The 288358-nt window shown below is 42.6% G+C and overlaps 1 pseudogene; it reads left to right on the top strand.

Annotated features, from left to right (window-relative positions):
- Window positions 1-253136: 253136 nt before the first annotated feature.
- On the top strand, window positions 253137-253254 carry LOC124727687 (annotated as a pseudogene).
- The last annotated feature ends 35104 nt before the right edge of the window (window positions 253255-288358 follow it).

Raw genomic sequence — 288358 nt, 5'->3', positions numbered from 1 at the left:
CAGGGTTTGTTTTCAGTGTAACATTGGGTGCTGCAGTCCAACCCAAAACTTCATTCCATAGGTCTTTCGTCTTATTTCAACATTTGTTTCCACCAAAAAAATCCTATCCAAGCATGCTTTCTGTATTTATATCTTCACGTATTTCTTACCTCATTATTTATTTTCCATTATCTTACCTCATAATTTATTTCCAAGAAAATCCTACCTAAACCAGTTGTCTCTAAACCCTACTTTTTTGTTCATATCCTCTTTCAAAATACTTTTTTGGCCAAACCATTTTCTTATAGCTTCTCAATGCATTTCTTCCAATTCATCACAACTCGTTCTCTTGTATGTCCTACCCTTTCTGAAGCTAACTTAATTCTACGGAGCTCAGATGCTAAACTAAGGGACAAGGCAATGCAGCAGCACAAAACAATTAACACAAACAGCAATGCCAAAAAAAATGCAGATTGGCAATGCAAGCAGCAGGAAATCTAAATTAGCGAAGCAATTGCAATATTACAGCTAATATAAGACACTGTGCAGCAAACAATTTAGATTGGTAGGCACTGGAGTCAACAAGCTTAGAGCGCTCACAAACGCTCTAAGCTTGTTGACACCAGTGCCTACCAATTTAAATTATATATTACAGCACTGAGGATGGTCACAAAGTGACCGAAAATCGATTTTGCGGTTAATAAAACAAAAAAATACGACCAATGCTGTCTCTCCTTCCAAAAAATATAATTTCTCAATTGTTTGAATTTTATTCTGAATTGGCTCATTAGTATCAAATGTGCCATCGATATCATCCCTGTCAGTACTTGCAGGGTGATTGTTAGTGTCAAGTTCCGTCGAAAATTCCGAACTGTTGTCTAACAGGAGGTAAAGGCGATTAATTTCTTCGTCATGGTTGGAGAGCCAATCTTCAAATTTCAAAGCTATTGACTTACCTTCTTTCTCTAAACTTATTTCAGCATCGTGAAGGTTTAAGATTGCTTTGTAATCATTGAAAATGTCTACTCCCAATATAATATCCGTCGACAATAATGAAACAATAATAAAGTTCATAGAGAAGCTGTGGCTTCGAGAAAAGAATTCTAAGTTGATTTGTTCGCGTACATCTACACTTTTTCCAAAAATTGCACCTTGTAATTTAATCTTACGTAAAGGAAGTATGGGGCAATCGTTCGATTTGTTCTATTTGCTAAAAGCTGTTTCATTAATTACTGAAATGGGACTGCCAGAGTCAAGTACTGCCGTGAATTTTATGTCATTTACTGTAATGTGAATCACAGGATATGCAATGTTGTTATGTTTTACGTCGTTTACCTGGAGTAAGATGTCCCTAATGTCTTCCATTTTTACGTAATTACTAGCTACGGCAGCTGCGTAGTCAGTTTCATAAGTACGTTTTGTGGCTGCCAGCGGTATGAGTCATTGCCTATTGTCTCTTTGTTGGCGCGCGTCGTTATTGGGATTTGGAGACCTAACTTCTACAAATTCACCTTGTCGAGAGGGTCCTGCCCTATTTGAATACAGCCAGTTCTGATGCAATTCAGGTCTGTCGTTACCATCATACCGTCTGTCGTCATGTCGGTAGATTCCATAGTTTCTTTCTTGTCAGTCACGTGGTGGAGAATTTCTCTCCAAATCGTAACTGCGCGCTGGACCGTTGCGTCTAAAGTTATTCTGTCTCGCTTGATAATAATTATTTTGGTTCCCATATTGTCTGTTTGTCTCTGTGATAGTCACTACCGTGGAGAGGTGATCTTTCCCTGTAATTATTACTACTCTGACAACGGTTGTCATACGGGTGGTGTCTGATTTGGTCACGATTTGTGTTGTGAGAATAGCCTTGTCATGTCCAGTTATTATTTCTTTCATCGCGGAATTGCGACGGATGTGACCTGTAATTGTTGTGGTCTTGTTTTCACGTTCCGTGATTGTCAGTGTCAATTTACAATTCTTGTAACAGTCCCTGAAAAGCTTCAACGTCGTCTTTGCAACGTCCTGCCAAAATAATATGTCGTAAATGTTCAGGCAATTTGATTAAGCAAATGCGGATGAGTTCTGAGGGGCTGTAAGGGTTTGACAGGTACTTATTTTTGTGCAACATGTATTCAAAATATTTTACAAGACTGAAAAATTCAGATTGTTGGAAATGTTTCATCATTATGATGCTATGTTTTACTCGGTCTTGTGTGGCTTGAGACCAGTATGTTGAGAGGAAGGCATGATAAAATTCACCTTCACTGTGGCAATCGTGAATGACTGATCGCATTCTCACAGCAGGTTCATTCTCTAAGTAGCCACACATAAATTATAATCTATGCTCTAATGACCAGTTGGGAGGAAAACAATAAGATAATTGATGAAGCCACGCTTGTGGATGAATGTCGTTGCCACAATTCTTAAATGTTTTGAATTTACGTGTAGTAATGAACAGCTTATAGTCAAAATCATCGTGTCGGCGAGTCGCATATCGGTCATTGTTACGTCGTGCCGGCGGTTCCATCTCAAAATTCGGTGCACCTTGCCAATTTCTTTCATAATTTCCGAAACGCCCTGTGCTATTATATTGTGGCTTTTCCGTATTTCTAAGTCCCTCTTCCCATGTTGGAGCGTGAGTGTCCTCTGAAATATGTAATTCTTGTATTACTTGTGCCAACTGATCTTGTACTTCTCGGATTTCTCTTTGGTGTTGCGTATTAATTTGATTCTGATTTTGCTTGTATTCCCTAATTTGTTCGTACTCTTCCGTGTCATTAAAGACTACCGGTCTTGTGTCATTCAGATTTTCATCTACCTTCGTAGATAAATTATTTAGCTGATCCGAAAGTTCGACTACTTTCGCTGATAATGAACTAATTTCCTCCATGTGTCTTTCTGAACCAATTCTCAGAGTATCTACTGTGTCCTTTAAGTTTTCCTGAGTTTTTGCAACTAGCGTAACCGAATCGGTAGATGCAATTGAGTCAATTTTAGCCCCCAAGGTCTCATGATTTTCATGAACAATGGTTTGCAGTTCTCTTATGGCTGCTTCGTGATTCTGTAATGCATTTTCATGCCGCGAAAAAATAGGTTGAAAATGGTCACAAATTTGTGTTTTTACGTCATTACAGACTTTTTGACATTTAGATTCAATGTTATGTAACTCAGTAGTTAAATCTTCACGTGTTTGTTCAAGCGTGGTGTCTAACGTCCGAACATTTTGTTCCATTGTGTCTAACTTTTGAAGCTTTTGCTGTGTTTGCCTCTGATTTTGTTCCATTGTGTCTAACTTTTGAAGCTTCTGCTGTGTTTGTCCCTGATTTTGTTCCATTGTGTCTAACTGTTGCTGTGTTTGTCTCTGATTTTGTTTCATTTGTTGCATTAATTGCAATAATAATGTATCAGTGTCTGGAATCTCTATGCTTTTCGGCACTGCATTTGCACCGGCAACATTCACATTTTGACAAGTAGAAAATTTGTCTTGACTTATTTGAGAAAACGGTGAGGACGCAAAACCTGAATCTACAGTATTTGCATGATTGTGTCCTGTCATTCCGGATTCCTGAGGCGAGCTGTTGCCGACCGATCAATCGATTATGCTTCCCTGCTCACTAATTGTTTCACTGCCTACACCAGTATTTGCAGCCCGCTCCATTTCCCTATGCACAATTACCAAATTACTACTTTGAACAGTTAATTCATTACTCGGCGGCGCTGACACATTGCTTTCGTCTTCACTGTCATTTCTCAGTTTACTTTGGAGCCTAGTATTACGTTTTTCACACGCCATTATTGTCACAATATTTCACACAACAACACAGAAAAGCACAACTTGAAGAGCAAAATAAGAAAACACATTAACAAAGCACCGAAAATAATATCTAGTTAATTGCAAGCGCAGCTGCGAAATACTTGGTGCAAATCTACATGCATGTGACAATTGTTTTACTGTACAACAATGAAAGACTGCAACTACAAAGGAAATTCTCTCTACAATTACACGCTAGCAATAAACAAAAGCTACACTAATTACACAAACTACAAGAAAAAATCTGAAGATTTCAGTGAGGTATCCTCGGCTAAGGGTCGACATATGAAACGTCTCCTTAGAAAAATTATACTTGACTGTGTTTAAACTGACACACAATATTTTTAGCGCAACGCAGTCTGACTTTCAATGATCCCTACAAAAGAATGGCCCTGACTAATATTAACCTATACCTTTCACAAATCACTTACCTCACAAAAATCTTCGTTACTCGAACTACTGCAATACAGCGAGCGCCACTACTGCCAGCTAAATAAAAGATTCAAACTACTGAAGGCACTAACTACTGATAGGCATAGTTAGCAAATGAAAGATTTTGATGGAGAACAAACAAGGTATTTACCTTAATAGTGTTCAAAAGTGATAATATATATATCAGTACGTGACATCCATTCTTACGAATGTACTGTTTCTGATGGACACACGTCCAGATCATCCGCTCTTAAAAATCCGCCATCTCACTTCCCCACATCCACCACTGCTGGCGGCTCACCTCCAACTGCGAAACGCTACGCGCTATTAACAGCCAGCTGCCCAACACTACAATGGCAGACAACAATGCAAACTAGGCACAGACTGTACACAGCACAGCCAGTGATTTTCATACTGAGCGCTACGTGGCGTTACCAATAAGAAAACCTATACAAAGTTTATGGGCTTTACGAGTCACTTACAGCATACCAAATACGATTTTAGGTCATATATGGTACGTTGATTACAGTGGCTCTAAGGTATAAATCCCCTCCCAATGATTTGTTTGAGTTCTCTCAAAGCTTCCTCGCATTACTGGATCACCGTTTCGTACCAGTTTCTTTCTCCTCTTATGCCACATTTCGAAACAACTGAGTCCATAACACTGTTTTCCAAAATACTGCTGGCATCCATTTGGCCATACTTCTGTAATTCACATGGATTTCGTTTTCATGTGACAGAGGTTAATAACTTATATTTTCTTCTAATATTTAAACCACCTACGAACAGGTAGTTTTTCATGATGGCAAACATTATCATAAATTTCCACTTTCTGAGGAGAACAATATCGATTGTATCACGTGCGTTTAATATGTAGAATGGTTCCCATTTTTTTTTCTTTTAGATCTGTAGTGATGTGTGATATCGTGAAAAAATATTCAGAAAATAGCTCTTCTTTTTCCTTTTAGATCTTTGGTGATGTTTGATATTGTGGAAAAAGGTCCACAAAATAACGTAGTTGACCACACTTTTGCGCTATGTGAAATAATTAGTAGAATGAATGAGTACCATCTACCCCTTTGCCTTGCTTTTATAGACTTTGAAAAGTTCTTTGATTCCATCAGTCACCCAGCTATGCTTTGGCTCTAAAAGAACAAGAAGTAAAAAGGGCTATATCAGAATCTTACATTTAAAAACCTCTATAGCCTTTGTGAGAGTTGCCGTAGATAGTGATGAATTTCTCACTGAAAATGGTGTAAAACAAGGTAATTCTATATCTCCCGATATATTTTCAGCAGTCTTAGAAAAAGCCATGTCTAAACTGAATTGGGTAGAAAAGGGAATTCAAGTTATCGGAAAATGACTGAACAACTTGAGGTTTGCGGATGATATTGTCTTATTTGCAAATGACGTAGAAGAACTTCATATACTAGTTAACGAACATGCGTTAGTGTGCTCTGAAGCTGGACTAAAAATGAACTTTGATAAAACCAAGATAATGATCAATGAATGGACACCTGGGGGAAGTATATTGGAAGTACACAGCTCCAAAGAGTCACAGAAAATATCTATCTGGATCAACTGATAAACATGAAAGGAGATTGAAAACCAGAAATATTACGACGAATTAAACTGGAAGCAAGATTATGGGAGGCACTCTTCAATTTTGATATCTAAGGCGTCGGTTGAGCTGAAGGAATCTATTTTTGACCAATGTATATTGCCAGTAATAACTTATGGCTGCGAAACATAGAGATTAAATGAGTTTATTGTTAGGAAGCTAACAATAGCCCAAAGGGCAATGGAAAGATCAATGTAGGGTTACACGATAAAAGACAGGAAGAGAGCTGTTGAAATAAGACGAACAACGGACGCCGACATAAAGAAAAGCAGTGAAGACATTGAAATGCCAGTGGGCCGGTCATGTTGCTCGAACAAAAGATGGTAGATAACGTAAACAAGTCCTAGACTCGAGCCCAATTTACCAATAAAGACCTAGAGCAAGACCACCAGACATATGGGACAAAGATATAAGGAATACAATGGGATTCAATTGGCAACGGGAAGCTCAGGATCGAAAGAAATGGACTATCTTACTCGGATGCTTTATTGCACGACCACTCAAAGAGGCCACATAATTAAGTTATAGAACTGGATGATGATGATGATAATGAATAGCCGACATTCTAGTCGCGACAGAATAGCAACTGTATTCATATTTAAAACAATTGAAATATACCGTTAATTCTTAGCCCCAGCCGTCCGCTGTGGCCGAGTGGCTCTAGGCGCTTCAGTCCGGAACCACGCTGCTTCTATGGTCGAAGGCTCGAATCCTGGCTCGGGCATGGATGTGTGTGATGTCCTCAGGTTAGTTATGTTTAAGGAGTTCTAAGTCTAGGGGACTGATGACCTCAGATGTTAAGTCCTGTAGTCCTTAGAGCCATTCGAACCATTTCTTAGACCCAGTTGCACGGTTTTTAGTGCGAGACATGTTTCAATCTCTCTGGATAACTTTAAAACACAAAAACAAACAAAAATAAATATGTACTGCCTATTATTGTACATGTACTACAAACGGTTTGTACATAAAAAGTAGAATTTTCCTTATCAGTTCCGTGAGCAACCTATCGTGTCTGTCTAAGAACAATATATCACAGATCAGTGGTATACAACTTTCGTCCGTGTTTTAAACAGGTAGCTGGTGGAAGGACAGGCAACAGAGAAAATTAAAAATGTAGAACAACAAGGGAGAGATGTCACGAGCATAACGGACTACAGTCGGTAAAACGTTGTTGTTGTTGTGGTCTTCAGTCCTGAGACTGGTTCGAGGCAGCTCTCAATGCTACCCTGTCCTGTGCAAGCTTCTTCATCTCCCAGTACTTACTGCAACCTACATCCTTCTGAATCTGCTTAGTGTATTCATCTCTTGGTCTCCCTCTACGATTTTCACCCTCCACGCTGCCCTCCAATGAAAAATTTGTGATCCCTTGATGCCTCAGAACATGTCCTACCAACCGGTCCCTTCTTCTTGTCAAGTTGTGCCACAAACTCCTCTTCTCCCCAATTCTGTTCAATACCTCCTCAATAGTTATGTGATCTACCCATCTAATCTTCAGCATTCTCCTGTAGCACCACATTTCGAAAGCTTCTATTCTCTTCTTGTCCAAACTATTTATCGTCCATGTTTCACTTCCATAAATGGCTACACTCCATACAAATACTTTCAGAAACGACTTCCTGACACTTAAATCTATACTAGATGTTAACAAATTTCTCTTCTTCAGAAACGCTTTCCTTGCCATTGCCAGTCTACATTTTATATCATCTCTACTTCGACCATCATCAGTTATTTTGCTCCTCAAATAGCAAAAAACTTAGTAATAACACACAGGAGGCAAAGGAAGCACTGGAACACCTACATGAAAAAGCTGCCAAATCTGGTCTACAGGTATCATAAGAGAGGACTGAATACATGGAACGACAAATCAACAATGTACACATCATGCAAACGATGTATGGATCCGTAAAAAGAGTAGAAAAATTTAAATATTTAGGGGAATGCATACAAATAGGAGGATCAAACAAGGCATCAAACGTAGAACGAACTGAAAGACTCCAGAGCATACAAACTCATATGGTCACATTATTATAAGAAAAGCATATCAACACAGGCCAAAATTAGACATTACAAAAATTTGTATTAGCGGAAGCACTATATGAGTCAGAAACGACCACAATTGAAGCATCAGGCATTATAGAGGCACAAAAAATAGAACGCAAAATTCTCAGGAAAATATCCGGACCAATACACAAAGATGGCATATGGATGAAAAGACCTACGAGTGAGTTACACCAACACACTGACAGACTCATAGACATGATCAGAAAACGCAGACTGAATTTCTACAGACACATACAGAGAATGGACCACAACAGACTTACAAAAAGAGAATCTTTGATGTAGTAAAACATTCAAGCCTTAAAACAAATTGGTATCATGAAATAAAGGAAGACATAAGGCAGCTGGGGATCAACAAACAAATGATAAAAAGAAGGAATTCAGGAACAAAATTAGAAATGCAAAATTTATGGTAGATGAGAAGAGGAAGACGGCAGCATTATGGACGGAAGTAAGGAAACAAGAGCACTGTCAAACGATGAAGAGAGTTTGGAAAGAGAAAAGGAAGAAAGGAAAGAATTGAAAATTGTGTCATCATGAGATATTTGAGAGCAGAATACCGTGAAATTAAACTGTCTTGGAATGTATCGGTACTAACTTCGCATTTTCAAATGGACCTATGGCAATTGCTCCTATGTTCGTGGTCCTATACAGAGTTTTTCACATACACGTATTGCCCCTCAGAATACTAGCTGTAGCCTTAACAAAGATTTTCTGAGGTTGGTTTAAACTTTAACGTACTCTGAATAAGACACAGTATCCACTTGGATCGCGAACATGTTGCTGGTCTCAAAGATAGTTCCAAACTGCATGCACGTTTTTCCTAGAAGGGGTAAGTGAACTGCTTGAAAGTTTGTTCTAAGCTGATTGATCAGCTGGTCTAACAGTTCCTCTCAGGGCGCGCTCGTGGTTGGTCTGTTCATGTTAATAATGTCATCAGCACAGTTGGAACTCTGCGCAGACATTCAAACAGTAAATTTAAACAATCCAAGTACGCCCTTGGCCCCATTGCTGAGATGTGAATCACAGCTTCCTTTATATACGCTTCACCACGAATGGGCTTGCTTCGCACGCTCTCCGGCAATCTGTCGTTTGCAGGGTGGCGTATTCTGCCTGTCTCGTCTGCTCGCTGACTTGCAGTAGCGTGAGGCTTCTTACACTTTATGATAGAACGTGGTTGAAATGGATCATAAAGGCCACATATCCCCTAACCAAATTAAGTTTTTTTTTTTATATGGAAACAGTAACTGTTCTCGAAAGAACAGATACTGCTGATGACCGTGCAGCTTTTCACTGGAATAAATGATGATTAACTGAAACCCTCAGCTGCCGACAGGTGTTGTTGATTTATATCGACAGTATCTGTTCTTTCGAGAACAGTTACTGTCTCCATATATATAGTTAACGGCTACCCAGCCATTGACCTTCGTCTGTGCGAATGCGCACAGGTTGTTCAAATTCTTACGGGAATCGCGAAAGTGTGCGCGAGTAATGAGTGCATGGGGAAATATCTGTAAAGTACATTATATATGTAGAATTGTGGACAGTTCGGAATGTGGGTCTCACGGGAAGCGTGCAAGGGATAATTCCCTGCAGTCGCGCTATTCATCTGTGTCCTCGGTGGCTCAGACGGATAGTCAATGATTTGGCTCTTTTTCATGAAATATTTAAAAAATGCCGGCACGGTAGCTCAGCGTGTCCGGTCAGAGGGTTGGCTGCCCTCTGTAATAATAATAAAAAAAACTGAGTGAATGGATCAATAACGAATTTCAGCGGGCGTCAGGTGCCGTCCGCCACGAACAACTGAAACGAACAAAATGAGATTACAAAAAAAAAGAAAAAAGAAAAAAAGGATGGATAGAGCGTCTGCCATGTAAGCAGGATATCCCGGGTTCGATTCCCGGTCGGGGCACAAATTTTCAGCTGTCCACATCGAGGTAAATCAACAACACCTGTCGGCAGCTGAGGGTTTCAGTTAATCATCATTAAGTTGTTATAATTTACTGTTTTATGGACAACGAACCCTGCTGGACGTTCATCCACCATGTTACTATACATGTAGTTCTCCTGTTACTTTAAAAACTTCGTTTTTATTTTAATTCCGAAGTTGGTTGTTGCTACTGTCAGAGAACATCGGTATCTATTACATACGATAAAGTCAATGATGTGGCTCTTCCATTTCCTTTTGCAATTATGATTGAACCGTGTGCGGCTCGCGTTGATGCTGGTCGTAGCTTGGCATCTTGTAATAGCGAAAGCGGCGTCTCGTTTTCTCAGTGTGTTCACTGGCGCCACTACGTTTGCTCGCCTGTCTGTCCGTGAGTGGCAGCAGCAGCGCTTATCAATAGCGCGTACTGTCATACCAACTTTGGAGCGGCCTCTAGTATTTCCTGGATGTCGTGTGTTGGGACGGAGCAGCGGTGAGGTCCGGACAGCCAGTACTCGCCCGACCGCAGGCGACACACTTGCACTGTCGGGCGGAAGGATGTGGTCACGAGAGTGCACGACCACGTCAACGGCCGGGTTCAGCGATTTCTAGTTGAACGGACCGTTATATTCGAGTAGTGCACATTTCACTTGCGTGTGTGTGTGTCCGCCCGTCGATGTGACCTTATGGCAATAAGTTGTCAGTCGATGTTTTATGCTTCTTTCCCGTGCCTGACTTGAGTGGGGACGACCGTTGATTCTCGTTCGGTCGGGCGTCGTAGCTGACGACTTACGTTTAGCCTTCCGACCGCTTCTGGCTTCTCTGTCTTTGTGCGGACTTATAAATCGTCCGTGTTGTTTCACAGTGACTGATTTTAGTATTGTGAATTTCAGGTGGAATTATTTTCCTGGATCCCTGTGAATCTAGTGGTTTTGAATGAGCAGTTACTTTAAAACTGTCTGCATACTGGATTTGAGGAGAGTTGCGAACTGAGATCAGTTCGGCTTCGGACGGAACAGCGAGGAGGACCGCAGCGCTAGGGTAGACCGGAACCTCTGGCGGCGTGCAGGCACTGTCGGACCGAGGGGCTGTAGCCGAAGACCGAACCCAGGACGCTTGAAGTTGAGTGAACTGTGTCCAGTACTGAAACCTCCACTGTTTGAGATCTCGCTGTTTGCATGTTGCTGCTCTCACAGTCGGTGAGACCTACCGCAACAAGTGGAGTCTGTCAGGTTGGCCGGAGCTATTAGCCGGTTACTACTCCTTTAGTTCGGATTTAATATTATTCTTATTAGTGAAGGGCAACCTGCGAAATTTTCTGCCTTGTGGCTGCTAACGCCCCCGTTACCTGCCCTGGAGGTTAGCGTACTTTTCCGGCAGTGTAGCTTCCTCATCGTGTTGATGGTGTTAGACACGGCGTGTAGACAACCTCTTGAATTGTACTATGCATATGTTTTTGGGAGGTCTACCTTGGTTCTAGTGTTACCTTCGGTCTTGGGTGTGTTTCTGAAGACGTGGTGCTGTCCGTCTCTTTGCTCTTGCCTACAAATATTCAATTGTTGTACTGGTGATCGGATGTTAGGCGAATTGGTTAGTCGGTCGGTCGACGCTGAAGCTACCCTAAGTGTGAGTTGCCATCCTGTTACGCCAGTACAACTCTTGGCTGCCTGTCTCACCGCTTACACAGCTGTAGTCACCTTCCTTAGATCGATCAAGGGAGCACTGTCTTTGGATCACTCCGTCTTATTTGGACAAGTTGTCATAATTGTTTAAAATTTTCCGTAATGTTTTAACATGTTATTGACCACCCCTCCTGTAGTTCTAGCCTTCAGCAGACGAATAATTTTTAATCTTCTTAATCAGGCCTTCAGCCAATGACTGTGTGTAACATTGCTTGTGGCCTTCAGCCGACAATAACTGGCAATCCTTCTCATAAGGCATTCAGCCACCAGTGTAATAAAATCTTTAAAAATGATTTTTGTGAGTTTTGTTTTTTTAAAAATAAGGTGTATGTGTTTTCTGTGCAACCAACGGTAACTGATTAGGCCCCGTCCACACCTTTCCTGCTTTCCCTAAGCGCCACATTTCAATAATCATAGTCAGTCTTATGAATTTATGTTGATACAAACATTGTGTTATACATCTGAATATATTTAGTCAGGTGAAGGAGCCAGATCCTACTTGTTGTTGCAAATGAGGAATCGACTACCCTCAAGCTGCTCATGACATCCAGGTGTTTGTAGAACCACTTTTCGATTTATATCCAATACGACAGTACAGGTTGTTTATAAATTAGATTTTTGAAGTTGCACCCGTTATTCCGCTTTCAGTTGCAACAGTTTTCAATGGATATGAACAAAGAGTATGGAGACTTCATACATCACTGCAAGGTGGATGCCATCAACGATTTATCCGTTTAAAACCGATTACTGTACAATTTATGAAGGAAAAAGTATGCAGGAACGAAAATTAGAACATCCGGACTGGATCGCAGACTTAGCCGTACCGGTATCGCGTCGATGAAACACTCTGCTTCCTCCTCATCTGGCATGACGTATTCCGTTTTTTGCATACTATGACATTTATGCCCCACTTTAATTCAGGTTTTATCATGTGTTATCATAAAGTGTATGAAGGCTCGATCCGTTTAAAGTTAAATGATCGGTAGAATAGCCCACAAACGTCAGATGACCGGGGAGCGTTAGAACGAAGCCGATCGCGCTGAAGAGTGCGTAGAGAAAGCTGTGGTTCGCCTGTTAGCACTGGCGCCAAGGGCGTGGCTTTGATTATTTATGTTTACTGTTTAAATATGTGTGCAGATTTCCAGCTGTGCTATCATCTGTACTGACGGCGAAAGCGAAGCAACGAATAATGACATAAGAATTTTGTTGGAATATGAAAGTAACTATTGAACAAAGTAAAAAACAAGTTCAGGAGTGTTTAGGTAGGAAGACTGAACACACAAGCAAATTATTGAGCGACTTGGTCAGTTGATCAAATCTTTTGATGACACACATAAATAAATTAAAACTGGAATGACTGATATGCGGTCTCAATCGACAGATTGGAGAAACGAAAATATTGAAATGTTTAAATAAGTACCGAAAAAGAGATATTAAGAGAAGTTACTAGTGACGAAAATAAAATCTAACAATGAAATAAGAAAAGATGAGGTTCAGGCTTCTTCAGAGTTAGATGTAAGTGAAAATATGCGAATGGAATTGAATAAAGGAGAAACATAGTTGAAATATTTGGAAAAATATACTAAAAATTGGAAACAGGGTAATGTTTATCTGCACTGAAGCAGAATGAATGTAACTGTTGTTTCGATGTAAGCATGCTGTGTACTTTCACAAAACTGATTAGTTGCACTCTAAAACCTTGTGAGGTCAATCCTACGAATGTAATATACAGAACGTCTAAGTTCAGTATCTTCAAACAGCGTTCTGCTTCGTGTTCGTTCGTAAGTATTCGTATCATTTTAAGAACAATTTTCTGTATAATATGAATAGCAAGTTAATGGAAAAACACATCGCTAGTCTAGTACTCTAAGGCTAAATAATTTTTCCATGTATATTTAAAATTATCAATCCTGTCTTGAAATACTTCACACATCAAATACAGTAGCGTTTTTCTCGAATGGTCTGTGGTTACCTTCTGTTTCTGTCTAACTGGCCGAGTGCTATTTCCCAAAGTACACACATGAACGTGCCCTAAGGAAGGCCGTTGAAATTCGGCCGAAACGTCGGTTTTAGATTATTATTGTTGTTAGTTTTTAGCAATGACGCGGTATAATACCCAGAAGAATTTTAATCACTACATCTAAAAAAGTTTTCCATCACCTCGGCTCCGAGAGTTCCGGAACCTGTACAAAAAATTGGAATAATCAACATAAACATCATTTCCACCCATTTTGTTGCCCAGGAAAACCGCACTTTGCATGTTGTACCACCATACAACGAGACCTTCAGAGGTGGTGGTTCAGATTTCTGTAAACACCTGCACATCTAACACCCAGTAGCACGTCCTCTTGCGTTGATGCATGCCTGTATTCGTCGTGGCATACTATCCATAAGTTCATCACTGCACTGTTGGTCCAGATTGTCCCACTCGTCAACGGCAATCCGGCTTGGATCCCTCAGAGTGGTTGGTGGGTCACGTCGTCCATTAACAGCCCTTTTCAATCTATCCCAGGCATGTGCGACAGGGCTCATGTCTGGATAACATGCTGGCCATTACGGTCGAGTGATGTCGTTATCCTGAAGGAAGTCATTCACAAGATGTGCACCATGGGGGCGCGAACTGTCGTCCATGAAGAAGAATTCCTCGCCAATATACTGCTGACATAGTTGTACTGTCGGTCGGAGGCTTGCATTCGCGGTCGTACAGCCGATGCGTCGCCTTCCATGACCATCAGCGCCGTACTTCGGCCCCACATAATGCCACCCCCAAAACAGCAGGGAGCCTCCAAGTTGCTGCACTCGCTGGACAATGTGTCTAAGGCGTTCAACCTGACCGAGTTGCTTCAAAACACGTCTCCGACGATTGTCTGGTTGAAGACATATGCGACACTCATCGGTGAAGACAATGTGATGCCAAACCTGAGTGGTCCATTCAGCATGATGTTGTACCAAGCTGCATGATGTCGTGGTTGCAAAGATTGACATCGCCATGGACGTCGGAATTTTGCACGAAAAGCATTACTCAACTTGGTGGCATTGCTGTCAGGGTTACTCCGAGCCATGATCCGTAGGTAGCGGTCATCCACTGCAGTAATAGCCCTTGGGCGGCGTGAGCGATGCATATCATCGACAGGTCCTGTGTCTCTCATCTCCTCCAAGTCCGAACATCATCGCTTTCGTTCACTCCGAGACGCCTGGACACTTCCCTTGTTGAGAGCTCTTCCTGGCGCGATCGAACCGCTGTTTTGACCGCCTAGGCATCGTTGAACTACAGACAACACGAACTGTGTACCTCCTTCCAGGTGGAATGACTGGACTGATCGGCTGTCGGACCCCCTCCGTCTAATAGGCGCTGCTCATGCATGATTGTTTAAATCGCTGGGACTGTTTAGTGACATCACTGAACAGTCAAAGGGACTGTGTCTGTACACAGTCTAAATGTGTCTTCAGGAGTTCTGGGAACCAGTGTAATGCGAAGCCTTTTTGATGTGTATACCTTTCCCACCACCTTATGCCTTTTATAATCACCTCAGCCTTGGAAACGCTTTACCAGCACTGTTTCTCTAAAGCCAGTTAGTTCTGATTTCGGCACTATCTCTCAGCAATGTAGCCAGTACAGCTGCTCATGTTACGTGTGCATCAAACGTAGGACAAGAATTACACTATGTGATCGGAAGTATCCGGGTACCCCCAAAAACATACCTTATACATATTAGGTGGATTGTGCTGGCACCTAATGCTAGATACTCCATGTCAGCGACCTCAGTAGACATTAGACATCGTGAGAGAGGAGAATGGGGCGCTACGTGGAACTCACGGTCTTCGAAAGTGGTCATGTGATTGGGTGACATTTGTGTCTCACGTCCGTACTTGAGATTTCCAACCTCCCAAACATCCCTAGTCCACTGGTTGCAATGTGACAGTGAGGTGGAAACGTGAAGGGACACGTACAGCAGCAAAACCGTACAGGCCGTCCTCGTCTGTTCACTGACTGAGACCGCCAACATTTGTAGAGGGTCGTAATGTGTAATAGGCAGACATCTATCCAGACCATCACACAGGAATTCCAAACTGCATCAGGATACACTGCAAGTACTATGACAGTTAGGCGGGATGCGAGAAAACTTGGATTTCATGGTCGAGCGGCTGCTCATAAGCCACACATCACGTCGGTGAATGCCAAACGACGCCTCGGTTGGTGAAAGAAGCGTACACATTTAACAATTGAACAGTGGAAAAAGGTTGTGTGGAGTGACGAATCACGGTACACAATATGGCGATCCGATGGCAGGGTGTGGGTATGGCGAATGCCCGGTGAACGTCATCAACTGCCAGCGTGTGTAGTGCCAACAGCAAATTTCGAAGGCATTTGTAATATGGTGTGGTCGTATTTTTCATGGTGGGTGCTTGCACCCGTTGTAGTTTTGCGTTGCACTAGTTATTTCATCAAAATAATTATTTAATCAATGTTTATTTCCTTGCAGGTATACCATGTGTCTCCCCTGAGAGGTGTCAGGGGCACTTTCTCAGGTCTTCCTATAGATACGAGGGTAATCCCAATGGTAAGGTTTCCTTTTTATAAGTTCAGAACTCTGTTTGTGTGGCAGTTGGTAACACTGTTACGAAGAGCGCTCCACGCGCTGTGTGTAAACATGCGCGCGCCACGCTGAGGCTCTCAGTCTTGGCTTGGCAGCTGTTGAGAATGGAGCTCCCTTTGGATGTTATCGTCAAGTGCGATTTCCGAGCAGTTATTCGGTTTTTGAAATCAAAGAGCACTGCACTGATTGAAATCCATCGCCAATCGACCGAAGTGTATGGTGAGTCGTACATCGATGTCGAAAAAGTGTGTAGAGAGTTTGCAGCTGGTCGGACCGAAATTCATGAAGAACAGAGGAGCGGGAGACCGTCAATTTCTGAGGAGACGGGGTTGAAGGTTGAGCAAAGCATGCGTGATAATAGGGGGATCACCCTGGATGACCTCTGCACGTTGGCTCCTGAGGTTTCCCGAAGCACCGCTCACAGAGTTTTAACGGAAACATTGAACTACCGGAAGGTGTGGCAAGATGGGTGCCACACATGCTGACTGAGGTCCACATGCGGCAACGAGTTAATGCTTCCCGCGCATTTCTTCACCACCTTGCAGCCGAACAGGACAACTTTTTGGACTCAATTGTCACATGTGACGAAACCTGGGTAAACCACTTTACACCTGAGACCAAGCAACAATCACGGCAGTGGCGGCATCCCTCTTCGCCAAAGCCGGGGAAATTCAAACAAACACAGTCTGTCGGTTAAGACATGACAACCTTTTTTTGGGATCGGAAAGGGGTATTGTTATGCCCACTGGGACCACAATTAACGCTGACAGGTACTGTGAGACTCTGAAAAAACTCAAACGGGCAATTCAGAACCGGAGAAGAGGAATGTTGAGCAAGGGCGAACACATTCTCCATGACAACGCTCGCCCACACATCGCTCGGCAACTGTTGCTCTCCTGCAACAGTTTCAGTGGAACATAATCACCTACCCACCCTATAGTCCTGACTTGGCTCCCAGTGACTATCAATTGTTGCGTAGGTTAAAAGGATATTTGGATGGAAAGTGATTCAGCTCCGAGGACGAGGTGAAAGGAGAGGTTCATAACTTTCTGAACAGCATGGTGGCGAGCTGGTATTGCATCGGCAGAAATGGTGATTATAACGTAAAATAGCTACATGTTCAAGCTGTAAACTGATGTAAACCATTGTAGAAATAAACAAGTCTATGTACTTATAAAAAAATAGGAGACCTTACTTTTGGGATTATCCTCGTACCTGTAATTTCGTTTATACATTGTGTAGCTGGAGCCAGCTGAAACATTTACTGCCCATCACGTCTTCCATGCAAGGCCCATTGTCTGCAGAAAAAAATCAGATTGTTTTCCATTACAAATGAAATGATTTTTAAATCATTCTTTGAAGATCCCATTCGATAGATCGCTGTCATGTTAGTCTAGTCCGATATTCGTTTTATGGATGTGTAGTACCAGGAACCGTAATCTTGAAGTATTAGTAGTGCTCCTGCGGCAACCATGTTGCATTCGCGGTAGCAGTCAGTGCATGTTCCGGCATTGATGTCGCTGTTCGATTACTAGTTATTCTTCATCTTTTACTGTCCCTGTTAATAAATATGAGTAAAGCAAATCTGGCTCTAGACTAATCTGGTACCGCTCCATCGGACGTGCACGTAAAATTCTGCTTTAAAAATCATATTGTTTGTAAGGGGAAAGGAAGCACAATGCGTCCACACTGGGTGTTGTATGAAAGATAAGATGAGCACTCTTTGTTTGGGCTCACGCCAGATGACTACAGTGCAAGAACGAAATTGCAATTATCTGCTTGGACGCCAGAGAAAATGAGCCTGACGAGTCTTAGGAGAGGCATCAGAGTATATTTACGGATGTCCATCTTATTGCTTGGACGAGGGAATTCAGCTGATGATATACATGAGAAAAAGTGCCACCACGGCTGTATCTTGAGAATGTCTTTATTCTACCACACGACTAGTTTCGGCGGCACAGTACCTCCATCTTCAGGTCCCACTACTGCCAAAAGTGTATTTGATTTCCTGGTGCGTTTATTGTGGGGCCTTGTTACTAGCACAAGCGGGCCATCTTTCAGAAGGATCCTGTTGAAAGCTAGCTCACGTGTGCTAGTGACAGGGATCGCACAGCAAATGCGCTAAGGAAATGAAACACTCTTTTCGCAGTAGTGGGACCTGACGATGGCGGTACTGTGCCTCCGAAACTAGTCGTGTGGTAGAATAAAGACATTCTCAAGATACAACTGTGGTGGTACTTCTTCTCATAGACATCCTGTATATTTTCAGACCTGGCTAACAGAGAAATTACCGCTCCACAGCGCTGTAGCTCGCTGATGAGACAGGCTGCGCCACTTCGTTGCGACTGCACTAGCAGCGTGATGATGATGATGATGATGATGATTGGTTTGTGTGGCGCTCAGCTGCGCGGTTATCAGCGCCCGTACAAATTCCCAACCTTTGCCCAGTCCAAACTCTCCACTTTCGTGAATGATGATGAAATAATGAGGACAACACAAACATCCAGTCATCTCGAGGCAGGTGAAAATCCCTGACCCCCACCGGGAATCGAACCCGGGACCCCGTGCTCGGGAAGCGAGAACGCGACCACGAGACCACGAGCTGTGGCCAACCAGCAGCGTGCTAAGGTACTGTGGCGCGGATTGTAACTAGCAACAAATAAAGACTTAACTGTGTTACTTGTTTTTCTTCGAGGTGATGATTCCAGCTTCATGGCTACCCCTGGCACATTGCAACTTCTGTGCAGGACGCCCTGCAGTTGGAGAGGGCCTGTGGCTGGGCCTGGTGCCTGCGGGCTGCGATCGGCGAGCCGGCGCGCTCAGCGCTAACAGCGTTTCAAGTATTTATGCAGGTGGCGGCGCGCGGCCCAGCGGCCCCAGCCAATCTCAACTCGGCCGTCGGCGTTGCCGTCGGCACCACCGACGCCGTTTCATCTCTGGCAAGTGAGCCCTCACCGCCGCGGACGCACCGCCTCCTCTCCGTTTCGTGCCTGAGCTATACAACACTTATACTGCGTAGTCGTTTTGTCAGAAGAGATTTTAAAATTTTCATCCGTGAGATAAACTCTCATGGAACCCTTGGGTTTTACTTTTGATGGGGGTTAGCCGCTTGGAATGTGACAAAATATTTAGTGCTGCACTGGTCACTGATGTACAGGGTGATTATAATAAAAGTTAAACGTTCAAAACGCTGTAGAAATGACACCACCTGTCAGAATGACGTCATATTGCAATTGGCTACTATCGGAGAAGGGGCAAATGTATGACAGTGGAGAAATAAATAGTTACAAAATGTAGCAATAGATGGCGCTGTAAGCATCATACACTACTGGTCATTAGAACTGCTACACTAAGAAGAAACGCACGTGATAAACGGGTATTCATTCGACAAATATATTATACTAGAACTGACATGTGATCACCTTTTCACGCAGTTTGGGTGCATAGATCCCGAGAAATCAGCACCCAGAACAACCACATCTGGTCTTAATAACGACCTTGATACGCCTGGGCATTGAGTAAAACAGAGCTTGGATGGAGTGTACAGGTACAGCTGCCCATGCAGCTTCAACACGATACCACAGTTCATCAAGAGTAGTGACTGGCGTATTGTGACGAGCCAGTTGCTCGGCCACTATTGACCAGACGTTTTCAATTGGTGAGAGATCTGGAGAATGTGCTGGCCAGGGCAGCGGTCGAACATTTTCTGTATCCAGAAAGGCCCGTACAGGACCTGCAACATGCGGTCGTGCATTATCCTGATGAAATGTAGGGTTTCATAGGGATCGACTGAAGGGTCGTAACACATCTGAAATGTAACGTCCCCTGTTCAAAGTGCCGTCAATGTGAACAAGAGGTGACCGAGACGTGTAACCAATGGCACCCCATAACATCACGCCGGGTGATATGCCAGTAAGCCGATGAAGAAAACACGCCTCCAATGTCCGTTCACCGCGATGTCGCCAAACACGCATGCGACCATCAAGATGCTGTAAACAGAACCTGGATTCATCCGAAGAAATGACGTTTTGCCATTCGTGCACCCAGGTTCGCCGTTGAGCACACCACCGCAGGCGCTCCTGTCTGTGATGCAGCGTCAAGGGTAACCGCAGCCATGGTCTCCGAGTTGATAGTCAATGCTGCTGCAAACGTCGTCGAACTGTTCGTGCAGATGGTTGTTGTCTTGCAAACGTCCCCATTTGTTGACTCTGGGATCGAGACGTGGCTGCACGATCCGTTACAGCCATGCGGATAAGATGCCTGTCATCTCGACTGCTAGTGATACGAGGCCGTTGGGATCCAGAACGGCGTTCCGTGCTACCCTCCTGAACCCGCCGAATCCACATTCTGCTAACAGTCATTTTATCTCGACTAACGCGAGCAGCAATGTCGCGATACGATAATCCGCAATCGCGATAGGCTACAATCCGACCTTTATCAAAGTCGGAAACGTGATGGTACGCATTTCTCCTCCTTACAGGAGGCATCACAACAACGTTTCACCAGGCAACGCCGGTCGACTGTTGTTTGTGTATGAGAAATCGGTTGGAAACTTTCCTCATGTCAGTACGTTGTAGGTGTCGCCACCAGCACCAACCTTGTGTGAATGCTCTGAAAAGCTAATCATTTGCGTATCACAGCATCTTCAATTTTAATGGCCGGTAGTGTAATTTCATAGTAGTTGTCTACAAATGACAAATGAATCATACTACAATGCCTAAGGTGTACGTCTGACGGTAAACAAACTCTACTACTCATGTGCATGGGTGTACAGGTGTGATACTGTTAGTTACGCCAGCCCATCCATCAGGGCAAGGTCATATCACATCGGACGGCAAAAATCAGTTTTTAATTGTCCTGAGGCCAAGAACCACATAAAAAACGTCAATAGCATCGGTTGTTAATTGTCCTGAGGCCAAAAACTACATAAAAAACATCAATCAAAATCAAATTGGGTTATTAATATCCGTATGACTAGCGCAAAACATGTTCAGTATGCTATCCATCGTTTTCTGCAACAAGTTGAAATCGAGAAACAGCATTTCTACAACTGATCAAAGTGTTTCCGGTGTCACGTTCAGAGTGTGTTCCGCAATGCGTGCCTTCGGTGTAGCCAAGTTTGCAGTTGGAACACTGAACACATCTTTCAGATGATCGGGACGGAATTTCCGAAATGGGGCGTCAGCAGCTGCTTAACTGGATATACAATATGCGGAGGTGCGCCATCTTACACACAAATGATCCCATCCACATAGCCACGCCGTTGGACAGCTGGTACGGCGTGGTTGCGCGAAAGACACTGATAGCGCTTACCAATGACGGTACAGATAAGAGGACCGGAAGCACCTGTCTCTTCGAAAAAATATGGCCCCACGACAAATGATGCCGTAAACCAGCGCCACACAGTGACCGTTTCAAGATGAATTGGTTCTCGTTGATTTGTGCGTGGACTTTCTGTTACTCATATTCGACAATTCTACGTAATGACATATCGTCTCAGGTGGAAGTGGGCTTCGTCTGCCCACAAAATCTTCCACGGCCAATCATTGTGCACTTCCATGCGATAAAGAAATTCTAAGGCAATGGTCTCCCTTGCTGGTAGGTCAACAGGAAGCAGCCCGTGCACACGGGTAATTTTGAATGGATAGGAAAGAAGGATGTTTCGTAGGATTTTACACACCATGCTCACGGGTATGTCCAGTGTACGGGTAGTTCGCGCATTACACCACCCGCTCCTCCTCCACTGCTATGGCCACTGCTTCCACTGAAGTCAAATCAATTCGTTTCCTCCCTCTACCAGGTTGTACGCCAAAAGAACCTGTCTTTTCGAATTACCGAATCATTTTCTCCAAACCCACGGTAGTCATCGGACCAACGCCTTTTGTCAAACCCTTCAGTATCCGGAACTTCTGCAGAGTGACGTGTGCACAGTCATCATTCTTGTGATACAGCTTTACAAGCAGAGTTCGATCCTGCATTGAGACAATCATGGCGAACTTCGCAGACTAGAAAGGAGAAAAACCGTGTACCTGGCGTGCTTATAGCAACTTCAATGGATCGTGCGCATGAGAGATGTTTTCATTTACGTATTCTCACACATACAGTGCCATCTGTTGATCAATTTTCATAATATTTTTTTTCTTGTGCCATACGTTGCAATTTGATGTCATTCTGACCAGTGGTGTTATTTCTACAGCGTTTTGTAACCCTAACTTTAATTACAATCACCCTGTATGTGTATTTAAGAATGCGGCGATACGAACACATGTGCCGATCCATGTAAGTCTGACTGTCGAACTAGTTTACGAATTATGCATCGACATAACATGAATTGGACGTAATTACTAACTAGTTAAAAAAGTGACAGATGGAGGTTGTGACTTGATGTCTCGCTCCTTCGAGGCTTTTTGAGACAGAGCTCCAGTGCACTGCGACAATGTCTGAATACCGAGTAGGGCTTTGCTTCTTTCATGTAGTATCAGTCCTCCACTTTCTAAAATCTACAGGACCCCTACATCAGTACTCGACTGTAACTCACGCCAGCCACGAAAGCACACATGTATGTTATTTCCTATCCTTTCCATTTGTGTCTTCTTTTTCCTACTCTTTTCCATTTTCTATCCTCTTCAGTTCGCCTTGCCTTTCCTCATCTCTTTTCTCCTTGCCCCTCTGTCTACCTTAACTTCTCACACTTGCTCCTCCATCGCCCCTTTTCTTCTCATACACTGACTCTTCCTCTCCTTTACCTCTTTCTTCTCCGATGACCTTTTTCACATTGTTTACTCTTCACTTCTATAGCTGAATGTTATCCTCATTTAAGTATAACATTCAGGAACGAAATTTTACTCCAAATAATGTAGAAGAACTTGAGGGTTAGCACGCAGTCTAATGATAACAGCTGAGGAGCTACTTCAAAAACGGCCGCAGTTTCATACAGCTTACGACATTTATCCGGTAAGAGATTTTGTCTCTGTTTGATGTACATGCTTGTTTTCTATATGTAGTGAGAGGAATAAATATAAATATTCCAAATTTTTCGGCAGATAATTACCACCTTCCTCTAACACCTAACATTTTGCCGCATTTTTGTGACATTTTGTCAGCAGTGAGGCAAGCCTGTGACAATTCTCTGTACATGATCGATGTCATCTGTTACTCAAACCAGAGATCCAGTTACGAACCCCACCGATTTGAGCAATATTACAGTCACCCCTTATTTGGGCCAACCTCAAGTTCCCGGTATCTTTCAAATAAATCGGAACGTGCTATTTCCTATACCTACCACGTAAAACTGTGCTTCTCTGCTCGTCATGCTATAAACAGATAAACAATGTTACTCCCCCGTATTTGTTTGAAATGACTAACTAATAATAAAAAAGTACAGAACTTTACGTTTTTTAGATTAAGAGCAACTTGGCGGTAGTTGCACCAGAAATATACTGTCAAGATCTAACATAACATTACTGAAAATCTTACAGAATTACATTTCCTGATTGATAACCGTATCATTAGCAAATGGTCTAAGATTGATACTAATACTATCCTTCAAATATCTAACATATATCTTTAACAGCAAATGTTATGTTACATCTCCCACAGCAGTTTGCAGTAGCAGTAACTGTTTCGGACTCGCTTAGTTTTTTTACTGAGCGCTAAACTGTACCGCACATGTTAAAGTGCAAAAGAGTCAACTACTTTAAAAAGAGAGACGTGATTGTACTTTATTACTTCATAGGTAGTCGCATGACTCTTAAAAAGAAGGGAATCTGAATCCAGAACACCAGGGTTACAATTTTTATGAACTTTCCATAGTGCATAAAAATGTGTCTAATTCATATATAACAAGTTAATAACAGTTACCTGAAATAGTTCCAGACTATCTCAGATTTATGAGAATCTGAGTCCAGTTTCTCCCTTCACAGAGAAGGCATCGCAGGTATGACCATGATAACGGTCGTGTCAGGATAACACAAAACTTGAAGTTGCAGAGTACCGTAGTATTGTAGACTAACTTCAGTAGGTCTCCTTTTGTCAGCTCGCTGTTGGTGGTCGCTGTCTTTCGACACTCAGACTTATGATTCTCCGATCCGGTCAGTTCACAACAGATACGCAACACGTCATTAACTCCATCAGATCCACCAGTCATCCATCACCGATCGTCGGGTTACAACTAATCTCATCCCCTGTCTCCAGTTCCATCTTGACTTACTTCCAATACAAATCCGAAAATGACGTGTTGTAAGGTGTTAAACGAGGGTTGGAACTTTCATAGCGGCAATTATTTATTTACAGCTCGTACAAAATAGATACGTGTTTCAAAGTTGTACTGACCTTTCTGAGTAGTCGCCAGAATTGTGTATAACACGTTGCCAGCGATGTAGAAGTCGTAGGATACTCTTAGCAGTGTCTGTTGTGTTGACAGTTTGAGCGGCGCAGTCTATTGTCCGAGAAATTTGTAGCAGTTCTGAAGCGAATGCCGTGAAGTGTTTTCTTCAGTTTAGAAAGCGAGTTGAATTCTCGAGCGCTTAAGTCAGGGGAGTGCAGGAGGTGGTATAGCACTTAGCAGCCCCATCAGTCAAACAAATCAGTAACACCTTGCACTGTAAGTGCTTGAGCATTGTCCTGCAAAATTATGGTCAGGTCCTGCAGAATGTGTCATCACTTCTGTGTTGTTCATATTTGGAACACAAGGTACGACCAGCTTAGAGACAGAAGGGATGACACTTTCTGTATGACCAAACCATCATTTTGCAGGACAATGCTCAAGTACGTACAGTGCCAGTTGTTATTGATTTGTTTGACTGATGGGGCTGCGTCATGCTATACCACCTACTGCACTCCCCTGACTTAGGCCCTCGTGTGCTCAACTCGATTTCTAAACTGAAGGAAACACTTCACGGCATTCGCTTCAGAGCTGCTACAAATTCCTCGGGCAATAGACCGCGCCACTCGAACTTTCAACACAACTGGCACTGCTAAGAGTATCCTACGACTTCCACATCGCTGGCAACGGGTTATACACAATGCTGGTGACTACTTTGAAGGTTTGTAAAACTTTGAAGCACTTACCTATTTTGTACGAGCTGTCAATAAATAGTTGCCACTATTAAAGTTCCAACCCTCGTATTTCTCTGGTACCACGCACCCATTGCTTCATCACAACCTCGTTAACGAACGTGGCGATGCAAAATCTCCAGCTGGACTCATAATGAATTCAAGACCTGTCAGTGAGAGAAAGACAGACAGACTAATATATACTGTTCTGGTTGTCCACAACTTCCGCAATTGACATTTTAAATAGACCACCGTTGTTGCCTAATAACAATTATAAGGAAACACAGAAGCAATTGAAACATTGGTTTATTTGATAAGAGACGTTTCGACATTGGTCATGGTGTTTATCAAGGGACAACAACAGAAGACAGCAAGCCTGCAGTGATTGTTTTAAGACAGCCACGAGTAGTTTCTGTCTACTCTCAACATTATAGACATGCTGTATTTTTCTTAATTTCAGAAAAGACTGCTTCATTATAATATGAATCAGTGCATAACTGAAGAAGTTGTACTGAAACTATAAGGTAGCTAACATTCCAAGGCTGTTACCTTTATACACTGGTGGAAGTCTAGCAAAAATATATATTGTGGAGCCAGATTATTTTATGCTCATTAAAACATAACAGTAATATTTTGAGCATGTTTTTTGAAAATATGAAGATCAGGAAAAGACAGAACAATGACTGAAAATAAAAAATAAAAATTAATTTCATTTGGAGAGGAAGTTGCCGCGTTAAAATTTTGACTACAAGAAGAGACTTGTGAAACATGCATGTATCAAGACTTACAAGATTGTTGGAAATAATTTTAGGAAAGATAGCAACAGTAAACAATTAAAAGAAATGACATTTACTTTAGTACATCGACCAGTTGAAAAATTATAGTGGATTTTGCATGTACCACCAACTGATGAGGCTGTCTGGACAAAATAGTTGGAGAATAGGTATGCGTGTTAAGTTCCCTGTTTACATAATGGTTACTCATATGTGTTATGAACCGATGTGTTCATATTTTTCACAAAGCTGTTTTTTGTTTTGATTTGTTTGCACTAAGGTGGATTTTAGAAATCAAATAAATATCTCACGCTTCCCCTTGTCAAGAAAATGACACAGTGCTGTTTCATATTTCATTTCATGTCAGCGTAGCATAATGTTGAAGCGTTCTTCGTGGAAGTGTGTAGTTTAAAGACTACTTTCATGCCAAAAATATTGTGCTTGTGCCGTTCGTAGTGTGCCGGAGTTACATTTACTTACTTTTCGAGACGTAATCTTTATTTCGAAAGAACTTATGGCACATTAGCTTTCATTTATTGATAGGAGTTCCCACCAGTGTACGGTTACATTAATCATACGAGTGGTCTATTTCCAGTTGCGTACATTAGTATTGCTTCAAAATGGCTTTGAGCACTATGCGACTTAACTTCTGAGGTCATCAGTCGCCTAGAACTTAGAACTAATTAAACCTAACTAACCTAAGGACATCACACACATCCATGCCCGAGGCAGGATTCGAACCTGCGACCGTGGCGGTCACGCGGTTCCAGACTGAAGCGCCTTTAACCGCACGGCCACACCGGCCGGCTAGTATTGCTTCCTTCAAAGAACAGGCCGTGTTTCTTTCACTGAGAACGGAGAACGCAAAACTGAAGCCGATAACATATTAATTCTTACCGTGAAGAAAGAACAACAGCCAGTCAATTTTAATAACGTTGTTCATTACGAAATAATATCGCCGTTATAGTTTTGGAGTTGACAGTTTCGTTTTCAGAGTGCTGTTCACATTTGAAATGACATTATACTGTAAATGTAACATTTGATGGTTGTGGCGAATGTTATTTGGATCTCTGGTGCCCCGCAGTAATACTGGACCCAGCAGTGAACTACAATATCGAAAACAACTTACTAAGATAAGAAATAAATTTGTTTTGTACTAGTGACATGGAAGTTCCTTCGTCTTTGTACGGCACTGGCAACTGCTGTCGAATAAATTCACATTTTGCCAAAGTCCAGGCAAGATTTAAAAATTTTCTGTACTTTAATTTTGCCTGGCCCCCACAGTGTAAAGTCATATTTAGGCCAAAGTTAGCTACTTTTTTATCTTTCCTAGAGGTGGCAGTTATCGCTGAAACAACCCGTTCTCGGTTATATCAGCGTTTTTCAACGCTTTTTATACCGGTCTGTTAAAACCGCTCAAAATATCCTGTTCCTGAAATAACAGATTTCCTGTAGTAACGTATGAGTCTTATACAAAATGAAATATTTTGTCTCCCTCAGTTTCAGGATATATTAGAGCAAAAAAATTAAATAAAATAGGCGATTAAAGTAAAACCATTCGTTGCTTTTCTCGAAAAGTGAAAAGTGGTTAACTACTACAAAAAAATCAGCAGTATTCTATTGATTCTAATGTTTTGAAACTCTGCTCAAAAATCATATTGCAATCGGGACTCATACCAGTATTAGGACATTACGAATCAGTGCTAAGGGGTGAAAACTGAGGTTGAGTGAACCTGTTTCTTGTGTTAATTTGTCAGTTTTCAAGGGATAAAAGTAGATAAAGGTATGTTGTGTGGTCACAGGCAGATATCAGTTGCTCCCTGTTACTATTGTAAACTGTGAAGGAACTGTTAAATTTTAAAGTTCCCCCTTATATTATTGTTGCAGTTTATTGTGGCTCCTCTTTTAAAGAAAATGGAGCATTTATTTCATTTATACCGCACTCAGTAAAATGTTTATAGGCTAGGGATGTAATACAGCTGATGTCCGACTACGATAGTGAGAAACTACAATGCTACAGTGTAGACCACAGGGGGCAAGTATTGCACACTGCATGTGCAACACATACCATCTAATAGGGCACGTTATATGTTAAGAGGTACATTGTTGTCTCAGAAATGCTGTACCAACTCTCATGTTATGTATTTCTTGCTCGTTTCTGTCAGTGATCGGTTGCTCGTTTTTTAAAAACGTTTCCTTAAAAACGAGAGATTTTACCTCTGCTCCTATGCCTAATTTATCTTGCGTTTTTTTATCCAGTTATTAGCAAAAAAAAAAAAAAAATACAAACACCTCTTATAGTCAAGATCAAACAAATACTGCTTATTCAGAACTAAAATATCGGTAATAGTTTTAACCGGTCGGTTTTTCCCAACCCTAGTCTCTCCTTGAGTTTTTAATTACAAGATCGAGTATGTTATCCTATAAAGCTTAAGAAACAGAGAAAATTCTGATTATAGTTAAAGAAATTATTGAACCTCTGTGTTTGGATTCCGGAATAACTATTATCAACTAAACTTCTTACTGGAGAGTTTTAGTACTCAACCGGAGGAATATTTGTGATTTGTGTCAACAGCTGATTGTTTGGCAGAGAGCTCTGTTCGAAAAACAATTTTTCAGAACTTTTAAAATTTGAGCGTACTGTATATGTGTCAGAGAACACTGTGCCACAAGTTAAATTTTTTTCTCTTTGTGTCTTGTGACTCGTAAAGTAACAATTTTGTTGCATCAAAATCGACGCATATCTATCAATAAGAGGACAGTAACGAGCCTGTGAGAGTACATTAACTGATTGTAGTGTGCAGTTATTTGTAAACGCTTTTTAATTTCCGATCCGCTTTTCTCAGCAGCAACTGTACTAGTTCACACTCCTCTATCGTAACGGTTTACTCGTTCTTTATCTCAGACTGTGCTATTAAAGCCAGACAGTTAAAGCAAATGTAGAAAAACAAAGCGTTTTTTGTCTGCAATATTAATGATAAATAACTGGTGATCAAACAAATGTGTGCACTAATTTCGTCTAGCTTTGTATTGTTCTCCTACGATTGTTATTCTCTGTTTCTCACGGGTTACAATCTGGCTTGGGTGTTGACTCATTAAGAGAAGTTTTTCTCACTGTTCTAGTTAATTTTACATTTATAGCTAAATTCTGGCGTCTCACTGTTTCAAAAATGCTGCTGGATATCTTCGTACGCAACCGTAAATCGGATCACATGTTACACTTTAAAAATTCTCAGGAAATGTGCAAGTATTGTGTAAGTTTCGTTCTGTTTAATTATATCGAAAGTCCGTCATAACATCTTAGCGTCTGTAGTACTAGCAGTGGAGTCCATCTATGTTTCTCAGAATTCCGCTATATTCCTCCCAGTACGCCCTCGGAACAGGGGCATGATTTCATATTGCATTGCTGTTCACACAGCGTGGGATTGTGTTACGTTTCGGTCTGCTGTCGTGGTAACCGCAGAGAGAGAGAGCGAGATAGCCTTTGTTGTAACTTCCAGCCCACAAACAACGGCTGCAAACTTTGTGCTTTGCACTAGTTGGAAACAGCTTTATACATACACCTAGATCATCAGCAAGATTACCGTTATATTTATGGCTCCATGTAGAGCATGTCACAAAACTAATATTTTGATTTGTTATTCAGTAATTAGTACATTTATTTCTCAACATTTTAGAGACATCTATACCGTGCAGTGCATCTCTGTCGAATTGTTTCCGTGATACAGGGATTTTCATGCCAGTGATGCAGAACTCGGATAAACTAATATTATTTTTCAGTTAATGTTTTACGGATAGAGCATTTTCTTGGGAGCATTTCTGGCAACGTTATGACTTCTTTGTCGAAGTAAACCACTTTCAACCATCGGTATGTTATTAGTGACTTCAGTAACAGAAACTGCCCGCCTACGTACTCGAATGGTTAACGTCGTGGCCTTCTGTGCGGAAGAACAAAGGTTCGACTTCCGGATTTCTCTGCCGTATGGAGGTCAAATGGGAAGTTACTTCGATAAAGAAGCAGAGGTATCAGTAAGATTCATCAATTCGCAATAACGGCTGGAGGGATTTGCGAGAAACTGATGTCCTACGATCATAGATTTTGTTGCCTTGTAGGCAGCCGCTGTTCACCAGTCTGAACAAGCCTAAGGCCAAATACGTGAGCATTATTTACCTTTTAGTACCAGAAATACACACTTTTCTAATGAATATGTTGTGTCAAACAGCGTCAATGAAAATATCAGCATTGTTTATGCTAGGGTAATCCCAAAAGTAAGCTCTCCTATTTTTTATAAGTACATAGACCTGTTTATTTCTGCAGTGGTTTACATCAGTTTACAGCTTGAAGATTTAGCTATTTTTCGACATAATCACCATTTCTGTCGATACATTTTTGTAGACGCTGTGGCAGTTTTTGTATGCCCATGGCATACCAGCTCGCCGCCATGCTGAAGAAGGATGCCGCCACTGGCGTGATTGTTGCTTGGTCTCAGGTGTAAAGTGGTATGCGCAGGTTTCATCACCCGTGACAATTGAGTCCAGAAAGTTGTCCTGTTCAGCTGCAAGGCGGTGAAGAAATGCGCGGGAAGCATTAACTCGTTGTCGCATGTGGTCCTCAGTCAACATGCGTGGCACCCACCTTGCGCACACATTCTGGCTGTTCAATGTTTCAGTTAAAGTTCTGTGAGCGGTGCTTCGGGAAACCTCAGGAGCCAAAGTGCAGAGACCATCCAGGGTGATCCGACGATCTTCTCGCATATTTTGCTCAACCTCCAACACTGTCTCCTCAGAAATTGACGGTCTCCCGCTCCTTTGTTCGTCGTGAATTTTCGGTCCGACCAGCTGCAAACTCTCTACACCACTTACGAACATTTTTGACATCCATGCACGACTCACCATTAACTTTCGTCAACTGGCGATGGATTTCAATAGGTGCAGTGTCCTTTGCGTTCAAAAACGGAATAACTGCGCGCAATTCGCACTTGGCAGTAGCATCCAACGGGAGCTCCATTGTCAACGACTGCTAACCCAAGATTGAGCGTCTCATCGCGGCGAGCGCATGTTCACACACAGCGCCTGAAGCACTCTTCATAACAGTGTGACCAACTGCCATACAAACAGAGTTCTGTACTTATAAAAAAATAGGAGACCTTAGTTTTGGGATCATCCCCGTACGAAACAGTACTAGTCCAGGCAACATTAAGGAAAATTACAGATTTTAATTGTACCCCTGTTGCAAGCTAGCTTCGAGAAATAGGTATTTCAAATTTTCGTTAGCCATTATTAAGACTCCTGAAATGTGATAATTTCGTAAAATATATAATGTGAGAGTTCGTGTTACATTTGTAGGTGCAACTAGTAGGTACCGAAAATAATTTTAAAGATATACAAGTAACACCAGGTGTTAGTTAATGGGCAGATAATCATCACGCTAGCAGCCCACAGCCATTTACATCACATTTCGTGGAACATCCAAAGACAAGCGACATAAAAATTTCGATTACACCCAAACGAATACTTCAGTGACATCTTACAGCACGTTTATGATGATTTTCAAAAGTGTATTTTTTAGCAATGGAGATTAATGATGTGTCGACAGAAGTTCCGACACAGTGTTATTTTGAGGGGGCCGATAGGCACGCTATCTAACGCAGACGGGCGTCAAGTCTGGAACAGGATAACTATTGAATGGTAGCAAGAATAGTACGTAGCTGCTTTATACTTAACTTTATTCGTTGATTAATACAGCGTTCTTCTGGAGACACTTATACTATAACTCTCAAAGTAGGTAAGGCTAATGGCGCCTTGCTAGGTCGTAGCCATGGACTTAGCAGAAGGCTATTCTAACTGTCTCTCGGCAAATGACAGGAAGCCTTCGTCCGTATTGTCGCTAGCACTGTCGTCGTACAACTGGGGGCGAGTGCTAGTCCGTATCTCGAGACCTGCCTTGTGGTGGCGCTAGGTCTGCGATCACACAGTGGCGACACGCGGGTCCGACATGTACTAAATGGACCGCGGCCGATTTAAGCTACCACCTAGCAAGTGTGGTGTCTGGCGGTGACACCACAGTTAATTTATTATCAAATAATACTGCGTTTCCTTGGTATTATGACGTCGTCCACTGTATGTATTAGATGAAATTATAACAATTATTGAACGAAGATTTGTCTGATAAAGCATGAACAGGCATAATTATTTTTTGTGACTTATTTTACATGGACAGTTGTTGTGGTTTGGCCTAACATCATATTTTCTTTTATGATGATAGTGAGCTCACATAACGTACGATCAGTTGTAGAATTTTGGAACACATATTATGTTCGAGTATAACGACTTTTCTGGAGGCTAGAAATTTACTCTGTAGGAATCAGCATGGGTTTCGAAAAAGACGATCGTGTGAAACCCAGCTCACGCTATTCGTCCACGAGACTCAGAGGGCCATATACACGGGTTCCCAGGTAGATGTCGTGTTTCTTGACTTCCGCAAGGCGTTCGGTACAGTTCCCCACAGTCGTTTAATGAACAAAGTAAGAGCATATGGCTACAGTCTGGAACCGCGCGACCGCTACGGTCGCAGGTTCGAATCCTGCCTCGGGCATAGGTGTCTGTGATGTCCTTAGGTTGGTTAGGTTTAAGTAGTTCTAAGCTATAGGGGACTGATGACATCAGAAGTTAAGTCCCATAGTGCTCAGAGCCATTTGCACCATTTGTTTAAGAGCATATTGACTATCAGACCAATTGTGTGATTGGATTGAAGAGTTTCTAGATAACAGAACGCAGCATGTCATTCTTAATGGATAGAAGTCTTCCGAAGAGACAGTGATTTCAGGTGTGCCGCAGGGGAGTGTCGTAGGACCGTTGCTATTCCCAATATACATAAATGACCTTTTGGGTAACATCGGAAGTTCACTGAGACTTTTTGCGGATGATGCTGTAGTATATCGAGAGGTTGCAACAATGGAAAATTGTACTGAAATGCAGGAGGATCTGCAACGAATTGACGCATGGTACTGGGAATGGCAACTGAATCTCAATGTAGACAGGTGTAATGTGCTGCAAATAAATAGAAATTTAGCTACAATATAGCAGGTCAGCAACTGGAAGCATGTAATTCCATATATTATCTGGGAGTAGGCATTATGAGTGATTTAAAATGGAATGATCATATAAAGTTGATCGTCGGTAAAGCAGATGCCAGACTGAGATTCATTGGAAGAATCCTAAGGAAATGCAATCCGAAAACAAAGGAAGTAGGTTACAGTACACTTGTTCGCCCACTGCTTGAATGTTGCTCAGCAGTGTGGGATCCGTACCAGATAGGGTTGATAGAAGAGATAGAAAAGATCCGACGGAGAGCAGCGCGCTTCGTTACAGGATCATTTAGTAATCGCGAAAGCGTTACGGAGACGATAGGTAACTTCCAGTGGAAGACTTTGCAGGAGAAACGTTCAGTAGCTCGGTACGGGCTTTTGTTGAAGTTTAGAGAACATACCTTCTTCGAGGATTCAAGCAGTATATTGCTCCTTCCTACGTATATCTCGCGAAGAGACCATGAGGATAAAATCAGAGAGATTAGAGCCCACACGGAGGCATACCGACAATCTTTCTTTCCACGAACAATACGAGACTCGAATAGAAGGGAGAACCGATAGAGGTATTCAAAGTACCCTCCGCCACGCACTGTCGGGTGGCTTGCGGAGTATGGATGTAGATGTAGATATGAATTACTGTTGAGTCTGAGCAGAAAACTGTGTAAAGCGAATATCTCTGTCAAATATTTTTCCATCTGTCTTTCATCCTTGTCTTGTTCCTTCCATATCTGTTTTCCTCATAGCCTTTATGAATACGTGTATAAGGGTGCAAGTCATTTGTGATAAAAATAATATCCATTAAATAGACACTATGGCCATGTATGTATTTCTAATAGCCCATCCTTGGGAAGTGTCGGTGGGTTTTGTTTCACTATCAGAATTAGCCAGCTTGGACGTGAGCCGTTTACCCGCCATTATGGTTATCTCGCTGAGATAATTACTAATTGTAGTAGTTATATAGAACCAGCTTACCATATTACATGCAAAGTGCGATACGTCAGTGTAAACAAATTCCCAGTATTTGAATTAAATCCTAATAGTAATTTGTGTCTCAAAAACGCGTTGACAGCTCGCCTTGGTAGTCTGCCTTGTACACTACTTCTCTCTGCATAGCTTCTTCTCGATCACTTTGACGTGCTTACTGTAACACATATTTAGCTGTCAAAATTCCCTCTATTAGACAGTTTATCTTTACCGACATAGGTCGTGTCCTATTACCAGCTAGCTTCTCTTAAACGGACTGCGTGCCTATAATTTCATTCTTTCATTGATTATCTTCTGTAACCATCCTATCTCCAGCATTGTCCTGTATCACATCATTTCAAAATATTCTATTCGCTTCTCGCTTCGACTGTTTGTCGCTCAAGCTTCACTTCCGTGTAAAGCTACTTTCAGACAAATATTTTCAGAGAAAGCTTCTTAACAGACATACACACTTATCAGTAAAGGTGAATTTGTTATTGGCAGATTTCATTTCATATCTTTTTTCTCAGGAGAGTTTTTCTTCTTATTCACAGTTTGCACATTATATACCCTTTACTTCTGTGATCGTCAGTTATTTTGCTTCCCACGTAGCAGAGTCATCTACGTCTGTTTCTTATTTTTTAACTAATTCCCTTATGTTCCCCTGATTCAACTCGATTAAACTATTACACTCGTTTTAATTTTGTTGATCGAGCTATAAGGTTAAGTGTCCCACAAATTTGTGCCGATTAACTATGTGTCACCGTAATCAACTTGAACCATTAAGTATTGCAATGTACTCTTATACCGGGTGATCAAAAAGTCAGTATAAATTTGAAAACTGAATAAATCACGAAATAATGTAGATGGGGAAGTACAAATTGACGCACATGCTTGGAATGACATGGGGTTTTATTAGAACAAAAAAAAAAATTACAAAAGTTTAAAAAATGTCCAACAGATGGCACTTCATCCGATCAGAATAGCAATAATTAGCATAACAAAGTAAGACAAAGCAAAGATGATTTTCTTTACAGGAAATGCTCAATATGTCCACCATCATTCCTCAACAATTGCTGTAGTCTGGGAATAATGTTATGAACAGCACTATAAAGCATGTCCGGAGTTAAGGTGAGACACTGGCGTCGGATGTTGTCTTTTAGCATGCCTAGAGATGTCGGTCGATCACGATACACTTGCGACTTCAGGTAACCCCAAAGCCAATAATCGCACGGACTGAGGTCTGGGGAGCTGGGAGGCCAAGCATGACGAAAGTGGCGGCTGAGCACACGATCATCACCAAATGATGCGCGCAAGAGATCTTTCCCTCGTCTAGCAATATTTTGTTTTTTGTTTGGTTCTAATAAAATCCGATGTCATTCCAAGCATGTGAGTTAATTTTTATCTCTATATCTACATTATTCCGTGGTTTATTAAGTTTTCAAATTTATACGGACTTTTTGATCACCCGGTATTTACCCACAACAATAATAACGCATTAAAGTGCTGTCACAGAACTGAATGAATAATTTTACATCCGATTTACCTACAAACGCTAAGCATACCGTAGAATACATTGACCTAATACAAAATATGGGAAAGGAAAACAGGATTAGTATCCATCGTTCCGTCAATGGCGAGCTCATTGAAGCTCAAGCTCAGATTTCGGAAGGATGAGTGAGAAAAGCGACTCTTGTTCGCACGAAACTATCCCGGAATTTGTTTCAGCAAATGATGGAAACTAAGGATAACGTAAATCAGAGCGATCGCAGATTTCAACAATCATCTACCCGAAGGCTATTGTCTCTAACGGCTGGGCATCTGTGTTCGGCAAACTAAAATTCTTGAAAACTTTCTTGTAGGGGTCATTTTCCTCAGCAGCTATATAACTAAGAGCAATTAAAAGGCCTTATGCGTGATTCATTCATGTCTTAACGGACTGAATGTCGCACTTTTTCTATTTTTCTCGTGTTTTTACAAATGGAAGCCAAAACTCCAGTTGCAGTGAATTGTTTGCATATAATATGGTGGACACCATATTCACTGCTACTGGCGTCACTTTAATAGTAGACACAACTTAATGCTTTACACTTAACAGTAAACACAACGTAATGTGTTTGTGTCTGACGACAAATGACATTAAGTCATGCACGAAAATTTCGACCAGAGCATCCTGATACCACGAAAAAGAGCCGAATGTGCGACTTTCAATTCTGTGCAGTACAGTGGTCGAGGAATGAGACGCACTGTTAACTGAAGCTTACTGATGATGATTCCGTAATAAAAATGACGAAGAGCGCTTTCTTCAATTCAGTCATTTGCAACGTGCAAAGGACGTTTTAACTGAAACAAGTTAGTTCATGACTATACTGGTGTTTCATTACTGTCCATGTTAATATGAGCGCGCTTAGAAAACTGGCTATTACTGCAGGAGAAGCAGTAATGAATAACTCAGCCTACTGCGGAGAAGTTTTAGCCGTATGGTAATGACGTAGGGCGCCGTGGTACCACAAACTTAGTTTCCCAAGTTTCACAGAAATTATTTAATCGTGTCGTGTCGGTAGTTACAAGCTGCTCTTCGTGTGTGTCGATTAGAAGACAGAAACCAATTATTACGAACAGTAGTAGTTGGCCTTTGTATACCATTACATAATGTGTAATGCATCATCTTTACCACTTCAAAATGTAGACTACAACGTATTCAAATTTGAATATGATATCATATACCGGGTGAAAGTGCAGATATTTTAGTTTCTGACTAAGGACGATGTACTGAACAACATTATATCGGTATTATTTCATTCGCAGCCTATTATTATATTATAGCTTACTATAGCTGTTACAAGTAGTATGTCTTTAACTTAGTTAGTGTCTCCAAGTACATGTGGCAGGGCCAAAAAATTAATGCTTATTTTGTCGTCGACACCAGGTGTTGGAGTGTTGGTGCATGGATGCAAAACGTCTGGTCTGTACTTACAGGAGTCGTCCACTTAGTGGTGCAGATGCGAGCATGCAGAAAGCAACAGGTAGGTAATTATACGATAAGCTTGCGACAAGATTGTTAAACAGAGAAAAAATAACTAACAATCTGAAATGGGTACAAATTAAGGTACCAGTGATCATAAAATTGCATTTATAGATATCAGTGATGACATTATATCTCTCTTGGGTAAAGACGAGGGAGGATAACTAATGTGGAACATTCATAGATCAACCCGGCACTATTTCAGTGCTCATTAGGAACACCAAAGAATATCTGAGTATCTTCCGAACAGGAGTTTCACATCTGACTTGTCTACGCAACCCCGGTACCAAATGTAGAGACTCTTTGTACTCGTATTGTGGACAGCTGTGATAAAATACGCCATTCTCCAGGGCTGCACCAGCGCATCAGGGATTCCATGCGACGGAGGGTGGAAGCATGTATCCTCGCTAACGGAGAACATTTTGAACATTTCCTGTTACAAAGTGTTTGAAGTCACGCTGGAACGTTCGGTTGCTGTGTGTTTCCATTCCATGATCAATGTGATTTGAAGAGAAGTAATAAAATGAGCTCTAACATGGAAATTAAGCGTTTCCGGACACATGTCCACATAACATCTTTTCGTTATTTGTGTATGAGCAATGTTTCCTGAAAGTTTGGCTGTACCCTTTTGTAACACCCTGTATATACAAAGAGGAAGCCACGGCGACACGGCAGTCGTTTACTACTTGACAATGGCCGAGGAGAGTTCGGTCGGAACCTCGCTGGATTTTAACCACCTGACGCTGCTGTAATCCCGAAAAGATATTACTACTTTATGATTCTTTGTGTCTTGTTATTTGTAAATTTGTGGTAATATCTTGCTTAGGTCGTCGTTCCCTAAGCTTAGACACTACTTAATCAAACTTAAACTAACTTACGCTATGGACAACACACACACCCATGCCCGAGGGAGGACTCGAACCTCCGACGGGGGGAGCCGCTCAGACCGTGATAAGACGCCTCAGACCGGGTGGCTACCCCGCCCGGCCCGTTACTTGGAAATATTTGTTTGATTTGGTATTCACTTTAATCTATGTTTGACTCAGTATTCACATTATGTACAAATCTCAGGAACCATGTTTAATCTGCTGATACCTGTTTACTATTTGCTTTCCATAAATATGCAGCCTTTGATGACACCAGAAAGGAGGACTAACTCCAGATATTAAACTGACAACCAACTCATTAAATGAATGTACCAACATACGACAACGCTTGGAGACTTGTTGGAGCTTTGTGAATTTGGATAGTTGGTATATTTCTGTCCGAGGACTAAGCGTTGAATCCGCAGAGAGACACCATGCATACACATTATTGTCACTTTAAGAACAACGAGTTCAAGCTTGCCTAAGGGGAAGCACAGCTATCCGCCTTGCTCCTGATGACCTAGGATGAAGGAAAAAGCTTGCATGCATAGTGAACAGTCTTCACTTCGGTGATACTGTCGAGCTGAAGTAATGCCTCGGTGAAAATCTGCACTCATTGGGTGTAAAACAGGTTTTTTCTTTGCAATCAACATTGCATTAACTTTTTCTAAGGGACCTGTTTCGCTTCAACAAGAATCTTCCTCAGACAGTAAAATAATCAACACGTACACCACGAAATGCATAATGTTATCATATTATACCATCATAAAATTCTAAATGTACCGTAATGTATCAGGTTGTATTGGTAACTAGAAGAGTTCGTCCAACTATCATCGAAATTTAAATGCTAGGATCCATGTTATTAATACAGCCGACAAAATTACTGCCAGCCAGTGGCATCTGGCACATTTGTCACTTTTGTGTACAACATATATACCCACTCTGAATTAATATTAATTTTTGTTTGTTTGGAGTGAATCTCCACATGTACGAAATACTAACAACAGGAGAAGTGACTGAAGTAGTGGAAATGTTGCACCTGGTATTACCGTTCAGTTATTTCACAAGCGTTGAAGAAAATTACAAGCAGAAGGGTGAGTGCACTGGCTAATAATTTAGCTAGAACCTTGGCAGATTTTATGTAAGTTATTTGTAAAATAATTTCTTTGACGAAAATTCTGATATTACAGACAAAATGAAAAAGTGCGGGACGTACGTAAGCGATTCGATTTTCTTATACAAAGGAGACAAAAGTAGCATTGAAAACGTAGCACATTAAACGACTTGTGAGCACCCGAAAGTAAGATTTGTCATGGAAGAGAACTATATATGCTACTATAATTAAACTCCGATAAACAACGGGAAACATGAATTTAGCGTTTTCAGGAAACATACATGTAAAGATGTTGTTGCCACCATCTACGATACAAGTAGGTAAGTTTTAATGCAATGGTGTATAGGTTCTTAAGAAGTGAAAAAGGAACTCAGTGTTCCAAAGCGAGTGACTGTGCGAGCGTGTATGGAAGCTGGGAAGTGGTGAAAATATGTAATAAGACAAATAAAGGAGAACTAAAACAAATAAATGGAAGTCTCGCCGTACCTAAGAACAACAAAAACAGAAAGCACATGACTATAGCTTACGACTGAAATACTTCCGACGAAATAGAGACATGTTTTCGAAAATCAAATACTAAAATAATTTATCGTGCAAATAGCAAGTTAAAATTCGCGTTACGCCGTAAGGTCTATATTAACAGGAATGCGTTTGAGGAGTCAGGTGTGTGTAGGATCAAATGCAATGACTAGAGTAAACAATGCATAGGAGAAACGGGGAGGAACTTAGAAACGAGTTTGAGGAAACACACATACTCTCAGAACAAAACAACGTTTGGGGCACACATGGCAGCTTTGAAGAGCCCAGTCACAAACAATGATCAAAATTTGAACATCCCACCCTGAACTCAAAAGGGGCTGTTCCTTGATGATGTCAAGGAACACGAAAGTTACAAAAAACAGTATCCGAATCTAGTCCTGAACGAACAGAGCAAATTTAATCACAATCTCTATTTTTAGTATTTACGATGACTTATAAGGGTGATGATGGTTACATAAGGATATTCAAGGCGACAGGGGAGAGAGAGAGTGGGTCTTGTGCAGCAGCTGAAACCTGTGTGCTGCGCCTGGCATCGGCGAGGGGCGGCCAGCAAGTGACTGGGCGGCTCGCGTCACAACAACAAAACAGCGACCACCAGAGGGAGCAAGCCACCACGAAGAGAGGCCTCCAACAACGCCGTAGATATGGATGCTGTCAGTCCTTGAATTTACAACAAATTTTGCTGTGTTATTACAATATCTTTTAACCGTGGCAAAACACAAATTTTTATTATTAACTTTACCGGGAACAATAGTCTCCCCAAGCAAACAAAATTTGTTATTAATTCTGTGTTGGTGTATATGTTGTACACAGGTGTGACAAACGTACCAGATGCCACTCGTTTCACTCAGATGTGGTAACTGTACCAGACACCAACAGCTGGCTGTAGTTTTGTGTGATATATTAGTGGCGAGTATGCTGCCGAATCCACTATCTTATTATGTGACGCATCGTGTAAATTTTGATGCTACTTTGACGAGTTACTTTCTTAACCGATACAACTAGGTTTGTTTTGTTGAATTTGATATTTGATAATGGTATAGTGTGATAACGTTATGTATTTCATACGGTATTTTCTGATTATTTTACTGTTGGAAATAAGATTGATTCACGTCGATCTTAAAAAGGTAGTTTTAAAAACATTAGTGCAAGATGAACAACAACACATCTCTCGGACTCTTGTGAGGGGCTATTCATCAGATTATTTGTGGTTAATAATGTGCTATTCCCTTACCTTTAAGCATAACTGCATTACGACCAAACAGAAAACGTCGCCGTGGAACAGAATCACATGAGAGCTAACTACTTCAGTCACACAAACAATGAGACAATCAGCAGTGGTTGTCTTCTATTCTACAGCCTGCATATCCAAGGTAATTGAATAGTCGCTACGAAAGAGACGCTTTCTCTCATTCAATCATCTAAAGTTTATATCAGAACGCACTTCACATAATTAATAGACAAAATTCCTAGCCATTTCAGTGGCAGCGGCTTCTCCAAGTGAGGTCCCTATCCCAATTCACCGTGCTCCAATTTACTTGATATCTGAGGCAGGTACGTCGGTAGATTACATAGACACGTAGCAACAGCAGTAATGGTAGTAGTAGTGTAACTTGGTGGTCAATATAAGGCAGGATTCGGTTACGATTGTGGACGGAGCCGTAATCAGTTACTATTGGTTACCTTTTACAATTACACACAATTTATTTTTAAAACAGTAATTACAGACTCAACAATAAATAAAAAATACCACGCGTTATTAATGAAGGAATAAACAACTGTGTAAACAGTAGTGTTTTCAGTGCGTTAAAATTTAGCAAATCACCATAAAATATAAATATGGATAATGTTAAAAAACAACAAGCCACTATGATCATGGCTGAAGGCAATTACAAGTTACAGGTATTGAAATATTAAAAGGGAAATGGCCAAAAACGCAGCAGAAGGTATCAGACGCCAGAAATGGCAGTAAATAAGGTTTTAAGGCCTACTGATAAAATACAAAGATCGAATTATTTTTTCAAAGCAAATGACCACACTCACGGCTGAAGGCCTTACACGCCAGGAACGCCAAATACATAATAATTTACAAACCTGCTGTAAAGCAACAAATACAAGGAATGGTTAATTAAAAGAAACAAGCAACAGACCACCAAATGGGTGAAATAAGATGACGGTAACCTTGTAACACAACCTTTACACTGCTAGATTTATTCCAGAAGGCGACCAGAACTATTAACTAGACATACATAACCTTAAATGTAGGCATTACAAGGTATGGTAACAAATAATACAATAACACAACACAAGGACCAGCCGGTGCTCCAGGAGTCGACCTCTGAGAAGGTCCGGCAAAAAACACTTTCGCGAGTGATGAGATAGGCAGACAAGAGTAGCGTTCATTTCACAAGATGGTAATTCAGACTAGTGTCAGTCTAACGAATGACTAACGATAATCTTGCAGAAGCTACCTGACATCCGATAAACCAAATGCAACGATGGAATAATACGCCAAAGCCGGAACCGTCGGTCTGCACTACGTCCACAGAAATTGATTTTAGAGCGCCTGGAACGAGAAAGGAACCACTGCCTGATTTCCGTCCGATTCCACAAACCCGAAAATCTAAACAAACAAGTCACAGTACAGAACACGAGACAAACTAACAGTAACTAAAATCCCACTGGATTTGCGTGCGAGGCCAAACCGAAATGTAACCAACCAGAATCAGCATCCACACGTCATTGCGAAAACAATCGCAAAGCGAGCCAAAACCCAGTGAGTGACATCAAATTCATTAGGCACACGAACGCACACTGAACTCGCTGTGACTACTCTGACTACGGTTGGCAGAATGAAACAAATCACTTTACTGCTTGATTAATTCACAGTTGAGTAACCACACCGTCCAATTAATGAGCCAAGTGCTTTTAACACAGTAGGGTCTGCGAGCATTAAGCGGCACGCAGATCCACCAAACTGCACATGACGGCGCGATGATAATCTGTCACAACATCACATTATACGTACTACGGGGCACACACGGGTGACTGACTCCGCTCTGCTTGGATTGAAATGCACTCATCTTAAAGCTTGCTGGATCTGGCTTACAACGAGATCGTGTAGCCGGTGACCACAACCCTTCCATCCGGTAGTCCATGCATGCCGCCATCGGTCCCGGTGTGTTCTCCAAACGAAGTACCCACACCCGGATAAACAACGTCTTCGCCCCAAAGATACGGCAACAGTTTCTAGATATGGATAACTGCCCCTGCTGCCACTAGCGGACAGGCAACGCTTGCGAACGGATTGGTGCCAGTCAAGACGAGTAGAAGATAAACAACCGCAACCATGCAGTATGGCCTCCGACAGAAGGCGGAAACCTACAAACAGTACCAACGGGAGCCGCAGCACAGCTCAATTAGTTACGGTGGTAGCACCATAGTTTCGTTCATCCGTGGACTCCTTTTGAAAAATCAAACAAAGTGGTACATCTGCCTGATAGCGTGTACGACCCCGCAAGCACGCAGAAGTGCCGGAATACGATGTGGTATGAGCTCGACTAATATCTGAAGTAGTGCTGAAGGAAATTGACACCATGAACCCGAACAGAACTGGGTTGGTGGGTGGGTGGGGGGAGAGTGGAGATAACTTCTAAAATGCACATTGCAAGGCAACCCAGCTTTGATCAACAATGTTCATGTCTGGGAAATTTGGTGGCCAGCGGTAATGTTTAAACTCAGAAGAGTCTTCGTGGGGCCAAACTGTAGCAATTCTGGACGTGTGTGGTGTCACATCGTCCTGCTGGAATTACCCGAGACCGTCGGAATGCACAATGGACATGAATTGATGCCAGTGATCAAACAGGATGCTTCTCTACGTGTCACCTGTCACACTCGTATCTAGACAAATTAGGGGTCCCATATCATTCGACGCCCTACACCATTACAGAGCCTCCACCAGCTTGAACAGTCCCCTCCAGACATGCAGCATCCACGGATTCATGACGTTGTCTCCATATCGGTACACGTCCATCGGCTCGGTTCAACTTGAAATGAGACTCGCCCGACCAGGCAACATGTTACCAGTCATCAAAAGTCCAATGTCGGTGTTCATGGGCCCAAGCGAGGCGTAAAGCTTTGTGTCGTGCTGTCATCAAGGGTACAGGAGTGCGGTTTCAACCCCGAGACCCCATATCGATTATGTTTCGTTGAATGGTTCGCATGCTGACACTTTTTGATGGCGCAGCATTGAAATCTGCAGCAGTTTGCGGAAGGGTTGCCCTTCTTTCGCGTTGAACGATTCTCTTCGGTCGTCGTTGGCTCCGTTCTTGCAGGATCTCTTTCCAGCCGCAGCGATATCGGAGATTTGATGTTTTACCGGATTCCTGATATTCACGGTATACTCGTGAAATGATGATACGGGAAAATCTCCCCTTCATCGCTACCTCGGATATGCCGTGTCCCTTTGCTTGTGCGCCGACTATAACACTCACTTAAATCTTGATAAACTACCATTGTAGCAGCGGTAACGGAACTACGATCTCGTAACAGCTGTGCCAGACATTTGTTGTCTTATATAGACGTTGCCGACCGCAGCGCCGTATTCTGCCTGTTTACATATCCCTGTATATGAATACACAAGCCTATACCAGTTTCTTTCGTGCTTCAGTGTATTTCATGTTTACACATTTCCCCCGTATTTATACTTACATTTCGCTTGTATGTCTAGCGAATTTCGCCCTGCAGTTTCATTTTCACGTATCTCATTGTTAGTGAAGGCGTAAACCCTGAACTATGTGCTGTACAATTATACAACTGTACAATGATATAATCTTACGGGTAGAGCCAGTGGTACATGTGCCTCCCTTCTGCTCAATATGTTGTGAATAAAGTTAGTAGTAAAGAAGTAACAAAATTAAAACGTTATGCATGATGCGGCAGTTTTCCCACGCATCTCAGTATTTGACGTCATATCTCCCGAACTGTGTGTGGTAAAACTATGTAATTTTCCTATAACATTTGCGGGTGTATATGAATAGGCACGGTCTGCAAAATGTGTCACGCATACCGTTAGTAGTAAACAAGTAATAAATTAAACCCTCGTACTTCATGTGGCAGTTCTCCATGAACTAAGAAAATGTAGTTAGCTACAAACATTTTTCCTTTTCATAATATAGCGGGGGTCGTCAGCAATAAAGAGTTTCAAAACGGTTTGATGTTACATGAACGGAGAATAATCGCACGTTAGGGAAAGTTTTTGGACGTAAACGATATTTGTTAGGCGTGCTTCTACATACGAAACGTGAGATTTGCATCAGTCATATAATAAGCGTGGCACTAGCAGCCCCACTGTGAGGATGCAAGTTACATTTGCTTTAAATACAAGCTATATGATCGTGAGCATTAGTTGGCTTTGAGAAAGTGCATAATGAGTTGATGTTAGTTAAGAACAAAAGACGACTTATCAGCACCCCACTGAGATTGAATGAGGTGCTGTAATAGGGCTACGAGAAGTTGAGTATTGTTTCTGCTATGTTGCAGAAAGATATGGCAAGAATTTAGTCACTGTACGTCATTGCTGGCAGCAGCGGTCACGAGAATGTACGGTCGCAAGAAAACCGGAGTCTGGGGGGCCATGTCCATGCTACCGAGAGGGAATGCCATCGTGTTGGCTTGTACCTCTAGCGCATCGGACTGCATCTGTGGCAGCAAGCTGACCAACAGTTGGCACCACTGCTACAAAGCGAACTGATACAAATCGGTTACTTCAAGGACACCTCCGAGACAGACGCCCTTCAGCGTGCTTTCCACTGACCCCGCACCACTACCACTTGCGACTTCAGTGATATCAAGCAAAATCCGCTGTATTTTATGATAAAAGCTGGTTCTGCCTCCATGTCAGTGATGGCTACTTAGAATGAAGCCAGTTGAGGGCCTACAGCCAACCAGTTTACGTACCAGACAAATTGAAGCTACACCTGGAGGTAATGGCTGGTGTGCGATTTCGTATTACAACAGGAGCAGTTTCGTGGTTATCTCACGCTCGCTGATTGCAATATTGTTTACCAATCAGGTAAATAAACGTGTTGTACTGCCATTCATGAAGAGCATTCCAGGGGATGTTTTCCGATAGGATAACGTTCGCCCAGATTTCGCCGTTGTAACCCAACGTGCTCTACAGAGTGTCGACTTGTTGGCTTGGCCTCTTCGGTCACCAGATCTGTCTCAAGGAGCACATACGAGACATCTTCGGACGACAACTACAGCGTCATCTACAATGAGCATTAACCGTCCTTGTACTGACCGACAAAGGGCAACAGACATGAAATTCCATCCCACAAGCTGGCCGTTGTGGTCGAGTCGTTCTAGGCGCTTCAGTCTGGTACCGCGCGACCGCTACGGTCACAGGTTCGAACCCTGCCTCCGGCATGGATGTGTGTGATGTCCTTAGGTTAGGTACGTTTATGTAGTTCTAAGTTCTAGGGGACTGATGACCTCAGGTGTTAAGTGTTGTGACTTGGCAAGACAGCCAAGCCACTACGAGGTGAAGCCGAAAGGCACGCGTTAAAGCTCACGCAGGCTGGCGTGAGGTCTGGAAAATGACAAGGTCTTTATAGTAGCAAAAATAGTACGTAGCTTCTTGAATACTTAACTTTAACCCATAATTGGTGAACATCGGTCTGACGGTACATGCATCACAAGATAAATAGCAAATGATAATGGCGCCTTGCTAGGTCGTAGCAAATGACGTAGCTGAAGGCTATGCTAACTATCGTCTCGGCAAATGAGAGCGTAATTTGTCAGTGAACCATCGCTAGCAAAGTCCGTTGTACAACTGGGGCGAGTGCTAGGAAGTCTCTCTAGACCTGCCATGCGGCGGCGCTCGGTCTGCAATCACTGACAGTGGCGACACGCAGGTCCGACGTATACTAACGGACCGCGGCCGATTTAAAGGCTACCACCTAGCAAGTGTGGTGTCTGGCGATGACACCACATTAAGTCCCATAGTGCTCAGAGCCATTTGAACCATCCCACAAACTGACATCCGGCATCTCTACAAAATGATGCATACACGTTTGCATACTTGCATTCAACATTCTGGCCGTTACACCTATTATTATGAACGAGCGTCTGACATTTACAATGGCTTATCTGGAGCTTGCCAGCGGCCTTGCCTCAGTGGTAACACCGGTTCCTGTCAGATCACCGAAGTTAGGCGCTGTCGGGCTGGGCTAGCACTTGGATGGGTGACCATCCGGTCTGCTGAGCGCTGTTGGCAAGCGGGGTGCACTCAGCCCTTGTGAGGCAAACTGAGCAGCTACTTGACTGAGAAGTAGCGCCTCCGGTCTTGGAAACTGCCATTCGGCCGGGAGAGCGGTGTGCTGACCACATGCCCCTCCATATCCGCAGCCAGTGACGCCTGTCGGGTGAGGATGACACGGCGACCGGTCGGTACCGTTGGGCCTTCATAGCCTGTTCGGGAGGTGTTTAGGTTTTTTTTTTTAATCTGAGATCACATTAACCTGTGGTCTTGCAGTGTTAATCACTTACATATGTTAGCTACACAAATGTTTTTCCGAAATTTCATTACTCTACATTAATTGGTTTTGCGATTTTTTCCGGTTGGTGTATACGTAGAGTTTGTTGCACATTTATAAGAGACCTCATTCTCAAATACTAGACGACTGAAGTGTGGGTATTCTCGCATCGTTTCGAGTAATTATCATTTATTCTAGAGAAGCTGCACGGTCAAAAAAGTGGTCCAAATGGCTCTGAGCACTATGGGACTTAACTTCTGAGGTCATCAGTCCCCTAGAACTTAGAACTACTTAAACCTAACTAACCTAAGGACATCACACACATCCATGCCCGAGGCAGGATTCGAACCTGCGACCGTAGCGGTCGAGCAGTTCCAGATTGTAGTGCCTAGAACCACTCGGCCACTCCGGCCGGCTGCACGGTCATCAATGGTATCGTTCTTTCGAGAACGGTTACTATCTTCATATATAGTTACATGGTTACCCGGCCATTGACCTTCGTCTGTGCGAATGCGCACAGGTTGCCCGAACTCTTATGGGAATCGTTACTTTAGTTGGCGCGAGTAATGAGTGGATGGGCAAATATGCATTAGGAACATTACGTGTGTAGATTGTGGACAGTTGGAAATGTGGGTCTCACGGGAGGCGTGCAAGGGTTTAGCCGGCACTGTAGCTCACCGTGTTCGGTCAGAGGGCTGCGTGCTCTCTGTAATAAAAAAACTGAGTCAAAGAATCAACGATCAACTTGAACGTATGTCTTGAGACGTCCGCCCAGACCAAACTCAACGAAAAATATCGAACAAAATGAAAAAAAAGAAAAAAAAGACGGATAGAGTGTCTGCCATGTAAGCAGCAGATCACGGGTTTGAGTCCCGGTCGGGGCACACATTTTCAGCTGTCCCCATCTAGGTATATAGACAACACCTGTCAGCAGCTGAGGGTTTCAATTAACTATCATTTAAATGATATGTACCAAGTTTGATTGATATCTGGCCACAGTTTTAGGGGAACACAACACACATACACATCATGTGGGAAGCAGTTTGGTCTGGTGTTACTATGTAATTTTTTCTGCTTGCTGGTACACTTCCTCCCAGTCGTCTCAGAAGACTTCATGCTTCCCCGCTCGAATGGGTAAAGTCCGTATTTTCGACTGTTTGGACTAGTTCTGTAGCTATCCCTGGGTCACCACTTTGCTGGAAGTGTTGATACAAAGTTTCACTTCCATCATTCCATCGTCGAACATATTCTTTTCGGTATTCTCTTGGCATACACTTTTTATCTGTTGCTGTTACTGCACCAATAAAGCGTTCATAGTTCTTATGTGATGGAGGGATCCAGTGAATGGTCTTATCCAGCTCCTTTGAAAACTTCATTCAGTCAGTAATGCACTGGTTAAATGAAATCTGTTTCCATTTGTTTCTTGTGCTATGACTAATATTCTTCGGTCATTGATAGTGCGACAGACAAATGGATTTGATGTCTACTTTGCCAGTGATATTTCTCTGTGTTTCTGCCATGAATAAAGGAGAAAATTTACTCTTTAGAAAACACATGTATTAATATAAAAACTTCTCCTGTGGACGCAGCCTATTGATGTGAGTCCTAGAAATACTGCGGAACGAAACACAATCAGCCTTTCCGCACAGTTTGAACTCGCCGTGTGGTACGCCGTGGGACTTGTTTTCGTGCAGCCGGCGCACACAAAAACGGAACGGTGCGTCTCCGTCCAATTTCAACTGGCGCAGCTATCGTCTTTTGTTACCTGCGCAGTTGGCCGCGCTCGGCGCGAGCGCACAAACTTCGTTACCGGAGGGTGAATAATTTTGAAGGAGCGCGCGATATGTTAATGCCGCGGAACGCACCGGCCAAAGCTGATTACGTCCGTCGTGTATCCAATAAGCCAGGGGCCTGACACACAGCGAGAGCGTTATTTCATAAACGTCACGGCGGGCGGCGCCACAGCTGCACCGCACATACTCACGCCGTGTATAGGTTTGCCAGTTTTCAAAGTATAAAATGCTGACGCGACCTGTTACACCGACGGATCACTCTTACACGATCCATCGCTTTTTTTATGGTTTTAAGCATAAAATTTCATCACCTCGGAAAAAATGAAGTTACATAATTAATGTTTTGTTTGTTTGGAGATACATGTACACAGTCCCAGCACACACTGTAACTCACGCGGCCCAGTTTCGATGCACGCCACTAGATCGCACCATTGGTAAAGTGGAGTTTGCGGCGGAATTTTCTTTTCTCTGCCCTAGCCGCATGCCATGGTAATGTGGTGCAGAGATTTTACTGTGTACCGAGACTACAGCCAAGTCGCTAAAATAATATTACTGATGTAACTTTATTTTTTGTGACTGCGTGTCACAGTTCCTTGCACTATCAAACGAAAACGCTACTTTGTAGAGTTCTGAGATAAAATTACTTTTAAATAGTAACTGTTCCAAATAAACACGTATAACCTACTCCACCGTTTACGTAAGATTGTTTCATGTATCGTATACTAGGACGTTCCAGAAATACCGACGTAAAAGGAAACAAAGTTCCCCTAGAACTTAGAACTACTTAAACTTAACTAACCTAAGGACATCACACACTTCCATGCCCGAGGCAGGATTCGAACCTGCGACCATAGCGGTCACGCGGTTCCAGACTGAAGCGCCTAGAACCGCTCGGCCACCAGCGGCCGTATGCACTCTTTGGATTAATTCCTTGGGTATATAGCTCAGTCAGCTATATTTTGTAAGTTTTTGGATGTCCACATTTATTTGGCGTATGGCTAATACGGACACATCATGAAATTAAATTACATATACATATGTACATATTGACACACATGAAACTTAAGTTTGTCTTTACAACTGAATATCCAGTCCTTCAATCCAGCGCACTGCATCTGGAGTTGCTAGCAGGAAGTTCTCCGTGGCACCGTGATAGGCTCGAATCCTTCATTTAGTGACAATGTGGTGAACAGTCTCGTATGGAGCCCCGCAATCACAGGCTGGATCAGGCAGCCTCTTCCACTTAAAGAGAGCATCCCTGCATCGGCCATGGCTGGTACCGATTCTGTTGAGAGTAGTCCAGGTCTTGCGTGGTAGGTCGAATCCACTTGGAAGTTTAGCACCTGAGAAGATGTTATGCAGGTGCACATCTGTCACTGCTTCCCACTGACCTTTCCACTCTACAAGAGGTTTGAAATCCTTAGCAACCATGTCAGCACAATCGCACAGAGTTGGATGGCGTGATTTCAGTCTCTTATGATTTAAAAGTGGCTGGTCGCTATGCACGGGTAGGTTAGAATTCCTGGAGATCTTGTGGAATTCTCTCATAAGGGCAGTACATCTGCGCAGATCAGGAGGCATTATACCGTTTAACAGTGGAAGCCAATAAACTGGAGTAGATCTGATTGCGCCAGATATTACGCGCATTGTCGTATTCAGCTGGGTATCAACAAGCCTTGTATGATGACTGTTCGTCCAAACAAATGCACAAGACTCAGCACTTGAGTACACCAAATCCAGAGCTGAAGATCGCAGGGTGCTTGCTAAAGATCCCCAGGTAGTTCCGCATAGCTGGTGGAGGATGTTGTTTCGAGACCTCAACTTTTGAGCTAAGTTAAGAAGGTTTCTTTTGAAGCATAGTGTATGGGCCAGGATGACACCAAGGTATTTCGGGTTCTAATTATGACGAACAATTCTGCCTCAGAAACTTACTTCCAGTTTTACGTCCGCCAACTGATTATTTAAATAGAAGCAACACACTTCTGTTTTAATCACACCGGGGTGGAGTCTCCAGATTTTGAAGTAATTGTCTAATAAGGTCATTGGTTAGAATCTCTTCTATTGTCTTCATTACCTGGTGTTTTACAGCTAGAGCCAGGTCATCGGCATAGCAGAATATTCTGGACGAAGTTTCAGGTAGAGCAGATAAATACAGATTGAACAGTAATAGTGAGAGAACTGATCCTTGGGGCAATCCGTTGTTTAGCTTCCTCATCTTATTTAAATTGCTTCCAGTGATTACCTGGAACTTTTATCGCTTAGCATGCTGTTAAGTAATCGAATCATTGTTCTGCTGGGTGTGATGAGGAGAAATTTGTAGATAAGGCCTTCCCTCCACACAGTGGAGAAGGTGGCAGTTAGATCAAAAAACGCCGTAGTTTATAGAATGAAATTTTCACTCTACAGCGGAGAGTGCGCTGATATGAAACTTTCTTTCAGGACTGCTAGTTCTGCAAGGTTCGCAGGAGAGCTTCTGTGAAGTTTGGAGGGTAGGAGACGAGGTACTGGCGGAATTAAAACTGTGAGGACGGGGCGTGAGTCGTGCTTAGGTAGCTCAGACGGTAGAGCACTTGCCCGCGAAAGGCAAAGGTCCTGAGTTCGAGTCTCGGTCCGGCGCACAGTTTTAATCTGCCCAGAAGTTTCAACGCCGTAGTTGTTTTCTGCTTCATTTGGTATCCTGACTCTATGAAGAATGTGAGAAAGATTACTAGCTCGCAGCAGCTATGCCCTAGTCTGAAACCTACATGATCAAATGGAACATAATTTCAGATATTGGTCGCAGGTCAATCCACACGATTTGCATGAAGAATCTCTTCACTCAGCGAAAATAGATCTCTGTGTGCGTTGTCTGGCATGTGCATTAATGGCCCCATATTTACAACTGTACCTTAAACAATGCCAGATATCAAGAGATCTTTGACTCTTTCTATGCACAATTAACAGAAGCAGAAAAGCTGTATGCAGTATTCCAACGAGTTGGAGCACTGACACATCCAACCAAAGGATGGTCCACATAAGCGTGTTCCCTGAAGATAGATTTGTCAGTAGAGACCTTTGATCCCCCAGGTCACCGGACTTACTAACATCGTGTGATCTTTATTTACAGACCACACTAAAAAGCGAAATGTGTGCTGACATTTCTCACAGAACAGACAAACTTGAACGGAAAATTACTAGAAATATGAACATCAAGCCTGCAGAATTACAGCGTGTTGCTGGGAAAGTCATCACACGATGCCCAGATACTTATGGCCACCACTTCCAGAATCTCTTATAAACAGGCAAGCACACTAAAAAGCGCTACTTTTTCTGTTATATACTAGCCTTTCAAAAAGCTTGTAGCAGCAGCTAAGTACGGCAATAGGGCGATAGCTTTCTACCACGATGCTGGGTTTGCCAGGTTTCAGAACAGATATTACTATCGCCTTTTTAAACTACAATGGAGATCGACCAGTCTGGAGGATGTCAGTGAAGAATCCTGCTAGCCATTTCTTAGCTTTCCCTCCCACATGGATCAGGAATTCTGGATATCATCGAATCGACGCGCTTTAAGAGGTTTGAGGTCCTTCAGTCCAAAGTCAATGTCTGAAACTGTGAAAGAACGCGCGTACTTACGTCTTTTTGAAGTCATGTAGCTGTCGTCTGATGTGTCTTTGGGGGCACATCATCTTGCTGGGAGGCACTCTTGAGGTAGTAATGATGTGGGAAGCAGTTTGGTCTGGTGTTACTGCAGAATTTTTTCTACATGCTCGTACACTTCTTCCCAGTCTTCTCAGAAGACTCCATGCTTCTCTGCTCGAGTGGGTAAAATCTACATTTTCGACTGTTTCTGCCCATTTCTGCCCATATCCAAGGTGGGCAATAGTTCCGTAGCTGTCCCTGGGTCAGTACTTTACTGGAAGTGTTGATACAGTGTTCCACTTTCATCATTACATCCTGGAACATATTCTTTTCGGTGTCCTCTTGGCATACACTTGTTAGCTGTTGCTGTTACTCCACCAATGAAGCGTTGATAGTTCTTATGTGATGGAGGGATCCAACGATTGGTCTTATCCAGTTCCGTTGAAAACTTCGTCCAGTCAGCTTTCTGGAAATACCATCGAGCATGTGGGGTTGATCGTATGACAGGAACCATGCAGCAAATTTTTATTATTACACATCTGTATTGGCTGTGAGGAAAGGCATCCATCACTTTTCTTCTGACGTTGATGGGAAAGCCACTTTCGTTGTAGCTAACAAAGCATAAGTCAGGATTTGATTCCTTGTCTCAAGCAGCTGACTGAAAGTGCCTTGATCTTTGTCATCAAACACTAGATGAAGATTAATTAATCTCTTCAACCCACTGAGCAACCATGCTCCCATTTTGAGAGTATTTCCAAAGTTCATTGTGACTACTCATGTCTCCCATGTAAATTTCAGAATGTTCTGCCGTGTGTAGGACCAAATCGGGCCATGTTATTTTGGGTGGTTTGTAAACATTTGTAATAGAAAAAATAAACGTCGTGTGACTACGGCCTCCCTTCGGGTAGACTGTTCGCCAGGTGCAAGTCTTTCGATTTGACGCCAGTTCGATGACTTGCGCGTCGATGGGGATGAAATAATGATGATTAGGACAACACAACACCCAGTCCCTAAGCGGAGAAAACCTCCGACCCAGCCGGGAATCGAACCCGGGCCCTTAGGATTGACATTATGTCGTGCTGACAACTCAGCTACCGGGGGCGGACATTGTAATAGTAATACCGTTGCAGTTGTATGGCAATTGTATGCATATCTGCTTCTACAATTACAGAAATTAATGAAGCTTCGTTTATGTTGCTACGGACGTACATAGCGTTCCATACGCCTCGTGGTAAGTTTTAATAAGTGCATGTTGTTGTTGTGGTCTTCAGTCCTCAGACTGGTTTGATGCAGCTCTCCATGCTACTCTATCCTGTGCAAGCTTCTTCATCTCCCAGTACCTACTGCAACCTACATCCTTCTGAATCTGCTTAGTGTATTCATCTCTTGGTCTCCCTCTACGATTTTTACCCTCCACGCTGCCCTCCAATGCTAAATTTCTCACCCCTTGATGCCTCAAAACATGTCCTACCAACCGAACCCTTCTTCTAGTCAAGTTGTGCCACAAACTTCTCTTCTCCCCAATCCTATTCAATACCATCTCATTAGTTCTGTGATCTACCCACCTTATCTTCAGCATTCTTCTGTAGCACCACATTTCGAAAGCTTCTATTCTCTTCTTGTCCAAACTAGTTATCGTCCATGTTTCACTTCCATACATGGTTACACTCCATACAAATACTTTCAGAAACGACTTACTGACACTTAAATCTATACTCGATGTTAACAAATTTCTCTTCTTGAGAAACGCTTTCCTTGCCATTGCTAGTCTACATTTTATATCCTCTCTACTTCGACCATCATCGGTTATTTTACTCCCTAAATAGCAAAACTCCTTTACTACTTTAAGTGTCTCATTTCCTAATCTAATTCCCTCAGCGTCACCCGACTTAATTTGACTACATTCCATTATCCTCGTTTTGCTTTTGTAGATGTTCATCTTATAGCCTCCATTCGAGACACTGTCTATTCCGTTCAACTGCTCTTCCAAGTCCCTTGCTGTCTCTGACAGAATTACAATGTCATCGGCGAACCTTAAAGTTTTTACTTCTTCTCCATGAATTTTAATACCTACTCCGAATTTTTCTTTTGTTTCCTTTACTGCTTGCTCAATATACAGATTGAATAACATCGGGGAGATGCTACAACCCTGTCTCACTCGTTTCGCAACCACTGCTTCCCGTTCATGCCCCTCGACTCTTATAACTGCCATCTGGTTTCTGTACAAATTGTAAATAGCCTTTCGCTCTCTGTATTTTACCCCTGCCACCTTCATAATTTGAAAGAGAGTATTCCAGTCAACATTGTCAAAAGCTTTCTCTAAGTCTACATATGCTAGAAATGTAGGTTTGCCATTTCTTAATCTTTCTTCTAAGATAAGTCGTAAGGTCAGTATTGCCTCACGTGTTCCGATCTTCCCCAAGGTTGGCTTCTACCAGTTTTTCCATTCGTCTGTAAACAATTCACGTTAGTATTTTGCAGCTGTGACTTATTAAACTGATAGTTCGGTAATTTTCACATCTGTGAACACCTGCTTTCTTTGTGATTTGAATTATTATATTCTTCTTGAAGCCTGAGGGTATTTCGCCTGTCTCATACATCGTGCTCACCAGATGGTAGAGTTTTGTCATGACTGGCTCTCCCAAGGCCATCAGTAGTTCTAATGGAATGTTGTCTACTCCCGGGGCCTTGTTTCGACTCAGGTCTATCTCTCATTTCATCTTCATCTACATCCTCTTCCATTTCCATAATATTGTCCTCAAGTACATCGCTCTTGTATGAACCCTCTATATACTCCTTCCACCTTTCTGCCTTCCCTTCTTTGCTTAGAACTGGGTTGCCATCTGAGCTCTTGATATTCATACAAGTGCTTCTCTTCTCTCCAAAGGTCTCTTTAATTTTCCTGTAGGCAGTATCTATCTTACCCCCAGTGAGATAAGCCTCTACATCCTTACATTTGTCCTCTAGCCATCCCTGCTTAGCCATTTTGCACTTCCTGTCGATATCATTTTTGAGACGTTTGTATTCCTTTTTGCCTGCTTCATTTACTACATTTTTATATTTTCTCCTTTCATCAATTAAATTCAATATTTCTTGTGTTACCCAAGGATTTCTATTAGCCCTTTTCTTTTTACCTACTTGATCCTCTGCTGCCTTCACTACTTCATCCTTCAGAGCTACCCATTCTTCTTCTACTGTATTACCTTCCCCCATTCCTTTCAATTGTTCCCTTATGCTCTCCCTGAAACTCTCTACAACATCTGGTTCTTTCAGTTTATCCAGGTCCCATCTCCTTAAATTCCCCCCTTTTTGCAGTTTCTTCAGTTTCAATCTGCAGTTCATAACCAATAGATTGTGGTCAGAATCCACATCTGCCCCAGGAAATGTCTTACAATTTAAAACCTGGTTCCTAAATCTCTGTCTTACCATTATATAATCTATCTGATACCTTTTAGTATCTCCAGGATTCTTCCAGGTATACAACCTTCTTTTATGATTCTTGAACCAAGTGTTAGCTATGAGTAAGTTACGCTCTGTGCAAAATTCTACAAGGCGGCTTCCTTTTTCATTCCTTCCCCCCAATCCATATTCACCCACTATGTTTCCTTCTCTCCCTTTTCCTACTGTCGAATTCCAGTCACCCATGACCATTAAATTTTTGTCTCCCTTTACTACCTGAATAATTTCGTTTATCTCATCATACATTTCTTCAATTTCTTCGTCATCTGCAGAGCTAGTTGGCATATAAACTTGTACCACTGTAGTAGGCATGGGCTTTGTGTCTATCTTGGCCACAATAATGCGTTCACTATGCTGTTTGTAGTAGCTAACCCGCACTCCTATTTTTTTATTCATTATTAAACCTACTCCTGCATTACCCGTATTTGATTTTGTATTTATAACCCTGTAATCACCTGACCAAAAGTCTTGTTCCTCCTGCCACCGAACTTCACTAATTCCCACTATATCTAACTTTAACCTATCCATTTCCATTTTTAAATATTCTAACCTACCTGCCCGATTAAGGGATCTGACATTCCACGCTCCGATAAGTGCATAATATCCACGAATTCGACCTCAGCTTCGGAATATTTCTTCGATTGAACCGTTAATGGGCTCTGGTCTGAACTGCTTCTGCTGTTTAGTTGATATGTCACTGCCAGGAGATCCTATGAATAGTCTGGCTGCCTGTAATCACTGTTGTCAATTAACACCGCCCGGGCGGCACGTGTAGAGTATTTTATGCTTAAACCCACGGACGTGGACAACTCTACCTGCCTGGAAGTCCACAATAAGTTTCTACTCGTTCAGAATCATAAGTAGGAAGTGGTTTCCTTTATAATCTGTCCTGTGTTTACTATTATACAAAGTTACATTCCTCTTGCCTGCTAGTTTGTAGCTTCTACGCTTCTGGAAGACAGTTTGGTAGGTGATAAGAGAAAAAGTGAATATGTTATGTTGGTGAGATCACAATGTTTTTGTTTTACATATTGGTATTCCGGTTGCCATTGGTTAATTTATCGAGTGTCATTTTTAATTTGTAGTTCACTGTTGTTACTGAAGTTTACGTGTTGTCCTTTTATCATTTGGAGATAGTGACTGAAGTTGTGGACGCTAGAAAATGGAGTGCGAAGTGGAGGAATTGGAACATATTCTTCTGTTTTAGTTCAGTAGGTGGGTGAGAACAGCAGAGGCAGCCAGAAACTTTTGCGCCGTATATGGGGATAATCAAATTGGTCAGAGCACGGGAAGAAAATGGTTTTCTCGCTTTAAGAAGGATCATTTCGGCGTTTGTGACTTCCCACACTCAGGGAGACCTTCAGAGTCATTAAAAGATCGTTTAAACGCATGACTCCATAATGAGGACAGGCAAATGTGATGAAACGTGATCTTTCAACCACCGTGCGAAATTTACATTTAATGGGGAAGGTTCAAAAATCGAGTGTATGGTAACCACAGGCTCAAAACCAAAATCACAAAAATCAGCCCTTGGCCATACGTGCATCTCTGCTTGTTTGTCATCAGTTGGCTATCCTGTATCGTTACTGATGATGAGGAATGATGTCTTTATCTTAATAAAACGAAAAGAAAGGAGTGGCTGAGTCCAAATAAAGCAGCTACCCATCGTACAAACATCAGCGTGCACCCGGTGCCGTGTACTACGAGTTGCTTCCCTGAGATGTGACCATCGCAGCTGACGTTTACTGTCAACAACTGAGATCTCTTGCAGTCGCATTCCAAGAACAACGACGAGGGCTACAGCATGAAAGAGTGCAGAATTCTGCTAAACTGACAACATCACTATACACGAGTTGGGTTGGGAAGTAATTCCGCACTCAGCCTATTCCCCTGCACTTGCGCCCTAACACTTTCACGTTTTCCGCTCTCTACCCAACAATCTTCAAGCGGTTTCCTTATTGGATGGAAATGAGGCCTCGACGTGCTCGACGGGTTCTTCGCCTCAAAGCCGCGTGATTTCTACAGTCGCAGAATCAAAAAGCTACCCAGCCTCGGCAGACTGTTGTACAAGCAAATACTGAATGAGAATATATTATTATTGATGACGAAAATCACCGTTATGTGTATCTGTTGTGTTTATTAAACTTGTCGAAAAATGCTGGGAACTTATGAACCAACCCAACATGTTTATACACACCACTCTTGTTCTACCTATTTTTTAACAGTGCTGTATAAGTACAAATCTACGAGCTAACGTATGCACAGACAATAGCCTCCACCTTCACGCACCTTACAAAGATGCACTATGCAATCTAATGTGCAATCTATGTCATCACATAACAGGAATGTGACAGTCCATATGTCAACGCAATCAATGACAAAACCGAAGCATAGCTACCTTATATACATATATTATGCCATGCCTACTACGGACTACACAATAACGTATCAAAATATCTACAATTTAATTCAAAGCACGTTGTATTCTCGAGAGAGAGTTGTGAATTGTGTTTTTCAAAGTTCCTTGAAGAGGATAGTAATGTACTCCGCAGTTAACCTTCTCTAATCGTTTCCCTTCTCTATTCCTCCGTTCCTGTCGAAAATCATGAATTAAAATACAGCAATTCGTGGTCTGAATATCCTTCTGACCAAATAATGGTACTACCAGGACCAAACCATTGACTAGGTAAAGTTAAAGGTTTTCGCCCCCGACTTCGTGCCTAGGTCGTTATATTTCGCACTGACTGCATCAAGATAAAATTCTATTTCAGATGCTTTTTTTCATCGTAATTAGTCACGCAAACCCAGACTCTGGGGGCCTGGATACTACAGCCGCAAAATTTGCTTCTCTTTCGGTAATAGGAAAAGAAGAGGAAATTACGCTCCACAATCCACAGAAATGCCCCAACACGGCAATTGAGGTAGACGGGAAGACAAAGAAATCTCTGCAGGTGGTGGTAGAACATACAAAGCAAGCAGTAATGTGCGGGGTGCAAGGAAACGTTTCCGAATGTACCTGCTCCAATTCTGGTACCATTAAAACGGCCACGAGATAAGGAACCCGAAGACACAGCAGTAGGCGACCTTTGTGGAAAGCAAGGATGTGATCGGTGGAATGTTGCACCCGATGTCGCTCGCCAAACATTTAAAGTGCTTGGGAGCCGGAAGTAGCAGTAATGTGACCAACTCCCGTCGGGTATAACAGAATCAAAACTGAGGTCTGCTCTGCCTTAGCTTTAAAGACCCTCATACAAACTCCATTTTTTCAGTGAATAGACTGGAGACATTATTCTAAATTTCTTGATGGACCTGTCATAACTAGAAATATTAAGTAGAATATGGTGTGGGGTTAGTTATGCCAGAAGCTACGATAAGAAGATAAGTGGAAATAATAATTTCATAGACATACCAATGCCAGTATGTACGAGGTGCGACAATAAAGTAATGAGACTTATTTTCTTTGCAGGATGTGGCAACCCTGCAGCCTTAAGTAGGCATAATATCTTTGACTTCGGTGTATAAGCTGCTTCGAGTCCAAACTGCACATTGATGCAATTGCTCAGCCGTGAATTGTGCTGTAATAAATTAACACGTGTTTGTGTCTCTCGTCACAGAAATGGAACCGCATAATATTGTGCAACAGTATGCCATTTCTTTTTGCGTTAAATTGGGTAAAAACTTACGATAAGCTTCAGGAGGCTTTTGGAGAGGAGGTTATGTCAACAGGTCACGTTTTTCGTTGGCATAAAATGTTTAGTGAAGGCAGAACGAATGTTGAAGGTGAAGACTGCAGTGGACGACCATCAACCTCACGGACGGCTGTCAACTTGGCCAGGATGCGTGAACTCGTCCGATCCAATCGAAGATTATCAATGAAAATGATTGTAGAAGAACTGAACGTCAATAGAGAAACGGTTTGTCTAATAGTAACTGAAGATCTTGGTATGAGAAAGATTTGTGCAAAAATGGTCCCCAAAAATGTCACACCACAACAGCGAGAAACACGGAAAAATGTGGCAGCCGATCTGTTAGGGCAAAGGGAAATCAATCGAAACCGAACGAGGTGGCGCAATGGCTAGCACACTAGACTCGTATTCGGGAGGACGACGGTTCAATTCCGTGTCCGGCATTCCTGATTTAGGTTTTCCGGGATTTCCTTAAATCACTCCAGACAAATGCCGGGATGGTTCCTTCGAAAGGGCACGGCCGACTTCCTTCCCTAATCCGATGAGACCGATGACCACCCTGTCTGGTCTCCTCCCCAAACAATCCAATCCAAATCAATCCAAAATTTTTGAGCCGCTTTATCACTGGTGATGAAAGGTATTTTTTTCAGTACGATCCAGAGACAAAACGCCAGAGTTCGCAATGGTGCTCAAAGGGATCACCCAGAGCAAAAAAGCTCTCATGTCAAAGTGAAATGCATGCTTGTGTTCTTCTTTGATTCCAAGGGAATTGTTCATAAAGAGTGGGTGCCTCCTGAACAAACAGTTAATCAATATTACTAGAAAGAAATTTTAGAAAGGCTTCATAAAAGAGTTCTTCGTTTCCGTTCCAACATTGCTGATAACTGGATTCTCCATCACGACAATGTGCCATCCTATACTGCTCTGTCAGTACAACAATTTTTAACCTTAAAACAAATTTCAGTGCTAACACAGCCATCTTATTCACCAGATATCGCTCCGTGCGATTTTCTTATTTCCAAGAGTCAAAACGGCGTTCAAGGGACACCATTTTCAAGCAATATAAGATGTCCAAAGAGCTCTGACGAGGGTCTTGGAAGATATTACAGGAGATGATATCCAGAAATGTTACCATCAATGGCAGAAGCGCTGGAAAATGTGTGTGGAGTCAGAAGGGAACCACTCTGAAGGAGACAAGACTAAACTTGACTAAAACGGTAAGCAACATACTTTTTTTCACATCAGTCTCATTACTTTATTGTCGCACCTCGTAATTACCTCTAAATCTCATAGTTTACCATAGTGTATACTTTCGTGGACATTGTCTCCTAGTAGAGCCGTATGTCAGCTAGGTTATGCAGTGTTATAGATACTTGCGTTACGGCCACGTGGCCGAACAATGCTGTAGCCAGCAGAGGTGCGTGTACTGCGCAGGTTCACATGACATGATGGAATCTGACAAAAACATCCTCGCAAATGTGTCTACATTGTTCGGGTGGTTACTGCTCGAACAATCGACGCTGCCGTGAGAATGCTTCTGCCTCAAGGGTAAGAGGTTACCCTCAAATTCAGTCTACTGATCCAGCCTGCTTGATAACGTCGTTGGCAGAACGAGGATAACCATTTGGAATGATTTTCACTCAAAATTTAAACAGAAGCTAAGTGCGAAGCTGAAGCCCAGAACGTTTGGTCAGTAGTCAAACAGTTTACCTTCTAAATCATTGTGTATGAAACAGTTTATGCTATTGGAAGGCGTAACGTACAGGCAGGCCATAGAGGAGTATGGGGATAAAACTTATGAGAATGAGTCAACAGCGCACCGAGTAAATCTACAGTACCACAATGTCTGCACGCCGTTACCGCACACAACATGCAGATTAATCCGGTGCATAGCACAACTGTGTCACTGCCACCTGAAGGTATGCACGGATGTCCTATTGACTCAGCCGACACGCACACCTGCGTCATCCGCCGCTGCTACGTCAGCAGGTAGTCAGATGTCGCCATAATACAGGAGGGAACAATTGTAACAATACTCCGGTGCAGAGGGAATGCTTGCTACTGGGTCTGTACAGGGTGTCATGAATAAGAAGTAAAAAAATTATGGGTATCGAACTAGCACAATACAGCCCCACTCAACAGCAGTCCAATTCCGCCGAAAACGCACCAAGTGTCTGAAAGAGAACACGATAATGATACGAAGAATTGCATGCTTGCCGATAGCTGTACAAATTTATTACTTTTGCTCAACCTATTCAAGTCGCAGGGACCATTTTCACAGAAATGAAAATACACTGGACATCTCTCGGTGAAGGTGGTCGTTACGAAGATAACCGACAAAAAATAAATACAGGATCTCCCACACAAAACCGGTACCCCTCACGCTCTAGATTCAAGCATCAATGAAGTAATTCAACTAGAATAGATAATAATAACGTTGCCTGTTTGTAAGAGGTGCTGGAAGTGGTGCCCATAATTATCCCGGCATCACTGAATTCGTGTGATGACTTTTCCAGCAACAAGCTGTAATTCTTCAGGCTTGATGTTCATATTTCTAGTATTTTTCCGTTCAAGTTCGTCTTTTGTGTGAGAAATGTTAGCACACACTTTCCTTTTTAGTGTCCTCCACAAATAAAGATCACACGATGTTAGTAAATCAGGCGATCTGGGGAACCAAAGATCTCATCTGACATGTCTGTCTTCAGGGAGCACGCTGGTGTGGACCATCCTTTTGCTGGATGTGTCAGCGGTTGCTCCAAATCGTTGGAATACTGCATACAGCTTTTCTACTTCTGTTAATTGTGCATGGAAAAAGATCTCTGGCATTGTTGAAGGTACAGTTGGAAATATGGGGCCAATAATGCACATGCCAGACAACGCACACCAAAGACCTATCTTCGCTGAGTGAAGATATTCTTCATGCAGAACATGTGCATTGACCTGCGCCCAGTATCTGAAATTCTGGTAGTTTACATAAACTGACATGAAGCGAAGCAAGGGGTCCAAGTAACCGTTAGCAATTGATGTTAACAGGCAGTTCCAAAAATGAACTCTTTTCTCCTGATCCTGGTAGTTTACATAAACTGACTTCAAGCAAAGCAAGGGGTCCAAGTGACTGTTAGCAATTGATTTTAACAGGCAGTGAACTCTTTTGTCCTGATCCTCTTGCACCACACTTACAAGACAGGCTTTTAATTTTATATCTTTTATTGTATGATGACACGATGTATAAAATTCATCAACCTGCTGCGATAACCTCCTTACCTTCAGAGGTCCTGAATGCCGGTCGCCTATTCCTCTGCACATTCTGAACGGATCCTACAGCCTTCAATTTCTTGTACAGATTTTGAATAGTGCTGGTCGTGGGGCGTTTCCTACGAGGATACTTCACTTCCAACATATATTTACAATCCTGTCTTTATGTAGCACTCCACAATATCAATCCGCTATTCAAATACAAACTGCCCCATTACTGTAACAACTCAGTTATACGAGCTCCTTACAACAACTGACGCACGAACACACATCTCCACTGAATTTTCCGATAAAATGCTGTGTAGCCACTTCACAAGCAGTGCGACTAAGGATAATTATCCGGTACGTGAGGAGTACCGTTTTCGTGTGGGACATCCGTTATTACTTCTACAGCTCATGGTAATCATGCAGTTCTTCAGATTCCTGACAGCTGTATCGACGCATCTCATTTAACTGTTATGTTAATGTAAAATCAGTGAAAAAACGTCTATATCGCGATGATTATTATATTAAAATGACCAGCTAGGCCTAGTCTTAGACCACCTTCAGATTAGCACCATCAGCTGAAGTTGACGCTGAAACTGCAGTTTCACCGACTTAGGTCTCATGAATGTTCTAGACGTAGTCCAGCTGATGGTGCTATTTTGAAGATGGCTTAAGACTAGGCCGAAACCGGTTATATTAAAAAATGCAACCATCACCATCTAGACTAGTTTTTCACTGATTTTACATGGCTTACAAGATCAATGTTTCCCAAACATGTTATGAAAAATCATAAGTTAATGATAAATGTTTCAGCAAACTTCTAGAAGTAACGTTGTTAGTGTTTCATCACGTCAGCCCATCCATGCAGCTAGAATTCCCAGAACAGCGCAGTATTATCATCACAGCGAGGAAGCACTGTAACATTTGAAAAGATCGCATGCTGAATCGTGGTTTTGGGGGCTCTTGGGGCCCAGAAGCTAGGACCGTTGGATACAAAGCTTCTGGTGCAGCCTGGACCAATTGCCATTTCTATAGACATTGAGATATCTTGTTACTGTAGCTACGTTACACTATATCACACAATGCCTGACGCCCAGGTAAATAGTGCCAATCGATTAATTCCTTTTGCAAAAATGTTAATTGGCAAAGTAGTGGCACTTTTTGTACGTGCACCGTTCGGATTTTGCGTGTAAATTCGAGCGCATAACACGATTTCCTGCAAAGTTTTCGAAGCGTGGTACCTCAATACCTTAAACTTGTGCGAATCAGTTCAAACTTTTGGACTTCGGCAGAGATATGGACAAACTGAGAAGAAAATATTTTCTATCCTATGATCTTTGTCAGTTGCCGAGATACGATGGTTTTAAGACGAGCTAAAGCTAGTACATAGAACTCATTCTTATGTGAATGGAATGTAGGGGAATGGTTGAAACAGGTTCAAATAAATAAAAAAATGCATTCTTATGATAAAACTGACACTTTCTTTCAATAATCTACCTTCATTTGGATTTTATGTACAGCAACAGCATTTTTTGTGACTTTCTTGTTTTTTGTTTTCCTTTTCTTTGTTTTCACGCGTGCCGCTTTATATCCGTTACCGCGATATAAGCAACATGATTCGAAAGACAATAGAAATCCTATGCCGGATCAGTCGTCGCCTGAGTCAACAAAAATCAGCATCGATTGCCAAATCTTGGCGGTGTAATGTCAAACAATGGAAGAACAAAAGTTCGATGCCAGAATGAAAAATCGGTCATAGTACAAAAAAGGCTAATACGTTTTCGGCAAAGTTAGCGGCGTAAAAAAAGAGAACTTACTTTTCGACTTATCTATCAGCTTCAAAGACATGTACATGAAAACATCGTGAGATATTTGCGCCTTTATACGAGTTAACCTTATTTCCGCAGCACAGTGAGCTCTGTTAGCTGCAAGGTATTGGCATATCTGCGTCTTGCAATTGATACGCTGAAGTCTCTGTTACTGTACTCAAAATCCAGAAGATTCGCCAGCCATGGTACACAACACGTAATTTCGTATGCTTGAAGAGCACACATATAATAGGTAAAAAATATCTGGGGGAAAATCTTATATTGTGGGGATGACATCATGCATCATGTTACTTTACTTGACAAGATGCATTATATTACATGTCATGACTACCACTACGGTCAAGTAAAAAAGCGGGAATATTTCAAGATGTTTCGATTTACAGGCCTTTGAAGATGCCAGGTAAGCTGCAGAACTAGTTCCCTTCTTTTACATCCCAAACTATGCCCAGGGCGGATTCGCCTTTTCTGTGCTATGATAGAAACGTTTTTCATTCTAGTAAAAGACACTAACGTTAAATCACTAACAGTACACAGCAGTACTAGTGGCTAGTTTCATTAATAATATTATACAGTTGAATATTTGTTCATAAAATTCAAACGAAGAGAGTCTAGTTTAAATTGTTAGAACATTAAATATGTTTCCTGAAATTTCAAAAACGTTTATACAACCAGGAGAGGCATCACATTTGCGGGATATGGTGAGATAATATCGGAGAGAACGATAAGAAGGCAGCACCATTCTTATAAAACATGGTACAGAGTTTTCACCTATACAACTAAATCATCAGCATGTCCTAACAAGTACATGGCAAGAGAACAAGTAAGAGAATAATACTTCCGACAATCGAAAGGTAGTATTGGGGAACGTGAATGTCCATTAACGCATTGAGTTGAAAGGGAAATTTCAGATAAAATGTTCGCAGATGGACTAGTAATTCTAAGCATCGGAGAACCGACGGGAGTTAACAGACCAGTCCAACGAAACAGCGCTGCAGATGTCAGCCTCACATCGGCGAACTTCGAGCTACAAGCTACATGGATAGCATTACAGGAGTTACCTGGGCCTGACCTGCTACCGATACAAACAGAATGTTGGAATAACCCCAGGATGGTAGTACAGATGTTTCCACACTATGAGTGGGAACAGAAGACCAATGACGTCAGAGTAAGTGATAGTGCTGGTGGAGAAGCCGAAAGACTTCAAGGAAAGTGAAGGTGTGACTGTGGACTATACCAGCCTTGTACATAACAGTGAAAGTTTCAAAATGGTTCAAATGGCTCTGAGCACTATGGGACTTAACAGCTGTGGTCATCAGTCCCCTAGAACTTAGAACTACTTAAACATAACTAACCAAAGGACATCACACGCATCCATGCCCGAGGCAGGATTCGAACCTGCGACCGTAGCAGTCGCGCGGTTCCGGACTGCGCGCCTAGAACCGCGAGACCACCGCGGCCGGCAACAGTGAAAGGGACAGCTGAGACGTCGCGCCCACAAAACACATCTTTCTACGAGTACTCTAGGTCACTCCTGTCTAGTATGATGAAGAATGTGAGATAGCAGCCAAGAAGAACATAGAAGCACACAAAATTTACAAGTGACAAGCTCCGTTAGATGTGCTGCGCATTGCAACGTAGTTCTACTCCCGGCCATCAGTGCCAAGTTTTTTGGTGGTTTGTGGTGCCGTGCTCCACGCGCAGGCACTTGGTATACGTTGGTAGGAATGCAAACATCCTTCTTGCTGACCTCAGCGAGTGACAGCTTGTTGACGGCCAGCAAGCGAGGCAAACTGGAGAGGAGAACGTAGTGCAACCGAATAGACTTCGTCGAACTGGACGTTGGACTGCGTCATGTCCCCGTGTCTGTAATAAGAGGGCAGTTCACAAAGAGAGAGGAGGAGCGGTGGAGAAGAGCACAAACCGAAGTGTGCTTTTGTGACCCATATCTCTTAGTGGTAGTCATTCATGTTTTGTGGTCGAGTAAATTACAGCGGTGCGGTGCGTGCCAAGACTGATGAAGTCACCTTTGGCTGTCGTGATTGTTCTTCAGCACAGTGAACCTGTGAGGAGCTTAGTAAGTAAATTACAGAACTGTTCGACGGAGCCGTGGTGTACAGTAAGGAGTGTTTCAAATGAAAAGGTACGAAACGTCGTAGCAACCAAACCGATTAAAAACAGTGTTTTCCGCTTGCGGCTTAGTGATACATCTAGGGACGAGAATGAAGTGTCCGTCATGGTTGTACGCATGCGCAGACAGATGACGCAGGAGTGAGGCAGACAGGCCTGTTTTCACCGCATTTGACGCGATAGTGCCTGTGAGGAGACCATAGCGTTAAATTCGACGATTGAGGAGCAGTGAGATTTTGTCACATCTCTGACTGTGGAAGGGATGAAACTGACCGATATCTGTCGCCAGATGGTGGCTGTGACCTGGTAGTCAGGGAGAGGCAGGATAAGGCAACGATTCTGGATGGGACCGTAATGAGCTACCGTTGGCTACAGTAAACACATACACTTTATTTGAGGAAATAAATTTCGACAATCATTTTAAAGGAACTTACTACACTGATGGCTGAAGGCCTTACTAAGAAAGAATTCAAAATTATTTGTCGGCTGAAGGCTACAAGCAATTTCAGAAATACTCAACGGTTGAAGGCCTGAATTACAAATAAGGTAGGCAATTACACATTAAAAATATTAAAACCTGTTTTAAACAATCTCAATAAACTGTAACAAGCTATAGCGACGCCAGAAGGCCTTATTAAGACCGAACTGAAAATTATTTGTCGGCTGAAGGCCACAAGCAATGTTACAAACAATTAAGGGGTGAAGGGCTGAAGTAAAAGTGAGGAAGGCAATTACATGTTAAAATATTAAGGTACATTTTAAACAATTATGACAAGTAAGATGGAGTGATCTACAGACAGTGCTCCACAGATCAACCTGAGGAAGGTCGCTACAGCTCTTCAAGCGGTGAGACTAGCAGCCAAGAGTAATTTTCACCTAAGGAGGGTAACTCAAACCAGAGACGATTTAAACTCCGATCAACTCTCTTACCAAATCCACGTAACGCCAGATAACCAGTACAACGATGGAATAATTCAGGCGAGGGTGGAGTGACAGATAGCAATGCGGCTCCAGAATCTGATGTTTAAAACACCAAAAGGTAGGCCGGCCGCGGTGGTCTAGCGGTTCTTGGCGCTCAGTCCGGAACCACGCGACTCCTACGGTCGCAGGTTCGAATCCTGCCTCGGGCATGGATGTGTGTGATGTCCTTAGGTTAGTTAGGTTTAGGTAGTTCTAAGTTCTAGGGGACTAATGACCAGAGATGTTAAGTCCCATAGTGCTCAGAGCCATTTTTTTGAACCAAAAGGTAGAAGGAATCACTAAAACAAAGGTAGACAAAGAAACCAATTATCCATACAAGAAAGCTGTCAAATTACGTGCCATGCCGGACAGCACCGGCAAGACGAGGGAAAGTACACTTCCGCAAATTACGCTAACCTCCAGGACAGATAACTGGGGCGTTAGCGGTCACTAGGCAGTAAGATACCACTGGTTGCACTTCAGCAATAACAACACCAAATTCAGACTAATATTAAGCAGCAGAAGGTAGCTAATAGCTTCCACCAACCTGCCTGACACACACGACAACACGGAAATACAAGCGGTCGCGCCAAAGATAGTACCACAGTACTGGCTATCGATAACCGCTGTTGCTGCCTTTCGTGGACAAACAATACTAGCAAACTCAGTGGCGCCATTAACACAAGAAGGAAACGAGACGCCACTACCGCTATTACAAGACGCCACGTTATGAACGACAAGAACGCGAGCCGCACACGGCTCAGGGGTTTTACACGACGGAGACTGTGTGTCCGACATACCAGTGAGCAAACTGGATTCCCGTTTGCGGGAAGGTCGGGGGTGTTTGAGCGATGACCCGAGACCAGGTCAGACAAACACGGTAATCATGACCGATCTCATCGACAAGGTGCACGACCCAGAAAGAAGGGCTCGACGTGTCACAATGCGGATGCTGGCAGGAGTAGCGGAGAGCCTGTGATGGAACAGTATGGACAACTGGGCACGACAGGTTGGGTTTCCGGAACGTGTGCGCACATTATGTTCCGAGGAAGCTCAGCGAACCATAAAAGGATCTGAGTATGGGGCTAGCACTATAACACCTGAACCGGTATTATATTATGAATATCCAGCTTTCCTGGACCGGGTCGTCGGTGGTGAAGACATCTGGTGCCATCACTTTGAGCCAGAGACAAAGCGCGTCATTACCTGCCCCTAAAATATTCAAAGCTGTGCCCTTAGCAGGCAAGACGACACTCACCATCTCTTTCGACGTCCTAGGTCCGATACTCAAATTCTTCGAGAAAGGAGAAACTACTAATATTGATGTATACAGTAACACACTCTATGGCCTAATTAGGTCTATTACGAACAAATGGCATCGGCTGCTCATGGAGAAAGTGATTCTGTTTCTCGATAATCAGTGTCCATATGTCTACGAGGTCACACAAAATGTAATGGTGAAGTCAAGTGGGAGCAGCTTGAGCATCCGCCCTATAACCCGGATATGTCACCCTCTGACTTATATGTGTTTGGTCTGCTAAATACGGCTCAATGGAAAGCTCTTCAACTCGAACGACAACTGAATGAGACACAATGGAGGACTGGCTCCTGTAACAACCATAGCTATTCTGGAAACAGAATCCTCCGGCTTGTGAAACAGTGGGATAGTTGTAATCAGGCCTCTGGTGACTAGAGTAAAGACTTCAGTAATACGCACAGTGTTGTTTCGTACCTTTTATTATGATCACTGCTCATATTTATTGTGAATATATTGTATTCAGAGAGACGTAATTCCATCACCGTAAACTAGTGATAAGCTGTAGTTAATCCTACTACACTTCTTCACCTATGCTGTAGCTAGCTCTGTGTAGTTGTGTTGTTCTTCGAGATTAGTTTGGTAGAGGGTGAAGGTTTTAGTAGAAGAGTGTAAATTCTTACAAAGGATGATGATGTTTCGGTTTGCTGGGCGCTCAAATGCACTGTCATCAGCGCCTGTACACAGTCCCAATTCTTACACAGTCAATTTTTTTGACAATCCAGTCTAGATGCTGTCACAAATTTTGAAGATGATGATGATGAAATGATAAGGACAACACAAACACTCAGTCCCCGGGGAGAAAAATCCCCAACCCGGCCGGGAATCGAACTCGGGACTCCATGATCCAGAGGATCCTACAAAGAAGGTTACTTGTCTTAGTTGCTCAGTGTGAGTCTGCATTTGCAGACTTTAGTTCCACCCACTTGTACAGTCAGATTTGCCAAGGTAGATTCTTTTTGTCTAATACAAACACAAACACACACACACACACACACACACACACACACACGTGTGTGATTTACAAGAAGTTATCGGTTTTATAAGTAACTGATGTCCATTTAAACAACAAATATTATCTCGTTATGTGGGTGGAATATTGCTCATGTCTTTAGAGTATTACTTTTGTCATAAGACGCAAAGGTTTAATTTCTGTATGCACTCCTTGTTACGATGTACTGTTTAGAAACATACCTTTAATGAAAGCTCACGTTTGTACAGTCCCTAACCAAACCCGAACTTTTCGACTCTGTATGTGCAGAACAGGGAATCAGTGATCATAAGGCCGTTGCAGCATCTCTGAATATGGAAGTTAATAGGAATATAAAAAAAGGGAGAAAGGTTTATCTGTTTAGCAAGAGTAATAGAAGGCAGATTTCAGACTACCTAACAGATCAAAACGAAAGTTTCTGTTCCGACACTGACAATGTTGACTGTTTATGGAAAAAGTTCAAGGCAATCGTAAAATGCGTTTTAGACAGGTACGTGCCGAGTAAAACTGTGAGGGACGGGAAAAACCCACCGTGGTACAACAACAAAGTTAGGAAACTACTGCGAAAGCAAAGAGAGCTTCACTCCAATTTTAAACGCAGCCAAAACCTCTCAGACAAACAGAAGCTAAACGATGTCAAAGTCAGCGTAAGGAGGGCTATGCGTGAAGCGTTCACTGAATTCGAAAGTAAAATTCTATGTACCGACTTGACAGAAAATCCTAGGAAGTTCTGGTCTTACGTTAAATCAGTAAGTGGCTCGAAACAGCATATCCAGACACTCCGGGATGATGATGGCATTGAAACAGAGGATGACACGCGTAAAGCTGAAATACTAAACACCTTTTTCCAAAGCAGTTTCACAGTGGAAGACCGCACTGTAGTTCCTTCTCTAAATCCTCGCACAAACGAAAAAATGGCTGACATCGAAATAAGTGTCCAAGGAATAGAAAAGCAACTGGAATCACTCCACAGAGGAAAGTCCACTGGACCCGACGGGATACCAATTCGATTCTACACAGAGTACGCGAAAGAACTTGCCCCCCTTCTAACAGCCGTGTACCGGAAGACTCTAGAGGAACGGAAGGTTCCAAATGATTGGAAAAGAGCACAGGTAGTCCCAGTCTTCAAGAAGGGTCGTCGAGCAGATGCGCAAAACTATAGACCTATATCTCTGACGTCGATCTGTTGTAGAATTTTAGAACATGTTGTTTGCTCGAGTATCATGTCGTTTTTGGAAACCCAGAATCTACTATGTAGGAATCAACATGGATTCCGGAAACAGCGATCGTGTGAGACCCAACTCTCTTTATTTGTTCATGAGACCCAGAAAATATTAGATACAGGCTCACAGGTAGATGCTATTTTTCTTGACTTCCGGAAGGCATTCGATACAGTTCCGCACTGTCGACTGATAAACAAAGTAAGAGCCTACGGAATATCAGACCAGCTGTGTGGCTGGATTGAAGAGTTTTTAGCAAACAGAACACAGCATGTTGTTATCAATGGAGAGACGTCTACAGACGTTAAAGTAACCTCTGGCGTGCCACAGGGGAGTGTTACGGGACCATTGCTTTTCATAATATATATAAATGACCTAGTAGATAGTGTCGGAAGTTCCATGCGGCTTTTCGCGGATGATGCTGTAGTATACAGAAAAGTTGCAGCATTAGAAAATTGTAACGAAATGCAGGAAGATCTGCAGCGGATAGGCACTTGGTGCAGGGAGTGGCAACTGACCCTTAACATAGACAAATGTAATGTATTGCGAATACATAGAAACAAGGATCCTTTATTGTATGATTATATGACAGCGGAACAAAAACTGGTAGCAGTTACTTCTGTAAAATATCTGGGAGTATGCGTGCGGAACGATTTGAAGTGGAATGATCATATAAAATTAATTGTTGGTAAGGCGGGTACCAGATTGAGATTCATTGGGAGAGTCCTTAGAAAATGTAGTCCATCAACAAAGGAGGTGGCTTGCAAAACACTCGTTCGACCTATACCTGAGTATTGCTCATCAGTGTGGGATCCGTACCAGATCGGGTTGACGGAGGAGATAGAGAAGATACAAAGAAGAGCGGCGCGTTTCGTCACAGGGTTATTTGGTAATCGTGATAGCGTTACGGAGATGTTTAACAAACTCAAGTGGCAGACTCTGCAAGAGAGGCGCTCTGCATCGCTGTGTAGCTTGCTCGCCAGGTTTCGAGAGGGTGCGTTTCTGGATGAGGTATCGAATATATTGCTTCCCCCTACTTATACCTCCCGAGGAGATCACGAATGTAAAATTAGAGAGATTAGAGCGCACACGGAGGCTTTCAGACAGTCGTTCTTCCCACGAACCATACGCGACTGGAACAGGAAAGGGAGGTATTGACAGTGGCACGTAAAGTGCCCTCCACCACACACTGTTGGGTGGCTTCCGGAGTATAAATGTAGATGTAGATGTACCCAAATCATGCCGTACAACTGGTACCATAGTGTGTTAGTGTGTTTTGCTAGTGTCGTGCCTGTAGCTTTAGCATTATCTTGTTTGGAAGTTGTGCGTCCTCTCATTTGTCGTTAAGTTGCTGAGTGCCATTGGTCGGTAACAGTCCTATTCCTGTTTTCCACCCGTATGAGTGAGAGATAGGGGTAATGGAAGAAGGTGACATAAAAAACGGTCGACAAATAGTAATACTAGTGTCGGTGTGAAAGTTTTTGGGATCATTAGGCAGATTGGTGACTGTTCAACTAACGTTTAAATCAATTTTTGTGGCTGGAGCTCACAGTGATGTGAGAGTTCTGAAAGATATTATCGTCGCTTTTGATACGTAGAAATATTTATTGATCAAATCCACTTGCGTAATTTCGGTTATTTAGCCATTTTCAAATAGAGTAGTGCTAAAAATTAGTGTTTAAGCACATTTCAAAATTTCAAACGCATCTGGTATTTATATAGATAACCATCAAGTCACAAAATTGCAAGTGAGAAAAAGGCTACAAGACCAAATTATGATAGATATTGTTAACATTTAAAGGAAACGTTACATCTTTAAAAAATTTAAATCAAGTGCAATCAAGTATAGTGAGTAGAATGCTATGATACATTTGAATCAATTTAACATGTTTAGTTTCGTCGAACGATTCATCTCCTTCTAGACATACATACAAATCCAATTAGTTATTGAAAGTATGGGGTTCTGGAGAATGTGGAAGTTCCAATCGAATAGTATAGTTAAGATCATGCTTACAATAAAGAATTTGTTTTCGCTGGAGGAACCAAAATTTTTATTCATCGTCAAATTATGCATTGAATTAATAACAGAGAGAACGTTTAAATGACAACGTTTTATAATTTCTATAGCATGCTTGTAGATGATATCTGCCTTTATTATATTGGATCCTAACTTGCACCTTTGCTATAACATTCGTACGCCTTGTACTATCAGAAACCTGGTAAGTTTAGCGTGGTTGCATTGTTCTTGAGTCATATCGTCAGTTTTGAATGCCATGTGTTGAGGAACGGATCGTCTTAAAACAGCGTTGATTTTGTTGTAGTTTTCACCAGACTTTGTGTGTATGTGGCGAAGAGTATACCTGTTATACGGTAAGTTGTCAGATGACGTTATATTTTAGTATGAATTAACATTAAATAACCTTTATTTTCAGACTGTTATTTGTGTATACTCATTCTTCGTTTGTAGGAAAGTAACAGAGAGAAAATGGCGTCGTTGCCCGTAATGAACCGCTGTAAGATTCCGATATTGTATCATACCATATGTTCCTTCGAGCAGTGTGTATAGGTATTTGAGTTTGGTCTAAATATTTGAATAACCAACGTTCTTCCTGAAGGACGTGTTATCTCAATAATTACTAAATACTACATTTGTCTCTTTTTCCTAATTCTTATTGTTGTTCCTTTTTTCAGAAGAAGACGGAAAGTGTTCATCCAAGAAATCTCGTCTAATTCGATGAAAATAGTGAGAGCCTTAAACTGAACTTCCAAGACATAGCCAAGTTGATCAAGTTGATTGTAAGCTGACGAGAGCCTGTATAAAAAAAAAGCTAACGGAAGCAAAGCAAGAGAAATCCAAAACTGTGTCCCACCTGTGTACAAAAGTGCTTTTGAGACTTTGGGAAATAGAAACCAATTCATAAACTAAGGAAAGGTGTTGAGAATTGTGTTAGGAAGATCGAATGGAAGAAATGATCATATGCATGAAATGAGACGTTGGTACATGCGAAGCCTGCAGGGGTAGGAGGCGAAGTGAAGAAGTTGTAGTGCAATGCCTGAAAATAGTGATGTAAGAACTATAACATGAAATGTATCCTTAAACTAGTATATGTCTTTCATGTCTGGGATACAGTTTATAACAGTGGTACAATTAATGAATAGATTGTGAAGGGTTTCGTGAAGCAGTTGTATCCTGTACTCAGACTAGCTGCCCACAGTTGTCGTGACTGGTGGTTTATATACTGCGCACTGGCTGTGGGACAGAGTTGACACTAGGGCTGGTCCCACACAAGAGGGTGATCTTGCTGGTCACTCATCACACAGACACTTCATACATGCACGTGCCATGTGTAGACGAGAATTATCCTGTTGAAAAATGGCGCAACAATGCTGTAGCATGAGATTTAACACGTGAAGACACAGGACGTTCGTGATGTACTGTAATGCTCTAAGACTACCATCAGAAACTACACTTTAAGCCATACGACTCCCCACCCAATGACCGCAGTGGAGTGCCAAAACATTGGAAGAATGGCACCTATCGCCAGGTCACCGCTATTCTCGCTGTCGTTAGGAAACCATAATCCATTTTCTGCACTGCTTGGATCAGATACCGAGGACAACATCCTTCAGTTGAGAATGACATTGCTTGAAGAATTATTTAATTATCACGTAATTACTATTAGGCCATTTTGTATTATCAGGCAATAACAAATACATTCTTAAAATATGTGTATAAATAGACTTTTCACTTTAGGTACATTCAATTACGTTTCTGTCCGGCAGAAAAACTATTCGGAAAACACAGATAATCAGCTGCTGAACTGTAAAGAAAGTGTGCTCGGCTGCTACGCTACAGTACAACTTCTGCACTATAAATCAAAATCACAGTATATCCCGTCAGCGTTCTTTACCGCACTGGTGAAAAATTGAATTTAATAAATGAGTTACAAACCAACTGTGCGTCGTGGGTGAAAGTAACAGATACGGACTGCCAACGCGACACTAAATCGTCCGCGGGCACTGGCGCAGAGGGAGCTCCGGAAGAATCTACGAGCGGCTGTCGGTATTCGGAAGTTCGACAGGACGTCCGGCGGGCCAAGGAGCGGAAAAAAGAGCGGCTGCTGGCGACGCTGATGTATTTCCGGTGGCCGGCTACCTCTCCCCGCCCCCCCACACCCCTCCCAGCTCCCCCGGCCGCCATTGCCGCGATTGATGGCGCGAGCAGTGCAGCCCCCGGCCTGCCGGTGCCCCTGCACGCCCGCAACCCGTGCAACCACCTGCAGCGCGCCCCCCACTGTGCTGTAGCTACCAGCCAGCAGTTGCTGCACTACGCTCGGTCTTCGCCGCTAATGCCTGCGCAAGGCGCGCCTCTTATGAAGCACTGCACCCAGGAGAACCGCAGCTGGGCCGTTATAAATTGCCGCCATCGCTACGATAAATAGCCCGCCCCGAAAGTAATTTGAGATAAAGGCTGTAGGCTTTGCAATAATCCAGGTAGCGCTTCTCGCTAAATGAAGAAAGTTGCAAACGAAGAACCGTGCCGTCAATCATGCCTCGTTCCACGTCGTATAGTGCAAAGATTATGTAATTTAGAGCAAGAAAAAGCTATTCATGTTATCAATACTCTGAGAGACTTCTCGATACGAAGGAAATGTCAGCTGCAGAAATAGCAAATCATTTGTCGACCGAAATTCGTCTGCCACATTTTTATCCAGCAGTTTCGCTAAAAATAAGCATCAAAATATTACGTTTGTAAGAATGATCTTAGGAAACTGACGGTGGGTAAAGAAGCAGCTGGGCAGTGGAATCCCTATTTCATGTTCACAAGGAAAATATGGCCACATTCGGTCGACAAAAGTTGCCAGCTAGATCCACCTGCCCAACCTAAATGAAGTTTGATGTTTCAGCGTCGTGATCCTCTTTCGCTTGTTTCGCTATTGACATTTCTTCGTTCATTGTAAGAAATTTATGTTTCGCTTAGACCAAGGAGCTCCAAGATATAATGTGATTAATTTAGGAATGACATTAATTAGTTTTATGTTCTTAACAATTGTTTGTCAGATGCAGAAAACGAGCCATAGATACCGAAAAAGTGGACAGCGTGAAAAACTGGTACACAACTTTTCAACTCCTTTGGGATTACTTAGTTGCATTTTCTTCACACTCCGGAAAGTCACCCCTTGCAGATGAAACAGAACGTCTCTTCTTTTACCAAAAGAAGTGTCTCTTGCTTTCGATAACTCTTCTTCGGAGATTCTATATATTTAAAACACACGTGTGCACAGTGAATTTACTAATTTCTCTCCGGCTGCCTTCTCAATCTCAGCAAATTTCTTTGGTAAGTAGTGTTATCTACCATAGTCAGTTTAGAATGCCATGTTGTGGGTGTTGTGCATGTTTTCCTTTAACTGATGATATGACGTTTTTCTTTTGTTCAGCCCTAGCTGTTTCTCACTATGTAGACTATTACATCTATTGCATTGTTACTAAATGATGTATTTATATATTTCAGCATAATATTTTCTATTTTGGCTACTGGTGATCCGTGCAGCGTGATTTTTACACAGTTGTTTTAAAGGGTGATTATATTCACGTTTCACATTTACAACAATGTCTTACTTTTCTCATTATAATCTCTAGAGATACAAACATTAATTATACTTTCACGATAATACATTTGTACTGATTGACCTCATTAATAATACTACGTTCCGATTCGGGTTTTAACTGTCAGTATTTTAAATAATACAGATTGCGTGTTTTACCCAGTATTTACCTGTTTATAGTCTTATACGTAACTTTCTGTTCACTGTCGATATCTAAAATTATTTACCCACGAACCTACGCACATGACTTAGTACTACTTTTTGTATAGGACTATTTCTCGAACAGATACTTATCCTACTTCATGGGTGCCTTGTTTTAGAGAGATTTTTCCGATTTATTGTTTCATTTTTAACTTATGTGACCACACTGCTGCCGTCTACTTAGTTCATTCTTTTATCCTACTTTCATACTTCATTTTTCTTCTACACTCCTATTTTATGTTATGTAATGGTGTTATTCGAGCCATCGGCGTTGCCGCATTGGTACCACCGGTTCCCGTCAGTTCTAAGCGCTGTTGGGCTTGGCTAGTACTTCGGTGGGTGACCGTCCGGTATCCCGAGCAGGGTTAGCAAGCGGGGTGCTTTCAGCCCTTTGAGCCATAGTGAGGAACTACTTGGCTATGATGTAGTGGCTCCGGTCACGAAAACTGATAACGGCTGAAAGAGCTGTGTGCTGACCAGACGACCCTCCGTATCCGCATCCATTGATGTCAAGAGACTGACATGACACGATGGTCGGCCAGTCCCGTTGGACCTTCCGAGGCCTGTCGGACTGTTTGCTTTCGAAAGGTGTTATTCCCAACACATTACTGGTCGCTTCGCGTACAGGCAATTTTAACTTGATTTGGTACCTAACTGCCTGAGCCGGGTGATGTGGCCGAGCGGTTCTAGGTGCTTCAGTCCGGAACCGCACTGCTGCTACGGTGGCAGGTTCGAATCCTGCCTCAGGCATGAATGTGTGTGCTGTCCTTAGGTTAGTTAGGTTTAAGTCTAAGTCTAGGGAACTGTTGACCTCATATGTTAAGTCCCATAGTGCTCAGAGCCATTTGAACCATTTGAACCTAACTGCCTTCACATCGTTTATTCACTGAATGAATTTACTTTTTACGTAGTCATGATTTTACTCGTACTTTTACCTGTTTAGCTTTCACTTGTTTCGAGGTAATTTCAGGTAATGGAAGTTCACATCAAAAAACGTTTTGCATCACCCCAGTTCCCGGACCTCCTGAAGATAAAGGTGGTCTGTGGATATTGTATCACAGACACAGACACTATTCAGAGATGTCACTAAACCCACCGAAAGATGCAAACAACCATTAGACGGAGAGGGTCCGACAGACGATCAGTTCTAGACACTCCACCAGGGAGGAGGTACACGGCTGGTTTTGTCGGTAGTTCAACAAGGCCTAGACGATCAATACCGCGATTCGATCGCGTCAGCATTATTACTTTGTGCCAGGAAGGGCTCTCAACAAGTAAATTGTCCAGGCATCTCGGATGATCCAAAGCGATGTTGATCGGACATGGAGGAGATACAGAGAGACGTGAACTGTCGATGACATACCTCGCTCAGGCCGCCCAAGGGCTACTACTGCAGTGGATGACCGTTACCGACGGATTATGGCTCGGAGGAACCCTGACAGCAACGCCACCATGTTGAATAATGATTTTCGTGCTACCACAGGACGCCGTGTTACAACACATGTACGCAATAGGATGCAGATGCGCAACTTCACTCCCGACGTCCATGGCGAGGGCCGCCTTGCAATCACGACACCATGCAGGGCAGTATACATGGGCCCAACAACGTGCCGAATGGGCGCTCAAGATTGGTATCACGTTATCTTCACCGATGGGTGTTGCATATGCCTTCTACCAGTCAATCGTCGGACACGAATCAGGAGGCAATCTGGTCAGGTAGAACGCACTGTCCAGATACTGCAGCAAGGTTGAGGTTCCCTGCTGTTTTGGGGTGGCCTTATGTAGCGCCGATGTACGAATGTGGCGGTCATGGAAGGCACAGTAACGGCTTTACGATACGTGAATACCATCCTCCGACTAATAGTGCAACCATATAGGCAGCATATTGGCGAGGCATTCGTCTCCCTGGACGACAATTCGCGCCCCCATCGTGCATATATTGTGAATGACTGCCGCGCCCCCATCGTGCATAGCTTGTGAAAGACTTCCTTCAGGATAACGACCGCTCGACTAGAGTGGCCAGCATGTTATCCAGACATGCACCGTATCGAACATGCCTGGAATGGATTGAAAAGGGCTGTTTATGGTTGACGTGACCGACCAACCACTGTGAGAGACATACGCAGAATCGCCTTTGAGGATGAAACGCGTGGTTAACTTTACATTAGGCTAAAGGCCCAAACAATGCAAGACTTGACAAGTAAGGAATTTTCAATTTTAAAAGGCCAATTATTTAAAAGCATACAAATTCAAACCATCGGCTATGAGCCATTAAAATACACCATCTAACACCAATAAGAAATGGCAGTACAGCCAACGGCGCTCAGAAGTTTGGAGGGGGGGGGGGGGGGTCGGTCTGCACTTGAAATATTAACGTTCGCTTAGGGGGGACAGGTAGCCGGCCCAACTATATCCGATCTGCCGGCAACACAACGAAGAGGCAGTCAACGGACCCACCGACATGAGGACTTACTTGCTTTCCACCCGACCAGTACACAAGGAACTCCAAAGCCAAAACGTAAAAGACGTAGCCGCCCACAACCAAGTACGCACAAGGTGTCAAAACTACACACACGCCACCATGTTGAATAATGATTTTCGTGCTGCCACAGGGTTCAGTCAGTAATACGAATGAAAACGCGACGTGACACGGTGGCTCGATTCTGAGCAGGTTTGAAGCATATAAAAATTCATGTAATGTAAAGCAAACGCGAATGCTTAAAGCAAGTTGCAATCTCACCAAAGTCTGTGACTTGGGGTTGAATATACCGTTGTCAAACAAGATTTAGCGTGTATATTACATCTATTAGACGAAGCATGAACCAGAGTAAGCTTTCTTCTCAAACACACCGCTCTGTAACTGAAAAGGTGTCAGCCACCCGACTGACCATCACAGCTCAAAGCGTCGTATGCAAACCAAGATATACCATGCAGAGCTTTGCAAAGTCGCGCTTCACTATCAAGCGAATTTATCAAGGGAACAAATGAATCGGGAGTGACGTGCGGGTGCAAAGGCCAACAATGGGTAGTGAGCCATGGGGGCTCCATTTCGTTTTATCTCTGCCTTTGCAGTGCCTTCTTTTACTATCGACAGTGTCCTACGGCCTTCAGCGGATTCACACTTCCCTGTTGATCCATGCTTTGTGGACCTGAAGACTTGCAGCTTTGCCCTGATCGTTTCCGCGTATGGTAAGACCACTGATTTAAAATTCTGCAGTCAGTATTGCTCGTTCTCTGCTATCTGTGCCTCTGCTGCTGGTGCCTTATGGATCACTGGAACATTTTAGTTTATTGTGTTTAGTCCTGGACGTAACAGTGTCGTTCCTTTGCATTTATTTCGTTGCTGAAAATTTTGGGTGTAAATTTGTGAATCTCCCTGCGTTGGCGATAAAGTGAAACACTGGGACCTTTACTTGCTGTGGATTGCCAAGGCCGCAAGCCATGGCGAACATTCAAATTCAGTGGTTTACTAGTGAAACTTAAACCTCGCCTCGTGTATATGGTGGTTTGCTGCCCAAGCTTTAATGTTTAATGAAGTTGTTTCCTCAGTTTAATTAACTTGGTCACGAGCCATGTGGCATAACTTCTGTTCGCCGAGTTTGAGACATTTTATTTACGTTATTTAAGATATGTAATTTTACCTTCTAATTACACTCCTGGAAATGGAAAAAAGAACACATTGACACCGGTGTGTCAGACCCACCATACTTGCTCCGGACACTGCGAGAGGGCTGTACAAGCAATGATCACACGCACGGCACAGCGGACACACCAGGAACCGCGGTGTTGGCCGTCGAATGGCGCTAGCTGCGCAGCATTTGTGCACCGCCGCCGTCAGTGTCAGCCAGTTTGCCGTGGCATACGGAGCTCCATCGCAGTCTTTAACACTGGTAGCATGCCGCGACAGCGTGGACGTGAACCGTATGTGCAGTTGACGGACTTTGAGCGAGGGCGTATAGTGGGCATGCGGGAGGCCGGGTGGACGTACCGCCGAATTGCTCAACACGTGGGGCGTGAGGTCTCTACAGTACATCGATGTTGTCGCCAGTGGTCGGCGGAAGGTGCACGCGCCCGTCTACCTGGGACCGGACCGCAACGACGCACGGATGCACGCCAAGACCGTAGGATCCTACGCAGTGCCGTAGGGGACCGCACCGCCACTTCCCAGCAAATTAGGGACACTGTTGCTCCTGGGGTATCGGCGAGGACCATTCGCAACCGTCTCCATGAAGCTGGGCTACGGTCCCGCACACCGTTAGGCCGTCTTCCGCTCACGCCCCAACATCGTGCAGCCCGCCTCCAGTGGTGTCGCGACAGGCGTGAATGGAGGGACGAATGGAGACGTGTCGTCTTCAGCGATGAGAGTCGCTTCTGCCTTGGTGCCAATGATGGTCGTATGCGTGTTTGGCGCCGTGCAGGTGAGCGCCACAATCAGGACTGCATACAACCGAGGCACACAGGGCCAACACCCGGCATCATGGTGTGGGAGCGATCTCCTACACTGGCCGTACTCCACTGGTGATCGTCGAGGGGACACTGAATAGTGCACGGTACATCCAAACCGTCATCGAACCCATCGTTCTACCATTCCTAGACCGGCAAGGGAACTTGCTGTTCCAACAGGACAATGCACGTCCGCATGTATCCCGTGCCACCCAAAATGCTCTAGAAGGTGTAAGTCAACTACCCTGGCCAGCAAGATCTCCGGATCTGTCCCCCATTGAGCATGTTTGGGACTGGATGAAGCGTCGTCTCACGCGGTCTGCACGTCCAGCACGAACGCTGGTCCAACTGAGGCGCCAGGTGGAAATGGCATGGCAAGCCGTTCCACAGGGCTACATCCAGCATCTCTACGATCGTCTCCATGGGAGAATAGCAGCCTGCATTGCTGCGAAAGGTGGATATACACTGTACTAGTGCCGACATTGTGCATGCTCTGTTGCCTGTGTCTATGTGCCTGTGGTTCTGTGAGTGTGATCATGTGATGTATCTGACCCCAGGAATGTGTCAATAAAGTTTCCCCTTCCTGGGACAATGAATTCACGGTGTTCTTATTTCAATTTCCAGGAGTGTATTTTGAGAGGAATTTCCTGTATTAATATATAGGCTCCAGATGATTGTCAAGACTGACGACTGATTAGAGGAAACAGTTTGTAATGGCTAGTCACTAAGTATTACATTGGAAGAGTGAGCTTAATAAATTATTTGCTCTACTTGTTTCATTCAAGCAGGCACCTGGCCGTGCAATTTTGCTGTAAAGTTTACCTGAATTGTTTGGGGTACGTTAATTACTATACTGTTTTACTCACTTACGAGTAATTTAAGATCTATTTCCTTCAGGCAATTTTTTTGGGAGTAGTATTTGCTATCTTATGATGGTTTTTTGAGCTTATAGCCATGACCTATTGTGAAGGTAGTTATAGTTGTTAGTATAATATGAATTTCTGTAACCTATGTCTCAACTATATGACGTTTGTTAGAGCACTTCTTAGCCTTGTGAAGCGATCGCCATACATTTCGGCCGACCACGAGGGCCTGTTGGTGTTGTGCCTTACGGCTGTGTTCGAGGCGTGTCAGCTGTGGCAGAAGTGGAAATGTTCACCTAGGCGGCTTCACCTCTTAAAGTTAAGTTTCGAATTTCACTTTTTAAAGCTCTGAAGTACTTTCTTTAACTTCCGAATATGCTGTCTAAAGGCCTTTATCTTTGAATTCCAACATTTCAGGTTAGACTTCACCGTGACTGTTATCGACATTAAAGGAAGCAACAAGTTCAGTGTTACCAGTCACTGTTTGTCTCCACTAGGCAGTGCCATAATTTCCTCCAAAAGATCGTAACACAACACGCACGTGTCATACTAACAAATGCAAATACACCTGATGAGGGAGGTTTAAAATTTTGAAACCCGTAGTGGAGATAGATGAACAGTTACCGGTAACAATAAACTTGGTGTTTCATTTAAAGGCCTTTATGTTGTCTGTTTAGCTATTTGCGTATATACTTCGTGTGCCCAGGAAAATTGTAATCTAATTTCCGCTCTGATTGCCATCTTAGATTTCTATTTTTCATTATACCTCAGTATTCTTTGCTTGTCCCCCCCCCCCCCCCCCCCCCCTCGGTAGCTGAGCGCGACAGAATGTCAATCCTAAGGATCCGGGTTCAAATCCCGGCTGGGTCAGAGATTTTCTACGCTCAGGGACTGGGTGTTCTCCTAATCATCATCAATTCATCCCCATTGACGCGTAAGTCGCCGAAGTGGCGTCAAATCGAAAGGCTTGCACCCAGTGAACAGGTTACCCTACGGGAGGCCCTCCAGTCACACGACATTTACATTTTATTCTTCGCTTGAGCTTAATTTCTCATTTTTCACCGTGTCTATTCTATAGATGTAGGAAACTTTCTAAGGTATTCCATGCTTGGGTATTTCTTCTGAATCACCATTCCTTAAGTTAATAGCTGTGACTTTTTAAGAAGACTGTAAAAGTTACTTTACTCACTTATTGCTTAAGAGTAGTTTTATTATGAATAATTTTTTTGTTTGATACTTTCCCGACTTAGAAACTGCTTCATTGGTTCACGGGCGTCGTGTCCGATAATGTTGTGGAAGCTGCACAGTATTTCAACGAGACAACTGCTCGCCATCTTCAAGTGCTTACAAGCGGCTGTGTTGTTGAAATATTGTGCAGCTTCCACAATATTCTGTGTGTGAACTCTTATGGGACTAAACTGCTAAGGTCATCAGTCCCTAAGCTTACAAACTACTTAACCTACATTATCGTAAGGACAAACACACACACACACACACACACACACACACACACACACACACACACACATGCCCAAGGGAGGACTCGAACCTCCGCCGCGACCAGCCGCACAGTCCATGAATGCAGCGCCCCAGGCCGCTCGGCTAATCCCGCGCGGCTTCCACAACATTATCCGAATTTACGCTCGTGAACCAATAAAGCATATCTTTTTGTTTGTTTGTTGCTGCCAATGACTCCTTGGAATAGAAAGAATTGAGAATGCCATGTCAGTCTCTGGTTAAAATTCAAAAAGGCAGATTTTCATTGAACAAAACTTATGTTCAGAAATGTTTCGTAATTACTGTATTTCATTTTGTGCTGTAGCGTGCGTTGTAAATAAAAATGAACATTCAAAGGAAAAAAGATGCAAGAATTGTGTATCCACCTTGCATGTGATTCTTCTCCTGTAGCTACGTGTACCTTGAGGTTTTGTTTCGAGGTATTTGTCGCTCTAAACCGCGAGGGTCGTCATAGGGCGACTCCACAGTATAAAGGCAGAGCGGCCGCCCCCCGGCGAGACGGCTTCCGACGCAGCCGTCGCATCAAACGCAGCGGCGGCGCGCGCCCGCAGCTCTCGTCTTGGGGGCCTTTTGTTCCCCCCCCCCCCTCCCGCCTCCACACCACTATCTCTCTGCATTTGACCGCGAAGTCGCCGGCTGCGCTCCTACACTCGTCCTCTGCAGAGGTCCGAGGCGCGAGCTATCGGGTTAGCCGGGGGGCCACCGCTTGCCACATCAAAGGCTGGGAGCGCAGCGGGGCCGCTCGGGGCCACAATGGCAGCGCCGGCGGGTCCCGGCCTGATTGGGAGAGGGACCGGCAGCCCCGAATGACGGCCGGCGTCATCCCGCAAGGCGACCTCCATTTGCCGTGCGGGCAGCAAAGTAGTGTTAGGCGCCTTGGAGGAACGCACTATTACGAGGGCCACTCCAAAAGAAATGCACACTTTTTTTAATCCATCTTTTATTCTACACATTTGAAAGTTTCACAGTGTGAAGATACATCCTTTAAGAACAATATTTTCATTTCTCCACATAATTTCCATCCCTCTCAACTGCCTTACGCCATCTTGGAACCAGCGCCTGTATACCCGCACGGTAAAATTCTGGACCAACCTGTTGGAGCCACAGTTTGGCCGAGTGCACAGTCTTGTTCAACGAAGAGAGTCTTTCAGTTTCCCAAAGAGATGATAGTCACATGGAGCCGGGTCAGGACTGTAAGGCTGGTGTTTCAGTGTTGTCCATCCAAATTTTGTGATCGCTTCCATTATTTTTTGAGTGACGTGTGGCCGTGCATTGTCATGCAAAAGTCGAACACGACACAGTCGAGCTTGAAGTTTCTTCAGTGTCGTCACATATGCATCAGAATTTATGGTGGTTCCACTTGGCATGATGTACACAAGCAAAAGTCCTTCGGAATCGAAAAACACCGTAGCCATAACTTTTCCTGCAAGCAGAAGGTGTGGTTTTGAATTTTTTTTCCTTGGGTGAATTTGCATGATGCCACTCCACTGATTGCTTCTTGGTCTCTGGTGAAAAATGATGGAGCCATGTTTCATCACCTGTCACAATTCTTCCAAGAAATTCATCTCCACCATTCTCGTATTGTTCCAAAAGTTCGCTGCGTACCGTTTTTCTTGTTTCTTTGAGAGCCACTGTCAACATCCTGAGAACCCACCTGGCACGAACCTTTTTTAACGCCAATATTTTCAGTATACTGCAAACACTTCCTTCCCCTATCCGAACGTAGCGTGACAATTCGTTCACTGTGATGTGTCTGTCAGCAGTCGCCAGTTCGTTAACTCTCTGCACCTTGTCTGGAGTGTGCGCAGTACGAGGCCTGCCGCTACGAGGACAATCCTCAATATTGCCGTGCCCGCTTTCATCAAGGCCGGCCGTTGTGGCCGTGCGGTTCTAGGCGCTTCTGTCTGGAACCACGTGACCGCTACGGTCGCAGGTTCGAATCCTGCCTCGGGCATGGATGTGTGTGATGTCCTTAGGTTAGTTAGGTTTAAGTAGTTCTAAGTTCTAGGGCACTGATGCCCACAGATGTTAAGTCCCATAGTACTCAGAGCGATTCGATCTTTCATCACGTAACCTGCTTGCCCACCGGCTAACTGTACTGCGATCTACAGCAGCATCTCCATACACCTTTTTCAACCTCTTGTGGATGTTTACCACTGTCTCGTTTTCACAGCACAGGAATTCTATGACAGCACGTTGCTTCCGACGAACGTCAAGTGTAGCAGCCATCTTGAAGACGTGCTGTCGCGGCGCCACTCATGGGAACAGGTTGAACTAAGTTTGAAAACAAGCGGGAAGGATGTATCTACACACTCTAAAACTTTCACACATGCAGAATGTATTTTTACCAAAATAGTGTGCATTTCTTTTGGAGTGACCCTCGTGCAAAAACTTAACGAAATAAAACGTACACGGCGGCCAAAAGGAAGCTGGCCTTGAGAACATTTCATGTTCTGTGCGATACGCAACCCAGTTTACAGTATCTGCACCTGTCTCGAAATATGGCAGAAAATCCGTAGAGATTCTGGTCATAGGTAAAGTTCCAGCGGGAAGACACAATAGTGCCTTCACTGCGTGATACCAGTTGTAATTTTACCGATGACAGTACCACTAAAGTGCAGCTAACACGATTAACTCCGAAGTAGGTATCTTCGTCGCAGCGAGGCGTGTATTCCGATCCAGATTTGAAACCAATTAGGTTCCTTTCAGAGTATGCTGATGATACAGTAGCTCAATACTTAGCCCGACGAAACATCCGTACAGAAAGACTTTCCAATTTGATTTTGGAACATATACTGTGTTCGAGCACTATGGAATCCGTTATTCAACTAGGATTCAGAAAATTCCGTTCTCGTGAAACGCGGCCAGAGCTCTTTATATATACGTAGTAAAGAGTGCTACCGACAGGGGATCTCAAATTGTTACCATATTTCCTGGGTATCAGAAGGCTTGCGACACTGTTGCTCACGACCAACTTCGAATTAGATCGCGTGCATACAGCATATCGCTTCAGACGTGTGACAGTAACTGTGATTTCTTGTCATAAAGGTCATCGTTCGTAGTAAGTGGCGGAAAATCATCGAGTAAAACCGAAGTCATATGTGGCGTTCCCCACGGAAGTGTTTCAGGGTGTTTTTGTAGATTATGCTATCATGTACCATTTCGTATAGTCATCAGAGGATCAAAACCGATCGCAAAATTGATTCAGACATGATATGTGTATGATGCAGAAAGGGGAAACTGGTTACAAATAATGAAAACTGTTAGGTCACCCGCATAAATGCTCAAACGAATCCGCTAAATTTCGATTACAACGTAAATCAGACAACTGTAAAGGCTGTGAGTTCAACTAAATACGTAGGGATTTCAGTTATGAGAAACTTAAACTGGAAAGATCACAACGATAATTCTGTAGGGAAAGTTAGCTAAACACTTTGTTTTATTGTCGGAATGCTTAGAAGATGCAACAGTTCACGTAAAGAGAATGCCTAGAATACGCTGGTCTGTCTTCTTCTGCAGTTTTCCTGCCCAGCATGTGATCCGCATCAGATAGAATTGGCAGAGGATAAAGACAAAGTTCAAAGAAGGGCACCCGTTTTGTTTTATCGAGAAATAGGGGAGAGATTGTCATAGATATGACAGACGAGTTGGGGTAGCAATCGTTTGAACCAAAGCGTTTCTCCTTACGGCAGGAGTTTTTAGCGAAATATCAATCACCAACGATCTCCTCCGAATGAGAAAATGTTTTCCTGGCGCCCAGCTACACATTTAGAAATGATGATCCTAGTAAAATAAGGGAAAACGGATCTCGTACGGAAAGATTTAGGTTTTCATTCTTCCCGCGCGCGGTTCCAGAGAGGAGCCGTACACAACCCTACCGTGAACCCTCTGCAAGGCATATAACTGTGACCTGCTGCACAGTCATGTAGATGTAAATGATTAATTTGGGGCTTCTACCTTAAAGTACGTGAAACAGATTCCAGGCCAACTCTATTTTCCATGTTTATGCCAATATATCAGCAGAGACCGACAATAGAAATCCTTATAAATTGTTCCATAAAATAATATATCGAAACCCAAATTCTGTTAATTCTTTCTCTACTGCTGTCTACAGTGACCGAAACAGAAAGTGCTGGACAATGAACACACTGCCAGAGCGATACCAAACTGGTACTCCAGTATTCCACGATTGTGGGATATGTTAACAGAAGTTTTATCCTTATTCGAAACTATTTTCATTGGCATTACTAGGTCCCAAATATGATACAGTATCCGTTCAGAAAGTAATGCTTACTTTGTGAGTTACTGAGCCCTTTGATAACTCTGTTGTGCGACAACTACAAATAAAATTACTTCAGCGCAAGCCAAAAGCGTCTCATATAGAGTTATAGAGCGAGGTGATGCGATGGAAAGGTTATGTGGTTCAGAGCCAATCCGTCCACCCGTGGTTTTCCCAAATCGCTTGACGTAAATGTTGTGTTGTTTCTATCGACAAACGCACTGCCAGTTCTCTATTCCAGGATTGTACTCCGTCTCTAATGAACTGCTAGGTAGCGCAAGTTAAACCCTAATTTTTCCCCTGCCTTTTCTGAAAAAAATATTTATTTCAAGGAAGGTAAATGAAAAGAAACATTGCTTAACCGAACTACAAAAATGTTCAGATGAATTCATGAATACGGAAATATAATCCGTTTAATACATAGAAAGTGCAGGCAAGGCAAGGGGAAATTGCTCTTGAAAGAATGAGAAGAAATCGAAAAAAGAGTTTGTAATCAGAAAAAACTCAGAACAGGAGGATGTCTGCATTGTGCGTTTCATGAGATGTGCAGAAGAGAGAACGTACAGACGGAAAGACTACACACAAGGCCTCTACGAGGGGAAGGACTTGGTGTGGTGACGTGGATGAGGAAAAAATGAGAGGCAATATAGACGAGAAAGGGTATCTAGTATTAGTCAAACAGAGCTTTGGAAGACTTGCTATAATATAAAGTAGAAGGTCTAGATAACGTATGTTCGCAGTTTATGAAATCAGTGGGGACCACACTGAAATTCGCCAGGAGATCATATCAGAATTATTGTCACTCAACTATTTCCTTTTGTAACGATCTGACTTTTGTCGTTTTTTAATTTATTGCATTTCATTACTGTAATGACTTTTACACCTGTTAAACTCGCTACAGACTCTGCCGACTGTGTCCATCTTTTCCATTTTATATCGTACACTTATATCGTTCAAGAACATGTGTACACCTACAGTAGCGACATCTGGTAAGCTTGGGACAGAAACGTGTGGAAGCTATTGTACGACAGATTGTTTTAAACAGTAGCGCTGAAGATGACTCTAGTACATACGATATTTTACGTTTGTGTGTGACGATTCAGATGATGATTTTATATTTATCATTTGACGAAGTCACTACGGCTCCATTATATTAGGACATATTTTTAAAACAGATATGTCTTGACATATTTAAAACGCATACTTGTTTTGCAAATCAAACTGCCTTTTCCTGCTGCTAGTTATTTTATTAATCCCATACGCGTTTCGCCTTCTCCTCCAGTGGGATCTATAATGATACAGTTTTGTTAGTTATAGATTATCAAACAGTTCACTTCGTGATTTTTTGTAAAAATGTAATTACTTACGATTTGCTGATCCGCGTTTCCTCACATCTGGTCTGGAGGTCGCACTACCACTTTTATCACTGTTCTATATTCACATCTTTGTGTTTTCGCCATCCACACACTGTTCACCATGTTTCTCACTCCTTTTTGTGGCGGACTATCGTTCTTCTGTCACTTGATACAACTATTTCGTCATACACTTAATAAAATAACTAGCAGCAGGAAAAAGCAGTTTGATTTGCAAAACAAATATTTATATGCCTGCTGCGGGGGATGGCCACACAAACAAACTAGTTAAAATGACTTTTTTGTTTTTTCAAGTAGTAGGCAGTCCACTAGTTGTATTTACGTTCTCCCCATTTTTTGCTGCGGATCTGAAGATGGTCATTGCTGACCGAAACCGGTAGTTTGAGGATCTACAAGCATCTGATCATAGATGTGAATTAAGAAACTTATGAAACATTTTGTAGGTTGGTTAGGTAAATTGTAGCCCCAGTTGACGGAGTTGACATCGTTGACATCTTGAAATGTCATGCTGTTTTCTTTGCTCCTAGCGAATAAAAATATATCTTCCTTTTCGATGTGTGTATTTCACGCCACAGGTTAAGTACAGGCATACACACGTACAGAACAGCACGGTCGTGTTCTTCACAGTCTACTATAATAGCTCTCTCGTGGAAAACTGAATGTAGAATCGGCGATCCATTACATCTCTTTTGTATCGACAGACAAACAGTACGCAAGAAAGTCGTGTAAGAAAGGGGCGTTCTTGAGGGAATTTCGGACGGATTAAGTACGTGTATACTGCTGCCATTTTCATGTTATGGTCAGAACTGGAATCGGAATCGGTGCGACGGGATGTTGCATCAATTTTTTTTCTGCAGTATGCTATGGGTTGGGGATTGCGACGGACGAAAGACTGAGGATTCGATTTCGGCAATTTTCTGTGAAGGTATGCGTCCACCTTGACCGAAGAAAGCGCCGAAACAGCTGCGTATCTGACGCTCAACATAATTTTCCGTGAACAGCCTGACAACTATAAAATTGCAAAGAGAGTGATTGCTAGTCACAGAATTACCCGTCTGCAGTTTAGCAGAGTCGCAAACAATCATTTTTAGGAATTCGTGAGAATTATAATATGGATACGAAATCTGCACACCAGATTCCAACAGGGGACAAGTGGCCACTCTTGTTCCCCCCTCCCCCCTTGCCCAACTCCATTGCTGACATTATGCTGACAACTCGTTTTCAGGAACCACAGATTAGCCTGGTTTCTCCACAGATAAGCCTACATTGTACTTAAACCAGTAGAAGGTCTACGTATGTTACTGAAGTACGAAAGACACTCCACGTCGGAAGCGTGGGTGATAATGGGGGAAGATGGGATGTATTTATGGATAAAAATGTTCCACGTCTATTGATACGGCCCCAATTTCCGTCTAATCACTCCACAAATCCATGATTACCCTCCTTGATCGCACTGGATGCTTCCAGAGACTACATGGGTGGGACCTGTTTCTCAAAAATTGCTGGTGTGCCACTCCTTACAGTCCCATCTCCTAGCATGCAAATGACGAAGAGCTGTCTCACTTGCCCATTCGTCCTGACAAAGCATTAGACACACAAGATGCAGAGCTTTTTCAATTTGGCAACAACACACATCTGTCGCTAGACGAATTCTCCATGAAAGTCTTTGAAGTAGCCCACCCACGGGACGACACATGCTGCTTTGCAAGGCCTTGTCGTTGGTTCAGCAGGGTGGTGAGAACATTTACTGAAAGTATCAGATTCTGTGTGTCGAGCATTAATCTTTATCCAAAACTGCATAAACGGCAGGGACAGTGGCCTCAAACTGGTAATGGTGGAGTCAGAATGTTTGGTCGTCATTTTAGACGTGTTTCGGATACGAATCTTCTTGTTGCTCCGCCAGTTAGACTGGAGGGTGACCTCCACGACGGTTTTAGATTACATTAATTCTTCATGCCATAGACCAACAAAAGAGGGGATCCTCCTGGGTGTGGAACATGTCAGATACATTACAAAAATGTAATTAGAGAAACTTGAGTTTCGTTAATTTTAATGATCCTCAGTCAATAAACAGTAAAGTTATGTACATGAATAAAAATTAAACTTCGAATATTTACAGGTTTAATACTTAGATCTGCTTTCATTAAATCAATCATTCACACAGTAGCTAGTTACTTGGCTGTTACAACCAAGTATTGTCAAAAATTAAAGTAAATTATTTATTTCAATGATCCTCAGTTAAGAACAGTCAAATTGTGTACGAGATTTAAAATTAAACTTCCACTATTTACAGACTTAAGACTTACATCTGCTTTCCATACATCCATCATACACACAGTAGGTAGTCACTTGGCTGTTACAAACAAATATTGTCAAAAATGAAACTATAATAAATATTCATAAAAATTATCTATTGCACTTGTTGAGAGATTCATGGATGGAATAGGAGTTGGCCACCAAAATTTCTTTTAATTTATGTTTAAATTGCGCCTTGTCTGAAACTAAACTCTTAATGATTGCTGGTAACTTATTGAAAATATGCGTTGCTGAATACTGGACTCCCTTCGGGGCAAGAGTAAGTGATTTTAAATCTTTATGTATATTGGTCTTATTCCTAGTATTGATACTGTGTATTAAGCAGTTAGTTGGAAAAAGAGATGTATTATTTACAACAAGCTTTGGTGCGTCTGAATGTTTACTGGCCAGATATCGATAAGGGGATTCAAACGACGGTCCACCATCAGTCCTTGAGCTAAACCAGAATATTTGTAGGGGTCCACCTCACAATTTGTGTCATCGGAGCTGCTGGTGAATCTTCCGCACTGTATAGTTGCTTTCCATGGGGCTTTCACGGAGAATGAGGCAACTGCCTTTTTCTGATTCATTTTCACCTCAGTCTTCTGACTGGTTTGATGCGCTCCGCCAAGAATTACTCTCCAGTACCAACGTTTTCTTCTCAGAGTAGCACTTGCCACCTAGGCATCATTTATTTGCTGGATGTATTCCATCTCTGTCTTCCCCTACAGGTTTTCCCTTCTATGGCTCCAGCTGGTACCGAGAAAGTTACCTACGGATCTCTTACAAAAGGTCCAATTATTGCGTCGCATTTTCTTGTCAGTGTTTTCAACGTATTTCTTTTTTCTCTGAGTCGGCGGAGAGCATTATCAGTCCACCAAGTTTTCAACATCCGTCTGCGGCACCACATTTGAAATGCTTCTATCCTCTTCTGCTCCGATTTTCCCACACCTTGTGTATTATTACCATACAATGCTGTTCTCGAAACATACTTTCCCATTCATTTCTTCCTCAGATGTTTGATACAGATAGATTTCTCTTGGCCTGAAACGCCCTTTCGGCCAGTGCTAGCCCGCTTTTTATGTCGACCGTCATGATTTATTTTACTGCCTGTGTAGCATAATTCATTAACGTCATGTACTTCGTGATCGCCTATTCTGAAATTAAGTGTTTGTTGTTCTCATTTCTCTGCTTCTCATTACTTTCGTCTTTCTTTGAATTACTCTCAGCACATATTCTCTACTCAACAGACTGTTCATTCCATTCAACACACCCCGTAATTCTAATTCACTTTCATTGAGGATGGCAATGTCATTTGCAAACCTTACCAATGGCATCCCTTGACCCTGAATTTCAATCCCACTCTTTGACTTTTTTCTGCCCTCACTTATCCTTCTGTATAGACTGAACAGCAGGGGCGAAGGACAATAAACGTGTCGTACGCCCGTTTTATTCCGAACACATCGTTCTTGGTCTCCTACTCTTATTGATCCCACTTGGGTCTTGTAAGTATTGTGTACTACCCATATTTTTCTCTTTTTTTTTTCTTACACCAGTTTGCATTGTCGAATGCTTTCCCCATGTCGACAGAACCTATAACCGTGCTTGATTTTTCTTCAGTTTTTCTTCCGATATCACCGTCAGAACTGCCTCTCTGGTACCTTTACTTTTCTTAAGGCCACACAGACACTCATGTAATAGATCTTCAATTTTCTTTTCCTTTGCTATAAATCTATTATTCTTGTCAACAACTTGGATGCATGATCTGTTAATTCTCGCACTTGTCGACTCTTGTTGTGTTTGGAACCGTGTGGATGATGTTTCCTGAAAATGTGACGGTATATTGCCAGTCTCATACATTGTATAGTCAACGAGAATAGTCTGTTTGTATTCAGTTCCCCAATGATTCTGCCTTATTTGATCTTAAGTCTTCCAAAGCTCTTTTAAATTCTGATTCTAATACTGTGTTTACTATCCCTATCTTATCGACTTCTGTTTCTTCTTTTTCTATTACTTCATCAGTCAAGTTCTACCCATCATAGAGTTTTTCGTTGTACTCATTTCACATTTCCGCTCTCTCCTCTGCATTTAACAGAGGAATTTCCATCGCACTCTTGATGTTACCGCATCTGCTTTTAATTTCACCCACGGTTGTTATGACTTTTCTGTATGGTGAATGAGTCCTCAGACGATTTTTTTTTTTTCGATTTCTTCACACTTTTCACGCAGCCATTTTTCTTGAGTTCCCTGAACTTCCTGTTTATTGAATTCCTAAGCGACTCGTATTACTGAGCTTCCCTGAACGGTTCTGTACTTTCTTCTTTCGTCGATGAATTGAAGTATTTCTTCTGTTACTAATGGTTTCTTCGTTGTTACCTTCCTACTACCTGTGTGACTGCCCTCTTTAGGGATGTCAATTCCTGCCAATTAAGCTACAGACTGAGCTACTAACTAACGCAATATCAATATCCCCAGAGATCTTCAAGCGTACCCCTTCATGCTTTAGTATTTCGTTATCCCAATTCATCGTTCATTGATTCCACTTAACTAGTTTCTTAAAATTCAGCCTACTCTTCGTCACTACTAAATTGTGGTCTGAGTTTACATCTGCTTCAGTGTACGCCTTGCAATTCGATATCTTACTTCGGAATCTCTGCCTGACCAAGATGTAATCTAACTGGAATCTTCCCCTATCTCCCGGCCCTTTATAAGTACATCGCCTCCTCTTGTAATTCTTGAACAGAGTATTCACTATTACTAGTTGAAATTTATTGCAAAAGTCAATTAGTCTCTCTTCTCTCTCACTGCTACTACGAGGGCCATACTCTCCCGTAACTCCCACAACGCTTTCTTTCACTCCCCGTACAATCTCATTCCAGTCCCTCGGGAATATTAGATTTTCATCTCTCTTTACGTTCTGAATTACACGTTCTATTTTCATCCTGGAAACATCCCCCAGGCTATGGCTAAGCCATGTCTCCGCAATATCCTTTCATTCAGGAGTGCTAGTTCTGTAAGGTTCGCAGGAGAGCTTCTGTAAAGTTTGGAAGGTAGGAGACGAGGTACTGGCAGAAGTGCAGCTGTGAGGATGGGGCGTGAGTCGTGCTTGGGTAGCTCAGTTGGTAGAGCACTTGCCCGCGAAAGGCAAATGTCCCGAGTTCGAGTCTCGGTCCGGCACACAGTTTTTATCTGCCAGGAATTTTCACGTTCTAATTTGGTCATATACTTCTCTATGTCTTCATATTCGGCTTGCAACGACGAAATTTGTACCTGAACTGTATTCGTCGGTGTTTGTTTTCTGCCGACGAGAACAACCCTATCGCTGGACTGTTCACAGTAACTCACTCTCTGCCCTGCCTTCCTATTCATAACGAATCCTACTCCCCTTATACAATTTTCTGCTTTGATATTACCAGCTTCATTTACCCTAACATATCTACCATTTCTGTTTTCAGACATTCTAGCTTCGCTGACACTTTTAGATTTCTGACATTCCGCGCTCCGACTCGTATTCAATCTTTTCCTCTTGGGCAACTTCGCCTTGACAATTTCCTTCCAGAGATCCGAATGATGAACTAATCCGGAATCTTTTACCAATGGGTGTATCAACATGATACTTTTTTAATTGCAGGCTACATGTCGTGTGGATACACTTCATGTCTTTAATGCAGTGGTTTTCATTGCCTTCTGCAATCTCATGCTGTTGATCATTGCTGGTTCTTCCACGTTTTATGGGCTTTCTCCCGCCCGAAGACCAAGAGAGTGCCCTCCTCCTCTGTCCGCTCCTCCGCCCTCTATGGCAAGGCCTTTGTCAGAAAGAGGGTGACTTCTCATGCTCGAAGTCTTCGGTCGCCATTGCTCATGAGTTTTATTCCAAATTTAATGGGTGTCGGGGTTCGAACACGGGACCGAGGACGTTTTGATTACAACTAAAGCGGCTAAATTCAGGCATAGTGTAATTATTTTCATTAATCAGTTTTGTGTCGCCTTCAACTCGAAAAGGCAATTGTCTTCAAAATTGGCTCGTTACATGGAGTGGAGATAGATCCTAAAATTCCGTAAACAAGAAATCCATTCATTATTGGTCATCCGTTTGCAACATAGTCTTCTCTGGTAAAATCTACAATTAGGATGCCGTCGTTTCTTTTAAGTCACAGTTATTCCTGAATTACTTTGAATAAAGTGAAAGTCTAAAAGGATTTAGATTAACCTACTAAATGTATCTATAACTTCTTCTCACTTTTAGTCTGATTTTTTCAACCGTATGTTATTATTTTCATTCCCGTACGAAACGTCTTTGTGTCGAGACATATGTCACAATATTTCACATAATTTGTTTACAGTGGATGACACTAAGTGCCTTGTCTAATTATTTTGACGAACATTTAGCGAAATGTCAAAAATACACCACAAAATTTCTTTTCACAGAGAGGAAGGATTTCTTCTTTTTTTTTTTTTTTAATTCGGAAACTTCGTAATCATCCTCGTGAATGCTGCACGTCACGGAGCAGATTTAGCACGAAGAGGTGTGAGGTTATTTTAAATTTTATTCCCCGCCGCAAAAGTCGTTCTGTATGCTGCCGACTCCGAAGAGTAAATACATTATTCAAGTTCGACGCGAATTCCTTTGCCGATAAAACAAGCAACATCTTGTCATAACCAAATATACGACCAGCTTTAAAAGAAAGAAAATCTCAGAAGGTAGTTACTTATGCAGGCTGTAAAGCGCAGGGTGCCCTGGCACATCGCTTGAAAATTTAAGCGTATCTGGGCACTGTTGCCACGGGGGATCTACGTTGAAACTGCTAGAATCGCCGTACATCCGGTTTTAGTACACTGCATTCATACGATTTTGGGCGTACGCAAGTAACTTTTGAGTTTATGGATGACAGATTACGACATTAAACTTTCTTTTAATGGAACTGTTCTGGTTTTCCCTGATACTGGAACGACTCTTCAAAGACGGGTTGAAGGACGTACGACGTGTGGAACTTGATGAAATCGTAAAAAGAAAACGTTGGCGAAAATCTCTGTCCAACCGTCAGCAGAAAATTTCCTGAAAACTTCTGCCCTAGTTACTAAATGTAACCAAACTCGTAGCTCGGGTACGGTTCATGTTCTTATCATTATCGCCAGCTGAGAAATCTGACGTCGTCCTGGTATTTATATACAACTGACCGCGAAACTTAGTACGTGTGAAACTTATTTTTGACTTCCACAGTTTCCTTGTACACAGTGTCTGAAGCAGTGTGATTGGGAACATGACGAAGAGCTTGTTTGCTTCACCTACGCCGGCAAGTTCGAATCCTGCCTCGGGCATGGATGTGAGTGATGTCCTTAGGTTAGATAAGTTTAAGTAGTTCTAAGTTCTAGGGGACTGATGACCTCAGATGTCAAGTCCCATAGTGCTCACAGCCATTTGAACCATTTTTGCTTCCCCTACAGGGGAGGGAGACGGCAATGTGAAAATCAAATGACACGTCCGCAACACGCAGCGTCTGACCTTCTGCTTTTTCTATGGACGTAGCACAACATGAGGCCACTTTTGAAGCGAAATGGCAAATTCGTAGGAATATGCGGGATTCGGGGGAAAATAACTCCTTCACTTGCTTCACATCCCGTCGTTATTTCCGCTTCTGTGATGTTACCTTGGAGAGAAGTAACTTTAAGCCTCCGTGAATGAAGGGCTGTGAGGAGCCAGATAATATGTGGTGCTCTCGATCGCAATTACGTCGCGGTTGACTTTCGGAAGGAGTTTCCAAAGAGCGAGGTAAAGCCTGATGTTATCGAGCCGCAGCAAATCTCGCCTCAGGATCTTCACTAGGTTCTTGACACCACATAGTACTCAGTCTCGCAGGTGTCCTGGCATATTCGTTAAGGTTCGGTTGTTTTCTAGATATTTCCTTTCGTCAACGAAAGAGAATCAAAATGTAATGAGTAAACACCAAAATTACAGAGCAACCTTAATAGATTCGTCTTTTCTAGCAAATAATATAAATAATAGCAACCGAAAGAAGCAATGCAGTGTCCTTCAGGTCTTAATACACAAAGATAATTCAGTAAATCCTTTCATCTTAGCCAATTAAATTCAACGTCCATTTGTATTCATAAAGATAAAATTGTAGTGATTAATTCGGTTAATGGCGTAAAGTTGCAAAAATACATTTGTTACTGAGTAAAAAATGTAACATTGCCATCCAACGGTTCTTACACCAGCAGCGACATGTTCGCAAATGGAACAGTGACCTGAAAATGAAGAATACATTTCTTTTATTTCACCTCTGTACCACAAAGTTGTAGATCGTCAGATTACCGGTTTCGGTCAGCAATGACCATCTTCAGATCTGGAGAAAAATATTGGAAAAAACACAAATACAACTAGTGTATTAGCTACAGCTTAAAACAATAAAATAGACCACGATGAAAAGTATTACTCACATACGGCTGAAAAACGTGCGTTTTAAATATAACGCGGCAAATATTTTTTATAAATAATATGTCCTGGTATACTGAAGCCAAAGTGGTATCGTCAAATATGACTCCTGTGTATTCATCAAAGAGGACTCTTGTATATTCTATTATTTATATATGTATGACGATACTGGCTCCAGTATATTAGGACATGTTTTTTGTAAAAGAGATATGCCTCGTTATACTAAAATTGTACAATTTTCACGCCTATACCAGTAATACTTGTCTCATGGCCTATTTTAATGTTTTAAGCTGTAGATAATACTAATTGTATTTGTGATTTCCCCATATTTTGCTGCAGATGTGAACATGGTCATTGCTGACCGAAACTGTCCGTGACTGTAGACTTGAAATAAAAATTTATTGATTATTTGGCGTACAGCGCCATGATTATTAAACATCCGAACTAAATAGCTGAGCAGACGATTTTAGATAAGACTTTTAATTGCGCTTTTTTCGTGATCCGATTCTGGTGAAATACGTTGTCCCAAGCAACGCTCAAGTTGCCTGTGAAAACCCCATGAACATTCGTCAAGAAGTCTTGGAAATTAGCGAGTTCAGAAGATAAACAGGCGCACGCGGCGGTTTTCCACTTTTATTACTAGTGTACAATATATTCAAAGTGTTGATCTTGAGCACTGATACATGCTACAAAGCGCACGCCTATAAAATTGATGTTACGTGCATTCGGAACTATTATCTACTGATCATCCTTCACCCAAGGCTACTTTTAGACTCCATGAAGGAATGGGAATAGCACAGGGTCCTAAATGTAGAAAATCATTGCGCATCTACAAGATGGCATTTGCGAGGTCAAAGATAGGTAACGTCAGTTTGCTGGAAATGAGAAATATACATTCAACTTTATAATATGGGCAGCCACAGGCTTTGAAATTCATGGTAAACTCAACTTGAATAATCCACAAACAGCTGTTAATTGATGATTTATTTACGACAAGTTTCGCTGCGCTAAAGCAGCATCTTCAGGTTGTTAGTAGTGCCACACAGATAAGGACACGGACACACCCCCAAAATTCGCTCTCACAGAATTCAACTCGATAAAGAGCGGAGGTTGTCAATAATTAAGAAACGGTAGAGCATTGTGGCGAATAGCGCAGGGTACAGGCACCTGTAGCTGGCACCTGTAGTTGGAAGAATATAGTACTGGAGGCGGTCGGCTGTATACTAGACTGGAGGGGATCGCTGCATGCCCCGAGGCGCTAGTGAGAACTTCTGCAAGACTTATCGTTTATCTGAAGCTTTCGTAGGAAGTAAGACATGATAAAAGCGAACTTCGACCACTTTAAAAATATTGCTTTCTTCCAAAATTGTTGGCGAGTAACTGAATGCACGATCCATTTTCATAGGTCCTAGGAGCGTTTGTCTGTCAATCTGTGTATGATCGCTTACGGTGCACTGTAGTCCCAGTGCAATATATAGCTTACAAAATCATCGTGAAACCAAAATTGAGCTTCCAGCGGGTCGGGATGCACTGGATCTTCTCCACCTACGAGATTTTGGTAGTTGTAGCAAGTTGTTTTGAGCAGAGAGTATTTGCAGAAGCGAAGCGTATAGAGCTCAAGGGGAGCGGAATTTTAATCAATGGAACTGCGTGTAAATTATTGGACCAACCTCCTTCTGCCAGCGTCAGTTTCAGGAGTCACACAATTGAACATTACACAGCCGCAGTTGTACTTGCCAGAAGCCACTTTAAAGTTTTGCCAAGGCAGAATCTGACCTTGTTAAATCAAACTCTGGAGCCAGGTCTGTTGTGATCCGTAAACCAGTTCATTTTAGAGCAACAGGGGCGCATATCAGCTGAACAGCTTGTGCAGTATGTCGCTCAGTATAGGGAAAGCGAACGGGAAATAATGATCATTTTGAGCTCCTCTTTGCCAAGTGTCTTCGCAGCACAAACTTTGTTATGTGTTATTTTCATTCTGATCAGGCGGAGAGCCATGAAAGAGCCAAGGGTAGTCCAAGTCCCAGTGGACTGGATACTGAGGGTGTGAGACGAGTAGGTAAAGGGTTGATCTAGCAGTGGTCGTCCAGTAATGAATTTTTACGTTTTATTTCATGTCATGTGTTTTAAATTGAACTAGACCACATTTAAGTTTTCTAAAAGTAAGGAAATATGTCATAGGTGCCGACCCAAACCAGTTAAGAATTAGTTAAAGGTTGACCCGGGGACTGTGTCTTTCCGAAGGGGGAGGAATAATGTAACGGCACTACCGTTTAGAATAGGAAAAGTCAGTTTTGGTGCAATATTTCTGAGTGAGAAAGTTACGGCCAGGTGCGGGCCTGTTTACAGTGAGTTACACACACCAGCAGTTGCTAAGTAAAATAGAGGCCACAGGGGCGTAGAACTGTCGAAAAAAGTACACGCAGCAGTTAGCATGGTGCAAGCCACAGGCCGAAGTGGCCCTCTGGCCAACCTATGTGTTATGAGTATGTGACATGGAGCGGCACGTTTAGCAAAACAGAGGCGCACAGTCGCATATAAATAGGTGCCGGTTCACTAACAAAGCCTTGAAGTGTGGCAGCTCTCCTGGATGGCGGGGCATTTCTCACCACCGGTTACTCACAGCAGTGGATGAGGTGCTGGTTCGACCCTCTGAGGCTGACGCAGGGTCTGTGTCGAGCCAGAGGCGGGTCACTCCGTGGCTCACTGCCGCGGGCAGGTTCTTTGGCTCCCAACACCCACTGGAGACATCCGAGGGCAGAAAATTCAGCTGGCGGATCGCTGGCGCTTGTTGTCGCTGCGACCCAAGCTATGCTGGGGAGGACACACGACACAGGCCACCTTGCTGTTGTCAGTGGGCAGCACTGAGGCAGCGCACGACGATGGCTGCTGAGTCAGCTGCCGGCTCAGCCCCGGCGTCGTCATATCAACACGGCCGTGCAAGGCTGACACATTAGCAGAGCACTTGACGGGTCGCTGAGATGGCGTCCTCAGCGTTGCAGGACCCAGTCAGCAGACCAAGGGGAACGTGGCACTGTAGTTGGAAACAATAAATCACTTGGAAAGCTCGGATGAGTTCTTAATACGGTGCCTTCTACCACTTCCTGCTACATTTGATGTTACATTCGGTGTCAGAAGTTGCTACTACAGTATCTAAAAATATCAGAAACATACAGTTTCTGCAGTATCTCTTGCGAAAGGAGATCGTGGTAACTGCCAAAGAGTGTCATGTGACTTCGACGGAAGGCAACTGAACATAATAAAATTGGACATTAGAAATCTCCGTAGTTATGAGCAACGATTCATCAATTCGCTTAGACTGTTAGATCTTAGTCACAGAAGACCTTCCATGTCTCCACAGCCACTGCCAAAAAGTCGGATTGTGGCCTATCGCGATTACGGTTTATCATATCGCGACAATGCTGCTCGCGTTAGTCGGTGGAGATGCAATGACTGTTTGCAGAATATGGAATCGGTGGGTTCAGGAGGGTAATACGGGACGCCGTGCTGGATCCCAATGGCCTCATATCACTAGCCATCGAGATGACAGGCATCTTTCCGCATGGCTGTAACGGATCGTGCAGCCACGTCTCGATCCCCGAGTCAACAGATGGGGACGTTTGCAAGACAACAATCATCTGCACGAACAGTTTGACGACGTTTGCAGCAGCGTGGACTATCAGCTCGGAGACCATCGCTACGGTTACCCTTGACGCTGCATCACAGGAGCGCCTGCGATTACTCAGCGACGAATCTGGGTGCACGAATGTTAAAACGTCAGTTTTTCGGATGAATCCTGGTTCTGTTTACAGCATCATGGTGGTCGCATCCGTGTTTGGGGACATCGTATTGAACGCACATTGGAAACGTGTCTTCGTCATCTCCGTAGTGGCGTATCACCCGGTGTGATGGTATAGGGTGCCATTGGTTACACGTCTCGGTCACCTCTTGTTCGCATTGACGGCACTTTGGACAGTTGATGTTACAATCAGATGTGTTACGACCCGTGGCTCTCCCCTTCATTCGATCCCTGCTAAATCCTACATTTCAGCAGGATAATGCAAGATCGCATGTTGCAGGTCCTGTACTGGCTTTTCTGGATACAGAAAATGTTCGACTGCTGCCCTGGCCAGCACATTCTCCAGATCTCTCACCAATTGAAAACGTCTGGCCAATGGTGGCTGAGCAACTGGCTCGTCACAATACGCCAGTCAATACTCTTGATGAACTGTGGTATCGTGTTGAAGCTGCATGGGCAGCTGTACCTATACACGCCATTCAAGCTCTGTTTGACTCAACGCCCAGTCGTATCAAGGCCGTTATTACGGCCAGAGGTGGTTGTTCTGGGTACTGATTTCGCAGGATCTATGCAATGTAATCACACGTCATTTCTAGCATAATATATTTGTCCAATGAATACCCGTTTATCATCTGCATTTCTTCTTGGTGTAGCAACTTTAGTGGCTATTAGTGTAGAAGAAGCAATGCGAAACAGTACAGAATAATGTAAATAGAAACAGTTCGATAATACGTCCTTTTAGCTTAGAACATAATTAAAACATAAGAAAGAATAATATAGAGAGGAGATAAGATATCAGTACCATATTTATTTAAACACCAACGCAACATAATGGTACATGGGTCACTGACGGAATCACGAGAAACGATATCGACAAAATTTGAACATATAAATTCAACAAGACTCGCAAAGAAAACTTGGTACGAAATTCTGTTCTTTTCAGAAAATACGAATACCGTGTGAATCGCTCTAGCTGAGAACTATTTCCTGTGTTGAAGCTATGAACGCCGCCCTTGGCGCTGCCGGAAGCGCCGGCCACAACACGTGGTTAACCGCAGCGCCACGTGCGGCCGACGTCCTAATGGCCACAGCCTCAAAGCGCCGCCACCGCCGCTAGAACCACCACCAGCGCGCTGAATTATCTCTGCGCTAAGAGTTCCCTCACCATCTTTGATCCCTGTGTAAATTATAGAACACGCTCTTCAACGTGAAAATTTAATGCTTTCGAAGCTTGTTAGTTGATTCTCTTGAGTTCGCAGTCATTTAACGAGTTTCGTATACGTTGTAAACATCAGAATCTTCCATTTTTGGGGGTTTCTTCGCCTGTAGTCAGTAACGATAACTAAAACGAAATCCAGTGAAATAAATAATAAGTTTGATCACGGTTATCTCTTTACACTTGGGAACTTTCTGTTGTAAAGGAATTATTAAATATATCGTGCTCTTTAGTTTTCATTCTCTTCCTGTCGTCCACTACTTATATTCAACGAAAATCTGTCATGTCACTCTGCTTTTGCCTGATGTGTAGCAGTTAGCTATACAACTCACTGAAAGATAGGTTTTTAGTTGAGGCGCGGTGTGACTGGCGCCAGTAGTGTCTCTGACATGAGTACGATCGATTTCCTAGTGCAGAGGTTTGCCTTTGGGCTTAGGCCGGCTCGAGATATAAGGGAGTGCCGACCGCGAGTAGGGGAGAGGACACAACGCTTGAGAACGGAACGCGGCGGTGCGCGAATCGGCAATTTGTTGGCGGACAGAAGCGAAGACGGAGTGCCTGAGGCTGGGCGGCGGCTGTCACGTTGTTGTACTGGAGACGGCGGGAGCTGGCCGGCGCTGTGCATTCTCCGGCAACCCCGTAAACTGTGGATGTACCCGCTTCCTTAGAAGGACACGCTGTTATGGTCTTGCGAAGTGATTCTCTGGCATCTTCGCAAAATCGCTCCAACATCAAGACACCCAGTTAGTTAGCTAATTACTAAGAGCGCTTAGTTAACTGTGATTTTGACCGCTCTTGGTACAGTAAGGTGTTGCACGACGTGCTCTGCTTCCGCATAATGTTCTTGTATTTACAGATGTGTGCCCTTAAGTTCTAGTCAGTGCCGGTTCTCGTGAGCCAGATCATTTCGCACTCTTAATGTTTGTTTATCAAGTACTGTTTCACTTAATGGAATCACTTCCTAATGAAATTAGTTGTTGTTTAGCCTTGATTTTATAGAGTTAATTTGCTGATCAATCTTAATGTTAAGATTAAGAAAGGTTTTTCTGCCTTCTGTTGTCGGGTGTGATCTGTGTTTCAGTGAGCTGAGGTAGCGGCAACCGAAGCGCAGGGTTTCCTTGTAGATTACAAGTTTGGCTTACGGGCTGTGGACTTCGCCTGAGCTCTGGTGTTCCTCTTCGGTAGCGTTTGCTTGCTTCGAATTTTGGTGGTCAACTCGATGTGGGTTGCAAACGGATCCACCCCCGAGTTGGTTCGAAGTTAAGTATTACTTCTCTCAGTCGGTTCCACCGTTCGTGGTTAAACTTCGGCCTTACAAGCTTGGACCTTGTTTCTGTTGATACACATATTTCATTGTACAAAGTTGTAACTTTCTATGCTCCAAACGTCCATCTTACAAGTCATTGGGCATTTGAATAATTTCGGGTTTGCCCTGCAAGATTGCCCAGCTAACGTTTCATAAATATGTTGTAGGTATTCGTGTTAAAGTTGAGACAGTGTGTCCGCTGCTATTTTACATGGAACGTTAGAATTGAAATTGAAAGGGCCTTAAATAATTTGTCTTAACTAGAGTTGTTTTGTTAAAGTTATGATTAAATTCAGGCTTAGTGGGTTCTGTCAATTTTGGTGGGAGAGCGTGGCCCCACTGTAGACTCTTAACTAAGGTACGAGCATATGGGATTGGTTCCCAAGTATGTGAGTGGCTCGAAGACTTCTTAAGTAATAGAACCCAGTACGTTGTCCTCGCTGGTGAGTGTTCATCGGAGGTGAGGGTATCGAGTGCCCACGGAAGTGTGGTAGGTCCGCTGTTGTTTTCTATCTACATAAATGATCTTTTGGATAGGGTGGGTAGCAATGTGCGGCTGTCTGCTGATGATGCTGTGGTGTACGAGAAAATGTCGTCGTCGAGTGACTGTAGGAGGATACGAGACTTGGACAGGATTTGAGATTGATGTAAAGAATGGCAGCTAACTGTAAATACAGATAAACGTAAATTAATGCAGACGAAGAGGAAAAAGAATCCCGTAATGTTTGAATACTCCATTAGTAGTGTAGCGCTTGACACAGTCACGTCGATTAAGTATTTGGGCGTAACATTGCAGAGCGATATGAAGTGGGACAAGCATGTAATGGCAGTTGTGGGGAAGGCGGATAGTCGCCATCGACTCATTGGTAGAATTTTGGAAAGATATGGTTCATTTGTAAAGGAGACCACCTATAAAACACTAATACGACCTATTCTTGAGCACTGCTCGAGCGTTTGGGATCCCTATCAGGTCGGATTGAGGGAGGACATAGATGCAATTCAAAAGCGGGCTGCTAGATTTGTTACTGATAGGTTTGATCATCACGCAAGTGTTACGGAAATGCTTCAGGAAATCGGGTGGGAGTCTGGAGGAAAGGAGGCGTTATTTTCGTGAATCGCTACTGAGGAAATTTTGAGAACCAGCACTTGAGGCTGACTGCAATACAGTTTTACTGCCGCCAACTTATATTTCGCGTCAAGACCACAAAGATAAGGTAAGAGAGATTAGGGCTCGTACAGAGGCATATAGGCAGTCATTTTTCCCTCGTTCCGTTTGGGAGTGGAACAGGGTGAGAAGATGCTAGTTGTGGTACGAGGTACCGTCCGCCACGCACCGTATGGTGGATTGCGGAGTATGTATGTAGATGCAGATTTAGATGATTTATTAACGCGCTTATACATTTATGTAATGTAAGTCTCTTAAATAACCTTGCCCGAGTGGCACCTGTCAAATAATATGTGATTGTTTTGGATAGCTAATAAACCCACTGGAACTGAAATGTTCACTTTATTGGGTCAGCCCTTCCACCCCTTTAGATTTAAAGGTTAAACAAACAGGACTTAAGTAAAAACGCTCCATGAGTAATTATAAATTGTTACAGTTTAAGTGCGTTGTAGTGCTTTTTTGTTTACAAGCAATGGGCATTTGAATAATTTTACCACGTATGATAAATGTGGATATTGTCTTAGGTTATCTGGTGTACGAGAAACATGTAAGACCTATGTGTTGGTATTTCACTGGGGAGGATGCAGATGGGAAGAAAAAAATGTGTTACATGCGGCTCTTCCATGGAGTTATAGGTTACGTTGTCGTGACAGGAAAATCTTGGAACAGGGAAGAAAGGTTTCTGCCCTTCAGGCTGAATTAGAACTGGAATATTTCGACTTAGGTAGGTTGAAGGGGAACAGAGACCGAGGGAGCTGGGAGACGCTAAGAAGTAAACATGGGTAGAAGGAGAAAATATCACTTCACACTTCATATTCCGGTTAGCAGCCACTTTGATTTGGTACCTGAGTTAGGAGAAGAGCCTCAACCAGAGTTTGTGCAAAATAGTGCGCAACAGACACGAGCGACTATAAGGATAAGTCGATAGAAAAGTCATGCAGCAAGCAAAGTGTCTTGCTGTTAGGTAGCGGTCACGAGAGAGGTGTAAGCCACTTGTTACAGGAAAATCAAGATGTTAAGTACCATGTCACAAGCATCGTCATACCTAGCGCGATGCTTGGCCAGATGGCACAGAACATAGGGACTTTGGATTAGCATCTGAGAATACAGCTTTGAAGGTGACCTGCAGGAAATAGGAGCAGCATGTCTGTGTTGTGTCTGTTGCTTTAATTGGGAATATGCAAATAATTGCCGGCATTTGAATAACATGGGGAAGGAAAAAGTAGCTCGGTATCTTGCAGAAAGTGTAAGGGGGGCCACAAGCAAACTAGACAAACTCCCCGTGATCACTATAGTCAAAGGCGCCCATTTTTAAGGGTAGCCTCAGGTTAAAAACAGACAGTGCTGAAACATACCCGAGCAGAACAGAACCATATGTAACATTTTCCAGAAAAATAAAATTAATTACTTTCGTCAGAACATCATAGGGCAAAAAAAAAGATACATGAGCACCTTCGACGAATAGAAGCTGTGAAAAATTCCTTAGTGGTAGATGTTCTGGGTGGCTTTTAAGCCCACGTAACCATAGGGATGGAGAAGTTAAATATGATGGGCTTATAGACTAGCAGCTTTTTTTAATATTATTGTAGAGTTAACACGGAAAAAGGAAGAGCTGCAACATATGTAAAAGTTGGTCACAGTGTCAAAGATATTGAAAGCAATAATTTTTGCGTGGATAAAAATCTAGGAGCATGTGCTTGCGAGATGTTACTGCAGAATATTTCTCTGATAATTGTAATAATCTACAGATCCCCTCTAGGAAGCTAGGAGTTATTTGTGAGTAAGCTAGATTCGTTATTGAGGTACAAGTCACACAACAAGAAACAGAGTTTGTGGAAATTATAGTGTATCCAGTTCTTAAGGGAATATCTGATGACAGCGCACAATTAATGGTAATAAACAATATGGAATCTTACAGCCCTGAGGCAGGTTAACACAAAGCAGTGAGGCTGATTAATGATAACAGGATACAATATTTTAAGAGCAAGTTAAAAGAAGTAGAATGGCTCAAATGGCTCTGAGCAGTATGAGACTTAACTTCTGAGGTCATCAGTCACCTAGAACTTAGAACTGCTTAAACCTAACTAACCTAAGGACGCCACACACATCCATGCCCGAGGCAGGATTCGAACCTGCGACTGTAGTAGTCGCGCGGTTCCGGACTGAGCGCCTGAACCGCTAGACCACCGCGGCCGGCGAAGTAGAATGGGTTGAGATGTGTACAGAAATAGATACTAATGTCAAATCCGGCTTATTCTAAAGTAGATTTGTGTTAATATATGAGAGTTGCTTTCCTAAGAAAATTCCAGAATTTCCATTAAAAAGTGAGCCTTGAATAACTAAGTGAATTAAAATCTCATGTAAGGGCAACAGAGAAATTTATACAAAGGTTAGAGTACGACAAGATTTAGTATTACTTGCATATTACAAAATATACTGCAGTGTTTTAAGGTTTGTAGATTAAAACTATATGAGATATTGTCAAACTGTAGGACAGGACGGCCAGTCAGTGTACAAGATACAACATCAATCAAAGGAAATCGTAATGTGGTGACTGATAATTCACAGGCTGCTTGTAGTTTTAACAATCACTTTTTTAATGTAGCAGCAAAAACAGGATTACATAGTTGAGTTGAAGAAGCAAGAAAAAATATTAAAATATCTTTCAGTCAAACTTTAAGCAGCTAACACCCCTCACTGAAATTAATAGAGTTATAAAAGTTGTAAAATACAGCACATGTGATGTTGATGGAATTTCAGACATAGTTCTGAAAAGCTGTTCATACTTAATATGTAATGTCCTTAGTGATATACGCCACAGTGAATTCATCCAGACAGGTTAAAATGTGAAACTGTTAAACCTCTTCATAAGGAAGATGACATGACAACGTTAAATAATAACCTTCCAGTTTCGTTACCTGACATATTTTCCATAATATTAGAAAAAGTAATGCAAGAGTAGTTCCACATGTATGTGTAAAAGATTTCTTTTGCAAATCACAGTTTGAATTCAAACAGGTAGCTCAATTAAGAATGATATTTATACATTTACTCATCAAATAGTATAAGCTATAAATAATAAAACTACGCCAGTTCGTAATTTTTGTGATCATACCAAGGCATTTCATTACATAGATCAAGTTACTCTCCTAGAAATGTTTTATCCAATTGATTTATTTATGCAAAGCTGATCTGAATCATATTTAACAAACAGAATGCAGATGGTAGTACTGAATAATTCAATCAATGTTGGAAGGGTAGAAAATTTTAGTGATTCTGGAGAAATCACAAAGATTGCCCCACAGGGTCCAGTTTTGGGTCCACACTTATTACTTATATATTTGATGACATTCCACTTAACATTTGACAGGCAGAACTGATTATTTTTGCAGACCATTCTTGTGTTATAATATCTCACATTAGAGAAAAAGCAACAGAATGGTTGTTAAATGATATTTTCCACAGAACTATAAAGTGGTTCTCAGTTAATATACTCTCCCTAAATTTTGAAAAAAAACATGGCATTCAGTTCTGTACAACAAATAGAATCATATTAAAAATTGATGTAACACATGAACTGGTGTCAGCGAACAATGGAGAATGTATGAAAGTCTCGGGTGCACATTCAGACGTAAACTTCATCTGAAAGAAGCATATTACTTAGCTTTTGAAATAATTAGGTCCAGTGACTTCTTCTCTTCGTATAATTTCTGATGCTGGAAACATATTTTGCGTAAGCTCACTCAAGAGTCTCTTATGGAATAATTTTCTGGATAACTCATCATTTAGAAAGCAAGCATTGATTGCAGGAAAGTGCCAGTATCAATGTAAGGTTCGCAGTCGGGCGTTGAGTACAAATCTCTTCAAGTAGTAAGGCGTGTTTTCTGCTCCATCATAATACATATATTCGCCAATGAAATTCGTCATAAATAATCTGTCACATTCTCAAACGAATAGTGCTGCTCTCACCTACAACAGTGTGGTGTAAAATCATTGTTATTACTCATTATTAAAGCTGTAGGTGGCTCAGAAAGGGGTTCAGTATGCTGCAACAATTTTTTTCGTCATTTGTTCAATAACATAAAATATATCTCAGGGAGAAAATCAAGTTTTAAATCTAACATAAAATCATATCTCCTGGACAACTGCTTCTATTCGAGTGACGCGTTTGTACTTAAAAACTGGTAGCCAGTACAAAATAGAATTACAAAAATAAGAAAATAAATTGTTTTTAAATGTAGTTATATGAGTATGACTGGAAACATGAATCCATTAGTGTCAACACTAGCACCTATATATATCTTGACTCATTCCCCGTCATTTCCGTAAAAGAATCGTTCAAATGGTCCATGGACCATGTAATTAATTAACTAATTAACTAATGAGCAAACGCCGGCCGGAGTGACCGAGCGGTTCTAGGCGCTACAGGCTGGAACTTCGCGACCGCTGCGGTCGCAGGTTCGAATCCTGCCTCGGGCATGGGTGTGTGTGATGTCCTTAGGTTAGTTACGTTTAAGTAGTTCTAAGTTCTAGAAGACTGATGACCTCACAAGTTAAGTCCCATAGTGCTCAGAGCCAGCCAATAAGCAATTAAAACATGATGGTGTGCATATAACAATGTGAAACACTCTATAGGCAACAGAGAATTACGTGGTATCGCACAATGGAACATTAACGTTGGTAAACATACACGTATTTAACCACTTGCACAAAGGAAAAAAAAACTCAAAATCACTACTGTGATCGACTGACTTAGAAAAATATGAACTATCGGCTACCAAGTGTCAAAGGGCAACTTGTCTGGGTAAAACTTGTTTGCATCACATTCTTTTTGAGGTGCTTTCATTGAATTATCAGAACTTGGAAAAACTTATGTGACAACACTAGATTTTGGTGGCGGTGCTAAACATAAAATTTGAATGTAGCTCGGAAACGTGTAGACGTGATATTTGTCGTGGCTGACCCTCGTTGCTTTCCAGAAGAAGGAGATTTTACCCTTCGAAATTTAGTGATACGAATAGCATAATATATATTGTGACGTTCCACTGCTTTATTTAACCACCTGATAAAGAGGTTCACATTCAATTGGCTACTAATACAGTTACCTAAACGTAGGAGCACCGGCCCAATGTCGTGACCCAAGGCTAATTTCATAGGTGCACTTCTCAAAGTATTAACACCTTCATAGAATCAGTGAACCGTAGGGACGTTAACACAAAAAGATTAACAATTATCAATAAAGTTAAATCACATATAATTAATGCTGAATATACCTAGAGCACACAACGATTATGATCCACTCTGGAAGATGACAATAAAAAAAGATACCATGATACAGAAGAAGGAAAAGATTAACTACTGAAAGCGGCACGCCAACAGAAATGAAATGCTCTTTTATTAATTTCCAGCAAGAGATTCCTTGGCCCTTTACGTTACTCTGCGAAGACCGCGTCTTTCGGCTTCTCCGCCACTCCACGGAGAATTGCCAACTTCTTCCTTCTTGCTGCTTGCCCTGTAAATCTGCAGTCTCTTGTCCCACTCAGTTTACGCCATACAAACGGTTCAAATGGCTCTGAGCACTATAAGACTTCTGTGGTCATCAGTCCCCTAGAACTTAGAACTACTTAAACCCAACTAACCTAAGGACATCACACACATCCATGCCTGAGGCAGGATTCGAACATGCGACCGTAGCGGTCGCGCGGTTCCAGATGGAAGCGCCTAGAACCGCTCGGCCCCATCGGCCGGCTACGCCATACACCTTAGGCCGTTCGCAATAGCCCAATGCCTACAGCCACTGCAGCTGGCATGGCCTAGTAACTTTAGAACTTCCTTATTTTCAGAAAAACAGGTACAATTTGCAGCCAAAGACCTAGAGGTTCCGTTATCAACTAACAGACTTGGAATTCCTCATATTTGAGAAGCATCGAGTTAAAATTAATCGTGCAAGAGTTAAGTTTGCAGTTCCCGGCTTTACTTAAGGTCTAGTACCTAAGAATACAAGTAATCCTAGATTCCGTCTTCATCTAATCACTGCAGAGTACACAGCAATATCCACTGGGATCTTCTCCCTACAGGCGAGGTGGGTGTGCCCGTTGCCAATAGTACGTGTCCTCAATGGCCTTTAACCAAAGCTTGATATGCAATAAAGAATACACCTTCATTAAGCCCTAATTGAGTGAACCATCACAATATTTAAGTATCTACTAAACACGTCATTTAGGACAGAGATTTTAAGCTGATTAACAAAATTTTGAAATGTCAGCGAAGTTGTATAGCCATTAACAATCTATATTCCGTATTGTACGTCCCAATTGTAACGAATTTAAAAACCGCCATCACTCACATTGTTACACAAGTGTACTACGCAAATTATATGCTTCAAAAGAACAACCAATATAGTCTGTCCTTGTTTTCGAAATGCAGAATACAGTTTACTGAAAGTTGCGATTCTCATCGTACCGAGGGCAAGAGTGCATTTTATAATACATATTCTCTCTGTCTTTATGTAACAGTTGTAACCAGTACGCAGTCATTTGGTATAATGAGTCTTGTTTAAAATATTTCTAGTCTCGTTAACAATCGGTTCATAAAATATGCATTAAGATATAATGTTCAACGTATGTTTGGGTTCTCTTTCATTAGTCCCAAACTAAAATGGGAAAGTATCGCGCGAAAGCGCTTAATTTTCACGAGCATGATCACGCAGTTATTGAAACTTTACAGGGCGTATGTTGTAGATTAGTGATACGGTTTCTGACCATTCCTCTATGAGGGCTCATGAATGATGGGAACTAAGGGTTCCAGAACGTTACTACAACTAAATTTTCCGGATATAACGTTATCGAACACAACTAAATACGTTCTGTTTTTGTGGATGGTGGTGATTCCAATGTACATTCAGAATTTCTTTTTTTAAGTAATGGAATTTACAACAGAAAATGTGGTGTAAAAAAAGAAAACTGATACAATATTGCCAATTATATATAGGTTGTACCTATATGAGAGAGAAAATCCGGCTGGAGTGGCCGAGCGGTTCTAGGCACTACAGTCTGGAACCGCGCCACCGCTACGGTCGCAGGTTTGAATCCTGTTTCGGGCATGGATGTGTGTGACGTCCTTAGGTTAGTTAGGTTTAAGTAGTTCTAAGTTCTAGGGGACTGATGACCACAGCAGTTAAGTCCCATAGTGGTCACAGCCATTTTGAGAGAGACATTGTACGTTTAGCTAGTTTGTAATATATTCCCGGGAATGTTCGCTTAAGGCATGAGCTTTTGTGTTAGAAAATTTGATCTATAAGTAGCAGTTAACTCTATGCCTGGTATACAGAGTGTTCTGAAATACCCGTTACAAACTTCTAGCAGTTGTAGAGCGGAGTGAGTAGATGATACTTTGAATGGGAACCCATGTCCGGAAACTTACCCTTTTCGTGCTACACCAATTGAAAACGTGTCGGCATCGTGACTACTTTTGCAAGTAATTGGTTAGGTGGGACCCCGTACATCACTTGTCTTACAATTCCCTCATTAATAGCCAAAGAAATTGCTCGCGCGTTCGTTTGCGGGTTCTCTTCAACGTGATGCAGCATGGGCTCTTCCAGTTAGGGAGTGCGACGTCTCTTTGGAGCAACAGAGTCACGATTGCTGACGGTGAAGATACCCTCTCTCGACGTCGTTGCGTTATTGTAGCGAAAAGCTATACGATGGAGTCGAACGTTGTGGAGAACGATCTTGATAAAGGTGACGAGCAGCTCTGCCATTATCGCGAGCTTCGCCATTCAGAAGCATCATGTCGGTGTATTCTGCAAACGTGTACTAATCCATGTAGCTCTAACACTCACAGACAAGTGAATGAGGCTCGAACCAGGTCAGAGTGGTAGCACAGATATTAGTCGATCCGACTTTACTAATCCCACCATGACTACCCTTGTGCATACCTACCTAGCGAACATGTTTTCAAAACGGCTGCAGCACGGAAACGGTACGTTTCCGGACATGGATATATTATTTACTCACTCCCCTCTACAAGTCCACAAGTTTGTAACGGGGTTTTTCGAATACCTTGTATACGAGACGACGTGCGTCGATCCACAGTTAGCTCTTACCTGAGTGCCTTGGCGAACTGTGTTGCTACATAATGTCTACTGTATAATTATCAAATACTGTTGTAACCACCTCGATATTTTAGATCATTCCACCACGGCCAGTGCAAGAATCAGGGGTGCCAAATGACGTAGTGCCATTGTGCTGTGAGATCTGACTGTGCAACGCTATGCAGGCAGCCACTGAGCTTTCCCCAATCAAACCGAGTAAGTTTTAGCTGACGGTGGGCCTGGGAAACCGCTCCTTCTTTCTGCTCCTGGCATCGACACGAGACAGAACGATCCCAATAGACTAAACCTGAGCCGCCCCCCCCCCCCCCCTACGTATGGCCTCTGTATCCCTTTTTCCAATAAACCACTTTTGCATCAGTTACGCCCTCTTACTGCACTTAAATACACAGCCTGACCTGTCTCCCCTTCTTCTGACTTGGCCATTCACAACAATACTTGTAAATTTTTGAGGGTATATGTGTTAGTAAATGTGAAATGAGGCCACTGTACCACCTGAGCAGACCGGTGTCCGTTTTATCGGGTTAAATTTAACAAGTTAACGTTTTTGTCACGTAATATTTTATTAAATTCAGTAACCGCCTTTTGTTTTTTAAGCCCTCATCAGAAAATATTACCAAAAACATATCAACAAATTTACCAAAATAAACGTTCGAATGAAATTAACAAGTTTCCTAAAATGTTGCAGTGAAACGTACGTTCCTAATCGGTACCTAAAAGAACAAGAGCGGGGCATACACATTTATAGATTAAATAAAGATTACAACGATCGACGCTATTGGTGCTATCAAGCTACCAGCTACTGTTGAAACTATATGTATACAGGGTGTTACAAAAAGGTACGGCCAAACTTTCAGGAAACATTCCTCACACAAAAAGAAAGAAAATATGTGGACATGTGTCCGGAAACGCTTACTTTCCATGTTAGAGCTCATTTTATTACTTCTCTTCAAATCACATTAATCATGTAATGGAAACACACAGCAACAGAACGTACCAATGTGACTTCAAACCCTTTGTTACAGGAAACGTTCAAAATGTCCTCCGTTAGTGAGGATACGTGCATCCACCTTCCGTCGCATGGAATCCCTGATGCGCTGATGCAGCTCTGGAGAATGGCGTATTTTATCACAGCCGTCTCCAATACGAGCACGAAGAGTCTCTACATTTGGTACCGGGGTTGCGTAGACAAGAGCTTTCAAATGCCCCCATAAATGAAAGTCAAGAGGGTTGAGGTCAGGAGAGCGTGGAAGCCATGGAATTGGTCCGCCTCTACTAAGCCATCGCTCACCGAATTTGTTGTTGAGAAGCGTACGAACACTTCGACTGAAATGTGCAGGTGCTCCATCGTGCATGAACCACATGTGCCGTACTTGTGAAGGCACATGTTCTAGCAGCACAGGTAGAGTATCCCGTATGAAATCATGGCGGTGAATTGAGCAAGTACAGTACATCCTGACGAAACTAAAATGAGCTCTAACATGGAAATTAAGCGTTTCCCGACACATGTCCACATAACATCTTTCCTTTATTTGTGTGTGAGGAATGTTTCCTGAAAGTTTGGCCATACCTTTTTGTAACACCCTGTATAAAACTGTACAATACGGCGTATACTGGCAGACGTAGAAAGAAACAAATTTTATACATTTCCGAAATTTGGCGTGATTAATACATGTGATCTTGTCGTGTGACTTGGACGCCACAACTCAGTAATATAAAGCTGCTGTGTCCTGTCATAATATGGCAGCAAATTACTGACTTTCAGGTTTCCAGGTATTGTTAATTTAAATTATGCTTCAGGAGCACTGCGTAAAACTAAGAACTAACTACTGTAAACTCCAGTTTCTGTACTTATCGGTATTTATGGCGTTGGGATAGCATGACAGAAATGTACACCGATCTCTTTCGCTTATTATTAACTACCTTATGTGGATTTATTGTAATGTAGCGGCTGCATCGATAATGCTCAAACATGTGTTATGTTATTGTACTGCATTTTGTATTGCATAATGAACATACGCGTATAGGCACCGATGAAGCCTTTAATCTGACGCAGTGATATACGTAGGTTTTCTATTGTATTGTACAGAGTGTTCTAAAATTCCGTTATAGTCGTATAGGACTTGTCCAGGGGAACGAGCAGACGTTATGTCGATCAGGAACTGATGTCTCGAAACAGTCATACAACGTCACCACAGGGTGTCAAAGTTATAGACGCAGGCACCTGTGAATGTATGCAAATACAAGATGATGGTACAAACTTTCAGGGATTGTGGACACTGAGAAATGTATCAATTAGAGCTAAGGGTCCCTGGCTCTGAAGCGAACGGCCCGCAAGTTACAAACGGAAATCATTCTGATACCTCTGACAGTGGAATACATGTACCGGTACTGCTACTGCTAAGAATGTAGGGTATGCAACTTTCAGAGGTGCTGCTATGGACCGAAACAAGAAAAAATGTCCGGTAAACACGGGCTTTAAAATGCACACCTGAGGATGAGCACTTGTTCAACTTCGTTAGTGCGAAACACATCTCCGTTACTGGACAAGTGCTCATAGCGCTTATAGTGTGTGTCTTAGAGCCCAAGTTTACTAGTTTTTTTCCTGTTTTGGTCCGTACTGCCACTTCTAAAGGTTGCCTACCTTACAGCCTTAGCAATAACAGTACCGATACTTTCGCTCATGGCCTTGTTCGTTTCTGGCGCAGGGACCCTCACCTTTGCCGGCCGCCGTGGCCGAGCGGTTCTAAGCGCTTCAGTCCGGAACCCCGCTGAGTAATACATTTATCCTTCTTGCCTCGGGCATGTCTCGGGCATGGATGTGTGTGGTGTCGTTTGGTTAGTTAGGTTTAAGTTGTTCTAAATCTAGAGGGTTGTTGACCTCAGTAAGTCCCATAGTGCTTAGAGCTATTTAAGCCATTTGAACCCTCACCCCTGATTAATACATTTATCCTTCTCCATTGTCCTTCAAAGTTTGTAACGTCATCAGGCAATCACCCTGTACATAAAAACATTTGTAGGTGCTGGCGCCTATAATCCTGACGCTCTGTAGCGCCGTTGGATGATGTTTTCGGACATGGGTTCCTGTTCAAAATATTACGTAGTCGCTCCCATCTACATGCCCTAGAAATCTGTAACGGAAATTTCCGAACAACCTGTATTCAAAGCACAAGTCTGTAATACGACTGAGTTTTTGTTTTAAAACAGTGATCTGCACATAATAAAAAGCCATCAAGGACAAAATAATACAGTAATAATAACAAAAAGAGAATAAGGAATTATATTTAAAAATAATAAAAATCATAAAACCAGTTGAAATATAACGTAAATCGAAGCTCTCAACAGATCTCTAACTAGCTGTAATTATGAAACATCCTGGTAGACTGAAACTGTGTTTCACAGCGACTCGAACCCTGAATGTTGCTTTCCATTCCCAGTGCTTTTATCTGCTGAGCGTCAAGGCATAACTCTCCAACTGCCCTCATAGCTTCGTTACTGAAGTACCTCCGTCGCGCTCTCCAAACTTCACAGTACTTCTATGCATACCTGACGAGACTAGCACCGTGGAAGAAAGACTACTGCTGAGAAATAGCCTGGCCGTAGTGTAGGCGATTGCAGCTTAGTGTGCGCTACCCCGGAACTTTCCGGCATACTAAGATCGTGTGGTGGACCGTGACTCCTTACAGAATCGTACCTTCCTCTGGAAATGGTCTTGTCAGCTGTGCTACCCCGCATGGTTCTTGGCTTCCTGAGCACACACACTTATCACTTTGGAAATAATACTCTACGCTGTGGTCGATCGATTTTTTTCAAATATCTTTTCATTGACTGCCACGCGGGGTAGCCGCGCGGTCTCAGGCATCTTTTCACGGTCGGTGTGGCTCCCGCCGTCGGAGGTTCGAGTCCTCCCTCGGTCGTGTGTGTGTGTGTGTGTGTGTGTGTGTGTGTGTGTGTGTGTGTGTGTGTGTGTGTTGTCCGTAGCGTAAGTTAGTTTAAGTTAGATTAAGTAGCGAGTAGGCTTAGGGATCGATGACCTCAGTAGTTTGGTCCCATAAGACCTTACAAAGAATTTAAAAAAATTTTCATCGACTACTAGTACCACATGGAATGCAGAAAAACTTCTGTGAAGTTTGAAACCTAGGAAACAGGTACTGACAGAAGTGTGAGCTGAGTCGCGATAAGAGCGTTCCTTGCAAAGGGCAAGGTTCCACGCCGACGTACAGTCCAGTAAGCGGTTTTAAACCGCAACGAAATTTCATGACAGCAAACAGTCCGCTTCTGAGTGAAATATTCATTCTGGAAATTCAAGTTTTTCCGCGTTACTGTTCTTCTCTGCCTTGGAAAAGTCGGAAAATGTACAACGCTTAGGACATTTTTCTACACTTCATTTTCATGTTTTATATTCCCTGACTGAAGCCCACAATCCTCAATCCTGTTCCACACTACCTACACCTCCGTAACAGGCGATACCTTCATGACACCTCAAGGAAAGGCAAACTTCTTCAAAGACACATTCACCAAGGATAATGCCAACTTTGGTCTCCTCTTATCCCCACACATCACTCCAAATTTCCTGTATTTACACATAACAACATAGAATAAAATACACCAAACGTAGCTCATGGCAAAAAAATCTGTAACTGGAAAAATGCACAATGATCCACCACTACGTTACAAAATGATCATTCACATTCCTACACACCCATTCCACTATTTACGGACAATTCTCAATACTGATTTCAACCCACATTCGTGAGAAATGGCACATACCTCTCAGAGAACTTCGTCACAACAATTTCTTTGGATCTACCACCTAGAAAAGCGCAACCATAAGCGCTGAAAACGGCAGGCGTAATCAACTTTAGCACCGATTCCACCACCTGTATCAACAAAATAGTAGGTACTGACCCCACACCCCATTTCTTTCTCTGCCTAGATAAAAAAAAAAGCTACAATACAATGAGAATTTCCAGCTTACTTCTCAAATTAATCTGTCTCTAATAAACTAAGTCCACTTAACTATATCAAATTTAACAAACTGTTAATCCGACATAAAAATAAACACCATTAATTCTCGAGCATGGATGTACCCCCAGGGTCGAGTCCTGTATCTGTAAAAACAAAAATTCAAGTCGCTTCAACGCACCGTATCTATGTGCAAGCTTATATAAGAAACTGCTGTAAGGTTTTTGATTCAATTTCGAGTAACAGATACATTGATTCACGAGATAGTTATCTGCACGTCATTTACAAGTATTTCGCACAAATTTTCTGAATTATTATGCATTAAACTTCTGTGAACGACGCCATTGCCTCCTAGCTAACAGCCATCATAACTCGAGAGAGCGGCAGTACCCCTGAGACAGCAGCAAGCATAACAAACGTGATAGTGTTTTCCTGGTAGTCCCACATCCACAAACGCTGTGTACACTACCACAGATGGTGCAGTATGGCACAGAGAAGACACCTAGCAGACCCTCTGCGATGGAGTGCCATGTTGTTGCTGCGGTCTTCAGTCCTGAGACCGGTTTGATGCAGCTCTTCATGCTACTCTATCCTGTGCAAGGTGCTTCATCTCCCAGTAACAACTGCAACCTAACTCCTTCTGAATCTGCTTAGTGTATTCATCTCTTCGTCTCCCTCTACGATTTTTACCCTCCACGCTGCCCTCCAATACTAAATTGGTGATCCCTTGATGCCTCAGAACATGTCCTACCAACCGATCCCTTCTTCTGGTCAAGTTGTGCCACAAATTTCTCTTCTCCCCAATCCTATTCAACACCTCCTCATTAGTAATGTGATCTACCCATCTAATCTTCAGCATTCTTCTATAGCACCACATTTCAAAAGCCTCTATTCTCTTCTTGTCCAAACTATTTATCGTCCATGTTTCACTCCCATACATGGCTACACTCCATACAAATACTTTCAGAAACGACTTCCTGACATTTAAATCTATAATCGATGTTAACAAATTTCTCTTCTTCAGAAACGCTTTCCTTCCCATTGCCAGTCTACATTTTATATCTTCTCTACTTCGACCATCATCAGTTATTTTGCTCCCCAAATAGCAAAACTCCTTTACTACTTTAAGTGTCTCATTTCCTAATCTAATTCCCTCAGCATCACCCGACTTAATTCGACTACATTCCATTATCCTCGTTTTACTTTTGTTGATGTTCATCTTATATCCTCCTTTCAAGACACTATCCATTCCGTTCAACTGCTCTTCCAAGTCCTTTGCTGTCTGACAAAATTACAATGTCATCGGCAAACCTCAAAGTTCTTATTTCTTCTCCATGGATTTTAATACCTACTCCGAATTTTTCTTTTGTTTCCTTCACTGCTTGCTCAATATACAGATTGAATAACATCGGGGAGAGGCTACAACTCTGTCTCACTCCCTTCCCAATCACTGCTTCCCTTTCATGTCCCTCGACTCTTATAACTGCCATCTGGTTTCTGTACAAGTTGTAAATAGCCTTTCGCTCGCTGTATTTTACCCCTGCCACCTTCAGAATTTGAAAGAGAGTATTCCAGTCAACATTGTCAAAAGCTTTCTCTAAGTCTACAAATGCTAGAAATGTAGGTTTGCCTTTCCTTAATCTAGCTTCTAAGATAAGTCGTAGGGTCAATATTGCCTCACGTGTTCCTATATTTCTACGGAATCCAAACTGATCTTCCTCGAGGTCGGCTTCTACTAGTTTTTCCATTCGTCTATAAAGAAGTCGTGTTAGTATTTTGTAGCCGTGACTTATTAAACTGATAGTTCGGTAATTTTCACATCTGTCAACACCCGCTTTCTTTGGGATTGGAATTATTATATTCTTCTTGAAGTCTGAGGGTATTTCGCCTGTCTCATATATCTTGCTCACCAGATGGTAGAGTTTTGTCAGGACTGGCTGTCAGTAGTTCTAATGGAATGTTGTCTACTCCCAGGGCCTTGTTTCGACTCAGGTCTCTCAGTGCTCTGTCAAACTCTTCACGCAGTATCATATCTCCCATTTCATCTTCATCTACATCCTCTTCCATTTCCATAATATTGTCCTCAAGTACATCGCCCTTGTATAGACCCTCTATATACTCCTTCCACCTTTCTGCTTTCCCCTCTTTGCTTAGAACTGGGTTTCCATCTGAGCTCTTGATATTCATACAAGTGGTCCTCTTTTCTCCAAAGGTCTCTTTAATTTTCCTGTAGGCAGTGTCTATCTTACCCCTGGTGAGACAAGCCTCTACATTCTTACATTTGTCCTCTAGCGATCCCTGCTTAGCCATTTTGCACTTCTTGTCGATCTCATTTTTGAGACGTTTGTATTCCTTTTTGCCTGCTTCATTTACTGCATTTTTATATTTTCTCCTTTGATCAATTAAGTTCAATATTTCGTCTGTTACCCAAGGATTTCTACTAGCCCTCGTCTTTTTACCTACTTTATCCTCTGCTGCCTTCACTACTTCACCCCTCAAAGCTACCCATTCTGCCATAGGAAGACTGAAAGCACGACGTGTACAAACGGATGTGGCCCGATGGATTAATGTGAGTCGTCATGCTGTTTCTCGGATGTGGCGATAGATTTAGAGATCTAAACTGTATCCCGAAGACCGAGGCATGGCTGACCACGTGAGACATCAGAAACAGAGGAGCGTTATTTGGCTATAAGGGCGCGACGGTACCGCCTTAGTACTGCATGGCAGCTGGCATCTGAGCAAACGGTGTACAGTGGGCTTCGAGAGAGTGGCATTTATTGTAGGAGACCTGCTGTGTGTGTACCTCTGACGCGTCTTCGCTGAAGGGAACTTCCAGAGTGGAGTCGTGAACACGCCACTGGGACGATCAAACAGTGAGCCAATGTTCCTTTCAGAGAGGAGTCCCGATTTCGTGTGGAGAGTGATTCTCGACGGATTAGTAACTGGCGGGAGCGTGAAACTCGGTTTCGGAACCCAAACATTGTGGAAAGAGACCGGCATCGAGGGGGATCCCTAGTGGTGTGGGTAGAAATTATGTTGAGCGGTCGAATACCTCTTCATGAAATAATACGTTTGAATCGGCAAGGTTTAACTGCTGTCAGGTACCATGGCGAAGTCTTGGGACCTCATATGGATTTGTTTCGAGTACTGTGGACCGAGACTTCGTATTGATGGACGATAATGCTTGACCTCAGAGCACATGTTATTGATGTTTTTATAGGAAATGGAAGATATTGCACACATGGAGTGGCCTGCACACTCTCCCGATTTGAATCCTACTGAACGTGTCTGGGATGCAATTAGGAGACGGGTTTCATCACGTCAGTATGGAAGAACCGCTCTCCAAAGCCTAAGAGCTGGTCTTCAGTAAGAATGGACGTTATTGCCTCAATATGAGACTGATGACGTCACTGATTGTATGCCTTGTCTTTGTCACGCCTGTATTGCTGCCACAGGTGGTCACACCCCATACTGAGCACATTAACCAGTTGTCGGAATGTGCACGCAAATCCGTCAAGTTGAAAAAACAAAGAACATTTTTGCCCACCGTTATACCAGGGCTATTCGGAAAGCAGGGTCCGGTCCGGTGCGAAATGGAAAACATAGTGAAAATCTGATGAATTTTTGCACAGACGCGTTGAGCACTGTGTCTAGTATGCCCGTCGATCGCATCATGTCGCTCTTTTCAGTTCTGAACTCACAGTGAGAACGTAAAGATAGCTAGAAAGTAATGTCTTCCGCCAAGTATGAGTGTCTGGTGAAATATTTCGCATGAAGCTAGGCAATCCACGTAACATAACTGTCATGCATTTAATTCTCCAGGCAATTCGCGGCCGCACTCTACAAGGGCAATGAAGATGCTCCTTCAGCATTTTCGATGGGAAGTGTTTGATCACCGACGATTCAATTCATAATTGGCTACACTGATCATCTCTGCTCTCATGAACCGCTGGCTATGGGGGCTACATTTTGGCACAGACAGCGAGCTATAGACCAGCCTAGAGAATTGGCGGAAAGCAGACCTATGATGATGGTATTGGAAATCTGGTGTAACGCTACTACACATGTCTAAGTCGGAATGGCGACTATGTAGGTATAGAGCTGGAAGTGGTAGTTAACCGTTGCAATAACTTTTCTATTTTTACAGTGGTTCCCATTTCACGACCTATCCGATCTTACTTGCCGAATAGCACTCATACATATTGCAGTTGATTAATTTCTGTATTCTTCACTTTGTTTCTGCTTTACTACTATCCGTTTACATTGTTCTGTGGAAAAATAAACGCAGCCTTGCAAAATTTCAGTGTTTTGCTTTAATTTTGGACACCAGTGCACTTCTATACATAGTTGTGGGACGCTTTACGACATATGACGTCACTTTAACACTGCCAGTGTCTGCTTCCCTCACGTTAGCAGTTTCTATTCACACTCCTAATTCACTGCAAATCTTTCGAACAATGTCGAGTGAGTTACTCGATTATGATGTATTCTAAGAATTACGACCAGAACGGAAAATATGAGGGATAAGGAAACCTTAACTGGGGATCCTAAAATCCTATTTTACCCCCATCCTTGTAAAACGTGATCAACTGCCCGTACTAAGTGATATACTGGTAGTATGAAAATAATACATCAATTCCACAGTTGCTTTCGGAAAACGGATGAAAGACGTTATAGACATTACAATAACCCGTGGAAGTTTTCCTTTATAAGTGGTCTAATACAAATCACCTTCTATGGGAGAATACACCTCCATTTCAAATAATTCATTGAAGGTGGAATACCAGCATGAAACTTGTTTAAAGTGGCAAAGGTTACTCATATTACGCTTTGTCGGGGCAAATGTGATTGTACACTATCTTATTAAAACCACCAGGGCACCTCTGTGAAATGCAGAATTGATCACTAGATTTTACGAGAAGCAGACCAACAATATAGAAGGAGGTAGGGCGTATTGCATTGTAAGTAGAGAAACAGTAATGGAATTCATTGGTCAGGAGAAAGCGAATTCGAATGGGGACTAGTCGCAGGATGTCACCTGGGAGACAAATGAATCAGGGACATTTCAACCGATCTAAATCTGCCAAAGCCGACTATTGGTGATACCATTGTGTAATAGAAACGCGAAGGAACGATGACAGCCATATGAAGATGAGGCAGAGCTCATAGACGGACAAGGATCGTCGAGTACTGCCGACGGCGGGTGTAGGAAATCGCATGAAATCAGCGGAAGAAAATAATCGTGAGTTCCAAAGGTGCACCAGCAGTTCAGCAAACACTGTGCGTAGATAGTGCTAAGGTACACTTGGCGAGGTATCAAGAGCGACACCGCTGCTTAGTGGGCGACTGCAAGCGAGTGATTTGGAGTGAGGAATCACGCTGTAGTCTGTGGTAACCAGATGAAGGCTTTCGATTTGGTGAATGCTTGGTAAAATTTACCTACCATCCTGTGTAGTGTCAACAGAAAGTACGGAGGAGATGGTGTTACACTACTGGGTTGTTTCTCGCAGTTAAGTTGTGGTGCTATTATCGCGCTTAAGAAAACTTTTGTTAGGACGAAGAATGATATATTTTGCAGCACGGTGTAGAGCGACGCCTCGGAGATGATGAATCTATCAGCATCAGAACTCAGCCTCTGTGAGGCAGTGGTTTGTGGTCAATAGCATTCCTGGTCTGTCCAGAGTCCCAACCTGAGCTCAACGGAACATCTCTGAGATGTTGCCGGTTGTGAGGTCCGCCAGTTATGCAAAACACCGTTTTTCTCAGTACCCAAACATGTTTCGGCACCACTGTGGCATCATCAGTGGGTTTTCGTTTTTATTTATTCTCTGCAACAACAAGCTTTTTTTACTCAGACGAAAACATCCACTCTTTCTTCTTGCCATATTTTGGAGGGAAGATTTTTTCCTCTTGGTTCTCGTAGTCTGAAAACACCTGACAGAAATAATTTTCCATTAAGAATGTGTAGCTCCCATAATATTTTTGTTTTAGTCTATGGAAAAAGTATCAAACTTCTGCAGGAATGAATTAATTTTAGGGACTTTTTCCAGAGACTAACACAAAAGTATTATGCAAGCTACATAATCTTAATGGAAAATAATTTCTGTCAGGTGCTTTCAGACTACAAGAACCACGAGGAAATAATCTTCCCTCCAAAATATGGCAAGAAAAAAGAGTGGATGTTTTCATCTGAGTAGAAACAAAAAAAAAATTGAAAAAGAAGCATGTTGCAGAGAATAAATAAAAACGAAAACCCACTGATAATAGCACAGTGGTGCTGAAACATGTTTGGGTACTGAGAAAAACGGTGTTTTGCATAACTGGCGGACCTTACATCCAACAATTTTAACTGCAAACACGGCCAATACAAGGAGCTGCAAATCAAAATGATGGATACCTCTAAGATGAGTTGAACGCCAGCTTCGCTCCAGACCATGCCGTCTGATTTCGGTTCTTGAGGAAGGCAATGGACTGTATCGCTCCACTGACATTCAGACACCTCACTGAAAGAGTCACCAATCCAATTCAAGCTGCTGTAAGTAGGTGTCAGGGTATTTTTAATAAGCTAGTGAGTTTCGTATCAGAGGAACATTCGTTGTTCGGTATGGCATACTGCATTCTATTAGTCAAGTATTCTTAGACCCAGTGACATATATACGGTAATATTCGTTATTAATCTATGATGGCCTACATTTGTTGAGTGCCTGTCGGAAAGGCGGCCGTGGTGGCCGAGCGGTTCTAGGCGCTACAGTCTGGAGCCGCGCGACAGCTACGGTCGCTGGTTCGAATCCTGCCTCGGGCATGGATGTGTGTGATGTCCTTAGGTTAGTTAGGTTTAAGTAGTTCTAAGTTCTAGGGGACTGATGACCACAGATGTTAAGTCCCATAGTGCTCAGAGCCATTTGAACCATTTTTTTTGAAACTTACGCAAAGAAAGCAGTCGTTCCAGTCAGCGGCGGTATGCACTGAGGTGGCAAAAGACCCGGGATACCTTCTAGTACCGTGTCGGAGCTCCTTTTACAAGGCATAGTACAGCTTCTCGACGCAGCATGTACTTAGCATGTTGCTGGAACTCCCCTGCAGAAATACTGAGCCATGCTGTCTCTATAGAAATCCATAATTGCGGAAGTCTTGCCGGTGCAGGATTTTGTCCCTTAATTGATCGATGGGATTCGTGTTGGGCGATCTGGCTCGGCAAATCATTGGCTTGAATTGTCCAGAATGTTCTTGAAACTAATCGTGAACTATTGTGGCCCGATGACATGGTGCATAGCCACGCACAAAAAAAAAAAAAAAAAAAAAAAATCGTTGTCTGTTGAAAATGATCTCAGAGTAGAGGAACATAGCCATTTCCAGTCAATGAAAAGTTGGACCAGAGGATACAGTTCATTCGACATAAACACAGCCCACACCATTATGGAGCCACTAACAGCTTGCGCAGTGCCTTGTTGACAACTTGGGTCCACAGCTTTGCGCGGACTGCGCCAAACTCGAACCCTACTAATGTTACCAACTGAAATCGGCACTCGTCTCACCAGTTCACTGTTTCCTAGTCATGTAGAGTCCAAGACATATGATCACGAGGTCAGCAAAGGTGCTGCACACGATGTCGTCCTATTAGCAAAGGCACTCGCGTTGATAGTCTGGTAACACAGTTCGTTAACGTCAGATTTTGCCGCACTGCCTTAGCGGATACCTTCGTCGTACGTACCTCACTGATTTTTGCGGTTATTTCACGCAGTGTTGCTTGTCTGTTAATACTGACAGTTCTATGCAAACGACGTTGCTCTCGGTCGTAAGTGACGGCAACTGCGTTGCCCGTGGTGAGAGGTAATGGGTCAAATTGGTATTCTCAGATCACTCTTGACACACTGGATCTCGGAATATTGAATTATTTAACGATTCCCCAAATAGAATGTCACAGACGCGTAGCTCCAACAATTCCGCGTTATTGCGGCCATAACACACTGGAAAACTGCTCACATGAATCGCCTCAGTACAAATGACAGAATCACCTACGCACTGCCCTGAACACACAATAGATACTTCCGTCATTTCTATATATACATGTGGCTGTCGTATGACTCGTTACCTAAGTGTAGACACTCAAGAAAGGAAGGAATTTATTTCACATTCTGGGCATGAATTTTCACCTTATTTTAAGCTGAAGCGTCTGTCGATCGGGTCTCTAGAGCTGTCAGTGGTTAGTCAAACTTAATCCTTAGTGCGACTTCGTGACGACAATGACTGGCAAAAGGAAAAGAAGCCCTGGCAGTTCTTTTCTTGCTGCCAGTGAATCGCGTTACGGCAGAAAACCTCCTGAGCTCCCAATTGGAAAGCCAGCTCGGCGTCGCTTGTCAGGTTTCTTCGCCGGTCGGGCCGGCAGGTGCTAATACTGAGGCGGTGTTTCCCTCCGACGCTTCCCCCTCTGCGACCGTCCTTTTCCGTGTCTCATGGCCGCCCTGTCAAGGGCACGCTTTCATTTATCCAAACCGAGCGCAAAAACAGTCCGGTGGTCGCACGGTTGGGGATTAAAACAAACCGTCAGCACGCGTCATGGCGCGGAGGGTCAGGCTGTGGCGGCGGAGGGGGGCGTGGCGATCGTTTGTCAGCCGCAGCCGCGTGGGGCGGGAGGCCGTAGGCGGCGGCGCGGCGGGCCGTGCGCCGGAGGCCGGGGGCGGTCGATAGGTGCGGCGAGGCTCGCCGATGCCCCCACGCGTGTTAACCGCGGGTGTCCGCACAACGTCGGCGCTTCCTGCCCTGCGATGCAGTAACGCTGTTGGTGGTCATCCTCACAAGATCTAACACTCCATTCATGATCCAACTGGAATGGAAGGTACACTGTGCCACTTTCAACCCACGGTTACAGCATGTTTAGGTGCTCAGCGGGAAGACCGAAAATTACTTCCCAATTGCTTACGTCCATCGACTGCTTCCACGAATCGTGCCAGTAATTTTGCTTTTGGTAACAAACTACTACATTAACGGAAGAAAAACGCAACACCAAATAGTCGTGAATCATAAACGATAGTTGGTAGGAATCTTTGTGCAGCTGAAAGGTGATGTCCTTTCACATTTCGCGCCAGCCGCACAAGAATGGCGTTAATAGCGCCACTATGAGGACACAAATCAGGTTTGCCTTTAATACACAATATAACGGTCGTGAGCGTTAGTTAAAATGGCTTTGAGCACTATGGGACTTAACATCTGAGGTCATCAGTCCCATAGAACTTAGAACTACTTAAACCTAACTAACCTAAGGACATCACACACATCCATGCCCGAGGCAGGATTCGAACCTGCGACCGTAGCAGTCCCGCGGTTCCGGACTGCAGCGCCTAGAACCGCACGGCCACCAGGCCGGCAGCGTTAGTTAGCTTTGTGATTTGATGTGGTGAGTGGAAATTGGTCATGAATTACTTTTAAGGCGATAAGGACGCCATTATCAACACCCTGAACAAGGCTGGGAGAAGCTGCATGTTCCCCTTACGATCTTGCCAAGACTTGGTAGGAATGTAGTCACTGTACATGATTGATGGCAGCGGTGGTCACGAGAATGTACGGTCGCTAGAAGACCGGGCTCCGAACGGACGTGTTGCACTACCGAGAGGGAAGATCATAATTTCGGAGTATGGCTCAGGCGCGTAGTACTGCATCTGCAACAGCTATCTAAGCAACAGATGGCGCCACAGTGACAAAACGAACTGTTAAAAATCGGTTACTGCAAGAATAGCTCACAGCCAGATCCTTGTAGCGTGCATACCACTGACCCCAAAACACCTCTATTAGTGACTTCAGTGGTATCAAGCGATAGATCATTGGAGGGCAGCGTGCAAGTTGTATCTGCTAATGAAAACGGCTTCTGCCTCTGAGCCCGTCATAGCCCTATGTAGATTAGAAGAGCCTGCAACCACCATGTTTGCCTGCTATACTGACTAGACCTACACCTCGTGTTACGGTCTGGGGTGCGATTTCGTATGACACCAGGAGCATTCACTTGGTTATCCCACACACGCTGACTGTAAATTTGTACGCCAGTCTGATTATTCGAGCTAGTTGGCTGTCATTCATGAATTCAAGGGGAGTTTTCCAACAGGGTAATGCTCACCCACATGACGCTGTTATACCCCAGCATGGCCTACAGAGTGTCGGCATGTTGCCTTGGCCTGCTCGATCACCAGATCTGTCTCCAATCGAGCACATGTGGGACATCATCGGACGGCAATTCCTGCGTCATCCACAACCAGTATCGCTCGTCCCTGCACTGACCGACCAAGGGCAACAGGCGTGGAATCCTATCCCACAAACTGACATCACCACCGGTACAACACAATGCATGCACGTTTGCTCTGAGTTACAACTATTGTTAATGTGCCACTATATCACATTTGCAATGGTTTAACTTGCTTTTATATTAACCAGTGAACTAGCAATGTGTTCAGCTAAACATATTACGGGTGAGATAAAGAATAAACAAATTTTCCTTATTAAATAATTGATTTATAGTCGTTATCAAGAGCCATAAATAATAATATATGATTTAGAGAAATGTATTCCCAAAATTTCGTTATTCTACATTTATAATTTATTGGTACTGCTTTTTTCAATTTATCTGTAACTAGACTCAGCCGGTTGGCTTCACAGTCAGCACAGCTAACAGCAGTTTTTCTCAATAGTGGAAGTGCTCATCAGAAACCTACAAAGACAACAGAACTGTAACCCAAATCGCAACCAAGATTTTGAGTGCCTGTTTGACACACGGTTTAATCTGTTAAGAGGTACAAAACAGAAGATGCTTCACTTAAAACTAACGATTCACGTAGTGAACAAAGCCTTATTCTCTGTGATATCTTTTTTTCTTTTCTCTGGGGTGCTGCTGGAATAGGGTAAGCTGGAGAGTGTACGAGGTGCGACAATAAAGCAATGAGACTGATATGAAAAAAAATTTTGCTTACCGTTTTAGTCAAGTTTAGTGTTGTCTCCTTCAGAGTAGTTCCCTTCTGATTGCACGCACTTTTTCGAGCGCTTCTGCCATTGATGGTAACATTTATGGAACCCATCTTCTGTAATATCTTCCAAGACCCTCTTCACAGCTTTTTGGACATCTTTTGTTGTTTGAAAGTGGTGTCCCTTTACCGCCGTTTTGACTCTTGGAAATAAAAGTCGCAAGGAGCGATATCTGGTGAATAAGGTGCCTCTGGTAGTAATGAAATTTGTTCTGAGAATAAAAATTGATGTAGTGCGAGAGCAGTATGGGATGGCGCATTATTGTGATGCAGAGTCCAATTATCAGCAATGTTGGCACGGACACGAAGAACTCTTTTACGAAGTCTTTCTAAAATTTCTTTGTGGTAATATTGGTTAACTGTTTGTCCAGGAGGCACCTACTCTTTATGAACAATTTCCTTGGAATCAAAGAAGCGCACAAGCTTGCATTTCACTTTTGACTTTGACATGCGAGCATTCTTCGGTCTGGGTGATCCCTTTGAGCGCCATTGCTAACTTTGGCGTTTTGTCTCTGGATCGTACTGAAACAACCAACTTTCATTACCAGTGATAACACGGCTAAACATTTCTGGATTGACTTCGGTTTGCTCTAACAGATCGGTTGCCATATTTTTCCGGGTTTCTCGCTGTTGTGGTGTGAGATTTTTGGGGACCATTTTTGCACAAATCTTTCTCATATCAAGTTATTACTAGACGAACCGTTTCTCGATTGATGTTTAGTTCTTCTGCAATCATTTTCACGGATAATTTTCGATCAGATCGTAAGAGTTCACGCATCCTTGCCATGTTGACACCCGTCTGAGGACTATGGGCGTCCACTGCGCTCTTCATCTTCAATATTCGTTCTTCCATCATTAAACATTTTATGCGAACGAAAAACTTGAGCTCTTGACTTAACCTCTTCTCCAAAAGCCTTCTGAAGCTTACTGTAAGTTGCCAGCCCGTTTTCACCCAATTTAACGCAAAAAGAAATGACATACCGTTGCACAATATTATGCAGTTCCATTTCCGTGACGAGAGACACAAACACATGTTAACTTATTACAGGACAACACACGACTGAGAAGTTGCATCGATGTGCCGCTTGGAATAGAAGCAGCTTATAGACCAAGGTCAAAGATATTGTGCCTACGCAGGCCTGCAGGGTTGCCACATCTTGCTAAGAAAATCAGTCTCATTACTTCATTGTCGTACCTCGTAAGAGAGAGAGAGATAGTGACAGAAATGAAACAGTCATGAAGGACTGTTTCTGGCGTAGAAAGTTCACTTGATAAGTTCGTAAGGTCGTAGTCTGTAAAAGATAATGTTCAGCACATAATTTTGTCAACAACAGTGCTGAAGTGGTTACACCAGTTTCCGTTAGATGGCCGAAATTAACCGCAGCCGTAGGGCGTTGCAACTGTCTTGTTGGGTGACAGTCCAGGTACGCCGCGCCCTTTTTAAAATTTTCCCTTGGCCGGAAGGGATGGTGTTGTAACCCTTCTTATAACCGGTCTTTGTGACAATGTCTTGGGTTATATTCGACACCTTTCGGCAGTGTCCCACCATGTGAGGGCATGCGACACTGTTGATTGTGATGCGTCCATCGCATGGAAACGTTAAGCCCGGCGGCCACCTTGGTGCTCCTCGAGAGGAATAGATTTTACACCGGTAACGGGTTTCATCCTCTCCCATCGTTCATCATCTTCAAAACAAACATGATGCAACACTACAGAATACGCTACACTACATACGCACCCATAACAGTCACCTACAGTTAACAGATACACTTAAGCACACAGAAAATGGCTGTGAGCACTGTGGGGGTTAACATCTGAGGTCATCAGTCCTCTAGAACTTAGAACTACTTCAGCCTAAGTAACCTAAGGACACCACACACACCCATGCCTGAGGCAGGATTCGAACCCGCGACCGTAGCGGTCGCGCGGTTCCAGACTGAAGCGCCTAGAACCGCTCGGCCACACTGGCCGGCTACGCACACAGGTCTCATATTTCACGAAAGGAAGAACCTGTGGATGCGAAAGATAGAGAAATCCTCTCTAGTTAGGAGCTGAACCTGAACTTCGCTATCTCTCATCCATTCATGCCATATGACTATCTTACTTTTAGCTGTATTCAACAAAAACGATGTTGACTTCCTGATGTTATGTCGCTTTGTCATAATATCCTTCATCGCCTATGAGCTTCAACAACTGCTATTGGGTGGCAACGGGTAAAAAGAAATTAATTCTTTGTTCGTTCCATCGGTTGAATAGTCGTCGAATTGTTTATACCATTACCTAAACATTTAGTTCTGTTACCTTTGCAAGTTTCGTAGAAAATGGTGCCATGATTATGGAATAACAACAAGTATAAAAATCAGAGGTGGAATTACAAGCTACTGAAGATATCATGTGAGAAGAAAATTTAGACATAGTCCATAAAATAACATTATTAGTACTTGTGCAACTTCCCATGCTCTAAATGTAAATAAACATCATTTTAAATAATAAAATGTACAGAAATTTCATTTGTATAAACTCAGGTCATGGGAGATAACTATTGCAATGAAGTCACAACGCCGCGTGGGATTAGCCGAGCGGTCTATGGCGCTGCAGTCATGGACTGAGCAGCTGATCCCGGCGGAGGTTCGAGTCCTCCCTCGGGCATGGGTGTTTGTGTTTGTCCTTAGGATAATTTAGGTTAAGTAGTGTGTAAGCTTAGGGACTGATGAGCTTAGCAGTTAAGTCCCATAAGATTTCACACATTTGAACATTTTTTTGAAGTCACAACAAAAAATTTGTTTGCGCCATATATGAGTTGATGCTCTGCGATTTTAAGCTTCATTGACCCAAAATCAAATTTATTTATGGCACTATTATTCATGTAATGACATAACGTGCAATGCTCAACTTTTTAAACGCGAAATTTCCCTCTACAGAAACGAAGCAGAAAATACCGAGATATGAGACTTCCTGTCAGACGTATCGTAAGCAAGGAAAGGAAGACGTTGCTTATATTGACGTATCGGAACCTCAGAACGAGAAAGAAAATCGTCTGTGTTTCTACAAAATGAACTCTTAACTGACTTCCTCAAACAACTTAAAAATTAAGCCTGAAAGGCCAAACGGTGAATTTCACGCCACTCCCAATCATTGCTCCAAACATCTCAATATAGTTCTTCGACCTTGAAAATGAACAGTATCCAGCGCTTGTGTACAGCTCAACCCACATATGGCAGGCTACCGATATCTGTCATTTGTAGATTACTTCGATCCACGGCACCTAATAAATAGGAAATATAAATTCAATAAAAGGCTGAAACTAAGAATGCTACAAAAGTAATATGCAGTGTTTAAAAATGACTCGTAAAGTACGTTCAGCAGTTGTTTTTTTCATCACTCTTATGACTTGTTACGACTTGTCTGATGCGGCCCCCCCACGAATTCCTCTCTTGTGCCAACCTTTTTCATCCCAGAATAGCAACTGCAACCTACGTCCTCAATTATTTGCTGGATGTGTCGCAGTCTCTGTTTTCCTCATCAGCTTTTATCCTCTGCAGCTGCCTCTGTTACCGTGGAATTTATTCTCTGAAGTATTTAAAGACGTTGTATCATCATGGCCCTTCTTCTTGTCGCTGTCCCATTCTCGCCCATTTGCGGGAACCTCCTCCGTTCCCTACCATATCAGAGCACCTAATTTTCAACGTTCTTCTGTAGCATCACATCTGAAACGCTTCGATTCTCTTCCGTTCCAGTTTCCTCAGTCCATGCTTCACTACAACACAATAATTTGCTCCAAACCTACATTATCAGAAATTCTTCCTCAAATTAAGGTCTATGTTTGATACTAATATACATTTCTTTGCCAAGAATACCCTTTCCCAACAGAGCAAGTCTGCTGTTTAATTTCTCTTTGTTCGATCCATCATCCCTGTGTAGCGGATTTCGCTACCTTCGCATATTTGGCGAGTCCCAGTTGTGATGTTAAGTTTCTAGCTATTTTTATTACTGCTACTTCTCCTTCCTTTGGTCTTTCTTCGATTTACTGTCAGTACATTTTTTGTACTCATTACACTGTTAAGTCCATTAATCATATCCTGCAATTCTTTTTCTCTGTCACTGAAGATAGCAACATCTTTAGCTTTCCTCATCACAAATACCTTTTCACCTTGAGCTATAATCGCAGTCTTGAACCGTAGTTTGATTTCAGCCATTGCTTCTCCGATGTTTAGACTGAAAAGACGGTACGGAAGACTACACCACTGTCTTACAACCGTTTTTAATCCAGACAGTTCATTATTGGTCTTAGTGCCACCTCTTAGTTTTTGTACATTATGTATATTGCCCGTCTTTTCCTATAACTTAACTGTATGTTTCTCAGAACTTTGATCATCTTGCTTACTCGGTCGAACATTTTTCCGTGTTGACAAATCGAATGAAAGTGTCTTGACTTTTCTGTAGTCATCCTTTCATTATCAACTACAACGTCACAGCTGCCTCTCGGGTATATTTAACTGTAACAAAGCCAACCTGATCGTCATCTAATACACCGTCAATTTTCTTTTCCAATCTTTTGTATATTATTCTTGTTATCACCTTAAATGCATTGTTAAGCTATTTGTGCGATAATTCTCGTACTTGTCAGCTCTTGCAATATTGAAAATTGTGTGGATGATGTTTTTCTTCCAATAGTCTGATGGTATATCGCCGAACCCATCCATTCCACACACCAACGTGAAGAGTTGTTTTGTTGCCGCTTCCCTAATTACTTTAAAAATTTAATGAAATGTTATCTGTCCCTTCTGCCTTATTTGAGGTTAAGTCTTCCAAAGCTCTTTTAAACTCTGATCTCTTCCGTGTCGGCTCCTGTTTCTTCTTCTGACGTTTCATCGGATGTCCCCCCCCCCCCCCCCACCCCCCATCGAGGCCTACAGTGTTCTCTTTCCGTTTGTCCGCCCTCTCCGCTGCATTTAACAATGGAATTCGCACAACACTCTTAATATTACCACCCTTGCTTTTAATTTCACCGACGGATTTTTTGATTTTTCTATATGCTGAGTCAGTCCTCCCGACAATCATTTCTACTTCGATTTCTTCACTTTTTGTTGTGTAGCTATTTCACATTAGCTTCCCTGTGCTTCCTGTTTATTTCATTCCTAAGTGACTTGTATTTATGTATTCATCAATTTCCCTAAACTTTTGTGTACTTCTTTTTTCAATCAGCTGAAGTATTTCTTCTGTTACTGATGATCTCCTTGCAATTACCTTGTACCTACGTTTTCCTTTCCAGCTACTGTGATTAACGGTCTACCCGACGGGAGGCCCTAGCCACACGACATTTCCATTTACCGCAATTTATAGTCCCTGAATAGAACGTTGAAGAAATGGTTGAAGCTAAAATATGTATTTCTGTGTATTACTCAAATTTCTGATAACAAGATTCGTGTATAGATGGAGCTGGAGCATTCCTTCCATTACTCATAATAATACCTATCTGTGCACAGCTAGCAAGTATATCGCCAACATAGCAAAACCTGAGAACTCCGTGGGCATTGCAGTATTAAGAATGCGAACACTCGACTCTGGTGGAACACGCTACTCTAGTTTTGTTACGCTACCCCGATAACCACAGTTGTGCTACGCCATCTAACGACATGAATCACCGCGGGCTGGCAATAGTAGGGGAAGGGAGGGTACGAACCTTGTGGTATGGTCCGCTAAGCGTTTTTGTTGGAATCACAGTCGATGACATACAACAGCAGCCTACCAAGACTCAGAATCAACACAACCAACTGACTTCCCGATTACGCGCCAGCAGGACCTTTGCATCCACATTGCATGTGATTATTGTCATTTGTTCCCCAATGTTTGTGCCACTATTTATCACAAAAGGCAGCACATTTTGATTCATCAGCCGTTTCCTGTGCAAATTACGAGCACACGATTTATGTTCGTTTCGTATAAGCGAGCGATTCATGAAGACCCTGTGGGTACTTATTATTCTGTACTGTACAATGAAATTTACTCTGAGTGAATTAGCTGTAACATACGATGAATCCCCTCTCCGTCTGTTCTTAGTAGTGTCCCATTTTGCGGCACTAATACACGCACCACAGGCAGACAGACACACACACACACACACACACACACACACACACACACACACACAGCCAGAAATGAGCTGCTGACAGTTACACTCGAACGTAGCCTAAACATTACAGCGCAAACTTCCGAGCTTAACTACCGATTGAATATATCACACAATCTTATGGCTTAAGGGCACAACCTCTTTAATTTTTAAGACGGCTGAAAGCCCATGATTTAAAACACAACTACAATAAATTTTTACAAGGCAGAAATCCCAAGGCTTTATCCTTAATTTTTTTTTAAACGAGGCTGAAGGCCCAAACAATGCAACACTTGACAAGTAAGGAACTTTCAGTTTTAAAATGGCTGAAGGGACGTTGTTTAAAACCCAACTAAAAGCATACAAATTCAAACCATCAGCTATGAGCCATTAAAATACCCAATCAAACACCAATAAGAAAAGGCAGTACTGCCAGCGGCGCTCAGAAGTTTCCGGGGTTCGGTTTACACTTGAAATATTAACGTTCGCTTAGGGGAGAGAGGTAGTCGGCCCAACTATGTCCGATCCACTGGCATCCCAACCAAGAGACAGTCAACGGACCCACCAACAAGACGACTTGCTTTCCACCCGACCAGTACACAAGGAACTCCAAAGCCAAAACGTAAAAGGCTTAGCGCCCACAACCAAGTATACATAAGCTGTCAAAACTACACACACATGTTGGACAGCGACAACACGGTGAGGAAAGGACTCTGCCTGAATTTTACATCAGCGGCCAGGGCAGGTAACCAGAACGCTAACAGCCACAAGCAGAAAATTCCGCTGGTGCACTTGGACTTCAAATAACCAAAATACAGTGACTAAACATTCGCCAACTCGAGCACTCGCTGTTGCTCACTAAAATACCCCCAACAGCCAACCACGAAAACAAACGGCACAATGTGAACAGTCTGGCTCTGGCTTCGGTAATTAAATCACCACTCAACTTTGATGTCCTGGGTCGGTGAGCCACGAACCTCGTAGCAATCGGAACAGCTCCCACACACACTCCGACACTGCGTACAGACCACCAGCGGGCCTGGCCCATTGCGCTGCGCGATTTCCTGGCTGATCCACACCAACCAACCGACTGCCGCACACTGGCTAGCTGGAAACTATAAGCGCCAGACCAAAGATAGTAGAAGGTGCGAATATCGATACACACTGCTGCTGCCACACGTAGAAAGAGGAAGAACCACGGAATAACGTCAATAACCGCGGGAAGCCAAACGCAGAGTAACAGTCAAGGTTTAATCCAACGCATAAGCCGGGGCCAGCACGGCTCTGAAACCTTTACTGATTCTTTCAGACTCACTGGGATGTATTACGCCTAGAGAACATAATTTCGTGGGAGAAGCAGTACAAAAGAATATTTTATTTGAGTCAGCTATGTCAGGCTGTGTAAGTAATGTTTTTATTTGATTTCTAATCTGACCCACAGAGGTGCTTTAAATCTGAAAGCTCGAAGACGAGGCATCGATTACATTCACAGAAATATATGTTGGAAATGTTTAAAAAGACTGTAATAGTAGAAGCGCACTTACTTAGTGAGACGAGATTTATCAAAAGGACAAACCAAAGTAAGTCATATCAAACACTGTACAGGCAGCACATCAAACACAGTATAGTCATAACAGACCAAAGTAAGTCACATAAAACACGGTAGAAACAGTACATCAAACACAGTATCATAGCAAACCAAAGTAGGTCACATCTGGCACTAGACACAGTACATCAAACACAATATAGTCATAACAGGCCAATGTAATTCACATCAAACACTGTAAAAGATATACATCAAACACAGTATAGTCATAGTAAACCAAAGGAAGTCACATGAAACACTATGGAAGCGGTACATCAAACACTGTATCGCCATAAGCATTGAACGTTCAGCTAAAATTTATGTGCCTAAAGTGTCATAAAATATACGTCACATCAATCATGTGATCACAAACGTGGACACCATCACCCTCATTCCCTATCAGATAAAAATTCACTAGTGAATAATATTAAGAAAACATATAGGAATGCGTGGACGAACCCAACATATCATTAAAGTGAAGACTATATTTCTGAACAAGGAACTTTGAGATGTCAGGCATGTTACTGTACCCACCAAAGGAGAATTCGCGTAATTTGTGTAGGAATTTTCCTGGTTCAGCTGTTTATCAGTACGCACTTCAAGTTCCTCTGATACCTTAAAGATACATGTACTCCTTTATAGAAGATTTATAGTTTCTTCCGATTTGCCCATTATTATCGACAGCCGTACACTTAATTCTGACGCGTCAGCCAGCACAATTTTGTGTGACACTTTATTCTTGGTTTGTTTCTGATTTTGTCTTATTCTAAATATTTGAAATATTTACATGTTTTTCACATTGAACAACAGAATGTATTATGAGTTCGTCAAGGAAATGTACGTTATTAACGTGGATCTAGGGCAACGTACACCTTTGATGTGGTTAGCATGTATCTCGAAGAAGGACTGAAGGAATTCAGAATAAATTTAGGAGTAGGGAAAAGAATTATACAAAAATTATTTAATTTATCCTCGCAGAGATTAGCTTCTAAAAGAAATTAAGTGAAATTTCTCATTAGTAAGAATGAACTATGTAGTTAAAACATGATTTGGTTCAAGGACAAATAAAGGGAATATGTAACTTATGGGCACTTACAGAATGGAAAAAAGAGGTCACATTTATGACAAACCCTGTACTAGGAATGGGATAAGTTGCTGTCTTGGAATTATTATTAGTTCATTTGTTCGGACCAAAGAAACATATAAAAAACAACGTCGTGCAGAGGAAGGTTCTCCAGGCACATTTTTCTCTGTGTAACCGACAGAGAACTCTAAAATTTAGCCTCTAAAACCCCTAAATGTAGGAAAATGGAAATGTTTTAACTGAGCTAGTCTCAACCATCAGCTTCCGAATGTATCGTAAAAATTCAGATGGTCCTTTGTTGTTTGAGTGAACTTATCTGTTAGAACCTAAGGTAGAAACCTCAGGTATTAGGAGTGTTCCAGTACAAAAGTTATACTGAGGCCCTAAAATAAGCAAAATGACTGCGATTTAATGGTCGAAAATGCCACGACAATCAGTATGTAGGGACAAAGACGACCTGCCTAGAAATTTAAACTGAGTACTGATAGTTCGGAACCCTACGTCGAATAGTGAATCAAGATGGAAAATTAGTTTCTTCCGATATTAGTTGAGAGAGCATTATTTAGTTTGTGTTCCAGGAACAGTAATTAACGCATGATAGAGAGGTTAAACCTGCATTCTACAATTGCTGTAACCAGCATTAGCAAAGCTGAGTGATATTTTACCATTTACTATTCTGTGTTAATTTCATTGTGTGTGTGCTACCATAGAACTCAAGTATCCGTTTTACTGGGACACTCTCTTTAGCCTTCTTCAGCGGTTTCAACGGCAGCGGGATTTTCGTCAAAGTAGACGCCCTCAGCCCATAACAAAACCCACTAGGGGGAAAGGCGTGGTGTAGCTCCATAATTCCTCCTTGATATTATTAGTTTTTTAAAATATAAAGTCCACTTTAACCATCAGCAGTTTATTTGTCCCATTAGTGATCTACGAGTTTCGGTTATTAATCATCATGCAGGAAGTATGGTACAAGAGATTAGTAAAAATGCAAGTAATGTGACTAATTGGACAAATAAACATATAATGGTTAAATGCGTTTTATAAAATACTTTACGGCTGTTGAACCTCACATTATGGAGATATATTTAGCGTCCGGTAGGCACGGGCAGTCAGCGTATATAGGACAGAATACTTCTCAACTGGGTTTTGATGGTTCATGACGTGCAGGTACGGCTTCAAATGTGTTGGCATCCTGTACACTTTGTGTCACAGTGTACTACTTATAATTCTACATACCTCCGCGTACAAAAATTGTACGCATCGTCATTTTTAGTTTCGTACGTGAGACGTGTGATGTTACGTAGGCTATTTAGATGTTGAAGGAAATTTCTTGCCGGTACGGAATTACGACACGTGTTGTTAGATACACTATATGATCAAAAGTATCCGGACGCCCCCAAAATCTTACGTTTTTCATATTAGGTGCATTGTGCTATTACGCCAGTAAATGCGAAACAGCGCCTCGCTTGGTGTAAGGAGCGTAAACATTGGACGATTGAACAGTGGAAAAATGTTGTGTAAAGTGACGAATCATGGTACACAATGTGGCAATCAGATGGCTGGGTGGGGGAAAGGTGAATGCCCAGTGAACCTGATCTGCCAGCGTGTGTAGTGCCAACAGTAAAATTTGGAGACCGTGGTGTTATGGTGTGGTAGTGTTTCTCATGGAGGTGGCTTGCACCCCTTGTTGTTTTGCATGGAACTATCATATCACAGGCCTACATTGATGTTTTAAGCACCTTCTTGCTTCCCACTGTTGAAGAGCAGTTCGGGAATGGCGATTGCCTCTTTCAACACGATCGACCATTTGTTCATAATGCACAGCCTGTGACGGAGTGGTTACATGACAATAACATCCCTATAATGGACTGTCCTGCGTAGAGTCCTGACCTGAATCCTATAGCACAACTTTGGAATGTTTTGGAATGCCGACTTCGTGCCAGGCCTCACCGACCGGCATCGATACCTCTCCTCAGTACAGCAATCCGTGAAGAATGGGTTGCCATTCCCCAAGAAAGCTTCCAGCACCTGACTGAACTGGGAGAGTGGAAGCTGTCATCAAGGGTGAGGGTGGACCAACACCATACTGAATTCCAGCAATACCGGTGGAGGGCGCCACGAACTGGTAAGTCATTTTCAGCAAGGTGTCCGGATGCGTTTGATCACATAGTGTGTCTATCTTACGCGGGAGAAAACATCGTGTTATAACAAACAAACAAGATTAACTTGTGACTACTGAATGAGAACCCCACTGTGTAATATTTCCTTATATAATAAACGTAGGAGCCGTCATTCTTACGCTGACGTGCTAATTATCCAAGCGTGTAGTACAGTTCATGTCAGTTTGACGGTTTATAGATACTGACGTGGGGGATTTGCAATTTTATGCAAGTAGTGTCTCTAATCTGACGTTACCTGCCCGCCTACACTCTTGTAGACAACTCCTCCGATGTCGCAGGTTCGAATCCTGCCTCGGGCATGGGTGTGTGTTATGACCTTAGGTTAGTTAGGTTTAAGTAGTTCTAAGTTCTAGGGGACTTATGACCTCAGATGTTAAGTGCCATAGTGCTCAGAGCCATTTGAACCATTTTTGGACTTGGCATTTTGCCTCGTTCCGCAGAAGAGAAATGTGTAGTACTATGTGACAAGAGAGGAAACTGCTACGCCACGGTGCTTAGGATTGCAGAGCCGCACAGAGGCTCTATTTTGGCACCAGATGGGCGCCAGTGATAATGCATGATGTCGCCGGAGAGCGTGATCCGCGGCGGTGTGGGCTGATGTAGGGAAAGTGAGCTGATACCCGCGGCGTGGGCCGGTGCCGAGTGGCTTTTCCGGTAGCGTTGCGTATTGATGAGCCGGCGCGGCTGCCAGCGGTGTGTGCCATCGCGAACCCGGGTCACGGACTCCGTGTCCCCGGCACGCGCGCTTCCGCCGCCTGCCGACAGCTCTGTTCTGTACCGGTAGCCTAACCACACGCGCCGAACATTCCGCAAATATAGAGGCACGAAATACAGCATCCATGTAGGTACATCATTATCTCACACATACTCAGATAACATTCTATGTTAATTCATATTTAATTACTCACGAATGGTAGCTATAAGGTTTCAGCTATGACCGCGAGGAAATCAAGCTATTCGTCCTCCTCTCCGTACACTGCCCGCGAAAAGTGAAGCATCCAGAAAACTTCGGCGTGCGTCAATGTAACTTCCTACACATATGGGGGACGTTTCACAGGTAGTGGTGACACAGCAACGTACCGGGGTATAATGACTATGAAACTTCTTGTTTCATTACTGCTATCTGACCTCGGCTCAGTTTAAATGCGTGAATGTACCCCCAGTCTCTATTGCATCGGATTAATATGACAATTTATTTTATTAATATCCCACGCCCGGGTTCCCGGGTTCGATTCCCGGCGTGGTCAGGGATTTTCTCTGCCTCGTGATGACTGGGTGTTGTGTGCCGTCATTAGGTTAGTTAGGTTTAAGTAGTTCTAAGTTCTAGGGGACTGATGACCATAGATGTTAAGTCTCATAGTGCTCAGAGCGATTTGAACCATTTTTTTATTAATAAAACTCTTATTCTATCAGTAGTTTGCTACCTACGGAAGTGATAATGCTTTGATTATGGTCTGTTATTAAATATTACATTTATTCATTAAAAAACAGGATGAGGAATATTCCTAACCTAAAACATTACAATCAAATTAATTCACTAAACTAACTATCCTGCTGTTGGCACAATCGTCCCTATCCCTAACTTACTTAGGTTAATACTGGCCACGCAAGTGGTTTTACAGAAGTTCCACCTAGACGGACACAGAATCAGAGCCGCGCGGGATTAGCCGAGCGGTCTGGGCCGCTGCAGCCCTGGACTGTGCAGCTGGTCCCGGCGGAGGTTCAAGTCCTCCCTTGGGCATTGGTGTGTGTGTTTGTCCTTAGGATAATTTAGGTTAAGTAGTGTGTAAGCTTAGGGACTGATGACCTCAGCAGTTAAGTCCCATTAGATTTCACACACATTTGAACAGAATCAGAGAGCTCAAGCAAAGAGATAGTGGAACGCGTACGCGCTTTCAATGACAATGCCCTACTTTGCCAGCTGTTTTCTCTAATATCACCGTAATTCCGCACGTAGATTACGACAGTCGTCCCAGGCGCCAGCGTGATGTCGCCTTTCAACTGTGAGCGCTCTTGCGGAGCAGACCCTGAGCGTCTACCCAGCACCAACGCCGCCAAACTGTGCCGTTCCTCGCACATGTATCCATACGCGTTTTTTGGCCAATCAGGAATCTGAATTTTCGTGCGATTCTTGTTGCCACCAAACTTTGCCATTCCTCTCACATGCATTCCTACGCTTTTCGGCCAATCATGACTCTATAATTTCGCGCTGATCTCTCACCTTTCGTGGGTGTGCCGTATTTGCGCCCCGTTAGCCGCAGCGGCGGGAAACAGTCCCTCTCTGTCTCGCACGTACGCCCTCTTTCTCTTCTTCCACCTGTGAGGTCTCAGACTCCCCCAATCCCCTCTGTGGTCACAAGTGCCACTCAACCGACAAAGCAGTTGCCGTGTGAAGCACCGGCCAGCTGCCGGCCACCTCGCTTGTTCAACGTCACAAACAACTCTTTCCTGTGTCCGTCGAAACATCCTTCCCAATAATATTATGCACGGTTCTAAAATCTAACGTATCAGTATTAACCTTGATACTAGTATCGTTCTGTCAAATGGCTATCTGTATCCGCGTCGTATTGGTCATATATTATTTTCTGAATAAATATCATGTTGTTGTTGTTGTTGTGGACTTCAGTCCTGAGACTGGTTTGATGCAGCTCTCTATGCTAATCTATCCTGTGCAAGCTCCTTCATCTCCCAGTACCTACTGCAACCTACATCCTTCTGAATCTGCTTAGTGTATTCATCTCTTGGTGTCCCTCTACGATTTTTATCCTCCACGCTGCCCTCCAATGCTAAATTTGTGATCTCTTGATGCCTCAGGACATGTCCTACCAACCGATCCCTTCAGCTAGTCAAGTTGTGCCACAAACTTCTCTTCTCCCCAATCCTATTCAATACCTCCTCATTAGTTACTTGATCTACCCACCTAATCTTCAACGTTTTTTTGTAGCACCACATTTCGAAAGTTTCTATTCTCTTCTTGTCCAAACTATTTATTGTCCATGTTTCACTTCCATACATGGCTACACTCCACACAAATACTTTCAGAAACGAATTACTGACACTTAAATCTATACTCCATGTTAACAAATTTCTCTTCTTCAGAAACGCTTTCCTTGCCATTGCCAGTCTACATTTTATATCCTCTCCACTTCGATCATCATCAGTTATTTTGCTCCCTAAATAGCAAAACTCCTTTACTACTTTAAGTGTCTCATTTCCTAATCTAATTCCCTCAGAATCACCCGACTTAATTTGACTACATGCCATTATCCTCGTTTTGCTTTTGTTGATGTAAATCTTATATCCTCCTTTCAAGACACTGTCCATTCCGTTCAACTGCTCTTCCAAGTCCTTTGCTGTCTTTGACAGAATTACAATGTCATCGGCGAAACTCAAAGATTTTATTTCTTCCCCCTGGATTTTAATATCTACTCCAAATTTTTCTTTTGTTTCCTTCACTGCTTGCTCAATATACAGATTGGATAACATCGGGGAGAGGCTACAACCCTGTCTCACTCCCTTCCCAACCACTGCTACCCTTTCATACCCCACGACCTTTATAATTGCCATCTGGTTTCTATACAAATTGTAAATAGCCTTTCGCTCCCTGTATTTTACCCTTGCCACCTTTAGAATCTGAAAGAGAGTATTCCAGTCAACATTGTCAAAAGCTTTCTCTAAGTCTACAAATGCTAGAAACGTAGGTTTGCCTTTCCTTAATCTTTCTTCTAACATAAGTCGTAAGGTCGGTATTGCCTCACGTGTTCCAACATTTCTACGGAACCCAAACTGATCTTTCCCGAGATCGGCTTCTACCAGTTTTTCCATTCGTCTGTAAATAATTCGCGTTAGTATTTTGCAGCTGTGGCTTATTAAACTGATAGTTCGGTAATTTTAACATCTGTCAACACTTGCTTTCTTTGGGATTGGAATTATTACATTCTTCTTGAAGTCTGAGGGTATTTCGCCTGTCTCGTACATCTTGCTCACCAGATGGTAGAGTTTTGTCAGGACTGGCTCTCCCAAGGCCGTCAGTAGTTCTAATGGAATGTTGTCTACTCCCGGGGCCTTGTTTCGACTCAGGTCTTTCAGTGCTCTGTCAAACTCTACATGTAGTATCATATCTTCCATTTCATCTTCATTTACATCCTCTTCCATTTCCATAATATTGTCTTCAAGTACGTCGCCCTTGTATAGACCCTCTATATACTCTTTCCACCTTTCTGCTTTCCCCTCTTTGCTTGGAACTGGTTTTCCATCTGAGCTCTTGATATTCATACAAGTGGCTCTCTTTTCTCCAAAGGTCTCTTTAATTTTCCTGTAGGCTGTATCTATCTTACCCCTAGTGAGATAAGCCTCTACATCCTTACATTTGTCCTCTAGCCATGCCTGCTTAGCCATTTTGCACTTCCTGTCCATCTCATTTTTGAGACGTTTGTATTCCTTTTTGCCTGCTTCATGTACTGCATTTTTATATTTTCTCCTTTCATCAATTAAATTCAATATTTCTTCTGTTACCCAAGGATTTCTTTTAGCCCTCGTCTTTTTACCTACTTGATCCTCTGCTGCCTTCACTACTTCATCCCTCAGAGCTGCCCATTCGTCTTCTACTGTATTTCTTTCCCCCATTCCTGTCAAATGTTCCCTTATGCTCTTCCTGAAACTCTCTACAACTTCTGGTTTAGCCGGTTTATCAAGGTACCATCTCCTTAAATTCCCACCTTTTTGCAATTTCTTCAGTTTTAATCTACAGTTCATAACCACTAGATTGTGGTTAGAGTCCACATCTGCCCCTGGAAATATCCTACAATTTAAAACTTGGTTCCTAAATCTCTGTCTTACCATTATATAATCTATCTGATACCTTTTAGAATCTCCAGGCTTCTTACATGTATACAACCTTCTTTTATGGTTCCTGAACCAAGTGTTGGCTATGATTAAGTTATGCTCTGTGCAAAATTCTACCAGACAGCTTCCTCTTTCATTTCTTAGCCCCAATCCATATTCACTTACTATATTTCCTTCCCTCCCTTTTTCTACTGTCGAATTCCAGTCACCCATGACTATTAAATTTTCGTCTCCCTTCACTACCTCAATAATTTCTTTTATCTCATCATACATTTCTTCAATTTCTTCGTCATCTGCAGAACTAGTGTAACTAAACTGTTACTACTGGTTATTACTTTATTATTGGGAATGGAAATACTAATTGCTTATGAAATTAACGTGAGAAGTTTAGGGTCGCCACCGACTCTAACCATACAACTAATCAAAGGTTTGGTCGAGTCGGAAAATAAATTAATTTGATCACAGACCAAAAACTCACAAAAATGCATACGTTGTGATGTCGCTCATAGGGGATACGATGTAATTAATAGTATTCCACGTGCACTGTTCACGACAATCAAACATTTAAAATAAAATAGCACATGCAAGAACACTGTGCAGAAGATCAGCTCCAGCAACACACCTGAAAATAAGACTTAATCTAAGGCATTTGTCTTAAAATAAGGGGAAACTAATTACTGGACCTGTGCGTAAGGAAACGCATTGGATGTGCTAACAGGAAAGCTACGAGGTAAGTGGCTTAGGTGCAAAAACGTAACCTCGGAATACAAGAGGAAATTGTGGATAAAATCATTTATTTGTAAGACATGGATGTGAAGCATGTACACAATTCCTGATAACATTGAAGAAGAGCGTCGATACGTTTACCGCTATAATCTACATCTAAAATCATTGGTGTAAATCATTCATACAACTGTGATTTGAGACTTTCTCGGCGTATTCCATTCGTGAAATCTTCTCGGGTGATCAGCCGAGTAAAGGCGTCGTCTTCTCGCACTTGGCGAGAAGACGACGCCTTTACTCGGCTGATCACCCGAGAAGATTTCACGAATTCATACAACTGCTGTTGCCTGATAACTGATCGCAGTAACTCGTGAAACGGTACGCGTTTCGCAGTACACCCGCGTGCCCACGTTGTTTGTGGAGACACAACATCTAGGTATAGTGCCCAAATTGCAACAATATCACATCACAACATCATGTTAACATTATCTAAATCAAACATGCGATCGGACAGTTAGTGGTGCCGGTAGCCCAACAAATTATAACGTTCTGCCACGTGGTTGGCTCCTCACGGACGAAAGACACATATAGCAAGGAAAATTTACGAGAAGGCAAAGCTATAAATATTTAGAAAGATGAAAGCTTATACAGGCAAATCTGAAGGCAAACAGACTTTCATACAGAAGCGAGTGCTCACTTCTTATCGACACCTTTGTGTGGCGCTCTTCCGGCGTATCCAAGTCTGCTACAGAAATTTACTAAAAGAAAAATCTGCCAAAGTTTTGCATTCCTTGCTGCGACAAGGCAAAGCAATCTTTCGGATTTGAAAAGCGAGTCCAAAAGCTAACAGGTCTCCTCTCGCCAAGTAACAGCGCGCCACGCGGTCAGTCTAACGCACCCTTCTTCGACTGGAGCACAGCTGTGGACGCTTCCCGTACCGGCGGCAGACTGCCTCCCTTTTTCCTCTCCAGCCTCCTCCACCCGCCGCGTGGGCCGGAAAATCCAAAGATGCCATTTCCGCCACCAACCTAACGCACGTGGATTTCTCACAAGTAGCGCAAACCTCTTTGCCTACTTGACCACTACGAGAGTTGGCTATTCTGTACGACTATCGCAGACTTTCTGCAGCAGACTACGCCACCGTCTAGCAACGTGACACACAACGACATTCATTCAATCACACCACTATGAGTTATGAGAAAAGATAAACAAGGAAAGAAAGAGAAATACTAGTGAAAATGGGCTACCGGACTAATGAAAGGTGGCTACAGGACCCTTTCACTAGTTGGCATATAAACTTGTACTACTGTAGAAGGCATGGGCTTCGTGTATATCTTGGCCGCTATAATTCGTTCACTATGCTGTTTGTATTATTTTACCCGCACTCCTATTTTTTTATTCATTATTAAAACTACTCCTGCATTACCCCTATTTGATTTTGTATTTATAACCCTGTATTCACCTGACCAGAAGTCTTGTTCCTCCTGCCACCGAACTTCACTAATTCCCACTATATCTAACTTTAACCTATCCATTTCCCTTTTTAAATTTTCTAACCTACCTGCCCGATTAAGGGATCTGACATTCCACGCTCCGATCCGTAGAATGCCAGTTTTCTTTCTCCTGATAACGACGTACTCTTGAGTAGTTCCCGCCCGGAGATCCGAATGGGGGACTATTTTACCTCCGGAATATTTTACCCAAGAGGACGCCATCATCATTTAACCATACAGTAAAGCTGCATGCCCTCGGGAAAAATTACGGCTATAGTTTCCCCTTGCTTTCAGCCGTTCGCACAACCACAACAGCAAGGCCGTTTTGGTTAGTGTTACAATGCCAGATCAGTCAATCATCCAGACTGTTGCCCCTGCAACTACTGAAAAGGCAGCTGCCCCTCTTCAGGAACCACACGTTTGTCTGGCCTCTCTACAGATACCCCTCCGTTGTGGTTGCACCTAGAGTACGGCTATCTGTATCGTTGAGGCACGAAAGCCTCCCCACCAGCGGCAAGGTCCATGGTTCATGGGGGAGGTGCTAATATCTGCCACCTTACAACACATAGATTTTTCTCGGACCACTTCAATTGAAAAAAAATGCAGGGTTTGTTGTGGGACGCCGTGGAATATTTCCGCTTCAGCTTCTATAGTTTAATAATGTTCTGATGGGTGGCGACGCTCTGCGTAGCCTTCAAAATAGCGTCTGTGATGGAGGTGCATTCCAAATAGAGAGCTCTCATTGAGTTACTTTCGGCGGAAAACCAGAGCGTGGCTGATATTCATAGGCGTTTACAAAATGTGTACGGAGACCTAACAGTGAACAAAAGCACGGTAAATCTTTGGGCAAGATGTCAGCTATCATCGCAACAAGGTCGCGCAAACCAGTCCGACCTCCAGCGTGCCTCGGGCCCGCAGCTGTGACTCCTGGAATTATGGAACGTGCGGACACATTTCATTATTTAACAAAGAAATTCATCAAACAGCCGTGCAGATTGAGGAGTTATTTTAGTTTGTTTTCGCTGCCAGTTTCGGCAATTCCGTACGCCGTCTTCAGGCCCCATAAGCATGTCTAAAAAATTATCGATATTGACATAGTAGGGCTCTCTGTTTCTGGATGTAGTGAATTCTGAAGCGCCTCTTTCAAAGACTTTTCAATTTTTCGAATGAAGCACTTGACAATCACGACATACAGAAACAGATGGCCCTAGTATGCCAATAAAGATAATTTTTGAGAGGTGCGTATGGGGCCTGAAGACAGTATATTCAGTTGCCGAAACTGGTAGCAAAAACAAAATAAAATAACTCCTCCATCTGCGCTGCTGTTTTGCGAGTTTCTTCGTGAAGTATTTGACCACCGCGGCCCCATGTCCACAATGCATAAACAGAGACCCTGATTCGAGAAATTCTTCCAATCCATCTGTGGCATGAATCAGCAAACCAGTGTTTAATAGTATTAGTTGAAAACAGTTATGGATGCAATTTTAGGTATTTTTTTTTTTTTGTTAATCAACCACGCGTGTCACCTTATTTAGGCATCTTCTGGCTGATCTTAATTTAGTATTTCTTAGGACGATCTTATAGACAGTGTATCTAAAGGGCATCGTTGATTACATCAGGCCAACATCGCCTTCGTTAACCTCAGTAAGTACTTACTAGATGGACGTGAGTGACTCCATGACCTGCATAACACGTACACATTCATAGGAGCAAATAATAGAATAAGATGGGGCTTAAGTAGTTAGGATCGTCCTAAGAAATATCAAATTAAGATAAGCCTGAAGATGTCTAAATAAGGTAAAATGCGTAGTTGATAAATAAAAAAAAATTTGCGACCAAGGCTGTTTTCAACTAATAACTGTGATTCGAGGTGATCGACGGATCACAATCGGACACCTCGCTGAGACATTCGACCAGCAATTTGGGTAGTCAAAGGTGAGTGCTCATTGGGTTTCTCGCTGCGTAACAGAAGACCACAAAGGGGAACGAAGGACCGTCCATGCGGAATTGCTTGTGCGATACGAAGCTGATCGTGACAGTTGTCGAACATGGTTACCGGCGATGAAACATGGGTTCGTCACTTCGAACCGGAAACAAAAAGGCACTCCATGGAGTGGCACCACAGCGCCTCTCATCCATAGAAAATGTTGAAGGCCACACCATCATCCGGTAAAGCTATGGCGACGGTGTTCTGGGATTCTGAAGGGGTTATCCTCTTTTATTTTCTCCATTCACAGTGAAACTACAACGATTAACTCTGAGGTTTTGTGCTACCATCATGAAATTGGAAAAAATTATTTTAGCGCGTTCGTCGCCATGCAAATGCAATCGGACTTCTCCTTCTTTACGACAACGCAATGCCGCAGTGTGCGCCCCAGAGAGGGTCTCACAATCCTTCGTGAAATTGTTCATCCACCTGCTGCCCGAATCTTGCACCTTCTGACATCCATCTGTTTGGCCCAATGGAGGATGCACTCCGCGGGAAGTAGTACATCGATAACTGGGAGGTTATTGTTGCAATAACATACAGGCTCTTATGGTAAGGTGGCCTATTACCGTCGCATTTAACGAAAAATAGGGTTTTGTTGCCAGAAGAGCAGGAAATGGTATGTTTAGTTGGTATCCTGTATAAAACCAACCTGCTTCCAGAAAAGAAATGTGTTGCACTATTTACTGAACACCCCTCGTACTCTACGACACACAAACAATTAATGGAATAAATTTTATCGGAATACCGAATACGATTCGACTGCTGCTACACAGTTATTCAGTAAGAAATCATTGATCTCCTTAATCGCTTCGGCTTTCCGACCACGTCATGATAGCCGACCCAAACCTCCATATCTCACTCAGTGTTTACGTCCTACACTCCCACAATTACTGTGATTCCCGCACATGGAGAAACTTTGTTACTATTGTCGCGATCTGCCTAGGCATGCAATACTATTTACGGTGTCTATGTCTTAGCGATGTACTATGCAATGCATGCAGTGTACATACATAAAAAGGCAGTACACAGAAGTTGAAAGAAAAACATAGGTACAAACAGGGTAATTACGAAGGAACCTTGGGTAACAGAAGAAATCAGTTGATCGACAAAGGAAAGATCTTCACAAACCTGCACGGAAATTCAGGAGAGCTGGAATACAAGTACTTACGAATAAAATATATAGAAAGGGCAGGAAAGGTAAGAAGAAATGGTTTTATTGAAATGTGAAGTAATAGAAATGAAATAATTGTTGGATGGATCGACTTACTTCATAGAAAAGTCGAAACAGTTATCAGTGAAATTAAAATTAAGGACGGCAATGGAAATTCCAATTTCAAATGGAGAGGAGAGAGCGGATAGTTGGAAAGAATACACGTGTCGGCAGCGGACAGGAAGGGCATCCAATATTACAATCAGAACTTAACCGAACCGTGGAAGACTTACGATCAAATTAGGCCAATGGGATGGATAACATTCCATAGCAAATTCTAAAATCATTGAAAGAAGTGTCAAAAAACGCCTATACACGTTGGTGCGTAGGATGTATGATGCTGGCGATATACCATAAGGATTTATGGAAAAAATGATCCCCACTCTTCTGAAGATAACAAGAGCCTACAAGTGCCGAGTTATGGCAAAATTAGTTGAACAGCCCATGCATCGAAGTTGCCGACAAGAACAATATACAGTAGAATGGAAAATAAAACTAGGAATTTGTTAGATGACGACCAGTTTGTCTTAAGGAAAGGTAAAGGCACCAGAGAGGCTGATAATGGAAACAAACTAAAGAAAAGTTCACATGATTTGTTGAACTGGAAAAAGATTTCGACAATGTTAAGAGATGCAAGACATTCGAAATTCTCAGAAAAACAGGGGCAAGCTGTAGTCAGGGACGGGTGATTGCAATGTATACAAGAACCAAGAGAGAATAATTAGAAGAGGAAGAACGAAGTGCTCGGATTAAAACGGGTGTAGTACAGGGCTGTAGTATCTCGCCCCTAACGTTCAACCAAAATATCGAAGAAGCAATGATGGAAATAAAAGAAAAGTTCAAAATTGTGATTTAAAATGTAAGGTGAATAGATATCAATGATAACATTCGCTTACTGCTATCCTCAGTGAAACTGGAGAATTACAGAATTCATTGAACAGAATGAACAGTCTAATGAGTGTAGAACGTGCTTTGAGAGTAAATCGAAGACAGACGAAAGTGATAAGAAGTAGCAAAAATTAAAAAAGCAAGAAACATAACGTCAGAATTGGTGGTCAAGAAGTAGGTGAAGGTAAGGAATTCTGCTACCTAGGCAGAAAAAACCCATGATGGGCAGAGGAAGAAGGGTACATAAAGCAGACTACCCAAGTCTTGGAATTCCTGGCAAAAAAAAGGGTACTAGTATCATAATAGACCTCTATTTCAGGAAGAAATTTCTGAGAATGTACGTTTGGAGCACAGCATTGTAAGTTAGTGAAATACGGACTTTGGGAAATCCGGAACGAAAGAAAAGCAAAGCATTTCAGATGGCTGCTACAGAAGAATGTTGAAAATTAGGTGGAGTAATGAGGATAGAGATTATGTTCCCCGCAGAATCAGCGTGAAAATAGAATATACGGAAAACACTGATATTTTGTCTGTGTGACAGGATGATAGGACATCTGTTAAGACATCAGGGAATATATTCTATGGTGCTAGAGGAAGATGTGAGGGTAAAATGTGTAGAAACCTAAGGTTTGAATACATCTAGGAAACAATGAGGACGTAGGTTGCAAGTGCTACTCTAAGATAAAAGGGTGGCACGGGAAAGGACCTGGGGGCGAGCCGTTTGAAAACAGTCGAAAGACTAATGGCAGAAAAGATCTAGTGTGCTTGAGACAAGCAGGTGTAGGATCTCAGTGACATGTGGAGGTTTGATTGGCAGTGCAGTCGTGCTCGGATAACAGAATCGAAGGTGACCGCTCGCATAATACGGGAAATCCGTTTTCAAACGCAAGTCCGGCACAAATTTTTATTGGTCGCTAGTAAATTCCGTTTCAGCACTGGAAGCGTATTGACAGTTCCTAAAGTATATCTTCTATTTAGTTACGTCGATCGTAGCAGTGCCTTCTTCTTCAGACGTACATACAGGTTTGAATTATATTGCATAGTACATCGTTGAACACCAACACTGATGCGATAACAAGCAGGACAAAGTTTAGAAATGTTCAAATGTGTGAGTAAATTCCCAAGGGAAAAAAGTGCTGAGTTTATCGGTCTTTAGACTTACACGCTACTTAAAATAACGCAAACTAACATATGCTAAGAACAACACACGCATCCATGCCTGAGGGAGGACTCGAACCTCCGGCGGGAAGAACAAAGTTTACACGATTAACAGACAGCTAACGCACACTATTTCCCTTCCATGTGCTACTTCACAGCTGTGGCGTCGTGAAGGGCATCAGGTCACATCATTATGAACTAACGTAAAATTTGCCAAATCCTGAAAAAGGACGCCCAGTACAAGATAGGGTAATAGCTGAGTAATAGACACTATGTGATGAAAAGTATCCGGACACCCCCAAAAACATACTTCTTTCATATTAGGTGCATTTTGTTGCCACGTACTGCTGGTACTCCATATTAGCTACCTCAGAAGTCGTAAGACATCATAGGGGAGTAGAATGAGGCGCTCCGTGCAACTCATGCTCTTCGAACGTGGTCAGGTGATTGGGTGACTTCTGACATACGTCTGTACGTGAGATTTTCACACTCTTTAAATCCCTAGGTCCACTGTTTCCGATGTGATAGTGAAGTGGAAACGTGAAGGTACACGCAAAGCACAAAAGCGTACAGGCTAACATCGTCTGTTGGCTGACAGAGACCGCCGACAGTTGAAGAGTGTCGTAATGGTTCAAATGGCTCTGAGCACTATGAGACTCAACTTCTGAGGTCATTAGTCCCCTAGAACTTAGAACTAGTTAAACCTAACTAACCTAAGGACATCACACACATCCATGCCCGAGGCAGGATTCGAACCGGCGACCGTAGCGGTCTCGCGGTTCCAGACTGCAGCGCCTAGAACCGCACGGCCACTTCGGCCGCGTGTCCTAATGTGTAATACGCAGACATCTATCTAGACCATTACACACGAATCCCAAACAGCATCAGGATCCACTGCAGTTACTATGACAGTAATGCAGGAGGTGAGAAAACTTGGATTTCATAGTCGAACGGCTACTTATAAATCACACAGCACGCCAGTAAACGACGAACGACGCCTCGCTTGGTGTAAGGAGCGTAAACAGTGGATGATTGAACAGTGGAAAACAGTTGTGAGGAGTGACGAATCAGGGTACATGATGCAGCGATCCGATGGCATGGTGTGGCTGTGGCGAAGGCCCAATGAACGTCATCCGCCAGCGTGTGTAGGGCCAACAGTAAAATTCAGAGGCGGTGGTGTTATGGTGTGGTCGTGTTTTGCATGGAGGGGGATTGCGTCATTTGATGTTTTGCGTGGTACTATCACATTGATGTTTTAAGCACATTCTTGCTTTCCACTGTTGAGGACCAATTCGGGGATGGCGATTGCATCATTCAACACGATCAAGCACCTGTTCATAATGCACTGCCTATGACGGAGTCGTTACATGACAATGACATCACTGTAGTGGACTGGCCTGCGTAGAGTACTGACCTGAATCCTATAGAACACCTTTGGGATGTTTTGGATTGCCGACTTCGTGCCAGGCCTCATCGACAGACATCAATACCACTACTCTGTACTTCGTGAAGAATGGGCTGCCATGCCATGCCCCAGGTAACCTTCCAGCACCTAATTGAACATATGCCTGCGAGTGTGGAAGCTGTCATCAAGGCTAAGGGTATGCGAACACCATATTGAATTTGAGCATTACCGATTGAGGACGCCACGAACTTGTATGTGATTTTCATCAAGGTGTCCGGATAATACAACATTCCATTACAACTACTGACGGCCTTGGGAGAGCCAGTCCTGGCAAAACTCTACCCCGGCCGAAGTGGCCGTGAGGTTAAAGGCGCTGCAGTCTGGAACCGCAAGACCGCTACGGTCGCAGGTTCGAATCCTGCCTCGGGTATGGATGTTTGTGATGTCCTTAGGTTAGTTAGGTTTAACTAGTTCTAAGTTCTAGGGGACTAATGACTTCAGCAGTTGAGTCCCAAAGTGCTCAGAGCCATTTGAACCATTTTTGAAAACTCTACCATCTGGTGAATACCCTCAGACTTCAAGAGGAATATAATAATTCCAATCCCAAAGAAAGCAGGTGTTGACAGATATGCAAATTACCGAATAATCAGTTTAATGTCACGGATGCAAAATACTAACGCGAATTCTTTACAGAGGATAGGAAAAACTGGTAGAAGCCGACGTCGGGGAAGATCAGTTTGGATTCCGTAGAAATATTGGAACACGTGAGGCAATACTGACACTACGACTTATCTTAGAAGCTAGATTAAGAAAAGGCAAACCTACGTTTCTAGCATTTGTAGACTTAGAGAAAGCTTTTGACAATGTTGACTGGAATACTCTCTTTCAAATTCAAAAGGTGGCAGGGGTAAAATACAGCGAACGAAAGGCTATTTACAATTTGTACAGAAACCAGATGGCAGTTATAAGAGTCGAGGGAAATGAAAGGAAAGCAGTGGTTTGGAAGGGAGTGAGACAGGGTTGTAGCCTCTCCCCGATGTTATTCAATCTGTATATTGAGCAAGTAGTGAAGGAAACAAAAGAAAAATTCGCAGTAGGTATTAAAATCCATGGAGAAGAAATAAAAACTTTGAGGTTCGCTGATGACATTGTAATTCTGTCAGAGGCAGCAAAGGACTTAGAACAGCAGTTGAGCGGAATGGATAGTGTCTTGAAAGGAGAATATAAGATGAACATCAACAAAAGCAAAACGAGGATAATGGAATGTAGTCGAATTAAGTCGGGTGATGCTGAGGGAATTAGATTAGGAAATGAGACAAAGTAGTAAAGGAGTTTTGCTATTTGGGGAGCAAAATAATTGATCACGGTCGAAGCAGAGAGGATAGAAAATGTAGACTGGCAATGGCAAGGAAAGCGTTTCTGAAGAAGAGAAATTTGTAAACATCGAATATAGATTTAAGTGTCAGTAAGTCGTTTCTGAAAGTATTTGTATGGAGTGTAGCCAAGTATGGAAGCCAAACATGGAAGATAACTAGTTTGGACAAGAAGCGAATAGAAGATTTCGAAATGTGGTGCTACAGAAGAATGTTGAAGATTAGATGGGTAGATCATATAACTAATGAGGAGGTACTGAATAGGATTGGGGAGAAGAGAGATTTGTGGCACAACTTGACTAGAAGAAGGGATCGGTTGGTAAGACATGTTCTGAAGCATCAAGGGATCACCAATGTAGTATTGGAGGGCAGCGTGGAGGGTAAAAATCGTAGGGGGAGACCAAGAGATGAATACACTAAGCAGATTCAGAAGGATGTAGGTTGCAGTAGGTACTGGGAGATGAAGAAGCTTGCACAGGATAGAGTAGCATGGAGAGCTGCATCCAACCAGTCTCAGGACTGAAGACCACAACACACAACAACAGTGAATGAGCTGAGGTATTTTAATCTGTCTCCGGGTATTTCCGCAAATTTTATCGTATCGAATCGTTTGAAAATGGTTCTAAAAAACGAAACTGGCTTATCGTGACGTGCACCTATTTTATTTTCTTTTAATATTTTCTATAATGTTACAACAGAACCATGGTTTTGATCATTAACAAATTCATAGCGGGTGTGGAACGATTGTAAAGAAGATGCAGAGTAGGCTTTAGGAACCGAAATGAAACGGAGACAACAGAGGATGACATGCGAGGTAACGCGTTAGGTAATGTGCTGCTTCACCACAAAGCGGTCGTGGCGTGGGAGCGTCCAAGGAGAACGGCCAGCCAGCTCGCCCGCCTGCACGTGTCACGGCGGCTGCGGCAACACGTGTCGCTCTCGCCGTCGCTGCCCGCGCGGCCACACATCGTGACGCCGTCCGCTGTTCTCCACGTCGGCCGCTTTCCCCGCGCACCGCTTCAGAGTGGTCGACCGTGGGACGGCGCCGCCTCGTCAGCTGACGTGAGCAGCAGACACGTGTCCCCATTAATCCCTCTGACGCCAGCGCCTTCCGTGGCGCCGTTGTTGGTGCTTTCGGTACTCTGCTCTGCACGCCGATCCGTCATGCGCAAGCCTTCTCGTATCTGGGCGACGTTACAGGTGCCCCCATCATAGATTTACTAACGTTCGTGAAAAGTGCATCGTGAAAAAGGAAAAGTGACTGAAATGAGTTTAGTACCAAAAAATATCAGACCACCTTTGTAATCAGGACTTTGTAGTAAGGCAAAGTCAATTTGCGATTTTAAAATCGTCAGGTGTGAAAGACTGGCTCCGGAACGCATTCGATACAGTTCTGCACAGCCAACCATTCACACATCCGCATGCGTCTTCATTTAAGTGACGTAATATCTGTACCTTGTACGAATGAAACTCTCTTCTGCCAGGACTCTGTGGATGGTTGACCTTGGAACACCCATTTCTAAGGATATCTAACGAAGCGATTTCTTTATGATGGCATAATTCTTGGTCAAGACAGCATCTTTCGTGTCGTCTGAAATCTTTGGTCGTCCAGAACGGGGTTTGTCCAACACACTGCCTGTTTCTTTAAACTTGATGATTATTTTCCCGACGGCACTAAAATTAATAGGTCGATGAGGGTATCGAAACTTAAATTTTTCCCCAATTTTGCGATACGACCATCCGTCCTTGCCCATTCAAGAGCACCAACTCCACTCGTTCTACTTTAGATAGAGTCATCATTCAATCTGAAAAAACAAAAATTTATTAGGATTTTAGAATTTATTTTATTATTTATTTATTTATTAATATTTATAGAATGCAGAACATTTATTAGAATTTATTAGAACTCTCTATGTACCCAGACCTTTTGGGCCCCCTGTAGATGTAGTTAGTGTTTTAATATGCCATCAATGACCTGAGCGTAAAAGGAGGATCGCAGGCAACGATTAGAGAAAGGTGAGAACTTCTGCCAGCTGGTTCTTCTGTTAAGGAATTCTCCTTCAGCGAGCTATGACCACACGATGTCTCTTTCCCTTTGCGCTAGCGCAGATCCATAGCAGCAGAAACGCATGCCAAAAATGGTTCAAAATGGTTCGAATGGCTCTGAGAACTATTTGGCTTAACATCTGTGGTCATCAGTCCACTAGAACTTAGAACTACTTAAACCTAACTAACCTAAGGACATCACACACATCCATGACCGAGGCAGGATTCGAACCTGCGACCGTAGCGGTCACGCGGTTCCAGACTGTAGCGCCTAGAACCGCACGGCCACATCGGCCGGCCGCGCATGCCAAAAATTGTGCAGTGATTGTACTGTAGGCAAGCACGCTATCATGTTCACACGTTGCGTTAGCTTTGTAGCATTCTGCTATGCATCCATTTACGAGTATTTCCTCTGTTGCGTTTAGTGTGCTGAAACACTACTGGAAACGAAAATTCGAATCCGCGTGGTGAAAACAGAAGAGAGATAAATGGGACACTATATGCGAGAAATACGAAGTAATGGTGACGTTTTGTTTGCAAATTTCAGGTGATGGTCACAGCAATATTTTGGCTTTCTGCGTGGGAAAATATGTACTTGTATTATTCCAAGCAAGTTTCTTTCCAGCGCTGAGCAATTTCTGCAGTGATAAAAACACGAAGTAACATTTCTTTAACAGCCGTCCTATACACCATTCGGAGCTATTAGATTCGCTTTTCTAAACATGGTATTTCAGTGATTATTCATGAAACTGAGAAACGCTTATTGTAGTTTCTGAAGACTGAGTTTCACTGGGTGATTTGTATTTTATTTCCCGAAATAACTGTTAATATAACTTCACTCGATAACGTTAAATAGAGGTTAACAACGACAGATTCGACAAATTTTCGGATTCCTTAGACCACAGAATCAACTATAACGGTGGTAGAATTTTCCAAATTTGTGTTCTTTGCATCCTCAGTCTTCTTCATTTCAATTTCGAGTAGTATTTTGAAGAGCTCAATCAATACTATTTTTCTTTCTTTCGTTCAGGTATAGGGACCCTCAGTTGCGTTATTATGCAACCATAGTACGATTATTCATTCATAGTTTTCACTGCAATTTTCATAAATCTCTAGACTTCTTCCTCTCTTTTTCAATAAACTGATTCAGGTATTTGGCTGCGTCATTATGGAACATTAGAACAATTAAAATGCCGATATTTGCTGGGCAGTTAGTCGCTCTGTAGAGGACCGGTACAAAGACGGTCAAAAAGTCGACATGCTAGTATTTTCATTGTTTCATAATAACGCGACTTAATACCCGAAATGATTTTATTCTGATTGACATAGGCCGTGGAAACCTACGAACTCATTCTTCTTCTCTGTTTACCTACTTCGAGGTATACGAGTACCTTATTCTGTACATTAACATGATTGAAGACTTTTTACTTTATTTGTACTTCTTGCCAAGTAAAACCAATACTTCTATCATCCTTCTTGAAAAAATTTTGATAAGCGGCGGTCAATATGGCTTGTCTTTGTCTGCAATAGTCCATAAATTTCAGCGTGCTTCCTTCGCAGTTAACAGACATCACCGCACAGAAATCACTATAAAGCTTAACCTCGACACACTACACAACGGAACGAACATGGGCTTCATCTGCCTGCTGTATTCTTTACAACGTATGAGATTCCCTCAAAACTTGGAAATCAATGCGCTGTGACACACGCCCTTATAAAAGAATCAGGCTTTCACGGATAGAAATGCGAATTTGCTTAGTTATAAATATAAGCGCATATGCAGAGCAAAAGTATCATGTGGGCTTATCTTTAGTGCAACCACGAAAACTCTGAATCTGTTTGACTAATCAAGGGTTTTAACAATAGCCCTTCCAAATGTGAGTACAGTGTCCTACCACTGCCTCAATCACTCTTTATGGTCAGTCAATATGACTCGGCCACCAAGGGTAACATAAAGTATAGGGACCTATGATTTAGTCAGTAATTAACGTCCAGGTCTTTGTTTGTAGTAACAGTCTGTCCCTCCTGTTGTCAGAACAGGCAGCCACTTGCGGAAATTGGAGTAAGCAACCAAGCTGGTGACTTCCTGGTTTGTGCTGACAATATGCGACGGGAGCATACAGTTCATGCAAACAGGCGTGAACACAGTAAACAACGAGCACGGAATGTCCCGCTGAGTCGATTTCCAGCGCCACACGTGTTACCATGGAGTCAGGTGGAGAGATCCACTAGTAAATACTGAGAAAAACGGTGTTTTGCATAACTGGCGGATCTCACATCCAAAAATTTTTAACTGCAAACACGGCCAATACAAGGTGCTGCCAATCAAAAAGATGAATATTAAATACTGTTTTCGAACACATACGAATATGAACAGGCAACAGTAAAAAGCAAATAAGGAGCAAAGTTCTTTATAGTCAAACACGCAAAGTGGTAGCAAATGAATAGTAGTTTATGAAGAAAATGGATGTGCTAGGTGGAACTAAAATGCAGATTAAAACGAATGGTGTATTGTTTACTTCCGCTTGCCGAATCAAGAGAAAACAGAGTCCAGGCAGATGAATCCCTGACATTTCCTACATCTCACAAGGAATCGAAAGGTGAGTTTAGACAGTTCTAATGACCTCGTCATTTTCCATGTGGTGACTAATATCTGCATCACAGATAATAGGAGACCCGTTTTGAAGGAAATCTAGTTACAGAGTTGTACAAATTTTTAAGAAATTATAAACACTCTTCGTAAAATTCTTCGCACGCTAGGATTTTGGTGGAAGAAGACAGCGAGTAACCAGGAACAAGGTAGCATCAGGGAAAAACGAATTGTTTGCTTCAAAATTATACAAGAGCATAGTCGTGTCTGCCGTCCAGTAGTGTATATGGACGACATAAATCTTCACACTTACCACATATCATCGTTTAGATGGAGTGACAATTCAGTGCACGGCCTGTTTGAACGTGTTTCGAAAGGAAGCCGAATTATCTTCATCCATGTTGGCGGAGAGGATGGTTTCGTAGCGAAGTTTTAAAATACAGTCACAACAATATCAACATCTCTAGGTATAAAAATGTCTCAGGGAGACATGAGTTCCTAATCAACCGACTCGTACTATGCTGGTCGTAGATAATGCGCCTTACGACAATAAGCAACTGACTCATGCTACATGATACAAAGGATCAGTTGTCGGAAAGACTGCCTGAAGAGGATATAACAGCTTCACGACACCCTTCCCTATCACGCGTATATCCAGGTCAGAGGAAACGCAACACTATACAGAGAATGGGCTGATATATTCAAGTTCTGTTAAGTCAGACACGAATTTTTAAACACTGCAGCAACATGACATATTTTCTTAAGTTTCATTTCCTTTTCTCTTCCCCTTCAGAGTACTTCAATTTTTTTCTTAGACGCTGTATCTAATATTTATGGTACTACACTTCTTTTCTATAGATTGCAAAACAACTACATACTTTCAAAAATTACAGTATAGGATTAGACGGACCTGTTCCATCTAAAAGATTCGCGTTGGCAGCAAATTAATGGATGGCAGCGCTACTTCGTGTATTATCGTCCAGCGAGTACCGCACACTTTCCCCTGGACGAGCAAAGGAGTTAGCAACGGCAAGGGCGTACCTATGAGAACGTAAGCCGGTTTATCTTACAAGCATAGCCATGTGAAATATACGCTTTGGTCGTAAACAGCAGTTTCACTGCTAAGAAGACGTTCATAAATTTTACAGAGTAATTTCAGATACAATTACACATTACAAATAATACGGTTCGTCGTTTTTGACATAATACTATGGATCTTTCACTATCAATATTTCCACACACAAAACACATTTATAAAATACTACACCCCACGGTCTTTTTTCATTATCCATGTCTATTCCTCTTTCACTGGCAGTGTCAGTCGACTCACTTCACTTGTGGAATCAGTATTGCTTCCATCACTATAAGAGACTGTACCACTTCCCACATTTGTAACCACTTCCAGTGGTTGCTCCAGTGAATGTTCTCTTAAAATTACGTTCCAATGTTTAGTAGCTTCAAAAACAAGCAACGGAGTACAAGATTTTCTTCATCTGAACAAAACTATGGGTGGCGCGGTTTCCACATGGATCTGCATAGTGAGACGGTTCCCGAGCGACTATCTCAGAAACACAGAACTGCATCACGGTGCACTACACAAAGCGCGGCAGAAGCTCAATTGCTATTGGCTGTCAATTTAGGCAGCGAGTCAGGACAGCTCCAACCCTCTAATACTCACGGTATAAGTTATACAATGGAATCGCAGAAAGCAACTTATCTAAGAAATTCAGAATTTACGAAATCAGATTTAATTAATAAAACAAAGAAAGGTTTATCCCCAGAAATGAAGTACTAATATTGATTTAATACCTAACTTCTCTTCTGGGTGTTTTTTTACAAAAGCATACACACTAGGACATTTATATCACATGATTCACAAGAACTTTCCCAAGCATACATTTTACATATGTCTTGATAAAACAAAATATCTACACTTATCGTATATACTCTGTAAACTTTCTCACTCTCTCCACATCATTTACACTAAAAAACGTAATTAAATAATAATTTTTAAATGGTCGTTTTTACATCAGTAGTTACTGTAATGAAATCAAAGAAAAATCTAGAAAAATAATTTCTATGAACTAATCTTTTATCTTTTTAAATATACCTTCAGCTGATACTACATGAATACATTACATTCCCTCACTTTCGTAATACCAGAAAAGTGAGCTTCAGGTAAAAGTTTATATGTCGAAAATTATTGAGGACATTGAACTGAAATTTTTACAGTATGGTTTTATTATAAATAAAAGTTTGTATATGGGATATGAGAGAGACTGAATAAAAATAGCTAGATTCGTAAGGAGTGAGCGCAACGGATCGCACGCGTGCGTTAGGCCAGTTGACGCTGCTCCAGCGGCCAGAGACAGCTGCTTTGATGTGAAAGCCAAAAACCTGCTCCACGCCAGGTTACACGATAAGCCGCACTACAAGATCGCTTACTTTTCTGCAAGGTGTAGTAAGGACTCGGGATGAACTGCTACGTTTCATGTGGGTTGTTCGTGGACAAAGTTACACTCGAACTCTTCTTACTGCTTCACCTCCGTTTTTCAGGCAGCCCAGTCTAAATAACGCTAACGATACCATCGGAAGCTCCATGAGAATTTTCGCGGATGATGATGTTGTAGTTGGAAAAATCGCAAGACCAGAATTCAGAAACAGCTGTAGAGTTTACAGGACCCGTTGAATAAGCACATCGAATGAAAATTAACAGGAGGATGTCGAAATTAGAGAGAAGTGCCAGAGCCGAGAGTAACGATAAACGTCAAAAATTGGATATCTAATAGAAGATGAGCTACATCTGTAGTAGCAGACGGTCTGGTACCTTGAAGGAAAAATAGCACATTACAAAAGAAGCCAGGAGAATATAAAAAAGAGGCAAAAGCGGTCATTCCTCGCTGAAAGAAATCTCCCTATATCACCATATATGCTTCAACTTGTGGAAACAATCGGTGAGAATGTGAGTATCAAGCACAGCATTTAAAGGAAGTGAATCATTAAATGTTGATATTCCTCGAAATAAGAGAATCGTAGTGTTTCAGATGAGATGATACAGACGGATACTGAAAATTCAGTGAATAAGTTCCCCAGTATTTCTTTCTGTACAAAATTTAGCTCGAATCTACCTCCATATATAAAAACTACGTATTACCAAAACTACGTACGCGCAAATGTTATCCAACTTTGACTAAACGGAACCTAATTTGAATTTAACTGTAACGGTCCAAATACATCTTTTTTATATTAAATTCATTAGTAAAGTTAAACAATTCTCTCGCCTTAATCGAAATTTCTAACTAACTCGCGTATTGACAACATTGTTGCAGATTTCTCGAAAGCACAACAGGAAACACTAAGCAGGCAGCTGCTAGGGTAGATATTTGTTTTTAAATAAAATTTCCAAACGATATTCAAACTTGGTACCATATGGTGCAATGTGGTAATGCATAAGGATAAACCTTCTTTAAACGGTTTGATAGGGAGAGTACTATTACTATGAAATGATATTTCGATTCAATGAGTTTAGAATGAAGTATGTATTCAAGAAAAGAGAGTAAAACATTGCGCGATTTTCACATACGAAATTGACCTGAACAGTACTGTAATGTTGTTGCATTAATTTGTTCTGAAAGCGGTGCTGCTATTCAAGACTATAAAAGTGGGTTAAAAGCTGTGAGCTATCTGGGGAAGGTAACCTTGCATTACTGCGCAACTGTTTCACCTGTGTATCCAGTCTAGCTTACCAAATTCCAAACCAGAGTAACAAAATTATAATCTTTTAGTAGTCATACGACAACCGGTGATATATATATATATATATATATATATATATATATATATATATATATATATATATATATATATATATATAAAGAGAATTTAAATAAAAAGAAATAAATCAGTTTATATTTGGAAATTTATTTTAACATTGATAATTGAAATTTAGCATCTTAAACTAGACTCATAACTAAACTGGTGCCTTATTTAGGATTGTGAAAATGTGAGATTGTAATCTTACGGAACACATCAAATATGGATCCAAGATTGGGAGACTGCATACAACACTGCATTCATAAAATAACACACGAAGAACGTTGAAACATATGCAAGAGGAAAATAACCACAACCAACCGATTCAATTTTCACCCAAAGAAGTTACATTCGTAGCACAATCCTGTCCGTTGTGTAATTTCCACACATTCGTATACTAAATTCATACTAACTCTCTGTGAAATCTTCCCGAAAAGAATAGCAGAGGGCTACTTTGATGATTACACCACATGCTTCACGTGGTCAACTTGGTTTACACAGAGAGTGTAACTCCACAATAATTTTGATAATTAAAATAAATTAGATCGAAAAGCAATTTACAAAAGAAAAACCTCGAACTGGTTACTATCGTCTTACTATTAACCTGTATAAGCACGTGGCACTGGTCTCACAAAGCACACCCCACGTGGGTTGAACATAAAGAAAAGTTGCTACATTGAAAAATATTGTCAAGACGAGACGTTATAATCTCATGCACATTCGCATTTAAGATTGATGAACTTAGTTAGAGTTACTGATCAACACGTGGTTCCACTTTACTCACAAAGTAGTGACAAAGCAACTACCGGAATATATTCTGAACTTCACACTCGAATTACACTGCATTGCAATTTAAGATAACATTAGATATTTTAGAACTAAACCTGAAATAAAGGTGATTAAATTTTCAGTTAGGCTGAACTTAAGAAATCCATTGTCCTACAGACTTAGCAGACACGCGCTTAGCTGGAGATCTTACTACTTCAGACGCTCGCCGCGGACAGACTGACTTGCTGGGCTCCTACCGAGCGTGCTTTTCAAATACAAACGGAAGTGACCAGAGAGGCAGCTCCCTATACCAACATGACAAGGGACGGACAGGACCATACCAAGAATAGAAACCTCTCTGCTTTTAGAAAGCGTAGCTACATGTCCCGACGTTGGTCCTAGTGTTCTTTAGCAGACAGGCTTGTCTGCTACCCACAAGCATGCAACTAGAAATACATTTGCTCATTCATCCTCTCACACAGAATCATCTTATCATATACAGTATATAAAAGAAAGCGGATGTAGGTTCTGTATGTGGCTGTGTGACATGAATTACATATAAACTGTGTTTTAAAGTGTAGTAATGTGACAGATCGTTCTTGTTTATGTGTAAAAGTAACACGTTCCACTACTCAGTCTCCTCCCAGATAGTCAGAAACGCCACAGAAAATTTAGAAGAGGAATTTATGCCGTAAATGACAACGGACTTAAGAAATTAAACATGAAAGGAATCCAAGAGAGACCTTTCATAACCCCAACGCTGCGGGAAAAGACTGTGCAGGGAATTTTCTGGCCACGCTAGGACATTCCCAAGCAGGCTTCTCACACCCAACTTTAACCAAAAATGTAAAGAAAAGGCAAAAGGTCACCAGCTACTTGCTAAAACACAATAATTTCAACACATCTTTAGAATCTACCAATTTCAAAGAGAAAAAAAAACAATCTGTGACACCTATTTAAAAGATAGTGTAGACCTAATTCGGACATCAAGTAAAAACAATGGTCCCTGTGTCATTAATATGAAAATAATTTGTAGTTGTTACCCTTATGGAGTTCACCAGTATTTGCTCATTGCAAGAGCCAACTGATCACAGGAAAATATATGACTGTTTATTAACAAGTTAAATTTATGAAAAATAGCAAAGATGCCACAGCAATTTAAAAAAATATGAAAATAATATCAGTATTATTATTCAGAACATTACAATGCACAATCCGAAACAGCAAATAATATAAGAGAAAAAAAACATATTTTGCAAAGTGGTTGTCGCAAAAAATTCTATATTTTACAAAACTAATAATTTGTAGAATTAAAATAACTTTGTGGCACTAATTTAATCACTCTACTATATTTCAGTTAGTTAGTAAACAATGAGCACTGTGTCATTATACTGAAACTACAATTAATTAAGTGATTGTTACCCTTATGGGGTTCCTCACTATAAATATGCCCCATGCAAAGTCTAATCGATCACAGTCCAATGAGAATGACTAGCTATCTGACTGATAAACGAAGCAATGCCACAGGAATGAATTTACGAAACAAAATATCACAAATCTAATACATCACACAAGAACAAACATTGATCAATAAAACAGCTCTGAAAGTACAATAGTCAACGTCTAAAAAAAACACCAATAAATAAAACACCTGCAAAATATAAGAGTCAAAGTCTAAAAAAAAAACAATAAATAGAACACCTGCAAAATACAAGAGTCAGTCTAATAAACACCAATAAATCGAACCCCTGCAAAACACACGAGTCAAAGTTTCTCTGACAAACACATGTATATGCAATGAACTAAGAACCGTATAATCACTGTTCACTGACACACTCAGTAGTTCCACTGTTCCGAGGCACAATATAAGGGGAGGGGGAGGGAGGGTTCGTCGCCGCAGCTGTCAGTAGGGATTTTTGTCCATCTGTTGCGTGCAATCCCGCCGTCTCTGCCCTCTCATGAAGTTTCTCTTGCTGGCCCGTGTCACGTACATCTCGATTTGGTTCCATGTTTGTGTTGTCAAATTCGTGCGGTATCCTCGTTTGACACGCCAGGTTGATATTCCTGGGCAAGGATGGCTCTTCTTTGTGCCACCCTTAGCTACCAGCGAACATCGAACTATGATTTACTGTCGCTTGATAGTGGGCATCCGCCAGGAAATGATAGGCGTCTTTGAAGTCTGCCAGTTTCTCTGGACAGTATGTGTCAAAAGGCTCCACGCCCCATGTGTTGTTACATTCTTGAGTTATCCTCAATTGGCTCACCAGTTTGATATTCCTGGGCAAGGATGACACTTAGTGGCTCTTCTTTGTGCCACCCTTAGCAACCAGAGAACACCGAACCATGATTTATTGTCGCTTGACAATGGGCATCCGCCAGGAAATGTTGATAGGCGTCGTTGAAGTCTGCCGGTTTCTCTGGACAGTACCTGTCAAAAGGCTCCACGCTCCTTTATCCCCTGTCTTCTGTCGTTTCACCACGGCCGTCTCGTCACGGTTGCGTGCGTGTGGTGCGTTGCCAGCAGATGGATTTCCGCGCGGTGGACCGCTCGGCCATCTCAGGTCATAGCCTCCACGGAGGGTCGCACTGGTGCGGCCGGCCTTTAGCTCCGGGTGCAAGGGAAAGTGTTTGCCGCGTACCCTTCTTTTGTGGTCGACTAGCGCTCCCAAAGTGGCCCGGTTGACAGTGTCTTGGTGGGAAACCCGCCAGTTTACAACTAGCCCTCCTCCTCGCTGCTCCCTCTGTTACGTAAGAGTTTAGCCGGTTCGCTTTCACGTTCTCATCTGCATTCACAGAAATTGTTCATCATAGTTATGTGATTACATAATGTCGTACATAATATCACTTAGTATTGTCTTTCACAATTTTTAAGAACAAAAGTGAGACTTAATTTTTTTAAAAGAAGAATTAGATGAATCGACAATATAAAAATAAAAGTTAAATGACTTGACAATATAAAAAATAAAAGTGAAATGACTTGACAGTATAAAAATAAAAATTAAATGAACTGACAATATAATACCTAAATCCACATCACTAATGTGGTTCACTTGCGTTTTAAGAAATCAAATGCTACTTATTAATTCACTAAAATGAATAAGATTATGCAGTGTGGGCGTATAGGTCAGGACAGCATAGGGTTCAAATGTTATTTACACACACACATGCACAACTGTTGACTATTCTACAAACTAACTACCCATAAATATGTATTACTCAAAATTCTACTTCTATCCACCACTAGTTAATCCAACAAGCTACTTCAATGCTACTTCAACAAAGTGTTTACACCACTACAACATTGTTCTAATTCGTCCTCTTCCTGACGCTCGCCGCATATGTCTTGTCACGTGATAAATATGGAGAAACTTTCCTTAAACATACACAGTAAAAAGAACAATGGCTATTCACACGCCAAAACATTTATACCAGTTGACACACCTGATAAGAGACTCGCAATTATACACTTATCATACTCATATATTCACACATAAAACAGTAAGAAAATTTCATATAAAATTACGTTATCACAAGAATTAATCACATAGATGACTCTGAGCAGGGTAAAAATATTTTCCTTATACAGGTTATACTACATTTTCTTACCCATTTCGTTCCTTCTTTAAGTTACCTTTCGCCTCTAAATCAGTTATTTCGCCTGTGGTGGTTATTCTGGATTCATTTCTCATGAATGGCAAAATTGTGGTCTCCTCTATTCTGTAAAGCAGTTTCATCTTAACATAACGAACTTACAACAGACACAAAAGATCCGAATCCTCCTGTAGTTTAAATGACAAATGTTTTGCTTCATCCTTATTACCTTAAACCAAGCTTTCCTTCCGTCCCATAATCAAAATTATTTAATCCTCCTCTACCTTCAAGAGGGAAATTTCCTCAGTACAAATCATATAGGCTGCAGTGCATCCCGCACGAGCGAAAACAGTAAGCTGTAATGCTCACAGCATCAGCAAAACACATAAATGTCGCTTTTCTAGGACAAGTATTAACGCGGAATAATTTTTCAGGCTTTGGCTCAACATCAGTCAAGACTACAGAAAGGATCCATATTTCTGTTCCATTCTCCATTTGCTGAAATACTGCTCGTATTTGACTACCACAATAATATTTCAGGGCCACGTAAATTACACAAACCACAATTCTTCTTTCACCTTGAAGGGAATCAATGTACTGACGAAATCCACAGACAGCACTTTACATAGCTATAAAGAACAAATAAGACATATATCATCAATATTAACATATCATCGCAAATTGGGAAGCCAATGGTTAAACAATCGTATCATTGCATCCTGTTTTCAAGATTCCAAACTTACTCATTCCTTTCTCAGAGTTCTCCTATCTTAAAATATTCATACAGCACGCACACTATAGTTAGAGATCCTCATTTATACTGACAGATTTAGAATAGCTATAGATAGATAGTAGCACTGACAGCAGAAAATCGGAAACAAGGCTACTAACAGCTGGGGACCTGGGTTTGCATTCGGGAGGACGACGGTTCAATCCCGCGTCCGGCCATCCTGATTTAGGTTTTCCGTGATTTCCCTAAATCACTCCAGGCAAATGCCGGGATGGTTCCTCTGAGAGGGCACGGCCGACTTCCTTCCCCATCCTTCCCTAATCCGATGAGACCGATGACCACACTGTCTGGTCTCCTTACCCAAAACAACCAACCAACCAACCTGGGTTTGCCAGTCTCATAATACTCACAGATCGGATATTCCCCTGAGTTTTGCATTAATTCAACACAGATCTTGCTTCTCTCAGGAGCGACTCTTTTCAATTTACACAAAGAAACATAAGCAGCATTTCACTCATTCACAAAGAAACATTTTGTCTTCACATTTGAACCAACCTAAGTCCTAATTGCACAAGGAAAGAAAAAAAAATTAAAAATATCAATTCAATCAATCACATAGAAATATCTTTATCATTATTTTTACCAACATATTATTCAAAATGTATATGTCACAAATGTAACCCAATCAAGTCATTCTCGTCTCTATACACCCTATGTACTCATTTGCCATGTCACTCATTTGTTCCGATTGGGCGCCTTCTGCGCTGATCATTTATCATTGTCGGTTTTGTTCATTTCCATTTGCTGGATTATGTCTGGGGTTGGCCGGCCGAATTTCGACATCATGTTGTGCTCCGCCTACAATCCTATCCCCACCGTGTTCATCGTAGTATCGATACTGGTTGCCGTACCTGTAGCGTTCACGATCTTGTCCACATCCTCGATCATTTATGTTGTTCCTGTCAACACAACATCAATCATTTGAAGTGCCCAAAGAAAACAACTTGAAACGAAAACCAGAAGTAGTGTTATATTACAACTCAACAAAATCAGGTGTTGATACGCTAGATCAAGTGAGCTCTTACTATTCTGTGAAAGAGGGTACAAAACGTTGGCCATTAGCAGTATTTTATGATCTTGTCGATCTAGCTGCACCCAATGCCTACAGACTCTTCCGTGTTGTTGTTGAAAAAACAGAGAGACGTCTTTTTCTAATGAAGTTGGCATAAGAAATGGCAAAGCCCCAAGCGGAACGTCGTTTGAGCTTACCACAAGCAAGGAACAAGGATATTATTAGCAGTATCAAACGGTGTGGATTTGATGATTTGTTAGACAGTGGACATCCAGACGTAATACCCGACAATCAGAAGAGAAAGCGAGGCAGATGCTCCATTTGCCCCCGATCAAAGGACACAAAATATAGTTCAACATGCAAAAAGTGTAACAAATTTGTTGCAAGGAACATTCTGAAATAGTTACTACTTGCAAATATGTGCAGATGACTATGGTACGGATTCCGGTTAGAATTATGTTTCCTGTTGAGTTGTCCATCACATTTTCTGTAATTCTGAAGCCATTGTGAAACATTTATGAGTGAAACAAATTATGACTTAGAGTAATATTGTAACTTCTGATATGTAATTACTCTGCCATATTTAATTTAATTCTACTACGTACATACCTGTTAAAAAAGCTGTGAAATGTGTCTAAATAGTAAATAAAATGTAAACAAACGGTATTAAACGACAATACGTTGTTCTCTGAATGATTAGTACACACAGTCAATTATATATTGATTGGGGTCATGTATGACCCCAGATGGAGTACTAGGGAAATTTTAGCAGAGTGACTCCTAGGGTTAATAGGCTTTAAACGTGGAATGGTAGTTGGAGCTAGACATATGGAACATTCAATTTCCGGTGTCGTTAGGGAACTCAGTATTTCGAGATCCCCAGCATGAAGACTGTGGTGAGGACACCTAATTTCACAAGTTAGCACTGACCATGAAAGACGCAGCGGCCGATGGCCATCACTTAACGACTGGGATCAGCGGCGTTTGCGTAGAGTTGTAATAGACAAGCAACACTACGTGAAATAACCGCAGAAATCATTTGGGACGTACGACAAACATATCTGCTAGGACAGTGCGGCGAAATCTAGCGTTAACGGGCTATGGCAGCAGGCGAACGACGCGTGTGCCTTATCTGACAGCACGACATCACTGCAGCGTCTGGACTCGCATTCGGGAGGACGACGGTTCAATCCCGCGTCCGACCATTCTGATTTAGGTTTTTCGTGATTTTCCTAACTCACTCCAGGCAAATGCCGGGATGGTTCCTTTCAACGGGCACGGCCGACTTCCTTGCTCGTCCTTCCCTAATCCGATGAGACCGATGACCTCGCTGTTTGGTCTCTTCCCCCAAAGAATCCAATCCAATCTCTCCAAGGTTCGTGACCATATCGGCTGGATCGTAGATGACTGAAAAACTGTCTCCTGGACAAAACAGTCTAGATTTCAGTAGGTAAGAAATGACGGTAGGTTTCGAGTGTGGCGCAAACCCTCCCAACTCAAGGATCTAAGTTGGCAACAAGGCACTGTGCAAGCTGGTAGTGGCTCGATAACGGTGTAGGTGTATTTACGTGAAACGGACTGGGTCCTCTAATCCAATTTAACTGGTCATTGACTATAAATGGTTATGCTTGTGTACTTGGAGACCATTTGTAGGCCGGCCGCTGTTGCCGAGCGGTTCTAGGTACTTCAGTCCGGAACCGCGCTGCTGCTGGGGTCGCACATTCGAATCCTGTCTCGGGCATGGATGTGTGAGATGTCCGTAGGTTAGTTAGGTTTAAGTAGTTCTAAGTCTAGGGGACTGATGACCTCAGATGTTAAGTTCCATAGTGCTTAGAGCCATTTGCACCATTTGAACCATTTGTAGACATTCATGGGCTTCGATGGGATTGTTATGGATGTCAGTGCACCATGTCATCGGGCCGCAGCTGTTCGTGATTTGTTTGAAGAACGTTCTGGACAGACATCAACTGGCCAGCCATACTACCCGACATGAATCCCATCGAACAATTATGGGGCATTATCGAGATGTCATTTCGTGCACAAACTCCTCCACAGACAAAAGTGTCGCAATTATGGACGGTTGTAGAAGCAGCGTGGCTCAATATTTCTGCAGGGGACTTGTGAAGTCCATGTCACGTTGAGTTGCCGCACAACGCCGGCCAAAAGAAGGTTCGATACGATGTTAGGAGGTATCCCATGGCTTCACCACAATGTATGTACAGCATTTCTTTGCTAAGTAATCCATTACCGTTAATGCATTTTTTTTTGAAAATTCGTTGTAGATATAACTGTTTTCACAAAAGTTGTCCAGCAAACAGACATTATCATTTTCTCATTTTTCAGTTAGTTTCTGTTTTCGTGTGTACGACACTGACATTAACACAAACAGTAAGTGATTTCATCGGCCTCATAATTATAATATGATTGATACAAAAGGAACTGCGTTCAGTTTCTAAAGATTCATTTTCGTAAGCATAAAACGTTGGTCTGGAATATATTTCGCATCCATGCATTGCGATTGACATCTTTCGTCTCGAACTCTCGACGTGTGCTGTTACTGTTGCTACTAGCTGAAGACCGATGTCGAGAGATTGTAATAATGGTAACTACATCACAGTAGCCTTCACATCATTTTCTCAAGAATCTTCAACAACGTACACCTTCCTCCTCCCCAGGACCAGATTCTTTATCAGTCTTTCTAATCGTTCGATACTGCAGCTTTGCGATTATTTTCCCATACTGACATGACTGCTACAGCTGTTATCCATGACAGTCTATTAGGCATATCTGCAATTGCTTGCATCCAAATTGTTTTTCCCTGTGCCACTCACTTCAGTGTACAGCTTACAATGTCTTGACATCGTAGCAATTATTTCGAACTAAAGGTAACAACAGATAAAAGTGTCATTCACGCGGTATTCGTTAAGTCAAAGATTTAGGAGCATGATGAGATGATAGCTGTTTACCATAGATCACTTACATATTAACATCAGGCAGCTCTCGACAGTTACAAGACCTTCAGAAATTTTCTTCTCATATAACGGGTCGACCGTTTTCTGTCTACCTGCAAACCTCTTGCTTGTTATTGAGTAGTTACAAGATTAACTCAGTGCCAAAGGTGCACAAAAACACTGATACACCTAAGCCATTGTTCCGTGCACTAACGTCTAAAACACAGATAGTCTTTTTTATTTCCTTTTCGACACTGATTCTCACGTGTACTTCGCTACTTTAATTGCGGAAAAACTACCTACTCCTAACTTCTTCTAGTCTTTTTCCAAACTATTTGAGCATAATCAAAAAGCTATAATAGAAACAGAGCTAGTAGTCTGTTTTCACTACAGGATTAAATAAATTAGTAAATTAGTAGCAGGTAATCCCCTCTGTTGTATGAAACAGTAATACTTGGACAACACGACACCGTCAAATTTGATGAAATCGGCTCCGTATTTGGCAGTATTTCAACGGAGAGTACGTTATACGTTACTAGTGAATTAGCTCATTCATATGCTGATAAATTAATGACCGCAATGCGATATGTTTTGATGTTGCTGGCAGGCCTTCCGTAATTCCGGATTTATGTCACTCCCGCCCGCGCATTCACGATTTCGATATTTATAGTACCAGTCTTTTTAACCCTGCGGTTTCGTCAGGGAGTAGCTAAATTTCATTTATGTTTTACCGTTTGCGTATACTAAACTGTGGCAGGCACATTTGAAGCTGTAGCTGCTACTGCAACGTGAAATAACGAAATGTGCATGCTGCAGTGCTATGGTTCATTGTAAATTGGCATGGAGATGCAAATGTTGATTCACGTTGTTTTGCAGCAGACTTCATGTAATTACTATAAAAGCCACTTATATAACACCTAATTAGAATTAATTGCATTAAAAATTCAAATTCACTCTCATAACCGTGGTGTCACTTGAAATCACAACCCCTATTCTACCCTTGGCTTACCTATGTATATCCAGGATTATATGACCAAAATAACCTGTAGATCAATACTTGTTAATTCCAAAGAAACCACACTCCGAAACCATCTTTTATCTACTTTTTGAGCGCTTAATATTTGTATAAATTTTCAATTCTCATCAGATATAATGAAAGTGTAAGCTTTGCTATTTTTATTTTTAATGTACTTGTTGAGGCTTGATGAATGCTAGTTTAGAGCTGGCACTGAGCTCTATAGTTTACGTTCAAGATATTCTGTGGAGTGCAAGTTGGGGTGTAAGGAGGTCAGTTGAAAAAATATATGTTATGTTTACGCAAATACTCTTAATCTGTAGACAGGAGATCTGATTTGCATTGTCTTGAAATAAAGTATATAAAAGTAAAGATACATATACACACACACACACACTCACACACCCACACACACACACACAATACCGCTAATTAGTAAATTCACAGGTCACTTTCTACATATCTCAAAGTTGTGGCTCGTCATTCCCGAAAAAACTCGAGATATTTTGCCAAAAGTTGACTTCCATTCTGTTCATGTGTAATGTTTCTTCCCTTTAACTGTAAAATTTCTAGTAATTTTTTGGAGATAATGACGGAAATACTACATTTTTCAAGTATGAGACGGTTTTCATAAATGGATACTTAATTGTTTCAAGGAACTAAGAGCAAAGAAACCTCGCCTAATTGGAATTTACTTACCTAAAACACAAACATAAGTATGATTTCCAGTTGATTAAAAACTGACAGGGAAACGCAACTTGTCAACCAACAAAAACAAAGTCAATAAAAAACAATCTAGTCACTGTGCCAATACGGGAATTAATTTCAACCATACCCACGTAGATGCAGCATATCCCAGTGATAAGAAAATACTTGAATGACTTGCGGTCCACTTCTCTTTCTGTGCCCGTTTGTAGTGCTAGTTTATTTAGTTAACAGAACTCCTCATCTAGAATAGCTTCCACTGTCTCATATCTCTCGCAAACTTAAGACCAACACCCAATTTTATCTTTCATCTTATACGGGGTGTGTCACTAACTATTTCCACCTAGAATCACTCCGAATGTTTGATAGTAGCTGAAAAGTGTCGGAAAGGTGTTGCATGGGACAACGGGGGCCATGATATGACGTTCGTTTTGTGTTGCTAGGCGGGGTTGCATCAGAGATATGAAGTTCAACTTTGTTTTCTAAATAGGATGCTGTAATTTGGTACTTATTTTCTGATATCCTCTATCGATACGAATCCAATGATGAATAACAGTAAGGTTCTGACAATTCTCTCTCGCATATCTTCAGGTGCAGTTGGAACGTCTTTATAAACAATTACGAGTCCCCTTTTTTTTTTTTTTGGTCATCACTCTACTGACTGGTTTGATGCGGCCCGCCACAAATTCCTTTCCTGTGCTAACCTCTTCATCTCAGAGTAGCACTTGCAACCTACGTCCTCAATTATTTGCTTGACGTATACCAATCTCTGTCTTCCTCTGCAGTTTTTGCCCTCTACAGCTCTCTCTAGTACCATGGGAGTCTTTCCCTCATGTCTTAGCAGATGTCCTATCATCCTGTCCCTTCTCCTTATCAGTGCTTTCCACATATTCCTTTCCTCTCCGATTCTGCGTAGAACCTCCTCATTCCTTACCTTATCAGTCCACCTAATTTTCAACATTCGTCTATAGCACCACATCTCAAATGCTTCGATTCTCTTGTGTTCCGGTTTTCCCACAGTCGCCACCATACAATGCTGTACTCCAGACGTACATCCTCAGAAATTTCTTCCTCAAATTAAGGCCGGTATTTGATATTAGTAGACTTCTCTTAGCCAGAAATGCCTTTATTGCCTTAGCGAGTCTGCTTTTGATGTCCTCCTTGCTCCGTCCGTCATTGGCTATTTTACTGCCTAGGTAGCAGAATTCCTTAACTTCATTAACTTCGTGACCATCAATCCTAATGTTAAGTTTCTCGCTGTTCTCATTTCTACCACTTCTCATTACCTTCGTCTTTCTCCGATTTACTCTCAGCCCATACTGTGTACTCATTAGACTGTTCATTCCGTTCAGCAGATCATTTAATTCTTCTTCACTTTCATTCAGGATAGCAATGTCATCAGCGAATCGTATCATTAATATCCTTTCACCTTGTATTTTAATTCCACTCCTGAACCTTTCTTTTATTTCCATCATTGCTTCCTCGATGTACAGATTGAAGAGTAGGGGCGAAAGGCTACAGCCTTGTCTTACACCCTTCTTAATACGAGCACTTCGTTCTTGATCGTCCACTCTTATTATTCCCTCTTGGTTGATGTACATATTGCATGTGACCCGTCTCTCCCTATAGCTTACCCCTACTTTTTTCAGAATCTCGAACACCTTGCACCATTTTATATTGTCGAACGCTTTTTCCAGGTCGACAAATCCTATGAAAGTGTCTTGATTTTTCTTTAGCCTTGCTTCCATTATTAGCCGTAACGTCAGAATTGCCTCTCTCGTCCCTTTACTTTTCCTAAAGCCAAACTGATCGTCACCTGGCGCATTCTCAATTTTCTTTTCCATTCTTCTGTATATTATTCTTATAAGCAGCTTCGATGCATGAGCTGTTAAGCTGATTGTGCGATAATTCTCGCACTTGTCAGCTCTTGCCGTCTTCGGAATTGTGTGGATGATGCTTGTCCGAAAGTTAGATGATATATCACCAGACTCATATATTCTACACACCAACGTGAATAGTCGTTTTGTTGCCACTTCCCCCACAAGAAGAAATTCCAGAGGCATGAAGTCTAGCAAACGAGCCGGCCACGACACATCTCCTCCGCGTCCAATCCAATGAGTTGTCTCTGCAACTCTACATTCGTCTAGCCAGAGCCGATCCACCCAACTGGCGTGCATCGATCGCTTCAACCGCCCTAATGCTGATCGTGCCCTCTATCGGCCACCGTCGCTCTAATCCAGCTGCCGCGAGCTGAGGGCCTCCACCAGAACATTTCAGAAGTGAACAATCGACAGAACCCTGGAATTCGAACGAAGCTGAGTCGCATGGCTCAGGCATGTCAGGATTCTGAAGAAAACGCCAAAATACTAGGCCCAAGTGTCATGACCAAATAGAATTTTTGGAGATACTGCGAAAGAGACCAACAACATGATGCTTCTTAGAAGGATTATTCCTTGTCAAAGAAGTTGTTGTTCAACACCAAAAATGTTGCTGATAGCTAATTTGATTATCATAAATAAAGATTCCAAGATGTCTTGTTAGGACACACCCAGGGTGATATTTGTTGAATGCTAGAGGAGGCTACAGATTTAATGTACGCTTACTATGGGCCACTTTGCTGCCATAGCTGACGTGGAACACTGTAGTGTCTGTTAGAAGGTCACTCATGACTTTGGCCAAGTGTATAAGCAATGGCAAACAGTCCGCTGCAGTCTGGCACATTCAGAGCTGACAAACACACATGATGATGCCAATTCCTTAGGAATGCAAGACTGAAACTACATGAGTCCAACAAAAACTGCGTCTGCCGCCTGGCACTGAGACGTAAAAGCACGCTGGCCTACATTTCACAGCAACTTAGTTCTCGGAACAAACCCTGAGACTAGATTTACTAGAATGGTCCCATTAAAGTTGTTTTGTATTCATGTCTTTAGAGTAAGTTATTGAACAACCCTCAATTAGGCACGACCCACAAGACTTGACTTTTGTGAAATAAAAGCAATCCTAGTGTACCTTAATTACGTTCCTGTCTAGCCTGTTTGACTGAAATTTTCTGTGTAAAACTAATTATTTAAAAATGAAATTAAAATAAAATAAGTAGAAATAGAAAAAATAAAAAAAGTAAAAAAAAAAATAAACAGAAAAAATATAAAAACTGAAGAGAGACAAATTTAAACAAGAACTACAGAAGCTGCTACAACAAGCAAATATCAATAAAAAAGAAAGCATTCAAGAAATGTATAACGCACTAGAAAAATTCGTATACCGAACTCAATAGGACACAAGCAAAGACGAGGAAATGAAGAAAAGTCGAAGCAAATGAAGTCAGAGTACCACACAGCTAATTTACCACAGATCGATAATGTTAAAAACTAGATATATTTCGGACAGGAATAGAGAAGAATACGCAAAACTAGACAAAGTGACGAAAAAGGAAACGCTGAAAGGCAAGCACCGATCAGCAACAACGAGACAAATACTAGGAACAAACAAATCCAATAGAAAAGCGAGGATAATCGCATAGGGCGTGAAACAATGGATACTAGGACGAAGAATGAGGTGGGAGACCCTCTAAACGCAAGAGAGGATATAATCAAATCAGCAAAATAATTATACAAAGCAATATACGCAAGTTCTCTACCAAACAAAGCCACAGACCGCAACCCTGACAATCCAGGCCCAAACACCACTGAAACCACACCCGCTGTGATACACAGCGAAGTTAAAACAACCATCACTGAATTGAAACATGGAAAATCACCTGGAGAAGACAACACATACAATGAGCTCTTAAAAGAAGCCCAAGATCTCCTAACACCAATCATCATAGAAGCTTTCAACAAAATCATACAAACCAAAGACATTCCCGATCAATGTAAAACAAGTATGATTGTTCCTTTACACAAAAAAGGTACGAAATATGACATGAACAATTATAGACCCATAAGCCTGATGTCTAATCTTTATAAACTGTTCATCAAAATACTAAAAAGGCAATTAACAACAACACTAGACGAGAAGCAACACTCAGAACAAGCAGGACTCCGCAAAGGATTTAGTACGGTGAACCATATTCAAACCATAATCAGGTAACAGAAAAATCGGAAGATCGCCACCTCAAAATATAAATTGCTTTCGTTGATTACAGCATTCGATACCATCGAACACCCAAACATACTTCAAACACTAAGAAATCAAGGGGTAGAAGCAAACTACATCCAGTTACCAATAAACATTCAAAATCACAGCTTCGGTAGAGTTAAGACCGAAAAGACGGGCCAAACTTTCCGCGAAGAAAGAGAGTTAGACAATGGTTCCCATCTCCCAAAAACTATTTGCCTGCATATTAGAGGACATATTCAGGAAACTAAAATGAAATAAGAGAGACGGAATATGCCTCAACGGCAAGAGACTAACGAATTTGAGGTTCACTGACGACATAGTCTTCTTCGACAAAATTGCAAGGGAATTGCAATCAATGCTCCAGTAGCTTAAAACACAAAGCAAGATGGTAGGACCGCTACGGTCGCAGGTTCGAATCCTGCCTCGGGCATGGATGTGTGTGATGTCCTTAGGTTAGTTAGGTTTAAGCAGTTCTAAGTTCTAGGGGAATGATGACCTCAGAAGTTATGTCCCATAGTGCTCAGAGCCAAGTCAAGGTGGCAGGAGTCACAATGAACAAATCTAAAACGCAAGTAATTACAAATGGATTATAAACCCCAATATATCTTGAAGGAACAGAACTAATGTATGCATCACAATACATATACGAGGCCAAAGAATTTCCTTTAGCAACAAAATGGTAAAAGAAGAAAAACGAGTTTCCTTATCTTGGAAAGCTTTCTGGGTCTTAAATTTGATATTGCTAGATAGAACCCTTAATAGGAGAATCAAAATGGAGGCACTTGAAAGTTGCGTTTTTCCAGTGTTATTATACGGATATCAGGCATGGGCTCTCAAAGCCAAAGAGAGAAACACTACAGGTGTTCGAAGGGAAAACGCAGAGGAAGATCCTCGGCATCTCTCTGAAAGAGATTATCGGACAACTCGATACAGAAGATGTCAGCAACAATAGACAGCACAACAGCGTACGAAGACCAAACGGAAATGCGGCGGCCACATATCAAGGCTATCAGAAGACAGATGGACTACACGAACTGCCCCACGTGAAGACTAAGACGCAAACAGTCGGACTTATTAAGAAAACAAGCAGGTCGACAGTCGACCAGCGTAGCCAGGAACATAAAGGAGTGGAAAGAACGAGAGCTACAAATAAGTGATAAAGTGTAATTCAATGTGTGCATTGAGTACGGTACCCTCTCAAGCGGACTGGCTCACAACGTGAGTCCTTAAAAGCAGGTACCGCTACTTGTAGGGGGCCTTTGCCCTCAGTGAGACAACACAGGCCAATTTCATTCATTATTCATTCATTCACTTAAAATAAACTACACTACTGGCCATTAAAATTGCTACACCACGAAGATGACGTGCTACAAACGCGAAATTTAACCAACAGGAAGAAGATGCTGTGATATGCAAATGATTAGCTTTTTAGAACATTCACACAAGATTGGCGCCGGTGGCGACACCTACAACGTACTGACATGAGGAAAGTTTCCAACCGATTTCTCATACACAAACAGCAGTTGACCGGCATTGCCTGGTGAAACGTTGCTGTGATGCCTCGTGTAAGGAGGAAATGCGTACCATCACGTTTCCGGATTGTAGCCTGTCGCAATTGCGGTTTATCTTATCGCAACATTGCTGCTCGCGTTGCTCGATATCCAACGACTGTTAGCAGAATATGGAATCGATGGGTTCAGGAGAGTAATACGTAATGCTGTGCGTGATCCCAACTGCCTCGTATCACTAGCAGTCGAGATGACAGGGATCTTCTCCGCATGGCTGTAACGGATCGTGCAGCTATGTCTCGATCCCTTAGTCAACAGATGGGGACGTTCCGAAGACGACAACCATCTGCACAAACTGTTTGACGACGTTTGTAGCAGCATGGACTATCAGCACGGAGACCGTGGCTGCGGTTACCCTTGACGCTGCATCACAGACAGGACCGCCTGCGATGGTGTACTCAACGACGAACCTGGGTGCACGAATGGCAAAACGTCTTTTTTTCGGATGAATCCAGGTTTTGTTTACAGCATCATGATGGTCGCATCCGTGTTTGGCGACGTCGCGGTGAACGCACGTTGGAAGCGTGTATTCGTCATCGCCATACTGGCTTATCACCCGGCGTGATGGTATGGGGTGCCATCGGTTACTCGTCTCGGTCACCTCTTGTTCGCATTGACGGCACTATAAACAGTGGACGATACACTTCAGATGTGTTACGATCCGTGGCTCTACCCTTCATTCGATCCCTGCGAAACCCTACATTTCAGCAGGATAATGCACGACCGCATGTTGCAGGTCCTGTACGGGGTTTTCTGGATACAGAAAGCGTTCGACAGCTGCCCTGGTCAGCACGTTCTCTTGATCTCTCCCCAACTGAAAACGTCTGGTCAATGGTGGCCCAGCAAATGGCTCGTCACAATACGCCAGTCACTACCCTTGCTGAACTGTGCTATCGTGTTGAAGCTGCATGGGCAGCTATACCTGTACACGCCATGCAAGCTCTGTTTGACTCAATGCCCAGGCGACTCAAGACCGATATTACGGCCAGAGGTGGTTGTTATGGGTGCTGATTTCTCAGGATGTATGCAGCCAAATAGCATGAAAATTTAATGACATGTCAGTTCTAGTATAATATATCTGTCCAATCAATACCCGTTTATCATCTGCATTTCTTCCTGGTGTAGCAATTTTAATGGCCAGTAGTGTATTTCACCAAGCTGGAAAGCGCTGTATCGTGGCATAAAATGGCTTTCCAGCCGTGAGTATTTTCTATCTCTCTTCTAGGAATCTAGTGCTGAGCATGGAAGTTTTCTGGCAAGGTGCCGGCGATCGGTCGACCGAGTGCCGTTTTGCCATTATGGCCTGGGGATTTGCAGACTTAAGAAGGCCGTGAGCTGCCAAAAACGCGGAGGCTCGCACAGCGTTAGCAGAGGAGAGTTGTATTTATGGCCGGAGACAGTGTGGAGGCCCGTTGCAGTGTGTTGGGCAAGACGCGGTGCTGCTGGTATCGATCGAGCAGGATCATAAGAAGACGGCACATAATGGAACAGGCGTTTCTCGTGCTGTGGCAGTCACACTGGACATTGGGCCTTATGTTGCCGATCATTTCAAAGACTGGACCTTATGGTGTGAATCCCTGGGTTTGGTCATAAAGCAGATTTTGATATATCTGTCGCAAAACACTTTTGCTATGTTCGTTTGGCTGTTAGCTAGGCTAAGTGAATTTTTACCGTTCCCCATGCTCGTTAAATTACCACAAGCCTGCTGATCCGAGCTAATGCGTTCGTGGATAGCACATGTTGTAATCTTATTCGATGAGCGTTCATATTTCTATTTTGTAATGATTGTGATACATAAATTTCCTGTTAACTAGTTACAATGGTTAACGCTTAAATTTGTCTTCACGGCATGGGCTCATTTGAACCAGTGGCAGTTCACACGCAATTATTACTTTACCATGTGCATTCCGATAGGTATTTTGTAATTATTGTGTTACATAAATTTTCTGTTAACTGGAGAGACAAGTTGGTGTTGTTATGGTCTTCAGTCCTGAGACTGGTTTGATGCAGCTCTCCATGCTACTCTATCCTGTGCAAGCTTCTTCATCTCCGAGTACCTACTGCAACCTACATACTAAATCTGCTTAGTGTATTCATCTCTTCGTCTCCCTCTACGATTTTTTCCCTCCATGTTGCCCTCCGATACTAAATTGGTGATCCCTTGATGGCTCAGAACGTGTCCTACCAACCGATCCCTTCTTCTAGTCGTGCCACAAACTCCTCTTCTCACCAATCCTACTCAATATCTCCTCATTAGTTATGTGATCTACCCATCTAATCTTCAGCATTCTTCTGTGGCACCACATTTCGAAAGCTTCTATTCTTTTCTTGTCCAAACTGTTTACCGTCCGCGTTTCACTTCCATACATGGTTGCACTCCATACAAATATTTTCAGAAACGACTTCCTGACACTTAAATCTATAATCGATGTTAACAAATACCTCTTCTTCGCAAAAGCTTCCCTTCAGAATGCCAGTCAGCATTTTATATCCTCTCTACTTTGACCACCATCACTTATTTTGCTCCCCAAATAGCAAAACTCCATCACTACTTTAAGTGTCTCATTTCCTAATCTAATTGCCTCAGCATCACCCGGCTTAATTCGACTACATTCCATTATCCTCGTTTTACTTTTGTTGATGTTCATCTTATATCCTCCTTTCAAGGCACTTTCTATTCCGTTCAACTGTTCTTCCAAGTCTTCCAAGTCTAAAAGTTTTTATTTCTTCTCCACGGATTTTAATACCTGCTCTTTTGTTTCCTTTACTGCTTGCTCAATATACAGATTGAGAGGCTACAACCCTGTCTCACTCCCTTCCCAACCACTGCTTCCCTTTCTTTCCCCTCAACTCTTATAACTGCAATCTGGTTTCTGTAGAAATTGTAAATAGCCTTTCGCTCCCTGTGTTTTAAACCTGCCACCTTTAGAATTTGAAAGAGAGTATTCCAGTCAACATTGTCAAAAGCTTTCTCTAAGTGTACATATGCTAGGAACGTAGGTTTGTCTTTCCTTAATCTTTCTTTTAAGATGAGTCGTGAGGTCAGTATTGCCTCACGTGTTCCAATATTTCTACGGATCCAAACTGATATTCCCCGAAGTCCGTTTCTACCCGTTTTTCGATTCGTCTGTAAAGATTTCGCGTTAGTATTTTGCAGAGACTAGTAGACGATTAAAATTGTCTTATTGTCTTGCTACTTGAAAACTGTGTGGGCTGAATTATGTCGGTGGCAGGTCACAGATAATACTTTCCGCCGTCCGCATTCACATTTGTTTATTTCCCTACTGAAATTTATCTGTTTCTGCTGTAAGCAGACTGTGTGCCAGTTGTTGTTTCTATATTATACTGTGTAATGACACGTGGGTTGCATCACTGAATCTGTATTATGTCTGTTAGTCAAAAGTTTTGATACAGATTACGATCGATTGAAGTAGCAGGTTAAATCGTTGTTAAGTTCCTGTATTTGAAACAACGCCTTGTGTGTTAGATAATTTGGTGTTTCTAACGACCCTACCACAACAAAGGTCAAAATTTTAATAACGATTGTGGTGTTGCTCATGCTGCTAAATACTGCATTTTCGGGCAACAACAGTCATATTATGTAGCAGGTGTCATTATTGCACAGTTAATAAAGTCATTTCATGTAATAATAAAAAAAATCTATGCACTCATCTTTTTGTGTTTCCCACGCTGGTCTCGTAAAATCATGTCTCAATCGTTGAAAATGTAGGTGGTTATGATTCCAAGCTCGGATGCAAAGAGGACTATGTTTTTTTTCGCTATATTCAAAAGTTTTGTAGATGCGCTTCACAAACCATTCTTGGAGATTACACTTTTACTAGACAATGGTGACGTAAAAAAATAATCAGCACTCCGAAATTAAGTTACACTTCCTTTTAAATGCTTTTATTGCAATATCACGCGACACAGTAAACATCACTTCACAATAAAGAACATACTTGAAAACATCTTCCTCACAGTCACTGTTAAAGTTCACATTTCATAAGCTGACGACAATATTCGTCTCTCCATCATGACGTCCACGACTTGACTTTCTTAAGGTCCGACTCTCTAACAAGTTAACAACCAACTAACAATCGCTTACGCGCCCAAAAATCAGAGTTACAAGTACGTCAAAGATCATAGCGATAAAAGAAAGAATACACATAAGAATAATATCATTGCAATATAAACATATCGATGTATCAAAAATGAAATTAAATCTGAATGTTGTCTCAGAAATATGTTAAGTAGTTAACAGAAATACAGTAGAATATTACTGGTATCGAGAGGTTCAGGTCAGGTACCAAAATGGTTACATAATTCAAGTACCATTACATGTTATATTGAACCTTTGATGTTACAAATGTATACCGTTGTATTTTGGATGGTTCGGTAACTGCTATGTTGTATGTCTCAGTTATGGCCAAGTTGTTTTAAATGGAGGAATATATAGCATTGCTTTGGTGATGCTGTTTCATTACCTAAGTGGAGTGGATCGGAGGGAGCGTAAAAATTACTTCCACAACGCGCTAGCCGGTGTGACAAAAGTTATGTTTGTTGGTCCACTATTTTGTCATCTGTATCAGCAATCTCTTTCATTGCGTTCTGGGCGCAAGATTAGTTAGTGTTGAGATTTGGCATCTTTTGTGGTGTCCATTTGATGTGTTTTGGTGGAGTCTTCCACCGTTTTAGCACGTGTCTGTGTTAAATTATAAATTGAGCTGGTAACTCGTTAGTTGGAACTGAGTGGCTTGTCATGATTTTGGGTAGTGAATTATAACTGAAAATTGTCTCATTCCCCATGCACTTTAAAGTTTAAGTGATTTCAGATTCTATGAATAACTGTCTTGGCTAAGTTACCTGAAAAACCTACTGAGCATAAGCTCTTGTCTTGAGCTGCTAGGCCTTAAGCACCTGATGCTACCAAAACTTGCTTGTGCACACAATCTCCATATTGTTCATTAAGACATTTTGATTTTGTTGTTTATTGAGCTTGTAAATATTTTCCTGTTGGTTACTATGTTACGAAATTTTTTGACTAGAAAAAAAGCACTCCGTCGACAGGCCACGAGTGGCCTACCGGGACCATTCGACCGCCGTGTCATCCTCAGTGGAGTATGCGGATAGGAGGGGCGTTGGGTCAGCACACAGCTCTCCCGGTCGTTATGATGGTATTCTTGACCGAAGCCGCTACTATTCGGTCGAGTAGCTCCTCAATTGGCATCACGAGTCTGAGTGCACTCCGAAAAATGGCAACAGCGCATGGCGGCCTGGACGGTCAGCCATCCAAGTACCGACCACGCCCGACTGCGCTGAACTTCGGTGATCTCACGGGAACCGGTGTATCCACTGCGGCAAGGCCGTGACCTCTTTGACCTGAAGCTTGATTTAAATTCTGAAGCAGGTGTCAAGTGTGTGTTTCTGAATACTTTTAAATCTTCCAAGTTTAGTTTAATTTCACTTAATAATTCATTCATTTATTCAACAAATTACTCCATCCTATTTGCATTTAATTGAATACCTGTAATGCTGTAAAACTTAGAGCAGCTGCCACTGTTGGTATCTGAAATTCGAATAATCTTTGCTTGACGATCTTAGTGTAGTAAGTACAATTACATTTTGTTAAACTTTGTCTTGCTGCAAGCCATGTGGTGTTGGAGGGAGTAAGAAAAACCGCTATCTGTTTCAGCCGTCACGATGACGAGTCTAAGAGTGTCCCACAGTAAATTTATTCACTTACGAAATCGTTATTAACAATCCATCTGAGCTTGAGAATAACAGCGATATTCACAGGTATATCACTAGGAGGAAAAAAATGTTCTGCATTACCCTTTAACGAAACTAACTTTGGTCCAGGAAGTGGCGAATGATGCAGCTATAAGACTACTTGACGTTCTCCCCCTGGGAATAAAAGTCTGACAGACAACAGATGTATTTCCAAGAGTAGACTAAGACTGTCACTCCTTAAGTGCTTCTTCTATACGGACAGTGGAATTGAGGAATAGAAATAGTCACTTTATAGGACAAAAAGATATAAATGGCCAGCAAACAGCCATATAAATAGCGTTAATTTTTTTTTCTTTTATTTTGGTATGTAAATGTTCCACACTTGCTTTTTTTTTCACACATCCTACATGATAATGTTAATCGTGGGAATGTCCTGTGGAACAAATAATTAACTAATTAAGCAATTGTCTAGTGACATACTTACATTTTGGGAGAGGTCTGTCTAATTTTTGGATGATTACATTAGGGTTAGAAGTTCACGATGGCACCAGCTAGTAAAAGAAGGTGGTAGTTCAAACAAATCTACTTCTTGATTCATCTCACCGATCCATTTTCATGGCGATGCCCTGTGGGATTCAAAGAGGCACGCACCTATATATACATGTGTCTCGATGCTGTTCTTTCTCGTGTATCTTGTTGGACTTAGAGGTAAGTGGACGAGTGGTACAAATCACGGAAGGCACTATCGTTGTGGCAGCAAACAGACTGCGTGTCATAAGAGTTCGCTTTTGCTGCTGTTTAGACTCTGTGTAGTGTGTTACTGATACCCTTGTTTCTGTCTTCATCCTAGTCGATCATGCTATCATTGGTTGCTGGTCGTTGTACTACACTACTGGCCACTTAAATTGCTGCACCACGAGAATGACCTGCTACAGACGCGATATTTAACAGACAGGAAGAAGATGCTGCGATATGCAAATGATTAGCTTTTCAGAGAATTTACACAAGGTTGGCACCGGTGACGACACCTACAACCTGCTGCCATGAGGAAAGTTTGCAACCGATCCCTCATACACAAACAGCAGTTGAGCGGCGTTGCCTGGTGAAACATTGTTGTGATGCCTTGTGTAAGGACGAGAAATGCGTACCGTCACGTTTCCGTCTTTGATAAAAGTCGGATTGTAGCCTATCGCGAATGCGGTTTATCGTTTCGCGACATTTCTGCTCGCGTTGGTCGAGATCCAATGACTGTTATCAGAATATGGAATCGGTGGGTTCAGGAGGGTAAAACGGAACGCAGTGCTGGATCCCAACGGCCTCGTATCACTAGCAGTCGAGATGACAGGCATCTTATCCGCATGGCCGTAACGGATCGTGCAGCCACGTTTCGATCCTTGAGTCAACATATTGGGACCTTTGCAAGACAACATCCATGTGCACGAACAGTTCGACGACGTTTGCAGCAGCATGGACTATCAGCTCGGAGACCATGGCTGGGTTACCCTTGACGCTGCATCACAGACAGCAGGGCCTGCGATGGTGTACTCAACGACGAACCTGGGTGCACGAATGTCAAAACGTCATTTTTCGGATGAATCCAGGTTCTGTTTACAGCATCATGATGGTCGCATCCGTGTTTGGCAACATCGCGGTGAACGCACATTGGAAGCGTGTGTTCGTCATCGCCATAGTGGTGTATCACCCGGCGTGATGGTATGGGGTGCCATTGGTTACACGTCTCGGTCAACTCTTGTTCGCATTGGCGGCACTTTGAACAATGGATGTTACATTTCAGATGTGTTAGAACCCGTGGCTCTACCCTTCATTCGATCCCTGCGAAACCCTACATTTCAGCAGGATAATGCACTACCGCATGTTGCAGTTTCTGTACGGGCCTTTGTGGATATAGAAAATGTTCGACTGCTGCCCCGGCCAGCACATTCTCCAGGTCTCTCCAGGTCTCTCACCAATTGAAAACGTCTGGTCTGTGGTGGCCGAGCAACTGGTTCGTCACAATACGCCAGTCACTACACTTGATGAACTGTGGTATCGTGTTGAAGCTGCATGGGCATCTGTACCTGTACACGCCAACCAAGCTCTGTTTGACTCAATGCGCAGGCGTATCAAGACCGTTATTACGGCCAGAGGTGGTTGTTCTGGGTACTGATTTCACAGGATGTATGCACCCAAATTGAGTGGAAATGTAATCACATGTCATTTCTTGTATAATATACTTTTCTTCTTGGTGTAGCAATTTTAATGGACAGTAGTATATGTTTCATCTGTGGTGCGGAGTATCTGTTTCTGAAATCCCTGCATGTCTTTGCTTAAGCAACAAATTGTAAGTACACTCGGCTGCATTCATGTAAATTATTTTTCCGATATCGGAATTATGACAGTAAAATTTTTTAATTGTCCTTGCCATCTTGATTGAAGACGAAAGCCGGCCGGGAAGGCCGAGCGGTTCTAAGCGCTACACTCTGGAACTGCGCGACCGCTATCGTCGCAGGTTTGAATCGTGCCTCAGGCATGGCTGTGTGTGATGTCCTTCGGTTAGTTAGGTTTAAGTAGTTCTATGTTCCAAGAGACTAATGACCTCAGCAGTTAACTCCCATAGTGCTTAGAGCCATTTTGAGGACGAAACTTCGCTTTTGAGGTCGGGTTTCTGTCATGTGTCCTTTTTGACTGGTATATCTATAAGGATACATGGGCGTACTAGCTACCCTCTCATTTGGCAATAAGTTAGTTCAGCTCTTCGACACCATTATTTTATGTATTCTGTAAAGTAACTCATATCTTCTCTGTTTGTGTGCACTTAGATTTTGATCAATGACGTACACTGTAAATCCGTAAAAGCAACGGTTTTTTATAAAAGCGTAAATTATTAGCAGTCTAGATACCACATAATCCAAATAACTGTTTTTCCGAATTTTATTTTTTTTCTCAACCAGGTAGTTAATACTGTCTGAAGCAGGCTATACTATGATCCCTTGCCATGGTTTATCGTACTGATATCCACAAATATCTTACTCATTTCACAACACTGCAATAATTAGTAAATAAATGTGGTTTGCAGAATTTCTGTGTGAGTACTCACACAAGAGGCTGATGATAAATGCACAGCTCGGTAAGCATCGGCTGTCATTCGAAGATCAGGTAAATATTTCATTTGTTTTATCAGACACTCAAGCTACATATGGTACTTAAATTTCCACACATGCTGTGTCATTTCAAACTTTCGTATACAGCACTCAACTCATATGGAAGCATGGTTTTTTAATTATTTGCCTTTCTACGTCCTGGAGCAGAAAAGTGGTTAGCTGCCTATCGTATGTAGCAAGATTTAGACACATCTAGACGATCGCTCACCATAATACATTTTACACAATTTTTTGTTTTATATAACAGCTCCAGTATGCTTGTAATACGTATACTGAAGCTCCAACAGAACCTTGCATGGAGGCAATTTACGCACTTATCTTTGATAGCTGTTTTACTCATTTTATTGAAGCCTCAGTCTACAGTTGATAAATTCTTTGTGTAGTTAATGTAAAGATTTAACACAGTTGCACTGAATAAATGTGGTTGACCGTTGCTTACCCTGTCACACTTCAGTCTAAAACTCGCTGTCTATTGCTGTTTATCAAATAGATTGACCGGGCGCGATTTATGGGTTCGTATTTTATTTATTTTATCGGAGTTGCAGAGTGGTTTCAGTTCTATCACCATTTGTATTGTGCAATGTTACTTTTAAATTTGTTTGGTAATACAGTTAAATAAAGCCTTCCTTTCTCTCATAATTATAGTACAATATGCTGGCGCACTGGTGAGCACACTTTCATTATGTTGTATTGACTCCCACTGAAATCATTTTCTACATTTGTTTATTACATGCATAGTTAATGTAAAAGTCACTTAGTGTGACATACCAAAGGGACATCAGTCATCGCTTCATGGCAGTGTAATAAGCTTCTTACGAGTCACCATTTCCGTTGTAACTGTGCACTTGGTACTAAAAATTTTATAAGAATTTGACGAAGCTTGTTTGGTCAATAACTGCGACAGTAACATATTTACAAATGCGAACTACAAATGATTAGCATACTTTGTGTAGTCAGGTACGTGACTCTTCTATTATTCTCATATTGATTTTGGATGCTGTGTATTGCAAGACAAAAGCCTCTGTAACTTAATAAATCTAAAGATGATAATTACTATCGTCATTTAAAATGCTTTTGTGGTAGGTAACTGCCATAACAGGATATATGTATACCCATGTAAAAAATTGTTTCACATTCAGAAATTATAGTTTGTGTCCTTAAGCAAAAAACTACACAAAAATGTGCCTGGCATGGTTGATTTCCTATAAGGAAATTTCCATTACAGCTAGAGTTCATAACCTGTGCACTCCACAATTAATTTTTCTTTTTTATGGGGCTAAATGACATTCTCATGATAAATTTCCTCTAAAACTCAAGAATTTGTTTTCCTTTGTAATTAAGAAGTTTAACTGTTGTCCCCACATAAGTAATTGATACGTATTTGCATGGAGTTTTCAAAGGAACACCTGCAGACAATTCGCAAATGGTACTAATTTAGTTTGAGTTATAAAAAGACATCAGTTACCTTCCAGGATTGATTACTTATATGTACATTACCTGTTTAACTAATTTCTTTCATAATTTGTGAGCATGTTATTTGATTCTGGTAATTAATAAGTGCCTGATCTGCAATTCGGCTTGACTCTGTGACAAAGTTGGTGTGCAAATTGTACTGTACAGTTAAAAGCTATATCACTTCACATAACCAAGGCCGTTTACGCCACTTATGGGTTTTGGTTTTCTTATCTGGAGAAAAGTAACTGAGGTGAGATGAATTTTTGTTTGTGATTACTTATGAAAGCATAAAATGCTTTCTGAAGCTAAACTTTTCGAGTGTGTGACTTTCTTTGATGTCTTTTTGTCTTGCAACGAACTACTATAGTGCACTTGAAATTTCGTTCCTTTCTTCGTCTTTTCGTCGACATCCGGGTGCTTGTGTTTCCATGTTTTGTTAGTGCTACTGATTAAAAGATTTCTGTTGGTAATAGAAAACTGTATACATTTTGATTTGGTAATATTTACTGCGTGAAAATTGTTCTGTCTCTTGTGTGTGCTACTGGGTATTATTCACATCTATGTGAGTATCTGTGCATACACAACTTGATGGTAGAGGACAGAGCCTGGGTGAGTAATTCTGACGACAGGCACATTGTTTACGGAAAGGCTATCTATATTCTGCAGACTATCGATAAAAAGTTTGTTAGGACAATATTTATAGTAAGTGCTCCTAGCCACTGTTTTACACAGAGTAATGTTATCAACTTGCTGGTGTGGGCTTATGAAAGTGCCAACATTTTTAACTTGCGGCTTCTCTGCAAGCAATGCTTCATTTCATTTCTATCTTGACATTAACGTTCGATGTTATAGGCTTTCATGTGGGTACACAGGATTATGTGTTACTGAGCTTTGGAAATATAACAGTTTTACTAAGTTTAAAAATGCAGCAGTGATGTGTGGTGACATTGTTGTTTACTGAAATACTATGAGTTATCTAAAATTTTCTGTGGGATTCCTCAAACACTACTGTGTAATACATTTCATTGTAAGTGTTTCTATAAATACTTTGAGACACTGTCTATCTGACAGATTTTCCTTGTAGTATTCCAGTGGAGTGTGTGACATGTTGGCCAGTAGTATCAGTATTTTCTCCTCGGAGTTGTATTTTGTCTTTGTGAAGGACAGCTAGTTCATGAATGTCAGTAATCATTCCAAGAAGTGTAAACAGAACTATTGGTGGACTTAGAAAAATTTTGAGGAGCAAACAGTCGACATCGGATTTTTGTGATTGCGAAAGACATTCGGAATAATACTATTTGGTAATGTTGGCGTGTTTCATGCGTTTGTAGAAGACTGTTGGCTTTGAAAATTCTTTGATGATAGTTTACAAGGATGATATCCTAGGGTTCTGAGCACTGCCTGTACTGATACCTTTTCTATCGATATTGTGCTAAACACGGTTTTTATGATATGTGACGCCGAATTTACTTAATTTTGTTATTTTAATGAAAGTTTTGTCAGGGATACTAGATTGAGATCTGGTAGTTCGTGCTGTGGGTGGTGAGTGTCTCGTTCTGTTCTGGTCCAACCATACAGATGTTCGTTTCACATATTTTTTAATTGGGGCATTTAATATTGATGAACACTGGCGAACATTCTTCTTATTTTCTTGTCTAGGTCAGAAATAGTTGTATATTTGTTGCGTGAAGGTGGAGAGTGCTACTACATATCAGATGGAAACTAGGGAAGAGACTGTGTCAGATCAGTCAGACAGAAAATGTACCCCTACCTGAAATGGACCTGGACTATAGTACAGCTCTGAGTCTACCTTTACTTCCAGATGTGCTTAGTGAAGCAAGTCAAGTACGAAATACACTTGGAGGTAGCTACAGTACGACACTGATGTGCCAAAACATTATGACCACTTGCTGAACAGTTTGTTTGCCCATCTTGGGAACGAAATATATCACACATTCTGCGTGTCAGGAATCTGACAGTTTGTTGGTAGATTTGTGGCACTAGATGACCGAAGCACACGTCAAGTAATTCGTATAAAGAACGGGCCGCTGATGTGTGTGTGTGTGTGGGGGGGGGGGGGGGGTGATGGCGTCCACAAACAACATAGATCGGTTCCATAGGATTTACGTCAGGTGAATTTTGTCGCCGAAATTCACTGCAATGCTTCTTAGAATGCTGTAGCATGGTTCTGGCTCAGAGCCACGGACAATTACACATCTGGAAGTTAACGTCGGCGTCAAAAATGACTCTGAGCACTATGGGACTTAACATCTTAGGTTATCAGTCCCCTAGAACTTAGAACTATTTAAACCTATCTAACCTAAGGACATCACACACATCCATGCTCGAGGCAGGATTCAAATCTGCGACGGTAGCGGTCGCGCGATTCCAGACTGAAGCGCCTAGAACCGCTCTTCCACGCTGGCCGGCCGTCGGCGTCAGGGAAGACATCAAGCATGAAGGGATGCAGTTGTCAGCGTGTCTTTTATTAGTACCACAGGTTCCATGTAAGCGCAGGAGCATGTCTCCCGAACATTATACTGCTCCCACCAGTCTCCATCCGTGCGCGCTGCACATTTCGAGTCGCCGTTCACCTCGATGACCATCGACCAAGTGTAGCAAAATTGTGATTCAGCCCCAATGTCCAATACGTTTCCATTGTCCGATGGTCGAATCCCAATGTCCCATGCCCACTGCAGTCGTAATTGACGAAGTCTTTGGGTCAACATGTGAAAACGGAGGGGTGCTTTGTTATGGAGCTTCATGGTCAACAATGTACGATGAACAGTGTACTCCGAGAGGCTTGTGCGTACGGTAGCACTCTGCTCTTCCAGCGGAGCTGCCACAGATCACCATCTGTCCTGCATCAGAGAGCAGACAAACCTCCGAACCCCACGTTGCGTGACGAATCGTGAACGTCCAACCATTTAGCGCCTAGTGGTAGTTTCACTGTCGTTCTACCTCCGTCCATAGATACTCACGACACTAGGACGTGAACATTCGACAAGCATCGCCACTTACGAAATACTCATTCAAGACTCTGCGTAGTAATAATCCGCCCTTTGTCAAAGTAACTTATTTGGATTTCCCCATTTGCAGTCCATATCTTTGCTCTGCTGATCCGACGTCCTTCTCTGGTCCTCTTACATATATCACGAGTCTGCAGAGCCACCAGGCAGCGTCCACGGTCCCGGTGGGCCGTGACCATAATGTTTTGGCTTATCAGTGTATATTATGGAAGGTTAGCTGCAGTGGAGCTTATATAAATGCAGAACATTCAGAGCTGGCAGTTTCAGCTGAGGTTTGGTTGACACAAATATTGTCTTTGGTGTGCTTGTGTTAACATCTGTACATCCCTGTCTCAGAATGGCCAGGTGAATGCACAGTGAGTTGTTCCAAAATCTGAGTGGATCCTTACGGAAGGTAGAGTATTTAAGATAGATTAATTGCATACTTAGATGGATCACAGGAAGCTAGTTGTAGAAAATTAGAGTGGTTGAACGTTAGTTAGACGCAGCTGAAAAAAATCAGCGGTAGATTAGAAAAAGAGAGGTGAGGAAACGCATTAACTCTAACGTTTGAGAACCGAAAGTACATATCAACAAATATGAAGATAGGTTCACAGTTGATCGGAGAGAGCTTGCGAATAAATTTGGAGACCACACAGATAAGAGAAGAGCTGATGGTTGAATATGAGGCAAAGTTAAAATAGGTCAATGAACGACTTAATGTAACTGAAGGTGAACAGCATAAGATGAGACAGGATATTGCAGACAAAGATCAGTCAATGCAGCAAAAATTAAATGGTTAAAGGTGAACCACGAAAAGGATAATACAGAAAGTTTAAGTAAATTAAAGAAAGTTGCTCCTTGTGAAGACTGAAACCAGCTGTAAACTGTTGACGATTTATACGAGTTAATCACATGAAACTCGATATTTCTTTGCAATGTTCCACCAAATACGATGTTCTCTTAAAATACCATTTTAAAGGAATCGGTCTTTCTTTGTCGACGTATGTGGCAAAATGCCTCAGTTCAGGCAATTACTATCACTTAATAGACGAAATTTTAATTAACTGAAGCGTCGCAGTTACACACCTGTAACATTTCAGAATTGGACTACTTAATTCAAGTGCTGTTTTGAAGTAGGTATTAATAACAGTTTACTCAATTTTTGTCGTGGCAAGTTTATAGTTCATTTTGTTGTTGCATGTTTTAAACCTTTCCACCGGCATATTGACCAGGTTCAATTAACACATCACAAAAGAGATTGACGTGGACACAGAAGTGGCATTCTGTAAGGGAGCTCAACTTCTGTTATTATATAAAACTTCTGTTATTACATAAAATACAATCTGCGTTAAAACAGATATCATTGTGATATATGGCTTAGCTGAGGCTGTAAGGGGCAATAGCAAACTGATACACACTGTGGGCCACTGCAGCTGCGTGGTTGTTTGAGTTTTGGAATAATTTTACTGCCAAAAATGTCGTCAGTCTCGCAAATAAATCCAGTATCTGTGTACATTTCATTCACGCACTTTTTATACGGGCTGCATGAGGAAGGAACATTAGGGCCTAATGTCCCGCATGCGACAGGATCATAAGAAGCGGAGCACAAGCTCGGATCAGAAAGGGATCGGGAACTAAATTCGCCTTGCACCTTCAATGGAACCGTCTCAGCATTCGCCTTAAACAATTTTGGGAAACCGCGGAAAACCTAAACTGGGATGGCCGGACGAAAATTTCAATCATCGTCCTTCCGGATGCGAGCCCAGTGCCCTAGCCAGAACGCCACCTCGCCCAGTGAAAAAATAAAGATTCAGCTACGACTTTTGCCTATTATCCAATCTTTCAGCAAAACTCTCAGGTCCGAGAGAAGTCGGTGGCTGCGCCATTGAACAAGAAACAGTGACATCAACTAAAGCATGACGGGCGTTCAATAAGTAATGTAGCACGTATGTTTCTCTGGCAAATATGGTTGAAAAATTTTCAGTTTTGTTTGCGACATCCATAAACCTTCCTGCGTGATTTCGGACGTTTTCAGTGACTCCTGGTAGATGTCTCTGGTAGAAACAGTCTTCAGAATGGCGTGTGTAGCTGGAATGCGTTCCAAGAAAAGGGCAGTTACTGTGAAATATGTCTTTGCGTTTTGCTGACGGAACGCAAAGTGCAATAGTCTGACAATCTTATCTGGTTTTGGCAGTAGTTATGGGAATCCCTATGATCAACAGAACTACGACAGTGGCTCTAGGACTAAAAAATAAGGTTCTAAGTATCTCGCTTATTATTACAAACACTATAGTTCGTTACTGATATTCACATCAGACAAGATAATGAACAGTATTTACTTTAATATTTCATCTAGCACACACAGAGATGTAGTTTAAGTATTTCACTCATACAATAATGAAGCCGCCTAAGTATCATAAATAGTTCATTAATTCTCATCAGATCCAAGAAATGAAAGCATAATATCAGATTTATAACAGAGACCAGTTTACGTCATATCTTTCATAACGACCATCAGAACAAGAGTGAGTAAGTATTTTATCATACAGATCATTATATCTTACGAGAGTTAACCAAGTTCAAAGAGTTAATAAGTGATCACAGGTATACTTTCCATCATTATTCGTCGTGCACCAAAAAGATCACAATTACAGAGCACAGCGCGTCTATGAAGAAAGGAGATGTAATTTCCCGACAAGAGTCATTACATTGGATTCGCCCCCAGCGGCGAACACCGGGGCTACGAAATTACGAACGTATTAAACCGCTCAACTTGTTTCAAATACAAACGATCTGTGGTTAGTGCAATAGTTTACTGTTCTTGTAAGTTAACATTTAACAGTTGTTTTACAAAATTACAAAGATCACTTGGAGCTGTACAGTATGTCGAAGAAGTCGGATGAATATACAGTAACTACTTTAGCACTACTCTGTAAAACGAATGTTGGTCGAATATTGATCGTTAATGTGACTTCCTTAAATCTGAGTTATTGAGAAAGTCACTTGCATTCAGTACAGAGTGAGGAACTGGTTCTCAGAGAATAATTTCCATCTATGCTCTACAATGATGCTGCAAATTCTGTATAGACTGGTTACCGGCTGTATATATGGTTCTCGGGCGAGACGTCGGATGTCATAGTGCAAACTCCACAATATTTCGTCAGCGCAACTGGCCGACATCTTCAGGTGCGACGAACACACTGCTAAGGCAGGACCAGGGCCCCCTATTTATGCCAGTTTTAGACAGGAAGTGCGCATGCGTGGAGGCGCCAAATTCGATGGCCAATAGCGACGATATCAGCTAGTAGCTGGAAGGACAGTAACGCCACCAACAGGATGAAGAACCAAATACTTCAGCGCACGCGCGGAGGCTGCCGCCGCTGCTCTGCGCTGCCATCGGCCGCCCCAGCGACCTCTGTCGGAGGCCGCAAGCGCGGAGGCTGCCGCTGTTACTCTGCGCTGCCATCGGCCGCCCCAGCGACCTCCGACGGAAGCCGCAAGCAAAACTGCGCGTCCACGTAGGCGCCTTGATTATTCTCCCGTTGTCAACAGAATATTCTGTCGCTGGGGCGGCCGATGGCAGCGCAGAGCAGCGGCGGCAGCCTCCGCGCGTGCGCTGAAGTATTTGGTTCTTCATCCTGTTGGTGGCGTTACTGTCCTTCCAGCTACTAGCTGATATCGTCGCTATTGGCCATCGAATTTGGCGCCTCCACGCATGCGCACTTCCTGTCTAAAACTGGCATAAATAGGGGGCCCTGGTCCTGCCTTAGCAGTGTGTTCGTCGCACTTGAAGATGTCGGCCAGTTGCGCTGACGAAATATTGTGGAGTTTGCACTATGACATCCGACGTCTCGCCCGAGAACCATATATACAACATGTCCGTCGGGAAAGCCTCAAGCAACACATCTGGTTACCGGCTGTTTGTTGTTAGTACCATCATATAATTACTTAAATGTTTCCCCGTTCGGATGCGGTTCTATGGAAAGCCGGCCGCGGTGGCCGAGCGGTTCTAGGCGCATCCGTTCGGAACCGCACGACTGCTACAGTCGCAGGTTCGAATCCTGCCTCGAGCATGGATGTGTGTGATGTTAGGTTTAAGTAGCTCTAAGTTCTAGGGGACTGATGACCTCCGATGTTAAGCCCCATAGTGGTCAGAGCCATTTAAACCATTTTGCTATTGAAAACTGCAAAACCCACAGAAGAGACTTTTAATTTCATTACAGATTCACTCGCTAAAGTAATTTAAAAATGAGTTTCAATAGATTTTCCATCATAATTCAAATTTGAGTTAAGAATGTGGCAACCGACAGTTCGGTAAATTTATTATCAAAATTCTTTGTGAAATTCAGATCGATCACTAAAGTAAAGCAATATTATAACTGACAAAGTTCAGGTTTAACAAAACTTATTGTGATTAATTAAAGACCTTATAACTGCCTGTAGTTTTCAGTTTAAAAATTAGATTTTGAAATACTGCTATGTTATTTAACATATATAGTAGGCAGTTTTGCTGGTAAATTGTTGATAAAATTTATAATGATACATTGACACTGAGGTGACAAAAGTCATGGAGTACCTTCTAACATTATGTCGGATTCACTATTGCCCGCGGACCTTAGTGGCCGAGCTGTTCTAGCCACTTCAGTCTGGAACCGCGTGACTGTTACGGTTGCAGGTTCGAATCCTGCCTCGAGGATGGATGTGTGTGATGCCCTTAGGTTAGTTAGGTTTAAGTAGTTCTAAGTTCTAGGGGACTGGTGACCTCAGAAGTTAAGTCCCATACTGCTCAGAGCCACCTGAAGCATTTTGAACCCTATTGCCCGGAGTAGTTAAAGAACTCAACGTGACGTGGAATCAACAAGTCGTAGAAAGTCCCCTGCAGAAGTATTGAACCATGCTGCCTCTATACCAATCCATACTTGCGAAAGTGTTGCAGGTGCATAATTTTGTGCATGGAGTGATCTCTTGATTATGTGCCATATATGTTCTATGCAATTCTTGTCGGGAAGTCCGGGTGGCTGAATTAATCGCACGAATTGCCCAGAATGTTATTCAAACGATTTGCTAACAACTGTGGCCTAGGTCAAGGGGCATTCATTCATAAAAATTCCATTCTCGTTTGGGAAACCCATGAATGGCTGCAGTCTAAGGCGCTGCAGTCATGGACTGTGCGGCTGGTCCCGGCGGAGGTTCGAGTCCTCCTTCGGGCATGGGTGTGTGTTTGTCCCTAGGATAATTTAGGTTAAGTAGTGTGTAAGCTTAGGGGCTGATGACCTTAGCATTTAAGTCCCATAAGATTTCACACACATTTAAACATTTTTTTGAATCCAGAATGAGATTTTCAATCTGCAGCGGAGTGTGCGCTGATATGAAATCTCCCAGGAAGGTTCACTTTATTGAATGGCTGCAGATTGGCTCCAAGCAGCTGAACGTAAACGTTTCCAGTTAATGGTCTGTTGTGTTGGACAAGAGGACCTAGTCCATTCCATATAAACACAGCCCACATCATTATGGAACCATCACCCGCTTTGGACAGTGCCTTGTTGACAACTTGGGTCCATAGCTTCGTGGAGTTTGTGCCACATTTGCCCCCATCTTCAGCTCTTACCAACTGAAACTGAGACTCACCTGGCCAGGCCACGTTTTCCAGTGGTCTGGGGTCCAATCGATACGGTCACGCACGACCCCAGGGAGGACGCTGCAGGCGATGTCGTGCTGTTAGCATCAGTCGCCTGCCGCAATAGCCCGTAAACGCCAAATTTTGCCGCGCTGTCCTAAGAGATACGTTCGTCGTATGTCCCACATTAATTTCTGCTGATATTTCATGCCTCGTTGCTTGTCTGTTAGCACTGAAAACTCTACGCGAACGCCGCTGCCCTCGGTCGTTAAGTGAAAGCCGTTGGCCATTGCATTGTCCGTGGTGAGAGGTGATGCCTGAAGTTTGGTATTCTCGGCACACTCTTGATACTGTGGATCTCGGGACATTAAATTCCCTGATGAGTACTGAAATCGGATGTCAGATGCGTCTAGCTCCAACTACCATTCCGCGTTCAAAGTGTGTTCATACTCGTCGTGCGGCTGCAAACACATACGCAACTTTTTTCACATGATTCACCTGAGTCAAATGACGGCTCTGCCAATGAACACACTTTTTATATCTTGTGTATGCGATACTACCGCCATTTATATACGTACATGTTGCCATCCCATGACTTTTGTCACCTTAGTGTAATCTTCTTAATAATAGGAGAGGTGACCGTATGGAGCAGCTGAATAGAGTTTTAGGCAAGTGTTGTCCACTGTTCTGAAAGTTTCGCTGAATGTAGGTCTGCACTGAATATTACTTCCAGTTCGCCACTCCATCCAAAATGGCGAAGAACATGAAACATTCCATAAAAGAACATAATAAAATATCAAAAGCATCCTGTGGAAGATTGTAGTGGATTAGATAACGCAGTGTCCTAGGCAGAATCTTGACCCTCTCTAATATCCTCTATTCAACTTTCGATTCAACTCTATTGTCGATTAGTGGACCCCTTGTCATCAAACTTCTCAGCGTTCTCTTTGCTTGCTAGTCTTCACTGGTCCTTCAAAAGTACGGTAATTATTTTGTTACTGTTTAGCGTCCATGTAGTTGAAGTTGCCTTTCCTGCTGTTGCCCGTAGACGGATCAGTAATCAGTTAAGCCGCATTCAGTAACAGTGCCGCCTGTTAGCGAGCGGAATTATTAATTTCACCGCAAGACAATTTCACTTTGACGACAAAAGGAATATTGCTTTCTCCATCATTGTTACCATGATGGCTGTCTATTATAGAGTCTTCACGGACAAGTTCAGTTAATAACTATTCATTTTTCAGCAGCCGACGTTGCAGTTGAATATGAAGCTATGTCCACTAGTGCATATAAAGATCCATCATCATATATTCCATAACATCCATCGTTCACAATGTACGTGGCTATCCCTATTGACACTAGGTCCAACCACGTATCCGTTAAGCATAAATTAATCTTTAAGATTCACAACTTTTGTCCAACATTTGTGTCCCAAGTATCACTATTTTAACGCAAAACCAAAACCAAACCTTATCATTTTACGAAAAAATATCTTCTTTGCATCTCTGTTTCTACATATCATTTTTTTTTTTTTTTTTTTTTTTTACTGTGGTCTCAAACTTCTGTTCTTTTAATCCTTCCAGACATGCAGACATGGACAACTCACAACACATTTGATTGATTTATACAATTTCAGAGAAATAGCTACTTCCATCAAGATTGTAAATCCCTAGTATACTACATTCTGTAGTACCTGAAGGATTTACTTTGCAAAAATAACCAAACACAAGTCTGTCATTATTCGATTAATCGGAAACAGATTACCTCACACTTGAGCGTCATTCAAATTTTATTTCATTCAGTTCAATTTAACAATTAGTTTGAAATTAATTGACTGTTTAATAATAATAACCAGTCTTTCATGGGATATTGTTTACCTACTCATGTACTCATGATGCCTTACCACCTAACTACATGATCAGTGTAATTCCAAATTGAGATTACTGTTCATTCTATTTCATTTCTGAACAAGAATCAATCAATTTAAAACTAAGTGATAGGCTTTCGTACCCCGATTCAGCTTGTTTCAATATTAAGGCTTTTTAAAAGACCTTATTGATTTGAGGAAAAGACTGAACTATCAATATGGAATTTAAAATGTGTATTGGCTCATACTCAGATCTCTAATTACAGATACATAATTGATTAAGTTTTACATACATCCATTTATAACTAAACAAAAATTGTATACACATTTAGAACGAAGTATGTATTTCTAGTGAGTTTTTTCACTCAAATATTTCTTGAGATCTTTGAGTGTGCACTTTCCCTTGACCCTCTCTCTATGCCAACAATTAATTAAGCCCCTGAGTACAGAAACTGTCACTTCTTATTCCGTTTAGCCAATCTATAAGTTTTATTCTGGCTTCATACAAGTACCCATTTCCTGTACCTCGAACTTTGATACTCTCTGCAGTTCGGCGTCGAAGTACAGTTCTCCTGTAACTTCGTTTTGCGTGAGTGTAATCACATCTCGTCCAAAGTTTTGATGTAAAGAGGACACCGTCGTGGGATGTTGGGTAAAGGCTTTATTAAAAATTCCTTGAATTATGGCAAATAATCTACCCATTCCATCTGTTTACCGGAGCAATTCCATGAATTTTCCCCCTAAGTAATTCGCTTCGGCTTTGGGACGCAATATATCTGATTCATACCACATGCCTGTAAAGAACGCTTCCTTTTTTTGCTAGCGTAACTTTCTGCTTTATCAGACTGTATAATCTTCGGTTTTCCGACTTGAGGAATGCAAGAAACAAATATTAATAAAAAAATATTTATGTAAGTATGTGTGAATGTTCCACATCTACTCCTAAAGCAGTGGAACGATTTCAACTATACTTGGTAAACGTGTATTGTCAGGCAACAATCGCTATGGGGGTAAGAACTAGCTACCTATCATAATTCATGAGATATGACGTCATGAATAATGAGATGCATGAAAAACTACCACATCATGCATGACGTTTAAATTTATTACTTCTTTGCTACTAAATCTATTCACAACATACTTTGCACAAATTATCCACATATACTGTGAATGTACTTACACAAAATAATATATCATTGTGTGAGATACAGTTCCAGATATATGAAGTCATAAACGCAATGTTATATAAACATAGCAGAAAATTTCTATTTTGCGTACTATGTTTCATACTTCGGATACTGTACTTCTACATTTTTATGTTAAGCACGTTATTTTGTACAACTGTTTCATTACTTCAAAGGGCGTTTTATGAATACACAGAAATGATTTTCCGCGATATTACACTCCAAATAAAGTTATTTTTTGTTTTCGTTTGTAATAGAGAATTGAGAAAATGATTACCATGGCAACTCCAGGTCTTTCAGCTAGTTCTCTACTAATTGTCGAACAACTGGTGCACTGGTGGCGGTCTTCACAGCATATATTTTAATATGTGTTGAAAACAAATGGTACACTGCAACAGCGTATTGGGTGCCTGAATATGAAAACGGCAGGAGTTCACAAATGTCTGTGGCAATGATCTGTGGACGTCTGTCAACAATAATAGAGTGTAATTTCCAGTTTCAGCCTCGGTCTGAGGGCTTCACATCCTGACATATCCATTTTTTCCATTACAGTTCTTGCACCTCCCATATATATTAAGATATTAGCAATACTCAACAATTTTTATGACACATTTAGCCACTCCAAAATGCTAGGTGTACCAGATTAGAAATTCCTGGTTGGCTTCATTAATGACACAAGCACTTGTTATTCTGTGGGTCACAGCGATATAACATTACGCCATAATGCACAATACAATGCCCACTTAGGGCCTGCGTTGGATTTGTCATGAGAAGTCTGTTTATTTCTGCTCATCAATGGTCATCATCATGTAACTATCAAATCTTTCTACATACATCTAGATACTATTGTCTTTAAATGTCATCCTTCGTCAATAAGACCATAAACTCCATATTTTTACGTCAGATTCCTAGATATCAGGCAGTCCTTATGGCACACACAATAATGTCTCAGACACTACGATATTTTCACCTTTTACATAAATTACCTTGAAGCTGTATTCCTGTGTAGCTAGTGACAATCGATTCAAGGTGGCATGCAACAGTTTACAGTTTAGCATCAAGCTTAGACCCTGACGACCATAATAAATCCTTGTGTGACTACCAGATGAATAGTAATGGAAATTATTAAATGCCCAAAACTGGCAAAGACCTCTCATTCTGTTGTCATGTAAACAATTTGACAGTCAGAATATGTATTTGGTGAAGGAAATAGTACAAACTGTAGGTTTCTCATTTGTGTCTCTGATCTGAAAAAGAAGAGACCCCAGACCAATGGACGAGGCATTTGTCGCCAAGCAAAAATCTTGCAACATATCTGGTCGTTCAACAATTGTGAACTGGTAAGAGCATCTTGATCTTTTCAAATGGCGACCGACAATCGGTCAACTAAATCCACAGTACTTGCTTTCCAACAACTTCAGAAGCAACTTAAAATTTAATATGTGCTCTGGCCCAAACCAACAATAAACTGTGCGAAACCAAGGAATGCTTTCGGCTGTTTTTCTCGTCTGTGGCATTGGACAGCAAGATGTTCCTCTCAAGTTTTAGTGGTATTAAACAACCACATGCGTTGTTACCCTGGCAGACCTAGCACATGATCTAATGTTATTATACAAACGCGACCACTCACATTCAATCCATATGGCATAACCCTATACTGGTAGCTTTGGCCAGCAAAGATAAAGCCCACGTATTCTCTTCAAGGCTCATATAAATGAGCCTGCCAGTATGAAGCCTGAGATATATCAGTGTTAAGAATTTAAGTCTGTAGAATCGTTGTAACTGATCTTCCTGCTTCTCAGAGTGGGTTCTCACTGAGTTAATTATCTTACTAACTCCCCTGCCACCAATTACAATTCGACTGTTGTCTTCAGCTGTTGCTACCACTAATATGGGGTTGCAAAAAAGACTTGACGATGGTGCAGTAACTATCCAGTCTAGCATCTACCTGAACTCTTTTGAGACAGCAGCCTTCTGAGACCAGGGAATGGCAAACAAAATGGTTAAGGGGTATGACATTTAGATAGAAAAAACATCCCTTGATCACTCCATGTTTCTCTTCAACAAATTTTACAGATTCCAATGAAACATAAACCAGATCTGCCTATTAATCTTTGGTAAGGTACTGTGACTCGGATACATTTGTCCTAGTTTGATGCTTTGTGCTGAGGTAATTATTGATTCCAGAATGCTGTTGGTATCATCATTTCCCCCACCTATTAACGGAATATTGATTTCCTGGAAATATTTGCCATGGCCTAAATCTGTCTTCAAAAAGTCAGTTGCCATCTTGTCCACATTAACCAGAAATATACAGATCCCTGTGGATAATTTTGCTGTAGCTTTGTACTCACAGAAGGAAATTACCTGGGACTATGGAGTCCTCAATTAATGTATTTACATTCAGGAATGGGCTCATAATTGATATATATATATATATACAATCATTAACAGTATGTGACATTGTCATTTTATTATTTTGGGATCATGCTCTAATGGTTTACACATCCCAACAATTTCTTTCCGGCAAGTTCTTAACTTCCGTTTCCTGACATAATGTTTTATACATTCCATAGGCGATAACAATAGCTGCAACCTCTGTATCGATTGGAACCACCACAAAAGTATCTTATATTACAACGTGTATTGCTGACTACGCACTACCTTTTGTTGATTCTGACAAGATATGTAACCAGTGAATAATTCCTCTCTCTTATGGTATCCAATGTCATTCTGGAATACCCAATTCTTTTCTGATCACTCCTCTCTCTCTCTCTCTCTCTCTCTCTCTCTCTCTCTCTCACCAAATCTTCGGGGATAGACATCGTGAAAATTAGTTTTCTGAATGAGTAACTGATGGTTAATGACTAGCCACCTAGTCACTTCAGTCTGAATTATTTTTCTGCCAGTTTCTTCCCGTCCGGTAACTCCTGGACTGTTGCTGCCACTGCTGATTGGCATTTCTTTTTGCATAGCCATGGTGAAATCGGTAGTTTTGTTTCATCTGCTTACACTTATCAGAATAATTGTAACCATGGCTACTAAGGAACATTCATATCATTGAAATTACTACAGTCACCACTACCATTTTTCTTCAATATGTCTACTATCTGCCCCAGTTCTCTGCTCTTCATTTGATTAAGATTATTACCAGTCTTACCATTTTACTAATATACTTTGGCATTTCCATTCATCAGGTCAACCGATCCTAATACTGACACGAACTACTCAATATTCGATTCTGATATGTTAATTAATTTTTTAAATTTAGATAGGCAGTTTAGCATTCAGTATTCGGATAAAATCTCGCTGTGATTCAGAGCTGTCCCAATATTTCGTCTTGTTCAAACACTTCCTGAAGTATTTTTGAAAATTTCTCTATTTGGCTTGAAAACTTTCTGGGTTAAAAACCTCCTACCTTTACATTTCTGCACAGTTCATGACCGGCACATATGTAGGAGTGTTCAAAGCCTTCATAACTATTACAATACTCAGCAACTTTTGTTGCCCATAATCTCCCATCTCCGTTGATATAACCGGTCACAAAGGCGATCTTTTCCCCATTGCCATGAACTAGGCATTGCTCGTCGAAAAGATTTGATGAATACGATTGGGTGGATGCCTTTGTTATCAGGTACAAAGATTTGAAATTGGCAGTGCCTAGTAACGTTTTCCTATATCACTAAATTTTCATTTAGCAAATACGGCACTGGCCCCGTCTTACATGGTTATTATGCGATGCCAGCATTGCCTCGTTTTCATTCGGAGTACGTTCCTCTGCACCTGTTCAGAATCAAAATTTACTTCTGAAACGGTATTCCTTGGTGAAATCTCTTTTGATTTCTCCTAAGTGTTTGTCAACTGCATTTCAAAAAAGCAAAAGGTCCTTGGTTAGTTTCTCATTTAATTTCTCAGATTCATAATGCACCGAAGTATCTGATAATGGTTGTAATTCAGCCACTTTGGCAGAAATCTGTCCTGCGACGTCTTCAATCTATGCACCAACTAGCTGCGCAATCTGTCCTTCTTCATCGCCCGACCAACTATTAAGTTAAGCTAATAGTATGTTATGTTGGAATTCTGTTTGCTCAATGATAATTTTATCTTGTTCAGAACTTAGCTGTTCTACCTTCAAGGTAGTTTCGGACGCATCATTTTGATGCCCCCGAAGACTTAACATTCAAAGAAATTTAATACACTGATTCTGGCAAACCAGTACATGCTTGGTTTAGTGTAGCTATTTCGTCCATTAACTCTTTTGTTATAGCATCCATTTTCAATATAAGGTGAGCAACTGCGGATGCGATAGCACTGTGCTGTTTTTTTTTTTAGCTAAATCAAAAGCAATAACATTTTCCTTTCCTTCTTTAGTTCTAGCATTCATAATAAAACAGTAAAATGATGTAGCGTGTGAATAGCCGACACAGCATTGGCTTCCGTCTTCGGAGCTCTTTCAATACTTACTGCTCCACACGAGACTGTATATTCGCTACTTGTGAGTGAGTCTTTAATGTTAGTAATAATCTAACAAAAATTGAAGTAATCTGATTTCCACGAACCAAAATATTAAGATTAATACTTTTAAGCTCTAAGGTTTGTATCAAGCAATAATGTAACTAATTCTACAATCGCTATGCATTTACAAAAACAGTCTTGCAACGGTCTTGCAATTATTGCACTACTGAAAGATAAAAATTACAGTTTACTGGTATAACACATTATAGCAGCTGTAAAAGCTGCATCACACTGTAGCTGAGACATATCATATTGCCTGATACAAGCATTCACACTGCAATAAGGCGAATGTACTTGTGTAATATTGCAGTTCCTCAGATCCGGGCCTCATTGGGTGTATTTCCTTTTTATGGAAGTTACCTGAAATTCGGGATTTATTAACATTCAGTAGCATAAAAGCGAAACTATGTTAATATACAAAAATAAGCGACACATACGAGTTTTAAGCGTTCTCGAGTGGGCATCAAATTTAAGCAAGCCTATATTCATTTGACGGACAGAAGGTATAAGTGCAAAATTCCGCCCGTCTCATCTGGTGTTAGCAGTAATTATTCATGGGAAACTCTATGTTCAACGCTGCTACGACCATGGCTACCGGACTAAGAAGTTAGAAAACTGATGTGTAGGTTCTAACTATATCTCGATTTATTACGAATACTGGAGTTTGTTATTAAAATTCACACGAGAAAACATAAACAGCACCTACTTTAATAGTTTATCGATCACAGAGATATATATAGTCCAAATATTTCACTCATGCGGTAATGGAAATAGCTACGTACGATAAATAATTCCTTAGTTCGCACCAGATACAAGGGATGTTTGTGGTCTACTCGTATGGAGGCAGAAATTATGTAATATTTGAACTTATTACAGAGATCAGATTACACCATACATTTCATAATGAATATCACAGCGAAAGTGAATCGAAATTTATCGTACAAATCATTATGTAATACACACATCAAAAAAAGTTTTGCATCACTTCGATCATTCTAGTCTTTCCACCAGGAAGGAGGCACACGGCTATCTGTAATTCAACTATGCCTAGACGGTCAATACCGCGGTTCGATCGCGTTCGCATTGTTACTTTGTGTCAGGAAACGCTCTTAACAATGGAAGCATCCAGGCGTTTCGGAGTAAACCAAAGCGATGGTGTTCGGACATGGTGGAGATAGGAGCGAGAGAGAGATAGGAACTTTCGACGTCATGCCTCGCTCAGGCCGCCCAGTGGCTATTGCAGTGGATGACCGCTACCTACGGACTATGGCTCCGAGGAACTCTGACAGCAGCGCCACCATGTTAAATAATGCTTTTCATGCAGGCACAGAACTTCGTGTTACGACTCAAATTGTGCGCAATAGGCTGCATGATAGGCATCTTCACTCCCGACGTCAATGACGAGGTCCATCTTTGCAGCCCGCATCTCGTGGTCGTGCGGTAGCGTTCTCGCTTCCCACGCCCGGGTTCCCGGGTTCGATTCCCGGCGGGGTCAGGGATTTTCTCTGCCTCGTGATGGCTGGGTGTTGTGTGCTGTCCTTAGGTTAGTTAGGTTTAAGTAGTTCTAAGTTCTAGGGGACTTATGACCACAGCAGTTGAGTCCCATAGTGCTCAGAGCCATTTGAACCATTTGAACCATCCATCTTTGCAACCAAGACACCACGCAGCGCGGTACAGATGGGCCGGACAACATGCCGAATAGACCGCTCAGGATTGGCATCACGTTCTCTTTACCGATGAGTATCGCATATGGCTTCAACCAGACAGTCGTCGGAGACGTGTTTGGAAGCAACCAGGTCAGGGTGAACGTCTTGTACACAATGTCTAGCGAGTGCAGCAAGGCGGAGTTTCGTGATGTTTAGGGGTGGCATTAGGTGAGGCCGATGTACACGGCTGGTGCTCATGGAAGGCGCCGTAACAGCTCTACGATACTTGAATGCCATCCTCTATCGACAGTGCAACCATATCGCCAGCATACTGGGGAGGAATTCGTCTTCATGGACGACAATTCGCGCCCCCGTAGTGCATATCTTGTGAATGACTTACTTCTGGTTAACGACATCGCGCGACTAGAGTGGCCAGCTTGTTCTCAGACATTAACACCATCGAACATGCGTGGAATAGATTGAAGAGGTCTGTTTATGGACGACGTGACCCACCAACCTCTCTGAGGGATCTACGCCGAATCGCTATTGAAGAGTAGAACAATCTGGACCAACAGTGCCTTGATGAACTTGTGGACAGTATGACACCACCAGGCATGCATCAATGTAAGAGGACGTGCTACTGGGTTTTAGGGGTACCGGTGTGTACAGCAGGCTGGACCACCACCTCTGAAGGTCCCGCGGTATGGTGGTACAAAATGCCATGCATGGTTTTCATGAGGAATAAAAGGGGCAGAAATGATGTTTATGTTGATCTGTGTTACAATTTTTTGCACAGGTTCTGGAACGCTCGGAACCGAGGTGACGCAAAACTTTTTTGATGTGTGTTTATAACGAGAGTTAACAATGCACAAAGAGTTAACATGGAATCAGAGCAATATGTTTCATGATCGATTGTCGCTTATGGCAAAGGTAACAATTACTGAGGGCACCACGTCGAATGTAGAATAACCGGTGGAATTTTCTTACGGAAGGACAAGAGTCATTACAGATGTATATCTTTTGGCGGAAAAACCATGTCATCTCAGAAATTCACATGCTTTTTCAGAATGTGTACGAACACCTGGAAATGGGTAAAAGCACGGTAATTAGCTGGAGGAAATGTTTGTCGTCGACAGAACAAGGAGAAGGAAATCTGATGTCCTCAAGTGCAACAACCCGTCCGCACACAACTGTGACGTCTTCAAAGAAGCAACTCTCAAGAGATTATTCTATTCAATGTTCTCCTTCATGGTCAAATGATAATCCACGAAACCTATTATGAGATTCTGAGGGCACGGAAGAAACGATTTCAGCGTGATCATGGGCACAAAAATGCGAACTCACTACTTCTTCGTCATGATAACGCAAGCCACACACAAGTGAGCGTATTCTAGAGTGATCATGAAACTTGGGTGGACTTTTCTTCCTCATCCGCTCTATGGCCCGAATCTGCTTATGACTTTAAGATGTTTGGCTCACTGATGGATGGACCACACGGGAATGATTACAGCGGCTGCAACGTACAAAGTTGGCTTATGCTAACAAAATTATGAAGTAAACATTAACCGTGTAATGAAACTAATTTGTTACCACCGGAGGCCGAGCACATAGCCATATATTAATTTAGTGGCTCGGCTGCTAAACTAGGGATTTGCGTGTACACTGTTGCATTGCGCCCATCTGAAAACATCTAATGATTTCCTCGGATGCCTAGGGAAACTGTAAGTGAAGGACATGAAAACACATGAAGAACGTAAATAAATAAATAAATAAAAGAATGAAAGCTTAGCATCCCTTAGGATATTAATGTAGACTAACCGCCCTATAATGAAATGAGGAATATTTGTCCTCCTAGAGGAAGCGGAACGTACGCAGGAAACGATTAATTCATCCCAAAGGCATTGTGTAGAGCACCAAATCGTTAATCTGATGAAATGTCTAACGTTTAACCAGTTCACTCTATTCCATTAGCAATAACTGATTATTTAAATCATATATCACTAACAGATGTGTATACTGGTATCGAGCGAATAAAAACCAAAAATTCCTATCGTTGGGCAAAATGATGAAGTCAAAACTAGCTGCACGCCACGCTAAGGCTTAAACACACGACTCATAGGTGGAAACAGATCTTACCCCATTACCCCACTTAGAACAGCGATAAAAAAACGCTTCTACACCCTCTTCTGCATGCTCCCTGTTAGACTCTCTCACGTGTCAGCTCTTATCTTCTAATCGTCATCGTAATTGACTCACATATTCTCCCCATATTGAATTTGAAACAACTGAAGCATATCTTTATAATTTGGATTCGATTAATATTCAGTCTATTTTATATATAACTAAAATGATGGTTTTAGATCAATATTTTACATTAAATATCGGATCTGCAGGAGACGTGTTTAGTTTGTAAGTTAATTCTTCATGCCACTGCAATACCTCTCTAGTCAGCCGACATTTTTTCAACATTATTTTGCCCTCTCGTACTGTGCAGCTCCTCCTACGGCTTCAGGTTGCCTGCCTGTTCCGGCCACTATATCGCCACTTGTCGCTCAGTTCCTTGGCCAGTAAGTGTGTGTGATCGACTGTTTGTAACGTCACACGAGAGTGGGAATCTTATGGATCAGCGAGAACTTGGACGAGTGGTAACCTGTACAGCGGTACCACGACGCCATTATGTGGCACGGTGGGGTAAGGCCACAGAACTGAACGGAGATAGGGTTCGAAGCTAGATGAAACATGTTAGATAGTCCGAGATTTCCACTGTTATCGTTTGACTCGTTTATCTTCATAGAACCTCGTTGGTGGTATGGATGAGGCGTGTGAGGCCCGTGGGAGAAGAGAGAGAGAGAGAGAGAGAGAGAGAGAGAGAGAGAGAGAGAGAGAGCTCTCGGGCTAATATGGCAAGACGCTGTGTGGGACCGTAAAGGGTAGCGAGTGGACGTGCTTTGGTGAGGATGTTCGGGGCAGAGGAGCGTGCATGTGTCAACCAAGGTACGAGTTCAGAGGAAGAAGACGGCACGCCATGGCAGCCATATTGTGTAGAAAGATGGTATGTCGCTTCTGGAACATTGGAAACTTTTGGTCATTGAAAACGAGGGGGCTGGTTTCGTTTCCACCCGATGCAGTGGTCTTCTTCTGCAACCTCGTACAACTGTGTTGTGAAGCTGATCTACTAGCGGCAAATATACGGACAGCGCCGGTACCGAATAAGTTGATTTGATTTTGTGGAAAAAAGACACGAACTGCAAGTTACTGGACTGGCCGATAAACAGCTGTTGTTCTGGTAATGAGGCCTGAGAAGTGCGGTACGAGTAGTACAAAGGCACGACCGGTCCGAGGGGTGGGTAGATGTTAAATAATTTCAAGTAAGGTTAGTCTGTACATGATAGGTGCTTTTCTGCCATTGTAATGTCACACTGTGTACGGTTATGTTGTATAATGGAATTTTTTCTTATTTCAGGACTGTGTGTATTGGCAGCGTAGTAATCACCGGGAACAGTGGAGAACTCTCAGTTTAACATGTTGCTAACTGTTCTTGGTAAATTGCATTTTATAAACCGTATTTGCTTTGGTTAACTAACTGTACATGATCGCGTGAGAACGTAAGCTGATCATTTTCTACGTGACACCTGGATTAATTATTAGTTATGAAGTGCTCTTGTAAATGCTTTTTCAGACGGATTTCATTTCTGGAAATGTAATGGCAAGTATCTGGAACTGTTAGTTCATAGATTAATGTAAAATAACTGTCTTCTGGTATTGTCTGAGATTATTTCTAAAAAAAAATTCAACTTAAGGGATTGGCATGCAACTTTGTTCAGTCGAGGTTGTTCAAGAAGATTGTTCTAGAAGATTTTTTCAATACTGTTGTTTAAATTTTTTGGGGTATTTTCATTGCACCAGCTTTTGTAAATGCATGTTAGAAAACAAAACAAAAGGGTTACAGTGTAAGATGAAACTGATTAACTAATGACTGTTGAATCTTAAATAAAGTAAGAGACTAACTCTTGCATTTAGCAAAATAAATGAAATGGAACGGCACGGTGTTGACTGCTCGGCCAATGTATTAAAATAAAAGATTGTCGAGCTACTGAAAATTAATAAAGTTTTGTAATACGGAGTGTTTAACTTTCAGTACACTACCAGTCCACTCCACTTCCCCACTAAACCCGTGTCTCTGCCTTTTATTAGTTTTATAGGCAAAGAACTGGGGCACAATATGTTTTATTTAAATCTTAAAAATAAAACCATCCATTTACAATGAAATGAATACCTCTATCTGCATACGGGCGTTAATATACGTCAACGGGGCAGTTGAATAAGTGTGCCCCCATCAGGACTCGAACCCGAGATGGCCTTCTTACATGGCAGACGCTCCATCCATCTGAGCCACCGAGGACGTGGAGGGACTTATCTCTGGCACACCTACCGTTAGACCCAACTTATTGCCCTGCACTATATTCATAGTGCCCCTGCCCATTATACTCATTACTCGCGGCTTTTTGCCGATTCCCGTAAAAGTTCGGCCACTATTTGTGCATCCACACAGAAGAAGATGGTCAAATGGCCGGTGAGCCTTAACTATGTCCGAAAGAACAAAAAATGGCTCTGAGCACTATGGGACTCAACTGCTGAGGTCATTAGTCCCCTAGAACTTAGAACTAGTTAAACCTAACTAACCTAAGGACATCACAAACATCCATGCCCGAGGCAGCATTCGAACCTGCGACCGTAGCGGTCTTGCGGTTCCAGACTGCAGCGCCTTTAACCGCACGGCCACTTCGGCCGGCTCCGAAAGAACAGATACCATATATATATATATATATATATATATATATATATATATATATATATATATATATATATATATATATAGTTAAGGGTCGCCGGCCATTTGACCATCTTCTTCTGTGTGGATAAACAAATAGTGCCCGAACTCTTACAGGAATCGGCAAAAAGCCACGAGAAATGAGTATAATGGGCAGGGGAACTGTGGATATAGTGCTGGAGATTAAGTTGGGAACGTGGGTCTCACGGGAGGCGTGCCAGAGGTAAGTCCCTGCAGTCGCACTGTCCTCCACGCCCTTGGTGGCTCAGATGGATGGAGCATCTGCCATGTAGGCAGGGTATCCTGGGTTCGAAGCCGGCCACAGTGACTGAGCGGTTCTAGGCGCTTCAGTCCGGAACCGAGCAACTGCCACGGTCGCAGGTTCGAATCCTGCCGCAGTCATGGATGTGTGTGATGTCCTTAGGTTAGTTCGGTTTCAGTAGTTCTAAGTTCTAGGGGACTGATGACCTCAGATGTTAAGTCCCATAGTGCTCAGAGCCATTTGATTGATTTTGAATCGGGTTCGAGTCCCGGTCGGGGCACACATTTCCAGCAGTCCCTGTTGACGTATATCAACGCCTGTATGCAGCTGGGGGTATTCATTTAATTGTAATTTCATTCTAACAAGGTGCATGGTCACCAATGGTATCTGTTTTTTAGGACATGTCCGAAAGAACAGATACCATGTAAGACGTTGTGGTCTCCTGACCTTCATTGCTTACATGTTCTGCCCTCACAATCATATTCCGCACATCAAGACGCTTCATTCGAACCCAAATCGATAAGATAAAGTCAATGTTGTATGAATTCATGTAAACGATATGCAAATAACAGGTAGGTCGCGGGTTCGCACTGGCCTTGAAATACGCGAAGCTGGCGTACACACACACATTCAAGACACGACGGGAACAAAAGCTTTTAGTTCAGGAGAGGCAAACCACAGGCCATGAGGCCGGTCCTTTCAGAGGACGAGTCAACCTATCTGCGTCGGCCGGCGACCGCCCATAGAGCAGACAGCGTTTGCCCCAGTGAAAGGGAGAACGACCTCGTATTTGGCTTAAAAGCAAATTCTGCTACATTGTGTGGGAGCGACCAGCCTACGCATTGTTTACAAACATAGCACACAGTTTCAGAGATTTTCACAGGGAGACAGCAGACGCCAATCGCCGATGCTACAGATTTCCAGATTGGTCGCCTTAAACGAAACCTCATTCTCCCATTTTAGAAGAGCAATGCTGATTGGCAGACGATGTTCCTCACGCCTTGAATTGAAAGAATAATGGAAGAGACCGAAAGATATACCCCTCCACGTCTGGCGTGGAGAGGCGCCGTTCCATTGTCGCTCTTGGAGAAAGAACGCATAACGAGAGCGTGTGCACTCGTACATGTACGCAAAGAGTGAGGAACAGGTCTCTCCTCAGTACTTCACTGGGAGAGCGCCTCTGTCGAGAGCAAATCGGAGTGCGACTCTATACTGGGTCCTTGGGATTAAGCATTGTTCACTGTGTTGACCGACACACAGAATGGACAGAGTTATAGTTAAACGCCTGCAAGCGAATTTTTGAGTGGCATAGCGGTGGACTGGTTATCTACATCTACATCTACATTTATACTCCGCAAGCCACCCAACGGTGTGTGGCGGAGGGCACTTTACGTGCCACTGTCATTACCTCCCTTTCCTGTTCCAGTCGCGTATGGTTCGGGGGAAGAACGACTGTCTGAAAGCCTCCGTGCGCGCTCTAATCTCTCTAATTTTACATTCGTGATCTCCTCGGGAGGTATAAGTAGGGGGAAGCAATATATTCGATACCTTATCCAGAAACGCACCCTCTCGAAACCTGGACAGCAAGCTACACCGCGATGCAGAGCGCCTCTCTTGCAGAGTCTGCCACTTGAGTTTATTAAACATCTCCGTAACGCTATCACGGTTACCAAATAACCCTGTGACGAAACGCGCCGCTCTTCTTTGGATCTTCTCTATCTCCTCCGTCAGACCGATCTGGTACGGATCCCACACTGATGAGCAATACTCAAGTATAGGTCGAACGAGTGTTTTGTAAGCCACCTCCTTTGTTGATGGACTACATTTTCTAAGCGCTCTCCCAATGAATCTCAACCTGGTACCCGCCTTACCAACAATTAATTTTATATGATCATTCCACTTCAAATCGTTCCGCACGCATACTCCCAGATATTTTACAGAAGTAACTGCTACCAGTGTTTGTTCCGCTATCATATAATCGTACAATAAAGGATCCTTCTTTCTATGTATTCGCAATACATTACATTTGTCTATGTTAAGGGTCAGTTGCCACTCCCTGCACCAAGTGCCTATCCGCTGCAGATCTTCCTGCATTTCGCTACAATTTTCTAATGCTGCAACTTCTCTGTATACTACAGCATCATCCGCGAAAAGCCGCATGGAACTTCCGACACTATCTACTAGGTCATTTATATATATTGTGAAAAGCAATGGTCCCATAACACTCCCCTGTGGCACGCCAGAGGTTACTGTAACGTCTGTAGACGTCTCTCCATTGATAACAACATGCCGTGTGCTGTTTGCTAAAAGCTCTTCAATCCAGCCACACAGCTGGTCTGATATTCCGTAGGCTCTTACTTTGTTTATCAGGCGACAGTGCGGAACTGTATCCAACGCCTTCCGGAAGTCAAGAAAAATAGCATCTACCTGGGAGCCTGTATCTAATATTTTCTGGGCCTCATGAACAAATAAAGCGAGTTGGGTCTCACACGATCGCTGTTTCCGGAATCCATGTTGATTCCTACATAGTAGATTCTGGGTTTCCAAAAACGACATGATGCTCGAGCAAAAAACATGTTCTAAAATTCTGCAACAGATCGACGTCAGAGATATAGGTCTATTGTTTCGCGCATCTGCTCGACGACCCTTCTTGAAGACTGGGACTATCTGTGCTCTTTTCCAATCATTTGGAACCCTCCGTTCCTCTAGAGACTTGCGGTAGACGGCTGTTAGAAGGGGGGCAAGTTCTTTCGCGTACTCTGTGTAGAATCGAATTGGTATCCCGTCAGGTCCAGTGGACTTTCCTCTATTGAGTGATTCCAGTTGCTTTTCTATTCCTTGGACACTTATTTCGATGTCAGCCATTTTTTCGTTTGTGCGAGGATTTAGAGAAGGAACTGCAGTGCGGTCTTCCTCTGTGAAACAGCTTTGGAAAAAGGTGTTTAGTATTTCAGCTTTACGCGTGTCATCCTCTGTTTCAATGCCATCATCATCCCGTAGTGTCTGGATATGCTGTTTCGAGCCACTTGCTGATTTAACGTAAGACCAGAACTTCCTAGGATTTTCTGTCAAGTCGGTACATAGAATTTTACTTTCGAATTCACTGAACGGTTCACGCATAGCCCTCCTTACGCAAACTTTGACATCGTTTAGCTTCTGTTTGTCTGAGAGGTTTTGGCTGCGTTTAAACTTGGAGTGAAGCTCTCTTTGCTTTCGCAGTAGTTTCCTAACTTTGTTGTTGTACCACGGTGGATTTTCCCCGTCCCTCACAGTTTTACTCGGCACGTACCTGTCTAAAACGCATTTTACGATTGCCTTGAACTTTTTCCATAAACACTCAACATTGTCAGTGTCGGAACAGAAATTTTAATTTTGATCTGTTAGGTAGTCTGAAATCTGCCTTCTATTACTCTTGCTAAACAGATAAACCTTCCTCCCTTTTTTTTATATTCCTATTAACTTCCATATTGAGGGATGCTGCAACGGCCTTATGATCACTGATTCCCTGTTCTGCACATACAGAGTCGAAAAGTTCGTGTCTGTTTGTTATCAGTAGGTCCAAGATGTTATCTCCACGAGTCGGTTCTCTGTTTAATTGCTCGAGGTAATTTTCGGATAGTGCACTCAGTATAATGTCACTCGATGCTCTGTCCCTACCACCCATCCTAAACATCTGAGTGTCCCAGTCTATATCTGGTAAATTGAAATCTCCACCTAAGACTATAACATGCTGAGAAAATTTATGTGTAATGTATTCCAAATTTTCTTTCAGTTGTTCTGCCACTAATGCTGCTGAGTCGGGAGGTCGGTAAAAGGAGCCAATTATTAACCTAGCTCGGTTGCTGAGTGTAACCTCTACCCATAATAATTCACTACAGGATAAACTACTACTAACAGCGACGAACACTCCACCACCGGTTGCATGCAATCTATCCTTTCTAAACACCGTCTGTACCTTTGTAAAAATTTTGGCAGAATTTATCTCTGGCTTCAACCAGCTTTATGTACCTATAACGATTTCACCTTCGGTGCTTTCTGTCAGCGCTTGAAGTTCCGGTACTTTACCAACGCAGCTTCGACAGTTTACAATTACAATACCGATTGCTGCTTGGTCCCCGCATGTCCTGACTTTGCCCCGCACCCGTTGAGGCTGTTGCTTTTTCTGTACTCGCCCAAGACCATCTAACCTAAAAAACCGCCCAGCCGACGCCACACAACCCCTGCTACCCGTGTAGCCGCTTGTTGCGTGTAGTGGACTCCTGACCTATTCAGCGGAACCCGAAACCCCACCACCCTATGGCGCAAGTCGAGGAATCTGCAGCCCACACGGTCGCAGAACCGTCTCAGCCTCTGATTCAGACCCTGGCCGGTATACCACGCCAATAGTTAGACTAGGGCGAACAGGAGTCTTTGACTTCATCAAGGCGTAGGGAGAGTTTGATTGGCGAAGGAAAATCCAGATAGAATGAGAGTTATCTTATTTGTCAGCAGCGAGTGGCGCAGACAGCAGTCATCGCAGCTTACGGTATTGTGCACTACAGATCTTGCGAGCCCCATATTTCCTCCACAACAGTACACTTCACTGAATTTCACACGCGACAGTCTCGACCGTACCTAGCAACATTCTAACATTCAAGTTGAGTAGGCGCGGCTCTCAGCCATTCTGCCAAGTCAATAACTATGGGTTAAACTTTGTATAGAAATTTCATTAGCGAATCCTATCCTTAAGAGGTAACTTCATATTCCGAAAATAACCTGGAAGTAACTTGTTCAGCTCATAACTAAAAGTGCCATTGTGATTTCTCAGAATTTCTGCAAAACAAAATAATAATTTTCGTTAGTTTCATGTTTCTCTTACACGAACTAGCACTACTCCAGTACCCAAGTATCCCACTAGTTACGTAAGAAATTTTGTGAATTTTTGTGTCATTTCCTTACAACGGACGGCTCCAGAAGATGTTTATCGCTGAAAGTTTTTCAGGCATTTCAAACCATCCTTCTTTGAGAAAAAGAATACATAGTATTACACATTGAACGATCGTCGAATATCCATGCGAGTTGTGCATTTGGAAATGTACGATGTGTACTAGTGGGTTCCCGTTTTCTTGCCAAGAGTAGACGCTGGGCGGGTTTTGGCGATGCACCGTTTGCGCAGAGCTCGTGCTTTCCGCGCAGAACGGAGGCGTGACGCTCCACTGTGGGAGCCCAGCACTTATCTATCCCCTGGAGGTTGGTAATCCGATCGGCCGGCAGTCAGCCAGCCCCTGCCAATTTCCGGCGCCGTGGCGAGACGGCGAGGCGGGCGCCTCGTGATGCGACAGCGGTTCGCCGCGGAGTCGACTCTCGCGTTGTTTCAATTACGATCAGGATGCCGACCCACTCACTGGCGGCGATGTGCCGGCCAGCTGCCGGAAATGGAGTCAATGTTTCATGTTCCCAGCGCCCTGCGGGAAAGGAGTGGGCGCAGAAAGGCAGGCGCAGATATTTCTCTGGCGCTCTATCTCTGGGTACTTACGTGATTGCAAGTGAGACCTCGTGGAGACTCCCATCCTCTAATTCTTCCCCATCTTTGATACGAGAGTCACTCCAAAATAAATGCACACTATTTTTGTAAAAATACAGTTTTCATTTTGCATGTGTGAAAGTTTTACAGTGCGTAGATACAACCTTCCCGCTTATTTTCAAACTTAGTTCAACCTGTTCCCGTGAGTAGTATGTCTTCAAGTTGGCTGCTACACTTGACGTTCGTCAGAAGCAACGTGCTGTCATAGAATTCCTGTGCTGTGAAAACGAGACAGTGGGAAACATCCACAAGAGGTTGAAAAAGGGTTATGGAGATGCTGCTGTCGTTCGCAGTACAGTTAGTCGGTGGGCAAGCAGGTTACGTGATGAAAGCGGGCACGGCAATATTGAGGATTGCCCTCGCAGCGGCAGGCCTCGTACTGCACACACTCCAGACAATCTGCAGAGAGTTCACGAATTGGTGACTGCTGACAGTCGCATCACAGTGAACGAATTGTCACACTACGTTGGGATAGAGGAAGGAGGTGTTTGCAGAATACTGAAAGTATTGGCGTTAAAAAAGATTCGTGCCAGGTGGGTTCCCGCGATGTTGACAGTGGCTCACAAAGAAACCAGAAAAACGGTATGCAGCGAACTTTTGGAACAGTACGAGAATGGTGGAGATGAATTTCTTGGAAGGATTGTGACAGGTGATGAAACATGGCTCCTTCATTTTTCACCAGAGGCGAAGAGGCAGTCAGTGGAGTGGCATCATGCAAATACACACAAGAAAAGAAAAAAAAATATTCAAAACCACACCCTCTGCTGGAAAAGTTATGGCTACGGTGTTTGTCGATTCCGAAGGGCTCTTGCTTGTGGACATCATGCCAAGTGGAACCCCCATAAATTCTGACGCATATGTGACGACACTGAAGAAACTTCAAGCTCGACTGAGTCGTGTTCGACCACATCGGCAAAAGCAGGATGTTTTGCTGTTGCACGACAATGCACGGCCACATGTCATTCAAAAAACCAGGGAAGCGATCACAAACCTCGGATGGACAACACTGAAACACCCGACTTACAGTCCTGACCTGGCTCCATGTGACTATCATGTCTTTGCGAAACTGACTCTCTTCGTGGAACAACGTTTGAAGATGATGACTCCCTCGTGCACGCTGCCAAACAGTAGCTTCAACAGGTTGGTCCAGAATTTTACCATGCGGGTATACAGGCGCTGGTTGCAAGATGGCGTAAGGCGGTTGAGAGGGATGGAAATTATGTGGAGAAATGAAAATATTGTTCCTAAAGGATGTATCTACACACTGTAAAACTTTCAAACATTTAGAATAAAAGATGGATTTCAATGTCTTCTTCGCGTCTTCTTCACAGTTATCTTGATCACCAACAGCCATTTGATAACCGCAGATGAAGAAAAACTTTCACCAACCGTTTCTGGTCTTAAGCCACAAGCACCTACTTTTATCCCGCACATTATATGACACCAACTAAAGAGCTACACCTGCAGAGGCCTCCTCTTGCATACAGAATGTTTGATTATTATACGTACAAACGAAAGGAGCTAGTAGAGCAAAATGAAACAAGGAAATAATACTAATAAATATACGTGGTACCACGGATATAAGTGCGAATATTTCTAAAGGAGCAGAGGATAGTATACTCAACAATATCACGTCACTATTTTTCTAATGTGCCGACTAATTATTATAGCTACTACAAGTCGTACGTTTTCAGTTTGGTTAGTACCTGCAAAAACTTACGGCAAGAGCAACCCATTAATGCTTACTTTCCCGTAGGCAGAAGGTCAGGTGTCGAAGTGTGAACGCATGGATGCAGACCAGTTATACTGTAGCTCAATACTGACCGGCGTAGCCCGCTTATGGGATCAGTTACGACCATGCAGAAAACATCAGTTTGTAAAGTTTGTGACGTATTTGTGGGAAGACTGTTCAACGTAGAGGAAGACCAGCCAACACACTGATGTGTGTACATGTTAACGTACCATACACAAAACATTTGCACTTATACCCATTACATCCTGCATATTCAGTGCGAACTTAAATGCGAGACGTTTTTAGTAGTTTGTACAACGAAACTGTCTCTCGAAACTGGCATAAAATCCAGACACTTTGATCTTCTTTATGAACACCAGTGGCAAGAAAAAACTGAAACCTTCACTGCAAAATAGCGATGATAAAGTTACCGGTGACAATGCTATATTTCTTTTATCAAAGCAGACGACGTAAACATTCCAGAAATCGATAACAGCTGCCAACAGCAGAAACTTAGCGGTGTAAATGCTTGTGTTGTCGAGCAGTTTAAATCACTTAGTAAAGGCAAGATCTGTGGTCCAGATTTATACCGATTAGATTGCTTTCACAGTATACTATAGCTCCTTAGTTAAGGATAATGTACAGCCACTAGACGAAAGATCTGTACCTAAACACTGCGAAGTAGCACAGGTCCCACCAATACTCATAAACCAGGTACGAGCACTACTTCAACTACGGCCCGCGTCACAGACATTGATCTGGCGCATATACTGTGTTCGAATATTATGACTTACCTCGAGGGAAACGGCCTGTTTACACACGGTCAACACTACTCAGAAAATATTGTTCTAGTGAAACTGCCGGCCGAAGTGGCCGTGCGGTTAAAGGCGCTGCAGTCTGGAACCGCAAGACCGCTACGGTCGCAGGTTCGAATCCTGCCTCGGGCATGGATGTTTGTGATGTCCTTAGGTTAGTTAGGTTTAACTAGCTCTAAGTTCTAGTGAAACTACTTCAAATCGTTGGTTCAAATGGCTCTGAGCACTATGGGACTTAACAGCTGAGGTCATCAGTCCCCTAGAACTTAGAACTACTTAAACCTAACTAACCTAAGGACATCACACACAGCCATGCCCGAGGCAGGATTCGAACCTGCGACCGTAGCAGTCGCGCGGTTCCGGACTGAGCGCCTGAACCGCTAGACCACCGCGGCCGGCAGTGAAACTACTGTTTTGTTCTCATGGAGTACTGCGTGCTAATGACAGGCGATGTCAAATTTATTTCATATTTTTAGGTTTCCAGAAGTCTTTTGACACCGTTCCTCAGGAGAGAGTTTTAATCAAATAGCTTGACAATGAGATATCGTTTCCCTTATGCAAATAGGATTCGCGATTTCCTGTCAGAAACGTCATAGTTCGTAGTGACTAACGGAGAAACATCCTGCAGTGTAAAATATGTGAACTGATGAAGGAGGAGGAAGAAAGGAAAAGATTTATTGACGTCGGCAGCAACGGTACATTACGTGGGTTCAGCAGCAATGATTGAAAATATGTTCGGGACCAGGATTCGAACCTGGGATCACTGGCGTATCAAGCGATTGCGTTAACCACTGTGCCCCCAGATTCCCACCCAACGCCACCTATCCGCAGTCCTTGTCCATGTTATCCATGCTCGCTACTGAGACATTCCCACTGGAGGTCGGACGTATTTGTGCATCCTACCAGAAGAAGGCGGATTCGTAGCCCATGGAGGAAAATAAGTTATATGAATGCATGATGTCTGTTTTCTCGGACTTGTCCCAAAATGTGTGTACAAATGCGTGTGAAATATGTTAAATATACGTGAGATTTTATACTTGCACGCACGGGCACCAGCATGAGCAAAAAGCTCATCCTAAACACCTAGAACGATTTCAACCAAATTTGCTGCACGTAGATGTATTAGCTACAAACAGAAAACAATTGCTGTGTGGGTAAGAACCACCAGCGTCCTATTTGGTTCAAATGGTTCAAATGGTTCAAATGCCTCTGAGCACTATGGGACTTAACATCTGAGGTCATCGGTCCCCTAGAACTTAGATCAACTTAAACCTAACTTACCTAAGGACATCACACACATCCCTCCCCGAGGCGGGATTCCATCCTGCCACCGTAGCAGCAGCGCGGTTCCAGACTGAAGCGCCTAGAACCGCTCGGCCACAACGGCCGGCTCGTCCTGTTGGGCTGGGTGTTATAACATGGAGGGTCGAGGAGATGGGCAGATAGCGAGGGGGAAAGAGGAGATGTTCCCAAATAAGGGGAAGGAGTAGTTGGATAGAGGGAGGAGGGGATGGACTAACATAGACTGGAATAAATACAGCTAGGTCTGTTGTAGGGCAAAGGAATATGTTTTAGACTCATTAATTTGATGTGTTTGGAGAACTGGTATCTCCACTACGAAAATCTATATCTATTCCACTAACAGAGATTTGGCCAAGCAGTATACTCCGTTCGTCAATAAAATCTTGATGGTGGTAGACATCTGCTCCCAGGTTGAAGGGCTGGTCTTTGTCCTCAGGAAGGCTTTCCGTGCATATCCTGACTGTCATCTTCATGGTCCGTACGCGTAACGTACGTTAGCAGCAGTAAAACCATTCTGCAGTCTACCTGTAATGTTGGTTATCTAAATTTGCGTTACACTACCTCGCGGAAAGAGCATGCCTCTGAATTGCTTGTTCGTCCTATTCTTGAGTACTTTTCATAAGTCTGGGGCCCTAACTAGCTTGGATTAAAATAATAGACAGACAAGATCCAGCGAACAAGCGGCGCGCTTCGTCATGGGATTGATCAATCGCCGCGAGAGTATTAAGGAGTTGCCCAACGAACTTCTGTGGCAGCCAGCATGGAGATTTAGCAGCAATCGCTATGCCCAAACGCCATTCGCGAATGCAATAGGAAATGGGGATCGCTGCTGATACGACAAGTAATCTCTGAGACACTCCGTAAAGTTGCTTGCGTAGTGTAACTATAGATGCAGATACTGTAAGGTCACTAAATAATAATTGAACCGAGTTTGTATTGAGCTCTCAGATAATTTATTTTAGATTTATATCCAGGTTGGGGGCCACCTATGCACACAATTAACTTCTCGTGGTTGGGGATCACATTCACGGAAAACTGTTTAAAGCGTTTCCTAGTCAATGGTGACTGTAGAAGGTATTTGTTTCCACTATCGCAATTTGCATTTGCATGTGCAAGTGAAAGAAGATTTAATTTTTGGAGTGTGCTAAAAGACAGTCTTTTGCAGTTTACCGCTTGACAATGGCCTTAAGGCCTTATGTCCAACAGGCTGTCGTTTATCTGATGCCAAATATTAAAAATCTTATGTCTAGTGCTCATGTCATTGTCCTGCGAGAGCTGTTAAGTACTAAAATGAAATAGTCTGCAGACCGAGTTTGAGGATAGTCGAACAGTAACAGGAGCAACATCAGCGAGGACCGCGTGTCCGCACGTGTCGGTTATCGCGCTTCACACGTGCGCGCTCCCGGGACAAAGGCTGGCACTCGTTTTCCAGCGCGGGCTGCCCCTGCGACCCCGCCGCTGGAGTCTCCAGTGAGGCGGCAACTGATACTACTGCTGCAGGGTCGTAACCCCCCGGTGCGGTGCGTCGGCGGGCAGACAGTTGCGCTGTGGCCTGAAAACATGATACGCCCCTGACGCTCGTTAAAGGAATCCCTCACGAAATGGTTTCTCCCCCCTGTTATCGAGGCACCCAACCAAAATCGTCACCTAACACCATCCATCACGTTATGATGCATTGAAATTCCTAACTTGTTCAGTGTATAGCGTATACGGACAGTACACACGCAGAACTTGAACGAAGGAACATTACGAATTACCTCGAGTAAAACGAGGGAATGGGTGGAGATGTGAGATACGATAACGCACTCAACATTTCAGAGAGCATTAAGAGTGAGAGCAATCCCCCTGGAGTAGACATCTTTTCCCTTGTGCCTTCGTCCTGCGGTTCTTCAGGGTCAGATTTGGCAAGGTTAATTTAAGGGGTGGCCATGATGCCCTTCATGTCGCCACCCTGTATGCCCCAGGACTGAATTAATGTACCCCAGCTATCTGCCTCTAGCGTAATCCATAGAATAGTGCGAACGTATTCAGATGCCTGCGAGTCGTGTAACTGAAGCGGACGTCGGGACCAGCCCGGTAGTCACCTAGTAGGATGTGCAAAACCGCCTAAAAACTACATCCATCCAGGCTATCTGGCACACCGGCCTTCGTCAGTAATCCGCAAGGCGTATTCGATCCGCGGCCGGCGCGCCTACCCGAGTCCACGAAGCACCACATCAGCGCTCTCGGCTAACCTGGCAGGTCCCTGGAGTACACATCGCTTCCTCAAAATTATTGAGATTCTGGCGTGTACCAACCATGACAAAAATATTCCACCTGTTGTACAAGATTATGAGGCACATGAATTTAGGAACATTGTAGTAATTGTAGTGTCAAAGCAGGCAGGTCCTGACAGAATTGAATACTGTCGAACCATCATTGTAACAAGTCATCGTTAGAAAATACTCACACGGATTATTCACAGGAAAGTGCAGAAATTGGCAGTAGCAAATCTCGGGGAAGATGAGTTTGGATTGCGGAGTAATGCAGTAACACACGGGGCTATACTGACCCTACGATTTATCTTAGAAGATAAGATTAAAAAAGATCCTATGTTCATAGCATTTGTACATTTAGAGACACCTTTCGCAGTGAGGACTAGATTATACTCTTTGAAACTTTGAAGATTCCAGGGACCAAATACAGGGAGCAAATGAGTGTCTACAACTTGTTCAGAAACGATACTGGAGCTATTATAGTCGAAAGACACAAAGGGGGAATTCGTACTTGACCTAGTAGATAGTGTCGGAAGTCCCATGCGGCTTTTCGCGGATGATGCTGTAGTATACAGAGAAGATGCAGCATTAGAAAATTGTAGCGAAATGCAGGAAGATCTGCAGCGGATAGGCACTTGGTGCAGGGAGTGGCAACTGACCCTTAACACAGACAAATTTAATGTATTGCGAATACATAGAAAGAAGGATCCTTTATTGTATGATTATATGGTAGCGGAACAAACACTGGTAGCAGTTACTTCTGTAAAATATCTGGGAGTATGCGTGCGGAACGATTTGAAGTGGAATGATCATATAAAATTAATTGTTGGTAAGGCGGGTACCAGGTTGAGATTCATTGGGAGAGTCCTTAGAAAATGTAGTCCATCAACAAAGGAGGTGGCTTACAAAACACTCGTTCGACCTATACTTGAGTATTGCTCATCAGGGTGTGATCCGTACCAGATCGGGTTGACGGAGGAGATAGAGAAGATCCAAAGAAGAGCGGCGCGTTTCGTCACAGGGTTATTTGGTAACCGTGATAGCGTTACGGAGATGTTTAACAAACTCAAGTGGCAGACTCTGCAAGAGAGGCGCTCTGCATCGCGGTGTAGTTTGCTCGCCAGGTTTCTAGAGGGTGCGTTTCTGGATGAGGTATCGAATATATTGCTTCCCCCTACTTATACCTCCCGAGGAGATCACGAATGTAAAATTAGAGAGATTAGAGCGCGCACAGAGGCTTTCGGACAGTCGTTCTTCCCGCGAACCATACGCGACTGGAACAGGAAAGGGAGGTAATGACAGTGGCACGTAAAGTGCCCTCCGCCACACACCGTTGGGTGGCTTGCGGCGTATAAATGTAGATGTAGATGTAGATGTAGAAGGAAGTGACACATGATTCTAGCGTGTCCCAAATGTTCATCAATCTGTTAATTGAATTCTGATCAATCCACAATTTTAATCAATCTGAACATGGGGAAGTTATGAGGGAAGCCAGGGAAAAATTAGAAAAGGATACTGAAGGTCAGGAAGAGGGAGTAAAAACTTAACGTTGATTGATTATATCAATATCTTTTGAATGCAATCCAAATGCTATACTTCGCCAGTGGCACTGTAATACTGTCAGAGATGGCTAAGGACTTGGAAAAGCAACTGAAGGGAATGGCCACCATCTTTAAAAGAGATTATAATATGAACTACAGTAAAAGTAAATTTTCGGGTGATGTAGATAGAAACAGACTAGTAAATTTGACACTAAAGGTAGTTTGGCAACATCATTTAAGCATCTCTGAGATATTTCAATTTGTTAATATTTGATATTTTTCTGAAGTGTATCCTTCGAGTGTAGCCTTGTATGGAAGCGAAACTAGGATGATTGCAAATTAGACTTTTTACACAAGAAGAGAAAACAACCTTTTTAAAGGTGGTGCTGTAGAAGAATGCTGAGTATTAGGTGGGTAGATCGAATAACAAAAGAGGAAGTGGTGAACAGAATTGCAGAAACGGAAAGAGAGGCCACAATTTGATTAAAGGAAGGATCCGTTTGATAGACACATCTTGAGGCATCAAAGAACTGTCGAATTGGTGATGGAAGGAAGTATGTATGAGTGTGGGGTGGTGGGGGCGGGGTAGGGGGAATTGGAGAGAGAGAGATCAAATCCTGAATACAGTAAACAGTTTCAAATATGTGTAGGTTGCGGCAGGTATGCCGAGATCAAGGGGTTTCCACGGGACAGGCTGCCATGGAGAACTGCATCAAAACAGTCGTTGGAATTAAGAGCACAGCAACAACAGCATTAACTTGATTGAAAACTTATTTACCCTTCGGTTTCTCCCCCAAATCGGCTTTAATTAGCTTCAAAAGCTTCTTTAGATTGTTCCATCGATAATATTACACATTATTTAAAGGGAACTCCGTACTTGTCCAGCAACGATCCGTTTCCATGTCACAAGAAAAATAATTTGGATAGGTTAATTATTTTTTATATTTAGGCTGCGTCATTTCTGAAGATAACAATACCCTGTGGTAATTAGAAACCCGGCAGTCGCTGCTAAACCCCAAGAGCAAGATTTTATCAATGATGGGCTGTTTTATAAAAGTATGAGATGGAGAATCAGCAATGCACACGAGCAGCAATTAGAATTCTAAGAACTAGCTTTCCTCCTTCATTTCACTCTTTCGACTGCTTTGACGCTTCGCTCCAACTTTTTTGTGCTAATCTTTTCATACTTGCGCAACTACTGCACCATACATCCTCAGTAATCTTGTATTGTCTTCTCCTATTTGTCTTTCCACTGCTACTTGTAGCACCATGTTTACTCTCAGAAATTATATTTAATACGTCTCCATTTCGTATTTTTTCTGCCAACCTGAGTTTACCATTTTTCGGTTGCACGACATTTCAGATATTCTAACGTTCTACTTCTGTGGGTATCTGATAGTTCAAATTAAACTTTCGTACGTTGTCATGCTCCTGATGTACACTTGTAGGAACACTCCCCACAGTTACATGTCAGAATCAGATTTTAGTGGAGTCGTTTATTGAAAATAGTTTTTTCTTAACGACACAAAGTCGCAACAGGCTATCCATTTCGTTCTGCAATTGCTAACTTTTGTATGGAAGAATTGGAACTAGCACCTGTAGAAAAACCAAATAACAAACCATCCTGATGGTATAGGGCTGTGGATGATCCATTTGCGGTTTCGTCATATAATAAAATGGATTTCTAGGAATCCTTGCATTTACAAATAATATAAATCTTAAAATCCAGTTTACCGAGAAAATTGGAGTTACAGCTCAGTATTCGTTTTGGATGTTTCGGTTGCAAGGTAGACGGATGGAAGGTTGAAAGACACAGATACTCTGACTGTCAAGCATGCAGACAGAACTCTAACCATCATCTGTAGAAAAATTGGCTATCCCTAAAAATCTTGACTTTTCTTAAATATCTTCACACTGGAATACCTACACGTCGAATTACAACTTCTGAGGCAGGCTGTCCAGAAAAATGACTGTTCAGTAAAGCAAATAAATAGGCTTCTGAGAGCAAATAACAATGAAAAATGGAAGCACCATGGAGGTACAAGAAAGGGAGTTGCTATGACGACGCAGACTTCTGCCATGTCAGATGACCTAAACCTTAGTTTCTGATGGAAGAGTTTTGATCAAAAAATTGGGTAATTTTGGTGTGTACTAATCGTTCTCATTATAGTCTAAACTGTAAAGGAGCCCATTTCATTCGTAATTGAATTGTTTAAGGGATAATTTGCTGGATACACAGGAAATTTTGTGGCACTGATTACTTTGACTGTAGTAGATTTATTTCTGTCATTCGACTTCATGTTTCCTATAGTCTAGCTCTAAAAGCTCTGGGTGAAATGTTTGAGGTGGAAAGAGTGGAAACTTAGCAAACAGAGCATAATATGGTTTCAGTACTTCTGAGAAGCAAACGTGGTTCTGATATCTGTTTAATTACTCCATATTAAGGATAACTGTGGATTACGAAAGCAGCCTTGTCAGGATACATACTCCTCTTCTTATTTATTCGAAATGCAAAGCAAAAACAAAGTATTATCGAATCAAACACGTATTCAAGAACAGAAAATATCTGACAATTCCTTCTTTGCAATGTGTTATTCGCAAAAGTACTGTAAGGATATGTTATTGAAAACAAATGATGAGTGCACATGACAGAAATTAAGAACCAGAGCCCGTCGTAAATAGCAGTCTGTTAATGTTTTGGGGCATCCAGTATGGCGGCGCCGGCTTCAAAGTAACTTGCTGCTTAAGTCTGTACGACCATCCCCCCTTGTTTTACCTCCATGAGCAGATATTAAAAATATAATTGTGAGACCTGAGTTTCTCCTGGCGTATACGACTTTCAAATAGCTTCCGCGAATTCAGCCAGGTAACACTTTCAGCAAACGTCGATATTTCGGCTGGCGAATACCTCGCCATTTTCAAGGCAAACTGCAACTGACAGGTGACGTACATGCAAATTTAAAACCTCGGTTCTCGGACTAAGGCAGGAAAGATAACACACACACTGAACACTAGTGTCACCAAAGATCACAAATGTCAGAGCTATCGATAGTGAGACTACGAATTCGCAGGTGACGTAGCATTGACTCTGTCTCTCTCTGTCTTTTGACAAGGGAGATAGCCGGATTCCAAACATAGTTTAAACAAAAACCTCCATCCCTTTTAACGAGGTTGCACGCTAATTTAATCTCAACTGCCTCCTTAGTAACACTGTCCCAATAGATGTACGTGCTTGCCAATATCTCGGTGTTATTATATAACATAGGGTGACCAGTATCAAAGCAATGTTCGGCAATAGCAGATCTATTTGCCTGCTGCAATCGTGTGTCGTTTATGCTCAGTACTTCTGTCCTCCACTGTCCTGATAGTTTGACCAATATATGTGATGCCGCAGCGACAGAGTATACGACATACACCCGTCTTACGCAGACCGAGATCATCCTTAATAGAACTCAGAAGCACTCTAATTTTAGATGGGCGTCGGAAAACACATTTCACATCGTATTTCCGTAAAATATGATGATCTTGTTGGAAGTGTTTCTTACGCAAGGCAAAAAGGCAGTAGACTTAGGTGTTGACTCAGAATTGTCATCCATCACCGAATGTACAGTTGGTCGATAGCTCAACGCACGTTCAATCTGTCTATCACTATAACAATTTTAACGAAATGTAACTTCAAGATAGGACAGCTCAGCTTGCAAAGTCTCAGCGTCTGAAACCATATATGCCCTGTGTACCAAGGTACGAAGTACCCCTTCACCCTGAGCCGGATTGTTAGAACTATTAGGCTGTAGGTACAAGTCGGTGTGAGTATGTTTCCTGTAGACCGCATGTCACACAATGCTCTATCATCCTTCCTCCTAACCGACACGTCAAGGAAGTGAAAGCACCCATCCTCTTCCACCTCCATCGTAAAACGAATGTGCGGCTGGATCGAATTCAGATGTTCTAGAAAGGCGTTCAAATTCTCCCTGCCATGAGGCCAAACAACAAAGGTATCGTCAACATATCTAAAGAAACAGGTGGGTTTCAAAGGCGCCAACTCCAATGCACGTTCCTCAAAGTCTTCCATAAGCAAATTTGCGATCATAGGACGCAACGATCTATCCATAGCAATTCAGTCTTTCTGCTCGTAAAACTGGTCGTTCAATAAAAAGTAATGGTTGTCAACACTTGCAGAAAGATATTAATTAATTCAGCACCAAAACTGGCCTCAATTAACCGCAACGAATCAGACACAGGAACAGGAGTGAAAAGAGGGACCACATAAAAATTCACTAAAATTCAACCGCAGTTCCTCCAAACGACGTACAAAAAGAGCTGAGTTCCTGATATGATGTTCACACCGACCTACTTGTGGACTCAACCAAGAAGCAAGATGCTTGGCTACACGGTATGTCGTAGCCGATGTTACACACTATAGGATGAAATGGCACCCCTTCGTTGTGAACCTTCGGAAGGCCATACAACCTAGCAGGAACAGCACTATAGATGTTAAGACTCTTGATAGTGTCCTGCGACAAACCACTTTTCACAGGAGGCTGTTGGTCTTTCTCTCAACACTTTTGTAGGGTCAGAATCGATTCTGCGATACACTGAATCAGATAGTAAACGTTGCATTTTTTGTACATAATCATGTATATTTAAAACAACGGTGGCATTGCCCTTGTCCGCAGGTAAAATAACAATATCAGGATCAATTTTCAGAGAGCGTAAAGCTGCCCTGTCTGCTGCTGTTACATTACTCTTGTGTGCACGAGCCCTAATCAACACACGGCATGCCTCCCTCCTAACCTCCTCGGCAGCGTCAGGAGGTAGTTTGAAAACTGCCTGTTCAATTAAACTAATATAATAAATTACCGGCATTTCTTCGGAGTGGATGCAAAATTTAAACCCTTCCCATGCACGGATAAGGTTGCGTCATTAAAAGATTTCTCTGTGAGATTTATCACAGAACGCCGAGACATAACATAATACTCCACGCTGTACCCTAAAATTACTACTGGTTCACCAAAAGTTATTAATCTCAATCAGTACATAAAATGTAAAGTGGAAGTATGTGCCAAGGAATTACTGGTGAAATTACATACAATTACCAGTAACACTCTTTATTCAAATTTGGTGCAAGACTTTACGATATTTAAAAAAAAACAACACTCATTTATCAAATAAGTTACAATTTACGATAGGAAATTATTATAAAAAATTTCACGCCAGTAAAAGGCAAGTACAGGCAAGCAATTTAATGTATACAACGCGACGCTGTATAATATTTCAAGCTGAGCTAAATTACAGGTGAATTTCACTCCATTCAATAAATGGCGCAGAGTCTAACTTGTCTGCAACATATAAAGACAATCCTGTTTACAAAAGTTCTCAAAATAGAAAAACCAAAACGCGTGAGTCATGCACACGGGGGGACATTCACAGTTAATAACGTTAACATCTCCAAAATATATTTAAAAAAAAAAAAAAAATTTCTGCCAGTTAACTTACGGCAAACACAGACGCTCGCCAGGTAGGACTTGCGAACTTTTACAACATTCTCCTTTCAGGGCAACAATTTCTACCCGTAATGAAATGGGAAACTTTTGCATGGCAAGAAAACGCGCTAATAACCAACTACCTGTATAAAATATATAAGCACGTTGAGTAAAAGCCTTAAAAGGTATTGAATTGGAAAAACACACAACCGCTTTTGCTGACTAGAAACAATATAAAAAGATCCACTACGGCGTACATTAACCTTGCTTGATTATACACTCCTGGAAATTGAAATAAGAACACCGTGAATTCATTGTCCCAGGAAGGGGAAACTTTATTGACACATTCCTGGGGTCAGATACATCACATGATCACACTGACAGAACCACAGGCACATAGACACAGGCAACAGAGCATGCACAATGTCGGCACTAGTACAGTGTATATCCACCTTTCGCAGCAATGCAGGCTGCTATTCTCCCATGGAGACGATCATAGAGATGCTGGATGTAGTCCTGTGGAACGGCTTGCCATGCCATTTCCAACTGGCGCCTCAGTTGGACCAGCGTTCGTGCTGGACGTGCAGACCGCGTGAGACGACGCTTCATCCAGTCCCAAACATGCTCAATGGGGGACAGATCCGGAGATATTGCTGGCCAGGGTAGTTGACTTACACCTTCTAGAGCACGTTGGGTGGCACGGGATACATGCGGACGTGCATTGTCCTGTTGGAACAGCAAGTTCCCTTGCCGGTCTAGGAATGGTAGAACAATGGGTTCGATGACGGTTTGGATGTACCGTGCACTATTCAGTGTCCCCTCGACGGTCACCAGTGGTGTACGGCCAGTGTAGGAGATCGCTCCCCACACCATGATGCCGGGTGTTGGCCCTGTGTGCCTCGGTCGTATGCAGTCCTGATTGTGGGGCTCACCTGCACGGCGCCAAACACGCATACGACCATCATTGGCACCAAGGCAGAAGCGACTCTCATCGCTGAAGACGACACGTCTCCATTCGTCCCTCCATTCACGCCTGTCGCGACACCACTGGAGGCGGGCTGCACGATGTTGGGGCGTGAGCGGAAGACGGCCTAACGGTGTGCGGGACCGTAGCCCAGCTTCATGGAGACGGTTGCGAATGGTCCTCGCCGATACCCCAGGAGCAACAGTGTCCCTAATTTGCTGGGAAGTGGCGGTGCGGTCCCCTACGGCACTGCGTAGGATCCTACGGTCTTGACGTGCATCCGTGCGTCGCTGCGGTCCGGTCCCAGGTCGACGGGCACGTGCGCCTCCCGCCGACGACTGGCGACAACATCAATGTACTGTGGAGACCTCACGCCCCACGTGTTGAGCAATTCGGCGCTACGTCCACCCGGCCTCCCGCATGCCCACTATACGCCCCCGCTCAAAGTACGTCAACAGCATATACGGTTCACGTCCACGCTGTCGCGGCATGCTACCAGTGTTAAAGACTGCGATGGAGCTCCGTATGCCACGGCAAACTGGCTGACACTGACGGCGGCGGTGCACAAATGCTGCGCAGCTAGCGCCATTCGACGGCCAACACCGCGGTTCCTGGTGTGTCCGCTGTGCCGTGCGTGTGATCATTGCTTGTACAGCCCTCTCGCAGTGTCCGGAGCAAGTATGGTGGGTCTGACACACCGGTGTCAATGTGTTCTTTTTTCCATTTCCAGGAGTGTAGACAAATATACATAAACAGAAATTTACGTAAGTTACAGTTTCCAGATGAGCAGGAATTCATTATGCAATGGACTAGTTCTTACCACGAGACAAAAGGAATTTTTCTTCTTTCTTAGAGTACCTTTTACACGTGAGTCTAGTAATACTAGTTATGGCAGACGAGCGAATGGATCAGATCTTAGTGCCTTTCATTTTTAACAGTACTGCCATTGGTTCCTTAGACTTTCACAGACATGGCAGAGGCCAACAACCTGTAGGTAATCTGGGAGGGGAAAGAAGCAATCTGAAGCACAAATTTACTCTGACTCCCCCCCCCCCCACCCTTTCGTCCTCAAAGGGGACAAACGGACCACCCTTTATAATATTACCACCTTCCCGCGGGTGGGCAGACGAGAATGAATGGTGGGAAACCCAAAAAAATACGGCTTGTGTAATTAACAAGAATAAGTGAATTGAGTTCAATTAAACTTCATAAAATCTGTTAACAAACAATACTCAACTTCTGGTGCGTTACGACTCCCCGGACTGAACCAACGCAGCACCTCCAAATGCTCTGCCGAGTCGCCCGCTGCCAGCCGTTTCAACGGACGCAGGAAGGGGCACCGATTTTCAGAAACTCCTCGCCGGTCGACAGCATACGGCTGAACTGCAGATTACGCCCCTTGCGGACCCACGCTCAGGAAGACTGCTTTCGCGACGAGCAGTAAAAGCCCCATACCACGGAGCCGCTGCTCGCGTCGCTTACGCTGATGCCGCAGTCTGCGTGATGTCCATCTAGCACCAGCAGAGAAGTCGTTTCTTGATGCCCCGACTGACAACTCTCCACGACAGCCCACACAGCCACTTCTTAAACCCACGCGAACAGCCCACTTTTCCCCCTTCCCGCTAGAGGGAGACACCGAAGCCTTCAATTGCGACAACGGCGCCACCGCCAGAAAACGGAGGGCGACTGCTTCACGCTACACGCTGCGGCGCGCTTTTCAAAGCTAACTTTACTACGGATCACGCGCGACGAAAACTTTCCAACTTTGCCGAATGCCGGGCAATAACAGAATCCAAACGTCTACGAGTAAAACGAATCCTTTCACGAACAAGAACCAAGCCAGCACGTTGCTTGATGCGATTGTCGGCAGGAGAATTAATATGGTACATAACCTCGTTTTACTCGTCGACGTTTGGATTATGTTTCCAAAGAATTCTATCGTTTTCATTTAATGGTTGCAACGGAAGTGTCTGATTTCCCTTGAGACTGGTTGGACGGTTCCTCACGGACTCAAGCTGACTGGGAATACTATTCCGTTACTCCCCGGCAGTCGACCAAGTTCGAACGTTTTCATCGCGCGGAGTCTGATGCTATATCTCGACGTTCTGTGATAAATCTAACAGAGAAATCCTTTAATGACGCAACCTTATCCGTGCATGGGAAGGGTTTAAATTTTGCATCCACTCCAAAGAAATGCCGGTAATCTATTATATTAGTTTAACTGAACAGGCAGTTTGCAAACTACCTCCTGACGCTGCCGAGGAGGTTAGGAGGAAGGCATGCCGTGTGTTGATTAGGGCTCGTCCACCCAAGAGTAATGTAACAGCAGCAGAGGGCTGCTTTAAGCTCTCTGAAAGCTGATCCTGATATTGTTATTTTACCTGCGGACAAGGACAATGCCACCGTTGTTTTAAATATACATGATTATGAACAAAAGATGCAACGTTTACTATCTGATTCACCATATCGCAGAATCGATGCTGACCCCACAAAAAGTATTGAGAGAAATACCAACAGCCTCCTGAAGAATAGTGGTTTGTCGCAGTACACTATCGCGAGTCTTAACATCTGTAGTGCTACTCCCCCTAGGTTATATGGCCTTCCGAAGGTTCACAAGGAAGGGGTTCCTTTCCGTCCTATAGTGAGTAATATGGGCGCTCCGACATATCGTGTAGCCAAGCGTCTTGCTTCTCTGTTGAGTCCACAAGTAGGTCGGTGTAAACATCATAACAGGAACTCAGCTGATTTTTTAAATCGTTTGGATGGACTGTGATTGAACGACTCCGATATTTTAGTGAGTTTCGATGTGTTCTTTCTCTTCACTCCTGTTCCTGTATGATTCGTTGCGGTTAATTGAGGACAGGTTTGGTGTGAATTAACTAATCTCTTTCGGGGTGTGTTCACATCCAGTTACTTTTTATTCAATGACCATTATTACGAGCAGACAGATGGGTAGTCCGTTGTCTCCTCTGATCGCAAATTTGCTTACGGAAGACTTCGAGGAACGTGCATTGAGGTGGCGCCTTTGAAACCTGCCTGCTTCTTTAGATGCGTTGACGATATCTCTGTTGTTTGGCCTCGTGGTAGGGAGAATTTGAATGCCTTTCTTGAGCATTTGAACTCGATCCACCCGAACATTCGTTTTACGATGGAGGTGGAAGAGGATGATTGCCTTCCGTTTCTTCACGTGTTGGTTGGGAGGAAGGATGATGGATCATTGGGACATGCAGTCTACAGGAAACGTACTCACACCGACTTGTACTTACAGGCTAATAGTTGTCACCATCCGGCTCAGCGTGAAGGGGTACTTCGTACTTTGGTACACAGGGCACATGTCGTTTCTGATGCTGAGACTTTGCCGGTTGATCTGTCCATTCTTGAAGTTACATTTCGTTAAAATTGTTATGGTGATAGACAGATCGAACGTGCGTTGCGCTGTCGACCAACTGTACATCGGGTGATTGATGATAATTCTGAGTCAACACCTAAGTCTACTGCCTTTTTGCCTTACGTAGGAAACACTTCCAACAAGATCATCGTATTTTACGGAAATACGATGTGAAATGTGTTTTACGACCTCCATCTAAAATTAGAGAGCTTCTGAGTTCTGTTAAAGATGATCTCGGTCTGCGTAAGGCGGGTGTATATCGTATTCCCTGTAGCTGCGGCATGGCATATATTGGTCAAACTATCAGGACCGTGGAGAATCGACGTGCTGAGCATAAACGGCACACACGATTACAGCAGCCAAGTAGATCAGCTATTGGCGAACATTGCTTTGATACTGGTCACCCCATGTTATATACTAACACCGAGATATTAGTATGCACGTACAGCTATTGGGACAGTGTTGTTAAGGAGGCTGTTGAGATTAAATTAGCGTGCAACCTCGTTAACAGGGATGGAGGTTTTTGTTTAAACTCTGTTTGGAATCCGGTTCTCTCCCTTGTCAAAAGAGAGAGTGACAGAGTCAATGCTACGTCACCTGCGAATTCGTAGTCTCACTATCGATAGCTCATATTTTGGTCATCTTTGGTGGCACTATTGTTCAGTGTGTGTCTTATCTTTCCTGCCTCAGTCGGAGAACCGAGGTTTTAGATTTGCATGTACGTCGCAGTTTGCCTTGAAAATTGCGGGCCATTTTCAAGGCAAACTGCAACGGAAAGGGGGCGTACATGGTGTTCTCCCGCCGAAATATCGGCGGTCGCTGATAGTGTTACCTGGCTGCATTCCCGGAAGATATTTGAAAAATGCAATTGATTAAATCATTAAGATTTTACACTAACGTAGCACTAGGCCGGTGTTTAGAACAGTAAGGAACACGATCCTGCCCCTCAGATCTGTATATAATATAGCTGCATGAGGTAGCCGCGTGGTCTATTGCGTTTTGCATAGTTTGCGATGCTGCTCTGTCATTGGTTCGAGGCGCCCTCGGGCATGCGTGTGTGTGTTGTCTTTGGCGTAAGTATAGATTAATTAGTGTGTAAGCCTAGGGACTGATGACCTCAGTAGTTTAGTCCCACGTGAAGTTATAACAAATTTCCAAATTTCTGTAAAGAATAAACGCTCTTCTCTGTCAGCATGCATGGTGTACATGATTCCCCGTACGCGCTGTATGGTTTAAATCCAACCTACAAAGAGGAACGTGAATACACGTTCGAAGAAAAACAAAAGTCTTTGTCGACTAGGAAAATCTGTAATAACAGCTGTATTTGTAGTCCCCAGTTAGGTAACCATGAAAATTTTGAAACCAGTATTTTATCAACTATTCCGAAATATTATTCACGACTACACAGGAAAGCCATCGAAATATATCAACATGGAGTCAGTTTTAACAGAAATAAATGATCATTTTGTGTACAGTTGATTCAGTTAATAGATTACACTATAGGTGTAACTAAGGTACATCTTTTAATCTCGTTACGACATAATAACATTAATTTGTGTACAGCTGTGGTGCTCCTTTTTAAAACAGGAAGTGCTATGAAAGTAAATGAGATATGAACAGTAACTGTACAGGACAGATAAGTTTTATCTTAGTTCAATAGCTACTCTTATTTTTGATAAGCATTACCTTTATTGATCACGTCTTGTTTTCACAGTATTTTGTTTTCATAGTATTAATTCTGCTCTCTGAGGTGTGATGCGTTAAGTTGGCAGCACCCAGAGGAACTAGGAGCACTTCTGAAGATCTGCAGCGCAGCTTTAGTAGTGGTAGTACCAGCAGCTTTATTCATCTGTAGATCTCTTTTTACAAGGATATAGGACATGTCAAAGTATTTACAAGTTTGGACCAATTTAAAATAAGCTAATTCGTATATACATACATTTACAGACTTGTAGTTAGACATAATCATTAGATTTACTCCTGGTATACAATACTATTTTTTACAAATAACTTACTAAAATAATTTAATGCCACACTGTTCACTCATATCTCACTATCAGTCACTGCACACACATTGTTACATAACACTTCACTCACACAGAAACACACAAACCCACGCCCCCCCCCCCCCCACACACACACACACACCGGTGATCTCTGCGCCATTTTTTGTACCGCAACATCCCATTTGCTATACCGAAAATCTGAGTCAGCATCCCTCCTTGATGAGTGAGATGTTGAGCTGAGAAAGTGGAAGAGGTGTTAGTATTGTGCTATGCATAGCTTGGGGGTAAGTAGAAAGGAAAAAAGAAGGCAAAAACATAAAGTACAGGTGTTACGTCGAATGTTGGACGTTTTATAATCATCATCAACTGAAAATCAATATTCATTCCTAGAAATTTTTCATTTATTACACAGACTATAGAAGTGCTATCTACATTTAATGTAACATTACATAAACATCCTTCAGAGTTTCATTTGCTTTCTCAGCAAGGAGTTCTCTTGTTTTCTCAGTGACTATAATATTGCTGTCATCAGCGAAGAGTATTTTTTCACCATGAGTAATAAAAGTGAGAAAGTAATATTTGTGTATCAGGAATACTATTGGTCCTAATATGCTACCTTGTATCACCCCTACATTAAAGTATTTTTGTTCTGACAAGTGTTTTACTAAATGTTTGGATCTATTAGAAGTATGATCGAAACAAGTCATTAACTACCCCTCTTATTCCTAATGCTTATAATTTATTTAATAGAATCTTTTGGTCGACTGTAGCAAACGCCTTAGGAAGATCCAAAACTATGCCAGTGACACATTCATCTTTATCAAGAGCATCAAGTGAATTCTACTATGTCTGACTACGTATTTTTGTCACTTCAGAAACCAAACTGTGACTCGCTTAAAAGCTTGTATTGATTGAGGTAATTCATTAACCTGTCTTTAATAATTGCTTCTACTATTTTTGAGAATTCTGACAGCAAGGAAATGGGCCAGTCATTTTCTATGTCTTCTGCATTACCTTTCGTAAGCAAAGGTACAACTCTTCCCCGTTCTTTAACTGCTCTGGAAATGTCCCTGATATGAAGGATTCATGTATTATATTTGTTAAGGGGCCTTGTATAATCCCTATGCATTGTTTCAGTACACACATTGGTACTTCATCTAAGCCTACTGACTTTTTATTTTTTAGTTTTTGAATTGTTTTACTCACTTCATCCTCTGTGGTTGGAAGTAACATCATAGTTTTTAGTGCAACATGATTTACGGGTGTTATATTTGTTTGGGGGAATTTTTGCTGTAACGTCTCTGCAATACTTGAATAATGCTTGTTTACATAGTTTAAATGCTGTGGATCATTTATTACCTTACCCTCCTCCCTTAGCAGTATGTTATTCTGCGATAGTTTGCTTCTCCCCGTTTCCTTTTTTATAACATCCCGGACTGCTTTGCTTTTATTCTGTGTATTTTATATTATTTTGTCATTAAATTACTTTTACGCAGCAATCAGTATGTTCCTATAGAACTTTTTGTATCTGTGATAGAAATTTAAGAATTCTGGATCATTACGAATCTTTTTCATGGAACTGAGGTGTTTAAGGGTTTGGGAGGACTTCTTAATACCTGCTGTTATCCATCTGTTTTTGTAAGATGTTAATACAGACATGCTACTCCTGGAAATGCCTTTTAAAAGTTCAATTTAAACAATGTGGAGAATTTAGGGAATTTCGTATTCGCATTGTTTTCCTTATACACTTCATCCCAGCTTCGTTTTTCTAGTTCTTTTGGAAAATCTTTTATTTTGATTTCTGATAGTTTTCGTTTGTAGGCTTGTAGTTTATGGATGGAATGATTCAATGCCTGATTTCACTGTTGTTATTTGACAGTGATGGTCTGATAGTCCGAGCTCTGTTACAGCTACATCACATTTTTCTCTGTCCATATTTGTGGTCATATGGTCAATTACTGATGCAGTAATTGTAGTAAGCATTGTTGCACTATTGACCAATAGGGACATGCCAAAACTTTGAAGGATGTTTATGAAGGTGATGCTGGATTCATTTATGATATTAGTGTTGATGTTAATGTCCCCACACAGAATTATGTTGACCTTTCACTTGAGACTTTATCTAGAACTTCTGCTGATTTATTTAAAAAAGTATCCATCCTACCACTGGGAGATCTATACACACACAAAATGATTAATTTCTTAGCGATATCAAGCCCTGTTAATTCAACAGCTGATATTTCAAAGTGTTTGTCTTCACTTACTGTACTGAGGTCATGTCTTGATTTGAACTGTGTTCCTTTTCTGATATAAATGCATGCTTCTCCACCCCTTGAAGTACTTCTGCAGTAAGGGTTTTCTCTTTCACACAACGGTAATGCTACATGTTGGATTTCTGTGTCTCTACACCAGTGCTCAGTAATACAAACTACTGTGCAGTTCAAAGATTGGAAATCAACATCTAATAGTTGTATTTTATTTTCAATGATTGCATGTTATGATGGACTGTTAAGCCCGTGAAATGTCCCATGTTACCCTTTCCTGTGGTTTGTTTTTCTTTGTGACCTAACCTTTATGCTATCCAACATCTCTCAGTGGTATGAAGATTCACAGGAATGCTACATGGTCTGGGTTCCACATTGAGCTGTAGATTCCCTTCCCCGAGAATATTACTGAGGAAGGGTAGGCACACGTATTTCCCCAGAGTAGATCCCAGTTGATAGGCACACAGTTGAGCCACACGGTATTAGATATCCATACCCTCACATAAGTGAAAACATTGATTAATTATATCGTAATACACATGATATGTGGGTTAGTGGACAGGGAAATTACGAAAATACTGAAATGTAGCTATGATTAGTTACCTGTTAATGTTCCATACACTCTTCTGCTTTACGCTCCTTCTTAACTGCAACATTAATAACGTGATATGCTTTTTCATACAGCAAGCTATCGGCAACAGCGTGAAAAATGACTTTCGAGACAAAATAAGGTTTATATTATGAAACTGCAAATTTACAACTACGGTGTGGCCGTGAGGTAAAGCTTGAAACAGTATAACGGGTTATTCACGTGTTAGCCACGATTGACTGGATGACTGCTTTCAAAATCTTTACTTTGCTAGTAAACGTTCAGTAAATAATCTACTGTAGTTGTGGGATACGTTCCAGGGCCTCAACCACGTAGCTACATCTCTCAGTACCCTTCCTTTGTGAACGCTAAGCGTTATATTTCCAAAGTAATGACTTTGAAGCATGAGAATGGAGTGTAAATTTATGAGCGAGGAGGGAGCAGGTGAGACTCGGTAACCACAAATCACGTTTATCACTAGAGGTACAAGAAGGGGGCTGTCGAGATGAATGAACACGTCAAACAGACGAATCACTTATATAAGACGCAAGCGACTGTTGCTACGACAGGATGTAACATTAAATGTCCTGAGCTGTTTTGCTGGGTGAAATATTTTGATAAATTCAGGACTTCACCTCAGTCAGTACGGCACATTTTATAGTTGTAGTAGTGAATACGAAGGGCGGCACGTTTCGATTTTGGAAAGGACGACATTTCAGTCGAACTGAAGATGATTGTTTTAAAGATACGTTATTGTCCGGCACGATCACATTAATTTCAAAATGAAGTTACCGATTTTGGCCATCATGAGCCATCATCAGGTGATAAACAGATTCCGTGGTTCTCCTCCACCTCTGCAGAAGCCATGTTGTAATTTGCTTCGATTTACTCTACGCAGTGATTCCCTCCTGATGCTGACTAGGTATCCTCTCTCAGTATTATTCATGAAAAAGGACAGTATTACACCAAAGAATCAGATTTATTTTCCTAGTGGCTAGATGAATTTATGCCCAGTGCTTCATTCACATTTGACAAGATTATATACAATGTCTGACAGAGACCTGAAGCACACAGGAGATACTGTTGGAGGCCAATGGAATGTCGTACAAGTTAACATAACCTGCGGGCATGTTAATGATTAGGTTGTTCCGGACATGAAGTCTCCACAGTGCATTGATGTTGTTGGTGTTTAGTTTTTTGCTTGGCCTCACAGGGTATATAAGGGACGTGAACAGAGTCAGACGTTGAATGACCACTGTGAAGGATTCGGAGACATTACGTACTCGTGTGAAACTGCGCTATCAGCTACCGAAAAGTTTGAAAGGAGCCTCGTTCTGGGTCTGCATTTTCCCGGCTGGTCGAGTACTGCAATAACCAGGTATGTGCGGCATTCAGAAGAGGTAGTGGCACGATGTCGGAATGCATGAGAAGGCATACTCCTCAAGATTCCATTCGAGCACGTCTATCCACCACAAGAGAGGACCTCCCTATTATGCACCAAGCAGATTGTTAACCCTTCACATCTGCTCCTGCCTTCTGAGGACAAGTAATGGCCTCCCAGCAATATTCTATGACATCCTGCACCATTGCTAGGAGACCAGTACCAAGCGTCCTACAGAACTACCGTCCCATGTGTAGGCTGCCATCCCACTACTATAAACACAAAAGGCTGTATTTACAGTGTGTCGTGAGTGGGAAGCACAGCCTGCTGATGAATGGAGTCGCAGTGTGGTCAGCGACGAATCGTGGGTCAACAATACACCAGGTAACTGTCGTTGTGGGGTGGGATTGCGACCTGGGGAGAGACCCCATTCATCCAACGTTTTGGAGAGGTAGAGCGCTGTTGCACGGTGTGAAGAGTTATTGGATATGACATCAGGCCAAAACTTGTAGTGATGGAGGAAACTTTGACGTCACTAAGTTACCTCAGGTTCATCTTGCGTCCTCGTGTCACTTCTCACGTGACAGCATCGTGGTGCGTTTCCAAGAGAACAATGCTCGTCCACACGTGGGGCGTGTTGTGTGCTCTGCATGGTTTAGATGTACTCCAGTGCCAACAAGATACCTAGATCTGACCCCAGCAGAACATGTGTGGCACTATCTTTGACGTCAGCTCTGTTTTAGTGCAAGTACACAGGGTATCAGTCTCCAGTTGTAACAGTTGTGGGTCAACTTTACTCAGGAGAGGATAAAATGCCTTTACGAAACCCTTCGGTAAGATGATTAAGCCAGGCCAGAGTTGGTGTAAAATTGAACTAACAAATGGGTTGAAAGTGTCTCGTTATTTGTAAATTTGACTTTCTTTGTAATTATTGAATTAACATCTGATAAGCCCTCAACAAGTTAAGTTACAGATCTGAGAACGAAAATATGGTCAAAGTCGGATATATTCTTTTTTATTATCCGTATAACTGGCCAGTTTCAACCGCGGGTCATTTTGAACCACATTTCTTAAGCTTCCAGCTTCATTTCTGATTGTAATACCTCGCTGGTTCATGTGGACAGGTATTATAATGTGAAATGAATGTGTAAGCTTAAGATATGTGCTTGACAATGACCCACTGTTGAAACAGGCCAATTTCACGGATAATAAATGGAATACAGCCTACTTGGACCATGTTTTCATTCTCAAAACACTTTGAGGTTATGGGCCACCACAGAAATAGAATTTTTTAAAATTCAAATTTGGTTCCAGTTGAAGGAATGAAGATTTGGTTTAACTTACAGTCGACATTGAGGTCATTATAGGCGGAGCCCAATCTCAGGTTTTGTCAAGGATGAGGAAGGAAATCGGCCGTGTTTTTTCAAAGGACTCACCCCCCCCCCCCCATTTGTTTCGTTCCAACCCCCCTTCTGTACGCTTTACGTTTTTCTGTCATGGTAGAGGCAGTAGACTGGGGGTAGTTGTACTTAGGCTATGCAGACGATTAGAGGGCATAGATTCAATAATAATACCAAAGAAAATTTGGAAAGTAGTGGATGGAGCATAGACGAAATGGCTCTGAGCACTATGGACTTTACATCTGAGGTCGTCAGTCCCCTAGAACTTAGAACTACTTAAACCTAACTAACCTAAGGACATCACACACATCCATGCCCGAGGCAGGATTCGAACCTGCGACCGTAGCTGTCGCGCGGTTCCAGACTGAAGCCCATAGAACCGCTCGGTCACAACGGTTGGCCGAGCATAGACAGAAGAACAATTTGTGGAGTACGTTGCCACCGTGAAATCAGACGACTGCATACATGCAATGAGTTCACCATGACAAATATTCTCACATGAGCCACTCTGTCGCTCCAACCGGCTGATGTTGCTACATTACAAGCAATGAAATTTTACGTCTACTATTATAAATTAAATTATACGTTTGCCATACACCAAATAAAATAAAACACTGTACGGCAATTTGTAGTGTTAGCACCTTCTTATCCTATTACTTTCAGCCTCATATAGATAGAACTTTATGAAATACACAATATTAAGTAAAATACAAAATTAAAAATATTCATGATTAAGTGACACCCTGAGAAGCTCATATGTATTAGAAAAACCTCAGTGACGAAGTCTGAGCATGTATCGAGTCTTCAAAAATGCAGGACGATAATTTTTTGTAAAAAGCTTAACTTTACATGATAAATTTCACCTTAAGTGACATTGCGATTTGTGTTAAACGATACCAATGACATCTGTTTCATTCCCTCAGTGACTGACTGGCTAAATGTGATGTGTATGTGACGCGTGTTTCTTTGTAATTGTAGCTAACTGACGTTTGTGTAGAGTGTGAGAATGCGGGTATATATGAGTGTGTATGGACTGGAGAAATTGTGAAACGTAGAAAGCCAGTTTACGATAATATTGAAGGATAAAATGTACATTTGTATTTAAGACATTTTCAGAAGTTTTTAATTAGGTTTTATTTATTTCAGTTTCTAATTGTGATCACGTGACTGGATCGAGACAGAAAAAGCGAGATGACGTAGATAAAAATGGTAGCTGATTGACTACGTTGGGATTTAGCCAATTGTAGCTGAATGATATCACGCGCATTAGACCTGTGAGAGGATTGCAATTGGGTGCGAAAGCGGAGTCAGTGCCTATCTCTTGTGGCAGTTAGACTGTCGAACTGAGCTCTGCAAAAACGTATTAATTATGAGTAATTGTGAAAGTGAGGTTACTGAAATGTGCCGGAAAGTGATAACGTACAAATGCAAATGACGATTACGAAATCCGGGTTTTTTCCGTGCTAAGTGTGTCTTCATTTCGAGTAACTAAAACTGTAAACACTGCTTTGTGCAGTTGTAACTGACAACTTACAGTCTGAAGGGAGCATTTGCCAAGCATTTTACGATCATTGGAACCATAGCAATCAGTTCGGTTATCAACCAAAGGCTAAAATCTTAAACTGGCTGCTAGAGAGTGTATGTATTGTGCGTGTCAAAGCAGTGATTCATACTGTATATATTATGTACGTAGTGGTGCATACTTATACATCAATGTGATAATACTATATAGAAGTTTTCATTCAACGACTGTCGCTCACTTGGTAAATAGACAGACTCGAAGCTTGAAATCAGTTTTGTATGCTGTCGACACGTGTAGTGCTACAAGCTACTGTTATAGATTTTCTTGCCGAGATTATTATACATTGCGCGTGGACAGTCGTGACTCCCAAAGAAGCGTGGACATTATTATGTAAGCAACAAATCTCGTCACCGCACAAGGCGCACATTGTGCCGACAAAACTGAAAAATTGTAGGAATTTTGGACCGCAATTGAGAGTGACTTTGAAAAGTGACAGCGCAGTACAATGCATGAATGACAATGAAATACGCGGTATACGAAGGAAGAAAAGGAGATCGATGTGATGAAATCTTTACAATGTGATGCTTCTGGCAGACACCAGTAACAAGATGGAGAGGAGATAGAGTGACAATGGACACGGAAGCGGTAGTTTCTGCAGATTGCGGCCAGTAAGCAGAGCAGCTCTGACGGCGTACGCATCGAGCTGGCGTCTCATTGTGGTATTGCTGTACGTGCAGAAGCTGTGTCTGCAGCAGAAAACTAAAGATAAGTTTAGTATGGGCAGTTTTAGTTACTCGAAATTAAGACCGTCTGCATTGAAAAATCTGGAATTTTCGTAATGGTCATTTAGAAATAAACTACTTTCTAATTGATAATGTACAACAGTTATCTCCAGTCTTACGATTGAAACTGAAGCAGAATTTCTCAACAAATACAGAAACGGGAGATTTTACGTTGCCTTTCACTAATCAAGGTGATAAAAATGAACAGGAAACAAAGGGTGAAGATGTGAAATTTAGTTTTATACCTTGTAATTTTGCACCCCTGACGTGCACAATCAACAAAAAGTTCATTAGTGTGAAAAAATGGATTTAAAGACTGGTGGCCTTAATAAGAAAATTGATCAACAATGTGGTGAGCTCAAACAACAGAGTGCTATTCTTAATAACAATATTCACCAACAATAAGAAAGCACCAGTCGTTTGGCCAGTGAGCTTACAAATATAAAAGCTGAAATTAATTAAGAAGTAGAAATCCAGGCTTCTGATTTGAAGCAAATGCATGAAAAGGACTTACAGTAGCTTAATAGTTAGGTCGAGAGGAGATCTTCTCAAGTATAAATAAACGTAAACGGTCCTCAGATCATGAAAAACGAACAGTGGCAGAGGTGGTTAAATGGGTGGCTAATGGAAGTAAAGAAATGGTACAAAATGTACTTGAGAATGCCTTATAAGACGAACAAAAAGACATACAACGAAGGAGTTATCACAATTGGGGGGAAACTAGTAGATATGATGTGCATGTACAGACAAACGAATAATTACTATTTAAAAAAACTTGGATGATTCATTCAAGAGGAGGAGCTTCACAAATTGAGCCCTTATGTAATTACTTGGCATTGACTGATAAAGTTGTTGAATGTCCTCCTGAGGAATCTCGTGCCAAATTATCTCCATTTGGTGCGTCAAATCCTCAAAATCCCGAGACGGTTGGAAGGCCCTACCTGTAATGCACCAAACGTTCCCAGCGCGGTCCAAGGCGCCCCAGACTCGTCTTCGATGGTCATCGCTGCACAGTTAGAAGCGGGACTCTTGGTTCAAAACTACTCCAGTCACCGAGATTCTAGGCCAAAGACTGTGTGTGAAGATGCGCTGGGCTGCAGTGGGATATCAACCTGGGTGTCTCCTGCCATATGGCCCAACACTCAGGAATGAATCTCTGGGGCGCCATTTCTTCTCAAAGCAGAACCTCTTTGGTTGTCATCCGTGACACCCTTACTGCACCGTGGTACGTCGAAGATACTCTGGGCCCTGTTTTGTTGCCCTTCATGGAAAGCTATTCTGCGCTTACATTTCAGCAAGACAACGCTCACGCGCACACGGCGTTGGCCAGCAAGGTCATCGGATTTCTCCCCAATTGAGAACGTTTGAGTTATTATGGGCAGAGCCCTTCTACCATCTCTTGATTCTGACGCTCTAAAGTGGCAATTATTGCGATATTCCTCAGGAGGGCACCCCAGAATTCTGGCGGTCAGTACCAACCCGAACAACTGCCTGCATAACGGCCAGAGGTGGACCAACGCGTTATTGACTCTCTCAATTTGTGAAACTCTTTCCCTTGAATAAAATAATTCATTTCTCTGAAATTTTAACTATTTTTCTGTACTCGTACATCTCATCTATCGATTTTCATCCCATACGGACACTTTTTTCGTGGTGCGTTCTTTTATTTTATCTTAGAGCGTATACGAAAACTCGAACAGAACGTCAATGCTGTCAAATCTGACTGAAGAATAAATATGAACCTACTAAAACTAATGCTGACAGTGAAAAATGTATAAAGTTTGGAAGGAATGTTTCTGATCGTCTGAATGATGGAGATTTTAATGTAAATCAGCTTATTTATCAACTGAGACAGTAGAAATCATTGTGTGACCATGACAGTTCGTTGAGTAATGTAAAAAAGGATGTTAATGTATGTACTAACAGTGTTGAATGTAATTTCGCCAATGAGTGGTCTCAGTTGGTTTCTGTATCTAACAGAAAATTTTTACGATTTTATCCGTCTGTTGATGCACATCCTAAAGAGTTCTGGAATTATTTTCAAAATGTTTTGTGCAGATTATGGATTGATCGACAAAACTACGATTTTATTATGTCAGTGTTTCTGGGAGAAGCTAGGACGTGAGAAGTGGCTCTTACTGAGCAATATAATTCTTTACAAAATTTAAGCAAGGGATTTCGTAACAATACTGCTGTCGGAAAAAGCACATTAAGCTGAAAAGCAAAATCCCACAGTAGAAAGTGTAGAGATTTGCTGTAAAGTTGGTCATAAACTAGTCGTACTTCAGTAGTAATTAAAACCAGAACAAACTGTAATGGTGTTGCCTGGAAAATTGTCTATTTCTCCTCCGAAAGATCACACCGGAGAGACCGTAAATTATTTAGGAAAAGTTAATGCAGGAAGAGGGAGCTGGCTGGCACAAATTTTGGGTGCCCGGATTAAGTGGGAAGCACGCAAAATGTAATTGTAAACAGAATGTGCTTGGCGCTCACCATTGCATTGTGATTACGATCTGCACACCGGACAGCAGGTGGGGTTGGGAGTTGAGGGTGATGCAGAATATGAGAAGCTAGCGCTCACTGAGAAGTTTCTAGCATTTGCAGAAAGGGGATAAGTGTACTGAATGCGCGAGCTACACGTTTGAACGTCATAACAACGAGGTATTGGAATATGAAAGTAATGTATGTGGAGATACAAGTGAGCTAAACAAGTCTGGTAAAGTTAAATGACACATATTGAATGTCGGCTTAGAAGAATTTTTGAATATAATGGAGCAAATAATCACTGAACCACAGATATTATTATAAAATGATTATATTGCATATAATAAAGACTCAGATAAACAGCAAAGTGGGCACTGTGAATTTGACGAAGAACCTTGGTGGGAGAAAGGAGGGAGCGCAAATACGAAAGGAAGGGAAGGTACTGATGAAGCGTTGGCGACAATAAAGGAAGCTTTATATGTATTGGAGGAAAATGCGCAGAAAGAGGATGTTGGTAATGGGTGTCGGTTATTATGTGGACATGTGGAGTAGGATAAGTTTGAAGATGGATATGTGGAGATCAACGAGGACAAGAATAATTTACTGAAGTATTTTGATTTGTCATTAGTGGACAGGTTGACCAATGAAAACAGAAAGAGAGATGAAAACAATCTTGTAGCTGTATGTACAATCTTTAGAAACAGAGAAGTTGCTGAGAGAATGGAAATTGTGTGCCTGTTATTGGAAGAATTTGAAGTTAATATTAATGAAGGGGAGAAGACTGTACAGCCAGTCATTAATTCGCTGAGACATGGTGAAATAGTGCAGTGTCTTTGTGCTGTTAGTCATAATTGTTAGTTGCTTTATCTGCTTCTTTATAAAGGGAAATTAGATTTTAATGAGGACTTCGTTATTTTAGAGCTTTATGGAAGGAAATTAATTGAACTATCTTCGGAAACAAAGGGAATGGTATTGGCGGAAAGGAATAGTACTCCCATTATACATAGCAGGAAAAGGAAGTATTTGAAGGTATAATCTACATGGCGAGAAAGTGGATGCAGAGGAATTACTGGCAATCCAAAAGAGAATAGAGGGAAAACTGGAAGACTTTCATGAATTGGAAAGAGCTAGATGTAAGAACGTCACAGGGCATTAGACTCTTTGCAATGCTAGGTCATTGGCAATTACTAGGTACACGAGTTATTGGCAGTATTACTTAACTTCCTTTCCTGCGGTAAGTCTTCCCACTCTGTCATGTGGTCGTCTTCAACGTTCTTCACTGTCAGGAATGTTTCATCGAGAAAGGAGCTGCTTAGAATGGTACATATAGACGTGGAATAAAATGTTAATGAATCCTGAAGGGGGTACGTAACAACTGTGTTTCCTGGAAAACGTAATTCTTGTTGCAGAGAGGTGTAAATTTTGTAATAAACATGTGGTGGTTTTGAAGTAGTGGCCTAAATATTTCAGAATGTGAGTTGAAAAGAAGTAGCAAGCAGGTAGAAGGTATATGAAGACGAGGTTTTTGGAGGGTGTAACCAGATATTTTTGAGGAGGAAGATGTAGTGATTTAGGAGAAAATTAATTTGTTTTACGAAGTATGAGAGTAGGATTAAGTTAGTAGAAGAAGATGGGGACTTTTTGTAGAAATGTTGGAATGGACGCAAAGAGGTTTTAAACAGGTTTATGTGAGCAGCCTGAACTTATGAGACAGTGACAGTTAATAGAATGACACTAAAAGCTCATTAAATAGTACCTCGATACTTGTACATTTCATGTATTCTTATTCTAGGTCAAAGTTTAAAATTTTTGTGTTGGAAAGGCACTGTTGTTAGATAATTATACCCAAGACTGCGTATATAACTTAAGAAATAGGAATTCGTAACCGATGGAAACTCTATGATGTCTCAGTTTTTGAAAAGAATGATTTTCCTAGATGCAATTTTTTGGTAAAAGTGAATGAACAAATGTAAAGCAAATACTTTGAACTAGTTAAGAAAGTGTAGAAATGCTTCGATTAGCAAACTAAATGTTACTAAAAATATGGTTATTTTCACATTGAGAATAGTACCTTTTAAGTAACTTCAAATTTTCTTCCACTTCAGAGCACTAGTTACTGAGGTTCTCCGTTAATTTAATTTCATTGAAAAAAAAGAACAAAATATTAAATAAGCTAATAAATTATGTACAACGAAAGAGAAAGTTTGGACAAAATATATATATTAGCATTTGCCGTGCACGAAGATTTAATATACATTTTTACACGCAACTCTATTTACAGGAAAAAAAACTATTGGTGACAGAAGCATAGGCTGTATGGGAACTTCTTGTGCACCACAACATTAAGGTGCCATAACAACGCAAAGAAAAGTGTTTTACTAACATAAGGACCATAAAAACTCTCTAATATATGGTAGGACTGGAATTGCATGTATCTCGTAAAAGACTCTCGCCACAGCGAAATAGTATCCAGGAAAAGTATAGAGGAACTGGAAGTTTAGTCATTCAAATTATGTGGATGCTCACTGTAGCGAAAAGATAACTGAAAAAGTTTAATAAAGGTTATGTTGAGCACTTTAAATAAAAAATATAGACGACATTTTGAAAACAAAAGTTAAAAATTTTGACAGACAGGGTGATTTAGCTGTCCCTACCTATGGGTTTTATGCAACCTACAATTCCTTCAAAAATCGTGCAAGAAAGCAGCGTATTCTCTCGCTCACTAGGTGCAAACTGTTATTCCTACAGAAAAAAATGAACAGGACCTTTTCGTAGGAAGTGTAATGTTGTCAAATTTTGTACTGGGATACGTTTTCGCTGGAAACCACTGTTTTCGAGATTATTCAAGAGAAACGCGTTTAAAGGTAACAGTTTCACTTATCTTTTGGGTGATTCGAAAACTGCAGACTCTGCCGAAAAAGTATCCAGTATAAAAATTAACTACACTACATATCCTACATGAAGGTCCGGTTCATTTTGTCTGTAGGACGAATAGTCAGTGTGTGTGTGTGTGTGTGTGTGTGTGTGTGTGTGTGTGTGTCTGTGTGTGTATGTGTGTGTGATACTTCAAGGCGCTGTGAGTTATTTATATATATACATACACTGTACATACAGTGTATATATACGTACACTGGATGAACCACCAGAACTGCACTGACAAACTATCAGCGGTGATAGGTATGGACAAAAAAAATCTGAGAATGGGGGCACTAAAGCACATACCTTAAGAGCTATCAGCACTTGTTCCTCGCTGCTGTGAAATGTAGCTCTTCTACTGAACAAGTACTCATAGCCCTTAAAGTATGGAATTTAGACCCCAAGTTTACTGGACTTTTTTCTTGTTTTGGTCCTTACTAGCTCCTTCCAAATATAGATGGCAAGGAGACAGCGGTAGATGAGATGTGTTACACAGTACTGAAGATGAACAAGTGTTCATAGCTCTTAAGATAAGGATTTTAGAGTCCCATATTTTTTCCTTATTTTGGTCCATACTGGCAACGGCCTTGCCGCAGTGGTTACACCGGTTCCCGTGAGATCACTGAAGTTAAGCGCTGTCGGGCGTGGTCGGCACTTGGATGGGTGACCATCTAGGCCACCATGCGCTGTTGCTATTTTTCGGGGTACACTCAGCCTCGTGATGCCAATTGAGGAGCTACTCGACTGAATAGTAGCGGCTTCAGTCAAGAATACCATCATAACGACCGGGAGAGCGGTGTGTTGACCCCACACCCCTCCTAACCGCATCCTCCTCTGAGGATGACACGGCGGTCGGATGGTCCCGGTAGGCCACTCGTGGTCTGACGTGCTTTTGGTCCATACTAGGAAGATAGGTTTTCAGTGTGAGGTTTACACTACTTGCACGAGATGTCTGCCTCGACGTTAGATGGCCTGGGTGGCGCAGGCAGGCTTGAAGAAAGGAGACACAGACCGTCTCGTAGCAATAGGTATTCGGACGGGCCACTGAGACCGATGGAACTCATGCTGGCAGATTGCTCAGTGATGGCCGAAAGGAGCTGTGGTCAACGTGATATTTAACTAAGTTATCGATTCCACGAGTGAACTTGTGTTGACTTCTAACGGTGTGTACTTTATAGTGAGAAGTGTGTCTGCCCGCCATATTAGAGCTTGTGTCTGAACCCTTGGCGCTCTGCGGAAGTAACAGTTCAGTGCTACCAACTGAGCTCTGCTTTGTCTTCATGCTATTCTGTACCAGAGTTAAGACAGAAGATATGTGTGGCATGCAGAGACTAGTCCTCTGCTTTGACTTCACCGTGGCTTCGTGATGAATGGAGATCAAGTTTGCTGGAGTTATTTAACATTGGCTTCGTGATTCGATCATTCATAATGATCATCTGCCATTGCAATCTTATACAACTAGAAGTGTGACGTTTGCTCATTCCAGGAACATTTCAGCGCCGCTTCTTGTGGGTCTTTGTTTTTAATAATATGAACAAAGCGTGTTACGTTTAGCATGATTAATTTTGTTGATAGGTTGTTCTCCTTTAATAACTGTTGTATTAAATGTTTGTTTTCCAGTTAATATCTAGTTGAAGAAACAGATTCTCACTACTTAGGTTAGTTTCAAAAACTGTGTAGTCGTGCTTAAGTAGGTCTCCATTGCACGATCGTTAATGTAAAGATTTGAACGATGTTGCTACTATATTTCTTGTTCCATTTTACTTAAATTCTTTTGTATTATCTTCATTTCTTTGTTAAGGGTTTCAACCTTTACTTATTTGCAACAGAACTTTTTCTTGAATAATGAAGGTTGCCTCGACTATTGGGGTGAGGTTTTATGTAATGGCTTTTGGAAGAAAGTGAATTGCCCTTGCTTGTTGTAAAGGAGTGTTCAAGAAATACTATGTATCCATGTGGGCAAGTTTCTACCGACTCATAGTAATGACTGAGCCGTGGCTGGTTAGCGTCATGCCTTGTTTTTTATCATTGGTTGCAGTTCAGTGGTATCTTATTCCTTCTTCGGTTACCACCATAACGTTGCTGTGTTCTCTTCGTGAGTGGCAGCAGCAGCATGTATCGGTACTAGTACTGCTGTACTATCTTTGATGTGGCGGATGTATTTTCCGGGTGTGCTGTGTACCAATTGGTCTGTTGGGGCAGAGCAGCAGGAAAGTTTCTGTGGCGCGCAGTCAGGCCGGAGCCGCTGGCGGTGTGCACGCGTGGTTGGAGTTGTGAGGCGCTTCTTGCTACGAAGTTCGTCGCCCACCGATCCTGGACACTAAAGTTCAGTGCTCACTTAACCTACTATCAAGCCTCAACTGCCTGCTATCACATCTATTCGTTTGATCCTGGTTTTCGCTCTCTGGGAGATTCCTGTGAGCAACAATGTGTGTGCATTGAAGTCAGCTAAAATTGCAGCTGTCTTCCTGTATTGTGTTTAACTTGATTTCATTCACTCCTTCATTAATGAAGTATACAAGCGGTATCCTATGCCTTGTGAACGTTGACGTTGTGGTTACCTGTCCTGGCTGTTGACGTAGTTTTCGGCAGTGTATTTTCCTCGTCATGATGGTGCTGTCCAGCACGGCTTGTAGTTCGATAGCTGAAATGTTGTTGATAGCTTTTGGCGGTTATTCTGATTTGGCTGGATTGGGCACCTTGTGCTATTGACACCTGGTTGTCGTTTCGCTGGTCGGGTGGAGCAGAGCTGATCTTGTTGGTGGGTTCGTCGGCTGCCTTTCAGTTGGGTTGCCTTCCGATTAAGGATTTGTCAGTATGGCTGCCTGTCTCACCTAAACGTGTGTTAATGTTATATTCTCAGGCCGATACTTCAAATCTTGTGTTTTCTGTAGCGATTTCCGTTGTAATCTTATGTACTCTGTGTGGCTTGAGCAGAGATTTAGCTTATTAATATTGCAAGTCTTTTCTTCTTAGGCCTTAAGCCATAAGAAAAATGGTTTCTTTTTCGGTATGTGGCTTTCAGCCGAGTTTCAGCCCATCAGAATCAAAATTGCAAATTCATTATGCCTAGTCCTTAAGCCATAAATTTGTTTCTAGTTGGTATGTGGCCTTCATCCGAGTTTTCAGACTTTTCAGATCAAAAGTTGAAAAATTTGGTCTGGGTCTTAAGCCTTAAGAGATATTTTCTAGTTTGTAGCCCTGCAGGATTAGCCTAGCGGTTTAAGGCGCTGCAGTTATGGACTGTGCAACTGATCCCGGCGGAGGTTCGAGTCCTCCCTCGGGCATAGGTGTGTGTGTTTGGTCTTCAGATAATTTAGGTTCAGTAGGGTGTAAGCTTAGGGACTGATGACCTTAGCAATTAAGTCCCATAAGATTTCACACACATTATTATATATCAAGTGGCCTTCAGCCGAGTTTTCCAGCTTAAAAGATTATAAATTTCTTGGTCTGGGCCTTAAGCCATGAGATTCTTTCGGTTTCGTATGTGTCCTTCAGTCGAGAGTTATGTGGAGCATTTTAGGATAAAGCCTTCAGCCTATTTTAGTTAGAATTTAGAAGTTCTTCGCTTTAGACCTTAAGGTGTAAAATTGTTTTCAGCATGGTGTGGAGCCTTCAGCCGAGTTTTAATCTCTCTTAAATTAAAAATTACAAATCCTTGTCCTGCCCTTAAGTCATAAGGTTGTTACTCTTTAGTATGAGGCCTTCAGCCGATTTTTACACGAAATATGTTAAGATAAGGCCTTCAGCCTTTTCAAATTGAAAGCTCTTCTTCCTAGGCCTCAAGCCATTAAATTTTTTTTGTTGATATGCGGCCTTGAGCGGAGTTTTCAGCCTGTTTAGATTAAACTTAGAAAATCTTTGTCTCAGCCTTAAGCCGTAACACTGTTCTTGATTAATGTGAGGCCTTCAGCCGAGTTAGGGGGAAAATTTAAGCTAAGGCTTTCAGCTTATTTATCTTGAAGATAACTTTTTTTTTCTAAAGAAGTGAAACCTCCAGATCAACTCCGGTACATCAGTTCCTTGCTTAGGCCTTGTGCCTTGTGCTTTTTGCCTTGTGCCTTTCGTTAAACCCTTGAGAGTTTTGATTCTTCCTTGTGTTTGTGTGTTTTAAGAAATAAAGTTTGTATGTTGAGTGCAACTGACAGTAACTTATTTTGGCACATTTCCACAAATGTAACCTCGGCCGCTCTGTCCTGCTGGCTTCGGGGTTTCAATGACATTAAGCATTTTCCTTTGATAATGAAGTAATGTTGAAAAGCTCAAGACGTACTGGAATGATAAAAATATGGTCAAGACTTCTCAAAGCGTTTAAGTGTAATTGTCATTTCGATGCTGGTCCCTCGGCTGGTTGGCGATGTTGTAATCGACCAACATCATGATGGTTTTCTGTGTTGTATAAGCGGGTTTCCCGTGACGCAACTGTTTTTGGACGGCTCCTGCCTGTCAACTTCCATGCCCCGTGACAGCTTCATTATTTTCTTCAGTCGCACCAAAAAAATAGAGGCAGCGCGAGAGAAGGATGACTTCAGTGTAGTTGGAGATCATTGGAGCAAAAATTGTAGAGGGAGGCCCATCGGATGACTGCAGTAGGCAGGTTCAAATGGATGTAGCATGTAGCTGGTATTTGGAAATGAAGACGTATGCAGACGTTAATGCAGTATGGTAAGTGTGCCGTGGCGGCGGTATTCCCGATCGATTCTCGATCGTTGGGCCTCCGAGTGGTGTTTCTTTCTCTGGCCGAGCAGTCACGTATGGGCGCGAGCGGCGCGAGCGGCGCGAGCATTGCCTTTTTCATCGGACGGTGGGTCCCGCCGCGCTGTTGCTGGTCGAGGCTGGTGTTACTTGCTGCCCTGTCTGACTGCACCTTGCTGAGGTCTGGGTGACGATACTCGTGCTGGATCATCTTTCTCGCGGCGATTTCCCTGGACCGCGCCTTGACAGGAGCTTCTGGCTGTGCTGCTCCCGGATATATTTTACAGGGGAGTACTTTTCCGTCCTCGGAAGTTTGGTGCTGTTTGTGTGATACAGCGTGCTATGGATAAGAAGATTATCTTCGTTGTTATGATTGTGTAGGAAACGTGGGCAAACCCCAGTGTTCGTGTTCCTTGGTATTCTGTGGGGTGACGTACCTTACTTAGTGTGCTTTTTTTTGGCATTCTATTGTGCCATTGCAGAACTTTGTTTAACCTTTTCCCTCCTTACTCTTCTGCAAAGTGCCTTTGGATCCTGTGGCCTGTAATTTCGCTTGTGTCAAGTTCTGGGGTTTAGGGTGATAACTGATTAAATTATGTTTGGGAATTTATGGGATTCTGTGTGTTTGTCTGGGGTTTTTGCTGGCCTGTGCCCGTACGATTTCCCGTTTCCTCGCCCGGGCGTCGTACGTAAAGTTTAAGGTGAGTGAATTTTGGTAGTTCCCGTCCAGTGGTTCGGTGGGCCTCGTGACGAATTCTTTTTTTATTTTATTTTATTATATTTTTCCACCCTGCCTGTCTTATCTCCCTGGTTTAAGGTTCGCACCTCTGAGCCCGTGCGCAAGTGTGTATGTGGGCGACGGGGATCTTTTCCTGCCTTGTTTACCGTTTCTTGACGACTTCTCTACATAGACTGCCGAATCTGTAATTTGGTCTATGCCATGTTATAGTTGCTTCAAGTTGGTTCGCACACTCCCCTTGTTAATGACATCTGCGAACCTATGAGATTGAATAATGTTTTGAACCATTGTAAGCTGTCGCCGTGTGTGTTAAATTTTAACTTGTATTTGAGTTTTGGTGTAACTGTTCTTTGTTAACTGAGCTGATTTTATCTTGCCTACTGCTGTGATGGCAGAAATTAAATTTAACCATCATTAATTTAATCTTATCTGTGAAGCCACATTTGTGGAGACTTGTTATTTAAATTTCATTGTCTTCCCAGTTTACCCCTTGGCTACTGTATTAAAAGTGTTTGCCGTTTTGATTAATGGCAGCTGCTTGCCTTAAAAAACTAAAGCTGATTTTGAAACATTGATAATTAGTGTATCTATTCACGCTAATAAGGCCACCCTGTTGAAAGAAAAATTTTGGTGCTACTATTTGTTTCCATCTTGTTCCCCTTCCACGGCTCACTGATAGCAGAGCCATCTCCTCCATTGGGTTAGCCTTTGCCCTTTATATATTTAACGTTATTTTAGTGTTAAATTGTGTTGTGTATAGTTTTTTTTTATTAATTGGTTCTGTTTTATTTTGTTTAGCTGCCATGATGTCGCTAGGGAGTGTCGGGCGTACAGTATTTGAAGAGGGAGCAGCTCGTTCACGAATTACAGGTTCGTGAGCGCCCTGTCGATGGGACAGTGCCCAAGTTAGCGGCGCGGTGCGCGCGAGTATTGGCGCTCCTGTACGCGTCCGCCCTGAGGACTTTCCGCTAGTCAGTGAGTCGCTTGCACATATATCTCTTAGCTTGTGCAGTTTGGAGCCAACCGTAATCCTATTTGCGTCAGACTTATCTACGCGTCACCAAGTGGCACGTTTGCAAGCCCACCTGTTTCATAATGCCATTATTTGTCTGATTTGCAGTCGTTGGCTTTGATTAAAGATTTTACTCAATTTAGTGAACTTTCCGCGTTGGTGCAATCGCTGCGAACGCGTTTGTTGAAGTTGGCTTTGGACGCGGACGAGTTACTTGCGGAAAGTAGTCAGGAGCGCGGAATCGGCGATAGGTTGCACACTCTCACTGATAGTCAGACATCTGCGCTTTGAGAGTTTTTCCCGTTTACCACATCGTTTGACTGCCTTACTGCACAAGTTCCACGTTTTGGTGGTGGATTCCTTGCAAGAGATAAAGGCGTTTCTGTGGCTTTTGGTTCAGCTGTCAGTTCATGCTGATGCATTATGTATTGATCACTCCATTATTTTGTCTGTGTTGTGCCCCCTGGTTAGATGTCGTTTAGCATCTATGTTGCCAGAGGCACTGCGGGGTTTACCGTGCTTGAGCGCATTCTAAAGGACTTGTTGTCTGCGCATATCTTCTATCAATTGCTCCATGAATAGTTTTGGAAGGTGCACGGGCAATATGAAACATTAGCCCAGTATTTTGAGCGTGTCCGTACTGCATTCTCTGCTCTCGATGTTGCCATGACTGAGGAAGAAGTGGTGACCATGCTTCTTGATGGGATGCGACCTCAGGACAGAGTTGCTTTGGTTTTACTGCAGCGTCCCAATACTTACCAACAGTTTTTTGAGCTTATTTTGCCTACTGATTTCCTTACTTTCATCGACACGCAACGTCAGTTGGAGAGATTGTCGGCGCAATCGTCTGGTATGAGATCTGAACCTCAACCTTTGACCTTGGAGGGTAGTAAGCGCCACTGTTTCCGTTGTGCTTCTGACAGGCATTTGGTTAGTAATTGTCCTCTGCAGCCCGATGGCCCGAACCCCCTGCAAGATGCCTTGGTCAACAGGAGGCGGCGTTGTTGTCGTTGTGGCTCGACCCAGAATCTAGTCGTAGACTGTGCCTTGCAGCACCATCCTCGTGCTCCTAGATGACGCCAGGACCGGCGGGGGAGGGCTCACAAGCATAAGCGTAAGCAGAGTTGGCATCTTAATGGTAACTCTGTGTTTGTTCCTAAAATCCCTCCCCTTCCATACGTGTGTGCTAGGATTGGCCAGGAGCCCGTTTGCGCGTTTTTAGATTCCGGGTGCCAAGTATCCATTATTGACAGGCAATGGTACAACGAGTTTAAGCATTTGTACAGATTTTCTCTTCCCCGCCCGTACGATGATGTCGTTTAGCTGATGGTCGTGTGTTGCCTATTTTCGGTGTGGTGCGCGGGAGCATTTCGATTAATGGCTTCTCGTGGCCCTGCTCTTTTATTGTGGCAGATAAGCTTAGCACTGCTTTAATAATGGCTTGTGATTTTATTCAGCATACCAGGCTCGTGTTTGATTACTCGGGGGGCAATTTTTATTTTAAGCTTCGCCCCGAGGTTTGTATTGGGTTTTGTTCTTGTAATCGGCAGTACGGTTTGCATAATGTCGTTAGTGAGGAAGGTGGCGTGGATCTGGCTCACTGCCGAAGAAGCTCTCCAGGTTGGGCGCCTAGTTGGCAAGTTTCCCTACGTTCTTACTGATCGGCATATTAAATTCAGCTAACTGATGACAATCCCATTCGGTGTGCTCCATATCGCATGTCGCCGCCTAAGATGCGTGTCCTTAGGGGTAAAATCCAGCAGATGCTGCAGGAGGGTGTTATTCGACCATCTACTTCCCCTCATGCATTTTTTGTCCCGAAAGCGAACAGCACTGATATTAGGCCTGTAGCGGATTCTTGCATAACAGTTTTTGTTGGTTCCAAGACGCTACCGTATTTTCGATCCTGGATTTGAATCAGGCGTATTATCAGACCTCCCTTGCTGCGTCATATAAGCGTGTTACGGCCTTTTGTACGTACTAGAACCTTTTAGAGTTCAATCGTGTCCCCTTCGGTTTAGCTACTGGCGCTGCCGTGTTGTCCCGATCGCTAGATAATGTTCTTCACGACCTCAAGTTTAAATGTGTTTACAACTATTTGGATGTTCTTATGGTTTTCAGTCAGTCATTTTCTCAACATCTTCAGCATCTAGAGGAAGTATTTTACAGATTAAGGTTCGGGTCTCACGGTTAGACCATCCAAAAGCACCTTATGTCGCCCTAGTATTTCTTTTCTGGGCCATGTTGTCTTGGCTTTTGGGGTTGGTATTGATCATGAGAGAACCAAAGCTATTAGGGACTCAACCCCCGCCCTCGCCCCCCCACCCCTGTCCCATGATCGTCGTGGTGTGGCCAGATTTATTGGCATAGTCAATTTTTTTCGTAAGCACATTCCTAACTTTGCTCAACTTGCCACACCCCCCCCCCCCCCCCCCCCTTCAGCGTCTTCATAAAGGAACTCAGCCTTTGTGTGGGGAGCGCAACAGCAGCAGGCCTTTCAGGCTCTAAAGTCCGCCTTGGCTAATCCTCCTGTTCTCGCTATTCTTGATTTTAACCACACCTTTATCATGCAGACGCCAACCCACGCAGGGTTGGCTGCCGTCCTATTGCAGGAACAGGAGGGAAGAAGACGCCCTATCGCTTATGCCTCTCGGCGCCTAACTGAAGCGGAAAGTAATTATTCCATTTACGAGTGTGAAGCCTTGGCTGTGTTGTTTGCGGTGGAGAAATTTCTTTTCTTTTTGGAGCACCGCGAGTTTATTTTAGAAACTGACAACCAGGCTCTGAGTTGGGTGTTGGCCCGCTCCCGTAAGACTGGTCGTATTGCCAGGTGGGTGGTGTGGCTGTCGGTTTTCCGCTTCCAAGTCCGACATATAAGGGGTGCTGATAATGAGATTGCGGACGCCTTGAGTCGCTTGTTTACTGAGCAAGAGTTCGGCCAGTGTCAACCTAGTTATGGGTTTTGTACTGCTCTCATTGAAATGCCCGGTCTGTTTGGTGATTTGGACGGCGAACAGAGGAGAGACCCGCATTGTGGTGACATTTATGAGCAACTTCAGCAAGTCTTCTGGTAAATCTTCCGGGAGTCAGTCGGCAAGACTCACCGGAGGAGAAATACCCATCTGAAGATGTCCACCGCAGCTCTGGACGAAACGTTAGGAGCTGAAGAGTTTCATGGACCACGACCTTACATCCCGTAAGGTTTACCAGAAGATATGCCATCCGGTCGTGAAAGCTTTCATACTATGAACTTCAGCAAGGTCAGGTTGTTCGTGGTTTTACTCTGGGTGACCGCGTACTTTGTAAGCAGGACCGTGATGGTCGCTATTTAATGATATGTCTCCCTGGAGTCTTGGTTCCCATGGTGGTTAAATATTTTCACGATTCTGCGTTGGGAGGGCATCTGGGTATATACAAAACTCTGGCCAAGGTACGCGAGAAGTTTTATTGGCCTCACTTGTATTGTGATGTTGGTGCTTACGTCAACAATTGTTATGAGTGTAAGACGGCTAAACCTGTTTCGGGTCCGCGTAGGGGTTTGTTGCATTCTGTGTGTGAAGAATGTCCCCTGGATCGAGTCTTTGTGCATTATATAGGCCCCCTGCCACGCACCAGGAGGGGTAATAAGTACGTATTTGTTGCCGTCGATGCAATTTTCCGCTATGTGTAGTTGTTCCCCACTCGCGGAGTTACTGCTTTGATTGCCATACAGCACCTTACTCAGGTCATGTCGTCGTTTGGTCTGCCCAAAAGTCTGGTAACGGATAATGTTCCGGCGTTCGTATCCAATAATTTTAAGACCTTTTGCTTTAATCAGGGGATCAGAAGTATTACTACCAGCCCTTATCACCGGCGGCCTTCCTTTGCCGAAAGAGTGATTCGTAATCTTAAGTCTGCTTTATGGCCGGCCGCGGTGATCGTGCGGTTCTAGGCGCTCCAGTCCGGAGCCGCGCTGCTGCTACGGTCGCGGGTTCGAATCCTGCCTCGGGCATGGATGTGCGTGATGTCCTTAGGTTAGTTAGTTTTAATTAGTTCTAAGTTCTAGGGGACTGATGACCACAGCAGTTGAGTCCCATAGTGCTCAGAGCCATTTGCATTTTTCTGCTTTATGTATTTACCATGCGCGTGCCCTCTCCAAGTGGGACAAGACCTTGCAGTGGATTAATCAGGTGTATAATACAGCGAATCGTGAATCCACTGGAACCATGACTAATAGCTTGATGTTTGCTTATCAGGTGAATTCCCCAACTTGTGGAGGATAAATGATTTATTGCCTGACCAGCTAACTCCGGCCATTCTCCAGGAGAGTTGGCACAGGACAACAATAATATTCTCGCTGCTCATCAGATGAAGGCCCCTAAATATAATCGACGCAGGTGCCCTACCACACTAAGATAGGTGACCTGCATTTGGTCCGCACCTAGCCCCAATCAGGGTCGTCGCAAGAAAAAAAGAAGTTCCGCCCGCATTTTAGTGGGCCGTGTGGTAGGATACCAGGTCCAGTTACCTTTCACGTTAAGGACGTGTCATCTGGGAGACTCTCCCGTGTTCACCTTTCCCAGTTCAAATGTGTTTCTAATACGAGGTGGCCCCCCTTCTAGACCCCCGCCCCCCCACGCAGTGTTTAGCTTGAGGGAGGGGAGATTGTGCCGTGGAGGCGGTATTCCAAATCGTTCCCGATCGTTGGGCCTCCGAGTGGTGTTTCTTTCTCTGTTCCGGGGCGCCTCCTGGCGGCGGGTGGCGCTGCCTCTGCCCGGTGCTGTGCGCCCGAGCAGTCACGTATGGGCGCGAGCGGCGCGAGCATTGGCTTTTGCGTCAGACGATGGGTCCCGCCGCGCTGTCTGTGGCCGGGGCTGGTGTTACCTGCTGCTCTCCGGGTCGGTGGTTGGAGTCGTCGCCTGATTACCAGCTTTCTTGCCCTGCCTGACAGCGCCTTGCTGAGGTCTGGGTGACGATACTCGTGCTGGATGATCTTCCTCGCGGCGATTTCCCTGGACCGCGCCTTGGCAGGAGCTTCTGGCTGTGCTGCTCCCGGATATCTTTTACAGGGGAGTACTTTTCCGTCCTCGGAAGTTTGGTGCTGTTTGTGTGTTACAGCGTGCTATGGATAAGATTATCTTCGTTGTTATGTGTAGGAAACGTGGGCAAAACCCAGTCATCGTGTTTCTTGGCATTCTGTGGGCTGATGTACCTTACTTACAAGGGAACCTCCCCATCGCACCCCCCTTAGATTTAGTTATAAGTTGGCACAGTGGATAGGCCTTGAAAAACTGAACACAGATCAATTGAGAAAACAGGAAGAAGTTGTGTGGAACTGTGAAAAAATAAGCAAAATATACAAACTGAGGAGTTCATGGGAACATATGCAACATCAGGGACAATAGGATCGCAGCAGCGCCATGGTCTCGTGGTAACGTGAGCAGCTGCGGAATGAAAGGTCCTTGGTTCAAATTTTCCATTGAGTGAAAATTTTTATTTTTTATTTTCAGTTTATCTGACAAACTCTTATGTTTTCATCACTTTTTTGGGAGTGATTATCACATCCACAAGAAAACCTAAATCGGGCAAAGTAGAAGAATCGCCAAGTGTACAAGTTAGGTGGGTCGACAACATATTCCTGTCATGTGGTGTACATGCCGTCACCAGTGTCGTATAGAATATATCAGATGTGTTTTCCTGTGGAGGAATCGGTTGACCTATGACCTTGCGATCAAATGTTTTCGGTTCCCATTGGAGAGGCACGTGCTTTCGTCTACTAATCGCACGGTTTTGCGATGCGGTCGCAAAACACAGACACTAAACTTATTACAGTGAACAGAGACGTCAATGAACGAACGGACAGATAATAACTATGCAAAAATAAAGTAAAATTTTCACTCCAGGGAAGACTTGAACCAAGGACCTCTCGTTCTGCAGCTGCTCACGCTACCACGGGACCACGGCGCTCCTGAGCTCACATTCTGCATGATGTTGCCTTTGTGGCCCATGGACTACTCAGTTTGTATATTTTGCTTATTTTTTCACAGTTCCACACAACTTCTTCCTGTTTTCTCAGTTGATCTGTGTTCAGTTTATCAAGGCTTATCCACTGTGCCAACTTATAACTAAATCTGAGGGGGGTGCGATGGGGAGGTTTCCTTGTTAGTGTGTTTTTTTTTTTTACTTTCTGTTGTGCCATTGCAGAACTTTGTTTAATCTTTTTCCTCCTTGCTCTTCTGCAGAGTGCCTTTCAATCCTGTGGCCTGTAATTACGCTTGTGCCAAGTTCTGGCGTTTGAGGCATAATTGATTAAATTATGTTTCGGAATTTATGGGATTCTGAGTGTTTGTCTGGGGTTTTTGCTGGCCTGTGCCCGAACGATTTTCCGTTTCCTCTCCCCGGCGTCGAAGTTTAAGGTGAGTGAATTTTGGTAGTTCCCGTCCAGTGGTTCGGTGGGCCTCGTGACGAATTCTTTTTTTATTAAATTTTTTTTCCCCACCCTGCCTGTCCTATCTCCCTGGCTTAAGGTTCGCTCCTCTGTGCCCGTGCGCAAGCGTGTATGTGGGCGACGGTGACTTATCCTGCCTTGTTTACCGTTTCTTGACGACTTCTCTGCATAGACTGCCGAATCCGTAATCTGGTCTATGCCACGTTATAATTGCTTTAAGTTGGTTCGCACACTCCCCTTGGTAATGACATCTGCGAACCTATGAGATTGCCGGCCGAAGTGGCCGAGCGGTTCTAGGCGCTACAGTCTGGAACCGCGTGATCGCTGCGGTCGCAGGTTCGAATCCTTCCTCGGGCATGGATGTGTGTGATGTCATTAGGTTAGTTAGGTTTAAGTAGTTCTAAGTTCTAGGGGATTGATGACCTCAGCAGTTAAGTCCCATAGTGCTCAGAGCCATTACCTATGAGATTAAATAATGTTTTCAACCATTGTAAGTTGGCGGTTGTCGTCGTGTGTGTTAAATTTTAAATTGTATTTGAGTTTTGGTGTAATTGTACTTTGTTAACTGTGAGCTAATTTTATCATGCCTACTGCTGTGATGTCAGAAATTAAATTTAACAATCGTTAATTTAATCTTACCTGTGAAGCCATATTTGTAGACTAGTTATTTAAATTTCATTGTCATTCCAGCTTGCCCCATGGCTACTGTATGAAAAGTGTTTGTTGTTCTGATTAATCGCAGCTCCTAAAACTGATTTCGAAACATTGAGAATTAGAGTATCCGTTCACTCCAATAAAGCCACCCTGTTTAAAGAAAAATTTTGGTGCTACCATTTATTTCCCCCTTGTTCCCCCTCCATGGCTCAGTGAGCGGTGTTAAACAAGTCTACAGACTGACGAGATTGTAACGCCACAGCAGAGGAAGAAATGAAAGTTACGGGAAGATATGGCCTCGATAGTAGGAATGAGAGAGAAGAGACTATTTACGTTCTGCAGTAAATTTCAGCTGTTCATTGGCAATACAGTTGAAAAATAAAAAGGGGAGGAAGTTTACCTACGAAAGGCATGGAGACATCGGAAGATCCGTGATCAGACACATACCGAAAGAAGGTAGTGAATTGTAAGACGTTTCGATATGCAAATATAGACAAATCACAAGTTGGTAATGATGAAGAGTAAAGTGAAGTTTAATAGAAAGGCCTCAAAAGTTCATTGTGTAAGGAAATGGGATACTGAAGTACTGAGGGGTAATGGGATGTGTCTGAAGTTCTCTAAGGTTATTGATGCTGTGATAATGAACACCACCGTAGTCAGTACAGCTAGAGGGTAATGCACATCTCTGTAATGGACAACCACCCATTTTGGACAAAAATAAATAAACATAGGTACAAGTAAGGTAATTGTGATGGAAGCTTGGATAATAGAAGTACCTTAGTTGGTCAAGATAAAGAGGAAGCAAGAAAATGTTCAGGAAAATTAAAGAATACAGAAATATATATCACTCAGAAATTAAATAACTTTTTAGCACAGGTTATCCAAGGTGAAATAGCCACAGGAAAAATGTGAAGTAATCGAGAAGGAAATGGTCATCGTAAGAACTGATTCAGCATATAGAAAAGTCAAAACAATCTTTCGTGAAGTTCAAAGTAAGGAAAAATAATGTAATGAGAATTCCACTGCTGATGGGTGAGGAGAGAGTGTACAGGCGAAAATATTAAGTTGTATGCCTCTATGCGGCGGACAAACCGTTGGATGGCGCGATAGAGGAGAAATGGGGATAGATAGGGAATCCAGAACTAGATTAAGACTTTAACAAATTTTTGGAAGATCTGAGATCAGCTAAGTCAGAAGGTATAGATAATATTCCTTCACAATGTCTAAAGTCAATGGGTGAAGTGACAACCAAACGACAGCAAACGACTACTGATCTGTACAATCTATGAGTTGCAGAGTCAGGTTAACAGCTTATGCATCGTAGTTGCTTAGAAGAACAGTATACAGCAGGCGGTCGCAGAGGGTGGGCTTACTGGTAGTTGGGAGCTCCAACGTCAGGCGCGTAATGGGGCCCCTTAGAGATATGGCAGCAAGAGAGGGGAAGAAAACCAATGTACACTCCGTGTGCATACCGGGGGGAGTCATTCCAGATGTGGAAAGGGTCCTTCCGGATGCCATGAAGGGTACAGGGTGCACCCATCTGCAGGTGTCGCTCATGTCGGCACCAATGATGTGTGTCGCTATGGATCGGAGGAAATCCTCTCTGGCTTCCGGCGGCTATTTGATTTGGTGAAGACTGCCAGTCTCGCTAGCGGGATGAAAGCAGAGCTCACCATCTGCAGCATCGTCGACAGGACTGACTGCGGACCTATGGTACGGAGTCGAGTGGAGGGTCTGAATCAGAGGCTGAGACGGTTCTGCGACCGTGTGGGCTGCAGATTCCTCGACTTGCGCCATAGGGTGGTGGGGTTTCGGGTTCCGCTGGATAGGTCAGGAGTCCACTACACGTAACAAGCGGCTACACGGGTAGCAGGGGTTGTGTGGCGTCGGCTGGGCGGTTTTTTAGGTTAGATGGCCTTGGGCGAGTACAGAAAAGGCAACAGGCTCAACGGGTGCGGGGCAAAGTCAGGACATGCGGGGACCAAGCAGCAATCGGTATTGTAATTGTAAACTGTCGAAGCTGCGTTGGTAAAGTACCGGAACTTCAAGCGCTGATAGAAAGCACCGAAGCTGAAATCGTTATAGGTACATAAAGCTGGTTGTAGCCAGAGATAAATTCTGCCAAAATTTTTACAAAGGTACAGACGGTGTTTAGAAAGGATAGATTGCATGCAACTGGTGGTGGAGTGTTCGTCGCTGTTAGTAGTAGTTTATCCTGTAGTGAATTATTATGGGTGGAGGTTACACTCAGCAACCGAGCTAGGTTAATAATTGGCTCCTTTTACCGACCTCCCGACTCAGCAGCATTAGTGGCAGAACAACTGAAAGAAAATTTGGAATACATTTCACATAAATTTTCTCAGCATGTTATAGTCTTAGGTGGAGATTTCAATTTACCAGATATAGACCGGGACACTCAGATGTTTAGGACGGGTGGTAGGGACAGTGCATCGAGTGACATTATACTGAGTGCACTATCCGAAAATTACCTCGAGCAATTAAACAGAGAACCGACTCGTGGAGATAACATCTTGGACCTACTGATAACAAACAGACCTGAACTTTTCGACTCTGTAAGTGCAGAACAGGGAATCAGTGATCATAAGGCCGTTGCAGCATCCCTGAATATGGAAGTTAATAGGAATATAAAAAAAGGGAGGAAGGTTTATCTGTTTAGCAAGAGTAATGGAAGGCAGATTTCAGACTACCTAACAGATCAAAATTAAAATTTCTGTTCCGACACTGACACTGTTGAGTGTTTATAGAAAAAGTTCAAGGCAATCGTAAAATGCGTTTTAGACAGGTAAGTGCCGAGTAAAACTGTGAGGGACGGGGAAAACCCATCGTGGTACAACAACAAAGTTAGGAAACTACTGCGAAAGCAAAGAGAGCTTCACTCCAAGTTTAAACGCAGCCAAAACCTCTCAGACAAACAGAAGCTAAACGATGTCAAAGTTAGCGTAAGGAGGGCTATGCGTGAAGCGTTCAGTGAATTCGAAAGTAAAATTCTATGTACCGACTTGACAGAAAATCCTAGGAAGTTCTGGTCTTACGTTAAATCAGTAAGTGGCTCGAAACAGCATATCCAGACACTCCGGGATGATGATGGCATTGAAACAGAGGATGACACGCGTAATGCTGAAATACTAAACACCTTTTTCCAAACCTGTTTCACAGAGGAAGTCCGCACTGCAGTTCCTTCTCTAAATCCTCGCACAAACGAAAAAGATGACTGACATCGAAATTAGTGTCCAAGGAATAGAAAAGCAAGTGGAATCACTCAACAGAGGAAAGTCCACTGGACCCGACGGGATGCCAATTCGATTCTACACAGAGTACGCGAAAGAACTTGCCCCCCTTCTAACAGCCGTGTACCGCAAATCTCTAGAGGAACGGAAGGTTCCAAATGATTGGAAAAGATCACAGGTAGTGCCAGTCTTCAAGAAGGGTCGTCGAGCAGATGCGCAAAACTATAGACCTATATCTCTGACGACGACCTGTTGTAGAATTTTAGAACATGTTTTTTGCTCGAGTATCATGTCGTTTTTGGAAACCCAGAATCTACTATGTAGGAATCAACATGGATTCCGGAAACAGCGATCGTGTGAGACCAAACTCGCTTTATTTGTTCATGAGACCCAGAAAATATTAGATACAGGCTCCCAGGTAGATGCTATTTTTCTTGACTTCCGGAAGGCGTTCGATACAGTTCAGCACTATCGCCTGATAAACAAAGTAAGAGCCTACGGAATATCAGACCAGCTGTGTGGCCGGATTGAAGAGTTTTTAGCAAACAGAACACAGCATGTTGTTATCAATGGAGAGACGTCTACAGACGTTAAAGTAACATCAGGCGTGCCACAGGGGAGTGTCATGGGACCATTGCTTTTCACAATATATATAAATGACCTAGTAGATAGTGTCGGAAGTTCCATGCGGCTTTTCGCGGATGATGCTGTAGTATACAGAGAAGTTGCAGCATTAGAAAATTGTAGCGAAATGCAGGAAGATCTGCAGCGGATAGGCACTTGGTGCAGGGAGTGGCAACTGATCCTTAACATAGACAAATGTAATGTATTGCGAATACATAGAAAGAAGGATCCTTTATTGTATGATTATATGATAGCGGAACAAACACTGGTAGCAGTTACTTCTGTAAAATATCAGGGAGTATGCGTGCGGAACGATTTGAAGTGGAATTATCATATAAAATTAATTGTTGGTAAGGCGGGTACCAGGTTGAGATTCATTGGGAGAGTCCTTAGAAAATGTAGTCCGTCAACAAAGGAGGTGGCTTACAAAACACTCGTTCGACCTAAACTTGAGTATTGCTCATCAGTGTGGGATCCGTACTAGATCGGGTTGACGGAGGAGATAGAGAAGATCCAAAGAAGAGCGGCGCGTTTCGTCACAGGGGTATTTGGTAAGCGTGATAGCGTTACGGAGATGTTTAACATACTCAAGTGGCAGACTCTCCAAGAGAGGCGCTCAGCATCGCGGTGTAGCTTGCTCGCCAGGTTTCGAGAGGGTGCGTTTCTGGATGAGGTATTGAATATATTGCTTCCCCCTACTTATACCTCCCGAGGAGATCACGAATGTAAAATCAGAGAGATTAGAGCGCCCACGGAGGCTTTCAGACAGTCGTTCTTCCCGCGAACCATACGTGACTGGAACAGGAAAGGGAGGTAATGACAGTGGCACGTAAAGTGCCCTCCGCCACACACCGTTGGGTGGCTTGCGGAGTATAAATGTAGTTGTAGATGTAGAATAAGAAAGAAATTTAAGGAGCTTTTAGACGACAATGGGTTTGTGTTTAGAAACGATAACGGCTCCAGAAGGTAGTTCTGATGGTGCAGTTTATAATGGAAATATATCTTAACAACAATGAAGGTACATTCATATGAATCGATACATAAAAAGCTTGTGAAAATATAAATTGGTACAAGAAGTTTGAAATTTGAAATTACTGGGAGTGATCTGTTGAAAAAGAAAGGAAAATTTGTAGCATTTGAGATTCGGTGCCTACATAACAGAGGTTCCAAAATTTCTCCACTGATGGAACACTTTGAAAATTGTGGTACTTTGATGAAACACATTGTTTGCTTCGATGATTAAACAAATTTTAAAAAATGACAATAACTTTTTTCATTTGTTGATTACTTCAAATGTAAATGATAACAAATAGCAGAGAAATCATATAATTTTAAAAATAGCTTGCATTGTCGAATTGTAAAAGAAGCAACAAGTGTTATATTATTAGTTGTTTTTTACGGAGTAAGTGCTGCTTTCCCGCAGAACACCAGTGTTCCAAGGAACTCAGTTTGAGAAACTCGACTAGAGAAGGGTCGAGGATAACGAATGAAGTTTCTTACAGAAACGGCAATGTCAGGAACATACGTAAAATACTGGCAAGAAGGACTAACAGGATGAAAGGACATCTGCTGAGACATAAGGGAATAGCCTACATGGTACTAGAGGATGCTCTGGATTGTAAAAATTGTAGGAAAAGAGAGACTGGCATACAAAGAAAAAATAATTGAACGTAATGGTTGCAAATGTTACTCTCAGATGAAGAGGTGGGCACAAGAAAGAAATTTGTAGTTGGCTGTATCAAATCAATCAGAATACTTACGCTACAATAAAATAAAGAGAATAAGATAGTTTTAGGTATAGTGAACCTAAGTTCTTGGTGTGGTGAGAAGAGTGTAAGCTCAAGAGACACGAAGTGGGTGACAATAGATATTTTTCACTTTTTGGTATATTAAAGTTCACTTGCTTCTCATTCAAGGATGGAGTGTGGGATGGAGAATTGCTGGTACACTTGTATATCTCTGCAAGGTCTCTATTGATGTAAATGCATATTGATGATTACTATGGCACTGGTATGTAGAGTATGTACCATCGTGTACTTACTTAGGAAGCAGGCTTCTGTCTGATATGCAACGTCTTTCACTGAGTGAATGCGAGCGATTATTTCTCACCAATTATGTTATAGTCTCCTGGTAGTCAAACAAGTCTGCGAAAAATTTGCTCTGGTATTTCGATTTTAGTGTTCCTGTCCCCATATGCTGGGCCGGTTTCCAAATGTTGTTGATAAAAAAAGTCGTAAGTGTGGTGTCACCGCCAGACACCACACTTGCTAGGTGGTAGCCTTTAAATCGGCCGCGGTCCGTTAGTATACGTCGGACCCGCGTGTCGCCACTATCAGTGATTGCACACCGAGCGCCGCCACACGGCAGGTCTAGAGAGACTTCCTAGCACTCGCCCCAGTTGTACAACCGACTTTGCTAGCGATGGTTCACTGACAAAATACGTTCTCATTTGCCGAGACGATAGTTAGCATAGCCTTCAGCTACGTCATTTGCTACGACCTAGCAAGGCGCCATTACCAGTTACTATTGATATTGTAAAGAATGTACAGACAAGAGCTAAGTTCAACATTAATGGATTAAAGTTAAGCATTCCACCAGTTACCTCCTTTTTTCTGAAGTCTAAATTCCTTGTCCTGTTCCAGACCTCACGCCAGCCTGCGTGAGCTTAAACGCGTGCCTTTCGGCTTCCTCCAAACTCCGTGGGTTGGCTCCTGCCAATCCACAACAATAAGCAATGTCTTTTGTAGGAAGACTACATTTTTCCATTGTGTAGTGTGTAACAGGTAAAAGTGCAGATATATTCATATGTGGTACCTTCACATATACACACTACAGTGTGCCAGTTGTTGTGCTGAACAGTCTTCCCACAAACATGTCACAAAATTTACAAGCTGATATTTTCTGCACTGTCGTACCTACACCGCTAAGAGGACTACACCTGTCAGTATAGACGAAACACTTTGCACACATGCATCCACACTTCATCATCAGACCTGCTGCTCAAGGGGTAAAAATCATTAAGGGCTTGCTCTTGTCACATGCCTTTGTAGTTACTACCCAAACTAAAAACATACGACTGCTCGGAGGTTCTATGCAACCTAAAATCGTTTGAATTGTAATAGCTACAATTATTAGATTGCTAATGACATAAGCACTGACATAATGTTGTTCGGTACACTGTCATCCACCACCTCAGAAACTACTGAACTTATACCCATTACACCCTGTACTACAAACCAGTTAGATACTACAGTGTGATTCAGTTATGTGCTCTCTCTCTCTCTCTCCTGAATTCTCTAACTCCCACCCTCACGCCCCTCTCTCTCTCTCTATCTCCTTCACTCTCCCTCCCACCCTCCCCACTCACTCTCTCTCTCACTCTCTATCTCTCTCTCTCTCTCTCTCTCTCTCTCCCTCTCTTCCTTTCTCTCTCTCTCTCTTTCCTTTACTCTCTCCTTCCCACCATCCCGTCTCTCTCTCTCTCTCTCCCTCCCCCCTCTCTCTCTCTTTCCTTTCTCCCTCCCGCCCTCGCCACTCTCTCTCTCTCTCTCTTTCCTCCACTCTCTCCCTCCCACCCTCCCCACTCTCTCTCTCTCTTTCTCTCTCTCTCTCTCTCTCTGTCTCTCTCTCTCTCTCTTTTTCCTTCACTCTCTGCCGGCCGCGGTGGCTGAGCGGTTCTAGGCGCTTCAGTCGAGAACCGCGCGACTGCTACGGTCGCGGGTTCGAATCCTGCCTCGGGCATGGATGTGTGTGATGTCCTTAGGTTAGGTTTAAGCAGTTCTAAGTTCTAGGGGACATGACCTCAGATGTTAAGTCCCATAGTGCTCAGAGCCATTTGAACCATTTGAACCTTCACTCTCTCCCTCCCACCCTACCCTCTCTCTCTCTCTCTCTCTCTCTCTCTCTCTCTCTCTCTCTCGCCCTCTATCCCTGTGTGTGTGTGTGTGTGTGTGTGTGTGTGTGTGTGTGTTTGTGTTTTTCATCCGTGCTCACATATTTTCCACTAGTCCCTATAGGGGTTCAGATCAACTGTAAAGAAAGATGTTGTTTCTAAACGTAGTGCTAGATTTTAGGTCAAGCTGAGAGTCCATTACCGGACCAGAGCCCTGCAGTGAAGAATATTTTATCCGCACAGAGCACTGGACGCAGGACGTGGCCACGAGGTGCCGTATGAGTTCGCACATTTAATTTCCGGCCCGGAGAGCAGCCGGCGAGTGTGGCCTCGGTTCATTTGTGAGCGGGCGGCAGGCGCCGGCAGGCGGGCTGGCAGCGGCGGTGATCGCGGCCCGGGCGGCGCCGGGCGCGGCTATCTGTGACGCTTCATTAGCCGGCGTAGGCGCACTATTGAGGGGGCGGCCCGGCGCGACGCGGCCAGCCGTGCTATCGGGCTGCGGCGGGCAGATAACGCCTCCCGGTCGCCCACCTGCCGCTCTTTATCAGCACGGGCCATTAGCAGATTCCGCCGGGGCCGTGGCGCGCGCTCACGGCACTTGGCGCGGAGGAGGCAGCCAGTCGGCACATTGACACTGGAAATTCAGGGAAACACTGTCAAAGCCGCGCCCAGGTGAGGGAAGTGTCCCCCATATCAGAGACGCGATTACGTAACCGTTAGCCATAGCCAGCTTTAATACAATGTGCAACAAAGTTAAATAATTTTTTTAATATGGCTGCTTGGTTCAGTGACCGTTTATAAATTGAAAATGAAACAAATGAGCCCACGGTCACAATTTTTCGTCTTACTGACCAGGTTTCAACACTTCTCAGAGTACCTTCATCAGAATTTAGACATACAAAGTGGTTAATATAATTACAACTTTATGGAAGGAAATTTTTTTTGTAAATAGAAAAAGTGTTAGGCGTAAGTACTAACAATACCAGACAGACAGTACTCACATTTGAAGTATAAAATAAATAACAAGCCAGAAGGGCTTTAGTCACAAAAATTCAAAAAGAATGTGTGAAGGCTAGCTTCTAAGGGCTGCTCATACCTGTACAGCCACAGGTTGCAACCTTCTAAGAGTGCCTTATCAGAATTTAGGCATAAAAAGTGGTTTATAATTACAAATTTATGGAAGGAAATTTATGGCTGTACAGGTATGAGCAGCCCTTAGAGGCTCGCCTTCACACTTTCTTTTTGAATTTTTGTAACTAAAGCTCTTCTGGCTTGTTATTTATTTAATGCTTGACATGTGAGTACTGTCTCTGTCTGGTATTGTTAGTACTTACACCGTACACTTTTTCAATACATAAAAAAATTTCCTTCCATAAATTTGTAATTATAAACCACTTTGTATGCCTAAAGTCTGGTGAAGGTACTCTGAGAAGTATTGAAACCTGGTCAGTAAGACTAAAAATTGTGACCGAGGGCTCATTTGTTTCGTTTCCAAACTTAAAAGATCACTTTCCCAAACCATTAATTGTCTCCCATTGCTCGGATTCGGGAGAACGACGGTTCAATCCCGCGTCCGGCCATCCTGATTTAGGTTTTCCGTGATTTCCCTAAATCGCTCCAGACAAATTCCGGGATGGTTCCTTTGAAAGGGCACGGCCGACTTCCTTTCCCGTCCTTCCCTAATCCGATGAGACCGATGACCTCGCTGTTTGGTCTCTTCCCGCAAACAATGCAATCCACATTGCACAGTTTCATATTCGGCTCAAGGCTGCCTACAGCTTTCCTGACTAATTTTGCAAACGCTGGTGCCCTCCCACTTCACCCTCGGGCTCTGGCGAAGCTTCAGCGCCGACACATGTAAAAAAGAAAGGCTACAGCTCTGAAGTGCATGTGAGCTCTAGGGCTATTTAATGAGGATACATATGCACTAAATTTCACCCAATTCTGCGCAACGCTATCGTGAACGTGTCACACAATGCAAAAGTCATCACACGCCTCTTAACAAATTTCTTCCCTTCTTTTAACGCCTTTGATTGAGGTCAGAAATGCTACACCTAGCGTTGAAATCATCCGGTTTTCGTGTAGATGGCCGAGGAAAATATTTCAAACACTCCGGCGCTGAGAATCGACACGCACCATCCCTTCCCTTGGTGCGTTTATTCACACACATTTCGTACAGTTCGCAGTACGATGACAAACACGACGACTTTCTTGACAAACTTGGACACTACTGCCACCTCCTCGACTTTCTCCAAGGATATCGCAGTCTCCAACCCCACTCAACGTGGTATTATACCTTTGGAGTTTAGCGTAACAGCAGTTTTTCCTATGCCATACAGGCTGGAATCACTACGGACCGTTCAAAACCCGGAATGTGGTTTATGCTTATAACTCCCTTTCTGCACCGTTGTGTGCCGTGAGGAAGAGCAACTTCGACACTGACACATGGGTGACTAAATGACTAAGTTTAGCTATAAGATCACCCAGCCACCTTTTATCGCCCACGCACCATTCTTGAGCACATATAACTCACACATGTCTCGTCATTAGGACCACATCTCTCTCTCTCTCTCTCTCTCTCTCTCTCTCTCTCTCGAGATATATATATATATATATATATATATATATATATATATATATGTTGTGAAAGCCAAAATCCTTACTTCAATTACTAATTTCGAGAGAAACGTGCTGTCAGCTTCAGAGTGACATTACACTTTGCGTATATGTCCACAGACACTTGTCGTCGACATTTTGAAAACTAAGTGCAAGTGCATTAAAACATAACATGCCATGTGGAGTTTTTTAATGTACGAATATTTACACATTGTTCTCAAAATGTCGACTAAACTTGTATGTGAACATATACGCAAATTGTAATGCTAATGCCAGTCTGAAGATGACAGCACGATTCTGTCGAAAGCAGTGGACTAAAGATCTGAAAATCAAGCGATCTTAGCTTTCACACACACACACACACACACACACACACACACACACACACACACACATTCTTGAGCACGTTGAAAACATACCTGTCGGAAACTTGGACACCAATTTAGCCTAGCGGCTGCTCTGGCGCCTGAGGCTCAGGCAATTTATTCAACAGACTTAGTTGGAGTGTACCTACTCTCAGGCACTAGAGCAGCCGCGAGATTGTAAGGGTGTCAAAGTTTCTAATGGGTGCATTTTCAACGTGCTTGACAAACGTGCAAGGATGGCACCGAAGATGTTGCCGAACTGGGGTGTCTTACAGGGACAATGTGTAAATGCCGAACCTTCCAGTGATCAAGCCACAAGAGAGCGCGATAAAGGAGCGACGAGAAAGCATGAAAACACTTTACTGATACGAATCATGTTCATATTTCTTCCAATGGTTTTGAACAGTTTCTTGTGGTCCCGCCATGTATACTACAGCAAAAACAGCTGTCACGCTGTGACATCACGTTCAGTAAGGTTTCAGTTTAGCTATGTCCTCAGACAAGCGTTGAAACGCCCACATAGTGGCAGCAGTGGCAAGAATTGTCAAGAAAGTCCTGCTTCTCATCACACTGCGAAGTGTCGTTTTCGACAGCAAAATGTGTGTGTCAATCCACGCTTCAAGGGGAAGGATGGTCTCATTGACTATTTTCATGTTATTCCCTGAGGGCTTTTCGAGTTGATTCTGAGTGCCAGTGTGCCAGAAATGTTTCCCAAGACCACACGAAACTCGCGTGATTTCAACGCTGGGCGTCGCCGTTTTGACCTTCATCACAAAGGGTCAATATAAGGGATGAAATGAGGATAAGATCGGGCACCACGCTTTTACTTCACTACAGAGGAATGTAGGCACCTTTGAGCAACATTTCAAATCTATACGTTGCAATGCGAGACAGTTACGGATTATCAAAAAGTGATCCTTTAATTTTATTGCCCAGTGTATAAAAATACGCTAGCGCGCGAAGCTTAAGAAGGAACGTATCTTTAGCTTGATGTGTCACTTCCAAGAAACAGAGCTCGATTGAGCTTGGGCCATACGTTGAAAAAGCTGCTGTAGTGTAGTACAGAAGGTTACTCAAATACGCAATGAGACAAACAGGAATTGCACTTTTAATAAAAGACATCGGGTGATTGATGATAATTCTGAGTCACCACCTAAGTCTACTGCCTTTTTCCCTTACGTAGGAAACACTTCCAACAAGATCATCGTACACTCCTGGAAATGGAAAAAAGAACACATTGACGCCGGTGTGTCAGACCCACCATACTTGCTCCGGACACTGCGAGAGGGCTGTACAAGCAATGATCACACGCACAGCACAGCGGACACACCAGGAACCGCGGTGTTGGCCGTCGAATGGCGCTAGCTGCGCAGCATTTGTGCACCGCCGCCGTCAGTGTCAGCCAGTTTGCCGTGGCATACGGAGCTCCATCGCAGTCTTTAACACTGGTAGCATGCCGCGACAGCGTGGACGTGAACCGCATGTGCAGCTGACGGACTTTGAGCGAGGGCGTATAGTGGGCATGCGGGTGGCCGGGTGGACGTACCGCCGAATTGCTCAACACGTGGGGCGTGAGGTCTCCACAGTACATCGATGTTGTCGCCAGTGGTCGGCGGAAGGTGCACGTGCCAGTCGACCTGAGACCGGACCGCAGCGACGCACGGATGCACGCCAAGACCGTAGGATCCTACGCAGTGCCGTAGGGGACCGCACCGCCACTTCCCAGCAAATTAGGGACACTGTTGCTCCTGGGGTATCGGCGAGGACCATTCGCAACCGTCTCCATGAAGCTGGGCTACGGTCCCGCACACCGTTAGGCCGTCTTCCGCTCACGCCCCAAGATCGTGCAGCCCGCCTCCAGTGGTGTCTCGACAGGCGTGAATGGAGGGACGAATGGAGACGTGTCGTCTTCAGCGATGAGAGTCGCTTCTGTCTTGGTGCCAATGATGGTCGTATGCGTGTTTGGCGCCGTGCAGGTGAGCGCCACAATCAGGACTGCAGGCACACAGGGCCAACACCCGGCATCATGGTGTGGGGAGCGATCTCCTACACTGGCCGTACACCACTGGTGATCGTCGAGGGGACACTGAATAGTGCACGGTACATCCAAACCGTCATCGAACCCATCGTTCTACCATTCCTAGACCGGCAAGGGAACTTGCTGTTCCAACAGGACAATGCACGTCCGCATGTATCCCGTGCCACCCAACGTGCTCTAGAAGGTGTAGGTCAACTACCCTGGCCAGCAAGATCTCCGGATCTGTCCCCCATTGAGCTTGTTTGGGACTGGATGAAGCGTCGTCTCACGCGGTCTGCACGTCCAGCACGAACGCTGGTCCAACTGAGGCGCCAGGTGGAAATGGCATGGCAAGCCGTTCCACAGGACTACATCCAGCATCTCTACGATCGTCTCCATGGGAGAATAGCAGCCTGCATTGCTGCGAAAGGTGGATATACACTGTACTAGTGCCGACATTGTGCATGCTCTGTTGCCTGTGTCTATGTGCCTGTGGTTCTGTCAGTGTGATCATGTGATGTATCTGACCCCAGGAATGTGTCAATAAAGTTTCCCCTTCCTGGAACAATGAATTCACGGTGTTCTTATTTTAATTTCCAGGAGTGTATATTCAAATTACCCGTTTTCTGTGCTAATTTTCTGTATTACTTATTCCCCAAAGACTGTCTAATAAGACACTCGACTAAAGGTGCTTTAGCACGGTTTTCAATTCCCATTTTCCTTAAATGTCTGGATTGTAATGGGGAGAGTGAGTCCCTGGGAACTGGTGTTCCAGGCAGTAGTTCTTTTCTTCTCTTGGACTGGAGTAAATGCAGAATGTTACGAGCTCCACGTGAATGGGTTGTCTGGCAAGGAAAGATTGAAGGACAGGCAGGTAGCCCACGCTGAACGAGGGAAGCATGGGGAATTTCCGCTCTCAGCAATAAGATCTGATTTTGCGGATCCAGTCCCCTCGCTTAGGTACCTGCGTTGGGGGTTACGAGAGGACAATACGGTACTGGTCTCCATATAACTTGTGATACCTTCCAGCTGGTGCCAGTGGCCAACATTTCGTAGTAGGTTTAATGATCAAAGAATGCCGAAAGCAGAACTCTTGGTAGAGATAAAATCAATCCCAACCCCTTTGAAATAGTACACCACTTAAGGCTAGATGTCAAATTTTTAGCTTGTATTTATGTGTGGGAGGTGAAAGTGTGTCTACTGTGGCTGTAGACGGAAGAATGGAATATTTTTCGTGCACATCTGTTTTTTGTAAGAACATGTCGGACTGGTCTCCCTTACAGTGGCTGCACTGGTACAAGATTAAAATTGTTATGGAGATTTTGATTGCAAGCTGTGTCTGCCATCTGCCTAACTACTGGTTATAAGGAAGCAATAGTGCTGTGCTCAGATGCTACGAGTGCAGCCAGAACAAGACTGTTTGGCTTTGCAGAGAGAGCTCTCAAATTTAGCTTGTGTAAGTTAAAATTTAATTCACACACTTCATATCTGAGCATTTATCTTCTTAATAGACTTTTTCAGTGGTCCTTCTTGCCAGTTTTAGAACCATAGTTACCCGTTTTTGCTGGAAATAGCTACCGACTCCATCCGCAAGCACTGAAGGGCTGCATAAGTGGACAGCATTAACGAGCGATGTCCGTATGTTGCTAGTTGACCAGTAGCGGACGCAGCCCTCAATGACACTACGCCGTCTGCTGCCACAACCAGAGATGCAGGAGTGGTACGAACGCTGTACTGTGTAAAGCATCGAGTGTACGTTTGGGAGAGCCAGGTGAATTTCAAAATAGCTGGAAATTTACACACACACACACACACACACACACACACACACACACACACAAGAGAAAATATCCTTCAAGAAATATTGACCGATCATACGGAACTTTTACACAACTGCAGCTTCAAATACGCTACTGAACTCTTTGAAAACGAAATAGGATGAATGGAAAATAAAATATACAACAACAACAGATAATCGTAACAAACTTTAGCAAGTAAAACGATATCGCTGTTCACCTGTATAATATTTGTAAATATTTAACAGGTTAATAGTAGAACTGTGAAACCGTAATTAACGTATTATTTACGTCATTTATTATCTAATAAAATCCCTGACATTACAGGACAGTTTGTTATCATTATAATGTAGACGTCACATCAGTCTAGATGTGAGAACAATACAGTCGCTTTAATGTAAATGAATTTCGCACTTCTATACGGCCTCCCAAAAATTACAATGGCAAGTACTTGAAAATGGAGATAAATACCGAAACAGTCCGTCATTAATAAATATTAATTACTATAGGCAACTTTTCTTATGCATATTTTCAATAATAATTTAATTTTCGTTATCACATTAAGAGGGGAGATATGGGACTGAATTTTCTTTGCATAAAATCTATCTCAGTCTTGCCTCCTCGTTTCAAATTAGAAATCGTGTGTTGTAGCACTCCTAAATTTAATTTTGTATTCATATATTCTTATTCTGTTTTGCACTACAGATAGTCCGACACAGAACCCTTTTCAAGCATGTAAGCCTCTGTTCTGACCAAAATTTTGTGTTTGTTTCTTAACCAATACAAACTTACTCACAGGATCACTATCACTTGTGTCACTTAATACTCCACAAAGCTATTACATTCATTGACTTCAGTATGATCCTGCAACCGCAACTTAGTGTGAGGGCCACTATTAATTGCCGATTAAATTAAGATTAACCTCTTAGGGGCGTTTACGTAATGCGAGCAGAGTTAGTAAGCGCTGAAGTTCGTGGGAGCCCATGTATCATTGTCAGGGATTGGTACGAATATAAGTTACGTACATGCTCTAGCTGGTAATCTGACAAGTATGCCGTGTTCAATTCCTCCACACCAAGATATATAGACCGCCAAAGGGCTCATGTTGGACAATGCGCCTCTGTGCATTACGTGTTTCCGACTCTCGTCACGTGAGGATATGTACAGCATTGTCGACGGCCATGTGAGATGTTTAACTCGCTTTGAGTGGAGGGTGTAGTTCAGATTGTGGGTGGTTCTTTGATATTTTAGTGGTGTTTCTCGTACCATGACTTCACTTCCTTCATTCTTGTACTCTGGTATGTGATTCCTAATAGATAAGGCTGGTTACTGATGCAACCACTTAGATCTGAAGATGATACAGAGTGATCGAAACATGAAATATAATTTGAAATGTGCAATTGAGACAGAACAATAAATGAGAAACATCTTCAATATCTATATATCTGTTGAATCTGTCAAGACGATTATGTCAACTGTAGTGAAACAACCGTATGTATATCAGTTTCTTCAACATGAAAATTGTGTATATAATAGCAGGAATATAAGTTTACTTACATTATGTATCCTGCGGTAATGACATGCGTGTCAGATGTAACTCTTTAGCAGGTTCAGCTTGGTGTGCATCTAGAAAGGAAACAACCAAGTAGATACCTAGGACCAAATTACATCATGTCTATGTTACTACTATAGGACGAGAAATCCGTCACATCTCATAGTACGCGTCATGTGTGTTACTGCGGTGTTATCTCAGCCAGTGACAGTTCTTGATGAAGTCTGACATAACTGTCATGTAGTGTAGTGAATAACAGTCAAGGATTCTGTATTAACTGTCTTTTGTTATTTCTAATCTCACATTTATATGCATCTGTGACACGTATTCGTATATGAAAAATACGATCTTTGGACAGTTAGCATATGACGCTAGAATATACAAAAAGTATACAGTTGCAAAATACTCCAACACATCAAGTGAAATCAAAAAATTTTACCTGCAAGGTATGGGGAGAATCCAAACCAAAATTATTCCGTTAAAACACTGTTGTAATTTTGTATGCAGAACCGTCTACCTTTTTCTAATTTATGAAGAAAGGTGGTGTTTTCATTAAAGTCATTAGCTGAAATCTTGTGTCTTAAATTCTTAAATGAGAGCTGAATGCTGAAGATCTGCCTTCTCTAAGATATGTTCTTTAAATCTCGTTTTGAAATTTCGCTATATTCGCCCAACACAGAATTTATCACGTTTACTGCATATTATTTTATATGTGTCTGACATTTTATACTTTTGTCTCTTATCTATATTGTATTTCAGGCATAATCTTGGGTTGCTATCTGTCTTGAAGCCAATCTGGAGCCTAGTTTTCGAAACACACGACTTGTTTAATCAGATATTTGACCCCAGTGCGGTAACGTTATCAATCTTTACCTACTCGCTCGTACTACTCTAATGTGATATGATTTCTATTCTTAGTATGTACTTTTTGTGTATAATTTCACAACGAGTTTTTAATCTTAGCCACTGTTAGACGCTACCGTCCCTAGTGTACGTAAGTCAGCACAAATACAACATCGCTGATGTGAATCATGCGGTCAGATGTAGTGCACTTCCGGAATTGAACTATTTCAAATAAGGAACTATGAGCAAACTTCAAAGCTACGCTGAAAGATCTACATCTACATTTACACTCCGCAAGCCACCCAACTGTGTGTGGCGGAGGGCACTTTACGTGCCACTGTCATTACCTCCCTTTCCTGTTCCAGTCGCGTATGGCTCGCGGGAAGAACGACTGCCGGAAAGCCTCCATGCGCGCTCGAATCTCTCTAATTTTACCTTCGTGATCTCCTTGGGAGGTATAAGTATGAGGAAGCAATATATTCGATACCTCATCCCGAAACGCACTCTCTCGAAACCTGGACAGCAAGCTACACCGCGATGCAGAGCTTCTCTCTTGCAGAGTCTGCCACTTGAGTTTGCTAAACATCTCCGTAACGCTATCACGCTTACCAAATAACCCTGTGACGAAACACGCCGCTCTTCTTTGGATTAAGTTGCTCGCACATGATACAGTTCTGTACACTGAAATACTGTCTTTCAAAATACGTTTCTACAAACGACATTAATTATTTTTCTCATTTTGGTTACCAGTTATGAAATTTTAGCTCCAAATTGCATGATGTACTTATTGCGCGTATGTATTTTTTCATAACGATAACGTTCCATCTCGCGCAACCAGCAGTTTACTGTAAACAGTGTTAACATATCACCGACGAGTTTACGCATATCTCATACGCTTTTCTCACTGAAGACCTCTCACCATGTGAATTGTTCAGTTCCTACCGATAGGTGTCACATACAGTGTTGGTATCTGAATCGATTGTGAGCGAGCAGCTGTATCACTGAAGTTTAGTACCACTTATATGTGTGAGGGCGCAATCGAGCAGACAATGTTAAGCTGTGTTAGAGTGAGAATATTATGTTTCAAATTTAAAGTGTCAATTTATCAATTTGTTCAATCAACGTGATTATATCAAGATTGTAACGGAAAGTGATTCATAAAGGAGGAAGTCTAATAGAATGTCAAAGGTAAGTTTTATAATGATGTTACATTTTTACACTATTGCTGCGTCATCGGACTAACTTGGTTATTGTACCGAGAATTGCTAGGTTTGAGAGATAGGAAATTGTATTGTTTGGATGTTAAGAAGTTCATTAAATTTAAAATCTGCCTTGAACACCTGTTCACAGATTACAAAAAAACTGTTATCTTTTGTGCACATATTTCACTTTTTTTACCAACGTTTCTCTTAGAATTTTTTATTGGATCATGGAACCAAGTGTGTTAGAAACTAACAGAGAACTCATTGAACGTCTCGAGTATCTCTGTGTATAAACAGTAATTTACAGCTTTAGCATAGCGGCGCGCGAAACAGAGCAGTACTGCGACGTGTTATCCAGAGTTGCGCAGAATAGAGGTAAGGACAAAATATTTTGATTATTTTTATTTATTCAATCAGGGCGAACTTACGTTATTCCGAGACAATTTCTGTGATCAGTTTTTCAAATCAATGCCTCTAGGTTTCATGTCAAAGTCCATTATTCAGGCAGTTTATACTGTTCAAAATTCTTGCTGTCAGATTGGTAATTTTTACAGTATGAAATACTTCCCTTTCCACTACGACAATTAATTAATATTACAGTGCAGATTTGCTTTCACATTACGACTGTGGTGTCACCGCCAGACATCACACTTGCTAGGTGGTAGCCTTTAAATCGGCCGCGGTCCGTTAGTATACGTCGGACCCGCGTGTCGCCACTGTCAGTGATTGTAAACCGAGCGCCAACACACGGCAGGTCTAGAGAGACTTACTAGCACTCGCCCCAGTTGTACAGCCGACGTTAATAGCAATGGTTCACTGACAAATACGCTCTCATTTGCCGAAACGATAGTTAGCATAGCCTTCAGCTACGTCATTTGCTACGACCTAGCAAGGCGCCATTATCAATAGATATTTAACTTGTGATGCCTGTACCGTCAGACCAATATACACCACTTATGGATTAAAGTTAAGTATTACATCAACTACGTACTTTATTTGCTACTATTAATTCCCTTAACTGTTCCAGACCTCACGCCAGTCTGCGTGTAATTAAACGCGTGCATTTCGGCCTCCTCTAGCAACACGGTGTTGGCTCTTCTGCCAACACTTCAACGACAGTACAAGTTTCATTACATGTCCGCCCCCGGTAGCTGAATGGTCAGCGCGACAGACTGTCAATCCTAAGGGCCCGGGTTCGATTTCCGGCTGGGTCGGAGATCTTCTCCGCTTGGGGACTGGGTGTTGTGTTGTCCTAGTCATCATCATTTCATCCCCATCAACGCGCAAGTCACCGAAGTGGCATCAAATCGAAAGACTTGCACCCGGCGAACGGTCTACCCGACGGGAGGCCTCGTCACACGACATTGTTATTACGACAGTTCATTTATTATTACAGCTCAGAGCTTACAATCAGAAACCGTACTTCAGTCCTTATTTTTCATTATTTAAAGTGAACCTTCACTTATACATTATTTTTAACTATGTTAAAAGAGAACTTTCGATGCGATTGTGTCCTTGTCTCACAACGCCATACGCAGCTTTAAATGCTCTACCATCTGCATAATTTTGACCTTACCGGTTTGATGTACCGCTTATTTAAGACATACAAACTTCTTCGAGGGTTATTTCAAAACATTCATTTACAATATAAATTTCCCTGGACTTTACTGCTCTTGCAAGACGAAATGATGCGTTATTGCACACGCCATTTTTGTAATCTACAGTACGTTAACGCTCCGCAACCTGCTTGTGGTGTGTGGTGTAGGGTGCTATGTGTGCCACTGTCTCTTCCGCCGTTTCCTGCTCCAGTCCCGAATGTTTCGCAGCAAGGAGGTTCTTGGAAGCCTCTGTGTAAGCTGAATTCTCTGTAACTTCACCTTCATGGTCTTAACGCAAGATATACGTAGGAGAAAGCAACATAATAGTTGACTCTTCTAGGAACGTACGCTCTCGGAAACTTAGAGAGTAAACCTATAGAACACGTCTTTTGCAGCGTTTGCCTCTGGAGATGGTTGAGCATCTCCGTGACACTTTCGAGCTTTGTAAATGAAGCTGTAACGTGACGTGCCGCTCTATTTTGGATATCCTCTGTTCCCTCTAGTAATCCTATCCGTTTCGTACGACACCCTGACCAGCAATACACAAGTATAGGTAGTTTCAAAGTGGCTCTGACCACTATGGGACCTACCTTCTGAGATCATCAGTCGCCTAGATCTTAGAACTACTTAAACCTAACTAACCTAAGGATATCACACACATCCATGCCCGAGGCAGGATTTGAACCTGCGTCCGTAGCGGTCGCGCGGTTCCAGACTGTAGCGCCTAGAACCGCTCGGCCACAACGGCCGGCCAAGTATAGGTAGAAATAAGGGTTTGCAACGACATTTTTTGTGTGTTGACTGCATTTCATGATCATTCCAGTCAGTCCCAACGCGGCATCTCCCTTACCAACCATTACTTTTATATGGCCGTTCTGCTTTAAACCGCTCCATACGCACACTCCTAGACACTGGATGCGGTTGCTTCCAGTTATTGTTCCGCAGTCGTGCAATTGTAAAATAACGCATCTTTCTGCCTATTTATTAGGAATAAGTTACATTTCGTTAAGTCGAGGATCAATTTCAGTTCCGAGTACCAAGCGTTAATTCTCTGCAGGCCTTCCTGCAATTCAGTACGATTTTCTAGCGTCGAGACTTCTCCGTATAACACCTCATCATCAGCGAAAAGCCTCATTATCATCTCGAAATGAAAATTTGTAAAAGTTATTGGGATTGTAAGCTCCCTGTTACTATTTAACCAAACTTCATGAAGTGTGATATAAGCACAGAGGCAGCTGTGTGTGCCTTGTGGTCTGAAACCATAGTGCGAATTCCTACAGTCTGCTACTCCCATTGTTCTTTTCACCCAAACTATATATATATATATATATATATATATATATATATTACTCCTGGAAATGGAAAAAAGAACACATTGACACCGGTGTGCCAGACCCACCATACTTGCTCCGGACACTGCGAGAGGGCTGTACAAGCAATGATCACACGCACGGCACAGCGGACACACCAGGAACCGCGGTGTTGGCCGTCGAATGGCGCTAACTGCGCAGCATTTGTGCACCGCCGCCGTCAGTGTCAGCCAGTTTGCCGTGGCATACGGAGCTCCATCGCAGTCTTTAACACTGGTAGCATGCCGCGACAGCGTGGACGTGAACCGTATGTGCAGTTGACGGACTTTGAGCGAGGGCGTATAGTGGGCATGCGGGAGGCCGGGTGGACGTACCGCCGAATTGCTCAACACGTGGGGCGTGAGGTCTCCACAGTACATCGATGTTGTCGCCAGTGGTCGGCGGAAGGTGCACGTGCCCGTCGACCTGGGACCGGACCGCAGCGACGCACGAATGCACGCCAAGACCGTAGGATCCTACGCAGTGCCGTAGGGGACCGCACCGCCACTTCCCAGCAAATTAGGGACACTGTTGCTCCTGGGGTATCGGCGAGGACCATTCGCAACCGTCTCCATGAAGCTGGGCTACGGTCCCGCACACCGTTAGGCCGTCTTCCGCTCACGCCCCAACATCGAGCAGCCCGCCTCCAGTGGTGTCTCGACAGGCGTGAATGGAGGGACGAATGGAGACGTGTCATCTTCAGCGATGAGAGTCGCTTCTGCCTTGGTGCCAATGATGGTCGTATGCGTGTTTGGCGCCGTGCAGGTGAGCGCCACAATCAGGACTGCAAACGACCGAGGCACACAGGGCCAACACCCGGCATCGTGGTGTGGGGAGCGATCTCCTACACTGGCCGTACACCACTGGTGATCGTCGAGGGGACACTGAATAGTGCACGGTACATCCAAACCGTCATCGAACCCATCGTTCTACCATTCCTAGACCGGCAAGGGAACTTGCTGTTCCAACAGGACAATGCACGTCCGCATGTATCCCGTGCCACCCAACGTGCTCTAGAAGGTGTAAGTCAACTACCCTGGCCAGCAAGATCTCCGGATCTGTCCCCCATTGAGCATGTTTGGGACTGGATGAAGCGTCGTCTCACGCGGTCTGCACGTCCAGCACGAACGCTGGTCCAACTGAGGCGCCAGGTGGAAATGGCATGGCAAG

Source organism: Schistocerca piceifrons, chromosome 1 (assembly GCF_021461385.2).
Source record: "Schistocerca piceifrons isolate TAMUIC-IGC-003096 chromosome 1, iqSchPice1.1, whole genome shotgun sequence".
Lineage (NCBI taxonomy): Eukaryota > Metazoa > Arthropoda > Insecta > Orthoptera > Acrididae > Schistocerca > Schistocerca piceifrons.
Note: the sequence above shows the minus strand (reverse complement) of the source record. Positions and strands in the feature narration are given on the sequence as shown.